The sequence below is a fragment of the Pezoporus wallicus genome, unplaced genomic scaffold, assembly GCF_028554395.1.
Source record: "Pezoporus wallicus isolate ANWC-B61680 ecotype Strahan unplaced genomic scaffold, APGP_CSIRO_Pwel_v1 contig_7904, whole genome shotgun sequence".
Taxonomy (NCBI): domain Eukaryota; kingdom Metazoa; phylum Chordata; class Aves; order Psittaciformes; family Psittacidae; genus Pezoporus; species Pezoporus wallicus.
This window is the reverse complement of record NW_026639904.1, coordinates 94,793-367,534: the sequence shown is the minus strand read 5'-3', so window position 1 is coordinate 367,534 and position 272,742 is coordinate 94,793. Positions and strand designations below refer to the sequence as shown.

General features: G+C 40.7%; 4 protein-coding genes and 1 long non-coding RNA gene across 24 annotated transcripts; 4 read left to right on the top strand and 1 right to left on the bottom strand.

The window, feature by feature from the left end:
• Positions 1-37,984: 37,984 nt before the first annotated feature.
• On the top strand, positions 37,985-47,574 carry LOC130603179 (uncharacterized). Of its 2 annotated transcripts, none has more exons than XR_008973077.1 (3): positions 37,985-38,032; positions 44,933-45,140; positions 47,320-47,574. It is a non-coding gene; the product is annotated as an uncharacterized LOC130603179 (long non-coding RNA). The 2 variants fall into 2 exon arrangements; XR_008973078.1 differs by having other exon boundaries at positions 37,985-38,043.
• Positions 47,575-55,153: 7,579 nt separating this feature from the next.
• Positions 55,154-119,602, top strand: LSM6 (LSM6 homolog, U6 small nuclear RNA and mRNA degradation associated). Of its 3 annotated transcripts, XM_057416752.1 has the most exons (5): positions 55,430-55,910; positions 56,430-56,542; positions 58,155-58,268; positions 58,947-58,979; positions 119,589-119,602. In XM_057416752.1, coding segments are annotated over exons 2-5 (243 nt in total). In that variant the 5' UTR covers positions 55,430-55,910; positions 56,430-56,448; the 3' UTR covers positions 119,591-119,602. The 3 variants fall into 3 exon arrangements, with proteins under 3 accessions (XP_057272734.1, XP_057272735.1, XP_057272733.1); XM_057416751.1 differs by lacking the exons at positions 55,430-55,910; positions 119,589-119,602 and adding an exon at positions 55,154-55,290 and having other exon boundaries at positions 58,947-59,212; XM_057416750.1 differs by lacking the exon at positions 119,589-119,602 and having other exon boundaries at positions 55,435-55,910; positions 58,947-59,212.
• REELD1 (reeler domain containing 1) lies at positions 66,873-76,630 on the top strand. 3 transcript variants are annotated; one of them, XM_057416738.1, is made up of 7 exons: positions 66,873-67,128; positions 68,666-68,883; positions 69,804-70,026; positions 71,645-71,814; positions 72,514-72,802; positions 73,446-73,509; positions 75,906-76,629. In XM_057416738.1, exons 2-7 carry the CDS (start codon positions 68,667-68,669, stop codon positions 76,485-76,487), a joined length of 1,545 nt encoding a protein of 514 aa, XP_057272721.1. In that variant the 5' UTR covers positions 66,873-67,128; position 68,666; the 3' UTR covers positions 76,488-76,629. The 3 variants fall into 3 exon arrangements, with proteins under 3 accessions (XP_057272721.1, XP_057272720.1, XP_057272719.1); XM_057416737.1 differs by lacking the exon at positions 66,873-67,128 and having other exon boundaries at positions 68,488-68,883; positions 71,645-71,799; positions 75,906-76,630; XM_057416736.1 differs by lacking the exon at positions 66,873-67,128 and having other exon boundaries at positions 68,488-68,883.
• SLC10A7 (solute carrier family 10 member 7) lies at positions 86,679-230,058 on the bottom strand. 15 transcript variants are annotated; one of them, XM_057416745.1, is made up of 13 exons: positions 229,882-229,931; positions 228,251-228,337; positions 225,986-226,068; positions 220,921-221,057; positions 216,601-216,676; positions 180,318-180,356; positions 136,002-136,037; positions 127,125-127,208; positions 116,109-116,274; positions 112,272-112,323; positions 110,664-110,737; positions 93,524-93,669; positions 86,679-90,141 (listed from the first exon to the last, which is right to left on the bottom strand). In XM_057416745.1, the coding sequence occupies exons 4-13, from the start codon at positions 221,037-221,039 to the stop codon at positions 90,097-90,099; spliced, it is 837 nt and encodes a 278-aa protein (XP_057272728.1). In that variant the 5' UTR covers positions 221,040-221,057; positions 225,986-226,068; positions 228,251-228,337; positions 229,882-229,931; the 3' UTR covers positions 86,679-90,096. The 15 variants fall into 15 exon arrangements, 10 of the variants coding, with proteins under 10 accessions (XP_057272728.1, XP_057272722.1, XP_057272729.1 ...); XM_057416739.1 differs by lacking the exon at positions 228,251-228,337 and having other exon boundaries at positions 229,882-230,051; XM_057416746.1 differs by lacking the exons at positions 228,251-228,337; positions 229,882-229,931 and adding an exon at positions 229,357-229,475.
• A 28,954-nt stretch (positions 230,059-259,012) lies between these two features.
• On the top strand, positions 259,013-260,114 carry POU4F2 (POU class 4 homeobox 2). Its single transcript, XM_057416732.1, has one exon. The coding sequence runs from the start codon at positions 259,103-259,105 to the stop codon at positions 260,069-260,071; it is 969 nt and encodes a 322-aa protein (XP_057272715.1). The 5' UTR covers positions 259,013-259,102; the 3' UTR covers positions 260,072-260,114.
• The last annotated feature ends 12,628 nt before the right edge of the window (positions 260,115-272,742 follow it).

The window sequence follows — 272,742 nt, the reverse complement described above, 5'->3', positions numbered from 1 at the left end:
TTCGCACTGCGATTCCCTCATTTATGGTGGGAAAGAAAATAGTAACATCAACACTTAAAAAAAAAAAATTAAGACGTTTTCTCTCCGTGTGTTACAAAAGAAAAATCGTATCAATACAAAGCTATCACAGCAGAATTTCTTGGATGTGTTCAGCTACTCCTTCACAAAGCACAGGAGCCGGATGGGCTTATTGCAACCCAACTTCAGAATGGGGGGAGAAGGTGATTACACACAACTCCCTCCGTGCCAAATTAAGCGTACAAAGTAAGCACGAAAGGAAGATGGGCAAGTAAGCATGTGGGTACCCTGTTCTAGAGCCAGGTGCTGCCAATTTCTAGTACAGGTTTTAAAAAACGGAAAGAATGTGAGCAGCGTGGAAATCACAACTCCTTGAGAAGTCTGAGTGTGGGGAGAGGAGGAAATCAAGATTAGGTCACCCCTAATGGTTGATTTAACCGCTACATGATACTTCCACAATGCACACAGCAATCTGGACTTCTGAAATTTACTTTTTGTTCCCCCCCCCCCCCCCCCTTTGCTGTAATGCAGGTATATGAAGCTTTATCCTGAAGCAATTCAAGCGAGCATTATGAAGCCAGGATAGCAGTTTTCAATAACTGATACATACTTTGATTACTTCACAAATCACACATCTTTCTTCAAAGACATACATGAAGGTCGGTGGAAAAAAATAGAAGAGGGATTGGGTCTCACTAAAGCACAAAAGGTACTTCATGAAAGAGAAGTGCTCTCTTTGTGACTTGCAGTCATTTGGATAAAAGTTCACATAGAGGTTGTTAATGATTTAAACTCTAAAACCTGTTACTACAATTGAAGTAAAATGGTTTGAAGCATGGCTGTTTCACAGAGCTCTCTCTTTGTGTGAGGAAACTTTGAGCCTAGCAGAAAGCATAGTCAAAATCATGAGTCAGATGTTCAACAATAAAAAAAAAATGCACATATACCTGTTAGATGATTTTTTTTGTTTGCTTTTGACAGCCTGAGTCACTATTTTTATCACATCAGTTTTTCATCCTAACTCCAAAATACGTTTTAAAAAATAAACGTCTGTCTACGAAAACAAACCAGCAGATTTGCAACCTAAATCTTTTCAATAATCAACTTGCACCCTTAATCACCTCAAGTTAGAATGGTTTCAAATAATATTATACCCATTTTGCAGGCAAAATTATCTTTTCTACAGGGGAAAAAAAATTAAAACATTATAATATATTTGTGAATCTCAGGTCCACTCTCCTGCACATGCAGTTCTGAGTTTCAGAACCGCTGAAAACTCTGAGCCAACCCAGACTCCTCCCGACTTCAGTTCGTTTATCATCTGACAATGCAGCTAAAATACTTAATTTTTATTGATTTACTTATTTTTAATCCAGAAATAAAACACAAAATGTATAACCTTACACTTACTCATGATCACGAGTACCAGAGTCAGAATTCCCTTAGAATGTTTAAGTCCTGGCTTGTCACTCAGTTCTCCAGATTATTCTGGGTTGGAGATTTGTATAGCATTAGCAATGGTAACCAAAAAATATCAGAGGCATTCTTTACTATTGCTCACAAACCTCAATTTTGACATGCCTGGGACTAGCAGCAGAACTCTGTTCATTCAGTACATGAACCCTTCTTAATTATTTTTTAAATATACCCTAATGGCAGTTGTTTTGAACTAAGCCAGCTTCATGTGCAGTGACTTTCTGTCCATCTGAATGGCCCCATCTGTGCAGGAGGCTGCAAAGTAGCCATTTGAGGCAGGGAGAGCACTTGCTCTGTGCTATGATCCCATACTGCTATGGCAGCCCTTCTTCAGGTGCTCTAGGAGAATGGGATGTAGGAAACACCTCACTCTGCATCATCACTCTTTCTACCCTCTATTCCTCATGCAGGGCATGGCATAAATTAAATGTTGACATTGTCAGCATTAATTTATAATATGTTGGGGGGGGGCACGTTCCCCACATCATTTGAAATCCCCTTTACGGTAGTAGTTGAGGTGGCTGCAAAGACTCGAAGGGAACACAGCTCTTTGAAAGGACTGCAAGTATAGAGCAGCACTAAATTGCTCTGAGGGTGACCTTCACTTCGACAGACATCCCAACAGTTAGCCTAAGAGTTTAGTGGGCCAAGCTTTAACCCCATTCTGCAGTGAAAGAAATCCCAATGGTTGAATGAATTATCAGGGAGAAACTTTATATACTCTAGCTTTGAAGAGCCTGGAAATACTTCATATGGGAACAACATGGGTCTTCATATGTATCCTGGCTAATTGTGTGCTCCACAGATTGGCTGTATGATGCATTGACTAAGACATCACACTGAAGTCAAAACCACATCTAAAGTCTTAACTTTACATTCTTTTACCCATTGGTTTAAGGAAGATGACTAACAATGTGGCGCCATTTAAAGAATAATCTTCCGTTACATGTTTGATGGTATAGTACGAAAATGAATGAAGTCAGCTGACCACGCTTTTGAACATTTCTAGTCCAAACACAAGAAAATAGTTGCAAGTCTTCCACAGATAACATAATATAAATAATGCATTGCTTCTGCAAGTCCTGCTATTAATAAGTAATGATTGTATGGCACCTTCCAAACACCAAACCTAGCTACACATATGAATTAAGTTCAGCCTCAGAAACAACTTTTGAGCAAAGTAAATATTTTCTTCACTTACACATGAGAAAAATGAAACAAATCGAGTAAATAAGATTTTACACAGTAATAAATGATGGAACAATCTTAAAACCTTTGCAGGGTGTCTAGCATCTGAACTATCCTTATGTAGTGTAGCAAATACTTGAAACAGGTGCTAAACAGAAACTTAAAAATCAGCTGACAACCTTGTTTTATTCTTTTAAACTTTAAAGAGCTCTGTTCCCAGACTCAATCTAAGGTTTTTTAATGAACCGAGTGGAAAAATGGGACCATTTATCCTAAACCACACTATTAGTCCACCCCTCTGCTTAATGTACAGCCTACCAAAATGATGGTCAGGATAGCTGTGTGTCCCTGAGCATGCAGAGCAGAGCTATCCAGGCTCCATGGGCTCTCATTAGTAGCAGTCCTATCTTTAGATTAACTTCCTATTGAACATAGAAAATCTTTTCCTGTAGCCCATCTTGAATATCTAATATGAAGCACAATGTTTTCATCAAACTTGCCCTCTCTGCATACCTCTTGGAGGCACATCCTCAATGGCCTAAACTACTCTTCTTTTCTATTTTAATTAATGTCAATATTTCTATGCTCAGCAGTAACTATGAATCAATCCTGCAAACAAGATTTAATTACAACCTTCTCTTTGCTCTAAAGCATTTAAGAGGCAAACAAACATAAGGGGATGAACAAATCCATAGGATAACAGCTCATGGACACCATCACCCATGTTTGCAAATGCTCTGTAAACAAGTAACATTAAGTGATGGATTTGCAATAATAATAAATAATGACAAGTTAGTGACTGGTGAGGCCACCAACCAGTTTCACAAAGACCAATAAGCAATGAACAGAAGTCATTACTGTCTGATGATTGTTACCTGGGGATGGATTACAAACAATTACAAAGTGGGAGGTGGAGTTGCATAACCAGTGGATCCTAAAGGAAAGACAGGCTTCAGCTTTTATAAAAGACAACCAAGTTCTCTTTCCTCAGTTTTCAACCTCTTTCTTCTTAAAATGAAAAGAAAATTAAAGGGCCACAGCCAGCAAACTATCACAGCAACCTAGACAAGAACTCTTGCAACCCTTGAGAGCTCTGGCAGTGCTCTCCCAGCTCTTCAGCTGCCTATGCCATGCTTGTAAACAGAGAGCATAGTGAACTGGGAATGCTCTATACCAAGATTTTTGTGAATTCCACTGGTCTTGCAGCCTCAGAGTAGAGAGGCATCAAGAAGTACAATATATCCTACTTCTCTTAGCTAAAGTGCAACTGTTTTCCCAGAAGCTTGTCTAAATCCTGGCAAACAAATTAGCCATCATCATTTTACAATTCCAACACAAGATGCTTCTAGTTGAAATGCAAATTTACCATGTTAATACTTGAACCATGGTGTTTGGTTTTTTCAGCTGTTAGTATAGCACACTACCTTAGAAAGGCAATAGAGCTCCCAATTTCAATTAAAAGAAAAATAATCAATACTTAAAGCTGCTAGTCTTAAACCCATGCTGATACATAATCCTAGATTTTGCAGGCAAGAAATACATTGTGTATAGGACTCGGGGGGGGGGGATTAGTGTCCACATTGTTTTGTTGCTACTCAAATATTGTGGGATGTTTATTCAGATTTACTGAGAATGTCTCATGATTCTTATCTTGCCATAAGTGCAGATGGCTTTTCAGTTCAGTAACTCACTATACCACCTCTTCACATCTCTTTTCTATAAGCACATTTTGCCCAAAAAACTCACTTGAGCCTATGACCATTAGACTTAAGTCTACAGATACTTGAAATGCAGAATTTCTTGCCCATATCTGAGCCAGCAACATTTTACTCAGTATACAGATTAAGTATAGAAAAAATACATTAATATTTTAAAACATAAAATACTAAGCAACTTTTGAACTGATGAGAGGAATTTGTTTAGTCAACTGGGGACTGGAACACTTAGCTCAGGGCTATTACAGTTACAAATGTGGAAATAAAAAGGGATAAATATCTGATCTTTTTTTTTGCACCATTTTCCATTCTTCATTTAAATGCACTGAAATCAGTATCTTTACCCCATCCTAAGAATGGCTAAAGTTAAACCAGAGCACTCACTCTGTCATTTTACTTCCATTTAAGATTTTGTGAGTCCCTGGCTAATTGAAGGTTTAGGCACATGCTCATTATCAAATACCTGCCATGGTTTAAGACGTTACTATTCCCCTGGAGAAGCTAACTGCTTCCACCCCCAAACTGGCAAAACAGAATGCATTTGGCCTCATCTGCTTCAGTGTGAAGTCTTGCAGCTTACTTAAGTAGCAAGGCAATAGCATTTTAAGCCACAGCTGTTTGCTAAATGAAAGTGTGTCCAAGTTCTTAAACACCTTGTTACATGTACATTGAGAGGCAGAGTCTCTGCTGCACCAGCAAGGTGGCAAATTCCTCAGGGAAATCAATTCTGGTTTCTCAATTAGCTAGCTAGTTTTCTGTTAAAACACTAGGGTAATACTGAGACTGCTCTGCACCATGAGAACCGACAAGATCCCACGAGCTCATCTACTATCTAGGACTATGCATTTGCCAAACTCATCTCCCCCAACACAGCATCTTACCAGAATTGCAGCAGGAGGAATGCAGGCACAGAAGTGGCATCAGTATTACTCACTTCCAACTATGCCTTCTTAGTAATACCTTAACAGATTAAAGAAGGGCAAGATAGAATAGAAGAGCAACTGGAGACAAGGAAACATGGTGGTGCTGAGATCTTGTATTCCCAGGGAAAAGAAACACAGTAAGGTAAGGGAGAAGAGGAATATGTGGAGATCAGGCTTCTAGCAGACTTCACCTGCCTGGTGTGATGAATTCACATGGCGTTCAGCTTTGCTTTACCATGCTACATGTCCTCTGTAATCAGCCCTCACCTACTAGCAGGCAGAAGGGTTTGGGCTGCAAGTCAGCCTGCTGTCACCATTGCCGGCTGAGCATGAAGTCATGTGGCCAGTCCCCTCGTGTAGGGAGTATCTTCTTGCACTGGCACTTCCCCATTGCACCAAACAGCACAGAGGAAAAGGTTGTCTTTTGAGATACTAGGAATAAAGTCTGGTTTCCTCAATCCCTGCTAACACTACTTGATGAAAATACCTTTTCTAGTCGCTACATTTCAGCAACACTAAGGCCATCCACTTGTTTTCAAGTTTGTAGTTTACAGTAAGATGCAAACTATTTGTCCATAAGATGTAGACTAATAATAGTGCAAAATCAAACAGAGCAACACAAAACTTCATGAGTAGGAAGAAAGTAGAAGAGGTAATGCCTGGAGGGAAGTAGCTTATATTTCCACACAAAAAAGTTGGGGAATGCATCCACAAGAAATCTGAGTGCATCCTCAATGAGTTTGCAGATAGTGTAAAACTGGAGGGAGCAACTGACACACTAGATGGTTGTGCCACCTTCCTGAAGTACTACCTTGACAGGCTGGAGAAGTGGTCAGAGAGCAATCTCGTAAGCTCAAAAGGGAAAATGTCAAGTTCTGCATCTAGGGAGGAACAACTCCAGGCACCAGCACATCCTGGGTGCCTACCAGCTTGAAAGCAGCTTTGTCAAGAGGGCCTTTGGAATCCTGGTAGGTAACAAGCTGACCACACACCAGTAATGCACCCTCAGAGCCAAGAAGGCCAATGTTAGGAAGACTATTGCTGGAAGGTCTAGGAAGGTGATCCTGTACCTCTACTTAGTGCTGGTCAGGCTGCATCTGGAATGCTGCATCTCGCTCAAGGGCTCCCTGGTACCAGCAAGATCTGGACTTACTAGAGAGAGTCCAGCACAGGGCCACAAAGATGATTAAGGGAATGGAGCATCTATCATATGAGGAGAGACTGAAAGAAGTGAGACTGTCTAGTCTAGAAAAGGGTCAGTGGAATCTTATCCATTTGTGCTAATGTCTGATGGGTGGGAATGAAGTTGAAGGAGCCAGACTCTTCTCAGCAGTGCTCATTGAAAGGATAAGGCAATGCACACAAACTAAAAAAAAAAAAAAACAAAACCCAAACAAATCAAAATAAAACCCAACCAAACTAAAAAACCTGAAACAAAACAAACCAGAAAATTTCATCTGAACACAAGAAAACAATTTTTTACTGTCAGGATGGTCAAACACTGGCACAGGTTGCTCAGAGAGGTTGCCTGAAAAACCTGCTGTAGTTGACCCAGTTTGAGCAGTGGGGTTGGATGAGATGATCTTGAGAGCACCCTCCCAACCTAAATGTTGCTGTGAAGTTACTGTAGCATGAGCATTTACTGTTTTCTAAACATGGTGTTCATGTCTGATTCTATGGGAAGTTTAGAGAACACAAATATTTCACTCTGCTTTTCTGCTAGTAGGACTGTTCTGGCAAACACCCTTAGGAGACCCAGAATTCTTTAATGTCCAAATACTTATTTTTAAAATTCTTACTGGTTTAAGAGCTACTTCCTGTCAGAAGCAGCATTCACTAATTATTCAAAAGCCATGGTTAATGTTTTGCTCCCTCACTTTTTCCTCCAATGCATTTCCTACCGTGAAGATTTTGCAAAACAAATAAAGATGAAAGCTAAAGATGCAAAGCAGGCAGAAGAGTGTATTTTTAACCCCTCTAAAATGTATGCATTGGAAGTTTGTTGTCTTTTTTTCCTAGACCTAGATTTTTCTTAGACATTTACAAAGCTTCATTACATCCACCTTTCAGCTGGGGACATGCACTCTGCCTCCAACAGCAGCACATGGTAGTTCACTAACAAATCCAGATGTTGAATATTAAGACAGCTGTTCCAAGCAAACCGTTATCACCAACACACCTGATTCTGTAGGTGATGTGGGCACAGGATTTAATTGCTTTTTTCAGCCAACCTGCACCCATGCTTCCTTTGTACAATTCTTTTCCCAGTAAGCATACAACTTACTTGTACATCCCCTCATATGCTGAATGCTTGCCCTAAAGATTCCCATTTCATGGAAGTAAAATTCATGAGGTACCCATATAATTAGACTTCTTGTTACTCTTACTCCGATTTAGATTTTGGGATAGATAGAGGTACTGCTGTACACTGAGGGACACCTGTTGATTCCAGCAGCCTTTCTCAAGACCAGAGGCGCTCAGTACTGCATGGTCATGGTGGCTCTCCACACCAAAGTTGCATGCTCTTGCCTGCAGAGGGAGTAACGGCCCCATGCAACAGGCTCTCGTGCACCTCTTTCCCCCTAGTTGGAGCAACTAACAAGCAGAAGAGCTGTAGGGCAGGGGTTTTGCCCGTCTGGATGCTTCCCTCCAAGAAAATCAACTGTATGAATGAAGAACTGAGGGTCCGAAAATGAAATAATATATTAGACAGCATTTGTTTATCCCTTTGTATAAGTCTCACAAAACCCACCCACAATTTTGTATGAAAGAATAAAGGGTAAAAGAGAAAAGCAAAGTGTATTTTCTACACATGGAGGGTTTTGCATGAGCCAAGTCAATGCAAGCTGACAGGAGCCTGAACAGTAAGTAGTCCCTGCCTGCCCAGAGAAGGTATGGATTTCCCACTTAGGCTTGTGAAGGCCATCAAACAGGAAGAAGAGGAAAAATCAAAGTAAATGGCTATTAGAGAAGAGGTCCAGCAAGACAGTCAACTTGTGCAAGGCCTGACTTAAAATGTGCTTGTTGGGTTTTCTTGGAAATCTTTACTATATTTGTGAGGTTTTATTCATTCCAATGTACTGAATGGCAACTGATGAAAAAACAAGCTTTTTTGGTCTCAATAACCATTAAGTTAGGTAGTCTCTACCACAAAGTGTCAGGAACAGTAGAAACAAAACACAAACTTTACAAGAGCTGCAGCAGATCAACTCAGGAGGGAGGTACTGGGATGCTTTCATCTACATGGGGGGAAAAAAGCAAACTTAGTGGCTTTTTACATCATCATCTAAGTAGCAAAACAATTGGGAAGAGGGCCAAGAAGGTACTCTAGTGCAGCTTTCCCAGAGCAAACAGTATTCAGTATTGGTACTACAGCCAAGCTGAGATTAGGAAGAAAGAGTGTGGAACATCTTTCTGATCTTCTAGCGTGAAAATAAGAAAGTCTGCTCTGTGGAGAAGAGTAATGCAGAAAATATCACAGGAACTCTCCTGTTCAGGGCTTATCAGGTTTATATGATTCATACAACCAACCAGTCCCCACAGCTGTGATAGAACATCAGACATAATTACTTCCGCTGCCCACTTGGGTACGCTAATCAAGGAAGATGGGTCAAGTCTGACCCCCACCTACTTCCATCCCTTCCACAGCTTTTAATCAACGTATTAAAAATGTTGAGAGCTGATCACACTATTAAAAAAATACGAAAACTGCCACCCTCCATTGCTGACATTGTTGGAAACGTTCACAACACGTGGCCTTTTACCAAAGGTTCTGCTTTGTGCTCTCAGTGCCTATATATTACTAAAAAGAATAAGGTCCAACATCTTTCCTAGAGCTAGATACTCCAAGTTCTAAAATACAAAACAAGAACAAAATTAAACCATAATCCACAAACCACCCCAAAACCCCCAGAAGATGCTAAAAAGATGAAGATGTTTTAGGTTGCAAGCAAAGACTTTACACTCGCTGGCTTGAGAGCTCAAACATTTCAGCTGACTGAAATTGTCATACCATCATGTAATAAGAGAAAATGTCTAACTTATAAACCTTTGAAGCATAGGAGCCCTTTTCCTTTCCAAAGTTACCTCTGAACTGTGGCCTTATCCTCCCCTCTTTCATCCATCTTTACAGCCAAGGCACAACCCTGCCTTCATCCTGACCCAGACATTCTTCTAAACTACATGAACATCTAAACTTTATATTCTTCCTCTGATCTTATCTAATTCAAAGCTTCTAGCTTAATTTGCTTCTAAAAATCAACCATCCTTACCAAACTCTCCCATCTACAAATTACTGTCTTCAAAAACTTCCTGCAGTATCTCTGTCCAATCTTTCAAAATGGGCTGCCTATACTTTTCAAACTGACCTTCTCTGGCAAATTGCTCTTCTCCAGGCCCTGTTAAAGCTTCCTATTATCTCAGTGACACAGTTCTCAGTGAGGCTTCTGATACTACTCTCTTATTCTTTTTAGCTGCTCCTTGTATACCAAGCATTGGGTTTTTATTGGCCCAGTAAGGCCATCTTATACCAAAGTAGCAATACAATTTTGTCGTAGTTAGGAGGGGAAAAAGTACTACATAAACCTTTAAGGTCCTTTACAGCCCTGTCCTAAGGGGCTATACCTCCTCAGACCGCAGACTGAGGCAGCTATACTTGCAGACACTTGGAGTGGAGGCGCTTCCTTCTTGGCCCACAACTACAAGCCAGAGAACTCCTCAGGCCTTGCTCACCTGTCCTTTAAGACAGGCAAAATCCTAGCTCCTGGATTTGAAATACTTCTCATAAAAGGGAGAAAGTCTGCTGAGGGAAAAGGCTGTGTCAATATGCAGAGGATGACAAAGTCATGAATGCAGAGAGATTAGGTTATAGGCCAATACTTGTTTCCTAGTGATAAGGTTAAGAATAATTAAGACAGTGACCTATTTGTGGATGCAGAAATAAAAATCCTGCACGAATTTAAGCAGTTTTTACATCTTACTAAGCAGGGCCAAGCTCATCATTCAATCAGTCCAAAACACAGCTACCTTTTAAAGCCCACCACGCCTTTTTGCTGCATTTGAACTGAAGGAAACCGGCACCAGGTGAGAAGAGACAGCGCACCTACAGCATCACCCACTCTTCCAAAGCCCTCCTTCGGCTCTGCAGGTCTCCTTCGCGAGGCTGGAGGGGAGCCCTTCCGGCAGGGCTGCAGGCAGCCCGCCTGCTTTTGCCTTTAAGCGAGGAGCGGCGGCAGTCGCCCCTCTCCCCTTATATTCTCTTCCTCCCACTCCGCCGCCGCGGGCCTCCCTGGCCTGCTCGGCTGGGCCGCCGGGCCGCACCGGGGCGCTGGCGGCCTCTCCTCCCGTGACCCGACCCCGGGGCCCCGCGGCCGGCACCGTGCCCGGCGCTTCCCGAGCGCAGGCGCTGCGGGAGGGCAGGGGAGCGCGGGCGGTGTCGGACACCGTGTGCTCTCCGCTGGAGGGAGAGAGCGACGGGAGCCGCACCTGAATGTCCGGGGAGAAGGGTGCAGTAAATCATCCGCCTGACACACAGCTAGCAGGGTCTGTCGGAGTGAGTTGCGGATGTGCCCCGTTGTATGGAGATACTAAGAGGCTACCAGGGCGATTCCAGCTCTAACTTTAGATGTCATCTGTTCTTATCTCCGGTTCTGATAGAGTGATTCTTAACATGGTTTTGATGGAACCGGGCTCCATTAGAAGGAAATGTTTTTTCCTTTGTGTTAAAAAAGCACCATTAAAAAAAAAATAACAAAAGCAAACCCACCAGCAAACCGACAACTCCCCTGGAAACATGCAACGTCAGTTGTATTACTATTTCTGCTCCTTTAAATGTTGAATCACTAAAAATTAAATGACTAAAGCAGAATTTCAAGAATTTCAAGCAGGCCTTTAGCTACCACACTGTAGAAACTGAGTAATGCCAGCTTTTGGGTAAATTAACACAATTGGGGGGGGGGGGGGGGGGGGGAATGGGACAGACACACCCGGACAGGGACATGATGACAAACCCAACCAGCTTGGGAGAACTGATCAATGCCATCTCAAAAATAACTCAAGCTGGTTGGTAGTTTATTTGTGTGTCTCAATTTGTGCCTTACCATGTGCTCAAAGATGTTTAGCAGCCAACTTTTTCCTTTTTCCTAATTAAAACTAGAATATGAGTAGCAATGTTTTAAAGAAAATGACATAGTAGAACAGCATGTTCACCTGCACTTTTAAAATCTCCCCACAAACTCTACTAGATTCTTGGTGAACCAGGGCCCTTGTCTGTCTCTTAACACCTCCCCACCTCACAGGCTACCCTAGTCCAGTATCATGTAAGATCTGCCAATGGACCTTAGCAGCAGCTTTCACTTGGGCCATTTTCATGTGGGTTTAGCTGTGGAACTGCTTGTTATTAACACAGAAGTTGTGAATTAACACAAAGATGAGAATGAGACTCTAGAGGGGTTATGAATTTCACCTGCTCATCTCAAACCAGTCAAATGTGTAAATGCTAATGCTATTAACCATCCAACTGCCAAAAAAAAAGTTTTTTGGAACTGCAATTTCTATCCCAAACCTGTCTTCACAAGGTATTCAGGAATGTTACTACCCATCGGGAAAGTGTGGAGAGCCAAAATGCACATGCTCCATAGCAGCATCAGAAAAATAATTAGACACAAAAATTAGGATACAGATACTGTGGTTTAAAAAGTTGCTGCTCATCAATTGAGCTTCTCTAACTGATCGTGCACACCCTCTTAGACTGATAAAATGGCAAGTACAATTGTGTTAGACTAAAATACCTTTGTTTCACTTGAAATATGCCAGAGATAAGAAAAGCATGCAGTGAGCTACCTCATTATGCCATTGTAACTCAATAGCCTGAAATAGTCAGTACAGTCCTAAAACAGTGGGGTTTCAAAGTTCTGAACAGGCGGATCCATACTGGAAATAAAGGAATCACTCCAAATACGCCAACACATGCTAGATTCAACAGCCAAGTTTTCAGTTGTCACCATTAACCTTTCTTAATTCTACCAATTTTATTATCTTTTTGATGGCCATTTACTGTGCATCTAGAAAATTGCTACTTTTACCACTGCGAACAGGGAGTGATTTCCTCAGGTCTGCACCCTCTACTTGTTCATCTGATTTTATTAAATTGGTCATAGCAATAGCACCACTGATGCAGTCAACATTTGAATGTGAGAAGCACCAGAGTACACAAATACAAAAAAAAACTGGTTCAGAAAGTGGGTCTTTTTGTAGTCTCACCTCTAGGAGAGAATCCAAAATTGTGTTAGGCTGCTGAATTCCCTATATAGCTTGTGACTGGAGGTGCATGAGAACCATATCTGTGATCAAACCACACACTGAGCAGCTGACTAGGGCTAGTAGAAAATGGTAAAACAAGCTTATCTAGCTGACATAGCCAAATACCAGGTAATACAGACATACTTTATAAAGCGTATGTTGTAAGCTGGAAAGAGTTCCTTCGAGGAAGAAACTGAACTTGGCTTACCTTTATCCTAGAGTTCGCTAACCAGTAGCCCACAGTATGAAAGGCTGTGTGCCATCAACTCTTCTTATAGCTTCAATCCTTCTCCTCTGCTCCTTTGTTCTGAACGAAAACAGCAGCAAACAATGCCTTTTCTGAGCAGGCCTATCACGTACCACTGCCTTTATCAGTGGAGGCTGGTAGACATGTTTCTTGATTCAGATCAGGCTGAACTACACTCACTGGTCAAACTATGGTTCAGTCTCAGTTTGAAGCTAGAAAGCTTCTAACTGAAAGCTAACTTTAGGTGCTTCCAGAGCTGAATAGCAGCTGAGGCTTTCTTCCCTAATTGCAATCTTACATGTAGGTAAGGTTAGGTTGGGAGGGAAAGAAGCTGAGCAGATTTGATTGGTTGGGTGTTTTGTGGTTTGGTTTGTTGTTTTTTTTTTTTTTTTTGGAACAGCTGTTGAAGACTAGTCCCTGAATACGGTTTGGGCAGATAGAAGTGTGGGCAATTCACTATATCTTCCCCACTACCACTTTCAACAGTTCAGTTTATTTCTGAAGAAGAGGAGGACCTTCCCTGGGTGTTTGATGGAAATATCCTGTAAAGATATAGAACAAAGGCTAAAGAGCTAAAATAACAGGATTGTGCTGTTAGTCTTCAGATACCTTCTTGTCAGTCTGTCTCAGATTGTATCTTCAGTGGAGGGAAGTTGTCCTGGTCACCAAGCTCCCTGCCTCTCCATGTATCAGAGTTTCCTTCCAAAGGAAGCCAGGCAGGCCAGAAGACAATGCATACCAGTTGTCATTTCAACACAGATCCAGGTGGCAATCTTGCTTACCCAGTAACCAAGACTTACATATACAGCTGATCAAAGTATTATTTTCCTTTTCTTTTGTGGAACACCTCAGCATTTTTGTTTTTGTTTTTTTTTTCTTGCAGGAGTGGGTGATGGAGAAAAAGGTGGAGCAAATCCTGATGTTGAAATCCTACCAAATACCTTCTTGTTCTGCTTTAGAGGATGGCCCCACTAGCTGGTACATATATAACTTGGTTTGGGGTATTCAGCTGGTCAGCTAAGTCAACACTGCTAGAGAAAACTGACTTGTGATAAATAAACAATCATCTGCATGCTTTTTCCAAACAGTATTATTTTCCAAATAAAAACCAGCTTTTCCTTAGACTTCCTTCAGTTGTTCTGATGAAGCCACCAGTGCTTTGAACCTGTTTTCTAAGCCCATATATCTTACTGACTACTGCAGCTCCCTAGAGACCAGTTAGACTGGAAACAGAAGAGAGTTATTCTGGTAAAAAAAAAACAAACCAATAAACCCAAAAAACCCAAACCTCCTCAAGAAATATCTCTAAACAGAAACGGCTATCACATCCACATGAGATAAGAATGCTTGTATTATCATTGACACAGTACTGGCATCTTACAGAAAACCCCTTATTCTGCTACAAGAAGTTACTTTCTTTTTAATCAGATTCTTCTGTTGCACCTGAGTACATATCCACAAATACTTTATGCAGTCATTTAATGCACTGAAGTCAGCAAGCAGAGCCTAAGGGCCTGAAGAGGAAAGAACTCACCATTCATTTGCTTGAATGGTCCTTCCATGCATCCATCCTCATCAGCCAAATCCTACTTGTTAAGCCACACATTTTAAAAGTAAGTAGTACAGGGATTTATGAGCCCTGCTTCCCATGCTGAAAAGCTGGGAGAGGACAGGAACCACCTTCTATCAATGACAAAAAAAAAAGAACCCCAGAAGTAAACTATTCAGCTCTAAGCAGCAGCACAACTGTTGCACATTTGCCATAATTAGCAATTACAGTGAAATCCTGGTCCCAATTCAATCAATGACAAAACCCTCACTTATCTGCTCATAGCTGGGGTTTTACTTATAGAGGCTGATAATTCTAGCAAAGTGTTCCAAGGCTTGAGCCACTTTACTGTTCCCAACTGCTCTTTCCATCTCTTTGCCAGAAGTCAATTTTCCCATAATAGAGTCAGCAGAATTAATCATATACCTTTGCCTTAGCCTCTGTATTTTGCAGTCCAGGTGTTAAGACATAGTCAGGCAAACTCAGCTAGCTGCTCCTGATCCAAATTAAATGCTTAGTGATCCATTTCTGATGCCCTGGCAATCCCTCCTCCTGCTTCTGTTGATTTCACTTTCTACCTTACCATTTTCCAGTTCAGATTTGCGACCTTATTGTTTTAGGGGCTTTATTTTAAGAAACACAAAACATAGGGTGATATATTAAACTTCTGCCAGGGACTATGCTGTGTAGATAGCAGCCTGTACCAAAGGAACACAGGTAAGCTCTCAGAGTGGTGTGTCATCTCACAGTTCTCCCCTCCCAAACCAATTACAGCTAATTCAGCCACTTCATTGTTGCCAAAGTTTCAGACATGCAGTAGTGTCAGGTTTTACTTCAAAGCTTTTTGAAATTAGTGGAAGATTCCAGCCTTGGAGAGTTTTAGGCAGTAGATAGTAAATGCAAAGTCTGCTGGTCTTCACTATGATAGAGAGACATCCATTTAACATAACCTAGATTTCTAGGTTACCTATTGTCAAAAGAGAGAGTTAAACAGTACCAGCTGGCAACTGTTCCCATCCTATGGAAGGTAGGATGAATTTCTCTGGAGAAGACTTGCTCTCTCCATGGATTGCATAGGGAACTGAAAGACTGGTTCAGCCCAAAATGTCAAATTTGTAGACACTCCATCATTCATTTAACTAAAAGAAAAGCCATTTAACTAACAGGAGAGTTGTGTCCTAAGCCATCACACATAATCTGACACAGCATAGTCACTTGGCATGGTTTGACATTCAGTGGCAGTACAGTTTGAGCAAATGTAAGCAATTGCCACCCACCTTGTCTATCATTCCTCCTTTTCTTCACCGTGCTAGCAAAAGCATTTGTGTAGCACACAGTGAACAAGACTGGACAAAAGATGTTGCTAAAATTAACTCAGAAAAACAAAAACCCAGTCACTCATCATTCAGATGGCTTCCCCAAAGACCCCACAGACTGCACCTCTAAAGTAGAAAACAAGGGTTGCCTATGACTGAATTGACCATTAAAGCCATGCCGGGTAAGACCACACACTTTGCCTGCAGTCCCCGTAGGCTGTTGTACACTGTTAAGCATTTCACTCTACTCTCTTTCTCCATGCAGATGCCCATCTCTTAAGAAAATACTAACACACTCCCTACCTTACTAGACTGCTGTGACCTTAAGTGTATTACATATCATGAGCTGTTAAGGTATTGCATAAGTTCTCTAAGTATGCACACAAGAAGAGCAACAGTATCAGAAGCCCATCTGCTAGTGTGTCTTTGTATACCAAATCTGTCCCTTCCGATTGCTCAGCACACAAGTCAAGTTACACAAAGGTCTATTTGCCCACCTGCAGTTTATCAGAATTAACAGTTTCTGTGTTTGATAGTAACACTTTGGAAGGCTTCTGTCACAGATCAGACCTCTATGAGGAACACACCAGACCCACCACAACCAAGATGGCAACACTATAGAAATTTCATCTGCCAGATCCAGTAGGTTTTTCAGGACTGATGAATCCTAGTAAACACTCAGTGAAACAACCAGTTTCCTCAGATAAGGAGGAAAGGTTGCGAATATCCTGCTACAATGACCTGAGCAATTATACTTTCAGGTAAAATATTGTTTCTAGCCTGGCCCTGGAGGTTGGTACTACTGAGGTTTGGGTTTTCTCAGGCCAGATAAAAAGCATGCCTTTTCCCTTTCCCTTCCCATTCCCACCCACCCCCCCCCCCCCCCCCCCCCCCCCCCCCCAAATTGCAGTTAGGTAACTTGTTTTTTTTTTTATCAGAATAAATCTGTCACTGTTTCTTGCTGAAAGACTCTCTTCTCACTGCAGCTATACTTCCTGCATTGCTGGACTAGCAGGCTGCTTCCACCTCTGACAAGGATCAGAAAACAGTCCTACCCATGAATTCCCAGATTATAAGTGAGATTATATTATAAAAGAAAAAACAAACCCAAATCAACTAAAATGTTTTACAGGATGATGACTGGGACACAACTATAGCAACCTTCTCTGAGGCCCTGACACTTTATGAGCCAAGGCTTACTTTGGCTGTGATAAGCCTTCTGACAGAAAGGACCCACTAGTGCCACAAGTGTTGCTGCCCCAGAAGTTCTGCTCTGATCTGTATCTTGCTGCCTCATTTGCACAGCCACACACCTCACCCTCTACTGTAACCTGTTACACCACCTTTCTTCAGCAGATTCATAACACACAAGCTATTCTACTCAGTCTTGCTCTACCAATGAAAGCAGTTTACATCTTGCATCAGACTCTTACAGTAAAAGACAACTTCTGCTCCCTCATCCACCCCCATGGGGTGATGGATGAAAAAGGTCTAGGTCAGCAGTTTCCAAACTGGAAGATCACACATCAGCTGAGTGAGCTTGGAGGAGTAGGAATGTGAAGAGTAGGATGTTCTGCATCCATCATACAGCATCCCGCATTTACGGATTCTGTGAATTCAGCTTACCACCTAAACACATTTCTGAAAGCTGCTTTAGGAACCCTCTCTGCAAATTAAAATGATACCTATCATTAGTAATGGAGCTGAAAATAACAGAGGAGAAATTAAAGAGGAAAACATTTCCAGTATTTACATACTATAAATACTTTGCCTGTCCTTTTCTCTCTCATTTGAGTTACTAATTGTTTTGTGTAGATTATTTGGCAAAAATTCTAGCAATACCTATACACCTTTCCCTGCTCTGATAACTGAAACAGGTTGGAGGCCTTAGTGTTCTGCTAAGCAACATTCTTCACACTTTGGTACAAAGCGTATTTAGAGGAAATGTAAATAAGCTAATCAATACTTTATACCTCAGTTAAATTATCACAAGCCAAAATGTGGTTCTAATTCTCTTTCTCTTTAGCTTGCGCCCAATTAGTGAAGAAGTTAAAGCAGAGGAGAAAAAGCTTTGAGTTTTAAGGGGTAGCCCAGTAAAAAATGGTTTACACTTTTTACCCTTCTTTACACTGAAAGTTTAAAAAACAGAAAGTGGAACTTGTTTTTTTGCCACAATCTTTGGATGATATTTTGAATTGTTTAATTAATATACTGCACAAACCAGTGTAAATCAGACTGACTTAATCTGTTTTTCAGTGGCTAAAGTAATGAAAAAAAATGTAATGGTAAAGAAAATGAAGGTTGAGATTAAAGAACCCTACGGTTAATGACAGGCTGAAGTTCAACTGTCATGTAATCGAAAATGTTTGAGAATGGACAATAATTAAAGTCAAGCAAAGAATGAAGCCCAGATTATTATAATGAGATATGATATGTTCTTCAGACTATTTGGAGGTTAATGTTACTTGGTTTCATATGGTTACGGGTAAGTAAGTACTGTAGCACTATATAGTAAAAATAATGTAACTGGATACAGTCTGCTTCACAGTGACCCAAGGTTAATGGTAGTTGCTCTTAGTATATTTAAAAGGTTTAAAAGAGATGTAACAACCTCAGCATTACAAATCTAGTGCAATGGCACTAGAAAACGGCACCAAGCAGGCTAGCATAATACTGGTACTCTTGGTTCCATGAAAGCAGCTTCCAGTGTAATGTATGTTGGCTTTTATCTGTATAATTATACTGAATATGTTCATGAATTCTTTCATTCCTGAATGGTACCACTTTTTCAGTAATAGATCACTGGTATGCATCACTCTGATAAGGTATTGCACTAATATATCATTAAAGAAACAGATGTATTAGTGTAATACATCACTGGGACAAAGGACTCCGATGATGATGTATTCCTGAAAAGATGGCACCATATAGAGAAGACGAGGCCCAGGAGAAGACTTTTCCTCAGTTTAATAGAATAAAAGGTATGCCTTCCTGGCACAAAAATGTGATGCTTGCTATAAAAGTATGGCATCACTATTAATTGTATTCCCATTTGTATTGGTAATTTGAGGATCATATGGCTTGGAGACAATTTATTGTGGTTAAAGAAAAGATACAATTTAAAAACAGACACAGTCTTCCCATAATGTCTTATCTTCTCAGCCCTTCAAAGGCCTGGTAAAAAACTTCACTGTGTTGAAAGCTTCAAGATGCCTATCCTGTGTTGGAGCAATGAGGCTATGGGAATAGTTCACAGAGGCTGGTAATGACATGGCTTTGCAGAGTTTGCCCGAGGAATGGGGCTCAGATATACAAACAGGCAGAGGCTGGGGAAATCCACTAACATTGTCTTCAGAGGCTCTTGCTGACTCACTGCTTCTGAGAGCAGGGATTATACCACAGCCCCTGTGCCAGCCAGAAGAGAAGTTGTATTGAAATAGTCAGAGAGCCACATGCAACTCCAGAGGCACAGACTGAACAGTTCTGTTACAACCTCTATGCAACAGCCTGCTTCAGGACTTCCCACGGCCAATCAATTGCATCCAAGCTTATGTAAAACCAAGGTGCTTTTTGGGGTGATTCAAATAAAAGAATACATACTTTGAAAAAGGGCTCAGGAAGCTGATAACAGCAGTCTAGTCAGTAGCGTGTACAAAAAACCTCTCTGTATTCCAGCAGTCCCAGGTTATCTCACTTACCAGGATGTGTATCTGGGCAGGCAGGTCAGGGATATGCTCCCTGGCTCTTGTTATTTCAAAGGAATTTCACATATTTAATTACAAAAGATGCATGCTGATATATGAAAGAAAGGTGAAGGCTGTGAACAATTAGTCCTCTGAAGCAGTCATCCTTTGTGTTTTACCATTTTTAGCCCATAAAAATTCTCACACAAATTGAAATTCAAATGATAAATGATTTAATCTGAAAAATCTTTAAAATAATTGTTCAAACACAAAGGTCCAGATTACAATGCCTTCAGTCATGCAGAGGTATGCTATATTCTTTAGCCACCATAAGGCAAGGGAGTGTTCAGATTCAGTGGTGATCCTAGCTGGGTCCTAGATGAAATTGATTTGAGATGTTACAATGAGTATATTGGCCACTTTTGAAACAACTCTGAAGAATATTAAGGGGTAAGAGCAGGATCACTATGGAGTAAGAAAAAGGAAGAGAAAAACAAATGTAGGGAATGAAAATAAATGTGGTGGAAATAAAGGAAACAAAAGAGCTAAGAGAAGAGCTGGAGTGGCAAGAATAGAAGAAAAAAAGGCAGAATTCCCCCCCCCCCAGTTTACAGTGTTGACTTTAGTATTCGAAGGTTTTACTGTATCAGTTATAGGTACACATGCACACACACGCGCGCGCACACACACACGCACATACGCTTTTCAGTGTATAATAGAAGCAAACCAGCCCATTGGACCTATTTTTACCATTTTATCTTGGTGAAGATACTAACACTTTTACAAAGGTATTGTGTTTTACCAGATTAACATCATAAAGTTTTGTAGGGTGAAAACGACTACAGAAAGGGTGAGGCAGATGGGAATCAGGATCATGAAGTTTTGGAAAGCTTTATTCTAGCAGTGGGGTATTGTTTCTCTTAAAAAGTTTTAATTTTGAAATTATAAAGTGATAAATCAGTGGTATTAAGATGAAAAAATAGCTTAACTGGATCTCTTCTTCTTTCTCTCTGAATAGGACTGATATGAGATGGGACTATATGTTAGTACTGTCACAATCAGGCCAACATGCTCTAGTCAGGGAAAATGGGTGATGTAAAATAATTAATGTATGGGTCATCATAATTTAGCTTTAGAGTTAAATTATCTAATTCTTCTCTTCACCAAATGCTCTCCAGCAATATTCTATTATTTCATCAGAAATATTTGCATAATTGTTAGATAGCAAAAGATATGGGGTTGGTTTTATCTTTATTTTTTTCCCTTTTTTAAATCAAGTTCATTTATTTCTTACATACAAAATACAGCACCAAATTCTCACTCCCTGTAAATGAAATTGTCTTCAATGAACCTCTGTTGATTTGTTATAGCTGAAGATCTGTTTCACAATGTGGCATTTGATTGGTAGCAGAGAAAGGGAAACAGATGCATTCATTATTTCAGTTCAGTAGCACCTAGGAATTACAAGGAAGGATAAGCACAGTTATCATTTTTAGGCCCTGGAGAAACAAAAAATAAGAAGTCACTTCCTCACTTGCAAGCCTCACCGTCTGGGATTTTGTTTTGGTTTGTAACCCACTTTCACAAATTATGACAACTCAGTTCCTTACATGTCTGAGCTGAACAGATGCACTATGGGGGGAGATCATACGTAATATTTAGACTCTTCCCTCTGCTTTTCTAAACAGATGAACATCTGTCTAAAAACTTAAGCCCCAAACTCAGCTATGCATTGTACAATAACTCAGTTTACAAAAGAAGTATCACTGAAGTGTCATCATTGGTATTATAATCTGGTCAGTCTCCATGCAGATTTGCTGTTACTTTGCAGAAAGAATCTAGAAATAAATAGCTTCCAAGATGCTATCCTTTCTGTAGTGGTTATCAGCCTTTGGTCACCAGAACTCAGGGATCTGCAAAAGGAAATTCAAAGAAGCAAACTTATTCTAAATAGGTTAAATGTGCTATACACCTACACTGGAAATCAAAAAGGATTAGAAAACACTGGTTTATGTAAGATTAAGCTTTACATTCATATTTCCATCCAAAATATTTTCCTTAGCAGTTTCTTTCATGTATTACTTGTCTTCTAGCCAATATCCTACACTCTTCTTTCAGTTGGAAAATGAGACAGTGCCTTAAAGCTTTTTAACACAGAAACAAATTATGAAGTAAGTCTCCGTAGAAACTGTCACAACTCTTTCCTTGAATTTCTGGATGGCCAAGAATGCTTCCAGTAAAAGACCACTCAAGCATATGAAACAGTCTGTGGGGTAAGACCAGCCTGGTATTGTGTCTTTGACAGTGGGAAAAAGAATGGGGAGGAGGGAGTGTTTGGACAACTGTTTCAATTTCTTCACCCCTAGAACTCTACAAGGAGTAGTAGGCACATGTGGGAGCTTTCCTTTGTGTTTCCCTCCACTGCCTACCTATACATTATTGATACTCTGAACCTCACCCTTCTTCCCTTTTTCTAGCTGTTGCACCATGAGTTGGTTTTGTATGTTCAGTTTTGTTGGGTTTTGTTTTATTTTTCTCCTTATTTTCATTTCCAGTAGATCTTTCTCCTTGGGAATTTTTGCAGGGGTTTGGCTAATGCCTGGCTAATAATGGATTAGCCAGTGGGGATTACAATAAAAGGAAAAGCTATCTGGGGAGAGCATGTGAATTTAGCAACTACTCCAATGTATACCCCTTGTTGAGCTCCAGCATCTGCTGTTGCAGAGATATTAAAGGTTACCTTCCCACATAGTCATTCTAGTATCCTTTTATGCGCATCCTGTCCATGAAATTGTCTAATTCCTTTCTGAGCTTTCTGATACCAATAAGATTCAGTTAATCCACCACATATGCAATTTTGGGAACCTTTGTCGCATCTCCCCTTGCCCTTCTCTCCAAATTGAAGAATATTAGCTTTTTTAGTTACCCCTCACAAGGCTGTTGCTCCATCATCACAAGCATTTTAACTGCCTTCTCTGTATCTTCTTTAACTCCACTGCCTTCTTCTTGAGATGTGGAAGGCAGAACTGCATACAGTACTGACTATGTGGGTGCATCACAGCTTTGTGGTGACAAAACGTCATCTCTCTTTTGTACTCAGTACTTGCTATGGGTTTTTTGGTTTGGTTAGGGTTTGAGGTTTTGGTTGTTTTTCTGATACAGCACCTGGAGCTCATGAGTTCAAAGTGACAACGGTGACTCCAAGATTTCTTTCCTGAATTCAGGAATTCAGCACCTCATTTCTGACTTCAACAACATGTAGGTAGGGATTATATTATTCTTCATACCTACACTAAAACCTGTAACACAAAACCAGTTACAAACTTGAAGATTTCACTCTTCATTCCCTTCTCCAGCTCTTTGATGAAGATACTGAATGAAACTGGTCCCAGGACCAATTCCTGGGGAACCTTACTGCCTACTCTTCTCCATCCTGAGAAATGCTTATTAATCCTACTTGTTCCTTCCCATCCTTTGTCCAATTTTCAGTCCATAAAAACACCTCTTCTCCAGTCTTATTGCAATTTATTTTCTTTCATAAACTGAGATGATGCAGGTCACTTTTCATCTGGAACTATTAAATTCTAGTTCTAATTCTTTGGAATCTTCTCAAACACATTTTGAAAATCCAAATATATCTTCTCCAATGGATTCCCTTTATCCATATTCTTATTTTCAACATCAAAGAACTTCAACTTAGTGAGGCAGGATTTCCCATTACAAAAGCCAAACCAATTCTTTCAACAGCCAAGTTTATCTATCTTCTCACTGATCTTATTCCTTATTACTATTATTAGAGATGGTACTCTACCATTGTGCTAGGATCACTGGTCTGTAGTTCCAAATCCCACACAAAGACCTTTTGGTAGATGGAAGTTTTCAATTCTGTAGATGGCCATGGCCATGTATCTGCCCTCCAACATAACGCCTTTTTGTTACTATCTTACACATCACAGCCAGCAGTTCTGCATTTTCATATTTGAGTTCCTTCAGGAATCTTGTGTGGATGTTATCCAGTCCTGGTGACTTACTGAAATCTGACTTGTCTGTTTGGACCAATATATCCTGCGTATTTGCTTCCAATTGATCTATTTTTCTGACTTATATGCTACAAAGAATACATCAGAATTGGGAATCAGACAGCTTCCGCTGCAAAAACCAACTCAAAATGTTCATCGAGCTTCCTTCATCCTGCTACATCCTGCTGAAGCCCCTACTACACCTTGGCCATTGTGTGGCCCCACCAATCCTCAGTTGGCTTCCTGCTTTTGGTCTATTTAAAGAATTCTCTACTATTTTCTTCAGCACTATTTGCAAGGCTCCCTTCAAATTCTTTCTAGCTTTCTTAATTTCTTGTTTGAAATTGACCTGCCATTTTTATGGGCTTTCCTGTTTTCACTTGAGCAGGCTTTCCAGTTCTTAAAAGCCTTCATTTTTCTTTTGATGGACAACATCATTTTCACATTCAGCCACACAGGCAATTTTTTGACTGTTTTGGCTTTGTTTTGAATTATGGCACAAGTTTTATCTAGGCTTCTAACACAATAACTTCTTAACAGCCTTTAAGGTGCTTCTAGGTTTCTTGCTTTTCAAACTGCTCTTTATAAGGGAATTTATTTTTTTTTTTTCGGGGGGGGGGGGGGGGAGAATGTGCCTTATTTTTATCTAGTTCCCTGTCCTTAAACTGAAAACCTATGTACTGAATTTATTTAGCTTGCCCTCTCCCACTATAATTTTAAGTCTGATTATATTATGGCTGCAGCTGTCCTACTATTATTTCTTGAATGAAGTGTTGTGTTTATTCAAGATGAAATCCAGAATGGCATGTTTTCATTGTTTTCTGCTCTCTTGTTTTATATTCAGCTTCTTGTAATTTGATCAAATGTTAAGTGATTTAGCTGAAATTTTCCATGTCAGATGACTACCTTGTTCAGGTCTGAGAAAGACACTTGCAAAAAATATATTACAAAATGAGAATTTTAGTTTGCAATATTCTGTATCCCTATGCTCTTGAATAGAAAATCATTATTTGCAAGGAAGAATGATTAGAATTTAAACATCTGAAGCCTCAGAAAATTCCAGCTTCACCACATGCTTTAACTTAGATGGCTGACCAGGCAACTCCTAATGATCACAGTACAGCTGCAACACCTATGGCAGCTCAAAAAGACATTCTTTATAGTAACCACTCTCAGCTTGCTGGATACCAAGAATGAAAACAGCTTTCTGGTCACATCAATGAACTTGTAGGAATCCATGCAGCAGGGAAGAGAAATCTGTCTAATTAAAACATAGAACTAAAAATTACGTCCAAAGAAAGGTGGGGAATGGAATGGGAGAAACATGCCTGTGTGTGAAAAGCAAGTGAGCGGACATCAGGGCAGACTCTGAAATGAGATCCAGAAGACAAACTAGTCTGGTTTGACAAGGAGACTGAGATAAAGATAAGAAGCCTCTGGAGTTAAGGCTAAGCAAAAAGAACAAGAAAGGAGGCCATGAATGGAAAAGTGACAAGACTGTGACATGGACAACCTATAGAGGGTGAGACAAGCAGGAGATGAAGATTGTTAAAGATAGGCAAGAGTACCTGTGTGCACTTTGGTATACTGCTCACCACTGCCCAGAGTTCAACTTGAGCTTCTACTGGTGTCCACTGAAATAGTGGTGTTTCTTTGCTGCATCATACTGTAAAAAATAACAGTCATACAATTGAAGGTTACCAGAAAGCATACATGCCCAAGGGACTGAGATAAGATTTTCTCGCAGCATTGGTACTGGCACTTCCTAAATCCTGAAGGCTTAATTCCAGGATCTAACTGAACATGCTTTTAATATAGCTTTTTGCTTGTTGCAGAAACGGTGGTTGAAGAAGGGTAAGGTTGTATTGCTCTACCTATTGAAATGAGCCAGACCAAGCTGGTGATACAAGACCAGCTCTGGTATGGCTGCAGTTGAGCAATCTGCCATTTGAAGAACTGGGCTGCACCTACTCTGAAAGGGTCACTACAGTTTGGAAGGGAAGTAAAAATTTTAAGGAACAATTAGGTTTCTTGCCAAAGTTGCAGCATAACTAGTGGACTTCAAGGAGAGAGGAAAACCCTGTAATTTCACCAGTGCTTGCAATCTTAGTTTTTCCCTACCTGTCATGAGCTGCTTTTTGCATGCTTGCCTTCATTTACTTATTTTTAATTATCAATATAATTTTTAAATAAAACTACATTATAAATTGCCATCTTTTTTTTTTCTTTTCTCTTCTTCTCCTTCTCTTCTTCTTTTTTCTTCCCTTCCCTTCCCTTCCCTTCCCTTCCCTTCCCTTCTCTTCTCTTCTCTTCTTCTCTCTTTCTCTTCTCTCTCTTTCTCTTTGTCTTTCTCTTCTCTTTTCTCCCTTTGGCATGAACAGTGAATATCCATGTGGATACAACATCTTTACAGAAATCTTATATTATCTCTTGGAGGATTTTCTTTTCTCTTTTTTATTTTGTACCAGAAACCAAGTGAATTAAAGTGAGAAACCTCAAGAGGCTAGTTACATAATTTTGAGGATTCATATACATGCATATACTACACTTTGTAAGTTCTGCTATAAGTACAGTGTAAAGTTCATTCTAAAGTATGTAATGTTTCAGTTATTTATATTTTACTAGAATGTATAAATTTAAGGAAATGCACATTAAAATGGGATGTCCCCTTGGTGAAGACTTGAGAGAAAAAAACCAGCAGCAATGGTTCCTTGACCTTTTTTCTTATTTAAAGATTAAATAGGAACTATATTGCTCTTTTGGAAGCCTCTCTACATCTTTCCCAGTGGCACAAGAGGTCAATACAATCACCAGAACTCTGACATCCTTACCTCTCTGATGAAAAATCCTTAATAATATATATAGTTAATAGAATCTAATTGCATAATTCAACCATAATTTCAGTCATGGTACTTGTCATATCTTTCATAACATATACTTCTATGATATAAGCCCCAACTTTATTCAGATTCCTCACAAATAAGAGTATACACTTTTAGATAATCAGTAATTCTAGGTTCTTTTCTAAATCCAGCCAAATTTGGCACACTGTAATAAAGTGAAAGGTCATTTCTCAGTTGCTGCTTCTCTGAAGGTGACGCTTCTTTGGTCAAGCTTCCTGACACTGTGTAATTCCTTCTGTTTATTTTACCATTCTGATACCTCATTAGCCATTGCAGAAATTGGATTGCTTTGACTGTGGTTTGCACAGAGGACAGAACATATCAATATGCACTTAAAGAGTGTTAAAATGTAGACTATGTAAAAGCCAGTGTTTAGGGACAACCTGTAAATGTAACTTAATGAACCAACAGACCATAGCAGCTTCAAAGCACCGAAAATATAAGAACTGAATCAATACTGTGACACAGGATTATTAGTAGTTTACTTTAGTTCTTCTGCAAGGAAGACTTGCTTGCATTATTTCTAAACTCTTCTTACTAGAGAGATATCAAATCTCACCTCGCCCATACCTAAGGCACCTGTTTCCACTCCCTTGACAATGTCTTCTACCTCTAGAGAAATAAAATCGGGCCAGAGTCAAACTGTACCTGCCAGCCCTGATGAAAACTGCCTCTGTCTCCTGTGGATTCAGAAGGAAAATCAGATAATCAGATTTTGCTGTCTAGGGACAACTTTGGGGTACCAGCCCAAAAACCCCATTTCATGAGTGTTGTTCTTCTGCCCCTCAAGCTGACTTCCTGGTGTATTCCTTCACCAACTTGAGTCAAAAGTCAGAAGGTGACTGTCTGCCACCACAAAGTCCTCACCCCAACATCCAACCTGCTACCTGGTTTTCCCTGTCACAACCCTCAGACAGAGCTAGCTGTAACATACCAGCTACATTTCATCTAAATCTACAGTTTAGACTAGACTTGTCCTATTCTTCCTAGGTAAGACTGAGCCCTCTTTTCCCTATCACATCCCTCTTTAGTTATCTTTAAAATTATTATACTGTCTCCCTTCACCCTTGTTTTTTCTAGCCAGATGATGCCAAAATTTCTTAGCTTCTCTTCATAGGTCTAATTTTTCAAATTCTTGGTATTCTTGTTGCTGTCAGCTGAACTCTTTCCAACATACCAAAGTAATTTTCAAACTTGATGCCCACAACTGAGCTAAACCTTGCAAATGAAGCTTGCACAGAACTGTCAAGTAGAGTAATTACCTTTCTCGTCCCTGTGTATAATCCATTATCAAAACTTGTACAATACTAGGCATTTAATGAGAATGACTTATTTTTAATTCATGGTTAGACTGTGGCATATGTGTAGCACACAAGACCTATGGTTTGCCTTTGGTTAAGTAAAATTTTAAAAGCTGAAGAGGTAGTAGTAATACTTCCCTGTGAAAAGTAACGAAGGTGTTAGAAATTTGGGCCCTGATTAAACATCACAGTCTGCTTCAGCAGTGTCAAGAAATTAAGCTAGTCAAGGAATATGCAGTCAAGGCAGTAAGCAATAGCCAGGCCAAAGCTCTTTTTTTGTATTTAGCATAAATTTTCAAATAATTTTAATCCTACATTTTTTGTCTCAATTTCTTTGCAAGACATGTCAAACAGTAACAAAACAATTAGATCTTTAGCTCTTCCCCTCAATGATTTTCTTTTTTTCTATTTCTACTCTCATCTGTTGCCCCCATGAAGCCTCCTACATGTCTAACACTTAATCTCTACATTAATTTCACCTCCTAACACTGTGCAATATTACATATAGAGTCTTCAGTGAAAAACATTGAAAAGGGAAGGAAAGTACAGTTGATGGAGTGGAAGAAAAATCGCTGTAATTTTCTGTAAACATTCAGCAAAATGAAAACATTCTTTAATATTTCAAAATTGGGCAGGAGGGATAACTGAAGAAAAAAGTGATACTTTCTTTTATTTGCACTTCTTTTTATCAGAAAAGTAGCTTTTTCATACTTCTCTAGTGGGGAGAAAAGCTAAAAAAACCCTAAACAAACAAACAAAAAACAGAAGTTAAAAAAACTCTTACATTTTCATTAAAGAAACTCAACCCACAAATTTTAACACTAGAAACTAATAACCTGTTATTTTTTTTCAACTTTCAAGTCCTATTAAAAAGAAAATAAAAAGTTTTCCTCATGCACACCTTTTCCCCTTCAAAAGGCAAAAAACCCCAAACCAAACAAAACACAGAGTAAAGGCCTATTTAATTTGAAGCTGGCAAATTAAACAATTAAAAAGCACCAACCAGAAACCAAAGGTTACAAAATTTCAGTATTTCTGAAGAGAGATTAATTTAGATTTTCTGGGAGTTGGTAAAAATAGAAAATGTAAAAATAAAAAAATAATAATAATTTGGTGGTGACACAGAACAACCACCCGCAGGCTTTTGTTATTTCACAGAATTTCCTGTGAAATGGAACTACTGAAGAATTACTGGAGTTTTATCTTACACCTCTGATTCCTACATTGCGAATCAAAGCTGAGGACTACCATGTATGTTGCCTTTAAAATCAAAATGGGCCTATAAAAATACATTGTAATTAGCAGGCTCAGCTCTACCTATATCTTGACATCCATGACATGTCTATCATTGCAGACACCAGTGGAAAACTCAAATGGCCACCTTAAAGACTGTCCTATTGCTTTTTGTGATTTGTAGTAAGCAAAGGTTAATTGTTATCCTTTGTATTTGTCAAGAGAGATCGAAGAAATGCAGAGAAGTTCAGGTGTCTGTAAACACAGAAGGGTTTGGAAACCTATGGCAAAGGTGTTTATTTTTCTAGCCTTTTGTGTCCTGTAGTTCTCAGTGCTGTCCTTCTGACAACATCCCCTGAAGTATTCATAAAATTATTTCACAGGATGATGGAGTGTCACAAAAGCTAATTGACTTGTGCTGCTGCAATGATCCATGGTTGCATACGTACAGACAGCATTGTTTCCAGCAAAAGGTACACACATCTGCAACTGAAAACTGCGATTTGAATTCATAACCTTTAGTTCCCAAAATTCAGGTCTTTGTCCAGAGAGTTAAAAGAGCAGCTATAGTCACATAAAAATACTGCTGTTCATGAGCATGTTTACCCTGTTGAGGTAAAGAGTAGCAGTGTGTGTTCACTTCGGCCAAAGTGACATATTTCCCAGGGAAATCTGCTGGAAAAATGCCATGGTTCATTTATGGTCCTTCGGGTATCTGTGCCTGGCTACTACTGAACAGCAGATACTGGATTCAGACTGAACTAACCACCTCAGTACTTTTTGTCTCTCTTTCTTGGTTCCTGGTCTTTGCCTTGCATGCCCTACTCTTTTTCCCCTTGTGTTTCGTCTGGCTTGTCTACTAGCCAGAAATACAGTTTACAAGTATATTAAAGCTTTTTAAATTTAAGAACAAGGTGCAATACTCACAGTACCATTACTGATACTTACTTAATAAAGAGAACATGTTCATAACTGTTGTAATGTATCAGGCCCTAGTAATGATTAATTTCTGAGCTTTCTACCTACTGTAATACTCCAGTCTAAGGAGATCCTTTAGGATTTGAATATGTATGTAGAAGGATTTTAAATGCTTATACTTTTAAATTATATAATTAGGGATGTGGAGGATGTGTTCCCAAAAACTTTTTGAAGGATTATATTAACATACTCCCTATTGAGGCATGATAGCCTAACCTGCCACAGCACCTGAATAAGAAAACCCCTGTAGTTACAGAAGCGATGCTGGCTACCTTCAGTAACTTTTCAGAAATGAGAAAAGCAAAAAAAGGTAAGAAGTGTTTCAAGTGTCCTTTAAAGAGCTGTTGAAAGCATTTACTCTGGTTTTAGCACACCTATTCTATGGTTTTGGGGAAAACAGCATTACTATAAAAACACCTTAGAGGACTAAATAGCTGATGATGAGGATACAGAACTCCATCCCAGGAACAAAGAAGAGACATCCTGTGTATACATTTACTCATTTCAACTCATTTCCCCTTTGTCTCCAGACACAGAAATACCTGCTTTTAGGGACCTGAACAACATCTGTTGTGACATGACACAAGGTAAAACAAAATGCTACAGCCAGTGCAAGAGAAGTGATGCTTTTTCTTTCGTGCTTTCCTCAATAAGGAAGTTAGGGACTTAGTGGAAAAGAGGGTGATTTAATGTGCCTTTCTGATGTGCACAGCCAAACCCTAACGCAGGTTATGACACTGTAACATGAGACACAGATGTCAGAAAAGAAACATGAATCCACATCTTACTAACACTGCTGATATAGCAGACTTTTGCAAGGCTAGTGCTGAACAAAAGAAAGACAGAAGAAAATGAGAAAGGTAAAAATCAGCACAAATACAGTCCATCTTTTCAATGTAAAAAATGGATTGTATACTCATTTTTATATTTTTGCAAGCACAGAACAGCTACAGTTCTTTTAAAAGCACCAAAGGAATCAAATTCATTCAGAGTGTTATTATTCCTATTTTTAATAAAAATGCCACAGTGTGAAGTGCACATATCTTAGCTTTGCTTTTTCACAGTGTAAGTGCAGAGTGGCAATCATGAATTTAAATTGTGCTTACTAGCTTTTACTGCCTTTCATTTCTATATTACCCAAAGTGTTTTATACATCAGAAGGGTCAGTAAGACCAGCAACTCTTCAACTGTCAATGTGAAGCTGCCTGTAGTGACACTAAGCTGCTCAGGACAGGAAGCACAAATGCCATAGCCAACTGATACTGAAATTTATGAAGACAGAGTTTAATTGCCTAAAAAGGCTAGAGAAGGGATAGGACTACTACTCTTTCAAAGAACCTTTTCTGCCCAAAATGACACCTCTAACAGCACAACCCACTTGACAGCTAAGACTTCCAGGTACTTGCTAACTCCTTTTATTTCCTGTTGCACATGTATATGTTGTGATGATATACCATTCAAATACAAACCTTTTTCCAGCTTAATGAAATCCATCATGGCCACAGCACCAAGATGGTACCAGATCATATAATACAACTTTGGTTCTTCTTTCTTCAAATAAAGGACAAAAGGCTCTACTTCCAGCTAATACCAAATACTGTGTTAGTTACCAGATCAGTTATTGAACTGAGCTATTTTCTGAATGCAATGCTTATCCCCATTGCATAGTGATTTTGGCTCTTGACTGTCTGTTGTTTACAAGTACTGATACTAAAGCATTGTATAGCTCCTCTATAACCACTGGGAAGTGTATCTAAATACCAATATAAAGGATGTGACAGCACAAAGTTAGAAATGGGGAGACAGAGTAGGGGGAAGAAATGGCAAAAAAAGAAAAAAAGAATCAATTTTAATAATAGCTTGACAATTACAATTAAATAATCCAAAGCTCAAGCTGAGCATTTTTGTTACACACTGCATGAATGATGTTTGTACTTTGAAACCTTTAAAATATTTAAGCAGAGAAGAAATGAAATGAACTGCAACCAGTTAAGGTCATCCATTTAGGACAAAATTGATAAAATATTAAAACAAAAGAAATAAATTTTCAAACAGAGATACTAAGGCTTCATAGAGATGTATTATTCAAAGCAGAGGAACATGTGTGACCTCTAGGCTATTACATAATGGAGAAAGGATACGACAGTTCAAATGAGCAGGAACTATAGGCAGCAGAGACAAAGAGAGAAGATGGATTAACTATTCCGTAAACCAGTGCTTTGCTTCCAGGGTACTGAGATTGGACCCCCGTGTTAAAGCATTACATTCTCAGAAACAGCTCTCGGACCCCACTGTTATATTGGGCTTAAAATCATGGATTATAACTACAGATTGATTTTGTGTCTAGCTGAGCTTGTTGGTTCTCAGAGGCTGGTATTTAAAGCAGGGGTGGTCCTGGGCTGCTGTGTTTCAGTGCCTTGGCTTCTTCCAAATCATGACTTTGTCCTTACATGTCTTTGTAGAATGGCCTGCAGTCAGGATGGCACTGGCTGGCCAAGCTGCAATGCATCATAATTTTCTCTTTCTGTGGTCAGCTTTGCTGGCTGACAGCCAACCCTCTTGTTCATATCTGCCCTGATAGGGCTTGAAGATGTCCAGTTTACACTTTGGACATCATCAAGGAAAGTAGTCATAAACTCTAGCAATAAATTCTCCTTTTTTAATTTAAGGCCAGAGCCAGAATTTATTATATGGGCTTTATTATATAATGGGGTTTTGCAAAGATGTCAGCTCTCTTGTATCTGAGGACTAAATCTCCCCTAAATAAAGAAGTAGCTGCCTGAAATGAAAAGTATCTTTAAATCCCAGTGAAATCTGTAGTAGAGACCTTGCTCCTTTGAAAAATTAATTTCCACCTAGCAGAGGGCCGTTGCCTCCAAGCTCAGTGGAACTCCATTGCTCTCCTGTTGGCAAAAGGTATTCAATATTCATACAGCCAGAAATGCTGCACCTAACATAAGGTTTTGAACTGCACATCAGGGGCCAGGCATCAAAAAGTTAGGTAACATAATGCCAAACTTTTTCTTAGATTTAGATTAGCCTCCCTAGAGGATACGCAAAAGCATCTAAAATATTAGGAAAACAAGTGTGACTGATGGTAATTTGTGATCTTAAGTCTTCTAAATGCTTTTGACCATCTTCCCATTTTTACTCACTTGCAATTACTCCATGTGAAAAATAAATCTTTGCATTTGCAGAGAAAGCATTTATTTCTAACTCTCAAAGCTCCTTCCAAAACTAAGTATAAACATTATTAGCTTGATTTTACAGCTGTCCTAAGTGGGGGACAGATAGGGACCGTTTACAAATGAGGTTCTATCAAGGATGTAGGCATAACTTATGATACTAGTTTTCTGTTCCTGGCACTGCAGCAGGCTTCTCTAGTGACCCTTGGCAAGATGTTCAGTTACCTCACTGGAAAACGGGGATAATGGAATGGGTCTGACCTTTTGGAAATGGTATGAACACAGTTCTCATAAGGCTTGAGGAGGATGGATAATTACAGTGGAAGAATCAAGGCAGGAGTCCTGGGCCTAGCCCTGTACCTCAGGAGGATTTTGGAAGAGAATGGCCATCAATTATATCCTAGAGGTCTCTTTCAGTTTTCAAAGATATTTTTTAAACATTTTTTTCTTCTTTTTTTTTTTTTTTTTCCAGAGCTCAAAACCAGCAGAACAAAGCCTACCTTTTTTCACTGGTTTTGTATAAATGAAGACACACCTACTTATAAAAATAGCCGCCATTTCTTAAAAAATCACTATCCTTGCCCTTTATGCATGTCTTACTTTTCAATCAGTAATGGTGTAATATTCAGGAATACAAAGAAATAGGAAGTGCTTAGGAAAAAGACTTAAACCAGCAATCTTGAGGCCCTTAATCTGACAATCTATCCTGTCAAATAATGCAAGAGTTTCATATCAAGTTTTACTTGTTGATATATTTTACCCCAGAAGCTGAAAATATGACCATGTTCCTTTTTGATTTAGCGTAAGGTGTCCCTGCCCACGGCAGGGGGTTGGAACTAGATGATCTTAAGGTCCTTTCCAACCCTAACAATTCTATGACTCTATGATTCCTTACAATTGTCAGAAGGGATCATAGAATATGAAGAATAACAAGCTGTTTTGCATATCAAACTGAAAAGACTGAATTTCTAGTGTGATTGATTAAAAAGCTGTGGCTACAGTTCTAGAAGAATTTTTTTTTCCTTTAAGTCAAAGTAAATTTTTGTTGACACAACTAGGACTGGCCATATTGATCAAATCAAAGGTCCATGCTACCAGGCACCTTTCCTCCAGCAGAAGCCAATAGAAAATGCCTTAGGAGGGGAATAAGAAGGGGAAAACATAGAGTGACCCATGCTCAGTATACTCCTATAGTTTCTAGTGATCTATGATTCTGGGATTTTCTTTTCAGTAGAGTTAGTATCTGCACATTTGAAAGTCCTTAGTAGGTTTTTCCTCTCATGAAGTTGTCTGATTACATTTTCAATGTTAAAAAAAGTGAGATTCACACAATACTGTAGCATTGAGTACCACAGTTTAATGAGAGGTTATGCGAAAAAACCCTATTGTGATCTTTCTAGATTTCAGCTAAATATCATATGCTGGTATTCCTCTTCCTGCTAAATCCAGCAGAAAAATTCCATTGATATTGGGGTGTGGGAGATTGTTCTCAGAACTACCTACTACTACTATAAAAGCAATGAATATGTTTTAATTGAAGCCAATCTGTCTTCCTCAAAAATCTGATTTAAGGGATTTATATGGCAAGACTGCAGAAGCAGTGAGCTACCCTTTTTAAGTAATGGAGGAAATAAATAGAATGAAATAAGTAGAAAATCTCACACTAACTTTACTGAATTTTTGCAGAAACAATCTGCTCTGCTTTCAGTGCAGACACAGAAATGTTGTAGCCAATGTAATTTAAAAAACTGAGATGTTTGTTAGGGGAGGGGATAATAGAGCTTTCTATTAATGGAAAGCAGTCTGGCTGCAGCCTGAACTGTCGTGTCTTCCTTCCCCATAATCATGGCATTAATTACTTCATAGGTCAAATTATGTTTCTGTTTGAAAGAGTTTGGCCGCCTACGTGAATCAGGGCATGCATATTTAGATCTACTGTATCTTCTAGCACGGGCTTTTATTCTTGTTTGATGCATGCGGGCTGCTAATTTAGCTTTCTGCTGAAGATGGCCCTCTTTCTTTTTTCCGGCTGTACAATGGCAGTCTGGTTCCGAAATATATAGAGCAAGCACATATTAACTGAATCGGAGGGCAACTATAGTATCTCCTTTGGCCATATGGACAGGATTTTTCTTTAAAATAAAAAGGCCAAAAAGTGACTGGAACAATGCCCAAAGGGGAGAATAAAGGCAGACATTGAAAGGTGAAATCACTAGATTTATAATAGCAGGGGACACTATCATCCTTCCCAGCCAGCTACCCAGTTAGCAGTAATGCTTATATCACAAGAAAGGCCCAGGAGATTCTTCTTTAGAAAATAATGGATACAGCTATTAATAAACCGGGGAAGCTGCAGCAATCCACTTCAGATATTAGTAATAAATTTTATTCTTCAGATATGAGATTGCATAATCCAGACAGGCAATTAGAAAAGCATTGGGGGTTTTTCTGTGTGTATTAGTGTTATTTAGAGGAGCTGCTCAGAAAAATTTTAAGGAATTAGAGTGCTTCTGTCCAAAAAGAATCAAAGAGCCAAAGCCAAGGGCTTTCAAAAAAATACTGCTAATCATTTAAGCATATGAAGAACCTGGGTAAGACTCAGGGCTCACGAAGAAGTTGCTGCTGCTTGTATTAACCAGATCCCACTGTTTGTGGGAACAGCTTGTGAAATTATTTTGAATGCATCAGAAGACATAGAGAAAACATCAACACACTGTAACACATAGCAGGGCTTGTTCAGTCGATGATAGCCCTTTCACAGTGGGCATTAGTATCACCTCTACAAGAGCCAGTAGTGACCCAGCAGCCTAGCCACCAAAAACTATATGAAGACAAGCAGTCTTGGTCTCAGAAAGTTTTAGAGGATTAGCTTATCTCAATGGGCAAACAGAGGTAGGAATCTTGTTGTCCGAAACTTAAAATAAGAAGCACAATGGGAAAACAGGAAATAAGCCTGAAAATCCCAAGACTGCTAACCCTAAACACATTAAAAAATACCACAAGCTTGTTTAAGGAATTACTGTACTTCAGACCCCTGTGATATTTCAGTCTCCTCACTTGTCTGCTGGTGTTGAGATAAATGAATTCAATGTTTTGACATTCTTCTCAGTCACAGAGGTTAGGCATTTATTTGTTTGTATAATGATAGCAAATACCCTCGTATTACCACAGCTATGGGAGCTGAGAGTTGTAGAAGCCCTTAAAAATCCTGACCTTGCAATAAGGTTGTGAGTGTTGCCATGAGTGAACTCCAAAGACATTTCTGAAGCCTGTACAAGCTCTGTCCCTTCTGACTTGTGACTGAGCATATAGTACAAGAAATCCCACTGAAGCCAACAGAAGTTAAAATCCCCTTTACTTGAGGTGCTTGGTGCTTTGCAGGATCAGAGCATAAGAAAGGCTTATAAATTAATACAATCAGAGTGATTTTTTTCTTTAACCGCACCTTTTTAACTGTGTAGCAATCTTTAACACCACCTTTTAAGAGAAGTCTGACTCTAAGAGGATAAGCATAATACAGCAAATTTGAAAAATTCCCTGACTCCCCAGCACCACACATTCAAGTCTCAGGGTCATGGAACCCTTCACCTTTTTCAGATAGATAAGATGACTACTGCAATATTTAATACAAGATAAGCCACACAAGCATTTGACTTGATTTGACCTCTCAGACAGCTTACAGACCCAAGAGCTTGTGTAACCTGAACCTCTGCAAGGAAATGGATATTTCTGCGTTCTCCTGCAACTCCAAGAAGTGGCGTCTTTGGAAACATGAAATATAAAACGTGCTAAAAGCTGTTAGACAGCAATACTCCTGAACACATTTCTTTAGCTGTATTCACTACTGTCAGTGGCCAAAGCTTATATTCACCCAGGTACACTACCAAGCTGAGCTCCAGGCATCTGTACAACTATAAAGCTCCATTCCAGAAGTAGCAGCACATCAGAGGCAAATGGCAGGTATACCAGACAGCTCTACTAGGCCAGACCAAGGGCCACCTCACCCAGTGCCTTGTCCTCAGTAGTGGCCAAAGGCAGATGCCTAGAAAGCAGAGTAATAAGAGAGCTAATTGGTCCTCGTTGTTGGCACGCATGCTGTTAGAGACTGCTTGGGCCTCTGACAATTTATGATACAGCCTTCCCATGAGCCACAGGTGGTTTCTGCCCGTTTAACAACCATGTCCTCACTCCTCTGAGCTTTCGTCACCCACCAAACCTGTGCCAAACAGCACCACAGAGCTTGCCTAGGTATTACATGAAGAATTGCCACCTCTTCTAGGCTCTGACCTGCCACATGCAGCCCTCCTTTGAAACTAGCGCATGTATCAAAACAGCAAACAATCAACGCTTACTCTCTCCTTGTCCCAGTCACGGCTTTAGAGACAGCTGATACATCCCCTCTCCACCACCCCTTTTCCAGACCAAAATGTCTTGACGGCTGGTGTTTACCACTGGCTGTCTCTCATGGTTCTTGGGGGTCTTCTGTGGCAGGAGGTGGCATTATGGGACACTCAGGGTGCTGGCACACTGCTGACTGAGGCAGCGACCTGCTGGTGTTGGCTGGTTATCCCCCAGCTGCCATGGTGGCCAGGCAACCCCTGTGCTGGTGGCAGGAGCCCCCCATGACACCCTTTCCCACATCAATTAGGAACCAGCCAGAACAAATCCACCTCAGCAGCCATGGCTGCACAGGGCAGGCTCCCTCCCAGCAGTCAATCAAGGTGGCTATGCAGGAGACGCAGGAGGCAGCTGCCCCAGTTAGTGGGAAGCGTTGGGGGACACAGGGGCTGTGCCTGGTCAAGGAGGTGGTGGCAGGATGGCTGCCCCGCACCAGCTGGTGGGTTGCTGGGAGAAACCAAGGTGAGAGCTGGCAGCCAGGAAGGCAGCGTAAGCCTTGGGTGGGAAGAAAAGAGGCATGCCATGAGCAGTCAGTATGGACAGACCGCAGGCTGGCTGGCTGCCTGCTGCCTTGGAAAGTCACGGGCTGTGCACCTGCAAGGTACTGGTAAGGTAACAAGGACATAGTCCTTGTTCAGAAATTGTTTTGCATCCCCCACTTGCATTACATCAGCTTCACCCATGACACTTCATTTTCTAGCAATCACTCGTGTGTAATTTGCCTTGTATTTGTTTTTCATTTGCTGCTCAACAATGAGCTGATACTTTCAGTAATGACACACTATAAACCTAAGATCCTGCTCCTAAGTGACAATGGGCAGCTCAGAAACAACTATTTTGCATGGAAAGTCTAGATGGGTTTATGGAAGTACATCACTCTATTTGCATGTAACTTGGTGGTATGGCAAACACACTTCCTGTTTGGTGGGACAGATATACAGGCATAAAGTTATTTTCTTCATTAGAAAACACGACCAAAGAAAGATAGCTGAGAATATCCATCTCACACAATAGTCCTGATGGTATTTTGAGTAAAACACAAGCTCTGATCCACCAGAGAAGTCGGTCAAGAGAAGACAGCAAGCTGCAAGTGGGCAGCAAGGACAGCCACAGGCCTGGCCATGCTCCACAATGATTCTCCCATTCTCCCTTAATCGGCTGGCCGGGAGTCCTTAGATTTTCATACAGCTTCTGTACAAGTGTTTCTACTCACATGAAATACATACAGTTTCCGAGTATATTAACCCTGTCTTCCCATGTGACAAGGTTTCTAGTAGTGGCTACTGTCACAAAAGAAAGCAGTTGGTGCCTGAAGAGAGGTACTTAGAGCTTGCCTGCCAGCTTAGTTCAGGCTACAGTACTTCTGATGTACCAGGAGATGCTGTCATTCGTATTATTGTGTCATCCAAATCTGCTCTGAAAAAGGTTCTTACCTGTTGGTAAGGACATAAGTGGCTCATCTACAGCTGAGGCTCTGGTCGTGCTACATGTAGACTAGCAATAGTGGAAAATTCGCTAGTGCAGACAATTTAAGACAGCCAAATATCAACCAAATATCAGTAAGCTTTTTCAAAGCATTCCTATTTCAGAAGCAGTAATTCCTTATGAAAGTATTTCCATTTCTTCTTTTGTGCTTCAGGGTGCACTCCAAGTGCCTCTGAAACTCCAGGACAAAGATTCTTGTCTGAATCTGAGCGTTCTCTAAATAGCAATGGTATTTTGAAATTGCCTGTAAATTCTCAGAAACTTGGGGATTCCCCCCCCTTTCTGCTGTGGCATCAATAGAAACTATAGACGACAACAATTCAAACTGCATAGCTGGAACTGAGATTCTCATGCTAACCCAGTATTAAACAACAAAGATATGTGTATTGTTTAGAATGATTTATGAGAGCTTCTGGAGAAGCCAGGACCACTTCAAACCACTTTGACTAATAAGAAAAAAATCACTACTAAATAATTTTAGGGAAAATACTGGATGTAAATCAATTAAGAATTTTGATATGTTCTTAACAGTATACTTATCTGATAAAAAACCTGACAAAATCTTTCATTTCCACTATTATTGCATTTATTTATACAAATAAAGAAATTCCTGTTCCAATTTATGCCATTGACAAGCTTGTAAAGTGTTTAAACTCATCAATGGCATAAATGAGTGGTTCCCAAGCTGTGATTCATGCACAAGTAGTTGTGTTTAAGCTACTTCTGGGTGGTATATGATATAAAGTTGCCACTACCAATGGATGGACCCTCTAAGACTGTGGTCTCCAAAGTAGGATGCACACAAGACCATCCATGAGGGTGCAGGAAGAAATAGTTTTTGTGTGGCATTAATAAATATTTAAAAAAATGTTATTTCATCTATTTCATCTTTCGCTTATCCTTTTTCTTATTTCTATTTTGTGTATGTTTTATAATGTACATAATGTATTAGCACATGTATATAATTCATAAATAAATGATTATACATATACTGAGAGTACATGCTCAGAATTTTTTTCTGATAGGGGCACACGATCCAGAAATTTTGGAGACCACCTTTTTAAGGATCAGTCCGTAAAGCACCAAAGTGGGTCCCATGATTCGACAATTCTCCCCTACAAAAACTGGCAAATGTTTCTTGGGACTTCATGCAAAGACCACTGAAATAAATAGAAGCCTTTCCAGAAACTCACGTGGGTTTGGGTCAGGCCCATAAGAATTACAGCAGCAGAGATAAGAGTAGGTATCTGGCATTCCTGAACCCTGTTCATAGAGCCCTGATGACATTACACTCCATAATGTATTTTATAGATGGAGAGGAAGGTAAAAGTGGTTATATGTAATTCCGCATAGCAAGAGTATTTTTATGATGAATACATAGATAAATATAAAAATCAAGTATTGATATAGAGCAGGATAAACATTTGTTTAGTAAAGGGCATAATTAAAAAAACATAAATTTAGCTGTCAGCTATGTACTTTTTCTAGTGTTACGCAACAATCATAAAAAGCATAACACTTGACACTGCTATTGTAAAATAACTAGTACACAACCCACAAGTTTTGACAAAAAATCGCATTCTGTCATCCTAAAAATGGGTGCCATCTTATTTCTTAGCCCATGAGTTGTCCACTCAGGAACACAGCATTGCTTCTAACAAGTGGCACTTTGTGGTATGAGACAACATTCCCTTCTGTCATGGATTTGGTTTATTGTCGACAGCTATGTTTGTGTAGCATTGATCAGCACGAGTTTCTCACTGACCATAGAGCCAGAGATTTAACAGGAGCCGTGCTTATACCTGATGCCAATCACACCGTCCCTCAAGCAGTTCAAAGCCACCTTCTTTTCTCAGATCTGAATGATTAAGAAGGGCACGTGAAACATAGCTATTGCTGCTGCTGCACTCTAGAAGTGTTGCAGTGTAATGAAATTTCGCATTGTACTGGATGCAAAAAGATGACTGATGCTTCCAGATCATCTTTAATTGAATAAAACACATGGTTATTCATAATATTTAATTATAGAGGATATAATTGAAATTACATTAGCTCTAGAAGAATGTGCAAATATAAAATCAGGGCAGCATTTTAGCACTGACTCACTACTCCTCCACTTTTGTTAGTATGATCAATAGGACATTGACTGATGGGTCTGCACTGGACTGTTCTCTAGGTACTGGCACACTTGTGCTATGGCTGCTGCCGTAATTTCAACCTATACATAAGGGAGGGGCTCAAATGGTTTCAGACAGTGCAGAGGGGCTCATTCTTTAGTCTGGCCTCATGAAAAATTACTGCAAACATGTTACTGGCTACACCTATTTTAATGTAATTAAAAGACTGGATAAATCAGTGTGCAGCAAATACCCCCCTTTATATATGCACTAATGATCCTAGTCTTACAAGAGAGCTTTCCTTAGTGTCGGGTCACAATATCTGGTTGGCCTTTCAGCACTGCAGAGGCAACAGAAGTTGGTAGCCTGAATAGCCCAGTGGCCACAAGGGCTCTATGGCACCACCAAGCTTTTGTAGCTGTGCCTGCTGCTCAACAGACTTGCTTGTTTCCACGCTCCTGGCAGAGCAGGCAGTGCCTCTCTCAGCTGTCCTGCCTTAAAGATCACTGCTATTGTTAGCGTGGTAAAGAGCCCCTGTCACTGCCTCCAAGTGCTTTACAATGCCAACATATTTTCTTAGGGTAAGTCCCATTATGTGTTTTTTATAAAAGGGGAAGCCAAGTCACAAAATGTTTAGGCGGCTTATCCAAGACTACAAAGCAGCACTGAAGTGGGAATTCGTATGTAACTCTTGGGGAAAGCAGCATATTTCACCAAATCATGCTGCGTCTCACCCATAAATAATGATACCTGGATTCAGCACTTTCAGATCTTCTAGCTATTCTGTCCCTGACTGATGGCTAATGGAATGAACTGCTTTTATCCCCCAAAACCTGAAGAGAAATAGGGTATATTTCAAGCTTATTTTATGACTGAGCCCATTGTGGGACAGATAACAAGGTTGTGGTTCCCAGGAAACTTTTCATTATAATCTGAAGTTGGCAATTTTCTAATGCATATAATATTTTAAAATAGAAACTCCAAGGGAGAAAGACTGGTAAAAGCAGTCTTGCTTTTCACCATGCAGGAAAAGACTAGCAAACTCATATATCCCTGTTTGCAACCAACCGCCCCCCCCCCCCCCCCAAGCCTTTGGGCTTGCACTTCAGGTAGGGTGAGGTTGCTGAGGCTTTTGAAGGTAGTCTGTCAGACAGAGACAGGGGGACCCCAACGTCAGTATCCAGGTTCATACATTACCTCTTCACTGGCAGCACCCCAATTCTACAGTTCACAGAGGTGAACAAGAAGGGCACAAAGCCTACTGCACACCTCCAGTACACCTCCATAAGGTTTATGTTTATATGAATGTGGTTTCTATTATTGGTTTATAGTTTGTAGCATGTCAACAGGAGATAAAAAGGAAAGATGGCTGAGGAATTAAATTATCTATATTGCTGAGCAAGCTTATTTCAGTTCACCTGAAATAGGTGGACTTAAATTTCCCACCTGACATGGTAAGGTAGAAAAGGTTATGTTACTCTTCAGCTCAAAATGCACCTGTCTGGGAAGCCCTAACATCCCTCATTAAAAGGGATAGTGCATGACCTAGCATTGAGGTTAATACTAATATGGTTCCTTGGAGCCATTACCATTATACTCTGAATGTTGTTCTAAACACTGGCCCCCTAATTGATAAACAGACTTGGCCAGTTTCAGACCTCAGAGACAAGTGGCTAGAATTGGAGATAGCTATCCCTTGAAATGGACAAGGAGAGAAAATGTCTACTTTTTTTCTGCATTAGGTGTCTGCAGAAATTTAATCAATCTTCATGTGATCCCCATAGTTCACAGATAGAGCTACAGTGCTTGAAGGAAATAGGTTATCTTTTCCCACTGTGAGCTGCTATTTCTGGGGAGCATTTGATGCAAGCCTGAACTAAGCATGCAATCTGAATTTGAAAGGACCATTAACCAGGAAAAATTAAGAAAATACATAGAAATGACTGAGCTCAGATGGCCAGTTTTCCAGCTATGACCTTTAATTCTCCATAAAGAGAAGGTGCCTTAGAAAGTCAAACATTCTCACCAGTCTGGTTATTTAAACAGAATGGTGAATGATACTGTATGTGTGGAAAGAATTCAAAACCAGTCTGGGTGAAAGAAAAAAACTGCAGTTATAACCCAGCCTTTTTTTAAAGAAGAAAAATTAATATTTAAAGCACATGGTATATTATTTCATCGATCTTACACAGTGCAACTAGTCTGAATATGTAATTGTACCAGCCTTATATATAAACTGTGAATGAAATCTATTTTTCTCAAAAAAAAAAATCTATCAGAATACTCAACATATATGTATGTATGAAAGGTATATCTATATATATATACATTTAGTGACAGAGTGTAAGCATGCAAACAAGGTCTTAGGTCTTAAACAACTTGTAAGCCACCACATTAAGTTACTTATACAAGACTAAACCATCAAAAACTCAGCTCAGGCTTTATTTCAGAGGTGTTTAGAGTCCAAATGGGTTCATCCATATCAAACTGCCTGAATAAGAGATACACATATCCTCACTGACAACTTTCAATACAATATATGCTTGCTGGCACTAAATTTTTGACTGAATCATGGCCAGAGCACACAGATGAGTTGAACTTCATGCACTACATATCAGTGAACTAGTACTTACATTCACAGGCAAAGAAAATTTGCTTTACAGAAGTGTCATTCCCCTACGCTATCTAAATTTTGTGAAATGAACAGATTTGTTACCTATCTGAGGGTACAACCCTCATTCTCTGAAAGGAATCACGTAACTGCTGAATGTGTGAAGAATGTTACTACCTTCTGAGTAAAAAAGACATTAACAGCAACAAAACAAATCGCTTATCAGGTATAGGTTTAAACCCAAGGCTTTTTAAAGGAGGAATTTATGAGTTCCTAGTCCAATATGTATTTATTAAAATTGTATTATCATAACACCTAATGACGTAGGTCACTGGCCATCACACTCTTACACTTGGCATTGTATAAGCACTCATCAAAGCAAAGCGCATTCCCCAGATAGTTTACAATTCAGTTATAAACAAAGATACAAGAGGCACACAGCATGGAAAGCACGAATAAACAATAAGATTGGTTAATGTAATGGAATAGATTGAAAATGTTGCTTTGATGTGGCTCTTCTTCCACATTTTGGCCTTCAAACAGTCATTAAAAATAGTTAAAATACCTGATTTTTTTTCCTAATAATACTTTCCCCGGTGACCATATGCCACAGGGATGCTACACAATCACAAATGGGAAAAATACCAAAGATCATAAGGGGAATGAGTCATGAAGCAGTGAGACATGTTCTAAAAATATTTACAAATCCTTAGTTAGGAAGAAAAGGGGATGTTGCAAATAACACTTCTTGGGCAACAGGATTCTTTGTGTGGATAAATGGCACATGTGACTTAACAAATAGCAAGCTTTTCATCTGAGACCAATTTTCAAAGTGCTTATGAATATCTCTGTCCTGAATTTCTTCCTCGATTTTTGCTTAAACTATCATGAGTCTTACAGGTGGAAAAAGGACAAGTTTAATCGGGGCAACTGTAAGCCTTTCATCAATTCAATTATCCTTTAAAGGACTCACTCATTGAACTTAGCCATGAAATGTTAGAGTTGCAGGGCTGCTCCTGTCTATCAGCTTGTGTCCCTGATTTCTTTGTACACTTAGGGATGTTTCATCTTTTGAGAAATGTGACAGTCTGCCTTTTGAGACTGCCCTTGGCACAGCTCCATTGCCAATATATTGACAGATATAAGGTAGCATGGAAAGCGAAGCAGTTCACACCTTGTGTCTGTCAAGCTGCTTTCGTCTTCAGACACAGGATCTTTAAAAACTACTACAGGACTTTTCAAACCATTCACTTACATTAACTGCATCTGATTTTTACTTTTTTTCCAGGGATCTATGGATCTATAGCAGTATCACGTCATACTTAATTTCCCAGTATCTTTACTTTTTGGAAAATATAATTAGAATATATTATTGTATCTCCAAGCATACACAGGGCTTATCTTTGAAATGTTCCTTTGCTGTCAGAAGAACAGGCTCAGAATGGGGAGAAGGATTCACTGATACTGCCAGTATTTCTGACATTTGCGACTGAAATGTGAGTTGATTATTTCTATATGTAAACTTGAATTTGCAGTTTCTCTTCCCTCCATTTTGAAGAGGGATGAAGAGAGAGAGTCGTTTTGGAGTAAGATAAAACCAAACATATCACCTCTAACAACATACTCATTTATAAAGCTTAAATTCAAAACAAAGCAGGACTAGCCGTGGAACATTACAGACATCTTCATGAGGTCAGCCATCATTTCTGATTTTGCAGGACACACAGATATGCAGCTGTACTGATATCAACACTTCTTCTGGGGGATAACACTATACAAATTAGCCAACACTGGGATTTTCTCCTTGTTTTGCCTTATATGAATATTATTGTTCTAGTGGCCTAGTACCTCAGCTAGGAAACATGATGGTTCAGATCCTGCTGAAAAGCATTTTTTCTTAAAATAAACACTTCTGCAAACATAGTAGAAAACAGCAAAATTACTTTTTATGTTGCTCCTTTTGTCCCTTAGTTCCTTTAAGATGTTCCTTTAAGATGTTTGTTCCTTTAACATAAAAATGCCAAAATACCAAAAGACATATTCAAAGTTAATTTTCTTGAATTTCAGTTTAGAGGAAGTGAATCTCTTGAGAGGGAGGGAGGGAGGGAGGGAGGTAAGTCTATAGATAGATAGATAGATAGATAGATAGACAGCCAGACACCCACATACTCTAATTTTCGGTCTTTAACCAAAGTCACCAGCCTAATGCTAACACAAAATATTTACTGGACCTTAAGATTTCTTGCCATTTTATGGCATTTTCATCTTATGTTCTTGCATACAAGGTTTAAGAATGGTGCAGCTTCAAAATTACATGATAAAATTTTTTAGTCAGTAGTTGGAAGCACATTTAAGAAGGGACTTAAGAAATTCACATTGTACATCAGCCTTTAAAATCACTGGCAAATATTTCCTAGTCAAAGTAGTAAATACTTGGACTAATGTAGAATGAAAGACCCATGGCTTGGTACTGGGTTGCTGTCCTTTTTATCAGTGAAGTAATCATGTGTCCAGCTAATGCTAGACTGTGTTGCTGTCAATATCACTTTCAAGTTATTAGGTCAAATCAATGCTGGATAAAAGGAAAAATGGTGGTCAACAGGCAATCTAGCTTTCAGTTTATCACTCCCTTGAGGATTTGCATTATCCTTTCTTTTTCTGTTCTCAAGGTTAGCTCTAGCTAGACTATTTCTAGCTTCAACTTCCTGGAGATAATGCACATCCACAATAGCCTTGCTCCTCCAACATCAGTGTGCCCTTCCACCTGAGTAAGCAGAGTCTCATCTTTTTTTCTATTCTTTGTGACCTTTTCTTGGGTTAAAAGGTCACTCCTGAAGCAGACAGGTTTCACTTCTTATGGTGATTGCAGTGCAGAAAGCAGGCTTCTACCTTGTTAGAAGTGACATCACTGTACATTAAAGACATCATATCTCCTTTCATATTAAAATGCCTGTCAGTTCTGCTGCTCACAGGCTGTAAATCTGCCACAGTATCCTGTGCTTGGGAGCTTTCATTATGAAAATATGGAAGATAAGCAATCTGCTTTGCTGTCAAAAGGAAAAAGTAGTCTGATAGGTTACTTTAAAAATAAACACACAATTTCTTAAACATGGATTATTTAATGTGGGGCAATTTTTGAAAGTGATCCCTTTTTTCCAATTCCTAAAAAAAAATAAATAAAAGAAATCAAGCTTAAATAACAATATGAGTAAAGCATGAACAGACAGTCCTATAGAATTTATTAATGCATAGATTTTGCACTTTCTTGTGCAGTAAATCATTAGGTTTTCCCTTTGACTTTGGCCCTCCAGCCTTGAGGGAAATAACATATGAGAATTTAACCTGGTTTTCATCCTTATATCATATAGATAAAAAAAGACTTTTTATGTTCTGCAAGAAAGTGACAACATTCAGCTCTTATGCATATGACTTTAGAAAATAAAGACAGTAGAAAAATACCTCCTAAACAGCAAAGAAAATAATAAATAATTACCGATAATTTTCTCATCATCATATCATTATGTTATTATATAATTATATTATAATATATATTAGTACATATCATCTCTCATCGTAATGGCATCCTTTGGATATTGATAATACCTTGCTATTATATAAAGTTTTCATCCATTGATCTGAAAGCACTTTAGATATATAATTCTCCTTGTTTAACAGGAGGGAAACTGAAACACAGAGAGGTGAGATGACCTGTCTTAACATTGAGAGCAGCTCAGCAACAGAAGCGGGAACAGATCCTGCATCTCCAGACTGGCCTGTCCAACACTTGATTTGCTTCTTTCAAAGTGGAAATTTGCATCATTTACTGGTGTACCCCTGAATTGTTCACACAGCATGTGATTATTTGTTCATTAATGGGCTAAAATTACTGCAGGTATTTATTATTTAAAAGTTAATAAAACTCTTTAACCGTTTTGTGCAAATTCCCCATTTCCCTGCTATTCCCCATTTCCATTAGAATTTCCTTGAATTGAGGAAACTTCAGCATAGTATGTGTATTTCAAATTTCACCTTCCAAATGACACTCCGTTGTTGATACTCTGAATGAGGAGCTGAAATGAGTAGCTCAAGAGTTATTTATGGACGATGAAGCCTTTCACCTCCAAGGCATTGATTTTAATGTCTGAACCCTATATCCAGAGATAGATAGATATATTTAGGCTGCGCTGTGTGCATTATGTGAAATCAATTGGTAGTGTCAGTGTCATAAAAAAGAAAAAAAATCATACCAAACCAAAATTATTTGGATAAGGAAGGCAAGTGCATAGGAAAAATGTAGTATCTGTGAAGATAACATGTTTGGGATATGGTCTGATGAAGTGAGATCAGAGGACTCCACATATGTCATGGAGGAAACCAGAGCATGTGTCACTCAGTGGAGATGGACATGAAATGAAACAAGAAAACAAAGAAAAGAAATTCATGGTATGAGCAAGCTTGCTTCTTCACCTTCCAGCTTCTCCTGAATATGGAGGTGATTTTCTTCCTGTTCTCTTGTAGAACGAAGTCCTCTGTTTATGTAGAGCAGAGCAGAGTGAAGTAATGAGAGCTGTAGTTCTTTAATGATCCAAGTCATAAGGATTTATAACCCATTTTACAGCAATGTTGCCAATACCCTCCTAGCCACAGAAGCCTGAAAGGACTACTGATCAGGCTTTTGTATCATCTTTCTTCTCAGAAGAGCCTTTTGAACCTTTTCAGTTTCACAGTCACAAGTCTTGTCTATACTGCATGCCTTCTTAGCATTCTCCACTGTTTTTAGCACCCATTCAGGTCCACTGGCAGCAGCAAGGGTGCAATTTTTGATGACAGGTGGTCTGGATTGCTATAGGCCCTTTACATTACTTTCCTCTAAATCTTCTAGGTAGGATTAGATGAGTAAGAAAACATAGGTGTTGTTTTTGCCCTAAAGCTCCTACAATTTTTAGGACTAGTGGAGCTGCACTGATAGCACATATGGCAGTTTTGCCTGAAAGCCAAAGAACGGACCACAGAACAGTGAGTCAGTTGCCCTGCATCATTCCCCTTTCCTAGAAGATAATATTCATCCATACCCCTTACCACAGTCATCTGGAAAAGTTAGTACATAACCTTCAATATTGTTTTATATAATTTTCCCAGCAATATATTTTTTCTTGTAAAAGTAGTCAGAACTAAAGTATATAGGAATATTATCTTGCATGTGTGAACACCAGGAAATCGGATCTGAACATCACATTTGAGGTTATACTACCTTTGAAACTTTTATATCATTCACAGGCCCCGGTGACTGGATCACAGGCAGTGACACTAATACTGACAGATCTATATTTATAGATAGCATTCTTATTTTGGCTAGGGTATCCATTGGAATTATAATAAAGTTAAAAAGAGAGCTGTATGATATACTGTTAAAATTAACTTTTCACTTAATATGAAACTTTATGATTTTGTTCTATTCCTAACAAAACTGTTTATCTCACATATATACAGCTTCTAGTCCTCCCTTTTGATTTTACGTATTTTTGTTGCTATATTACAAAATAATCACACTCTGGTTTGTTCCATTAACCTCAGAAATAATTATTCTGTAGTAAATGGCCAAGAATCAGGGCCATCAGAAAACAGCAGCTCACAAATGCTCTTCAAGTGACCTAACATTGACATTAAATCACATTTTACTTCTAAAGAAATTAACGTCTCCAGTTAGTAAAGGCACAGAAAGAACAAAGTGATTATGCTACAATCTCCATTATTTTAAATACTTAATTGTTTCACTTCCTGGATTAACAGTAAGTTAAATATCTATATTTTAAATTACTGAAACCAGGAATATTTGAGATTTCATACATGTATCTTCCCTATTTCCCCTCCACTTAAAAATATTTTATACTAATAAAACTGACTTCTCCCATCTAATCAAATTTCTGTTAATTGAATGCGGGAACTGAGCCACTGAGGATGCAATTCACCCAAGGTCACCCTGGAAGCCTCTGGCAGAGGCATATGGGAACCCAGGTATTCCAAGTTACAATGAACACCATCATTTTTGCCCATTTCCAGTATCCTCACAACAGTAATGGGTATCAGCAGAGTAAACACTGACTTTATAGCCTCCACATATGCCTTCCAGTCCAGCTAATATCCAGGAAGGTGCTCCTCACACAGGCAAACTCAGCTATCTGCATACTGTACAAATATACAATAGCAAAAAAACCCTAAAGGTTTGCAAGCCCAGAGTCTAAAACCTTCATCTCTTCTTTCATGTCTTCATTTCCCAGTATTTTTTCTTAGTATATGTCAGCAAACGCTTTGAATTTCACAGTTATCTACACTTCTTTTTTATGTAATGTTGTGGTCTGTGTCAATAAAACTCAATTTGCTACTATTACAACTATTACTTAGATTGTGCTAGCTGCTCCACACCATGAAGTAGCACTGCTGGATTCAGGCTTATGTCTTACAATTTCTCCAGGACTGAAATGTGTGGATAGAAAAAAAACTACTCAATTTATTTTAGGCTTGGTCCCTAATCCACTTCTGGCTGAAATCCATGGAAAGGTTCTTGGGATCTTTCTGAGGAGACGCAAACACAAATTTTCCCTGTAAATGAAATATCTGTGGAGGGTCAGATAAATGGGAAAACTGGCTTGAGAGGGCAGAAGTCAAGTGACGGGAGATCCAGTCAGTTCCCAAAAAAGACTTCATTGTCCTATGTGTCAGATTACACTTCTTTCCCTGAGCATTAGCTGAAGCCTTAATTGGAAAGGGTCAGAGACGGACAGAAAGGTGGCTGAACACTTTTTAATCTTCCTTCTTCACTGCATTTCAGAACATGGTATGGACTGTTTTTACCATACTACAGATTAAAACTGCCTCATGTTTACTTCACACCCCCAGCTCTGTATCAGAAGGATTCTGTGGGAGCTGGGAACTAACTTTGCAGATGCTTCACACCAGCAGGTCAATTTAAAGTAACTACCTCAGCCCGTGTCTGTGCTTAAACTTGACACCAGAGTTTTCAACCTGAAGTACTGAATTAGCATCATCGAACTGGCTATGGAAAAGTTTACATTGAGATGTCATCTGAAATTGATATTCCACACTGGAAAAAACAGAGAATGTGTGTTTCTTTGATGTAAATATTTTAGAAAGTCTAAACACAAAAGGCTGTGTCCAATTCCATCATATTTTGGGTAGACTCTAGCCAAGCATTGAAAAAAAAACCCCAACTGGAGCTTCCAAACATTACTTAATAGAAAGCACAATTTTCACATGGTTTGTCAAACTGTATTTTAACTGGACAGAAAGTAGGAGAGACAAACATGTGACAAAAGTTAATCACATCACTTAATCCATGAACATCCCAAGGTGGCAAGCACAATATAAGAACTTGAAGACAGAGTTTTATTAAGCTCTTCTACCTAAAATCTGCAGCACAGACCCAATATTTTTTGACTAAGGTCCAATTTAAAAATGCATTAACTTTTTAATTGAGAACATGGCTGGGAATCAGCAGTTCTGATGATCTTAGCATAGCATGGGAAATAATGTTGGCTAACTAAGCCTTCATTTAAGTGGAAAATAAATTTTTGCTTTTTTACTTGTGGGCACAGATTGGCTATCATTCAAATACTGAAAGTCTTGAACTCTCCCATCCAAATGCATGCAAAGCAGGATGTCAAAGCAGGATGTCAAACCTCTTAAGGCTCAGGAAAAATCTTGTCCCTTCAGGAAGACAAGGAGAGCACTCCCTGGAACTTGCAGGGATTTAAGTGAACTCTGTAGGCTTCTGTCAATCTTCCTTTTCTTTACTACTTTTCTTTACGATGAGCAGAGCTCTCATCTCATTTTCCCCAGCTCCCTGAACACCTGCTGATAGCACCCTGTTTACCAGAAAGCTTGCCAAGGTACCCACTAGCTCCTACCAGACAATAGCCTGGGGCCCACAGCAATGAGGGGAAAGATAATCCCCACTCCTCAGGCACAGGAGTTGTTTCAGGACTGAAAAACCAAACAAGCCACTCATGTTGTTTAAGGTTTCTTCTCATGGAATCCCATGGGATAGCTGTGGAGAAAGCATGTGTGGTGCCTTCTTGATCCAAAGTGGATGGAAAGGATCTGCAAGCTGAGAGTCTAATCTTGAATCCACTGGAAGAGCTTTGGATCAGGGCAGTGCGCGGTTTGTTCAACAGCCAGGATCCATTGCCGAGGTTTCTAAAACCAAGCTGTGACAACTATCAATCTAACCATTATATTTTTGATACAAGCTCATGGAGATGGATTTGTTTTGAGATTTCAGGTGAATTTTGAACAGCTCATAGATGCAGCCTCAGTACAGAGAAGTAAATCACGCAACTTCCACCAGCTTCAGTGGGAGCTGAACCTCAGGTTCCACCTCTCAAACTCCAGAAGTGTAACATCGTGTTTACTTCAGGGCCCCCAGGAAACCTGCAATAACAGTGCTAATCTTGAATTGCAGAGCTTGTCCACCTCGACAGTCTTTCATGGAGCCTGACATCTCCTTCTGCCCCCACACACTCAGAGGCTCGGAACAAGGTAAGTTTCCCCAGATTTGAAACTCATTCTTGGCCTCTTACTTTACTGCATAATTTTCAACGACTTTTGCCCCTTTTCTTTCTAATCTAGGAAGGCACCAGAATTGATTGTTAAAATCATGGGGTATGCTGTGATTGTGGCCGGAATGGGTTTGTCCTCTCTGGCGCAGTTTTTGGGTGAGGATTATTTATTACAGCTTGGTTTTTTTTCCGTCTGCTGGTTGTAACCAGGGATTATTTAGGCTGAATTCAAAATCTGCCACAGACATTCTTTTGTCATCTCGATTGTTGTTCTTCTGTATTTAACTTATGTAAGTGCGCACCTCACAAGAAGCAGAAAAACTGGGCATTTCCTTTAACGCATTCTGTACCACACATAGCCACCTCGCTCTATGGAATTTTTTGTATTTCAAGTAGCTGGGAGAGAAAAACCTTCCTAACTTCCTTGAAGTGGGTTTTACTGCATTAAAGAAAGAGAGAGACTGTCAAATCCTGTTTCATTTTTAAAGTTAACTGTTAAGGTTTTAATTAGGTCCTCTGAACAAGCAATCTGTGATGCTTAATGGTTGAGAGTGAGCAATTGTACACGATCCACTGACTCCCATCATTAAGTTCGGTTGACAAAGGCCAACACAACTCTTTACTTTTTAACTTTGTCACCATTTATGTTTGAGGTGAAGATGTTAATATGGAAATTTTGTGAGCTGGGAATGACTATGAACTCTATCATTGTAAGTTACGACCTTTCATCTAAGGCCGAATGTAAAGGCAATTGCAATTGTTCTATGACTCAAGGCCAGCACACAGCAGATGTATGAAATTTGGAATGTTAGACATAAACTTTTATTACCAAATTATAAATAATTTCTACCACTTACAATGTTCACCTTTCAAGTTCATTGTGATTAAAACACAAGGGCAGCATCTCGCTGATTTCAATGAGTTATACAGCTGAAAAAGCTCTGTCATAGCACACTATGAAAGGATAAAGCAAAGCAGTATTTAAAAGAACCTGCTTATAACAAGGTATGCGATATTTTAGATCAAAATCCTTTTTCCATCTAGATGACAAACAAACAGAATCATTAGCTAATTAAGCCTTATTTTCACTCTTGAAGCTCTGTAACCTTTAAGGAGTTCACTGAATGTGGATTACTTAAATCCTTTGAAGACCACCTTTCCTGAGGTCATTGTGCTTTTGCCACTCTGGAAATAACACATTCTTTAAGTTGCCTAATAACAGATGTGGTGACATAATCTTCCTGCATGTACAAGATGGGAATTGTCTTCCCAGGTGCAAATCACGCTACGCCAAAATGCTCAGCAGCATATGGCTTTCTGCATGAAGGTTAACTTACCACTAAGAACAGCATATGAGAATGCTTTGAGACCTGTGGCAAACCAAGGGCAAATTACCTATGATTTGGTTTCATGATTTGGTCTCAAACCATGAAAGAGGGGAGTTAAGGATACAAAACTTGCCAATCTCAATGCCCATGATTCAAAATAGATGTGTTTGTTAGGTTAATAGGGTAAGAAGCAGGAAAGTAGAAGGATCTTGTTAACTGACAACAAACAACTGAAGTATCCCCACACAGAAAGTGTACCTAAGTGTATGCCTAAGCTAGGTAAAAAGCAACCTAGTGAGCAGGAGGTAAAATAGCTCATTAGGTTCTGAAGGCTAGCAAAACAAAACAAACTCTAAAGACAAACTCATAAGAAATAATTCAAAGAGGAAGGCTCCCAAATCACAAAATGTCCCTAGCTGGATCTGCCAACCCACGTATGAGAAATCTATTTGCCCAATCTTTACCATGGAAATTGGTAATAATGAGAACTAAAATACTCTCTTATCAAAATATAATGCACTGAAGCCAGTGATAGTGGCAGTAATATAAAACTTTGCAAGCCTGCTCCCTGGAGTAACTACTTTCGTTTCTTTTCTGCTTCAAGTACTGATACAATCAAATGTACTTGGATGCTCCTGATTAATGTGATGGTTTTTTGGAAACATGGGCACAACATGGCCCAACTTCCCTGGCCGTGCCTGCACAGTCAGGTGAGCTAGGTCAGGTTTGCAGGCCTTGCCTCTTAACGCCTTTTAGCTTGAGCTTTGGGAGAAAAGTTGTTACTGGATACGTGTTCAAAAAGAGACGATAAACAGCTCTGAAAGGAAGAGAGAATACAAATCCATGTTCTGAAGAGCAATGCTACATTTTCTTCATATCACAAGACTTAAAAATTGCACCAAGATATTAAATCAATAATGGAAGAATGAAAAAATACAGTCCTGAACCTTTCACAACTGATTAATTCCTGTCACAGCACTAAATCAGTTATAAAAAATAAGATGATATTTTCCAAGACATTAGGGGTTAGCTGGGGGAAAGGTGAAAAGATGGGTGAGAAGATAAAAATTTGACTACTTCTTGTTCCATATTCTTTCCAGGTGGTATCTGAAAAAAAACCCCTCAGCTTCTGTGTTCCCTCGTTCCTCTGTAGAATGAAGCGAGTGACACCTTCTTGCCCAGCTCTAGTAAGGACACCAACACCAGCTGCTGTGAGATGCTCACTTGTTTCTTCAACAAAGCCCATCTGAGACAAGATTTTGAGTGAAGAGGATCTCAGTATAGCAGAATATAATTACATATGGGTTGTAAAAACTCTCCGTAAGAAATTGATGAGAGGCTATTTTGTGCGTAAGCCATAGGGCATCTCCGTGAAGAACCCAGAGTTTAGCTAAGGGAGAGCTGGCTGGTCTCTCGCACCACAGCCCGGTGGATGGGGGTCACATCATATAGCAGCAGCGCTTTTGGACACCACAGCGCTCAAACACACGGAGTGCCCCGCGCCAGAGAGCGCACACAAAGTCACCGACCCGGGTGCGAAACGCGACTCAAGAGCTGCTGAGCCTGCACACACCACCAGCCAACGGGAGCACCGCCTGCAGCCCGCCCACAGGCCCGGCCCCGCTCGTTCTGAGGCGCGGCGCGGCGTGTCCCTGCCGCCGTGCCGTAGCCGGGCTGGTGGTGATTGGGCGCTAGCGCAGCGGGCAGCGAGAGCCGGGAACGGGCGCAGGAGGAGTCGGCGGGTGAGTGTGGGGCGGGCCCGGGCCGGGCTGCGGAGAGGTGGCCGGGGACAGGGGTCCCGTGTGGCGTGTGTACCCCGTGGGGTCGCCTGTTACAGCCGTTGTTGTAAGCCGTCTTGTTAAGCAAGCGACAGTCTCGTCTCGCGCTTGTGGCTTTTGTCCGGGGCGTTCAGCGGAGCACGTTTCGCGCCGTTTAAGCTGGTTTTGAACGGGCAGCGTTCGCAGCCGCACGTAACGCCAGAGCGTGTGCGACTTGGGCGGGCGGCGCTGGGGCAGCACCCGCGGGCCAGACCGTGCTTGTTCCCCGGGAAAGCTTCGGGTGTGGAGGGCTGCGCTATCAACCCCGCCGTGCCGGCATCACAGGACAGGGACAGCGTGTGTCGGTAGGAAACCAGCGACGGTCCTTGCACGGCTGGAGTAGCTCATTTGCCACAAAAGCGAGCAGCAACAAGCTGGCACTGTGTTGGGTGTCAGCACTAACACCGTTTCCTACCACTGATTTGAAATGCAGAGCGGCTGTTAGACGCAGTGACGTTCAAACAGAAGTTAAGCAATACAGAGAGAGAGGGGGCCTCGTTCCAAGGCTTCTGAAGAGCAGACTTCTGAAGGACAGCGTCTTTCAGGTCTGTACATTTGAATCACAGGCCTTAATTCTAAGATTAGTCCAGCTTAATTGATTCAGTTGAAGGCATCCTTTCAAATGTATTTGCTCGTATGTGTGAGCTGAGTTAAAAAATCCTATTGCTGTTCTAGCACAGGCTTCTGTTTATAGAGCACATACTGGCTCCTCACTCCACCCCCTAAAGATATCAATACATACTATGGTTTAGCTCTAATTTTAGTAAAACCATTTTAGTGTTCCAGAGATGATGAGACCTTTGGCTCTGTTGGGTGTTTAAAGATGTGCAATGTGACAAACAAGGATTTTTATTAGTAATTCCAGAACTTTTAAAACTGCCAAAAGGAAAGTTTAATGCTGTGACTCTAGGACAGTCTCTCTACCTTCATCTTTACAGCTTTGCTTTTACCTCATTAGATGTTTTCTACTGAAAGTATTAAGAGCCAGGGGACTGCCTGTCTGTACTGTTTAAAGACCATATGTAAGCCTGTTGCTTATCCATATGTTTTCTCTCACTTTCCAGCTTACTACAGAAGCTAAAGATGAGCCTACGGAAGCAAACCCCCAGCGACTTCCTAAAACAGATCATTGGCAGACCAGTTGTTGTAAAATTAAATTCTGGAGTTGATTATCGAGGTAAGTTCTCCATTTATCTCACTGAGTACAATAATTGTTTGGGTAGGCTGGAACAGATGCCTTGCATTTGAAAAGCAAAGAAAGGGAAGAAGAGAATGAAACCACCATGAATGCACTCTGGGAACAAAAAGGTTAGAAAATACTGCTTTTGTGGACTACTGAATGGTAGCTTAAGAAAAATAAACAGTGCAGTTTTAATTTTGGACAAACAATTTTTGCTCTTATATTGTTACACAGAGCACTGAGGATTAGAGAAAAAGAGTTCTGAGTTCTGTTTGGTTTATTTGGTGCATTTTAACTTTGTGAGCAGTCAGTTTTTCCTATGTGTGAAACAAAGGAAAGAAGAACGTAAAGGAAAATAATCCTTAAACCATTACAAGTTGGCAGAAGAACTTTAATTCCTAATTATTTAATGGAAGATATTACAATAACACTTCTGAAAAATGAGAGTGTGTCCTAGAGGAGGATTCACAGACTGGAGTTCTCCCCCTCCCTGACTACAGCCAATACACTGTATTTCCAGTTTTAATGCCAGGTAAAAAAATCTGGTGTTTTTCAAACAGAGGAAGAAAGTTTGTAGTAGTATTGTCTGTGCGCAACACACGGTCAAGATTGAGATAACTAATGCAGCTTTTAAAAAGTTGTGATGTGTGCACAAATATCAGATCAGATTGCATTCTCTGAGCAGTTCTTTGCGTCTGTTAATCCCCACATCCAGTTTCTTAGCTGAATAATCTGTTTGTTGATCAGGCAAGTTAAATTTGTAGATGGACATGGTTCTGACCTTAAGGGTGGGAGTAGGCACCAAGGAGTAATTTTAAGTGAAAAAATGCCATCATGCTGCCAGCACATAGGAAGTACTGTGTGAATAAGGTACAGCCTTCAACAGGGGCTATGGGAAGTGAGAACATAAATACTTATCTAAAATGAGGGCTACTCAAATGCAGATTTTCCTGATGAGTATCTTGTATTACACATGGCAGAGATTTCTCCTTTAGTTGCATTGATTAAACAGCATAATTTTTTTGTGGTAATATTTCAGTGTCGTTAGAAAATCCTTTGTCAGTTGACGATGACATCAAACTTTGTTTACATCAAAACAGAGACTTGCAGCCAATATTCTAGATCTTTAGGCATGAAGATAAATACAAAAATGTGTATGGTGTCCTGTATTAAAAGGGCTGGGTTTTTTTAGCTATATCCTTCACAAGTTTTGATGAAAGCTCAATTTATATAGCCTTGTCCTTAGGTTATCCAGTTACACTATGTCACAGATTCTTTTCAGGTGTGTGACTTAAAACACAATCGAGAAGGGACAACTTAAACTTTCAAAGTGGGAATTGTCAGTCTTTTGCAAGTTATATCTTAATGATTTCTTTTTAACCCCTACTCTTACATCATCTAATAAAGTTGCTACTACAGTGCCTGGGGCTCCTCACTCTCAGCTTAGTTCTTTGAAGAATACTCTGATCTACTGATTTATCTGGCCAAGCTTGGGCTTTTAGGTTATGAAGATACAGGGTTTTTTTTCAGTACTATTCAAGCACACTCCATTTTTTGTTTATTTTAAAGAATTTAAGTTGCTTCACTTTTAAATTGTTACTCTTTTCAGGTGTCCTGGCTTGCTTGGATGGGTATATGAATATAGCTCTGGAACAGACTGAAGAATATGTAAATGGACAATTAAAGAACAAGTATGGGGACGCATTTATCCGAGGAAATAATGGTAACTCCCTCTCCTTATATTATTGCTCATTAGAAGATTGTGTTTTCATATTCTGATTTTGAGGAACGGCTGAGGGGTAAGCAAGCTGCCTGTAAGAGTATTAGCTTTATGCTTTCTTGGAAACCATAACTTTTTACAGTTTTTCTTTTCAGTGTCTATGCTTTTCTGCATTCCTGTGGCACTTTTTGCCTCTGAACTTGAAATTCATTTAGAGAAGCAGGCTCTTTTCTAGCCTTCCTTGGAGCTTATTTCCTCCTTCATAGGTAGTTGTTAGCTTTGCCTTAAGTTCTTGGGATTTCCAGCTTTTGTGGAAAAATCATAGCATTAGTGTCTGACACCTGTAATTCTGCTGCTTAGAAACTCTTTCATGCCCTCCTCAGTAATGCTGCAGGGTAGCTGGCTTTATTCTTCCTCTTTTCAGTGTGCATTTGCTGGAGCATAGTTTGAACATAGTTTGACTATGAATATAATAAATACTGAAGCAAAGTAATATATAATGTGTAAATTTGATAGTGTTGTTTTTTTTTAAGCTGGACTTAAGAGTTTCCTGACTTTGTGCTGAATGCGATTTATTACACTGCCATTTTACAAGCCATAGAAATAAGGTATTTTAAATAAACAGCCTTCTGCACATTATTTACCAGGCCCTTCATATGTGCTGCTTTTTCCTTTTCACAGTGTTGTACATAAGTACACAGAAGAGGAGGATGTAGGTGCCAGAAGGAGGCCGTTTTGTACTTGTGAACCTCTTTGAAATGATGAGCCCTCTTTGATTTGTAGTTGATAATCTACAGATGAAATACACAAGTGTTTAAATATTTTTTTTTAAATAAATGTAAACCAATGTAAACTTCCTGGATGTTTTTGTTTCAAAGCATTGCTTGGTTATGCTGCACAGGAAAAAAAAATAAAGCAAGAAGCATGTAATAGTGCCACAAGATTAATTCAAAGCAACAGATTGTTTATTTATGCTGTTACAGAAATATGGACTGGAAGATAAGCAGGCATGGAGTTATCACAAATCATAGCCTTGTATTGATGGGAAAACAATGTTTTAACTGATGTTGGGAAGGGAAATGATAATGTTCTGGTGACAGTGACCTGTCAGTTTTGGAAAACACAGGGTCACATTTATATGCCAGTCTAGCAACAGTCATCAGGTAGAGTGTTCATCTGGCCAAGAAATGTTGAATTGCAGACTGAGTCAGGGGATGTACCTGTGACACTTCAACAGTTGGAGGTGGGGAAAGAATTGAATCAAATGGAAGAAAAGCCCCAAGGGTGAAAAGAAAGATCTGTGCCAGCTGAGGAAGTTAGTTACAGGTTAAATGTTCTCAGTTGTTATGCCAACACAGTGAGTAGCTGCCACACCTGCCTCTGTACCCCTACCCTACCTCACTCAGCTTGTAGTTACCTTTTTTCCTGCATCTCTACCAAACACAATGGACTTCTTCAGTAAAAAGCAATTTTAACTAATACCTAAAGCTACTCTTGAAAACAATAGGAATCTAAAAGCTTTTGTAAACATGCCCTATATATTCTCTTCAGAGAGTTCATTTTTTCCCATCACTTCCCCCCCCCCACCTAGTGCTGTCTATATATTCTCTTCTTTATGTACTAGCCAGAAAAGAGAACAAGTGCATTAAGCTAACTAAAGGGTATGCATTTACGGAGGAGGAACTTCTGTGCAAGCAGTGGAGTCAGAACTTGTTTGTTCATATTTTGCAACAATACTCCCAGGTGAGTTTCACATGGATACTTATTCCAATTTATATTATCTTTTCTCCTTTTACATGCAGTCAGACAAGGAAAAAAGCAACCCTGAACGTTCAGGTATTTGAGTGTTACTACACATAATGTCCAGATACTCAGGATGTTTTCTTCTTCTTCAGGACAAAGTTACAAGTTAAGGTAATGTAACTCTTAGTGAGGTTATTTAGCTAATATTTTACAATGAGTTTTCTGACACCCTGCTTTATTCTTTGGGCAGTTTATAGTGCTTCCAGGAACAAAAATACTCCTAGTGCATGGATGAATACATTGGCCCATTTTCCCAAATACCAAATCAAGCAGGAACCAGTAACGCATCAGTTATCCAAGGGAGAGAAATGTGGGTTTCGGAATTAAAAATAAATGAAGAATTCAAAATTATTTTGCAGTCAGTAGTTAACCTTCCCACATTAAACACTTCAGAAGCCACTAGAGAACATACAAATACAGATGCTACTTTAGAATATGCTTCAGTAATTTATCACTTTCTGACAAGGGTTGAAAAGGGTCCAGAATGTAAATACAAATCAGCAACATGCTCTTTTCTAAAGAGCATGTGTGCAGTTTCTCATTCGTCACCTGTATGCAGCTGGCAGGTTACTGTGTGCTTTCATTCCTGGAGACTCTATTTTAATTTAAAATGGGGCTAATTTTTTCCCCTCTTCTCCACTTTTCCTGCCTCCTCCTCCATCTACCCACCTATAGCGACACATTTTGCCCAGACTTCTGTTTACTCTCAAGAGTTTGCAACACTAACTTTAACTGCAGTTCTTTTTCTACAGCTTTAGTCACACATTTTTCAGTTGTAATTTGCTACTTCAGATGATCTGATCACACACTGAACTTAGAGAATGCTACATAGTTTACATGCTAAGCATATGCATACCTTTTTTTAATGTATGCATATTCTAATGTGATAATACATGTATTTAATATAAATGCTTACATTTTTTAATGTAGTCTAAATCGTGAAGTCACTAGTCACGCTACTGTCTGAGGTATATAGGTATATTTGCATTAAAGATGAGCTGTTGTATATCATACTCCAATTTCAAAGGTAGCTAAAAAAACTAAACAATTTCCACAATAACTGACTTTTATATACAAGATTTCCCCCCTTAATTCAGTTTTCAGCCCCTGTGCTTAAATCAAGCGAACATTTAAGCTTGACTTCAGTTATGTAGTCCAGTATTTGGATAGTTCATTTTGAGCTGGATATAACATTCATCTTGGATTTGTTTTACTCATCTTTTAGATTTTATTTTAACTAAGTATATTCTGTAGGACAACATACTAGCTGCAAGCAAATCAGACACTGCTCAGACAATTCTCAGAATATCATGTGGAGCACTATTTAAAGTTTAAGGTAAGGCATCCCATTGTATATGTATGTAGACATCAAAGTACGGTGGTGTATTTCACAAACTCTTGATGCTTAAAAATGACTCAACCTGATTCATAAGATCTTTATCCCATTGGGAGATACAAACACTCTTTCAAACAATACATCTTCACACACAAAAAAGTGTCTTAAATACTAATGCTCACAGCCTTCATGTTACTTCATTTACCATATTCTAATGCTCCTGCCCCGTACCTGTGTATAAAACAGTTTTACTGTTAGGCTCATCTAGATCAGGACTGACAACACAACATTCTTGAATAACTTACAAGTTCTTGTCCATCTTGTCTTAGAAGAATGCACTCAAAAATCAGTAATCCAAAACTAACAAAAACTAATTGAATTCCAAAGACAAAAGCTGCATTCACATACATAGTACTTTGAGATCACTTCATGAAACCAAGGCTGTTCAACTGCCACCCCATACACACCCTCTTCCATACATTCACTCAGAGACAGACTCTAGGAGGAGCAGTAACTCTGGGTTTCCTACATCCCCACATCCAGTGTAAGTTTCTTGCACTTGAAAAGTCAAACTAATCTCCTTAAAAAAAAAGCAGCACAGCCTAGCCTATAGAAACTAGAGAAAACAAATCTGGAAGAAGGCAGTAAGTACTCATTATATAATGGGACAGCCAGGAGCCAGGTTACTTACTACTAAAGCCTGGAGTGCCCCTGTATAAGGGAGCAGAGCATGCTAGAAAAGCTTTTCTTTAAAGGTATACACTGATGACCACTCAGTTTTACAGTTTGTTGCTATATCTGGTTCCTAGTTCAAAGGAAATCTAACGTAAACCACTCTTAACATTATTTATTTGAATTCTTTTTCATGATACAATGACAAAACAGCTATAAAGAGCCCTTTTGAGTACAATTGGCTCATTAAGTTCTAAGGCTCTTACTCAGCTCCAAAAAAACAGCTGTGCCCCACAGGTGTAGGTTTCAGCTGTGTTGTTCAGAGTACTCAAGAAAGCATGAAAGTGTTTGCAAAATGGCAGCCTTCAAACATTTGACTGATGGCACCAAAGCAATGCCTGGTCTTTAATATGCCAACCTGTGCCCATGGCCAGCTCCAGCTCCAATTCCATGTCCATTTTGAAAGCAAACAGACTAGAGCCAGCAGTTTCAAAGGTTCCTGTGCCAAACTCTTCTCCATGGCTGAGAAATGGGACAGGAGGAGGAGTTTCCTGAGCTGCTGTATTGATCCTGCCTGAGGGACCCTTGAACATTTATGAGTCAGTGATACACACAGCAACTCCAGGCTGGGCTGAGCTGGGCTGCACGCCCAGCATGGCTTTCAGGTCTCCACTGGGCCGCACAGACCCCTTGTCTGCAGGACACCTTCACCAGCTCGATATTAACAGCAGAGCTCGGAGGCAGCTCCCACTTGGTGCCACGATTGCACCACCTGCCTGGCCTTGCCCTTATCTAACAGCAGTGACAAGTCCTCATGAGAACATCCTTAAGAAAGAAGGTTGTTTTCTTGTAAGGAAATTATCAAATAGCTCAAGTGATGGCAAGGGAGAGCTGCTCTCCATGGATGGGGTTGCATCTGCTCTGTGCACTGTGGGAAAATCCATCTGGGCTCGATCCAATGCTGCGTGAGTGTGGGGTGCCCAGCACCCGAAGGGATGTACAATTTACTTGCTGTTTGTATTCCTCATCTTATTCTGTCTTATTAAAGCAATCATTAAGCTATTTGTTGCTGGGCCTTTCTTACTGAGATACAGAAAGAGCCCTGCACCATCTCTCTCCCTTCCCCTCCTCTACCCTTTCCTCTAGTGCAGAATCACTGGCCAGGTTGCAGTAGTTACCAATTAAAATAAAGGGTTGTTTTGATGGTGTTTTTTTTTTAAAGGCTGAATTTGTAAGAGGAGACTCACACTGTATGTTGCACGTATGTCTTAGGTCATTCTCAGCAGTAAAATTTGTATCCACTGTCCCACTTCAGTAAGTGTGATACAAGAATAGCAAGAACAGTCAACTGGTTAGAAGTGGAAGGACCTGACAATACTTCTGCCAACCTTCTGCCTAACTAGATGTCAGAGAAACATCCTCTTTTCCCTGGTGTCCCCAGACACAGAGCCACAGACATCCCTAGGTCAACCCTAAGATGCTAGTGTGTAGGCATTGTTCTCCATTCTCCCTGTGGGACTACCGCAGGTTTTTGCTGCTCTCCTGCTGTGGTCTTTTAGCCACTCTTCTCACAGACTGCTCTTTGTTCTAAAGATGACATGCAATCTTATCAAATTAGATGGGGCTGCCATCTTTACTGTTTTAATGATCAGTTCCTTGTGATCTGACTCAACTAATTGTTGCCACTTTGAAACACTCAATCAACCTACCCACTCTAACTGCCCCCAGACTTTCTTCATAGGATTCAGGTGGCCACTAGCTGACCAGGAAGGACTTCTAACTCATTATAACCCTTATTATTTTGCGGTAGCAAAGCAGTTTTCAACCTGTCAGTAAAGCAACCAGCTTGCTCTTCAGTGTCGGAACTGGATTGCTCACATCCATGCCCATATTGCAAACTGATCTCCACTGCATCTGCTCCAAGTCTGCTGTCCTTGTTGTGCCCCAATGATGTGGAGATGTAGAAGCAATAAGCAGGAAAGAGAAAGCTTCTGCATCAAAGAGCCTGGGATGTAACTGGGTTTATAAGCCTTCTGTGCCCTTTATTGATGAAATTTCAGTTATATGGTTTATAGCCTATTTTAATTATCAAGTTATTACACAGCATGCACAGTTTTTTCCTAGTGCTATTTTAAAATCCCAGGGGGTTTGTTATTATAGAAATCCATGATACACAGGCTGCTGAGAAAACAATAGGCAGAGTATAAGTTGTCTTAAGTCTCCAACTTCCTACTAATGCAGAAATTTATGACAGGAAGGAGGCAAACCTCTCCTAGTGACAGCAGTGCCACATGGCCTTCTTGTGTCTGCCTGGGCCCTATTGTCAGAGTGATATGCAGAACCTGGCTGAGCGCAAGTGACTGCAGCCGGTTAAAACTCTGGTCAGAGGAGGCTGAGGCAATGCTGTCCTGGTGGGTGATGCAACCAGAGGCTATGGAGAGGGCTCTATTTCTTACTGGAAACATCTGTCTGTCACTTGGCATTTGAACACGCAGTTCAAGGCTGCTTGTAGGTGCATGTGTCACAGTAATGACTGTGACAGGCTTTTTCCGTCTCTAAGGAGGAGATGACTGTGACATTTGGTTTGAGTGCAGCTTTGAAGCCACCGAGTTCTTCTGCTAGAGAGCAGACAGTGAGGATGAACTCTGCGTAAGGCTGTATTTCAGATCAGCCCAGCAATTAATGCTGCCTCCAAGCAGTGCCATGCAGTTCTGCTGACTGGTGCTGCTAACCCTGCACGCAGCAGCCCCTCAGCCGCACCTCCTGGCCTGCCCAGAGACCACCACAAGCTTCGGGAGCCAGCAGGGCCAGTTCAGTACAGCAGTGCATCCTGTGCTGTTACAGTTGGGTTGGGTCTGGGTCTCATTTGTTTGAAGCTCTTTGCCCTTCTCCCCGTAGCTTTGCACAGAGCTCCAGGGAGCACCCAACAGTGCTGTTTCAGGGTCTGCACTCTGCTGCTTTTTCCCCTTTTTCAGATGGCAGCCGGTGGAGAAATGGTCCTCACTGGAGCTGGCATAATAAAAACGTGCCCAAATCATGGCAGCAGCTGAAGAAGACCATGCGATGCTGTTACACCATGCCATGATGCAAAGACCTACTTAGGTGGAATATTGTTTTCAGACCTGTCCACTGCACAAGAATGGCTATGATGTGTTTGGTGTTTCCCCTGCAGAGTATCAGAGGTCTGTTGTTTATTACACTGGAATTACAAGCAAGTAATAGTTTAGCTTAGAAGCAAGTTAGTAAGGAAAAGCCGTAAGAGACCAGTTGGTTTTAGGAAAAGATTACTCACTAATGTAGCATAAAGGTTACTCTCTTTTGTGTATGAAAGGTGGGCAATTACAAACTGAAACAGGAGCAGTAATGCAAACTCTTTCTCCCTTCCCCTGCTACTCTCTGCTTCCATTGACAAAAGGAAAGAAAACTGTAAAACTTGCATTATATCCTGAAATTCAGTGACTGTAAGGCCTGTTTCAAATGCAGACAGCAGGCTACTGAGAGCTCAGGACCATCAGTTTCCATACTGTCAAACCAGTTAAAGAGATGAGAGTTAGGATGTCAGTGGCAGTACCTCAGTGCCAGCCCAGCATCATTTCACTGCTGAACGACAGGCTGTAGAGCAGGGCAGGCTGATGGCAGCAGCACTAATGAGTGGGGTGTCTGCAAGCCTGCCTCCAGTTTTTGGGGGACACCCCAGGCAGAGGTCAGTGTGGTATCTGCTCTGCACATACTCCCACACTGGTCAAACCCCTAAGCAAGATCAAATATAGGCACCCCTGGAGCTGCACAGAAAAAACAGAGTGGTGTCACCTATGCATTGGTGTATCTCCTTCAGTCACGGGACAGGACAGAGCTTTGTGGTGTCCTACAGGGACATGAGTGTGAACTCATTCAGCTATCAGACATACATTTATCTGAGGAGTAGTAGGACAAAAGGGCATAAGCACTCTTTTGCCCCTCCATCAATAGCTTTCCTGCACCACATGACCAGCCCCCCTCCGAGTGGCCCAGGACATCTGAGACTGCTTTAAATGGTCTGCTAGCTGAAGAAAAGCCAGCCAGCTGATGGGGCTGTTGCTCTGTTCCTTTATCCCTACTTGAGTCCACAAGCTACCAGCAGTTTGTTCAGGTCTCCTAATGATGTCTCTAATGATGACGAGAAGTTGAACCCTAATTTCCACCCATTGTGAGCAAGGAGCTGCTGGCAGCGAGAGGAGTGAGCCTGGTGACAGTGGCCAGGGTCTGGAGAGAGTCCTAATGACCAGAGCAGCCTGCAGAGATGAGGTGGATCCTAGGAGGAGCTTGGAAACCCAGGGATAGGATCAGCTCTGTGTCTCAGCACTGGCATGGCTGCAGCCTATCTCAGGCAAGCTGCAGTGGTGTCACCCTGGAGTTAAAGGCAGCTCATGTGCCAAGAGACAGTCACACGTATCAGTTGCTGAGACTACTGTGCCAGCTCTGGTGGGTTTGTGGCATGATGATGGCTCCTCCTGGCAGGGCTGGTCTGTAGGAAGCACCTTCCTGGCCTTTCTAGCAAGATTCTTCTACTGCCAAAATAACTCCCATGTAAGCATGAGAGACGGGACACATTTCTCGGGGGTCACGGGCTAGAGGGAGCTGACTTTGCTTTGCTTTGCAAAGCTTCAGGCAGCACTGAATGGGGGTTGTATGTGGAGAGAAACGAGGCAAGCAAGAGTCTGATCCTTCTGCATCTCTGCAAGTGAGTCCCACACAAACTCCATGGGTTGCTGCTGCCCTTCCCCCCCCCCCCCCCCCCCCGGCTAGTTGCTTTTGTTTTCATTAGAGAAGCTTGGAGATGTGAAAAAAAAAAACCCAAACAAACCAGGGTGTGGGATGTGAGAAGGAAAGCTAATATGATTAAGGCAGGATTTGGGCACTGGTGGAGAGCTGCCGTAGGTGGTGGGTATTAGCAGTAACAGCTGCTGCGCTTCCCATTAGAGGAGAAAGTGAAGAAGGTCCCTGAAAGGATGGGTCTCTGGCAGGCCGGGATAGCAGCAGCGGCAGCAAGCCCAGCGGCAGACGTGTCCCGAGGTAAGAGCCAGCGGCACCAGCCCAGGTGGCTTCCAGGGAGCACGGCCCTACTCCCTGTGCTGAGCAGGGAGGGTGCTTGGGGGGGGGCGGGCAGGGAGGGATGGGAAGCAGGGCACAGACTGGGAAACACCCATGGGAAAGAGCTGCTGTGCAGGAGGACTTTGTGAGATTCAGCAAGAAATCACATCCAGCAAAGGAAGTGTAGGTGTGCCTGAGGAGGAGGCACCCTGCCACTGTGTGGGGACTGGGGTATTTAACAGGGCTATTTAGCTTGTGGGAGTGTGACTCCCACAGCCGCCTTCTGACACATAACTGGTTGGAGGGGCATGGTGCTCGGCTGTGGAAGGTTAAACTGCATCCATCTGCTCCCTGCTTCAGGCTGGGCACGAGCTGTTTTGTGTGCAGTGGTGGTTTGTTAGAGCGAGCTAGCGAGTTTCAGAAGCACTAGAGATGGAGGTGTAAGCTAGACCTCCTCAGCCTCTGTTTTCCTCCAATTTATTTAAATCTACTTATTGAGCAAGCATAACAAGATCTAAGCCAGGAAAAACTGCATGTTGAAAAGATGTTAGAAAGTGCTACATTAAAAGCAGGACTACCTGCTTACGATATCTATTACAATAAATATGGTGCACTCATCCTTCAGCTTCACTTTCAAAAGTGCATTCTGAAAAATCAGAATAACAACACCCCAACTAATCTGGAAATGTGTTTTGTGCCAGCTGGCAAAGCTGAGAGGTACTAAAGGTACTAAAGACACAGTATGCCAAATACTAAACTTGGACCATGCTGAGAAAAGACACTTGCTTGGATTAAAAATTGGAGAATAAGGAGAAATCTTGGCATTAGCCAAAATGGCTGCCATTTATCTCAGGCTTCCAGTGCTGATTTCAAAGACCTCTTGTCAGCAGCAGTGAGCCCTGACCCACAAATACAAGCTGAAATGCTGCTGGTGGCAGAGGATGAGTCCAATGGTCACAAGCAGCCTGGCACTTCCAAGCTGCAATGTGTGGGCTGTTAAAAGATGTCTCATGCTCCTGCAGGCTGGAGCAAGGGGCAACCATATCCTGTCCCTGCAGCGACACAGCTCTGTGCCAGTGGGCAGGGAGAGCCTTTGTGCTGGGCACCAGCCCCATGAGCCATGGGACCTGTAGCAGCTCTGCAGGTCTAAGGGTAAATGCTTCCCCCATTGATCAGGTTGTACATGAGGTGGGAATGGTGGTGGGTGCTGAGCACAGTCATATGGAGCCTCCTTCTAAATGCTACAAGACTTTTTAGAGCAAATCTTCCCTGGCAGCTCCCTCCATGGGCAACTTTGCAAGAAGTGCCCTTTCCCTCCCCAGTCTCTGCAATTTACTTAAACATGTGAAATGCTGTGGATAGCCAAAGTGGCTCCGTGTGCCACAGAGATCACTTATTCTCTTTGGTTAAAGGCTGTGGGAAGCTCTGGAGCTCACCTAATTCAAAGACACCAGATGGGCTTACAAGGCTATGGAAACCACTACTTTGAAGTGAACTTGCTGGTTGTTTTCCACCATAGGATGGAGGACAGCAGGAGAGCCCACATAGCCATTGTTGGCTGGGCATGCACAACCTTGTGTTTGGTCTCTTACGTGGCTGCCTTCTCACATGGTGCAAGCCTTTCTGCCTGCACTGACATGATGCCCAGACACCTGAGAGCACAGCTGCACAGCCCAAACAACTATGTTACTGTCCACACCAACATGTCCTTCTACTCCCCAGGAGACAAGGTTCTAGGTAAGGAACAGCTGCTCATTCCTGAATCTGAAAAATATATGATGACTAATGTCAAGTGATGGTATTGATTTTTGTGATGGCTGGGAAGAGGGATAACTGCTCTGAGTGAGCTATACTACCTCTCTCATCATAGAATCACAAATCATAGAATGGTTTGGGTTGGAAGGGACATTAAAGATCATCTAATTAAAACCCCCTGCCATGGGGAGGAAACAAATGCGTTTACAGAGGGATTCCATTTGCAGCGCTAGGCCTAAGGTTTCTCAGGTGATGGCTGACTCCAGGTTTTCACCATGCTGCAGACCGGCTGTTTGCTGGAGGCAGCCAGTAGATTTGGATGCTTTGGATGGGATTCATTTATCTCAACTGTGTCTCAACCGTACCACACCTCACCACATGCAACAGGCACCTCCAGAGGGTAAAGTCGCATTCCCTGCTCTGCACTGCACAAAGGGGTCTGAGTGACTTGCTTGACTCTTCGGTACGGTTGGGCAGCATGCCCTATCCACAGCATCACTGCTCCTGAGGCAGATGCAGACAGAGCTGAGAGGCACTGCTCCTCAGCCAGGCCACTTGCCTGCTCATCCCCATGCAAAATAAAACCCCTCTTAGGGCAGCGTGCAAACCTTTGCATGCAGCCTAATGCAATGTGGTTAGCAGCTTATAATCAAGGGGAGAGGCAGGAAAGACTCAAGCAAATTTTCCATGCAACTACTTCCTGCAAAGTCAAAGGTAAAGTCTATCCTCCTGAATCCAGCATGTCCAAGACAGACCATGAGGGCGATGACGATAAGATGTTTTTAGTATTGTTCCACATGGTTTTCTTTTGGTTTCAGTGATACCACTGGAAACTACATTGCAAGCAATTCACCCCATAACTATGAGACAAATCCATTTGTGTCCTGTGTTTTGTCTTGCAGTGACAGTGAGGAGCACCAGGGATTTTATGGGCTTTTTGCTTCAAGCTCGCAAAGTGTCTAACGATGAAATTAGTGGCACATTCATCTTCATCCCTCCTGGTTCCAAGCTGCTGGCTTGCTTTGAAGATGGTGACACTGTCACCCACTCGGACAAGTCGCTGAAGAGAAACCTATCCTTCGTATGGAAAGCACCAGACCAACCCATTGGAGACATCAAGTTTTTGTAAGTACATGCTGGTTCCTAACCAGAATTCGTGTCTTCTTGGTTAAAGGCTTGACTTTATTTTTCTATTGTCCAGTACAGTGGTTTACATATCTTGAACACCATATAGCTAAATACTTGTCAAATACTTATCAAATGCTGCAACACTATCCCAGCTGGTACATAAATTCATAAATTACTATTTGTATCTACTGGGCAGTGCTGCTTTTTATTTTCATGGTCACTATTTTCCCAGAATAATCACACTAGAAGATGGCAGCCTAAGCACTTAGGAATAGGAACATTAAGGCAGAAAGTTAGAACTGTGATCAGGTTGCATGTCCTTCTAAACGACACAGCCCATAGGACTTCCCTGCCTACAAGATAATCTTGCATATCTCTTCTGTTTAAAAAGTAAATAAAAATGAGTGGATCGTTTACATTTTGCTAAATACAACCAGAATTATTGACAGTAGGAAAAGAGAATGAGCACTGGGTCAAAACTTGACACCACTGTCTCAAACTACCCAATAATTTAGTTCTGATTTGGAATGAAATTAAAAATTTTCTAACTGTCTGTCTTAGAGGAAGCACATTTCATCTCTTTCATTTTGGAAGATATGAACTTGTAATGTTTTGACTTTACAAAACCGCTTGGAAGGTGCTTGGCCAGATGCTTGGCTGCTCCCCAAAACATAAACGTCCTGGTGAGTGCAGGGGCTTGTGCATCTCATTGTGATTCAACACAAATTCATTGAAACGGAAATACTGCTGCTTGGCATTTCCGGTTTTTGGCTGTTGTTTTAGATTGGGAAATACTGTTAAAAACACATAAAACTCAAGCAACCCAATAAACCCAACCCAAATTCAACAACACCTATTCCTAGCCCCCCACTCTGATCTTTCCTTCACCCTCTGGCTTTTGCTGGTTTCTGGTAGCCTCTCCCTTTTCTCCCTGTCACAGCATCTGGAAGAACTCCTTGTTGTGTTTAAAAATGCTGTATAAGAATCATCTGGCACAGGAAAACCTGAGTCAGTTTCCTTTTAGCTAGTTCTCAGAAGCAGCTGAGCAATCCCAGCTGAAATTCTCCCCAGATCTTCAACTTAAATAAGGCCCTCTGGGTGAATAGTTAAAGGTTGGCCAGTGCAATTTTGGCACCTGACAAAAAGCAGAGGGTTGGGCAGACCCAAATATCAGAGGGCTGAGAAGAGAGGCCTTTTTTTTTTTTTTTTCCCTACCTATTCTGCTGTTTGTACAAGTTACATTGACTTGTTTTAATTAGTAAATACCACTGTTGTTTCCCTGCCTACGGAAGATCAGAAGCAGAGCTAGTCCAAGTTTTCCAAACGTGCTTCTATCAACACAGCAAAGATAAAAGCTTTTTTTACAAAAAATTTAAGTTCCTACACAGTTTTTTGACTGATCTTAACTACAAGTGGTGGTTCTTCACCCCATATCTTTCTTATGGGACCTGGTATCTTTATTTGTAATATAAAACCTGTGACAGGCTAATCCTTTAGAATACTTTTGCATCACTTCTGTCTTCAGATCAAACCAGTCTTTGTGATTAGCTAAACAGTCAGATGTTTTATTCATGCCATAGAGTCAGTAAATTCTTGCCTAATTATGTTTTAACAGCATCTCTGTAGTCCAGTCATACTTTGTTTACTGGGCAAAGATTGAATCTGCTGTTGTGGCTCACCGAGGGCAAAACAAAATGCCTGCTGGCAGCAGTGAGAGGCCTGACCCTGTAACTGCTGTAACTCCTTTGCAGAGACCAGCTGACCCCACAGGTATGGCGAGCAAAGGTACGTGTTTCTTATCGACCGCTTCCCGCAGGGTAGTTTTACAGCTTATTCCAGGCAAGCACTGAACACAAGTGACCCAAACAAGCTGGAGGGACCCGTTTAAATCCTGTGGCCATCAGGGAGATCAGCCAAACCCCGTGAAGTGAGGGCATGGGTCAGCGTCTGAGCTGATGGAGTCAGCTCCAGGGAGGGTACCAGAAAGATAAACAGGATTACCAGATATTATGATTTCAATGCAAACCCAAAAATGCAACATACTTTACCTATAATCTCAGCTCCTGAAGACAAACAAGTGCAATTCACAATGCTGTCTAGATAAAGGAATAAGTTCATCTCTAAATCTGTTTTCCTTCAGGTATATATTTAGCTGTGTTTATGCAACCTTTGGTCAGTAAAATGCCCCAAGAATTTACTTATACCCAAATCAGATGTGTTTCTCAGCATTTCTGGCATGGCCCCAAGACTGAGTTCTAATTATTTTACTTGGCCATAATTTAGGCAGCAGGCTTTGCTGCTTTGCTTTCCATCTGGGTTCCCACTTAAAATTAAGTGACATGAAAACAAAAACCAAAAAAAGTCACTGCTACAATCCTTCCTGGCAAATGCTAGCACCGAGTGGGATTTGAAATAAACAAACCATGGACAATAGACTTCTGCTCCTCTCACCCTGCTTCTTGTTTGGTCTCCATGCTGGACAAGGTCCCACCTCTCCTGCAGCTGCCACTGGCTTCCCCCTGCACACCACAGTGCCTCCTGCCAGCCCCACCGGCACCACAGCAGTGCTGACACCAGAGCCAGATTTTGGTGCCCATCCCATTGCTGAGCCAAAGCAGCTGGCCCGGCCCTCACGGGCTGTGTCTGGTGGGAACGGTGGGGCCAGCAGCCAGTGGTTGGAGCTGTCCCTCCCCACTCAAGACCCCAGCACCACGGCTGCCATACAAGAGCTCCTGCCCCAGGACAATGCCTCCAGCTACAGCACCCCCAACGGGTAAGCTAAGTGGTGGGAAGAGGTGTTTCTCCAGCCCTCGGAGAAGGAAAATAGTACTAGTTTCCCTGTGAATGAGTGAGGGTCCATGTAGGAAGGTGTCTCTGGCATGGAGGGAGGAATGAGAGTATTTGCTTGTTGAAATTTTGAGGAGTAATGCTTTGGAAAGTGACAGGGAGAAAATCTAAAACTCTTAAAAACCAATGCTGTGCTGCTCAGTCCAGCAGAGAACTGGCTGGGTGGCTGAAAACCATGATAAAAGCTATTGACTGCTACAGTATTTTTCTAAAAGCACATAAAATATTCAATGAAATGGTGAACTCAGCAGACTTATTTCTCCATGTGCAGCAAAAAGGAAGAAAAGATTCAAAGCAATTAGGAAATTTGGGCTTGAGGATGTCTGCTCCGAAGTCTTACAGGGTTTGGGCTGCATAAGCTTTCATGCAACACTTCATACTGTGGGTGAAAACAATGCAGATAGGAATAAAAGATCAGGAATTACTAAGAATACAGCCCCATATGGTCTATGTTGATGGTGAGCATCCCGAGGCAACTTTAGGGAGCAGCACACTTCTCTGGTGGTGCAGGGGTTCCCGCGTGACATGTCTTATCTACTAACCCTGCCTTTCCTCTGTCCATTTCTTAGGGCAGGGAGCACTGCCAGTGCTGCCACCCCACGCTTGTGTTTGATGTGTAAAGAAGATGGGCAGGTAAGCACCCAGGTTGGGCAGGATGTCTTCTCCAAAGACAGAAGGGTCTAAGAGAAGAGGAGGCTGTCTTCTCTACTGCATCGCAGCACCAAGCAGCCTGTATAGCTCTCATAAATGACTAAAATTAGACAGAGACTGTTAAGAGGTCTACTTTTTTGTTTTACTTGAACTGGGAATTGGCTTTTATAGCTCTTTTGTTTTCATTTTGAGCCTGCTGCCCTGGTTTTTAAAAGTCCCGCTGTAAAAACTATCAAAAATAACTTTTCCATATGTAGACATGACTGCAGGCTGCTGGTTGCTACTGGGCTGGAATATTAGTTTTATTCTTGTGGAAGACTGAGATCTTAAAATCAGCTAGGTTGGAAAAGACCTTTAAGATCATCAAGTCCAACCATTATCCCAGGACTGCCAAGACCACCACTAAACCATATCACTGTGGGCCTCATCTACATGGTTTTTAAACACTTCCAGGGGAGGTGATTCCACCACTTCCCTGGGAAGCCTGTTCCAACGCCTGATTACCCTCCCTGTGGAGAAATTTCTCCTAATATCCAATCTAAATGTCCCCAGTGCACCCTGAGGCTGTTTCCTCTTGTCCTATTGTTTGTTACTTGGGAGAAGAGAGCAGCCCCCACCTCACTACAACCTCCTTTCAGGTAGTTGTAGATGATGTTCATTTCCAGAGGTGCTGGATAGGTACCACCCATGATGTTCACCAGAGATCAAAGGCTTCATCTTTCCTGGGGATGGCCAAGGAAGCTGTATGCTTTCTGAGGACAGGGTCAGCTCAGGAGGTTGGATGAACTAGAAAGGCAGAGGTGGTGGTGGTGGGGTTAGCCACAGGAGTGAGGTGCTCTCATCAGGGACAGCTGGAAGTCCAATGTGCAGGGGATGGAGAGAATCAAAAACCAAGGAAAATAAAGAACTAGATCTGGGTTGCAGGATGCCACAGGAGGAAGAGTAGTAATCTCACAGAAAATAAAAGAGGAAGGGGGCATGCAGCAGAGAATGAAGCAAGGACTTGTGAGGCAATTCAATTTTCTATCCCAAAGTCTCAAATCCTGCAGTATATCTTTACAGTATGTCATTTGCATTTTGAGGGCAAGTGATCCATACATATGCAATTCCAACTTTGCCAGCCAGCTACTAGTTTGCAGTTCAGCCACAGAATGCCTTTTATTTGCCCCTGTATTTTACTAGCACCTTCAGAAAGTATCTCTTCAACAAAGGATGCTCTGCCCCTCCCCTTCTTCACTTCTCAGCTTGCCAGGGCTCCTACCTCAGCTTTGTGCTCCTGTTACACTCTTCCCAGCAAGCTTTAGAAATCACTAGTGATGGTAGAGGGCGAGAGTTTCTCTGGTGTAATTAATGGATGTGTGAAAAAGCCTGCTGGGCTGGACAGGCTGGAGAGGTGCCAGCTGCTGAGGGCCAGATCCAAATCTCAGTGGAGACAAAGAAAAAACTCCAGCACATTTTGCAGGTTTTGGATGGGGGCTCAGGTGCACAGTGGGAATAGAAAAATTCATTGGGGGTCTCCTAAATCGTATGATTGTTTCACAGTTAACCCTGGATGATATCTGCAAAGCCGGGGCTGCACAACCGGTGTGAAGCAGCTGTTATTTTGTGACAGATAAAACAAGGTGCATGGCACCACACAGAGCCCCTAGGAACAGGAACGTGCAAGAATGGTTATTCCCACTAAAACAGGTGGTTAAGCAAAACTGAGAGGCAGCAGGTTTCGAACTGGCTGTGTAGACTGAGAAAGCAAGATGGGCTTTGGGGAGAGTTCAGTGGTTGTGTGTGACTGCCCCAAAACCACTGATGTCAAAGGCCATCCCAAGTCTCCTGGGTCCCTCTGCTCCATAGTTCAATCCACAGCCTCAGCGGGGTCCTACTGAAACCTTGTGGGCCTAGTGTGACCCTAAACATGAGGCTTGGCCAGGAAGATCTCGCCTGTCCTTTTGGCATGACCCTCACAGGTCATCACTTAAGGTGGGAATTGTTTATTAAGTGATTTTTTGGGGGTGATAATGATGCCTGACAAAAATGCCACCACCACGGTAGCTGCAGACGTTCACTTAGGCAAAGCCATGACCTTCCTCTCCACCTGTGTGCTTCACCTCTACTCCTTCAGTCCAGTCTGCCTTGGCTCCCTGGGACCAATTCCCAGTGCCTTATCCCTTTCTTGGCTATTCTGATATGGATGGAGCAGGGTTGAATCTGCCTCATTTTCTAAAAGCTACTGAGCAACCAGGGGATGGAGCAGGGTTATTTCAAGGTGAGGGGATACCTGGGTGTGAGAACTATAGAGCTGAACTGTACCATGATGTAGCTAGTAAGACCCTGATCATCCCCTTTCTCTCACTGGACATCTCATCATGTTTTTGCTTTCAAAGGCCAGTACCGAGAGTGGGAACATCTTGGAAGCCTCCCACATTGTGACAGCATCTCCTTCTGCCCCACACCTACACACTCACCTGGGTGATGCTGCTGTGACAACAGCCTGGTTTGGCAATGCTAATACTGCCAGCAATTTGTCATCAGCTTCAAGGCAAATGGCAGAAAGAAAACTGGCACCACAGCCAGAGAAGGCAGGTGCCAGGGGCGAGGAGGAGGAGGAAGTGGGAGGGAATACCCTGCCATGGGTGACCAGACCAGCTCCCGATTTCGCTGTTCCTGGGAACGGGGAAGACCCTGGCAGAGGGACGAGGCTCCTTGCAGCCCAGCTCGGCATCCTCCTGGTCTGCACTGCCGCCCTGGGCCTGGCACTGGCAGCTGCCGTGCGCTGTGTCTGTGCCCAGCACTGCCACAAGCGGACGGAGGTCTCCTTCAGTGAGCAAGACCCCGATGTCATCACGGTCAGCGAAAACGGGGAGGTGATGCATTTCCGAAAGATCCGGGAGAACAGCTTCGTGCTGGTGCAAACTGAGTATAACTGGGTCAGCCCCTCGAGCAGCGGGAAGAAGACAATCATCTGAACGTCTGCAACTCCAAAAGCTGCTCCTCAGAGGCCGGTGTAGGTGAAAATAGCCTGGCCTGTACAGCACAGGTTATAGGAAGCAGTGGTGTATTTCCTTTATGTGCTGCCATAGAGGTAGACAAACTCGAAGTGGCCAGCTCAGACAGACGTGTTAGTCGAAAGTATCTAAGCTACAGCTGCTAAGAAAAAAGAAGCTGATAGATAGTTCAGTGTTACACTTACTGCAATTAATATTGTATATCTGCTCATTAGCTGTCACTGCAGCCATGACATACACTTCCTCTGTTGCCTTAAGGGTGTAGCCAAAAATAGAAATTCTTTCTCCACGTTGTAGTACTGTCTCCTGTTTAATCTCAGCAAAAGTTTCTGGTGTTATGTTTCTTTCTAGGAACTAGAAACCCCTGATATAAACCCAACCATTCTCACTGACGAGCTTACGAGTTTGATTCTGTGCACTTGGTATCTCTCAGATGACAAAATATTTGCCAGCAGATTTTAAGTTTCAATTTGAATATAAAAAGCAGTAACTCATTAGTGGAGAGCATTGATTCAAAAAACACTGAATTGATCTGTGGAAGTGAAGCACAGAGTGGCGAACACCAGCTTTTGGGGGAGAAACATGCTTCCTCATCAGGTGCAAATGGAAGAAAACCTTTCCTGTCCATTTGCACCTGATGAGGAAGCTTGTTGAAGCCTGACAGCTGGCATTTACTTAGTCTTTTTCTTCGAGTCAGCTCAGTAACACTCTGTGCAGAAACATGCACTGAGAAGTACCCTTGCCAGGTCACTTTGGAGAAACCCAGCAAAGGCTGCACGGAAAGTTAACATCATCCTTGTGCTCTGAGTTTGTGCAAACTTCTCTCCAACCATGTGTTTTTCTTCAGGATGCCACTAAACAGGCCTTGGAAAACATTAAGATACTTGACACTTTTTAAGGAGAGGTAACAACAGCAAAAGTTTATTTGACTGCAGCTTTGAAAGAGACAGAAATGGTCCTGATAGTGATCCTCTTGAGATGTGTATTTTAGAGCCCTGCAGAGTGCAGGAATCACTCCTTCTGGAGTTCTTTTCAGGGCCAGGGAGGGGAGCACAGATGTTCCCCAAGCTATGTAATGACTTAAACTTTGGTGCTGCAGCTTATTTTGCAGCCTGAAGCAATCCCCCGTGAGCTAAGCAGATAATGATGTGACCCTGATGGCTCACACATGCTTCCTCATGACAACTTCTCTCTCTGTCAGGAGGGCCCTGTGGCCATGTAAAACTGAATGTCTATCTTCACACTGGATAGTCAGTCAAAGCTCTGCTCTCACACCTCCTTTACCTTGCCATTGACTCCAGAGGAGACAGGAGGGACATAGATGAGTTCTTCTATTGAAACCCCTTCAGTGGGATGAATGTAGTGCATCTTTTGCTAATAGCACTGTCCATTAGCATTCAGAAAAGAGCTAGTTTCTGACCATGCTACTGTACTGTGATTAGTGACATGATGTTTTGCATTACACACACGGCCAAATTTCTATCAAGTTAACTTCTTGGGCAAAATAAATAACAAACAAAGTGTACTCACAAATGCAGCTTGCAGAGATGAGCTTGATGGTCTTAACCATTGTACTTTGAAGAGAAGGGCTGCCACATCATGGCCCTTCCATTGCAGAGTAACCAAGGATAGTGCTGTAACTGGAAAGACATTAGTTTTAGGACTGAAAAGGATGCTAGGTGAAAGGTTTTATGTTCACCAAGATGAGCTTAAGCATTGCCTAGTAGGAAGTCCACAGGTTTTTAAGTACAAGTCTAGACACTTCCAATGGCATGCCTCTCTTGTGCAATATGCCTTAGAAAGAAATCATGTTCCTGTAAGCCAGTGTAACCAAACTGCATAGCGACTAAAGCAGACTGCATTCAAGTCATTGTTAATGCAGCCAAAAAAATCCTAATTAACTGAGAAAATAGGTCAACAAACTCTTAAATATTTAAAGAACTATCACATATTATTTGAAAAAGTTTCCTGTGATGGTATAGCTGTTTATGAATAAATTACAAATACCTATGGCCTCTTCCACTGTCTTTCTAGGCTTAATGTTACCAGACTGCTATAGCTACAAAACCATGACCTTCCTTTACCCAGCCCCTTTCCCATGACCCAGCACCACTTCCTGCCAGGCTGACCTGAGCAGCCTGGAGAGGTTTGATTAAGGCAGCCACACTTCAACAACACTCTGCCTTCTGCCAAACTCTTCCTTCTGTTAAATTTATGCAGCTTCAATATTATTAGCAGTAAAACCAGTAATGGTGAGCTCTGAGGGACACAGCTCCTTTGAATTAGTAATGAGTTTTGCTACTTTGCAGACTTGGCTGAGACCTAAAGTGCTTGTGTTTTTTTTCTTGACTTCTGAATGATGTTTTGTTTATTGTAGTTGCCATGACAAGAGGGATGGGGGTTTTATCTTTTCTTAAGGCTATTAAAACCATAAGCACTGATTAAGTTATTAAAAGGCAAACCATTCAAACACCCCCATTCTTCATTGACATGTCTTGTATGGAAATTAATCTGTGCTCACATTTGGAACAGATTTAGGAGGGGAAAAAAAAAAAAAAGACAGGATTAGGAAAAGAAAGGCACAGACCATTCTAATATTCAGTGGAGGGACAAGTGAAAGACTTGCCTTGTTTCCCTCTCTGGGTGCATCACTGTGTTGGTCACAATCATTCTGCTGGAACCTGGGGATAACAGTTCCTCCAGGACAGGCCAGCCTACAGCTGACTGTGACCCACTTTGGGCTGCAATCCCTCAGCAAAGTGACAGGGCTTTGGCTCACAATTACCAACTAAAGGTGTGGAGAGCAGCCCACATTCAGCACTAATGAACACCTATCCTCATGTCTCCCCACCAACCAGGCAGGCATCAAACACAGTTTTGGCAGTGAAAACTGCTACGGCTTAAATCCTCTGCTAACATTACAGTGCTTGAGCTATCCTAACTAAAAGCCAACCTACTAAAAAACCAACTAGAAATAACCAGCTTGCATACAGACATGCCCGTTCATCACACCCTTCCTTGCATGCTCATTTTACTATTTCTTTTCACTGTAATTCCTGCTTTTCCTCTGCTCCACAAAAATATAAATCACTGCCCCAAACTATCAGTCCTGCATGTTGAACATATAATACCATCACTGATTCTTACTGCTTTTCCATGATACCTGAAATCAGTTTGGTTTTGCCCATCATCAAGTCCTTCCATAATCTTTTCCCCCTCTGCTCCAGAGAAGTTGTCTTATGCAATGCTGCATCTGCTTTATTAAAGCTGCCTGCCCCAACTGCAGTTACCAGAGAATGGCAGCTCTCCAATACATTAGTGGCACTAAATGTAAAGTGGAGAGGTTGCATTACACAATGCAGTTGCCCCAAAGCTTGGTTAAGTCATCACGTATGTTTCCTGCATTGGTTGAATTGTCACTAGTGAGCAAAAAAGCCAAACGTGGACTGATTCGGTCCCCTCCATAATGGGTGACAAGACTCAAATGAGAGGCAGCAGGGCCCTGAAGGCCTGGCTATCACAGTCAGCAGGGATGTGCAAGCCCAGGCTCTTGGTAGAGGCAGCACTCTTCCCAGAGCAGTATGGGATGAGGCCCCAGGTGCTATGGATGCTTGGCTGGGTGGCTTAGCCAGCCCTTTCAGCACAGTTCCTGCAACTGCTTAAGACCATACAAACCAAGGGAGGGCAAAGCAGCAAGGCCAGTAACCCAGAGAGTAAAATATTCAGCACATCCCCCAGCAAACTGGGCATGGGGAGATGATGGGGGGGGTCTGTCTCACTGAGCGGTGAGGACTCATCCTCACCCCTGAGGGTTTGCCTCTGCTTTAGCCAGCTCCATGGTGCAGATCTACTTATATTTAAATAATAAGAAATGCCTGTTAAAGAATGAGGAGATGCTGCAATGATTCCTGAAACATTCAGCTGCTGAAAGACAGCTGCTTACCAGCAAAACCCAACGAAGTAGTGACCCAACCTGCCCAGCTGGGGAGCAGAACAGCTTCTCACCTCCTCCTCCTCGCAAGCCAGACCCCCTCTGCTACCCCTGCCACAGCCTCAGGGCTCACTCCAAAAGTCCTTGTGTCTGGACAGCTCAGCAGGGCTCCTTACCTTTCTTTCCCCTCTGTTTTCTCCTGCCAGCCTCTCCAAGGTGCACCATCACCTGTGGGATGGCAGGGAAGGACCTGGGGTCTCATGACTGCCCTTAGACCATGAGCTGCTCAGGAATCTTTCCCGCTTCCCTCCTGCCACTAGAATGTTTCCCCTTTACAGGTCTGGTTGTGGCAGATTTCTTTCCTCATTAGTGTACGTGTGACTCTCTCAATAAAGCATTTTGTTACATGATGTATGAAGGCCCATGTCCCAACCCCCATTTTACTGTACATTCAAGTGCATGTTTTGCTGATTTACAGCTGTTCTAGAGAACATCTCCCTTCCTGAGCAGGGCAGGCCCATAAAGGATATATCAGCTCTGACTAATGGTTATTAGTACATCCCAAGGTTATGTACCACAATTAAATAACATGGAAGAGAGAAGTGAGACTCCGGCTTACTCAGCTGAGGACAAAGATCACAGATAGTCTCTTTCAATCTTCAGATTGCAATATCCATTACAGATTGCCACCTTCTAATGTCAAAGTATAATTTGTTGTAGAGAAACTGTGCTGCTGTTTCAAAGGCGAGTCAAAGAGCAGCCTTGCTGTATATCAGCGTGTGTTGATGTACGTTAGGACGCCACGGCCAGGTACCGAGGACGCGCGGCTGTTGGTGCAGAGGGAAAGGAGACGTGACTTGCTGATCTTCATTATGCAAACGCAGGGCCCGAAGTGGAAAAACGTTTAACCCAGTCAAATGAAGTGTCACCAGCGATTCCCGGTGCCTAATGTACCACAGACGCTGCCTGTCGGAGGAGTTAACCGCGACCTCCCTGGTCTGCCGGGAGGGCTGAGGGGAGAAAGCCGTTCCAAAAGGAAAGCGCAGCCCCTGCCTTGCGCTCCCGGCCCGAGGCAGGCGGGCAGGACCTCCTGGGGCCGATCCACGCCGAGGTCAAGCGGCTGTGGCCTCCTCTCACACACTTCAGTTTCAGTTCTGGTAGTGAGAAGCAAACGGGCTCGGACCTACAGGATTCCCCCTGCTCCCCGCCGCCCGCAAGGCCCCGCGCCGCCGCCAGGGGGCAGCCTTGCCCCGAAGACGGCGGCGGTGACCGGGTCCGGCTGCTGCCTCGCTGCCCCTGGGACAGGCTCGGGGCGGGTAGCCCGAGGCCGCTACAGCGCAGCACGGGGGATCGGGCCCAGCCAGCCCCGCGGTGGGGACAGGGCCGCCGGTTCGCCGCCTTCTTCTCAGGGGAGATGCAGCGGCGGGCAGGAGGCTGCCAGGGGCGCAGCGGGGCAGTTTCGAGCCGGCGCTGCTTCAGCCTGCAGTGCACTGGGGAGCCCCGGGCCTTGCCTTGCCCAAGGAACCCGGCGGGCCGGGCCTTGGGCACGGACAGAGACAGGGACGGGTGCATACACACTGCCAGAGGCGACGTGCAGCAGTTCAACTCTGCTGGCGGCCTCTGGCTCCTCAGGAGACACGGGGCAGCTCACAGGAACACAGGGCAGGGAAATGGCTGAGCAGTTTATATATATAAAGACTATATAAAGTATACAGCGCAGTTACCTCCAGGCTCGTGCTGCGGGTGAGATGCAAAATCCCCACCAAAGCAAAGGGTGCAGGCACGACAACGCTCATCCAAGGGACAAATCAATTCCTAGAAGCTAAAACCACACATGCACCAGCTTCCTGTCACTTTCTGAACTGCAAACAACAACAAGGTCTGAGGCAACCATCAGTCTGAATTTTTCACTTCAAGTCAAAGGGCTGATTAGGGCTGATTTGACTTTAGATTTTCAAAGGACAGCTATCGTGATTTTTAAGCAATCATCTGCAAAAGAGATGAATGGCACACTTGGTGATCTGCATGATTTATTTGACAAAGCCTATTAGTTCTTTCTGGAGCAAATTAATAGTGATTCTCATCTGTTTGTCACTGGCAATTTAACATAGGCTAAAAAGTCATAGAGAGTTTTCTTCAGATGGAAGTCCATTCAAAACAGAACAAAAAGAGATGAATTTGAGAACAAAAGCTTTAATAAAGTCCTCTTTAAATGAAAACCACTCATGGCTTGACTGTTAATCAAACGAACATTACTTACCTTAGCACCACTGAAACCAGAATCTGGCAGCAAGTTTTTTTTCTCTTTCTTTACAGTCATAATTTATAACAGCTGAATTATTTGCTATAAATACTCTTTTCCTTCTGCTAATGTATTGTGCTGCAAACATTTTGTTGCTAAGACAATAAACTCCTAAACGGGGGCTTCTGAAAAAGTGCATTCTAATGCATTCCAAGCAGCAGCTATTCAACAAATAACACTATGCCATCTTGACAGACTAGATTTTATTTTCAGTAGTATTGAAAAATACTGAAATTTCTCACTAAATTTATTTCTTAAATATAGAAAGCTGCTGCTTGCAATACAGTGGAGCATATTTATGTATACACCAAAGCTAAAAAATTAAACCGGGATGAATTAGCAGAATGAGATTGCTTTAGAAAGTAGTGAGCTAGATAAGTAAAATACGTTCCTAAATACATACAAAATATCATGGAACATAGAAGATAATGGTTTAATATGCATCCTGTTACACATGGAGAGCAGTTTTTCTACACGTAGTATGCACCTTACTTACTTAAAAAACAAAAACCCCAAAACAAACTACCTAAAACTCTTAAAAAAAACTGGTACCAGCAAAATTTGACTTTTCTTGTTTCTTAAACAATGTCCCGACAGATACTTTCAATGAGATAAATGTGACAGTACAGCTCTTTATGCCCTTTATAATCAGAGAGGTTACACAACTGTAACACATCACGAATATGTGTTACCTGATCAGAAACGTAATAAAAGTCAGGCTCCACAGAGTCAGGTTCCCCTGCCTCATGCAAAATCTCACGTATCGCAACTCGACAATGTCTTTATACTTGGAGGGGTCAGAAAGAGGGGAGTTTGGGAGCACAGTGTGGCAAGAACTCCAGTGCCCCTGGGAAGTGCTACTCCCAGGCTGCTGCTCACATAAGCTCCGAGGAGGAGGCTTGGCACTGGCTTGGGGAGAGATCCGTGCACTATGCTCACAGACATGTGAGCTGAAAAGATACAGGCTTCCCACATTAACACTCTGTGAGCTGCATCAGATAGAGTCATCATATTAGCTGTTGAAATTGCATCGTACTCTTTACTTTTAGTATACTGTTACGCCTCTGGGATATATTCTGTTTATCAGGGAACTGGACCTAAAGAGATGTTTATAGTGGTTTTCTAAATGGGGCTTTAGTCAACTTCCTGTGACATACCTGAATGACAGCATGTATGTTTTGGGGAAGGGGCAGAGCAGATGCACAAACTAAATACCATACGTGCATCTTTTTTTAGTCCTGAGCCACTATTTGGAAATCAGTTGATTTTTTAGACAAACAATCTAAAATACTCAGCTGAAAAAAAAAGATTTTTTTTTTGTCATTTTTATAAATAATAATATCAAGGTTCTCCCAAAATTTGTCTAATGCAACATTATGAAACAGAAAAAGCAAGAATGGCTGAAGAACTTGCCAAAATATACAGGTTTGCCAGAGGATCAATAGTGACTACAATGAGTACAGCGCTGAGCTGCAGGCCCGCATGCATGTGGGTGTTTTCATCCAGGGAAACTGCGAGACCTAACAGAGAACATAAGAACCATAATTTGCATGGGTAATGTTCTTCAGTGTCAGCATGAAAAGCTGACTTCTGCTTCCCCAGGCAGCAGTGTCTTGGAAAGCTGCCCTGGTTTCTCGGTCATGGTTATCTTGTCATGCTTCTGTGGAATGGTGTGTCTAAGAAGAGAGCATCTTGTTAGAGATGCTCTCCAAGCAGATAAGAGCATCTTGGGGATGACACCAATAGGTTCAGTTAGGGACAGCTAACTGGGAGAAGTTAAAACACAAAGAAGGGGGGAAGGGGGAGGATTTAGATTGGAGGTAGGGAAAAAAAGACATTTTATCACTTATTTAATCAAACGCTGTTGACAAGAAGTGGCAAAACTTACATGGGGAAGATACTAGGAAATAAGATAGAACTCGTCTGTGCAGCAGACAAAGGACACTGATGGGGAAGTAATCACAAACATTGAGAAACGGAGGGAGCACAAAACTACAAAAGCTTTTGTCAATAGAATTTCATACCTAATTATTGTCACAGGACTCTCCAATTTTATTTCCTGCAATTCTTCTGGCAAAAGGCCAGTTCTCATATGACCTCCACAATTCTTTTCAATCTTATCAATGAAATTATCTTTCCTTTGAGGCAGTCCATTTTCTTATCTTTTAAGAGAGATAATTACCCTTAAATTTAGAACCATTTCCTAAGAAAACTGACCATAAATAGAAAGTTTTCTTTTACAGAGATACACTAACATCATTATGCTAACATCTGCAAGCCTTTGATATTGTTGCAGTTACACTAGATGGAGCTTACCCACACAGGATGCTATCCAAAGAGGCTTTTTTTTACTTCTTAACTGGGTGAAAAATGGTTGTGCCAGGGGGCAACTTTGAACACAGGTAAAAAGCGGACAATATGCACCAGCACAGGATCTTTAGGAGGTGCATGTCCTCTTCTGTGTGCTGCAGCTCTTGGGTATCTGCTGTCTCTCCGAGCAGGGATCACAAGCAATTTCTTATCTCATGTCTGCTTCTGGGCTGGGCTAGCAACAGAGTTGATTTGAACCTAGCAGATAGCCTAAGAATTAACAGGTTAATGCTATTACTTGACAAATCCTGGCGTTGGGATCAACTCGGTGAGGCTCTTTTCTGTGTAATGCCACAGGTCTTCAACCTACCTGCCCTCCCTGCTCAAAACTGCAGTCAGTAGGGTAGGTGGCAGGGAGCAGAGCCTGATTCAACAGCAGCTATTGCTCATTTTCTTGTCACTCCCTAGGTGACCGCTGGCAGAAATCCCTGTGGAAATGCATCTAAAAATATTTTGAAAACTTGGCCTCCACTGATGAGAAAATTAAGTGGTGACTCATGCTCCCATCAGCTCCAGACATGACTGCTGCAATTTGATGGACTGAGAAGTTGATATTCCACCGAGACTGCAATTTGCTTAGGGGAGCAGCTGAGAGGCCTCATTGGCACCGATTGTTTCCAGCACATCTTTCTCATCCTTTTAATCACTAACAAATTTAATTTTACTTCTCACTGAAGATCTCACTCTCCACCTTTCTGGCAAGAGAACAATTCAGAGGCTGCTTTCATGTTCTCTTTTACAGCTCTAGATGCCAGCATGAAGCGTACGTGTCTGCACATGCCTTGCACTTGCATCTCCTGGTGTTGCTTTCTCTAGTCCTGCACATTTAGAGCCATTGGACAGTCCTTGTCCTTGCTACTCCAGAAGATTACTTACCATCCTGCAGGGAGTTCCCTGTTGAATGACAATTTTACAGGAACTATATGCATAAACTTTGAAGAATTTATTTAAAAATGCCTCCTCAAAAAAATCACAGTCTAATGAACACAACTGATAATGTGGTTTACGCATGAAAACAGCAAACAACCTTCCTCTGCTGACACTGTTCTGATACGATGCTCCTTTGGTCTGGGAGACTGGAGCTATTCGCGGATAGGACAAAAGAGATTTGGTTTATTAGATACTGGAAAAGGCAGGCCATCAAATCTAAAGTAAAATACTCTTCATTTACTGTCATCATGGCTACATTATTACCAAGCTTTGTTAGAACAATGACAGGACTTTTCAAACAGCTTCCATGGGGAGACCGCTCTGCAACTTAACAGCTCTTTAACTGGAGATGTGCAAGTGTAACCAAGGGGAGAATTTAGTCTCTTGTCTATTTAATAGGGACTGTACATGTTTCTGGCACTTTATAATAATAGAAATATAAATGCATCTGGCTTATAACAAAATAGAGAAACTATCATTTAGCCCTTTACTGTGTTGTAATCCCAAATGCATCTACATCTATTTAAGTGCAGAATAGTCTATAGAGTTTACAAATACAATGATGCGATCATTTGCTCTAAAGGTTCTGTATGAAATTAGGATTCAATAAAAAAAAAAATTCAGTGTCTGAAATTTAATTTTTAATGTCAGAATAACATCAAAAAAGTAGCTCTTTCTCCATATGCAGTCTTGCAAAAAAATGTATACCAGGTACTCGGTCCTTTCTAGTGATTTCTATGTACACAATTGCTCATCTCTTATGCACATATACACTTGCACATAAGTAAATGTGTTGCAGACAGACAATATTTCATCTTGCCTTCTAACCTCCCGCTGTCAAGATATTGCCACAGAAAACCTCACACAGATAAAACTAACAGCTCCTCTTTCCCTGACTGCCAGAATAACGTAGGGGACTACTGCTGTAAAACCAAGCTGCTGGATTGCTCTCTGTTTGCTCTGTGAACAAGCACAACCACACAGCTTCTGCTGAGATTGCGTTTTCTGTCATACAGCCTATTCATACTAACTAAAGGATATGTAAGAAAAAACAGAACCACAATTTTGATTTGACCACATAAAGAATTATTTACCTTGGACAAATTATTGGGGTCATCAAAAGCTTCTCAATTTAGTGCACAAAAAGGGAAATAAAATGTTTGAGTAACTCAACACAAAGTGCTAAGATTCCCTGTGACTTATGGTGTGCTCTTTTATTGTTTGGGCGTTTTATTCCTCTGCTATCATTAGGTGGGATTATAGAGATGCCCAAGATCAGAACTGTTGATGATCAAGAAAATCCTTATGTTTTTTAACATGGACAGAGGTCTCACTTGCCATCAGTTTCGCCTGATTATTTTCAATACCTCAGATACCTCTCAGTTAACTTTAAAGCCAAGAAATTGAAAAGAATCAGAACAGTTCTAACCCTGTACTGAAAAATTGGTGGAGTTCAATTATTAAGTTTCAGTTGGTGCTAATTTACAGTATTCTGAGGACTTTCTTTCCTCAAGTTTAGTTCATAAAATATTTCCATACATTTCAGAGATAGTCTTTCAAAAGAACAAGCAAACAGTTCAAAAGCTTACCCACAAAAGAACAAATCATAGGTAACAGAGGTAAAAAGTTGACCTAGAGAATAAATAATTTTCTCTTGGTTTTCTAATAACAAAATTGAATTCAAAACCATCCTGTTTATTAAAGACATATAAGTATAATAACAGGTCACAGTTAAACATCTTAACAGTCTTTAAACGTAACAGAATTGATATGCATAATTAAGTTTCATGAAGTACGAATTCAAAATATATACTTCAGTTTTGCTTTATGTTCCCTTTAGACTAACACTTCCAAGACTCATAAACGATATTTAGGCTGCCCAAGCAATCAGAAAGGACTTTGTAAAGGCTTTAACAAAACTCCATTGTAAAACAGCTTAAAATATTCTTAAATGTAGAAAAAAATTAACAAAGAAAAAAGGATGTGTTCAGTGGAAGCAAATTGTTGGGTGTACTGAAAATTGGAGATTCAGTACGCAGAGGTAGCTCAGTAAGGGTACTTGCAGTGTTCTGACTACTTAGCATTGACATGATGACTGTATGCTTGAACTCTTCCTGTGTATTTTAAGAAAGTGAGTGCTCTTGTTGGGCCTGTTTCTTTGCCATTCAAAACCAACAGAAACGGTCATCAATTTCAGTGGGATTGGGATTAAGTCCCTATATACTCGGGAAGTTCAGGTTTATGGAAACAGAACAAAAAGAAACTGTCCTATGTCTGGACTGTCTGCTGCAAGCAGGGTTTTTAAGCCCAGGAATGAAAGAATTCATCATGTTGTCACCTCACGTACCTTCATTACACAGTCGTTTTATTGATGATGATAATTTTGAACAAGATGATGCTGTCAGCTACCAATAGCTTCTCATACAGATGACATCAGAGCAGTCTTGCACTGACTGACCATCAGGTAAAGCACTGATGATTGGTACTGGATTACTTTCCCATTGTTCAGAGGAATAACGGACTAGGAATAATAGACTAAGTAAACCAAACACAGTTTTTTCACAAAGGCAAAAGGATATGAATTTCACGTGCCTATTGTCATACAAAAGATCTTTAGCTTATGTAAATGGCTGTAGCATTGTTAGAGCTATAATAATTTACATCTGCTAAAGATCTGCTCCTAGGTAAACTGCACTCAGCTGCACCATTAACTGCAATGTTAACCATGCCACATGAAACTTCAGCATTTATATTGAACTGATCCCAGTTTGTCCTATTTCTTAAATTATTTTTAATAGTTTAATGCAAATTGCCAGCCCAGTTTTTGCAGATGGGTACACCTCACAGCCTGGACTAGAGCACGCTTCTGAAATCTTAATCTCCCAGATAAGATGCGGTACTGGCTAAATGTTTAAATATATGCCTGTGTTCCTTTCTCTTCAACATTCCTATTAGAGATAGTATTTTGTATGCTTTTTCTATATATAAGTTTATTAAAACGAGTAACATTTCCTTTTCTAAAAAGTGGTGGCTGATTGTCAAATTAGCTAAGGTAGCACTTCTGTTACAAAAAGGATCCTTTCAACTAGGGAAAAGAAAAAAAAAATCAACTTGTCCTCACAAGCTATTATTCATTACCAATACAGCAATATAGAAAATATAGCTTGGCTTACTACAATAAAGGTTTTGTTTCAATATTAGCATCCTAAAATCTGTCACTGCGGGTCTCTGTGCATTGCACCGGGGGAAGAAAAAGAAAAAAGGAAACGAAAAATTTGTGTTCTTCAGGGGTAAATTATAAAAGATCTGCTAGCTGCAAACACAGATACTTTACTCATAACCCAAGCACCAGACCATTTCTTTGAAGAAGCTTATGAGGCATTTAAGATATACAATGGCACAATATCATACAATGGAAATAAAAGAATTTTCTTGAGAAACCATTAACTTTGAAGGAATGTCTAGACAACTGTGTCAACAAATGCAAATAATTCATGCTTTTCAGCTTCTATCCAATGGATGGCCCCATGCTGAGTATACACAAACTCAGAAGAAAAAGGCATGTCACCGTCATATGACTAGGGAGTGTAACAGAGTCACACAGAAATTCAAGTCAATCTCAAAAAAAAGCCTTCAGAAAGCTCTTCCCCAGGGTAACCCAGCAGTGGGATAAGCTTCTGGTCATTTTGGCTAGTTTAAAACAGAGACTTACAGCTGGTGCAACCTGGCTCAAAGCAGGGGCAATGGAAGAAACAGCTGTTAGTCATGACCATTCACTCAATTAGAAAAATAAAACCTAAAGGATTCCAAAATACTGTACAACCTCTTGCAGTAACCAACAAAGTGGCTTCTGGAAACAATGCTTTTGCCAAAAATGCATCTGTAAGGCACTTAACGGGTATCTTTTTAATATATATATATATAAAAAAATAAAATATGCACTGAAGCAACATTCACAAATACCCAGTTGTCTCATTTGTCTGTGTGTACAGTATAGTACATATATACATTCACTGTGACACAGGCCATCTCCATAATTATACCTTCACGGGTGCTTTGGGCTGCCTGGTTAACTTCAGCGCCTGTGAACAGTAAACAAAAGGGTCACTTTTTTATATCCTTCAAACACAACCAACAGCACAAGACCAGATTTTTATTTATAAGGGGCAACAAATGCTGTGCAGGCTTATGGAAGGCTGAGTGAGGGGTTGGCATGCAGCTGATGGGCCACTCTGGGATTTGTGATGATGTTTTTATCTCTGTTAGCTCATCACAACCTCCTCATATACAGAACAGAGGAACCACAAGGAATATGATTACAGTGCCAGTGAAGAAAGCTGAGGTGGGTCTCAGATGTCTTTTAGAAAGCAGCAACTTGGAGCCCACCCAAACCACTTGTGGCATAGATACAGGAGCTTCTGATGCACTTTGGGAAACACTGCAGAGAAAATTTCTGCCAACACCTTCGTGTTCCCTGGCCTCCGTCCATATGGCTTGAATCCTGCTCAGAGTATAGTCAATGCTGCAGTGGTGGGTGTCACGCACCTCTAATGTTTGTACCTTCCTTTCTAAGAAAAGGTAAGAATAAGCCAAAATCCATCAGTACAGAGGTTATCTTATGCCAGGGGACACCTGATGTCTTTGTAACTCCAGTCTACTCCCTCTAAAGAGAAGAGAAACCATACATCTGTGGTTTATTTATTTGGGGTTTAATTCTTATCAGGGTTCAGCTCTGTGTTCCCCACAGGACTGGCCAACTATGGTGGCTGAACTTTTTATGCAGTGTGTGACAGAAGTTCAACTCAAACGATAGGTGATCATGCCTCTAGTTTGGCAGGAAGTAGCTTGTCTAACTTTGGAGGCAAATGTGACAGGCTTAAAAGGCATTAGGTTTTCAGCCGTTCCTGCATCCTGGTATGGTCACTGTAAAGGATGCCTGTTGTACGGTTGCTCTGCATCAAAAAAGCTCAGTTCTTTCTATGTGGGATGAATTACCCTGAGTGAGAGGGAAATCAGTGAAATTCACAAATTCCTGAAATTTGGAACCTCTTTTTTCCTTAGCCTTTTGGGCAAAGTGCCCTGACAAGCTGGCATTTGCCTGTTGAGTGAGAGACTTATCATTTCTGGAGGGTTGACTAAACAAGCAGTTTTTAGTCTGAGAGATGTCTGTTGGGTCTTCTTATTGTAGATATTAGCCTTTAATATTGTACATTTAAAGCTTGTAAGCACTGCTTGAAAAATACTCCAGCACAAGTATAAACCCTTAAAAGAATCCAAACCTTTAAAAATAAATAGGCTCTATTCCCCTCAGAAACACTGGCTTTCAGAAACACCAGCATTTAACTATTGTTAAATCTAGCCATTTGAGATTAGTCTTTTAGATATTATTCAGCAAGAGACTTTGGAGAGAGACATCATTCCACATTTTGTTTGGGGAAACAATTTTTTAACTTTGTAGTTTGGCAGATGCTGCTGCCATATTTACAAACTAGAAATACCTTAGTGTAGATGAACCTCTAAATATTTAAATTCAATTTCATACAACCAGATCACATGTACTATCATAATTAAGTAAGAATGTCACTGCAGTTGAGTACTGTGACTGGATAACCGTCTCCCCCTGCAAGAGAGATGCCAAAATGAAGCCAAGGTGTTTATAGAAAATAAACATCAAGGGTGATGATGACATGTTTATTTTCAAAGCGGGAGACCATTATCCAGTCACAACATTCACTTCTATTATACTTATTGCAACTGTACCAGAACCAAGCTCATTGATTTTTTTTCAAAGAGTAATTAAAATAACATTTGTGAATAATACAGAAGACCAACTAAAGAAACTGCTGCAACAGAACAACAATCCCCCAAAGTGGTTCTACAGTAGCATTACAGTCTGATTAGCACAGGAGGTTTATTTGATGCTTAATGAATAAGAAACTAGTGCTGGTGAAATGTAAATCTCTCCAGTACTGGCTGACTTTTCTGATGCCCTGTTTAAAGGCTGTGTTAACTTGCAGCAGTTAATCTGACAGCAGTCCCTAAAGGCCATTGCCACCCCTGAGTACTGGGGAGGTCTGGAAGAGCTCCAGTCCCACTCCTGATGCTGGCAGCAGAGAGCAAGTTAGATGCTGAAAAGAAGTCGCATTGCAGGGATTGTTCTGTCAGCGGCAGTGTCTATTTAAGGCTGTCTTTCTGAGGGAATGGCATAGAGTTTTCTTTACACAAACTGTGGTGTCTCCTGATAGTTTCTGATAAAAAAAGATCACGACTTTCAGACTGATGGAGAAATGACATAGGATTCTCAAATTTGCATTTCTGGATGCTACAATAAGTATATCTTAACAGGGTCTGATTTGTGGACTCAGTTCCTGAAAATTGAGAGTTGGTTGGTTTGTTTTTTTTTTTACAATTCAGGTAACCAAAAGCGGCGCACATAAAAATCACTGATTTGGAGAATTTTAGCATTCAGGTTAGGAAGGTGACTCAGTGGAGTGAAGCTAGTAAAATGGCATTTGATGGCTTTTGCTGACAATTCGTAACATGGAAGTTATATAAAAACCCAAACATTTCTCCAATGATAAGTGGAGAATGCAGGGTACTGGTGGTACTGTACTTGTCACAGTAGGTCTCAACTTTCAGCTAAAATGGCTGTCAAATACTGCTTCAGGTGCCACAGCTTCTTGATCCTTATTATCTCAGAGCAATAAGGACAGCATTACCGTCAGATGCACGGACTAGCTTTCTTGGGGTGGTTACTGTTCTGAGAACCTGAACAAACTCACGGCAATTATTTCATATAGACCACAGAATGGCTGTCAGATGTCAATAGCTTCAATTTGAACTGAAATAAGCATAATTTGAATCAGTGATATCATAGAATCATAGAATAGTTAGGGTTGGAAATATCAATGCAAATACCTCTCAGTTACAGGCTATTATCCTACAAGCTATCCCCTGCCATTATTATTTTGGCATGAAATGTGATGCATTAGACTCCTGTAGACTTCTTGCTATTGTAGAGAGTGGCCCAAGTGAAAAATCAAACCAGTTTTAATCCTGCTTCAATTCAATTCAGAGAGCGCTCTCATTTTATGTGATCTCCCCAGCTTCCATGCCAGTGGACAGATCTTTGTCACTTTTCCATATGGGAGAGCTGAATCTGTGATCATTAGCTAAAAATGGAGCCATTCTTACTAGGCATAATCTGAATGAAGTAATAATTGAAACTAATCATAAAAGTTTAACTTTGAGATTTGAACCTTTTCAGAGCCAAGAAGAATAAAGTTCAGCTTTTTTCTTTTTTTTATACTACTGTGACTATCAGTGCTGCAAAGGAAGTAAAGACACAGAAAAGTCTCTACCACGGGATCTCCAAGAAGGAACCTGAGGAGTTTAAGATATGTTTAGGTGGCTTTTTTCCTCATAGCACTCTTTCCACTATAAATAAAAACCAGCAATTCTTACCTTTTGTCTAGAAACCATCCAGGATTTTATTGTTGGTACCAGCAGACTTCCAAGAAGAATCTGAGCAGGATGATAGATGAGTAAGGGGACGGAAATTAAGGAGAGGTGCTCATAACCCGCAAATACTATCTTCAGCATTGGAATCCCTGCAGACAAACAAACAGGAGAGAGACTTTCACCTCAGATTTTGAGCTCCAGATAAAAGCAAAACATTTTATGTTGCATTGACATTTCACCAAAAAAACCTTCCAAAAGAAACAAAGTGAAGACTCAGAAGTTTTATGTAAAAAAACCCCAACACAAACAAACCAGCAAGAACGTGAGCAAAAAAAAAAAGAATACCTGGCAGAGAAAGTTCTGTGGCATTAAGGAAGGAGTAGCAGAATGCCATAAAAGATCTAATTAAGCTAATGCTGTCAAACTCCTGCTGAAGACTTGATAGAAAATAGATTCTGCTATACCATGACTGTTCAGTTGCTGAGCACACTTGTGTCCTTTCTTTCACTGTGCTCTGTTCTGTATTTTCGCAATTGTCCTCCATCCAACCTGCCTGACTCCTGCTTGTATCCTTTCTTCAGCCTGTTCACCACTGGAGAAGGATTGTGCTTTTCTGGCCAGTTTTCTCCCTGCCAGTTGGTGAGTACCCAAATGACAGCTTTCCCTGCTCTGACCAATTCATGCAGTCACAGGGTAGAGTCAAGTACTCTGCAGGTCAGTGCTTAGGTGTTAGAGAACAAAACTCTCTGCTCTACCTATGTGTTTAAGAAGAGATACAGCATGAAAGAGAAAAAGTTTAGTGAACAGAGTGAGCAATATAAAGCGATCATGCCTATGAAGAGTTAGGGAGCAGCTGGAGTACAGAAGTTGCTACATACCGGAAGAAGTGAGTATTACAAGCTAGAGATGGGACATTTTTCCTAAGAGCTTGAATTTGCACTAAACACTGCTAATTGTGTTAGACATCTCCATGCATAATTCTCCCACTTGATCATGTGATATGTAAAATTAAATTTGATTAAGTTTTGCAGTAAATAAATTGATTATGTTTACTTTGAACACGATATTGTTCTGTCGTGGTTTAAACCCAGTCAGGTAATTCGTTCACTCACTTCCCCCCCTTTCTTGCCCTCCCCCTGCTCCCGGAGGGACGGAGAGGAGAATCGAAAAGAATGCAACTCCCACGGGTTGAGATAAGAACAGTTTAGTAACTAAGGTATAACACAAATCACTACTGCTACCACCAATGATAATAATGATAGAGGAGATAACAAGGGAAGAGAATACAACACCTCAGCACCAGCCGACCGATAACTTTCCCCCCCTCAGCCTGACCAAGCACTGACCGATACCTCCTCCAACCCTGCAGTTTCCCCAGCCCTTCCGGCTAACTCCCAGTTACCTCCTGGGCATGACGTGCTGTGGTATGGAATACCTCTTTGGTCAGTCTGGGTCAGGTGTCCTGTCTCTGCTTCCTCCTGGCTTCCCCTCCTCCCTGGCAGAGCATGAGGCTCACAAAGTCCTTGGCCAAACCAAAACATCTCTATCAGCTCTGTTCCCGAGCCGAAAGTCAAAACACTGCACTGCATCAGCTACCAAGGAGGAGAAACATGACTGCTACTGCTGAACCCAGGACATGTTCAAAATTACCTGTTTAAACCTTGGAACTCTGCTACCATGCTCTACAACTCACATATGTGGCCAAAACTTGCAACCATCTCTGACCAGGCATTTGCGTAGTTTGCCAACAAGAGCAGCTGTGATTCCACAGCAGCCCCCTGACAACATACCTTATTTTCTCTCTCATCTTAAATGTCATTCTAGGAATCTTCTGCCACCATCACCCTTGCACCAAAGCAGGCTATAGTTTTTAAAGAGCTTGTTGTGTGTCTCCTTTCTCAGCAATGACAAAAAGCTTTGTGCCACATGCCCTCTATTCCTCTATTAGCAGATATTTCAGATCAGCCAAAGCAGCCATGCTTGGGCAAACTTTTCTGTATGTCTTGGATGAATTCCCATTTCCAACATTTTTTTTAGGTGTGCCTTAATAAAAGTTGTCTCCCCCTTATGTAAGGAAACAGGGTTTTTGTTGAATATTACCATGCCACCAGTGCCTCACCATTTCTGGCATGCCTAGGCTTGCTGAAATCTTCATGATATTTCCACAGCACCATTTCTTGCCATTATTTTGATTAGCTTTATCACATTTACCACTAACAATCTCATCCCCATACTAGCTGCCTTTACCTACATGGCTATTACCAGGGAAAGATCAAATAAAGGCTTGCATGCTAATTTGAATATTATAATTACCTTCAAAAGAACATCATGGACCTATCACAGAATAGGGTTGTTTATTATTAACACTGATTTCTGGGGCTTGAAATAAACAGTATTTGGATAGAAATTAAATGGGCATTTGCATTATATTAAGGAGTATATTTACTTCATATACCCATCAAACTGTTTTTGTAAACAGATAAGGGTTTTATTGCCTGTTTCCAGGCAACAACTTGGCCCTTACGCATCCTTTTCTATTCTCTAACCACAGAAGAATAAACTAGAGCCCCAACCTATGAACATGCTATATTTATGTTCCTAAGACAGTACCTGGGGTTTTGGTAGTGCAATTTCATCCATAGATCCAAAACCACTTTAGTAAGCTGAACAGGACTCCTACAGAGAATCAGAGAACACTAAAATGACTAGCCTAAGATCACACAGAAAACTAACAGCAGAGACGTGAACAGAATGGATCCAACGTGGCTGAGACATGCTTTAAATTACTGTATATTTTCTGAAAGATGAAAAAATTGAGCCTAAAAGGTAAGTCCTCTAGAGGAAAGCTATTTCAGTAAAGCAGGAAAAGAAAATTAAAGTTGTCAAATATAAATACAAAATACTATAATTAGTGTGACAATGTAATTAGATCACTGGTTGGAAAGAGATTCTTAATTCACAGCATGTTTAAATACATGTCACAACAATAGGCTCCTGTAAACTACTAATGTGCAATTAAAGTGCCTGTTATTTACCAGAAAAAAACTAACTGGTGAAAAGAAGAAATAATAATCATTTCTGCATTATTTCATTGGAAATAAAAAGCCCTGTTGCCTTTTAATACACTTCTGATTTTTATAATTCCAACTTTGCCAGTATGCAGCTGTCTGAGAAAATATTTCATGACAGAGATCCAGAGAATACAGTCACAAATGCTTGTGTCAGTAATATTGACACAAAGCTAAACAAAACAGCAAACATTTTTGTAGCAGTGCACAGTAACTGCAAGCCTCAGTACAACTGCTAATGTTTTCCAAACACACAAAGCTCATGCAAATTCCTAATTAGGAAAAACATTTTAATAGTTACTCTTCCCTCTCTTACAAAAAAAAAATCTCAAAACAAAACCACAAACAAACTACATATTGTTTATACACATAAACCAAAATCAAGCAAAGTGAAAACCAAATTCCAGCTAAAGAAAGAAAAGTAACATTCTAATGCTTGGGCTGATGCTGTATGCTGAATCTTAGCCCATAAAGCATTTTCAGCATGCACTAAGAGAAGCCATAACAGCAGCACTGAGTAAAACAGCAGTGTCATGAACAGGTGTGGCTATAACAAAACTGGTAAAGTGAGACAAGTTTCTATCTTTCAGATAGATAGCAAGGAAGGAAAATGCTAAGCAAAATGGTTATGGCTATTTTTATTTCTGATTGTCCACTCCTGTTTTCCTAATTTTTTTTTTACACAGCAACAAATCACGTATATTAAACCCCAGTCCACTGTCTTAGTCTTAAGTTTCCTCAAAGTATACATCAGCTTCTACACCCCATTCCCCCCTCCCCCTCCCCCCCCCAATTACTAGGGTATTTATCTGTCACCTGGTGCATTAAAGCAGCATTCACACGTATGAAAAATAATGCTTGCAAGGATTTTTCATTTTGTTTTCACAGAGCCATTAATCATGCTTATCTGTATTTCAGGGTAATGGACTGACTTCTGTGGGTCTTTGTCTTGATACTGGAAGAGGAACACTAGCATTATCAGTTTATACACAATCTTTCTGTTACGTTTTAAGATTGCTGTCATGCTCTGAAGGCTCATGCCACAAAACCCCATTCATGTTACTGGGGTTTATGAAGGTTTATTTCAGGCTTTCAGCAGCTTGGTTCAAGCCAAAGACCCTCACTCACTACCTGTCATGAGTGCTGAATGACAAAGTGCTCCTCTGTGGTTTGGTAGCAACTCGGACAGCTTCGCTCCAAGTAGAGGCATAACAAACTTGAGTTGCCAAAGTCTTTTAAATACCCTTATTGCATGAATATGTATCCAGCTCCTGGATCAGAGCTGACCAAACACTGTGAAAAGTGCAAGTCAGGGTTGTATCCCATCCTCCCCCAAAGAAAGGAAGTGTGGTACCCAGCTGGGTTAGGAAATAGCATCTCACCTGACCAGGACTACAGAGAGCTGTAGCAGAAGGAAGGGAGCACTGAGTTCATCCCACAGATATCCCTTACAAGCAAGATAATTAGTATTCTCAGCTTTTTACCCTGAATTTACCATTTCTCCTTTGCTTGGCTTTACTTCTCCTACCAGTGCTCCCCTGTGTTCCCATCTTCCTCCTTGCTCTTTGGCTCCGGTATTCAGGGGCTCTTTTTCTGTTTGCATTTCTCTCTTCCTCCTTTTTCCTCCTCTTCCCCACTTCCATGCTTCTAACCTGCTTGGTTTTGCTTCGCAAGACCTTTGCTTCTGCTTACTTGCAGCAGCGTAAATTTTGGGCACTTCCACTAAAATCACTCAGTTCCACTAAGCCCAGTGGGCAGTAAAATCATAGTCCCTGTGCAACTGAGAGAAGTGAGTTAGGCAGTGTGGTATGGAGTACATTTAATTTTTCTCCCTTTTTGTGTCCTCACTCTGCCCATTTCATGTAATAACTTTGCAAACCTGAGGAAAAGCTACTAAGAGAAAAGCTGTTCGTCGTGACCTTCAACAACAGCAAGGAAGAGTGAAAAGATTGCTCTTACAGTCTGGTATAGGAAAGTCCTGTTTGCTCTCCACTGCTCCAGGGTATTCCAGCTTGCCTCCAAGGCTGTGTTTTATCAGCCCTGGTCAAAAGCTACAGTTTCTCTACTAGCCTGCACAACTCAAAGCTATTTATCCGTCCTCCAGCTTTGTAGCCAGTGTAACCTCCCATATCTTCGCCTTTCCCCTCTGCTACTTTCACATTTTGTAGTCACCTTCTTAAAAGGCCCATGAAAATACTATGCTGCACTTCACTACATTTAGTTAACTGTAAAATAATAATAATAAAAAATCCTAAAAGATGTGAAGGTATTTTTAAGAGAATTTAAATATAGGACTCTTTTCATCTAGCTATCACTGCAGTAATATAAATGAAGCAAATTAATTTTAATGCTCCAAGGTACTGATTCTGTGTCACTGTCACTGACAGGATCCAACTAGACTTTATGAGATGGCATTTGACTTTATGGAAGTGAGCACTATGCACGCATTTACAATTTTACAGGGACTTTAAGCTGTCATGCTGAAAAATGTTTATAAAACATTAATCAAAAAATGCCTCTTTAATACAATGCATTGTCTGAAAGATGTTAGAAGGCACATATTGTAAATGGATTCTTTTTCTGACTAAAGTAATTTCTACCAAAAGCCTTTCCCCACTGCTATACCAGTACACAGTGTTGAGAGATAAAGAGCACTTTCTGAGCACATTACTACCTGATCCAAACACTTGGGAAATCACTAATGTACAGCATGCCATATTTCCATGTCACACATGACACATTTGTCTAAAATTACCCAACAGAATTTGACATTGCAGCACATTCCATAGCAGAGCTTTCAACTGACATCTGCCAAGTAAGAACTTCAAGTAGGAGCTTTCTTCTTCTAACAAGCAAGTAAGAGTTTTCTTTTATCCTATACCCATGACGGAAGTGATAAAACAATAAGTACTGGAAATCAGGGTGGGTTTTCTTTCTATTTTAATATGTTTATTTTATGCTTGCTGAATGTGTAAGCTCCCCTTAAAGCACTGTTTTATCATCTGCTGTTTTCTATCATATTGCAATGGGTTCAGAGAACTTAATAGAACATTTTTATTACCACTGAAACATCGGCCATTATCTCTCACACCAAAGCAGAATTATTGCTGGATGCTCTACTTATATACTTCACTGTATAGGTTTTTCCCCTTCAATGTCTTCATAACAAACAAATTATCCTAAAACTTTATTGCTTTCATTACTGAAACACATTCCAAATCACAAAACACTGCAGCATTTACTTCTTAGGAAAAGAGGTTTGGGGCAAAACAAAGAGGTCATCACTAGGGCTATGGAACAACCAGGCGCTGAGGATTCAGAATGCCAAACCACCCTCACAAAGCAGTGAAAAGCCTTAGCCTCTGGATTTTCAGTTCTCTCTTCTACTTGTCTATACATTTCAGTTGCTGTAATTTTCAAGTGCAATATGCAAAACTGAATCAAGTGTATGATGGTAGCTTCTGTGACATTCTCCACAGTCCTCTTTCTGAAGGATACTCTAAGGACTTGATGTGAGGGGAACATTAGTAGGTCAAATAGCTATTTTATTTTTTTTTTCAATGGAAAGAAGACCTGTAAAGAGGAGCATATATTACATTAAACCCCTCCTAAGCTACCAGAGTGTTTTTTTTTCTGTGCTTATCCCTGCAAAGGCAGTGCCAAATGGGCTGAGTGACTGCATGGTGGGTAAGGGTGCAAGATCTGAGCAAAATCCAGATTAGAAAAAGGTTGTTCATACAGGTGGCTACCAGAATGACAAGATGCTGCTAATCTCCTGTTTTGAAAACTTTCTTAAGGGTTTTCCTGTTTCTTCCCAGGCAAATCACATTGCTATGGCTAATTTTGAGGAGATAAAAGTACATATACTATGCCTATCCTCAGTGAAAACTAGTTGGGCAAATGTTTCTTGCCCTTGTTCAGACTGTTATGACATACTGAGATCACAATAGGAGAAAATGCTTTTGACAAATTAACTGGTTAAAGATTCTTTTTCCTGCATGCATGCCCTCTCCAAAGTGTGTACTGAACTCAAGTTAAATGCTTTTCCTTTAGGACCAGGTTTTTTTCAGGAATGGGAAGAGCTGAACGGTACCTGACAACACAAATACTTGCTTGCTGCTGAGTATTTCCATTTCAGCTGAAGAAAGCATCTTCTGACATAATATGAAATCACCTTTCATTGGGGGAGAACAGAATACTTGAAGCTGAGCCAAAACCAAGAACCAAGTTCTTCCCCAGCTGGAAAATTCCTTAGAGGATAATCTGACAGTCCTTTTCCAGCCCCACTCCAGCTGTAACTCAGATTTCTTTTGCCCTTAGCCAAAATAACCTAGACCTTACAGTCACTTTGCAAAGGAATGAAGGCTGAGAAAAGTAATTGACAACCTTTTCTACTCTCTTGTCCAGAAGAAAATAACAGTGCCACAGTAAGATTTCATCTGCAGTAGCTAGACAATAGTTTACAGAAGTAAAATGGTTTGTGGCATTTTTGGTTCCATCACACCTCGATGATAAGGCCTAGTGTTACCATGGAAATATAACTTTTGCAAGTAGATATGAAGAGATCATCCATCAGCACAACCACAGCTGTCTCCAGGTGATATGACACTTGGTCTCTGGTTGGGAAGATTGTGCAGTGTTTGTTGCATTTGAGACCACATAACCCTTGCCTTTTTGCTGACATATATGCTGTATGAAGACTTATGCTTAAAATATTCTCAGGGGGAAAAAAAAGCAATTTTTTCACTATGTTTTCATATATAAGTGTAATGGAAAGCAAAAACCAGGCTCACAAACTGGTAAAAACCAAGTATCTGAGGGGGAAGCTTTACAAGGGACTGGTGAGACATTAAGGGAGTCTGGAAGAGCTACAGGAGGAAACTGCAAAATGGAGCACCATCCTAGTTCAGTTTGGAGCTCTGCATGGATCCTGATCTTCAAAGTAATTCTCACTTTCACCCCTCTCTCCTTGGGAAAGAAAAATGATTTATCAGAATATTCAACAAGCCCTTCCAGTACGAATTATTGGGAAGTCTTTGTACTGAATCAGAGTGATATGGTCACATATTGTAATTATGCTAGAATGCAAGAATTTCGCTGAGCCCCACACTAGGTTGTAAAGGACTAGACTGGTCTAATATTTAAGTAAAGAAAGAGAGGAAGAAAGAAACAAATGAGAAATAAGATATTTCTTTTGCTGTAACTCTAACCAGAATAAAAAAAAAAAAAAGAAGAAGAAAACCTAATATGATTGGAATGTTTTTACTCATTCTTTGTGTAACTGGCTCACTATACTCATCACAGAAATCAGTAATTTAAGTGCAGTTAGTAGGACACAGCACATCTTGATACTATCAAAGTTTTAAGTAAAAAGTACAGTTTGGCTATTTCTGGGTTTTCAACGGGTGCATTTAGATTGGAAGTGATGTTCAATGAACAACACAGGCAATCTTACCAGCTGCTAACAATGAAACATTTAACACCAACAACTGAAGACTAGTGCCTTAGACTCCACCTGTCTGACAATCTGGTAGTAGCAATTAGGTAACAGGGAATTCAAGAATGAACTGAACCACCATAAGTCGTATTTTATGTGTGACTTATCTTTAATTTGGCACCACAATGTGGGCACAGCAAAGCTGTAAGCCGATCCTCACACTTCAATGGCTTGTCAGGTCACTCTTCATACACATAACATACTCAAGGCACAGGATAAATTGTTCCTTGTAATTCACTAGCAATATCTAAGCTGTGAAGTTTAAATGAAAGGAATTTAAGCACTCATTCTCTTCTCTGTAATTCTTGTAGCCAACACTTTTTAAAGGCTTAACAGGTTAGACCTACTAATGAAAGGAATTCTGGACAAAGAGATTGACCAATGTCCCAAAACCACAAAGCTGAGATTTGATTAATTTGATTATTTCTTTGAACATTAGTGCCCTTTCCACAAATAGCTGAAGCTAAGATTTCTCAGCATTAAATGTGAATTTTGTTTACACATATTAATAAAAAGTCATTATAAACATGTTTTATAATTGTTCTTATTATATTTGTAAACATGAGCAGGAAAGGATTATGCTCCAAACTGTTTCATGCTATCTTTTAATAGATTTTTGTAAACCTGTTTTCCTCCTGAAACCTTGTTTCAAATGAAAATATGATACACAAATTCATTATAAATGGTGAAACAAGAAAACACTTATTTTTATTAAAAAAAAAAAAAGTTAGGAATACTAGCATAATTTTTCTTTTAACTCTATCTTCATCAGATTTCAGTGGCCAAGAGAATACATGTAGCCAGACTTCAGTGCTCCAGACATTTGGGAAGGCATTTTGAGAAAACAGCTCACTACCTAGAATAACTGAGGGATACTATTTCCTACTCTAGAACTGTATGGATTAAGGGTTATGCATTTGCCAATGGTCATAGGCAGCTTTTAGATGAGGCTCTCTCAGATTCCCAAGGCTATTCTGCAGTAGGGGATTTCTAACTTTTGCTGCTGCTGTTGATTTTTCACATCTTTGCACCCACTATTTTAGAAGTGTCTGGAGTCAGCAGCTCAGACTGGCTGCCAGAAGATGCACTGAGAGCAGCAAATGTAGATGCAACTCTCTCAGAGACACCCAACATCATCTTCAATACTTGCCAGGGTGACACTTGTAGCCTCTGCCAGCTTGAGGTAAAAAAAATATATCTTGAGTCATGTCCAAACGTGGATCTTTTCAAGGGTAACCTGTCAGGTGTCTGCTGAATATAGTGTGGTTTCTTAAAGCAGATAAATTAACTTTAACTGTTTTTGGTGGGGAGGGAGAGCTCTTGTGTCATTATCATTTTACAGATGGGTATGTGTGTTTATTTTTTTCTTTATTATAAAGAGGTATGAGCTTGCTGTCATTAAAAACCTGCAATCTGGTTTTTAGTGTCTGATCCAATTACATGTACATCTGGGAAGACACACAACCAAATAAATAATTGGAGAGGTGCAACTCTGAAATGATAATTGTTATTCATCGATCTCTTTCTGCAAGTTGAGATTGAGAGATGTAAACTTCAAGTGAATGAGATCTCCTGGGTGAGATTCTTCAGTTCAAACACAGCAAACAACTGTTGTCCTCTGATGCACATTTTAGTACTGCTGGAGGCAAACTTTCTAAATATTAATAAAAAAGCTATACAGATGAAAAGGAAGCCCTGGGAGCTGGTACAGAATTTCTTGCTACATTCTAAGTCTAATCAAAGAAACATATGTTTCAGGTCAGAAAGGAAAGGAGATTCCCTAATTTACACTAGTATTTCCCCTTCTGGAATCACAGAAAGGACAAAATTGAGTAAACTGTAGTAGATTAGAGATGCTATATGGTGAATCTTGTGATTATAAAAACTCTGTCTCCAAAAGCCACTATAACTCACTGGACTATGCCATTTCCTACTTTCAGATTGGTTTGCAGCGTATTTCCTTCCTGAAAGTATATCCCCTAGGGATACTCCGGTCTGAAAGAGATAAACAAGGGGTGCTGGCCCAGCCACGTATATGAGTAGCAAGGGAGAATAAGAGAGATGCTCTGGTAGAGACATCCCAGCAACCACAGCCTATTCAAAACAGTCAGTCTGACTTCTTGCAGAGATAACCCCCTCAAGTGAGTGGTGGCTTTAGTATTTGAGAAATGTCTGTGCAAACATTCATATTATTCCTAATGACAGAAATCTTCAGTCTATATTTCATTTTGCTAATATTCTGATATGGCAGCTGTGCTGGAAATAGCAGCATTTCCCACATATTCTTTGGGGTCCACTGACAACGAAGACATGCCAATTACATGGTAATAACCTGAATGATAATATTGTTTGGTAGGAACCAAACATTCGTTCTAGAGGACTGCTGAGCTAGAAAAGGCAATCCATCTGCCCTCAAGTTGGGCTACAAAAAAAGATGTTAGCATGAGAGAAGTGCAGCAGATCCAGGTGATTCTGCTCTCCCTGCTATCATCTCATGTAACACAAATCCCTCTGTTCTTGTTTTCCAGAGACAGGGAGAGGTCTAAGAGAAGGGGAATTACAGAGCTGAGGAAAAAGCCCATTTGCTCCTTCCAAACAAATGCTAGGCAAAAGACTGAAAAGACGAGAAAAACCTTTCATTTTGGCCCAAAGAAATACCATATCAAAACCCATTGAAGGGTTAAGTCCCCATAGATTGCAGAAGCAGGAATGGGAGAGAGTTTCTAACTCTTTGACAGTAGTGAGGGGTACATACTGACCTAGACACAGCCTCCACAAGACACTTAAGACTTTCAAGCATATTCCTCCCTTGTGCCCTACTAATTCTAGGCAGAGGAACAGACAGATCACTTTCACATCATGCTACTGGACACAGAGGGAAGAAATGAGAGTTAAAGTCAGTAACAGGTAAGAAAATACACAAATTCAAGGACTAATAACACCAAGAAGTATGCTATGATGCCAGGAGTAATACCTCCTGTTCAACACTCAGAAAAATTTCAAAAGTGAAAGAGACAGTATCAAAAGTCTTTATTGGAAACTTTGTGAGAGCAATTAGCCAGGATTAGTATAGCCTGTACACTCACCTAGGGCAATGCACCTGATTTTACCGTCTTACTTTCTATTACAGAATTATTAAGAGATGCTTCTCTTTTAAAAATTAAAATTATCTACCTTATTTTAACACAAGTTAGAACATTTTGGCATTTTCCTGACTAAAGGAAAAAGGCAATTGTCACCACACAGTAAGAGCCTGGGCTGGATTAGTACAGCATTTCATAGAGTTTGGATGTAGGAAAAAACAGATGAAGCAAAACCCCAGCTAATATTAAACAACAGTGGTTTAGGCTGTGCGAATACATTATTTATCTCTGAAAAATCTTGTAAGGGGATATCTGTAGAGAACATGAGTAAACTATAGATAGCTATGAGCAGATTGGAGCTATATGTGAGCACGATGCACTCTGTCACATTGTGCAGCTGGGGAACTTGGGGGAAGGCATGGGCTGATTAATCCATAGCCTAGACAATCTGCTCACAGACAATTGTGGTGTCTGTGACTGTGCTTGAGCATTACAGCAGGCTTTTAAGAATTGTTCAAGTACAGAATACTGGTTCCTGACTTGTGCAGTAAAAAGCTGAGTATTTAAAAAATAGATTTGAATGAAATGAAAACATTACAAAATAAAATTAGCACTTTGCCTTTTATTTGCAAAATTAATTCTAGAAATTTTGATTGCATTACTTTAAGAATACCATGCTGAAAGAAATGCTACGCTGATAAATCCAAATGAGGAAAAATGCACTCTGCATCATAAACAACACCCTGGTTTTATTACAAGATGCAGTTATTTTGGGTTTGTTTCCTTTTTTTTTTTTTTTTTTTTTTTTTTTTTTTTACTAATCTGCTGTTCATCTTCATCATAGCCACAGTATTAACATTTGCACTTGTGGTAGCCAAACTAGGTAGCAGTACTCCATTTTCTGCTGATAAAGTGGAAATTTTTTTTTTTACAATCCTGCATTTTACTTCTGGAGTTGTAACTTCTGGCTAGCAATTTCTCTGCAAAAAAACAGAATACTGTTCTGGACTTGGCTGCAACTTTTGTGTAAGTGCAAGCAACAACTGCGGTATTTTTTTTAGATAAGCCACACTGATAGCTTTGCACTTCCTTGAGGCCTCTTCTCTTCTCACTGAATGAACTCCAGGGAATGGCATCATGTCGGGCTTTCCAGATGGATTATGTGAAGCCATAGCTCAATGTCATTTTCAATAGCAAGGCTCATAATTAAAGGTCAAATAGTCACTTCATCTGCAATCAATCAATAGAAGAAGTACTAATACTAAGTACTAATCAATCAATGGCAAATGCACTAATAAAAGCCATGCATCAAATGTCCGCATATGTGTGTGCTCACATGTACTGTGCATATATGTGAGTAGGGAGAAGGAGAGAAAAAGAACAAAGTGTGGGTGAATATGCCAGAGGGCATTGTGAATACTATATTTATCTTCACTCCTTGTAACTTTATATCCTGTTTCAGTCATTGAGTGAAATACAAATAAACATTAGTTTTTCTGCATATGTGATGTATTGTATTAAAAAAACCTGCCAAAGCACCCACTTCTATGCAGAAATATCAGCTTGTGTTCCTAAGAAACACAAAGGCACCTACCCTGTGTAATTTGTCCTTACACAAACATACCCCGCACTCTGATCTTTGAGACAAAAAAAGTGTGTCAACTGTTGTGTCTACAAAATAAAATGCAACATATGGGAACAGCACTCATCTCTGTGCAGAGCAAGCACTTATTCATGGATTCAACAGTAGAAGTGGCAGTTGGCCTCATGAGCATGCACTGCATGGGAATTAGTTGGTTTCATAATATGGTGTGGGAGAAAGTGACTTACAAAAGTCTTCTCATGCCTCTCCTATTACCACTTCTGAAGCTTTAAAGCTGTCAGCTCTTCTTCCGCTTTAGCTGGTGCTATTCTAAGCTCCCCAGGGAATGGGCCAGACATACCTATTTGGAGCTTCACCTGCCAAGCTGAGAGAAATCAGTTTCAAAGTGAAAGAACAAGTGTTGGGGGGTCGGTCATTTATACACTACCACCAGAATCTTGAAGCCAAACAAAGCAGAGCTCCACAATGAATGTGAAATCAGACCCTTAGCTCTTGCTTTCAGGCATTGTAATGACAGAAGGAGAGGGAAAAGCTCTCTCTGCCACAAGTGAAGATTTCTCGTTGCATGGTTTATATAGTAGACAAATATGAACATATGTTCATATGGACAAATAGTAATATGACAGAACAACAAAAGAGTAATGGCCAAAATACCTGCATCTGTCCTTGTTTCTGCTAAGATCAGGGTGGACAATACTGTGCTGTAGATAGATCTAGTTGTCATTCAGAAATGGCTGATACTTGAAAACAAATTAGATCTACTTTGCTTCCACCTTCAGTGAAGGAATAAATGACAGCTACTCTGGTTAACATTCCTGTTTACATCACCAGCTCGGGGGCATTCCTCAATGCACTACAGCTCCCTGTTTGCATAGAAATGTTTATCAGCTCTATTTTATCTGGACCTGGTACTAATATCAAAGAGAGTAGAATACCAGCAGTTTCAAAAAAGCCAGCTTGGAACTGATACACAGGAGGCACACCTACATAGTGCATGCACTGTAGGGGTGCACATAAGAGCAGCAAGGCCCTAAGGCTTACCAAAGATGGGCTCCCAGGCACTGCCAAAAAGAGCATTTCCCCATTAGGACTGGTGCTCAATTCAGGATAAGCTGCTGCTGGCCTCATGGCAAGACAAGCCTGGGAGCTTCAAAGAAACCTCGACAAAGCTGAGCCCCAGAGATGGAATACAGCAAGGGCAGCACAGGTCCCAACAACCCAGTGATCTCAACACAGGTCCTAAGCAGTAAGGAAAGGCACTGCAAAAGTGTAAAGCTTAAGCACAAATTACATCATGTGACCAGCTTCCTAGGAGGTAAACTTCTTTCTATGAAACACCAGCTCTTCAAGGATTAAGTAAATCAGTCTGTCCTGAAGCTGACAAACAGAACAATCAGTAGCTGAGAAGCAGTCACACAATACTGTATTCCACCACTTACCCGTTTCAACTTTCACACTTATTCATGAGACATCTGTATTAGAAGGGTAAAAGTATTTATGGTTGGGGAAAAGCTGTACGAGTCCTTGTAGTCAAGGTGGCCAAAGCAGTTTTGTTGGTGTGCTTGGGCAAAGAAAGATGCAAATTAAAAAGCCTGACTCACTGGGCTGTGCTAATGAGAGCAGTAATTTGAAAACAGAAAAAAGTGAGCCAGAAAGTCAAGCAAGTTAGGGAACTCAAACTAGATTCTTCTAAAGGAAAAAATAAAATATTAAAAGGAGAGTATATGAGCAGAAGAAAGGTGAGCCAATTCAGCTGTGTGTATAGGGTGCAGGTAAAGAAAGGCTGCATGACAGGGCTTGGTAGAGTGAGTAGAAGACACAGAGTCCCTTCTTCTGGGTGATGGCAAGCCTCTCTAGGACTTAAATATTTTTAAAAAAGGCTTTGTGCTTATCGTCTTAGTGTCACAGCAAGCTGCAGAAGTATTCAACAGAATGCATATAAACCTGTTTTCACCAGGCAAGGAAGACTTACACATTTGTGCTGTTAAGTACAACCAGCTTCTTTTCTGTATTTATCACAGTTGTGTCCTAGGTTCACACACAGCTCCAAATAGCAAGTACAGTAGTTTGTTATGACCTATGTGTAATGTTTCATTCTATAAATACAGGTGTAACTGTCCTCCTGAATACAGGCTTATTTATTAGTTGAAGCTTCAGTTTCATAGAACATCTGGCTGAAAAAGACCTAATGTCATTCTATCTATGTTCTGCTCCAAGGCAGGATCAACTAGCTAATTCTTGTGTGAGGCTTATCTACAATGACAGGAGATTCAAGTCATCAATAGGCAACATGTTCTAAAGCTAAACTGTTTTACATTAGATGGGTTTCCCTCATTGTAACAAAATCCTTCCGTTTTCAAAGTCCACTGTGAAACAATTACTTTTCACCTTCTTTGCATCAACCTTCCATGCATTTGAAAGTCACTACTGTATTTCACCTATCTTCTCACAGCAATCACCATTGTTTCAACCTTTCTCTGGGGTTCCATTTTTGAGATCTATGATCATCCTCAGCACTCTCCCCGATCTCTTTCCAGTTGGTCCACATAATTTTTGAATTGTGGAGCCCAAACCATCATGCCAACGTCAAAAGCCATAACGTGTTCAAGCAATAAAACTTTTGCTACTTCTCTGCAACCAACAGGACCTTATGTGAAATGAGGTCAGGTTAGTTTGGTATGATATACGTTTGACAAATCTATGGGACTGTTACTTGTTTCTTCTTACACTGTTAAAATAATTTATTTGTTTCAGTAGTTTTCTACAAAATGAAGTTAAACGCACTGATCTATAATTCCTTGTCCCCTCCTTGCCTCCATTGTGAAAAAGAGGCATTATGTTTGCTTTTTTCTTGTCTTCCAGGAACTCTTTCACTTCCCGCAGACTTTCAAGGCCACTTGCTAACAGTTCTGCAGCACAGGCCTGGCTGAAGCAAAGAACCCTGAGATAAGTTTCACTATATCAAACTGACTTGGAAAACATCTCACCTAAGTCCCGACTTGTTCTTCCCCTATTCCAGACTGAGTTCTTACCTTTGTTATTGACACTAGCAAATAATTCTCTTTGATGGATACAGTCTTGAAAAGGCATATATTCAGTCACATATGCTTTGTCAAATGCATGTTTTCATATTTTGAAAACCAATAAGAAAATATTCTTGTCATTTCACTGACTGAACATAATGGATGAGGCAGTAGCAAGTGCCTGTAAGTATAACTGATTTAGCAGTATTTTGTGAATTTCCATCAGAACATCTTATTATCACTAAGGAGTCATAAGTGACAAGTATTCCAATGATGTTGTGATAAATGAAATCTAATAAATAAAACTATCCAGAATATCTGCAGACTTAAACACACACATTTTGCTCATGTTAAGCAAAAGACAGTATTGACTATTTGTGGTTTCTGAATACACTACATTTTCATTTTCACTTGTACATCCCAGCCTTTAGGTGTAAGATTTTACTGTGAGACCTTAGAATTTTTCCAGTAACAAACCTAAAACTTTATCAATACCGGATTAGGCCAAAGAACAGGGGAAAAAACAACCAACCAACCAACCACAAAAAAAAAAAAAAAAAATGACCAAAAAACCCCCAAATCCCCCCAAACTAGAAAGAAAAGTCCATCTTTCCATAAACAAGATGCTCTTACTGTATAACCACCAAAATCTCAGTTGAGAAGACCATACTGTCTGCCCTGTAATAAGCATTTATTTTATCTGTCCAAGAATATCATCCTATGTTTAGTATCATACTTGTATCATTACTTGTCACACTGAAACCAAACCCATTTAAGCAGAAAAGCCAGCAACCAACAACATTATTTTTAAACACAGCAAGGTATGCATGTTACTGTTGTTTTGCTCAAAAGCTTTTCTCCTGACTTACCCAAGGTGAGCGATTTGTGTGTGGAACAGAAAATGATAGCCACTGTGTCTGCTGGTGTGAAACTAGAGTTATTCCTAGAAAAGAAAGAGTTTTAATAACCTCTGATAGCAAAAACCTTCTTAAAACATCATCGTTCGAATATATTGCTTTGAGGATCTATATGCATGTTCACATCACTTTGATCAGGCCTAGTGACAGAAATAATTCTACACAAAAATGAACAGTAGTGTTTGATTACTTTTTATTTAAGCAGAATTGTTTTTCAGTTGTGGCAAACTCTCTAATGAATATGCTGCCACGTGAAGGAGAGGAAATTCGAACACATGGTATGTAGAGGACAACTTTATTGCAGCCAAGGTTACTTCTTAAAAGTGCTGTACCAGAGTAGTGGCCAGCTTGCCTCTATAAAAAGAAAAAAGAATGATCTACAATTTCTTTTCCGCATATGTAATGTTAACAAAATGCTTAAGTGAGATCATATATCCAGTCTACACTATGAGTACTCCTTAGTAATTATCTTCTGCTTCAGAGAAAAAATGCATCTAAGGGATTACACACTGGGAGTAAGGCCAGGAAGGGTGTAAAATTTACACAGAGAGAGAGAGGTGTGTGACTGGCCAATAGCTCACTCTTTGGCCCAACTTAGGGATCATTTTAAGAGATTCTAAATATTTTCCATAGTGAGTTGGTTATTACTTAATGCATTTTACATTTCACTGTTAGGACATATCATCTTCCCCCCAGGTTAGGTTTAGCAGTTAAAAAGTTATTTAAAAATGCCTCCCAAGGTCAGAGTGTGATCTTGTCACACAGAAATTTTCTTGTGGAACTAAAAAAGCATAAGTAGCTCTAAGACACTGCACCCTTCTTTGTGATTGTCCATTACAGATATTGTATAATTTATACAAAGCGTATCTCTGGAGTCTGCTGTATTGCAGCACTTCCCACTCAGCAGAGTGCTGCTAAGAAAAATACTCCAGTAAGCCTAAGTGAGAGGACAGTGGTGGATGAACTGATCAGCTCAAGTGATGCATTTATTAGCCATTGGCTAACACCATTCTCATGGTACTTTTTTGAGAAGTGAACGTACAACTGTTCTTCCCAGTTGACACTGAAAATTAAAAAAAAAAATAGCTCCACCAAACATGAGTTCAGGACAACTGTCTTTTAAGAATCACCATATAAACATAACAAATTTGACATATACAGAGAAGAGTGAATTGCCAGCCCAGCAAATGTATCTTGAGATGCATAAAGTCAAACTGAGTTCTCTCTCTCATATGTCATCAGCATGTCTGCAGGGCAAATTATACCTTCAGTGACATCTGTGCAAATCCATTTTTTTCAGTGGATGAGGTATAGCAGTGATTGATTGAGATTTAACAACTCTGTAATTAACACACAAGAAAGGACAGAATTCAGGTCCTGCTCTCTTAGCCTATGAAACTCTAACAGAGGAAATGCAGTGAGGACAATATGAAATACCAAAATGAGGTCACCCCTATTCAGAAACCTGCCCTTACACATTTGCATAAACTGTATCACCCAAACCAAAGATATCACACAAAACAAATACTCAAAGGGTTCTGATTCAGCACATTCAATTACCTTGTGGAGAAGAGGAAAGTCAAAAACATGAAGTTCATCTGAATGGAAAATACTGAAAGAGAAACACATTAAAATGAGACTTAGATCACAGAAGTAAAGATCACTTAAATCTCTGCAATTGCTGTGTACATGCCTTCTGCCCCCATACAGCAGGTCATAAGCTAGACAGAACCAAGGCCAAAGAAACTCAATTACAGGTAACCTTTAAATACTGTCTGGAAGAACAATACATATCATTACATCCAAGGAAGCTAGCTAATACTGGGGCTACACAAGTTCTTCCTGAGGTAACTCGTCTGATCCAATATTTCTTGACACAATGAATAGCAGGAAAGATTGCCCCTGCATGCTGCACATCTGTTTGCACTCGTTTTGCTTATTGTGTTGACACAATAAAATCTCTCAGACATGCTCTGGTGGCCAAGTATTTAAATTTACCCCCTTTCCATTTAACAGGAGAAAGTACAGTGTGTAAGCGTGATCTGATTACAATAACTATTCTCAAATGCTGGGTATATTAATCTCCCAATGAATTATCACAATGAAGGGAAGATCATCATAGCTGTTTTCATTCTGAGACAAAGGCTAATTCCTGGACTGGCCAGTGTACATCAGATAAAGCAGCTTTCATTCATGCTCAGCCAGCTTTGTAAGTGTGGATAGTTTTTGAGCATCCTGAGGGGAGCTCTCCTCTCTGCCAGCTCTCCTGACATCCACAGACATTGTGGGATGCACAGAGCCCATGCTTGGTCTGCAGAGATGTGGGGACCAGGGAGAAGCTGGTGGCTTCCCCACTGTGATGTGAGTAGCTGCTGGAACTGCAGAGACAGAGCATCACGCCACAGTGCAGGAACTCCCCACAGAGCTGGAGGAGAAACCCTGAGACCTACACAGACCTTTCCAGGGTGTTTGCAGGTTATGGGAGAAGGGCTTTTGCTTACAGCCCATCTGAGGTGGGTCCTCTCCCTTTTCCTTACAAAACTCGTGAATGCAATAAGGCTAATGTGTCCCACAGGGTAGTGCAAGCTAAGACAATACATTTGATTCTGACCCCAGTTTACAACTGGGGAACATGGCAGGGATATTAGCTATTACCAGTGACATTTTCCATTCTCTTACATACATTTCCTAGGATGTGTAAATGTCACCTCAGCATGCATTTAATTCTTCCCCCATGAAGCAATCCATCGTTCATGAATTACAATTTTTCTACAACTAAGTACATTAGTTTAATATGCATGTAAAAAAAAATCCCTTAATATGTATAATTCTGTAAAGCAATAAGCATGTGTTGCTACCAATTATCCCCTGTGCATATTTTTCTGTGGCTAGAATATTAACATAAAAATTACATAAAAACATTAACCAGCAGAATCATAAATGCAGTTTCATCTCAAACTCCTCGTGCTAATTTCGCATCCTGGTATAACACACATCCAATGGCAATACAGAACTTTTTCTAGAATAAAATGTGCAAATTCATGTTCACAACTTCCTTGTTTTCTCTGTCTTACAAATAGTTGAGAAAAAAACAAATGTCTAGTAAGTTCCAAGCAGTTTCAATGCTTACATTAATATTCTTACTAGGAAACTCGAGTTATGCACACTGGCAATGAAAATGTATACAGACTGATTTTCAGTGTATTGCACTGCAAATAGTATATATAATAACTCATAGCACAAATGCAGAGTTGTCTTGCAGAGAAACAAAAGAAAGGACCAGAAAGGCAATGGAAGCGCAACCACTCTACACCAACTGTTCAAGGCAGAACATTCCTTTTTAACTGAAAAAGAGCATTTTTTCCAAAGGAGCAGCCAGTACAGTAACATAAAATTACTTCATTCTGAGCTCCTCTGCATGTGAAGTCAGAGTTGAAAATTTCCATATCCCTCTTTTTTTTTTGCTGACAACTCTGCACTAATGTAAGTGCACCTGGGATGTGGCCCCTCTCAGGAGCCTATGCAAACAAGTTATTTTCTTCATTTTGTAAAAATCTCCTTAGCATAGCTTTCTTCTGCTTTGCTTTCAGAATAAAGTATTTATACAGTACCATTTACAATTCCATGTAGTATTTTACACACGTGTAGCATTTCATAATCCAGAACACTGCCACAATTGGGATAGAATAAGAACTGATCCACAAATGACAGGGGCAAATTTCCTACTTGAGCAGAAGTTAGAGTTGTAGAAAGTACATTATTTTTATTAGACAGAAACGTGCACATACACACACTTCATAGAATCATAGAATAGTTAGGGTTGGAAAGGATCTTAAGATCATCTAGTTCTAACCCCCCTGCCGTGGGCAGGGACACCTTATGCTAAATCATATCACCCAAGGCCTTGTCCAACCTGGTCTTGAACACTGCCAGGGATGGAGCATTCACAACCTCCCTGGGCAACCCATTCCAGTGCCTCACCACCCTAACAGGAAAGAATTTCCTTCTTATATCCAAGCTAAACTTCCCCTGTTAAAGTTTTAACCCATTGCCCCTTGTCCTATCACTACAGTCTCTAATGAAGAGTCCCTCCCCAGCATCCCTATAGGCCCCCTTCAGATACTGGAAAGCTGCTATGAGGTCTCCACGCAGCCTTCTCTTCTCCAGGCTGAACAGCCCCAACTTCCTCAGCCTGTCTTCATATAGGAGGTGCTCCAGTCCCCTGATCATCCTCGTGGCCCTTCTCTGGACTTGTTCCAACAGTTCCATGTCCTTTTTATGTTGAGGACACCAGAACTGCACACAATACTCCAGGTGAGGTCTCACAAGAGCAGAGTAGAGGGGCAGGATCACCTCCTTCGACCTGCTGGTCACGCTCCTTTTGATGCAGCCCAGGATACGGTTGGCTTTCTGGGCTGCAAGCGCACACTGCCAGCCCATGTTCATTTTCTCATCAACCAACACCCCCAAGTCCTTCTCCGCAGGGCTGCTCTGAATCTCTTCTCTGCCCAACCTGTAGCTGTGTCTGGGATTGCTCCGACAAGGTAGATGATACATTGATTTTGTGAAATCTGACAGCTTTTGAGTGTATGAGATGTGATTTATACTGTAGTATACTGTAGTTACCTCTCCCCCAAGCAAATTGAAACTCCTGTCTCTGGACAGTCTGAAGCAAGATGAGAATTCCCTACTGGGAGAGGAGACAGTGACTGTATACCCCTGCCTTTCTCCGGGAGGTAGTGATCTGCAAGTGTATTTTTAACTGATGGCAAGGATACCAGCAGTCTATTCTCATGTGCATGTTATTCAAGGCTGGATGACTAGAGTGCTTCTAAAACAAACTCCGCAAGAAATGCATTTGTCCACAGAAATATATCAACACATGCAAACTCCCAGCTAGTTTCTACATTTATAATCATAGCCTCACAGAATAACATGTTGGAAAGGGACCTCAAGGATCATCTGGTCTAACCATAATATGGTATGGAAGAACAATTTAAAAGTTATCACAGTGCTTTTGAGTAACAGCACAAACCCAAATATTTCCTTTCTGATTGGAATGCAACATCTGGGCATTTATGGCTGCTTAATAACAAAGAAGCCAAAACAGAACAGTTGTAAACACCTGGAAAGTAGTACCATGCCCCCTGAGAATGGTAGTACCACTGAACAATCCCCCCCCACACGAACAGCAGGGTTTATCGCTCCCTAAATGCTTACTCAATCCCCTAGAAGTATCCAGCCCCTAAGAAGGCTGTTAATCTAATTTACTAGGGGCATTAAAAGTACAAGCTCTAGCCCCATGCCAGTACCCCTGCAGTGCTACCCTTTCTAGTATATATAGCTCATTATACACCTGAAACACAGATAAAAGATATGCTTTAAGGTTGAACTTACTTATGAACACTATTATAATCAAGCTAAATTTATCAAGGTCAATATTTGGATTGGCGAAAGTATCACAGAATGTTGTGTAGATGATCATCAGGAGCACGCAACTGCTGATTGCACCAAATGGAGGCTTCTTCCTTTCAAGCCAGTCCTTGATGTATCTTCGGACAATCTGAAACACAGAAAACAACAGGTTGCCTCTTTTCAAAGATGCAGGGAGCCAAGTTGGGCATCACAAAGTGAATCTGACAGCGGAAAGACACAAAGAGAGGAGAGTAATTTGGATGACGGCCGCAGTGGATTTCAAAGCTTCCCTGCCACACAACTTTTCTTCTGGGGAATTTAACATTTGTAGTGCAACTTCCACTGGGCGTCCATAATGAGAGTATATTTTCAAGTACATTCAAATCCATCCTTAATCATGCCAAATGTTCTTTGCTAGCTGTCACTGAGACATGCCCATTAAGCCTCCCCAAAGTTTATCTCCTCTGCTGATACTAATGGATGTATGTAATTATCACAGTCCCCTTTGCATCAACAGACAATTCCAAGTGCAACTTTGGGAATCTTAAAAATCTGACATCTTCAGGAATTTCATGATGGTAGATAATCGAAAGTGATCCATGGAACATTTTAATATTTAAATAGCTAGCAATGCACCAGAAGTTTTTAATTAAATTATAACTCAAGCTTGAAAAGCAAAAGTGCATGTGTTGTGGGAGTTTAAATAATTCAGACTCTGAATATCTTGAGTTTTTGTAAATCCAAAGACAAATGCCATTTGCACACTTTTAGAATACCAGAATTAACACATGAAAACAAGGAAATCTACTGTACTTAGTAGAACTTTTGCACTTTCAGAAAACAGGATCTGAAGTTGTTTTTCAAGAATTTTTTAGAAACAACTATAAATTTTAAAGTAACCACTACTTTCAAATTATGCCAAATACTACAGGACTAAGCCTCAGTAGATACAATGCATCTATTTTGGTCCTGCCTGGGGAGTTGCTTTTAGCTTTTCTCTTTACTTTATACGGTTTGAAAAAACTTTTTAAAGCTTTTATCAGACATCTGCAACTTGTGTTAATTTTTCAGCAATCACATTATCTTGCCTAATTTCTCCTGAGACCTCATGATGTTCTCTGTTACCATGCCCTTTCAGCAATAATAGCATAAGATCCTGAAATACTTCTACCAGAGGGCTCTAAAGGTGTCTTGTTACTTTCCCATAGCGGTACCATTAATAAACATCACCGTGATTGGTTTAATAATACATAACATTTTAGAGGTATTCAAGATTAATAGCAAAGTACCATCACCAGTGCTACCACAGGACCTTTTCACACACTAGCTGCCAAAGCTGTGGGACTGACCTCACAGCTGTCAGTTTTCCTTTCTGCCTTCCCAACTTGTTTGCAAGTCTCTCAATAGGGAAGTCCTGGAAGCAGCTATACCAGTCATCACAGCAAACAGACTTCTTCAACCACATGGCAGGGCACATACTAAAAATCTGGCACATGGGGTTCACGCAAAGCTAAGCAGGCTAAAGACCAGCACTTTCCTCCCAGGACTGCTAAGCTTCCCGATGATGAAAAAGAATAGATTTACTGGAAACCACGTAAGGGAATGCTCAGCACCCCAGTGAAAACACTCAACTTTAAAATTTCACACTTGCCAGATGTTAAAGAGAGAACACGACTCAGGATATATGGCCAAACTTCTGAAAGAGCATTCAGTGGAGCTCCTTCGGCCACCTCTGTATAAGCCATCGGATAGGAATAAGAGACTGCACTGATGAAAGACAGGCAAGAAAGCTGAGTGAAGACATGTAGCATGCAGTGTGAAAGACATCAAGTGGGAAACCAGATTAGTCTAATCTGAGCAGATTTGGGGCTCTGATATTATCAGAAGCAGAAAGCAAAGTCATTCACCTCTAAAGTGAGTATTTTCTAAGGAAGTTTGAAAGAAGCCCTATTATCCTCTAAATTAAGGTCACACTGGGAAAAAGAAAAACTACTTGAGAACAGCTATTTATTTATGGTTCGTCCGCAAGATTTATACTGAAAGTAACGAGATGTTGAAAAAGAAAAGTGATGGTTAATTATGCCACAGTGAAACTTATACTGGAGGTACTTATTTAAAAAAAAAACTACAACCTTGTGTCTGTACAAGGTATAACATACATGACATTAATAACTTTATACATATATTTATCATGACATAGAAAGAAAAAAAGACAAATGAAACTGCAAGCAGTATTTCCTCAAAATCTTCAATCAGCTGATATCCTCCTTAAATATTCACCTCTAATCTGGAATTATTGTGAATAAACAACCCTAAATATCAGTGCAGTTTCTTACTGCACACTGTATTTTTAAAAAAATAAATTTACACAGATGGACCCTGAAGAACTAAATTCTGGCTTCAGGAAATCATCTAATCAACCCAGTGTCATGCTAAATGTATACTGCAAAAAGAGTCAAAATACGTCCTCTCTAACACAGAATCCAATACATCCTGAGCTTCTCACAAGATTCAAGAAGATCTGTAATCCAGAGGTTGAGTCAGCCTGTGGTCACTCATTTAAGCTAATCTAAATTATTGTATAACTTCAGAAGTGAGAATTATAACCCTACAGGTATCCGTAAAAACTCAGCAAGATTTTTCACAGGAAAGCTTGTGTCAGCTGATTCACTTTGACTGAAAAACAATCCATTTCTTACTTATTCATGCCCTGAAGAGTTGCTTCAGGACAAGGATGCTTTGAAAGCCTTTTAATTCTTATCCCAGTTCTATAACTTTTCAGGGTTAACACAGAACTTAACTTAAAAAAAATTGCAAAGATTTGTAGTGAAATAACAATAAATCACACAAACACAATAAAGACACACTGAAGTACATAGACAGCCAGCCAGCAAACCTTGTTGTTCTCTGGTGCTGGCACTCTCTGACAGGAAGTCTAATAGAGGTCGAAAAGTGATGAGCAATGCAGAGTGAAATGATTAAATAAAGAATCTCATAGGTAATGTGCAGCCTGGGCAGAGATATTAAGCTTCATTTGTCTACAAACACAGTCAAAGCTAATACAATCATTTCTGCATGTTATGGCCTGTATAAAGGACGCCAGACTCAGGCTCCATGCTGATGTGCTACCTCTCAGTTAAAATAACGAAGTCCAGTGTTTTTAAGTACATATCAATATAATGGGGGACAAAGGAGGGACAAGCACCAGATAGGCAAGAGGCTGAGAAAATGTCTGAACTGATACTTCTGTGAAAGTATCAGTTTTAGCTTTTCTCTTTACTTTATACGGTTTGAAAAAACTTTTTAAAGCTTTTATCAGACATCTGCAACTGCAGCCTAGGGAAGAAATATGAATGACTGACATCCAAAATAGATGCATCAGAATGGCACCCCGATGGAAAAGAGCAAAACCGGGATGTATTAGGTTTGCATGGCAGGGTTTTGGAGGGGTGTCTTCTGTGAGAAGATGCCAGAAGCTTCCCCCTTGTCTGACAGAGCCAATGACATCTGTAGGATGGACCCACAGCTGACCAGGCCAAGCCTATCAGCAGCGGTGGTAGCACCTCTGGGGTAACAGAGTTGAGAATGGAAAAAAAAATTACTGTGCAGGAGCAATTGCAGACAGAGATAAGAGTGAGACTTTGATGGAGATTCAAATGCCAGCCCCAAAGAGCAAGGAATTCCTGATGGGGGACCCAGAGGCTACACATGAAAGAACAGTGCATGGTGAATCCTTTCTTCAAACTATAGTTTAGTGGAGAGAAGAAGAGAAGCAAGACCTTGTAGGAGGTGATAGTTCATAAATAACTTGTTGGAACTAGATGTTCCTAAGGTCCTTTCCAACCCTAATCATTATATGATTCTATGAAAGATAGTGATAACCTCACAGAAAATTAGATGATAAAAGGACATAAATGTGCCCATCGGGCAATTACATCCTGGTGACTATGTCCTGGCAATCTCCAAAGTTTTTTTGGAAAGGCGTCAGCTCAAATTTGCTTCAAAACGCAGTTCCAGGCTCAAACTTTCCTCTTGCCCAGGATTTAATTTTTAACAACAGAGGAATGTAATTACACATGAATTAACAGTAGTGTCCCCATTTCAATTTAGTTCTTCTACCAGAATGGTTACATCCACAGCATTTCGCATCCAGACTGTTCCGTATCCTGCCCTAACCTCCTTGTCTAAACACCAGCCTCCCTAAACAAATGGGATTAGTGCTCATGTGCTTAATTCACTTAACATCCCCTGCACGAAGATACACAATCTGCTATTCTGGGAAAGCAGGTAAATAATGCTCATCTGTTATAAAATCATACAGGAAAATAACAGATTATATATTATAGAAAAACAATTCACTTATCTAATTGTGCCTTCATAACAGTCACGCTGCATACCCAGAGAAATTTGTCAGTAAAATACAACCAGACTCTTTCCACCTGTCTGCTCAAGTGCTGGACATGCAAGATAAAAAATGGAATAAACAATGTAATTCATTAATGTTCATTATTAATTAAACTAAATAGGACAAGGAGCTCCCACCCCCATTTATACGGAATGGAGTAATTTCTGACATCTGTAACATGGAACATCTCCTAAAAACTATCTAGATCTTCAACTTGGGTATGTTTTTTGGGGGTTTTTTTGTGGGTTTTTTTTTTTTTTTAGTCCCATGATTAAAAAAAAAAAAAAAAAGGAGGGGGAAGGGGAATGGTTATGAAGTCACTTTTTCTGCTTCTGTTACACACACAGGAATATCTCTTGCTATTTACATCATTACATAAAGTCCATTTTTCCTTATTCTATAAAGCCTTGTGGATTGACAGAATTTTTAACACAATTTACAATGTTTTTACTGCATTTCTATTCCTCCTGTTTAATAGGTATTGGTATGTACTTCTGAACACCTGGGAAAAACACCTGGGGTTTACCATTTCAATGAAAAAACAAATGTTGAAGCACACAAGGAAACAAGATAAAACTATGCTGGATAATCACTATACCTAAATGCAGCAGTTACCTTATTTCATTTGTCTTTTAAGGTAAGATACCTAATTCATTCTTTACTAATATTACTACTTATAGCAACAGACCTTTGCAATGAACTCTGTAATGCAAAATTTTCTCCTGAAAAGCTTCGAGTGGGGCTAGATATTTGCAACAGTTTAATATCTTCTCAATATCTCTTATTATGCAGTGGTGGCAAACCAAGACAGACAACTGCATCAAATATTGGCAACTCCTTTGGTGAAGCCTGGAAGACTTGAAAAGGGGAAAAAGTGGAAAAACAAAATAAATTAAGATGACAGCAACTGTGAAAACCAGTGGAAAGGATCAGATACTGGAAGGGAAGGGAGATTATGTGGGTTGTAGGAATGACATAAATAAGATAGAACATCCTTCACAGATTTCTGCAGCATAGCCACCCTCTGAATATCCAAGGTCTGCATCATGGTTCAAATGCACAACACGCTTTTCCAAAGCAGAGCTCATATCACTTCAGCCAGACCCTGTCCTGTTATTTTCATAGGACCCTACCTTTGTGGAGGCATGCATTCTCACTTGCTCCTGTATGCTGTTACAAAGTCCCAGACTGTCCTAAGTTCACCCACCTCCCTAGAGCTTCTAGGGCATGAACAAATGTCAAATCTACCCTTATTCTATGATGTGTGCAATCCGATATTTCTTTTCTGAAGACAGCATGGAAAAAAAAGCCATTTTTGCAATCTGGGGTTAAAAAAAAAAATCTTTTTTTTACAAGCATCTTGTTTTCTTTATTCAGCTTATCAAACTCCCCTATAAGCTATCTTACTCCATTATGTCAGTCACTTTACTCCCAGGAGGAAGCTTCTGACACATATAAGCCCTCAATGCAAGCTTCACAAAACCCACGAGGCCATTTTCAAAATTAACTTTCATATTGTGGGGTAATTTACAACTGTTGCTTTAAAACCTTACAAACAGGTGCAACATGGCAAAAATGTGAAGGGAGCCCTTAGCAGCAGTACATGTTTTCTTCATGTTTTGTGTTTCTGTGGAGACTAGGTTCTGTTCCCTGTTTGAGTTGGCAGGCATCAGAAGGGAACAAACTGGTCTGAAGGCTGTTTAGCTGCCATCTTTGTTTTCTGCAACAAGCTTCCAGAACCACTCATCTCCCAGGGTACCACTCCTCCTCCCCACAGTTTCCATGGACTTTGAAGAGAAAGTAGGGCTACTTCCCTGTGGATTTAAGTTACAAGAACAAAAGGATTTGACACTGTTCCCTTTTTATAACAGTTTCTTTAGCTATTGTTTCTTCCACCCACCCACTATAAGCAAACATTAGGCTTAGGGGAATAGTACCTTCTACTCCCTAGTAACTGCTACCTACCTTTCCCTTTCAATTTCTTATTCTTTAAAAATAAATACACTGCTAAGCTTCTGAGTTTCAATGTCACTGACAACTTGTATTGCAATGTAGCACCCTTTTAGAGTTGTGTTTATAAGCACACCTCCCAAATGCTGACAGGGTTCCTCTGGAACATTTTGGGCAATGATGCAGAAGGCACTTAAAATCCTTTACTTGTAGGATATCAAGATTTTTTTTGGTATGACTAGATTCAGCAAGGACTTCTGTACAACTGGCTTCATTTTACAGATTTGGGAAGAAGAACTACTTAGAATCATAACATTAATTTTAGCTTTAGTTAAGGTCTGTTTAATGTGAAGTGCCCACTTTATGCTGGCAGACAAATTACCAATGGGGCAACTAGAGAATGCATGAATGATAATGTACAGACAAGCTTTTTATTATTTATTCATAGAAAACAGTGGGTTTTGGTGTGCTGCTTTGAAAAATGTTCAAACTAGTAGAATATAATGAAAGCACAGTGAAAATTCTATTTCATTAACATTTAATCATAAATTGCTCTTTAATATAAAACATAAAATAAAAGTCTGTCATAAGCACTTAGGTGTTTGGAATGGAGCAAGTCTGCAAAAAGGGGAAAAAGAAATACTGCAGTGGTTTTCACCGTTCCTGTTATCTGTCGCTTACGAAGAAAAAAATTAGCAAAGGAACAACAGTCTTCACCCAAGTCTCACAACTGGTCATGAAGAAACTGCTTGGATGTTTCTCAAAACCTTACATTTTGCTGGCTAAAAGTATTCCAAACATCTAAAGACAAGGAAACAATTATTTTATCAAAATCACAACAGCCTGGGAGCAGCAATCTTCATCAGAACTCTGCTACCTAAGAATAAATAATCAGACCTTCAAGCTGCCAGAGCAAATTCAAAAATCTTTTCTATGAAATATCTGCTACTATGTTTTTCATATAACAAGTATTCTCAGATTCCCCTTAGAGGTATACAAGAGTGGTGCACAAATAACAAGCTCTTACACACTACAGATCTTCAAGGCTTATGCATTAGATCTTTATAAAATATTATAGATTATGTCTCTCTTCAAGAGCTCTTGTCAGAGAGGTCTTGTTGCTCTATAAATACAAATGCAGTATTATACTAGCAATACTGATTTGAGTAACATCATACTGTCAATTAGCAAAACACATCTGTAGACAGAGAGGATGCAGGTCACACTGGTTTTTAGCTTTCCACAACCTGCACATCTCTGAAGAACAGATCAATTCTCCTTATTGAAAGCCACCTATCAGTAACTATCTGCTGGACTCAGTGCCTTTCTGGTAAAATAATACCTTCATCATCCTCTAACAGTCCTTTCTTTACCTAACAAATGGCAGCCACCACCTGAACAGAGCCTGGTAACTGCAGCCTCTTATGCATTTCACTGTTAGCAGCTAGAAAACGGTCTTTGACTCCTGTCAACGGCACTCTTGCCACACTGAAAAAAATATTCAAGAAAGAGTAGAAAATAAGCATCAATTACAGTACTGTGACTTCTTTCTCCCAGCCATCATTAAAAATTCTGACAAGTCAGCCAAGCAACCAAAACTCTCTAAACATTTTGCCACAAAGCAAGCAAAAAACCCCAAACAAAACAAATCTAAAAGCACCTTCTCATCTGCTTTTGCTTATACCCCAGGGGCTGCTGAAACAGCCAGGTCTGCAGCCTGCTCAGGAAATGAGCATTTAGGCAACACAGGTTTTCCCAGAGGTGAGATTTTTTTTAAAGGAAAATAAAGCCCTTGGAGAATGCTTCCTTTAAGCAGCCTTCTCCGGTTAGCACTGATGTGGATAGACCATAAAGCCTCTGTTGATCACAGCTGAGTTAGGAAGGCTGAATAGAAGCAATCCTCCAAGCAGGCAAGTTCCAGTCACAAAGGTTTCTTTCTCCCAGTCAAGCTCTTTGCTACCAGGTAACCATCCCAGGCATTCCTCCACTGACTTTTCTGCTGAACAGTATGACTGCATGTAAGGAATCAACTTTGTGGGCATGAAAAGATAAATTAGATGTAATCGCTGGAACTGTCATTCATGAATTGTGGGCCATTAACTCTTAATGCATCTGGAATCCCAAAGCGAGCAACTTGTGATTCAAAAAGCAGTCTAACATTGCTGTGCTGCATGTACAACAGTTCACTAATGAGTCAGCGGTGGTCTACAAACCAAATGCAAAACTTCCCATTTAATCAGAACAGATTCATGCCACCTCCGGATAAAGGGCAAGCAGACCTATCTCTTTATCTCTTGGTGTCAGTTCTTTTCTTGCTTATTGATTTTCCATGATTACTGCACATTATTTTTTTATATCCACCTTCAAAAAAGGCTTCTACTCCTATCTAGGCAAGTTGGTTTACCTTTGTACAGTTCTACTTTATCAAGACAATCAATGCAATCTACCCTTGGAATTTTTGATCTGTAGCTTCCTCAGTATTTCCTCTCTCCCATATCCTCTAAACAGATACAATCATGTGCAATAATTTTAGAAACAAAATCTTCATGCTTAGAGGAATGTGAGCTATTTCTGTTGACTGTTCATTTTCAGAAACTGTTTCAAACACTTTTAAAGGAGAATAATTCCATTTCTTGTTAAAGTGTATATATAAAAAACAAACTCTTCAGTAAATATGTGATCAAGTTACAGAGTTTTAAAAGATTTAAGAATCTTTTTTTTTTCTTTCAGTCTTTATCACATCTGTTCTCAGTTAGGTCTCATCAAAGTTCTGATTTGAACTTACAATCATTCAGAACACTTATTTCATACACTTACTGCTCAATTCATGTTAGCCTTCTTATTTGGTGCGCCAAAAAAAAATGCACCTCCACCAGTTAGCTCACATAGCAATTTCTTGGAACGTCTTTCCAATGTAACATGCCATTATATATAGACAGAGATGAAAACTCTCTTGAAATTTTGCAATCACTTTGCCTAGCAATCTACCGTTATCTTCAGACTTGGTACACTGCACTACGTATTGCTGATACTCCATCACTATAGGTTACTTTATTACTAGATCTGCTGTCATGCTGTTTGTTTCTTACAAATTTCTAACTAAGGCTTCCAATTAATAGTTTCCAGTTTTTGAACCTTTCAGGACGAGAAGATTCAAGGACTTTTGCTTGTCCACTTTTGGTGGAGATTTAATTTAATTTTGACAAGGTAAGAATGTGGTACACAGGTAGTTCATTAGCAACCCTTTGTGACCTTAATTAATAAGGACATTCTTAGACATTTAACTCTAAGCATGTGAGCAATTTAGCAGCTTGTAGGGACACAGGAATTTTTATTTTCCACACTGTACAGTTATAGTCAGGTTATGCAGGTACTGATTCTGGTGGCTATTGTCATGCTTAACATGGCCATCTTCTTATTAGACTTTAGTGGGGTTTTTTTGATCATGTAAGAAACAAACTTTACCAGGACTTTGGTAAGTTACAGTACATGCTGATTTTGAAATGTGCAATTACAGTTTGATACAAGACTGATCGACTCTTCTACATAGCACAGGCACCAACAGATATTTTTAACCTTGTCCAGGGCGCTCCTTTGCAGACTCTGATCTCATTTGCCTACATTTTAACCACACTTTCCATTTCAAAGTTTGCTTAAGGCTGACAAAATTCAGAAAGTTCCAGCTGAACTTGAATGCTAGAATCAGCAATGGTACCCCTTGGGGAAGAAATACAAATCCCACTGATACTCCCTGAGCATAATGAATACTTACAAGTATGTAAGAATTATGCTTTGGGTGCTTTGGTGTCCAAGACTAGTGGACACTTCTGAAAATTTTTGGTCTTTATATAGAAATGTCCCACTGTGATGTGGGAGAAAAAAAATACTAACATCTGTTAAAAAAAAAAAAAAGAAAGAAAAAAAGAAAGATACTACAGAGACAAATGTCACAGAAAATCTTACATTGCAACTAGTGTCTCTAAATTCAGTGAAAGATTTCTCTCAAATCCCATGAAAAACAAGGATTTGTGTTACAACATGAACAATGAGTATAAAACGAAATGTTGAACAGCTTCTCATTCTATGAATACTCCCTATGTGATAGGAGTCATGCAAAAAGGATAGTATGCAATTGTGCAATTAAACCCTTATTGTAAAGAATATGCAAAATGTCTCAAGCAGCCTTAATTTTATGGATTCTTGACTTCTGACTATTTAGGCCTTGTATGTTTTTTAATGTTGAGAAATTTTATTCCTATGATCAGTAGTAGACACTATACAGGGAGAACTTCCTTCATTATCCAGGCAAAGGGCATGTGACAAAAAGACTATATAGTATTCTCAAAGCTCATTTGTATGGGGCTGGAATTTCTCAGTCTGGGCTGCCATTTTTTCCACTTTATGTTCACAAACTCCCTTCTCGATATGCAGTAGCGTATGTTTGTAGTAGTGAGGGACAGATGCTCAATCTCAACAAAGATCAATGTGGCTCCAGGGAGCACTGTAGCATCTTTTCTCTGATATTACACTTCACTGTCCTGAGGCTGTTCCTATGTGGCAGCTTATCAGGTTGCCAGTCTGTCTTTAAGATTGCTCTCTTTATCTTATTTTTTTAAATAAGAATGTATATTTAAAAGACATACCTGTCCAATAATAAGTGGGACTACAACAGTCATAAACAGCTGAGAGAATATAGATGTAAAAGGCACAGAGGAGGACGATCCAAGCTACAAAATAAAAAATATACCATTAATATTGCACTTTTTCTTAGTGTCTGTGAATTTCATAAAGATGTCAGACATTAGTATACATTTTATTTTATTTTACACATAAAAACTTGGGAGTATGTGCACAAAGTTGGAAGCAGGTGCATGCATCTTTAAGTTTTAATAAAGCATTTGGTATTCCATAGTAACAAAACTAAAACAATCTCTGGTTGATTATTTTATAACCTAAGATGATAGTTCCATCAATATTCATTTAATTGAAACCCTGCTACACATATATACCAAGTAAATTATGTAAGTATCTGTAGGCTGATAGTCTAAAAAGACAGGAGTGAATCTTTCTAACTAACCAGCTAGCTCAACTAACCTTACCATTTATACAAATATCAAGCAACAAAAATTCATGTAGCTATTTCGATAAATAATTAAAAAAATAGTGAAGACATTCACATGTTTTACTTCAATTAAGGTAAAAATATTTAATAAATTACAGTATCTCATCCCCATCACCTCCAATTTTAGCAATGTGGGGACAGAAGACAGTTAGAGGGGACCTGAAGATGATGTCATCACTGAGACTTTTGATCTGTAAGAAGGGTGCAAATGAGAGCACTGAGATTAAGAAGCCTAAATTCCCCATGAAGTCAAGAGGGAGAAGTAAAGGCTTGCAGGGGAAGACTCAGATCACCCACATGAGTACCTGAAGTCAGGCAGTGCAGCTACTCTGTTCCCAAGAGACACAAGGCAAGGAATCTGCATGGTTCCTTGCAGAAAGTGGAGCAGAAAACTCTATCTTATAAGGAGCTTCTGAAATTTTAAAAGGTTCATAGTTTTTCAAACTCTATTTGGACTTATATTTTGCTACGTGCTGAGGAGCTAAAAGCATTACTTACTGTGTATTCAACGAAGCTTTTTCAAATGAAAGTGAAGATTTTTAAACTTTAAAATCTGTCTGGGTCACAGAGGAGTGAATCTAACCAAGCAGTCCACATGTCAGGCCCCTCTGCATAGCTTCACAAAACTATGACACTTTGGCAGTGGCTCTTGTTCATTTTTATAAAGACCGTGATTGGACTTCTCTCACTACTTAAAAGCTTTATGCTCAGTGGACATATAATCAGCTTCTAAGTCAGGAACTGAAAAACTGTTCAGCAATACTGTACACTGCTGAAAAAGGCAGCCATTCAAACAGCAACAGTCTTGCCAGCTTTTTTAAATATTACTTAAATACAGTCTTCAAGCATTTGGTATATATGAGGATATGTTTTGGCTTGGGTGTGGGGGTTTTGGGGTGGGTTTTTTCTTTGTTTTTATTTAGTTTCACATAATTAGAAGCTGATTACAGGTACTGTGCTGGGATGCTAAACCAATTTACTAAGGAAAAGTAAAATTATTTTATTCAAAGAAACAATCTTCTCTACCAGGATATCAGCATATGGTTCTTCACTTTGTCAACTTCACCCCACCCTTTCAGGCTCATCTCACTATTACCTGGACCACCAAAGGCACACATTTCAGGTAACCACCTCATCCTGACTAGATTTTAAACAAAACAGAAATCCACATTATCAGTCCAAAATGAATAAATAAATAAATGATTCATTAATATGGAGCTAGCTGTTTTCCCTTGAGTCCGAGGTCCTAACACTGCTGTAACACACCTGGGAATAGAAGTTGGAAGCAGTGTGTAAGCTAGACTCTGCCTGTCCTTCGTACACTGCTATGGCATTAGACTTGCCTGTCCCATCTATGATACTGACATTACTTCTTCAAAAAGACTTCTAAACTTTGTTTCCCTTCTGTATATTATGACTATAACTTCAGGGGAACGGTATTTATCAGAATCTGTAAATTACACAACATGTATAAACTCTTGCATGGCCTTATTTTAAATCTATTCACAGAGAAAGACACAGAAGATAACAGCTGAAGAAAAGAGAAGGCAGGCACTTCTCAATCACACAGAATAAAAAAACTTTAACTCTGGAAATACAGTGGTTAACCATGAAGAATCACAAAGGCTAAAGATAATGAATGCTAATTTGACCAGGACTGCCTCAACAATTGTAGTATGCAAACAATCAGGATCACAAACTAAAATGTCCCATACACTCTCAGACATTGCCTGGGTTCCAAACTTCCTTTGGCTATGTTTGTCACATCCGCTTTGAGAGAGAAGTGAGAACTGAGGAACAGAGGAAACAAATAGCTTGATATAAATGTTACTCAAACCTACCTACACATATATAAGTGCAACTATTCTGCCTGAATGAATAAACATGATTTTACTCAGGTTTTAGTTGGATCAAGCTAAGTTCTGTGCTCCATTTGCTGTCATAAAATAATTTATTTTGTTTTTTTAAACCACCTAGATGATCTGCATTGCACCAAAATTAGCATTATGCTAAAATGTCTGATTATATCTGGCTGCCCTCCTTGCTATAATAATTTCCATGCCTAGAAATGAACCTTTCTTCACAGGCAAACAAACAGAATTACTGCAAGAAACAGTGGAAAGACATCATAGAATCAAACTGCTGATTTATAGGTGTAAAAATAATCTGGGTCATGTTCAGTTTTGAGGTGAATTGCACAGAAGGGAAAAAAGGCAGACAGGTGACTCAGGACAGGACCCTCATGGTATCCTGGTTCCATGATCCTATAAAGACGTGTAGTTAGCTTCTGCCATGTAGAAGCAGGATGTGTACTTAAAAGGCTCCTCTAGCATTGTATAGATGAAAATTTCAAGAGCATAACCAAGTAGAAAAGAAAGTCTTCCACCGGAACATTAAATTCTACCTAGGCAAATTTAAGGTATTTTGTGCCAGGAAGAGGGAGAACCCTCTTGTTATTCTCTAACTGCTATCGTATTCAATTTGTATCCAATACAATTTGTATCCAAGTATACTGGATACAGTAAAAGGTGAATTTGAAAATAAAATTATCAAGTACAAATTTCATAGCAATCATTAAAAAGTTCTAGTTAATTGTAAAGGGTTTGGATCAGAGAATTTTGTCTTCCTAATGATTAAAGAGAAAGGAAATGGTGAGGTAAATAACTAGGCAGGAATAACGATGCACTTCAAATATTCCCCATGAAGGAGTTGATCTATTAATAGCTAATTTGCTATGCTGCTTTCTCCCCTCACAGTAATCAGCCTCTTGTCACATACTAGTGAAATCCATTAGTGCAACTTCCTTATCAACAGACTCTCATGTACCAAGTGCTAGAGAGGAAGAACAATGCATAGTGTGTAGAAATCCTGTTAAAAAAAAAAAAAAAAGTATTACAGTTCCTTTTAATAAAAGGATTTACCTGAAATACATGGAATTGGAGAAGACTTGGCAAAAAATTGAGAAATAATCTTTTAAATGATGTTTTAATTTAAGGATTGTGACTATATGGGAAGATTTTAACTGCAGTATTTCAATCAACTTCTGGTTTCATTCATGTCCTTAGTCACAAGTAATTTTATTTCACTTTTTTTCTGTGATACTTGCACAGATTTTCCTTCTCCTGAGCTCTTTCAGCAGTGCTCCTTTCCAGTACTTACGGCATCACTACAATGCCACCATAAAAATACCTACTATAAAATTAAGAAATTTGAGAGGGTACCAGGGTACCAGAAAACAAAACATGACCGAATAAATCAAGAAAAGAAGCAAACTGATAAAGCCATAGAAGATTCCATTTTGACACAAACATCACAATAGTCATCCTTGGTAAAAGAGCAAATTTGGGAGCGATGTCTGATGGTTCCATGGAGGATTTTGACAAGCGTATTTTTAAAAATACACATGAATTTTGCATTGGGTCTTTAACGTTCCACGTTAACTCTTTTGCAGGCATGCTTCTAAAGAATGTAAAGTACATAAAAGTGTAAAATACTTATCTATAACATTGATGGCTTTCAATAAAGTTACATAGATTCGCAGACCTTGACTTATGTTACTTTGATAGCGAACCAGCTGTACTTCCTCCTACTGATAAGACTATATCGGTCAGGCACTGAGCCTCAGCAGCAAGGGCAATACCAAGAAGGTGGCAAGGCTGGGATACTGTGCCATAGAAAACACAGCATTACATTTGGTTCCAACAGGTGTGCTGATGACTGACTTCTTGTATTTTGATACTGGATGTAATCAACAAAATCATAAGTTTGTGTGGTCTGTTCACACAAAAAAGGTCACTCTGCATTATCCTCTTACATGGTCTTAAATGTCTGTGCTCATTCTGCTTCCAGGGCAAATCCAAGTGACATGACCTTGTTGAGGCATCAATGAAAAGAAATCTATGTTCATATATATTTCTGGTTTTCATAACAATCTAAGGACATATAAGTGAGATGATACAGCTACAAGTGTTTCACAGTGCAGTGCTCCTGAAGTTGTGTATTTCAGATGAAACATCATAAAAAGGTGCTGACATCAAGGTTATTAAAGAGCTCAGAGAACTATTATCTTCACAGTATGACGACATCTTTCGTTTAACTGTCTTTTAGTAATGCAAATGTGCCCAAATGCACCATACTTAAGAATTCAAATCATAACCTGTTACTACAAAACACAAAATGTTAATACAATTACTAAAGGAAATAACTAAACTGAACATGGAGAACAAGTCATATAAGCAAAGATGGACAGTCATACCCAAGTGACTAACTTCCTTAGGCATTATTTAACCTATTTGTAGTCATTATTTATTGATAATAATATAGTCATTTCCAAAAGCAAAATTTAGTCTACATTTCAATTTATTGTTGATGCGGCTCTCTCTCTTCCTGCTCACCCCAAATGCGTTTGAGAAAATAAAGCTTAAGTCTCTACTTTAAAAAAAATTTCATGATCAATTACCTTCGGTTTCAGCTAAGTACATGACTAGACGAGGAAGATGGACAGCATCCTCCTCTGAATGCTTTGGTACACAGCCTCCTAACCATCACTAATGAAACACTGCAGAACGGTGCAAAGAAATGTGAACAGCATAACCCTGAGTTAACTTGAAACCGATGTATCTTACAGCACTTTGTTTCAACACTCCTGCTCACCCCATATATGAACTGTAATCAATTACACACAGTTTATGGGACACTGCCCATTTATAACATCTTTGCTGAGAATGTAACATATTAACTGTTAATAATAAGGGTTAACACGAGGATGATGATACTGCCGATTAATGAATTTGGAAGACAGATTCAATAGCTTCCTAAGTAAAATGTTAATCAGAGGAATCTGTGGTGAAGGCAGCTATTCTTTAAAGTCTCGATGTGAATCCTCTCAAGGATAGAGTCTAGTGATTATGTGCACAGTATTTAAGGTTTCGTTAAATCCATCAGAACCTTTTAGAATGCTTCTTTTGAGTAAGATTACACCTGGTGCTTCATAGTAGAAAAGCACTTTTCAGAAATGTAACTGACAATCTTATGTTCAACTCCATTCAAGATGATAAATTATTTGCATTAAATGCATTATTTATAATAAGCTTCAACATGCCTTTATCAATATTATTTAAACAATTTATATTTACATTACTAGGCAATTATGAACAGAAAAGGCAGTTCAGAACATTATATCCTCTGGTGCACATAGGGCAAAATTTAAACCATAACTGCTACTGCAAGTTAAGCTATATAACAAAACCAAACTAATGGACAGGAACATATTTTATTTCTGGTAGCACTAAGGGTATTTCATGCTCTGTGCACCGGGAGATAACAAATAGGATCACTAATACAATATAGCATTCAGACTACCATAGTATGACCCTGGAAGTGCTAGTGCTCGTGAGTACCAAACTCAGAAACTGAAATTGGCATTGGCTTCAAAGGTCCCTGAAAGGTGTTCAGAAGCCCAGCCCAGATACTTTTGAGGTAAATGCGGCTTTTATCTTGAAACTTGAAAAGTCCAAATCTTTGTTAACTAAGCCTTAAGGCTAAGTTGCGTGACTAAATTACTCACTGCACAACAATTAATGTGCATTTTACACATTTCTCGTACAAGTGTCTCCAGTGCTGCTAGGAAGAACAGAGGCACCCACTTTGCTTCCTGTTCTTGCACACAAAATTTTACCATCCCTTTTGAGAAGCAGCAGTGAAAACTGCAACTCAGGGGACAGAATATCATGTTACCTGCCCATAAAGTCGCCAAAGGAAAGATCTTTACTTTGCTTAAAAAGGTATGCAGATCATTCCTTAACATTTCAATTTCTAAAGAATATATCCCTTTGGGCTATGTAAAGCAACAAAACTCAGTGAGGTACAGCAGGGTGAAAGTTGCCAGTGAGCAAAAGTTTAAAAAGCTGAAGTTTCAGTCACTTAGAAACAAAGGCACAAGTCTCTGGATGAATGCCTATAGAAGAAACAGGTTTCATATAGGAGGGAAGAGGATAGCAACAAATTCAGTGCAAGAATAATAAACCCCAGGTTTTTTTTTTTTAGAGTAGTTATCTTTTTCAACCTACAGTAAGTCTATCGTCCCAGGTATATCAAGAAAACTTTGCTAGTGTGCATTGATATACACAATATGGTCAAAGCAGTTCTTGTGTAAACACAGCTACACCAGATGAATTACAATTTGTTATAGTAAAATAAGGATCTTCCCACACAGCTTTACTGAAGCAGTAGTTGATAATGTTACAGTCACTCTCACAGTACTATTTATCCCAGTTTAGTATACACTGCTATATTTGTGTACAGTACATATGCTGCTTAGGCATCTCTACCACAAACAGCGTGCCACTTGTATGCCACTTACAAATTGTTTCAGACTAACTTCTCGCATGCCCTCATTTCCAGTGTGCTGGCTTACATATAATGCAATTAGTAAGATAAACATGAAAGACAATGTATACATCTGCTGAAATTGTTGAAGTGCTTCAGCCTATTCCCCTGCTCTTCACAAAGCCACGTTCCTCACTTGGCAATCTGCACTACTCCCTATCATTTATGCTACCAAATCCTCAAGCACCAAGACTTCCTGACAGGGGACTTGAAGCACCACTATCCATCTGTTAAAGCATTTTTGTTGTATGCTGATGAATACCCATACCTTTATAGAGTATGAAGATAAAACCTGGTCTTCTCCCTTTTCTTCTAACATGAACTATAAGGAACAAGGCCCTGACTAAAGACTAATGATTGAAAAAGAAATCCTGAACTAACAGAAAGGAAGCAGGATCACATTTAGCAGTACACAAGGGCTCCAGTAAAGTACCTTGCTGCTGCTGCTCTCTCACTAACCTCACCACAAAAATAGCCGTGGGCTTAGCTGTCCAAAAGCATGGCTCTGTTTACCTGAACAATGCTTTCCCAATTGGCCTGTCATCCATTTTGGATCAGTACAATATTGTCCAGCTCCTGCACGTGAAAGCTTTCAAAAGATCTCTCAACTGAGTAATCAGCTTACTTGGCAAGTGTCTGTATTTCAGACACCCAGCCTGACTAATAGCACGTGGCTTTATAATCCTACCAGAACAATGGGGTTTGGTCATCTTAGAATGAAGTACAGGTAGTGTTTGCATTCACTGTGACACATTCTGATGGCCTTTCTGGGAGACAGCTTATTTCAAATACTGACCTGAAAAGTTTTCCTTGTTATTTAAGCATTGTTATATCACCCAGATTTTGTGATCCCCACCACAATTAGCAGGTAGGTCTCAAGGGTACCCAAAGGCCATTCAAAACCTTCAGAACTCTCAAATGATGCTGTAAATGATCTGGTAGGGGGGCTGGGAAGGTAAGGGAATGTCCCCTTCACAGGCTGGCCACCCGAGGAGGGGAAAAAAGATGTGTAATTGCTAAACATTTCTATTATATACCTCCCAAAGTATAGAGGTGGTGACCACACTGGGAACGCAAGCCAGATCAGTTTCATGATCAATGAGTCTATTGTATTACAAGTTAATACCATAAAGTACAATGAAACAAGACCCCCCCCAGCCAATGAACACTAACACACCAAATACTGGCTGTAAGTAAGGTACAACATGCTGAAACTCCGAGATCAAGAGCAACAACTTTGAGAGCCAATAAATCAGCGTTGTGACAAGTGACTATTAATCCGAAACAATGACTGCTTATCTGCTTATCACAAATACAATTAGACACACTCTGGTCAGATCTCTTGTTATCTCAACCCTTCGTGCCCCATGCTGGGCGCCAAAAAGAACTGTTGTGGTTTAAGCCCAGCCAGCAACCCAGAACCATGCAGCTGCTCACTCACTCCCCCCCCTTCTGGAGCGATGGGGAGGAGAATCAAAAGAATGTAACTCCCACAGGTTGAGGTAACAACAGCCCAGTAACTAAGATATAACACAAAACCACTGCTGCTACCAACAATAATAATAATGATAAGGGAAATAACAAGGGAAGAGAATACAACAGTTCACCACCCACTGACCAATACCCAGCCTGACCCGAGCAGTGATCTAGCCCTTCCCGGTAACTGCCCCCAGTTTATACACTGGGCATGATGTGCTGTGGTATGGAATACCCCTTTGGTTAGTTTGGGTCAGGTGTTCTGTCTCTGCTTCCTCCCAGCTTCCCCTCCTCCCTGGCAGAGCATAAGACTCACAAAGTCCTTGGTCAGAGTAAACATTACTGAGCAACAACTAAAAACATCGGTGTTATCAGTGCTGTTCCCAGGCTGAAAGTCAAAAACACAGCACTGCACCAGCTACTAAGAAGGAGAAAAATGACTGCTACTGCTGAACCCAGGGCAGTATCTTAAAAATACTGTCTAAGAGGTGCAAGATTAGCCAGTAAAAAGACATCTTAAAATCAAGATACTTACAAAAAGCAAAAGCAGAAGTGGAGTTATAACAATGCCCTGGAAGAAACAAAAAAAGAGTCTGTTAGTCAGGGAAGCAGAATAGTCTTTATTTCCTTGTACCTTAGTGCCTGGAAATATAAAAACATCTTTCAACATCATAGAAATTAAGTAACAATAATTTCAGCTTTCCTCTTCATGGTGTATGCTCTTTAACATCTGTATGCCGATCATTTTATAAATTATACCTTTTTTACCTCTAGCTTTCTCCATTTTGCACCTAAGTCCCTCTATTCTAAAAGATCTGATACACAGAAATATAGATCATTTATTTTAAAAATCATATTAAGGCTCTCCCCTCACTGTACTGTATCTTAACTTGACTAAGCTGCTCCTCCTTAGAGGGGTACTTGTGATCAAGTCCCATGCTACCCAGTCCCAGGTCCTCTTCTGAGCAAAAGCCGCATCAACCATGATGAATTAGGTGTCCTGACTGTGTAATGTAAACTGATATTCCCCAAGGAAATGAGCTGAGATCTCAAAACTCATTTCACTTGATTAGACTTTGCGTCTCACTGGTAGAAGGCAAGTCTTTCATCTGATTTAATCACACAGGACCACCTCAGCTTTTCACATCCCCCAGGCAGACGCAAGCAAAAAGATTTGTTGTCTTTACTGACAAGGAACAGGTTTCAAGCTGATGATTGGACAAAACAGAAAATTTTAACTTTCATGAGAGCAAATCTTAAAATGAGTTCTTTGGGTTGGGAGTTAACATGACATGCATCAGTTTCAGAGCTGCAAACAGCAATTCCCCACCATCCTTCCATCTGACTTCAATATTTTATTATTGCTCAATAAAATGATTCTATCATTTAATGCATGCGAGTTCACAAAGCTTGCTCAGAACTTCTCTGACCCAAGACTATTCTTCATCCAGATATGCCTCAAGAAAAACTAGTCTTTCAGCTATTCACAAACTTTATTGTTTAATGAACAGAAGTCCAAAACTTGCTCACATTCGTCTATAATTATGCTTATTTTCTGTTTTTTTTTCTCCAAGCAAAAAAAAAAAAAACCAAAAAAAACCCCATCAACCAAACAAAAAAAACCAGCTGTCTCTGCTTTTCATTTAACCTTGAGCAACACAACCTTACTTCAGTCTTTTGGAAGCTAATATACAGAAAAACCTTACATGACTATTTTTGTATTTGTTTTCTGGGTCCATAAAAAGTCATGGATCCAGACAGCCCATAAGGCACAGAGATTTCCTATTGTGCTCTTAAAACAAAAAGCAACAAGTAAATGCCAAAATTGGTAGCAGACAAGAAGAACTGAGGAGGAAACAGTTAAGCTGTGCAACTTGAAGGCTCTGTAGGATTTAAAAACATATTTTGAAATAAATAATATATGCCATATCTGACTGCCCCACAGCCTAGCTATCCATAATCGTTTATCTTTTTGGAAATGTCACAGCTGAGACAGGTCATAAAAGACTAGAAAGACAAGAAGAAGCAGCAATAAGAATTGCTTCAGGGAGTCACTCACAGTTTACAGGGAGGTCTAAACCAAAATGCAGATAACAGTTATGAGGAAATGTAAGTGTTCAAGTATACCAGCTGTAGAAGAACAGAAGCCAAGGAAGGGAGGAGGCACCAAGAGCTGATCTGATACTTATGTACAGTAGCATCTATGATGCTTAGAAGGAAGAACTGACAGTAAGATCTGTCTAATGTAGATGCAACAGTCATTTCATCAGAACCCAACTCCGACCTGTATGAACTGCTACTAAGAATACGTGAGCCAGACTTTCCCCTTCTCCCCCTTTTCCCATTGGCAACTACATTTCACAAGGGCCTGAGTATTCCCTAAGTGCCTTGTAATTTTGGGATGGCAGAACACCACTGCAGCAGGGTTCCACCTTCAGACCTTCGCAATGAGCAAAGAGAAGCACGGATGGAGTGGAAGGCGATATGCCAAAACATCCTGTACTCCAAATGAGCATTGAGTGTAGGAAGAAGAGAGTACACTGACAGCTGGTGAGTTTAGCCAGGTCTTCTCTAAACCTGAAGGAACTCATTGATTCAGCACCATTAGTCGTTTCTTACACGCTCCATGCCTCAGTACATTTTACAGCAATTTTATACGTTACCAAAAAATGCTAAGATAAAAACCAAAACAACCTTCCCCTTTCTTTTGATGATAAACAAAGATGGTGTTCTTCCTCTTTGGCATGGGGCCTGTGACTTGGTGTAAATTTGCTTTAGAAGTGTGGTGATATTAACTCAATGGGCAACTGCCACTGCTAAATCAAAGCATACATCACAAAAGGAAACATTACCACTTTGACAATAACACTTCTTCCTAATTCTGTAAGCAGAGAGGAAGAAAATCATGGTATACATCCTAAATAGATTGCTGGCTAAGCTTCTTGAAAACCTAGCATTCAAAAGGTCAATTCTAGCAATTCTTTAAAAACTTTTACTGTTAAACCCAGTGATCTCAATAATCAGAAGCAAGCTTCCCATTGCTTCACCACAGAAAAGATTTACAAGGTTGAATTCTGACATTTGCAACACATACACAATCCTCTGGGAAGCTAAACAAATGCCCGACAGAACAGACAAGTTCGTATTAAAAAATAGATGCTGTTGCCAAATCAGCTTAATTTGATGTTAATGTTTTATTTTGATAAGGAACACCAGTTTGAAAAACCACAGAGATTACATTAAAGCAGTCAGTAATGCTTTGGTGACTGATGGTTTACAGGTGCAAGCAAGGCAAGATTTGTTAGGGGAGGGAACATCTCTTATCAGGCGGACTAACAGAGTTAGTAAAGAACAAACTCTGGGCACGTAAAGCTCATTTTTATGGTACCTGCAAACACTGACATGCTTTTATGTGCAAACTCCTTCGAATGAGGTTTCTGTTCCAGATCTGAAGAAGCGTTTACATGACTAGTATATCTAACAGATACTGCCTTTCTCTGCACACACCACCTGGCTTCAACACATTATGTCTTCATTCGAAACATGCTCCTCAATATGCTCATAAGAATTATGTGATGCATCTCAGTTCATACCCACTAAAGAATAATACAGAGAGCACACTGAGTCTAAAGCCTACTGATAGAAAGTACAAACAACTGTTTATGTTTTGAAGGTAAAACTATAATCTGATTCACTCAGAATAAAGAAAAGATGGAAAAAAAGTTAGTCTGCATGGTCCAGCTCAGGCACTAGCAGAGGCTTCAAAAAGATGAGGCATATTCTGACACTGGCAGTGTGGTTGCTTTCTAAGACTGACAAGCTGAAAAGGAAGGATAAAGGAAGCTAAAAATTAAAATAAAGGCTAAAATTTCTAAATCCACTGGACACTAACACCATCAGAGAAGAAAGAATAACTAAATTTGACTACACGTTTCCCTGCCTTGCTTTCCAGGCAAGTACTGTCAAATACATAGTGTATGGAGATAAACAGATTGTAGATTAGCACTTCCAGCAGAAGCTGAGCATCTGCCCTTGAGAATGCAAGGTCATTACACAGTTTTAGCATCTTCAAAGTTCGGGTGGAGTGTTAAGCTTTCCGACTGCTGCCCACAATGGAGGCAGAGTTGTAAAGTGACTGCCCTTTGCTAGCAGCAGAAAAACTTTCAAGAAATCCATTTACACCTCTGATGTGAAAGATTGACTGAATACATTCCAATGATTTTAGAGGAAGCGGAAGAAAAAAAATCTCAGCCTGACCTGAGACACTGATACTACATAGGAATCTGAACAGTCACATATCTGTAAACACATTTCTTTTTACAGTAAAGATCATGAAACATGTCTTAATTAAGGGAGCTTAAATACAGGTTTGTGAATGTGAGCATGTGCATAAATATATACTTTAACAGCAGGGATGTAGTGGGAAATCCATTTAATTGTTATTTGTCTTGTATAGATAAAGATGTTAAGAGATTTTCTATAGTTTTTACCCAGTACAGCATTGCTGTACAGCAGCTATTAAAAGGTGTCTATTCTCCAAAAGACTATGTAGAATCAATACACTTAATTGATTGCCAAATCGGACAGCAAAAGGAAGTAACATAATGGATGTGAAACTATGATGGCAAATCATTAAGAAAGAAATTATGCAAATAGTAAGAGGAAGGTGGGCACAGATCCAGAGGGACACATGGTAGAAGACAAGTAAGGATTATTGTAATGAGGCATGAAATAAATGTGAATTTTCCTTCCTTTCCTTTACACACAAATTTCCCATGCAATTTTTCTTCATTCTTACAGGTCATCAGTATGACACACTTGTGGCAATTACTAGTGGAAAAAAAAAAACAAACAACCCTTAACCAAAGCCACATCTGATTTATCTTAAGAGGTAGGGCTAGAAAGGAAAACTAAGGGTTTGTAATCAAGGTTCTGAACAAACATGTATTTTCTGAAATCAATTATCAACTTGTGTTTAAAGCTACAGATGTTCTTGAATGCTCCCACAGAGCAGGACAAAAAGAAGCACCAGAGTAATAAACTGAACAGTGAAAAGTTAACTGGGCAACATTTCCACTACTATTGATGGAGCAATGTACGAGAAAAATGGCTATGAACTGCGGATAATTTCATCAGAAAACAAGCACGAATGAGAACTGAAATTAAATCTTCATCTGTGTACAGCACCGTTTCTCATATGGGTTTATTTCAAGCATCGCTGGCACTTTTGGTAAAGAAAGAACAAAGAAACTCAGCCTGTCCCCACCCCCTAAACAAACAAATCCTTGCAGTTTTTCTGATTACAACATGAGAGAACTTTATCTTGAAGCACTTATTATTTCTATTTCTTCTTGTCTTTTGTTTCCTTGCTTTTGAGCTTGGAATTGGGTTTCTTCGTCTAAAAAAAAAAAAATCTTTATTATGAAATTTGCAGATTACTTTATAATGTTTTACATTACAAAATGAGAACCCTGCCCCTAGAAAAGTACTTCTAGGTCTGAATTCGGTATGTTTGTGAGCAAGAGAGAGCTTTGACAGAAATACAGATAAAGGCATGTTCTCAAAAGATCTGATACGACCACAAAAGAAAAAAAGTGGGCTCTTCTAAAGGTCAAAGAGCTTATTGTTCAGTGCTTTCAAGAACACGACTGAGAATGTAAAGACCATTACAGCACTCAAAGCCAACTCCCAAGTCTATTCAAATGAAGGAGTAACAAGACTTCCCCCTACCCTCACCCCTCAGACTGGTCACAGATCCACAATGCCACATCACAACACCCGTGTAATATGTTGATTATTACTGTACTACTACATTATGCATCCTCTTGAATAAAAGCATATATATATACACATATATATACTTGATTTATAGGCCCATGCCCAACTACTGCGCAGTAACTTTAATTTTAGACATCATATAAAGAACGACTCCTGCTGCTGAAACAGGACTTTCACATACCTGGATAACCAGCCAAAGGCTGGTTCCAGTATCATATTGAGAGTTAAGCCAAAAGTATGAAAAGAGTATTTCAGGAAGGTAAAACTCCATACAAGCCTAGTTTGCCTGGCTCCCCAGCAGAGGGCATCTTCAACACATTAGAAACGTTCTTATGCAGCAACAGTGCATTTTAGAACACAGCAGTAAAGCACCTGAAGTTTTAAAGAAACTATAAAAACTTCTTGGGACTTTGCAGGTGATACTGAAATAATATCTGGCATGATGTACAAAATACAGCAAAAGTCTAAATCACAGTTAAAAATCAGGGCTTTCATCAAATATCCCGAAACCTCATAGCCTGTATTAGCAATATTTTAAGAACATCTAAATGAAATTCAGTTAGATGGGAGAGTAGGAACTGTCTGGCAGAGTGTGGAATAGCTCTTACAATAGATGGGGGGCTGCTGCTGGGGAAACCGCTTCTGGCTGTACTTCCCAAGTGCTGCAAGCACCTGCTACTGCAGCAGCTCTGCAGCACTGTGTGTGACAGAGGGAAATGATGGAAAAATCCCTGGAATGGGATCAAACTGTATTCCTCATGAAAACTTGTAACACCTTCCTGCAACTTTTTGTTTCCTCTCTCTTGTGCAACACATTCAAGTCAGCTGTCTTGTTAACATCCTCAGTGCATTCAATGATACTGGCAAGCCTGTAGCTCCAACTGTTTCCAATTTCCTCTTCAGCTGCTTTTGCTGACCATAATTCCTGCTTCAAAACATCCTTCCTCTCCCTTAACACTCTCCTCAATGAGAATCTTTAAAAACTTCCTCATGTGCGCAATACTTTTCCTAATTCCAGCTCATTAAACCATTGTCTCTTCCTATTCAAATTTATTTCTCATGTGGTGTCAGCAGAGAACAAGATCTCTATTATTCTGTATGTCAGCATAAGAACTGAATTTATAAACTGCTATTAGGTAGGCCCTCCCTAGAGGCAGCATAAAAGGGAGAAAAGAACTTCTCAATCATTTACACCCTTTCGTTTCTCAGAGCAATCCCCGTCTTTGCAAAAATCACTTTGACACAATCCTGCCATTTCTACAATGCAGGCAGGCTCCCACACCATATACCATGACCTCAGTGGGACTGAGGAGGAAAGGCACAATTTGTAGGATTAGGGTGTCTGTAGGTGTAAGGATGGCCCTTTCTCAATAAAGGATTTAACGTTTAATAAGGATATAATAAACTTGCAGCTTTGGGGTGTATCTTTAGTGCAAGGTATGTTAGTACAGTGTAAAGGATGCACCACAATTCCCCCTTTGTTTTATATGTAAAAAAAAACGGAAATGCAGTAACATACATATTTTAGAAATTATTTTTCCACCTAATTTTTAAGTCTCTTTTCTTGCAGAAGAAAGTTAAAAAGGATTTAAATTTCTCCTGCATTTGGATCTATGTCGAATAACTAGAAAATGCTAATTTTAATTACTAAGACGACTTTACTAGTAAATCGTGCCAGCCTCAGCACCTCTGCTGTCATAAAACCATCTGGCAGTACAAAAGGATGGCACACTAGATGGTGCTGTGGGACCTTCCAGGGGAAAAAGCCTCCAAAAATCTAAGTTCTACTGTTAAAATAAATTAGCCACATAGTTGTTCCCGTATTTTCAAACACATTTAAGAGTACTGAGTCACAGCAACAGAAACCAGAACCACAGGTATGGAAGGAATACACCAAGCAAACATTCTGCTTCAACTGACACTGCTTTTTGGAACAGCTAAGCGCCCCTCTTCCACTGGAATAGCTTCTCAGCTCTCCTTCCCAAAACAAGAGAAAACAGTTTTTATGCTCTACACCAGTCTTACTTTAAAGGGTTCTACATGTAAAGCAGAATTGAAACAGTGATGTCCGAAGACAAAACACCCTTAAAACCTCCTCTGTGCTTCCTTGTAAACTGGACCCGATCATCCTCTAGCAGTCAGTATTTTATTCCATTGAAAGGTTTAAAAAATATATATATTTTAACACAGTAAGCTTTGAATTAAAAAACTGTGAATGAACTTTTCCTGCCATGATAATCTGTTGCGTGGAAGAAAACAGAAACTTATTTGAAAAATTACAGAAATCTGATATCAAACCTAGGACAAATGCCACAGAAAAATACCACAGTTATCAAACCTGATTCTACTCATGTCTTTCTATGGCTTTCATTGTAACTTGAAACTATTTAAGTGTAACAGTTTCTGTATAAAAAAAGAATCAATATATGAACCAAAGCACATTCCATTTTTTTTTTTATGTAAACACTATGTTTGAATAAACCACTATCTTCCTCCTTTTTCTTCAAGTCAAGAACCTCAAACAGTGCAAGTACAAAACACTGTACAACCCTTCCTTGACATATGGAGGAAAATAAAAACTTTATATAATGGGCAGGAGTGTTGTGGCAATAAAAACCTGTAAGAATTAATTATGAATCTGTAGGAGTAAAACACTTTCTTAGCATTGTAAGGGTCTCTTGGTGACCTGCTATTCAGAAATACGACTTAAAATGTACCACTAAAGTGATGGCATAATTCTCACACTCACCCAAACTGTTGGTTTGGTCTGTGGTGTCCATGAAATGAGATACCACCCAACCCCCTTCTCCCTCTCCCCCGCACCCTCCAACAAATCAACTGCATGCTTATTCTATAACTATTGTTACAGATAAATTAGACAGCTTACAACGGTGGTGTCAGGAAAACGTCTCATCAGCCAAGGTGCTAACTACACTCTGTATGGTAAGGCATGCCCTCCAAAATCCCCCAGAGTAAAAGATGCTCAGGACCCTTCAGGCTCATTTCCAAGTCTGCTGGAAAGTTAAGCTATCAATAACTAGTTTGAGAGTGAGCTCACTCATACATTCATTTTTTCCTTTAGTCTTAGTGCCCTCAATTGTTTTACTAAAACATATCAGAAATTTCATTCAATCTGTTTCCACTATTATTCTCAGATATGATTTCCTCTCAGAACTGAGGAATTCAAAGCCAAACCCAGCCAAAATGCACACATATGTGTGTGCGTGCACATGTGTATACACAAACCCCCCCAAAACCCAGCCCCCAACATGGTAATCTATACTGCCTGTGTTCTGTGCTGCCTGCCTGGCCCCAAGTCATCAATAATGAATAGAAATGTACAGCTACAGCAGTAGCCTGTGTCATGGGCTTGTCAGGGATTTTTGAAAAGGAACAAAAACACAGGTTTGCCTTTTGATTGTGTCTTCTTTTGCAAACACAGTATAGACAAAACAAAGGGGTATTTAAAAAGTAGTAACAATTAACCCTTTTCATACTAATTGACAGTTTCTTCCACCATAGAGACTGGAAAATTATTTGCTTGTAATGCAACCAGTATTCTCCTAGGCCTGGGAATTCAACAGTAATGTTGATTCTGAGCACAGGGAGGGGAGGTTGTTTCTATTTTAAGATAATGAATACATACTCAAGAGGAGTCAAATACCATGGTTTAAATAGAGGGAAGAAAAAAATTGTTTTGTTTTGTTGTTTGGTTGTTTTTTTTTTTCCCAGGAATCCAGTAAGTTTAGTCTCAAAATTGTTCTTGAAGAAGAAACTTAATGAATGCAAATACATACACACAGAGTCAGTGGATGCAATGGCATTATTAAAAAATATGCAGATCCTAATGAATGAATTAGACAATGTTTAATAAAAAGAGATGGCTCTTGTATCCATTCTTCTCAGTGTTCCTGAATACATTTCTACAGACATTAGGACGGCAGTCTTACAGAAGTGATTATCACACATTTTACAAACAGAACACACCAGCTGGTATACCACCAATCCACCCCCCCAGGGAGGGTGGGTGGCAGACTACAAAATGTCTACAGGACACACACAAACCAAACTGATTGAAAAGCCAGTTGTAAACTCGAACCTTCCTTGCTCCCTACACCTGCCTAAATTCCAGAGTAAGTCCTACAGTTGTAAAATTAATCAATAAAAGCATTAACTTCCGTAGTAGCTTCTGTAGTAAATAAGTAAATATTCTCCACTTTGGAAGATATAACTGAAGAGGCAGCCTTGCCTTCAAAAAGCCTGGAACCAGATAATTTGTAAACACAATGAAACTCTCCAAGTACCTACTTTGAACTGGGCATCAAAACCAAGACATCTCAATTGACAACATGTTGCCAGGCCATCTTTTCTAGAAGTCAGTAGCAAATAAAAGCGCATGGTTTAAACATAACTGAGGAAAATCTTCACAAAGCAGCAATCAATAACATGATTTAAACAGCCTACTTTGTACTCTGACCTAACGTTATCTTGTGATAACTGTTTTTAATGATTAGAATGGGATATTATAGTATTCAGCTGAACTGAACTGTGCATAAATCGCTGATCGTTCATGGGCTGAATATGTTATTAATGACTGTGAATAAGGAAAAAGGACCATAAACCACCTTTCTGTGGCAGATAATAAAATAACTGCCTCAAAAATTACAAGTACACACTATAGTACACTAAGGTTAAAAAAAAAAAAAAAAAACCACCAAAAAAAACCCAAAACCACAGAAATGTGATATAAATTAACTGGTTAAACAAAGATAAGTTACTTACAAAATAAACTTTATTCTGTTTAAAGACTTAACCAAATTATTTTACAGCAGAAAAGTTGTTTCTCAATTCTAACCCCACAGGTACTTCAGCATAACTAGACTGATTATTATTAATTCTATACAATCAGTAAAAACTGCTTCTTTTCTCCTACTGACCTGCTTTTGTGGTTTTGCAAGTGCTCAGCCACCCGTCTCCCAGCCTAACTGTCTAAACATAGGGTTGACAGTATGAAACTTCTGTTTTGTTTGGGATATCCCCCATAGAGTAGACAGCACATTTTTATGTGCTCAATATGCACATCTGCAACAGGGGTTTGTTTATATGCAGCAGAACGGGCCAAACCCCCTGCCCTTGTTATCAATGCCATATGAGTCATGGAATATTTTTGGTTTTGTTTCTTTTTTTTTAAACCATCCGCTTCAAAGATATTCATTTTTTATATGTTATTCACTAGATACAGATGCAGATCTTATATTCAAGACAAAAGAATGGTGCATTTGTTAAATTGCATGCTCTCGCACAAGTCACAGATGACCTACTGGGCGAAGGTATTGCTTATAGCAGCCTATCCCTCAGCACAGCATCCTAAATCACCCATTCCACCTGCTGAAGCAGCTGACATCCGCTTTGAAGCATGCAGGAAACTGGTTGAATCTACAGTGCTGTCACATCAAAAGCACTCTGTCTGCACTGATTTTGAGCTGGCAGGTCCAAGGAAAATTCACCTCCCTGAATTTCACCTCCACAAGGCCACACTGTCTGGCTCACATCTATCCTTGCCAGGAGACAGGAGTGCCACCTAGGAAGGTTCTCAGGCTGACCAGCAATGCCCACATCACCCAAACACAATGAGAGGCAGGGTACTGCTATGAGGTTGTGCATGGCAACAAGCACTGAACCCCATGTCTGTTGCAGTGAGCTTTTTGAGGAGTGTCCTCTGACAAAGACAGTACATCATGGTTTACCTGGGAACGGTAATGTCGGCACTCTCTGGGAGTACCAGAGCAGGTAAGTTGTAGAAAGCTAAAAACCCAGGCAGAGACAACCTAAGGAACTAAGTACTTTCATACAAATAAATAAATAAATAAATGGGAAAAGAAACGTAAGGAGGGGGGCAGCAAACAAAATTTGGCTTTGTACTTCAATTTCCTCCATGGGTTATGCTGCTTCAGCTTGCTGTCAGAAGCAGCCTGCTTTCCCCCTGTCTGGTGTGAATACTGGTTTTGCATTTAAATCATCTGCCCTGAAATGTGGATCTTTGATTCAGTAACATAACAGAATATTTCCAGAGGGGGAAAATTGTTTCTGAAAACAAAACAGTCCTAGTCTAGCAGAAACTGCCTAGGCAGGGAAGGAGCTGGCATGGGAGACTGGAACTAAATGAAGAGAAAGTAATTCCCTCACAGCCCCCACAAGAAAGGCTTTTTTTAATTTGAGCTCCCAATAGCTCAAATGGCAAGACAGTATTAACCTGGAAGGTGTTTCCTACTTTACAGGAGATAAAATAAGGGAACAACTAAAAGATGTTGCAGAAGATTTCTACCCTCCCCTTTTCAGGGCAAGAGCCTTCAGTCTACTCTGTCCTCACGGAATCCCAGCTTCCTAGGTGTCTCCTTTCTGACTCCTAAGGCTTTGCCGCAGATCTCCCCAAAGAACCACTGCAAGGCTGGAAGTTCACAATATGGGATTAGACCATTGTGTACTTAAATTTCCAAAGGCCCCAGTCCTCTGTGTCCAGAATAAATCTCATTCTACAAGTAGAATACATGCCTTTTAAAAATGTAATTAGTCAGTTAAATGACACACCACACGTGTTCACAGAAACTTGTTAGCTGAAGGGCCAAAACATACCCCTAAGGCCCTTAGTTTTTACTGAGAATTTCTAGGATTTTGTAACCAACAAGGGTTGTTGTCTGTTTTGTATATCTAACACTTTTCATGCACTGTTTCACCTGGTGGGTGGCAGACAGGACTTTTCCACAGAAGTTGTAGAATAAGTCACCTGCTATCTCCACCCTGAAAATGGGAATTGCAGAGAGAGCAGCAAGATTTAACCCACCCTGAGATTAACTGACCTGATTTTCAAAGTAGTTCTCAAATGCATTGTTTACCTGATCGATCTAACAGAAATCAATGATACATAACATAATAATTAGCATTATACACCATTGCAATCTACTAGACGTAACCATTTTGAACCCAGGACACCAACCCAGCATCCATTCCAGTATTAGCTGTTAATAAGTAATAGTTGTTACCTATCACAGGCCACTTTTAATACACACAGCATGGAAGGGTTAAATAGCCTTACCTTGGTGTTAAATACAGATTCTGCTTGTATTCTGCAGACGATACCTTACATATGAGAAATACAACAGCTCCTACCTGCCTAGTTATCAAAAGTGTGTTTTAACAGAGAAGGGATCCTTACCTATCAGTTTACTTTTTTATTCTAAGTGTGATTTTCAAGTGAAAAAGACTCAAGACCCTTTTTTTTTTTCTCTGAAGTTTTGCTGCATACTCTCACACAGGTGATAGAGTGAAAAAATAACTGCCTTGATTATTTACAATTACACATAACTCTTTTACCTATAAAGGAATTATGGGCAATGCAAATACACATAATGCAGGTCGCATAACACTGCAGTGGGCAAACCAAGGCCCTATTATGAAAGGCAAAAATGCCATCATCCCTCTTATTTCTGGATCAGACACAAAGGGCATCAGTCTAGTGCATACACAGAGCAGAAATAACCATCCTGTAGGCTAGCAGTAACAATAACTTGGGATGGTGGTTCCCAATATTGGTACTGCAACCTATCTAAAGACTTTAAAAGGCTTTTTTAACCACTGTATTACTGAGAAGATACATGAACTAAAGACTTCCAGGATCAGTTTGCCAGATGCTTACTACAGCTTTACATGCACGCAACAAAAAAAAAAAAAGAAAAAAAAACAAACCCCACATGACTGCTTACTTAGGTAAAAGGTTTTTTTTTAATGTAAATATTATCTTTAAATTAGCATTCCTGGTTTGACTACAATCAAAAGCCTCTAACATCACAAATCATGACAACGAGGTGGCCTAGCAACCTAGACAGACAGACACAGGAAGTTCAGTCAGTCAGTAATAAAAAGCTTTGGCTGTCTGGCTTCAGGGAGAAGAAAATTGCTTGGATGATCACTTCAGTACTCTACTAGGTGATGCACTATTTTATTCTTTCTGATAGCTGCAGTTTAAAAGAACTCAAAACAGGAAAATGTACATGTAAAGGCTGAGCAAAGATGTGGACTGAAGCTTTATGTTGTTTGGTTTCAGATTCACACTTTTGATAGAGCCTAGGGAGCCCGAGAGAGAAGAAAGGAAACTGTCCCCAAGCGCCTGACAGTATCAAAAGTGAACACAGCTGCTTAAGTTGCAAGCTACCTGTAGAGTGGGTCTAGGAGCAGGGGGCTCTGATGGAAGAGGGAAGAAGAACAGCCTTTGCAATGTTAGCAGGTATCACTGCAGTGTACTTGCCAGCAAAACAAAACATATTTATCAAGTCATGGCCACAATTATCATGATTCACCCTGGTACAAGAAAATGCACTGTCATTCTACTCACCAGACACTTTGGGGTAAATTTACGTTGCTGCACATTATAGACCCAAGCCTGAAGGCATTGAGCATTGACAGCTCCTCCCAGAAACAGAAGGCACCTTGCAGAAAGGTGTATTTCAAAAGAGAGGTGGAGTCAGAGAAGAAGACACCTTCTTCACTCTAATGATATCTAGGCAGTTACACAGCTAAAACTTTACGCTGTTGAAAAGCTTTATATTCTTCTTTCAACATGACTGGCTTTTCTCTTCCCCAGTCGTTTCAAGGCTCTTTCTTTTCTGTTCATCTCTTTTTTTCTTCTTTTCCCTTCTTCAAAATCTCCAAAAAGATTAAAAGTATAATCCTCCAAGGAGCTGACTTACAAGTGTATTTAACATTTAAGCCTATACCCAGCAGGACACTGAAGCTCTCTGCATTTTTTTGTCACAGATATGTTTTTTGAAGAATTCTTACTTGATAAGACCAAAAACCACTTTTTAATGTCAATGCTAGTATCAACATTAAAACAACCGCAAACATTAGCCTGTCCAGTCCCTCACAACTACTGCTTACTTGGCTTAGACCCTGAACTGCAGTGACAGTTGGCAAATAAATCTGATTTGGTCATTTATCCAGCCAGCACATAGCATCAAGATGAACATTTCCACATTTGACAAATTGTGTCATAATTGCTGTATTAAATACCATGCATGTACATTTCTCAGAAGCTGATGGCCCATCCATAGAATACTTACTTCTAGCAGCAATAACAATTCTGAATAAGTGACTATTCTCTTCCAAGGGTAATAGTATCTGCTTACATAAAGGGATATTTTTGGCACATTCTCAAGGTCTTCTTTCTTCTGCCCTGCTGTCAGAACTCTAATCAGGTATGCATGGCACCTACAGTGTCCCGGCATACTCCAAGTAATTAGCCTTTCCACTAATCACAGAGCATCTCTCATTGCTGCAAACGTACAGTAAGCTGCTTGTTCCTTAACCCTCAGGTTTCCTTTGCTCATTTCTTAAAGAAATGACTGAACACTGCTTACCTTGAACTACTCTTTCAATGCACACCATTTAGGGCTTTCCAAATAAAATCATTTCTGAGAATTTTGCTTGCAGCCGGATTTAAAGACATGAATTATCGATGTTTCAGCTAAAACGTATGCCTGATCTTTCCCTTTTCTTCTAATAGTTAAGAAAATAAAAGCTCAGTGTTTCCTTGTGACCATCCTCACATGCCTTTCTGCTTGAAAGGCTGATCACCTTAGATAAAAACTAATTTACGCTTGTGATTTATTAAGACAAGAAACCCATGTTTAAATGGAAAAAGGCTGTAGTAAGTGTCTATGCTCTGACAAATGGCAAAAAATACAGCTGATTTAACAAATGAGTGCTCAATCAATGATGCACTGAGGCACATGACAAAGGGAAGTCAAAATCCATTACACTGAAAAACCTCCTTTAAATTCCACTTCAGTGCACTGACCCTGTTGCTCAATGCTAAAGACTTTACAAGGTTTTTGGAAACATTTAGAAGAGCTTTTGTTTTGGCATTCACTCAGCTGTACCTCACAATTAACACCACCAGACTCCTTTCTAATCAATTATTCATTAAGATTACTAGCATATCTTTTGAGCCCCTTAACTTCACATCAGAAGTGTGCGAGGAATGATACATGCATGTGTACTTTACAGAATAAAAGGCAGACTCTAAGCAGGTTTTAACACTAAATGAGAACAAGGCTAAAAGAAGCGAAATCAACACTTTAAGTCAAAGTTGAGCTTCAGGCAAGCTGCAGGCAGTGCACAGCATGAGAGAATTTGGCTCTAGAAAGTACCCATGTGTTGACAGCTGAATAAGAGTTTGAAGGCTTAATAGTACGAAATGTTCCATCAACGATAATGTTACACATTACTTACTCAGTTAACTACTCATCTTCTGCAGCCCTGACAGCTAATGACGTAAACCCCATTCGACAGAAGTTTTACCCTTCGCTATACAAGCACGTTTATTGCAGTTACCACGGCTAATGTTTTTTCCTCTCAAACAAAAAGAGGGAAATAATTTTCAGAAAATAACTATGAAACACAACTGTGCTGAGAAATTAAGAATGCAAAAAAATCTGAAAAGCTGCTTGAACTATGGAAAAAACACAAATTAATTAGAGCCTATTTCTACAACTCTAATAATAGATGTGCAAGATAAATTATTAACAGTTCATATTACGGTAGAACCTACTCTGTTAAACACAGCATTAGCAGGGAAGGATATTTGACCCCTTAATATTAACACATATAACTTTCACATATGGTTAAGAGAGCTTTGTTTTAAACTCCATCAGAAATCTAACTTGGGTCCTGAAGTTAGATGCTTCTCCACACAATATACAGAAGACCCCTATTATCACAGAAGCAATTAAGACCTTTCAGATCATCCAGTTGAAGTTATGAAGATTTCAGTACTGGTTTGTATTCATCTATTTTACTTGGGTCAGAAGGAACTACCAGCTAAGACACGAGGAAAGATGAGCCTAGCTAGTGTAACACATGCAGAAGCACTGAATCTGCAAGACCTAGGTACAGAGTTGGCTATGAGGTTTTGTGTTTGGCTGCAACCTGAGTAGTAGTATGCAATGTAGATGCATACATAGCTATTCAGCAAATATGGCCTAATTGCCTAGCACTTGTGCATTTTCTAAACATCACAAGAAAAGTCTCAAGAAAAAACAAGAAATAAAATTAGCAAACACAATCAAAGGGTAGAGACATAACTGTTGAAGTGCCTACAGTGCTACCAGAGTAGAATTGAGCTTCTGAAGATGTATTCAATAAAATCTCATAATCCAAGTGTAAGAAAGTCTGTAGCTACCAAATAAGATTTTAGTAAAATGACAGAGGTGCCTAATATTTCTTGATTCTGCATGCCCAGAGCTGCTGCATCTTCACTGAGAAAAGCACCTCTGCATTTGCTTTCTACACATAGTGATGAACACTTGCCTTATCAGGTCATTTACCAAAGGATGGATTTCATTTTCTAGAACCTGTTTTTACATTACAGAACCAATTAAAAAAATTATCCATCAGCAGTTGGAAGCAAGAGCAAGTGAAGGAATACCTCTGAACACCTACCACATATTCAAGCACTTCAAAATGAAGTGAAATGATATTCCTCTTGACCACACCTAGCTCCTTAGATTATCAAAGATCAAGTGCCTTAGATGCAGAACTCCCACTGACTGGATATTTTAAAGCTACTTATTTCACTAAGGACAGACAGAGGTGTCTAGAGGCATTTAAAATAAATAAATAAATAAATATGATAATAAGGTGCTTAGGAATGAAAATCCCATTGAAATCAGACTAGGTACTTTAAAAAGTTTTACCTACCATGACTTTGCAGAGCATGCAGAAAGTTAGTAATGCTTACTTAAAATGGCAACTGCATTCCTGAACTAAGACTCATTATCTCACATACTGTATCTGCAGAAAGTCTCAGTGTATCAAGAATTATGCTTGAAATCTTGACAGCAAACCAACTTACTTTTATCAGACCAGCAGTACTGTCCATAAGCCAGCAAAAAGATTTAAATTGTCCCTGGAAGAGCCAACACTTCACAAAATTATTTAACTGTTCAGCTAATTTTGAATGTCATTCACAAACAGAGGTAAAAGATTAAAGGACAAATCCAACTCTGGCATTACTCTTCAGGGCTCTCACTGGAGTCAGTAGGCACCACTCATACAGGCAAACAAATGAAAATTGATATTTCACTTCTGTGATGTTCCTGCTTTACACTGCTGCAAATACACTTATTCCAGTGGATTTAGAATAGGACTAGATTTGAATCATGGAGTGCTGAAGTTAGCCCTGTCACTAACTACCGAAAGTTATAAATTCATCACGGTTCCCATGATTGGGACTGTACACAATACCAGTTTTTCAGATGTCTCTTGTTCTGTTAAACTTCCAGTCATTTCACAGGATTTGGCTACTCAGAAATAATTGTTTCAAGCAAAAATAAAATAGTATATCTTCCAGCAAACAGACTAGCATTCCAATTGAAGTACAGTCTAAATCCTGAGAGGATTTCCTTTACTATCCTGATTTGTTCAAATGATCCAGAGATAGCACTTAACAGTAATGTTACACTTGCACAAGTTATCACTGCTTTCCAAAGAGAAAATAATCGTTTAGATTTAAAGGTTAATTCCATGTTCCTTCATGAATCTTCACAGCAATACATGACAGACTGTACTGTACTGCAATCAAATACATAGCATCTTAAGAGAGGAGAAAAAAAAAAAGAGAAAAAATCCTCATTAACAAATCCATATTATCAATATTCTGTTCAGCATCAGAGGCCTGAAGCACAAACTATAGCTCTGCAATGTAAAGCAACCAACCAACAGCCCTTTTGGACAGTTGTGTGTCACTTATTTCTGCTGTTACCAGAGAGATCTATTTCAATAATCAGTTTTACAAATGTTCATTGTCAAGCTCACCATCATCTGTAAAACAGATCAAATGGTACCATTAAACATCCCCTCACACTGTTCATAACTGTATATGTAACCCTGTCCTCAGGGTGTATATGAACAATGTTTAAAAAAAAGCAATATGCACAGCTGATCAGACCAGCAGCTGATCAGTATTTAATCACCAAATCCAATAAGAAAACAAATGAGGCAGAGCACAGGGGTGGAAAACAAAGGTAGATGGAAAATGTTAAATGAGCCACCAATTTATAGAAGATAAAAACACCCTCAGAAACAATTTACAAAACAATTTTCTTTTTACACATTTAATAAACATTCTGTCAGAGTAAACAAAATCTCAGAAGCTGGAAGTTTAAAAAAATCAATTAAAATGAAGTCACGGGAAATGGTGGGGAATTGTTCCTGGCAGTTATTTGATATAGTATGGTTAATATTTCTAGTCAGGCAAATTAACGGTTTTGCTGCTGTAGACTTGCACAATACATAACCTCTGAGGGTTTGTTCTGAAAGTTACAGAAATATATGCATAAATATTTTTATATAGCTACCTACTAGATGTACAGTAACAGTCATTTACTCTATAAACTTTTATACAGAGGAATTCTACAATACTAAAGCCGGCTGAAAAGAATATCTGCATCTAAAAAAGTAACAAAACACACAATTCATTCCATGGGGCCCCATTTCACTTGTAAAGAATACTTTGAAAGCTCTTAGATAAAAAACCTGCTTCTCTAGCCATCTGTATCAATAGATAAGCTTTTCTTTAACACTGTTCTACTGTATAATTTGTATTGTGCCACACTCATATTGACTGAAGAAAATTCAAGTGAGGCAGTGTCAGTTTCTCTTTCTATAGGGAAACCACTGAGCTGAACAGTGATGCACGTAAGGTCAAATCAGGATTCAACTTGTGTTGCTGCCTTAAAATTGTATAGGCTAAGGGAGAAATTGGTAGGCTTTGCAGACACAGTATAAGTACCACTAATTAAACTTTTTCATTATCCTACTAATGTATCTTGAATAACAAAATAAATTCAGGTTCTTACTTTCCATACCCTTTCATGTATTAAGTCATTCAAATTTGCAAACAGTATTTTCTTTGTATGCTTCAGGCCAAACATTGCTTTCCCTTCTGTGCTGCCAACCATGGCCACAGAAGGAAGTTCAAGTTTATTTAATTCACCAGCTTATCTCAACTTCTGCAGCTCATGTTTGCATTACAGATTTAACCACCTGGACATCAGGTGTAGGAAATAAGAGAGAAAGCAGCTTATCTTTATCCCAGTGCACTTTGCAAACACATTCAGGCTCACATGGATGGTTAAAGTACGGATAAGCAAACTGATGCAACCTTGCCTTGTTCAGAGGAATGAAAGGGGAAGAGATGCAACTGTTTCATATGCAGAGCTCACTTTTGTTTATGTTTGATCTGTACAAGCTGAAAAAATTATTCTCAGCTGTCACTGGCCCCTGCCTGCAGATACTGGAAAATGGAATACAGAATAGCTCTAGTCTATGTGTTTAGACACCTGAATGAGTCATCAGCAAGTGGGAGTTTTAGTCCTGCCTTGTCTTCATAAACTAAGACTCCCTCTCTGCTGAACCTTGTAGCCACATCTCTATCGGGTATCCCTTCATCCCATTTCTTAACCAGACTGCACACATGCTAGTTACCTGCTCTTCTAGATCAAAACACTGTGCTAACACTTACACACCTTCAGGCTTTCAAGCTGTAACATAACATGTAACTTTATGAAAATTGAGCTGACAATCCAATGATACAAGGGAAATACATCAATAAAACTAGTTGTATTTGAACTAAAGAATGTGCAGACTAAAACATTACGTTGGCATTAGGTATTTCATAGAATTCCTCCTCTTTGTCCCCTCTACAGATCATACAAGTTATGTGTCCTGTTAGCACTCACATGCTAAAAAATAGTAAACATACACTGAAAGGATCAGCAATGATTTTTAATAAGCACTGTGCTTAATTTCTTTTTCTTTAGTGACTGAAAGATTAAAAAAAAAAACAAACAAACAAACAAAAACCCAAACCTATTATCTCAACCAGCTTATAGTGGCCCAGAAAGACTAAATATGCATGTATCTGAAAAGTATTTCCCATCCCAACAACAGTAAGAATATCAGAAGTAATGCAATTAAGAGGATCCACCTATTAAAAGAAAACAATTTCTGAACTAGTTAACTTTGACTTACAAGAACAAAATAATTTAGTAGAGAACAATGCACACTTGCTAACCTTTCACATTAACATGTGGCAGTGCTTTTTTCTTTGATGTTTGCTGTGAAGTCAGAGAGCCTGTTTAGTTATGCTCATAAGAACAGTCAAAATATGAAGATATGGCAGAACCATCTGCCATTAAATCTAATAGACGAATTATACTTACAAACAGATGCATGTGAGTTGAAGAGAAAATAGGAGACGCTCACACAGATAAACTTATTACATACACAGAAATTACAGCTCAGGAAATAAAAAGATGGAGAGTGTGAGAATTTCAGAGGAAGTGTCATATACAAATTCCCTGAACTTGAAATACAGTGTTCCTTAAATCATTGCTCTTGGCCACTGGGAGAGAAAGAATAGCCAGTCAGTCCCAGTATAACAGATTTTATTTTGCTGCAATAGTCTCAGCCACCCATGTATAAACTTATTTTCATCAAAAGTACGTATCTTTGTTTCTATCCAGACTCACAGTACAACTGAGCAGCCACAAAATCTCTGTTGTTTTATTACCTACACAGTAGGAGAATTTTAGAAATTAAGATGACAGATTAATTACACTGTTCAATTTAATTAAATCTTTGAAGAGTAATGGATCCAACAAAAAGCTCCCTAATAAACTGCAGACAGAGCTATGAAAGAACAGTGAGTTCACAAAAGAAGCGAAAAGGCCAAACTGGCACAACAACTCCCTTTGCACTGAAGTTCTCTTCTGAGTAACTCAGGCACAGAATCTAGAAATAAATACCTCCATAGTACCAGCCTCTGTGAACATATGTGCAGCTACAACCTCCAAGACCGCTCGGTCAGTCTGAATATTATTTGAGACATGTCATCTCTGTTAGCAATTAGATGCTTTCTTTCTGCTGACCCATTGCCTCAGCACAGTGCATAAGCTTCTTACGCAGACAGCTAAGGCACCATAATGGACACTGCTCTCTGAGTGAACATTTCCAGGCTACAGAGAAAACAAAGCCTACCCATTCACTGTTTTCTAATGAATCAAGATGTACCGCTGGTGGCTGAGTGATGTAAAATGTCCAACAGCTAGGAGAATAGCCCCAAGCTCTTGCCAAATTATGCACTTCAGTATTACAGACCTGCTAGCAAAATGTATCAGATTTTCCTCCAACATGATATTTATCCTTTTGGACAAAGAGGACAGATAAAAATAAATTGTTGAACAAAATCTGATACCCAATGGAATAATGCGTTCAATGGGGAAAGGTTTTCAGGCAGAACAAAATATTACAGAATCTCAGATGAGCAGGACACACACAGAGTAAATGCAAATGTATTCATTGACATAAAGGGTGGAAAACTTCAAAAAATAAAATTCATTAATATAAACATAAAATCTTCTTCCATTGCTGAATCTACCTGAAAAGTTAACTATCCAGTTAATGGGTATATACAAGGCCAAAACCAAATTTCAAAAGTGGTATTTTGAATCAAACATGATGAAAATTGCATTACTTCACTGAAACTGTGTGGCCATCCATGGTCAACAAGATACACAGAACACAGCCACCTGTATATTTTATTTGTTTATCTCATCTTCAGACATGCTGTCTCAATATTAAGGACAGTAGTAACTTGTTTAAAGCAAACAAACAAAAAGACCACACACATACACACAAAAAAAAACCCAACACAAAACAAAAAACCCACAAACAATAAATGCCCAAACAACAAAAAGCCACAGTACATTAATTACACTATCAATTAGTTCTACATTAGAGTATCTGGATTAGGCGAAATTTTGCAGATGGATCTACGTGTGTTTGTTGTACCAACATCAACACAATCCCATCCAAAAAACAGGATTTCACTTATCATATACTTGCAATCATTTGAAGAGAAAACCTATGAAGACTCCTCTAGTAGCCATCTGTCCTTCTTATGCCAATACAGTGTAGACAATTATGGCAATATTCCTTTCAACCTTTTCAACAAAGTACATTAAAAAGGTTTGATCAAATCCTCTTTATGCAATATATGTCACATTCAGTGAATACAAATTGATGACCTTGCCCTTTGCCCTGGCAAACTCTCTTTGTCTTTCCTCTGAAACGGTATATTTAAGCACAGTATTTTCTTAAATGTTGCCTTGATGTCACATGGAGAGAACACAGGCAGCTGAATGTTAATTAAATGAATTAATGGGATTTCTTGTATACCCTTCTGGTACACAATTTTGACACTCATGCTCTCATCTCAAATATTTTCTGTATGATGAAAAGACAGAAAGGAGTATTATCCAAGTAGGTCAAAAAAAAAGATAAAAAAAAAAGGCACAACCTCAAATAATGTAATGATACAGTGAAAAAAATAAATCCTCCTTTTTGTACCAAAGCACCAATAGATTATCTTTAAAGGGAATACAATAAACCCTTAAAAGAATCCTCAAGAACAAATTATGTTTAATAACTTTCATAGCTATGGACAATTCATTAGTGTGCTGTGTCTGAAACACAGACTAAAGAGCACCTCTCTTTTTTGTTCAGTTCAGTATGCAAATGGTTGTCAACCAGCCAGAGTAGGTGGTTTCACTGATTCTTCTCTACACTGCCAGCTAATCAGTCTCTTATTTCATCTGTATGCAGCCTTCATACACACATACAGGAGAAACAAAAGCATAAAAAGGAAGATTTAAGTGCTTACCTACAAATTAACAGGCGACTCTCAGCAATAGAATAGTTATTTGCATTATTTGTTTTACAGTAGTGCTAAATGGTTAGACAACCCAATGTGCAGCAAACAGTATGTATTTATCAGGCAGTCTCTTCCTCTGAAAGTCTATAACCTGGCTTATGAGACATACATTAAAAAATCCCAGAGGACAGCAAAGAAAGCCAAGAGACAGATAGATATATGAGGGAGGTTGTCTGGTTTGGTTGCCTTTATTTATTTTTTTTTACTTGATTTTTAACAGTAATCCCTAAAGAGTCACAGAAGTTAACAGCAATGGCATGAAGTGAACAAGCGCACCTATCTGTTCATGTGCCTCAGAACAGAATGGATTCAGTAGATATTTATACAGTGAGTTCAAGGTATTGAGATCTAGCACAAGATGAGACTTTGCAAAGTACACACCCAAAGCATTTAACATAAAATGTAAGAGACTGACAAAGATGAGGGATTAAGAAGATGTGTTAAATACGTGCCATATTTGTGCTGACTGTCATTGCTTGAACACTGGGAAGGTAAAGGGCTGCTTACTAGAATGAGAAACAAAGAACACTGTCTGTGTCACATGCATGTCACAGTTCATATTAACAATGAATTAGACAGAAAAGACTGTTACTTTATTCATCTTTTGGGCGATAAGATGACCTGTTCATAAATAAATGAGGACAAAAGATTCTCCCATTTAGCTTCATCAAGCAACAGATAAGATAGGTAAGAGGTCCCCTCTAGAGTAGAGTAGCCCACACTCCACTGACACAACACTGGTACTCACACAAGGCACTTCTCCTCTGATTTCTTGCACAAAAGCCAGAAGAGCTCAGGCTCCATCTCATTAGCATACTCTAGCAGGCTTTTTCCACACTCTTTCCTGTAATATCCATGCCCCTCAGAAGCATCACCAAGTCTTAACTTCACTATCAAACTGTGTGACATACCTCACAGATATCAAAAATGGCAACTGGAAGATCTTAAACAACTAAAAAGCCCCCAAAAGTACAGTGTTCATAATACATTAACAGAATTAGCGCATGAGCTTATAGCATTTCCATTTTTCTCACCACACTCAGATTTCAAGACTGAAATATCACAGAATCATAGAATTGTTTAGGTTGGAAAAGACCTCTAAAATCATCAAATCCAACCATTAACCAAACACTGGCAAGTACACCACTAAACCACTTTCTGAAGTGCCACATCTACAGGTCTTTTAAATGTCTCCAGGGATGGTGATTCCACCAGTTCCCTGGGCAGCTTGTTCCAATGCTTGACAAACCCTTCCTGATTAGGAAAAAATTCTTCCGATTTTTTCCTAATTAATATTTTTTTCCTAATATGCAAGCTAAACCTCCCCTGGCACAATGTGAGACCTCTTGCCCTACAGCCTGTTTCTTGGGAGAAGAGACTGACATCCACCTTGCTACAACCTCTTTTCAGGTAGTTGTAGAGAGTGATACAGTTTATATAAGGTCATTAAGAGTGATAAGGGAGCAATATGAAGCACACATAGTTGTTTTTTTTCCTGGCTATAACTTGCAGCACTTCAATGCTTGACAAGATAAACTTCAAAATATACTACCCAGAAAAACAAATAAACAAACAAAAAACCCCACCACCTAAAAAGCAACTTGTCTTTCTAATCCTTCCATTTTGTAGCAAAACATTTACTGAAGAAACCTTGCACTCTGGCACCAGAACAGCTTTTTCCATTGATTTTCATCAGGGCAGAATTCTACCTTTTTAAGTTTACACAAGGCACAGCTTCACTTCAGTCTTCTCCAGCAAAACAGGAGCTTCTCTCCTTTGGCCACAGTTAACTATCTTCTCTTCTTCAGGAATACATGAGACCATTTCTAAAATGGATCACAGACATGAAGTGGGGAAAATAAAACCTAGGATTTTGTTTTCAAACTCAGCTCATGTCTCTGCACAGATCTAAAACACGGCCCAAGAAACCAACATGTTAGCACCTCTTTTTTTGCAGCATAAGAGGAGCGGAAAGCAGGGTTGTCACCTCTTAAACTGTCTTTGTCACCAGAGAAGTCAGTGAGGAATTGCACCTCAGATTAAGAAAAATCCCATTTTACTGGATCACACTTCCCTTTCGGAAGTGCTGTAAGAAAAGAAAAAAAAAGTTGCTATAAAAAACCCCCTGACAGCTGCTGGACAGGAACTTTTGTCGTCCTGAGCTCCCTGTCTCTATCTACCAAAAGAACTCTCAAAACCAGGGCAACTTGAAGTGAACCAGTAAACACATTTAGCAAAATATATCCCTTATTTGAAATGTACTATAAACCCACACGCTGCAGCATTTGAAGCACACTGCTTGCGTTATAAAAGCAGCAGAGCAAGCAAAGCAAGCTTAGTGTTCTTCAATGTTGCCAAGGCATCAGCAATCAACTGTGAACAGCTGGGATGTCATCACTGAAACACACCAAACTGCCTTATGCCCATATTGAATCACTTTTGAATGCACTTTCCTGTCCTCTCCCTTTTTTTCTTTTCAAGCAAGATTAGCTCCCAAATGATAAAATTTCTTTTAAAAGGTCAAGTTCATTTTTTAACTTATTTGATGTATTTTTCACTTTTTTAATTCCATCCACCTAAACAGCCTATCAAAATCAATGCATTTGTAATGATCACAAATGCATGGTAAAGTCACTCTGGTTTGACTTGCTACAGGAAAATCTATCCAAAGCATCCCACAAAATACTCCTCTCCCAGCCATTTCATCATTGTTCAGGGCTGTATGGAATGAAACTTCCACAACTCAAGCCTCCTGCAGGATACCACATAAAGATCTTACTGTGGCAGGTAGAAAAAACAGCACCCTCTGACCTAACAGCCTATAGTTATACTGACAAGCAAAAGATAGAACCTCAAACCTGCTTACCAACCTGAAGAAGCTACTGTATCTTTGCTTGACAGAAACAACTTTTAATCACAGTTACAGTGAAAAGATTAACAGTTACCTAGAAAAGACATAAGACATCTAAGATGTCCTTTCCAGCAGGTAAGTCTACTAACTCCTGACTTATTTGAAGTGCTTCTCTCCAGTCACATAGTAAACCCCTGCATGCTTTTCACACTCAGTTTTACCCTTTTAGTCCTCCTTAAGAGGAAAACTTCCATTAAACATGGAAAAGTAATTAAAAAAAAATGTGTATAAGCTTCAAAAATAATTTTCTTCCAAATTTTCTCCTGTCATACTCAACTCTTGCAGTGGTTCTGGAGTCTTTGTGATACACTTTTTTGTCTGTGCACTAGGGATGATTGTGAAGAGAGATTCAGTTCATGATCCACACGGCTACCACCGTTACACTGACCACCACTGCTTTCTGTCAGCATCACTAGAAACCTCTAGAGATGCCTGACACCAAGCGGATGGTGTGACCAGAGAGCAAACAAACATACTAGTGCAGAAGGACTCCTCCAGTGCAACAGTGTACCTTCCACTCATTGTGGTGTGGACTTTGAATTACACAGAGGTGGAAGGCCTGAGAAGAGAATACTAAGAATGAAGACATTACCATCCAATTTGCAGCAAAGAGAGAGATTTGGGAACCAGCCAGTTTTGAAAGGGCTGGTTCTTTTGTAAGCAAGAGAACTCAAACAATGCCCAAAAAATATGCCCTCTGAGCCAAGAAGGCAGGAAAAACTGCTTGGCACAAATGCAAGACTCCCAGAAGCAGTGAAAGAAGAGCAAAGGAAAGGCAGTGTTAGACACTATTTTCCAGGGGGCACTCTCTTGCTGTGTAAAACTTGTGAATAAGAAATTCATTTTCTGAAGTCCATGATTCTTTGTTTTCTTGAAAAGTAGTTCCTGCTAAGGGTACTTAGAAAATTAAAGCCTCAACTCATCACTAGATAAGGGCTGGGTATGTGTGAGAAAGATTAAAACAATGAGCATAGGGAACAGGTTGGCTAAGCCTGGGCCAAAATCCTTGCAATGATGTTCCCTCAGGCTGCACTTCCACTTTTGAAATCAGAGGCTAAGCTTGCTTGCAGAGATGCAAGTCTGTTCAGAAACTAAGCAGCTCAAATCTGCTTGGCAAGAGCAAGGTGATGATAACCCTATTTTTGTGTGAGGTTCTTGCAATTTCTATTAATTGCAAGTTTTACTGGGATACAGAAACTGGGAGTTCCCACTTTTCACAGGCAGCTCTCAACTTGACCTTGTCTGTGCCACTCAAATTCTTCTTTAGCATCTTCTTCAGCACCCATGTTATGTACTGGTGATCTCTGGACTAAGATCCTGGTTCCACAGTCTGAGGTCCAGGTTTCTTCTATTCAAGATCAAACATAACCTGACGTGTAATAGAGAAGTCCTCTGCTAGGAAGCAAAACTAACCAAGTCTACATCGAGGGGTACATAAGCCTGTGGGATCCAGAGACTGGATCCAATCACAGCATGTCTACCCTGGAGACTGCAACCCAGACTTATTCCATTTTAGTCATAGGCACAGATCAATCACCCTGTACAGCAAAACACAGTGCATGTTGTGTGCCAGTAACACGAGTATTTATGAACCAGTGCCGGAACAGGGAAGTGGAATTCTTGCTTTCTATTACTGGTCCTGGAAGACAATTGTTTTGCATTTAACCGGGATGTTTGTATCAGCTATCTGTGCAATTCTGGTTGTCCAAGCTAGCCCAAAGTTATGAATTCAAATAATAGACATCAGCCTCTGCAATGTTTTATCTCAAGCATCTGCATACACTCGATGCTTTGAGAAGGCAATGATACATCATGCTAACAGAGTGACAAATTAAGCTTCTAATTTCACAAACTCCTTCTGGAAACTGTGCCACACAGTAGAAGAGGTGGCTCCTCCTACTAAAGACCTGAAACGACTTCATGAAAGCCTTTCATTACTACATTAGCAGAATTAGCAAATAAATGTGAAGCACATATAATTAGTAAGATACTGAGCTCAGTCTTAAGGCCCAGGGTCTGTAGACCACAGAAATAAAGTAGTATACAATCTTTCTTATGGTCTGATTACCTAAGTGTTGTCTTCAGCTATAAATAAGTTCCAGAAGCTGCCACTCTCTTTCCTCTTTCATCCAACCTTTTACTTCTGTTTCCACATGCTGGAACAGCATCTTTTCACTCAAGATAGCTGTATGATAAACCAGACTACTGTCATGGTCAGAATTTAAAACAGAACAAAGCACAAGAAAGCCACAACAAACAAAGAAGGGTTATTTTAATGCTCAGATCAGGTCTGTCTTCCAGCCCACTCTCACTCCTAGTAGTACTAGGACAATGGAAAGCATGGCAAGCTGCAGGGATGTGTGGGAATGAATAGCCCTGAGTGCTGAAAAATGGGCAGTTCTTATGTTACCTTTTGCTTCTCCGGAATTACAAGAGGGCTTTACTTCCCATACCAATACAAGACTGCCAGCAGCAGGAACCAAAACAAAGAAAGACATCTCTAAACAAAACTAGTATTATGAAAGTGAAGGGGGATGGGCAGGATATACTCTTTAAACTGCCTCTTTCTCACAAATGTTAAACTGATCTTTCAATTATTGATAGCTCACTTTGTCAAGTGACCATTAAACTAGAAGCTGCCTAAATCTGTATTTATATTTAAAGATGTCAGCCAATGAGAAGTATGCTCACAGCATTACTTACAAGAAAAAAAAGCAGGCCCTATGCAAAGCAACTTTGCAATCTGGGACTGAGGGGACTTGCTGTTTTCCACTATAATTAATCTAACTGAAAACTGGAACCAAGATTAAACCTACTCCTATTTAAAATCAACAGCCTCGTATTAAAATATCATTTATGCCAGTACATTAAGGGAAAATGAAGCTTTCGTAAATGTCTTTGCTTAACATGGCAGTGACATATTCAGTGTGAAGTAGAGTTTTATCTTGTTATATAAAACAAACGCAACTTGTATAACATCACTCCAAATACTAAATTACTAGGGAAAAGAACATGCAAGTAATCAGACTTGAATTCAGAAATAAAAAACAGTGACAAATAATATCACCTGAACTTAAATTAACTGAACAAAAATTCTCTGTGGCTACATGTCAGCAGCTTCACCAGTCAGCCTTTCAGTTGTGAAGGCTGGAGGAGGAAGGAGAGATATTGCATAAAGTGAAAATAAAAGTCTTCTCTTGTGAAAGCCAATACATTATCTTAAGATAGAAAAAAAAATGGTCCCTAAATATCCGCAACTACAATTAGTAATAGTCATTAAAAGCTTTCATTATATAGAGTAAGTGTAATTAGAGCATCTTGCCCGCACAGGGTGCAGCACACAGAGAATGCTAGAAGGATTCATAAATTAATGCCAAATCAGTCTCATTCCCGTCTACCACACAATCTGCTGTAAAAGAGAAAAATTGTATTTACACACATTAAGGCAAAGCCCACTGGCCTCTACAAAATTAGCCTAAACACGAAATGTAGTTATTTGAGGACTCCCTATTTCATTATGTGTCTTAGGAATAAAGGGATGAAGTTTGCCATCAATAACACTGAACATATCTGCTGAACCCCGCAGATTCCAGGGCATTAATAATTTAAGCTCTTATGGGAATTTTGTCATGGTGGAGATAGGACTTGTCTGCAAACGGAGCTCAGGGGATGTTCAATATGATCTATTCTAGTATACACACACAATTGCTACATTTATCATGATGCAGAGGAAAAGAATGGTTCTTTCTTAAGGACTTCAGGAATGCTGCTTCTGTAATTTACACAATAAAACCTCTATTTCTAATAAAAAAAAATATCACAGGTTCTAAAAAGATAGTCGTAAGAATTATACTGAAAAGGTTTCTTCTTTTCATATTTCTATTACTCATGCATGTATGGTGGTGTTCAGCACATTATAAAATCAAATAGGAAGTCAGCAATTCAGCTCCTGACAGTAGTATTGTCTATGTAAGGTGCTACTGTAAGCATGGATACTGTATGAGATTATGGCCTAAGCAGATAAAGCTGCGTGCTTGACTCAAGTGCAAATCTAATAGTTCTGTATGTAAACCAGTCAGTTCTGTTCATGATTACTAGATCACGATGAGAAAATACCCTCTGCACACGCCAATAGTAAGCACAGAAACAACACATCCTTTTGAGATGCTTATGGTATTTAACACAGACTGAATTCAGTCATTTGTGCAACAGCTAATCTATGGTAACTCCAGGTACAGACACATTTGCACTGTAACAAACGTATCTGTGTTCTAATTTAAAATAATGATTTACACACTTTTGCTCTATAATGGAAGTAAGCTCAAATGGAGTTAAAAAAAACTAGGCAAGAAAAACTTTCAGAACCAAGTTCTAATTCTTAAAATAGAATTTTCAGAAAAAACTTCAAAAACCATTTCTGTCTGCATACTATTAATAAGCCCACACTGCACCTTCACTATGCCAGGCATGCACAAATCAATGTGCACCACAGTTTGCAAGTGGCAGAAGGACTGATGCTCCATTACAAAGCTCAGGCACTAGAGCAGCTAACACAGTACTCATACACCCAGGAAAGTAGCTCAAAAAAATTCTTGAATTTGCTAAATCTCCATTGAAATAACATTTCAGTAAATGACTGTATAGGTGATCAGAAAGAATCTTAATGGCATAAGGTTGCCTCAGCATCTTTGTCCTGCTGATGAGTTTTTCATCATGATTTAAGATATATCCTGTAAAACCTGGAGGATAGCACCCAAAGGCCCTACAAGATTACTATCCAATTATCCATGAAAACTAACTCCCTATGAGTTCAGCTCAAGAACTTTATCATATAATGTCATAAACCAATTATTTTTCTATTGAGGTATTTGTAACAGAATCAGTTTGTAAAATCTAATTCAGAAGTTTACCACTATAGCAGCTTTCACTTGATGTTAACACCGGGAAGAGCTATGCTTAAGCATGTTATGTTAGTGTTGGCTCTCACACAATTACTTGGATGAGGCCTCCTGTATTTCTGATGACAATTAGAAACCATGGGAGCAAGAACAACAGATAGGCAGAGGATGTGGCAATTGGGCAGAAGGAATGTGTGCAGGATAGTTGTGGTATGCATACCCTCCACCTGAAAAGGAGTTCTCAGGCAAGGGGACCTCTATCCAGCCTAACCCAGAACTTGCTGTTCTTCCTTCTGCACTGCTGTTTTGTATGCACCAAAGCCAGCACAATCCAAGCACTCCCCAGAGATCTGCTGATCCTCTCTCGATTATGCTTCTCCAATATATCATCTTAATTTAGACTTTGCACTCCCCAGGGCTCTCCCTTCCCCAAACCCTTCTCCATCACAAACCTCTTTTTAATCTGCTTGGACATGTCTGTGTTTGACTGAACTCTGATGACTGCTGGATCTCTCTCTTGCTAGTTCTCCAAAGAGGAAGAAACTACTCCTTACTCTGACAGGGCTTTAAGAAATCCATACACCAAGTATATAACCAAAAATTTACCTGGACAGCCTAGAGACAGTGACTACCACTGTGGCAAAACAAATGCCTAGAAGTCTTAATCTATATCATACTAATCTAGAGTGTTTGAACAGCTTTATGAAATAGTTTGATAAGATTGTAGTGTTTTTTTCTATCAGGGATGGCCTCTTCTGCCCCTAAAAGAAAGCACAACAATTATCTGAAAGAGGCTGCAGAGGGCTCTTAACAGCTTTTAAAATAATTCCAACAGCAATCAGACCAAAACAGACCTCCTCCCATATATTACAGGTGATACAACTTTCTGTATATTATTTGATAACAGTGGATCAAGATGCTCTCAACACAAGTTCAGCTGCCACTGCACTATGCTGTTGTCTGAACTAGCGTAACAATTTTAATGCCAAGAGTTAAATCAAATTGAAAAATAAACAAGAAGTCAGCATAATGCTTTGCAAGTGTTTACGGTGCAATTATGCCACAGCTTGACGGAGCAGGACTCTGATCATATATTTTTCCAAATGTCTTCGAAGTATCCCATTTTGACAGACCTTTATGAATGGGGGCAGGATCAGCCCTCTGCTAACTCTGCTTCAGTGTAAGCAAGCTGAGATAGTAATGATGAAATTCTGTTTTAGTTCTCTGACTTGAATATGTATGCACATTGACCAGATCTGGGAACAGGAAGACAAAATGGCAGACAGGACAGCTGTGCTGGGAAGCCCACACTGTAATTAGAAGGGGACAAAGGAAAAAAAGGGCAGTAAAAGCCATACTTCTACTTGTATTAACTGAGTGACTAAACTAAGTGATAAGGCAGTATTCTGTAAATATTAGGCTTCATCTAGATTTTATTATTTATACAAGCTGTGTATGTTATAGTAATGCTCAGCTTGTATTTTAACTCCCTACTAAAAATATGGAAAGTAATAATAATAAGTACATTTTACACGTAAATTCATGTAACAGTTCTTACTTGGGGACACAACACAGTCTATAAAACGAAGTATCTATATAAAATGAACTATGTAGTCTTTTTCTCTGGTTTAATTTGCCTGCAAAATAAGGAAGATGGATAGAAGCTGCTTCTCAAAGTCAATGACCAGAAAAATCTTACTGAAATGCTATACATGAGTTAAGGCTAGAGTAAAATTCACACTGTTATTTTGCAAACTCCTTCATTATAGTGCATTATCTGTATCGCGAATGCACCAAGTGATCTTTCTGGGGACTTCATACAACTTCACATGATTATGCACCCACTGTAGGGAACTCAATTCTAGGACAGGGAAAGATACCATGACCATCACTGAAGGAACAAAAATGTCTATGTAAGCACCAGTTCTCAGAAATGAGAAACAGAGCTAGGTCTAGGTGCCTATGGGTAGAGGTGCATGGAAAACAGTGAAACATTTGGGATGTATTTGTTGTTCTTATGGGGAAAAAATAAATACACGCAAAACAAGTATTTATAGCCTTTTCAAATTTCAAATGACTGATTTACCAACCACATGCTGTCTATCTCCTATGAGGCATTGAAGAATCACTTGAGTATCTGTTCCACTCATTACAACCAAGCTTTCTCAACCCTATACGGGATATTTACAGACTGTGGACTAGCTCCTCTAGTCAGAGCACAGGTGCTGCCAGTGCAAATACCACTCCCCATGAGCTGAGGGATAAAACAATACTGTCTATTTAAAAAAAAAAATTAAAAAAAAAAATTCTTTCATGACAAGATACTTTTAGAACTAGGAGATTTGGGAAATACTATGAAAACATGCACAGCAAAAGTTGTCTTTCCCTTGCAGTCATTCTAGGTTATGGAGGACAGCACCACATCCTAGTTATTGTCTCCCCTGCTAGCCAGATGTTAGGCAGGGAACCTGCCACCTTCTTCTCAAAACAGCTAAGAGTAAGAACAAAACTGACTGTCCCTCATGCTGAGCAAGGGCCTCAGTACTGCTCCTCACTTTTCTTAAGAAATTGTATCTCCCAATCCACTTCCAATTCTGATTTATCTAAGAATTAGACCTCCTACAGATTGATTACTAGCTCCAGGCACTTGATAAGTCATGACAAAATTAAATTCATGGGCTAGTACAGTTTATTAGCAGGTTACTGAGTTGCTGGAAGGAAGGAAAATACCCTTACTTATCTCCCAGTGCCCTCCTACCAAAAATCTAACATACTTCACGTCACTCACATAAGTCATGTATACGTCTGTCGTGGTTTAACCGCAGCCAGCAACTAAGTCTCACACAGCCACTTACCCTCTCCCTCCCCAGTAGGATGGGGAGGAGAATCAGGAAAAAAAAAGTAAAACTCTGGGTTGAGATAAGAACAGTTTAACAATTGAAATAAAGTAAAAACAAACAAACAAACAAAAAAAACGCAACAAAAAAAACCACAACAACAACAAGTAATAAAGGAGAGAGGAAAGAAACCCAAGTGATGCACAACACAACTGCTCACCACCCACTGACTGATGCCCAGCTTGTAGCCAAGCAGTGATCAGCGCCACCTGGCCAGCTCCCTCAAGTTTATACACCGAGAATGATGTGCTGTGGTATGGAATACCCCTTTGGCTAGTTTGGGTCAGGTGTCCTGTCTCTGCTCCCCCCCAGCTTCTTGTGCCCCTCGTCACTGGCAGAGCATGGGAAACTGAGAACTCCCAGATTAGGGTAAGCACTATTCAGCAACAACAGAAACATTGCAGTGTTATCAACATTATTCTCAGACTAAACCCAAAACACAGCAGTATATCAGCTACTATGAAAAAAACTATCTCTATCCCAGCTGAAACCAGGACATCATGAAACACAAAGCCTATGAAGTCCAGAAAAGACCAACCTGTAAATTAACACCTTACACAGACAGGAGTGCGCTGAAAGACCAAGCACAAATTTTGCACTGTGAGGATTTGTATAGCAACACTAACATTCAGCCTCCTTAATTCATAGAAATTGCATTTACCCTCAATGGCGTGTTTGCACTGCGTGTTCCTGTAAAACACTTAATTGGCAGATAAGCTTACATTGTTGATTTATCTAGCTGCATTATGTACTTGCTTTCCACAGCAAAACTTCCACAATGAAGTAAATTCTGTCAGCAGCTAATCATGTACCATTAAAAAAGATTACAGGAAAAAAAAAAATCATAAATGCACAAGGACCTTCTCCCTAACTGCTGCACTATCTCACACAATTAATAATTTAACTATCTGAAACTTCACATGTGCAGGGTACTGCAAGTAGACCAGTGGCATTTTCACTTCAAATTTATATAGTCTTTAGTCAGTATACTTAATCTGCATTTCTAACACCTGCTTCAGTCAGCTATGAAGTGCAATGTTATCTATAAAATTTTCTTTCATCTTTGTACTGTCCATCTAACAAAAAATTATGATCGTGGATAATTATTTGACTTTAAAAAGGATACGGAACTTTTCACATGTTTTTTGATCATTTCTTGAAAGACATGCTCATATATTTGACATTCCATTTTATTAAAAGGTTTCAGTTTTTTTAAAAAACCCTGGCTTTCACATTATTCATGTTATCTAATCCTATGTAATATAGCTCTCCTTCAAAGAGTTAACAGTCACTTTCCATACAGTAGTAAAAAATGAGGGAAAGAAACTAGACCACAACTAAGCAATGAGGCACCATGAGGTGTGCATTTTCAGGCTATTAGCACATGCCTCAAATGCACCTGGAGGAATAAGCTACAATGACTTTTCTACTCAGGTGCGTATCAACATTAGCATCTGTATCATACCACACTACAAAGTGATATCCCGCCTTCACATATTAAGATACAAAATTCTCTAATTGACATGGAGTGGTCACCACATTTAGATACAAGTAAAAGAATTCTTTTTACTGGGAAGAAAAAATAGCAAATTTTCAAATTCTTCACTCTGTCAGAGTTCACATACAGTCTGTACAACATACTGAGTTTTTTCATAGATAAAGTCAGATGATCATCTACTCTGATCTTCTAACAGCTAACAGGAAAGGGGCAGCATTAACCATTCTTGCAACAAGCCCTTACACTGGAGTTGATCAAGACGGTACCTCCAAAAAATATTTTAGAAAAGGAATTTTGTGATACAGCCTTTTTAAAAAAGTAGAAGCAACAAATAAACAATTTATCAGTATATGAAAGTAACCAGCGATAAGTGGGTGGAGAATGGGAATGAAGGATGAAAGAAGATCCTAGGAAGCACACACGTGTCATGCAAGAAAGATGATAAATTGTCTGAGTAAGCCTCAAGGAAGATGAAGGAATTAAAGATGGTTTGGGCTGGGGTTTTGGGGTGCTTTTTTGTTTGTTGTTTTTTGTTTTACATAAGCAAAATGAAAAATCTATACAAATGACAGAACACTGCTAAAAGAAGCCAGATAATGACAGACCATCAATTAAAGTATTTCCCTCCCTTCCTTCAAAATAACTGGTATTTCCAAATGTTTTGAATTAAGGATGAAAGCTGAGGGTTGTTTTGATACTTTGAAAGAAGATAAGACAAAACAGTAATGAAGGAACCTCTCAGCAACAATACAAGTATAGCCATTCAAAAAACAAAATAATGAACTACTGCTGTCCCACCCCGAAGGGTCATGATGGTTTCCCAAAAGTGCATTTTAAAAAGCTAACAGCAAGTAATAACATGAATTTCTGAAGGAAGCTCCAATTTTATGCTAACCATGCCTTCTAGCTGAGTTAAAGACTTTGCGAAAGCTTTTGACCTAACCTCTGGCACCTCCATTAAGACAGTATTTGTCACCCTGACAGCAAGAGGAATGGTTTCCAGCCACTCAACTTACAGTAATAATGATGTCCCTCTTGTTTTTATCCCAAGAGACTGAGGGCTGCCGATTCACGGACTGCTGAGTTTTGAGCAGGCACTGCTAGGTCTGATAGAGAAGAACCACAGAAAAAACCCATTCAAATCCAGGCAGAGCTTTAACCTGTTCTGGGCCAAAAATCAAGAAGCTTAATAAATTAATGTGTTTTGGATTAGAAGTTTTGCATAGAACAATACAGCACTGGTACTGCTGTTTGTAAAGGGATGTCATGAAACATGCATTCTGCTTTCTAGAATTCAACTTTCACTAGCTGCAGAATCCGCATTTGGCAGACAGAAGGAGAAAGAGGCCCATGCTCCATTCTGGATTAGTGCATGCATGTAGGTGACCCCTCAGCACACCAGATTGTATTTTATAACATATGCAGATGCCAGGTGAAACTAACTCCTCCTTGCAGAAGCCCTAGCTCAAAATGCCAATGAAGCAGAAGACAGGGGTTTATATACTAATGTTCCAAATAAAGCAATGATTTCTCTCCACTCCTCCTCACCCAACACACACTCTTCTCATGCAGGCGACTAAAAGCTTCAGCACAGAGGAAAGATCACTGGACCATTTCCATCAGAAGCTAAATCTCTGGGGGAGAACATTAAGAGTCAATTCTAAAAATATTTTCCTTTTGATGATTTTTTAAAAGGAAGGGAGAAAATGACACATTTTGTGCATTTCCAAATCTTTCTGCAGGGAACATTTACCCTTAAATCAGGTCAAATTACTACATGTTTGTGTACAACCACAGTCCTAGAGGAATGCAGTTTTGCTTCTTCTGGTGTTAAAAGATACTACAGAGAGGGCAAAATAAAAAACAAATTGTCTTTCATACTGCCTCCCTTCTCAATTTCTCCTTCAACCTACCTAATGTAAAGAACCAATAAATGCAAGCACATTTTCCCACAGACACAAATAATTACTTGCAAGAATTTTAAAACTTGCTTTACAAATGAGTTGTTCAAAGCTTTGGGGTGAGTTTTCACCTTTTTAAACAAAGCACAGAAATATTTTTCCAAGCATTTATCATAAACCAGTAAAGCAGCTTTTCAAGGCAACCATTTTTAAAACTAATTTTAAGTAAGTGATACGACATCATTCCATGATACAAGAGTCAGTGACTTAACCAGAAATAGAACATCTTGATCTTACTTTCTAACAGAACTAGTGAGAACTCCTCCTGTTAATTTTATTTTCTTTGGATTGGAGTAAAAGGACAGGAAACCACCACAACACAGAAGACCAGAAAACATCACAAACCAATACCTGGCCTTTTTCAACATTATGATCTGCACACAAGTTCTGCCCTAATGCAATTGTGGTTTTTTCTTTTCCCCAAGTACTGACCTTTAACAGAAAGTAAGTAGAAACAGAAAAAAATAGCCCAAAACAAGCATATACTTTTGACAAAAAATTATATTTTTTCACGGTTAAGAGGACAATGATGAATTTTACGAATTATGAAAACATAAGGGGGGGAGGGACTCAACATACTTTCTCAGAGGCAGTCACCAAGTACCACACCAAGCAAGAACACTAGATATTGTTGCTGACAAAAAAAGTAGGTGTAAACTACCATAAGCTGTCATATAAGGAAGTGGAAAAAAAATACAAATATATTTATCTTTTAAAATACAGTATTTAATTATTTGGGGGCTGCAAAGAGAATACAAAGTGATATCTTTAATAGCCTACTTACTGGCACCTTTAAATAAACTTTTTTTCCTTTTTTGAAGAACTGGCTGCTTGAGTGCCATAAGTCTGATGGAGATGAATTAAATGGTCAGTAGCAAAAGTTAATGGGAAAACCAAGAAAGTACTGAGACCAGCTACAGCCCACATAGTTTTTAAACATTTGACAGCTAGTAGTTTCATTTTTTGTTTTTATTTAGATTTCAATGCATTTTCCTCTTAGACATTGAAAAATAAAATACAGGGACTGATCATTGGCCTTCTAGAGGATACACTTTTCTGAGTACTTCATAGCATATTTTCTTTCATCGTCAGGTTACTGTTACCTATCCTCCATCTCCCTAACATTTCAAAGATAACCAACAGCAGGGCTGGTTCTCAGACAGTCTGCACTGGCTGGTCGTGTCAATCCCTACTGACTTCATTGGTCTTTTCAAATCTGACAGACCACACGGTAGGTGTGTAATAAGAAGATTTTCAGTTATCCCCCACCTGATTCCTCTCAGTCCCTTGGGAGCAAGATATCATTTACTTCTTTTTAACTTCCTGACTATTGCACCTTTATACTTCTTCTATTTTAAACATGTCTGGAAGGACTGAAGTGGGGGTGCACAAAGACCGAATGAATGAATGACTACTGGGATGGGTGCACATGCCTAGCCATCCCTCAAAATAATCATGTTATCAAGGGCTCTTTTCTTAAGCTCACAGTAACAGTAACAGTTTGTCATCACAGTGAGCTTTGTTACTCTATCTTGCTTGTACCAAAATAGAACAAACTTACTCAAACTTAGGAATTACACCAAGCATGCTGTACACTGGAAGCACAAATACACAGTAACAGTGAAGGCCTATGAATTTTTGACCTGGAAACTGCTGATGATGCCCAAACTTACATTGAGATTTCAAATAAAGACAGCAGAAATCAAAATGAGGATGTTAAATAACAATGAGAAAGCTGGACACCAGGCACAAAATCTGAGAAAGTTACAGTAAAGCATCGTAAGTGGATCCCAAGACTATTTATTTTCCATGGAATCCAAACTCTTCCTGACAGGTACATAGTATCTGGTCTAAAGACTCACTGCTGCTGAGACCTGCCATCCCCTTTCACTCATGCAAAAACCTGTCTTTCAAGGCTGAGGTGGCTTCCCAAGTGGCTGATTAGAAGGGAGAACTTGCTCAGGATTTTAAGAACTACCTGAATCAAATTTGGAGCACAGTTCAGCATCAGCACTGTACTGCTTCAAAGAGGAAGAGAAGACCTCTTCTAAGAGTGAGGTGTACACCATAAAGCAGTTGCGCTTTGAAATGAAACAAGAGTGACTCTGGAATTCAGCACCTGTTGTGAACAATTTCCTGGCAAGATCTTCTTGTAAACAGCTAGCACAGTAAAAAGAGAATCCCAGATGACTATTCTGCCTCTTCTCATATTGTAAAGACACAATTAAGTGGGAACAAAGGGGTAAACAAACATTTACCTGGGTTTAGAAAAATATTTACGATATTTGTGCTAGAAATAGTTAAGCCAGATAAGAATATTTATCCTAGAAATAACTAATACTAAAAAGTGATTATAATAAAAAAGAAAAATGAGAAAAAGAAACCTAAAACATTCAACATACATTAAGGTAAAATAAAGTAAAATAAATTCAGCCAACTGGTTATTTCCATATGTGTGGATTTCTTTAAATAGTAATGAAATCATTGCTAAAAAAATCTATTGTTATTAAAACAAAAAAGTTGGCTCAGCCCACCAAAATTAGATTTGTAAGTTGCTGGTCATTCCCATAATTAAATCTGTGTCACAAATTTGCAAGAAAAATGGACACTATGACTAATGCATTTACTTGCTGCACTAGTGCTGTCAGGCTGTGTAAATCATTATGCCTGCTAAAGCAGAGTAGGTAAGAATGCCATACATTTTCATTAACCAACTAGGTTTTGTGTGTATGTGAGAAACTAACTTTTATATTCCCTACTAGCTTTAGCTTTCATTTGAAAACAATGTCATTAAAAACACTAGCCTTGATTTGATCAGCCAAGTGGCTGCTTCTAAAAATTATTTGAGTTTTGGACAATACAAACCATCTCTATTGCCTTTGAAAGATGGTCAGTTAAAACAACAAACAATACATCCTTAATTTGGACAAAGGACGTTAGTGAAACGATAGGCACTTTGACTAGGTTCCTTCCTTCTGAGTGATTTATGTAGCCTGAACACATGACTTATTTCACCCCCTAGGTTTCAACAAAGAAAGCTAACCTATTCCTAGACAGCACTGGAAGAAGTCTCAACCAACACTTTCATTTTTGACCACCCTCTGCTCTGTTTTCTCAGGAATGCAATGGTCACCAGAGCAGAGTCCTCTGAGTCAATTTCATGTCACGACGGACTTTCACATCTTGGTTACAGTTTTGTTTAAGGTGAACCTGATGGCTGTTCCTTTCACACTTACTGTTCATAACCACAAGGCACCAAAGAATTTGACAACTGGCTCACATCACAACCTGGATACTCCTCTATTTCCAAGCCCACTCTCTCAAGCAGAAAGGAGATTAATGTGTGGAAAAAAAAAGATTATACAAGACTGTTTCTAGTCTAGCAGTGCAGAGCATTTTGAGGATGTCCTCTTCTATGCTTTAGGCCCTCTCCTTCTTCCATGCACGTGGCACTATATTGTCACTGTAAACTGAGTTTAACTCTCAATTGAGCCTGTGTCTCCACTTCAGTGCAAGAACAGCTCAGTGATGGGCTATGCCTTGCTGAACCTGAAGTCGAACGAGCTGAGCCACTCAAGCAAACACCATGGAACAATCATCAGTGAAACAAGTTTTGCAGTATCCTGTCTACTGCTCTGCCGTTTAGACATTAACAAGCACAACAAGCTGTTGAAGCACAACTTGTAGGAGCAGACTAGAAAGGCTTAGGAAGCACAGTAATGCATACATTACTAAGAATCTCAGCAGACCCATACTTAACAACCCAAACAATTTCTTTAGCCTTGAGGTGCAAAATCATCCTCTCCCACACAAGTGGAAGCAGCTACCTCAGTGCTTTCTTTCCCTCAGCAGACCTTAGTATACATTTACATGCTTTACAGTAGCAACCTTGCTGATAACCAACCAATCAGTATTAGTAAAACGCTACCAGATTTTATTAAAGCCCCATTAAATGGAAAAACTCAAATCACTTATTATGTTCCACAATTATTGTAAACCAAACTGTTTAAACAAGGGGAGGAGATAATGATGTTAAGTACCCAACTCAAAGCAATCCTCAGTGGTATGATTCTAAATATCCTCTTGGCTGAAAATTATGTAAATTGAATTCAACTATTGTTAGTTATTACTAATCTAACTACATATAAATCCTTTTCTGTAACAATTAGTTCTTTAAAACACTGTGTTTTAACTAGACCCAGGACATTATTAAACTAAGTGTAAATATGTACATATAATTCCATGCATTGTTTTGCCTGTATATTTATAGGAGTATAGGCTTTGGTGGAATTTAAAAGGAATTACTTTGTGATTGGATTGGTATTTTTTTGTAAATCTCCTTACCAGTGAAAACACCTCCAGATGTTTAATATAAGTGTGTTTCTGCTTATCAACACATATTTGGCATTTCTGCATTTTGCTTACCACAATGTGTTCCATTTCATCTAAATAACTCATCTCAATATCATACTAAAATTAGGTTCTTTTCCTTCAGACATTTTGACCCATGGCTTATTTTTCTCAAGGCCCATTTTCTAGTCTAAAAAAATGAGTAAAGAGTTAAAAAAAAACCAAACAACATGCCTCCCACCCCCCACCCCCCCCAAAGGAGTTAAAAGCCTAGCACATCTTTCAGACCTTTCAAATCAGTTTGCTTCTCACTATCATACACAAGCACTGGCCCACAGGACATAGCCTGAGACACACAACAACATAATGCCCTCCTGGCTTTTTCAGGGCTACACACAAGTGCAGCAATCTGCCCATGTGCTACACACTGTAAGACAACGAACGTGAGAAACACTGCAACCTTGCCAATGGTCAGATACTTCCAAATTATCTCTAGGACATGCATACGGTTATAGTCACAAAAGTATACAGCTACATCTAAGCCTATCCACAGACAACACATCATCAGACCAACAAGACAAATACAAATGTGATTTAGATTCATCATAAATTAAAGATACAGGAAATAGGATCTCTACCTATAGCCAAGGCTGTAAGTTAAGCATCAATATAAACTGATGGACTACCAAAAACATTACCACAAGCTTCCATTATTTTCTCAGAAACAGGCCAATTATTCTTATATTTTATAGAACAGTTTAGTCTTCAAACAAGAATATTTATTTATAACTCACCAGTTGTCCACAGAAAAGTTACAAAGTAAGTGACCCCATGCTAGTGACATTCAGAAGCCATTCTATTAAAGACCAAGTAGACCTATAGCACAGTGAAACCGATAAAGAACTCCAGCTACTTATTACAGTCCCTGGCCTACCATCAGCCCGTTCTTTATAATTTTATTTTGTTAAGCAATCAGTAATTAGGAGAGAAAAAAAAAAAAAATAATCAGCTGGTCCTGTGGTTTGATTCTAGCTAATCTTCAATATTCTTGAAAAGTTCTTCCTGGAAATTTTTTAACAAGAATGTTTTCTCCAATGCTGCTCCAAGATTAAAAAAAAAAGCAAAATGAGGTAATTACATGTGAATAGAACTTTCCAATGATTAACAGAACTAAGATTAAAACCAAAATCAGAAGTATTACATGAACATACCAACTAGCTCAGCTTCTTTAACTGAGATTTCTTTGCAGAAAGAAGAAACAAGTTCTAAAGATTAAAATATGTTTATGTTGTTTTACCAGGAGCCAGCATTGTAGTCAGATGTTCTGGGGCCTAAATTCTTATTTTAAGTCAAAAGACATTCTCTTAATGACAGCTGAACTGAGGCCTTTGGCTATTCAAGGAAACCTCCTGAACCAAAAGCTAGGGACAGCAGAGAAACAGGAGCTTGTGCCAAAAAATGAGAGAAAATACCATGCACATACACAGACTTAAGAGTTGCGCTGACACTGGGATTCCACAATTTGAAGCTGAAAGAACCTCCTTCCCATTGGAAGAGGACATGATAGGTGACAAAAAGGAGTAAGTATTTGGGAATTGATATTTTAAAAATCTGAATGGACATCTATACCCACAAAACATACATCCATCCTCCTGACCTTAAACCAGTCCCGCAAAAAAGCAGCAGCACAATGCATAACTTCAAAATGCCATGCAAGTTTCTCTCTTGGCAGTACGGTTTCACATATTTAAACTCCAAACTCCAGCTTTTCATAAAATTAATATGTCTAAAGTGAGTTATTTTGTACTTGCAGTTTTCATTTTAATTTCCTAATTTGAATTCTTTTGTCATTCATTCATTTTCTACATAATAGTCTTCCTCTTGGGGACACTAGACTGGAATCACAAACACACACATCTAAACATGCACACTTCTAAGCACGCACAAATTTAAAAAAAAAAAACAAATAAATTCAATTATTAACTGCATAAACAAAACAGTCACAGTAGCTTACCCACACATAAAATAATTAGTATTTAATATTCATTAATGTCTCTCTAAACGTATCAAGAAATCTATTCTTTCTTTCTTCATACAGACATTTATTTAGTGTTCTTTCTGAATCTTTGTAGACCATTAGGCCCACAAATACTGGTTTTGCTTTTTTACAGAAATGGTTATATTTCCATCTGGATTGATTGCTTTCCCATATCTAGCTATTTTAGTGTACTCCTCAGAGACACTGAGTGGCTTCACTGACAGTGAAATATGCTAAACAAATGACAAGTCACTGAGTAAATTAGCATCTACTCTCTGATCAGCTGGGTCATGTTTTCTTTTCAAAATCCATGGCCTCTTGATAGAAAATAATGAGTATTTGATGGGGCTTATTAGAAAAATCAATATATTGATGCTCATGTCTGAAACATCTGCATAATAATAGATTCTGTTAACCCATTAAGGAGAAAATTAAGATGTGTTTACACATTATTAATTTATCATGAGCAGAGATAATTTATTCACTACTCTTCTCAAGAGTTCAACAAAAAGAAAAGAAAATGTAGTATCTGTATTTAATGGCATGGTGACATAAATTGAAAGGTGATTCAAATTTTTGCCAGCTAAATGGCACAATTCCACCAACACTAATGTGAAGAATACAAACACACGTGATACTTGTTAAATATAAGACTATTAAAGCACTTGCTATAAATTCTGCATTACTTACCAAAAAACTTCCAAAAGCGGAATTAAATATAGCAGCTGCCTGAAGAGAGAAAAAGACAAATATCAACAATGGTAAAATAGCGACAGTACAAGAATAAAATGTTACTTCCCTGCCCAAAAAAGCTATTAGATTCTCCAAAGACACACATACACAGACACCATTAGGAGTTAGCCACTGCTTAAAAAATTGCCAGTGGCCTGTAATTTATGAAAACTGATAGATTTGAGTTTATGCATTCATAAATAATTGCTGAAATGGACAAAAGCAAGAGGAGAGGAAAACCCTTGCTGGTAGACTTAAGAGGAAACATCCAGAAGAACTAAGAATATTACTACACAGCAGCTTGGGCTCACTGCTTTTGCTTTTATTTGGCAGAAGCATTTTTACATATTTACCATTAATCAAAATAAATATAATCTGATTTAACTAAATTACTGCATTTTCAGATATTTTTAACTATTTTAATGGAATAGTCATCAGGCAAGCAAACCAATTTAATTGTTCATCATAATAAAGTATTGACAAAGTCAGGCATTTCTGCAAATTTAAAATAGGAACAACAACAACAAAAATACCCCGAACATACAAGAAAACTACTCACAATGACCCCACACTTCTGAGGCCAAAATGTTTATTCCATAAATTCTTTTAAAATAAGGAAATAAAAAATTTTGATAATGACTTTAGAAGTGTTTGTCCTTACCTAAATATCCAGGAAATACAAAGTAGCAGTGTTATTTCTTAGGATTAACTCTTTAAATTCCAGGAAGTTCAAACCTAAGTCTTGAATACTAGTTTTTTCCCATTTACCAAGAAAGAACAGAAATCCTTGTATGGCAGCCAGTCTGATGATGAAAAGCCACACAGCAAAGGTAAGAGGAATGGAAGGAGGGAAATCTACCATTTACTTGAAGATTTAGAGCAGAGTCAAATTAATCACCCTGGACACTTCCAGCCACATATTAATAACAAGTGGATGCTAGCAAGTTTAGCAAGTTTGAATAAAGTCCAAAATCAGGGTAGGAGCTGTAGCTGAACCTGCCTTCTGCTCCATAAGAGGATGCAATAAAAATGAATGGGTAATGAGATCCTTAGCTCTAGAGAGCTTAGCTTTCTTATTCAAGTTCATAATTAATTCAAAGCTTTGATAATTTCATTAGATTCCTCCTCTGCTGGCCCTATCAATAAAAGATGGCACTGGACCACAGCTTCTCAGTGGCAGTGGCCCAAATACAAAAACAAATGCAGACTGGGAAACCTTTGCTGACTTGCTTACTAACAGGGACAATGGCATATGGCACTCCATGTTGCGGAGGGAGCATCTGAATAGATATAGCTAAATAAAACATTATAGTTGACAGTTGTAAAGTACAATAACATATTTTAACATCTCTTCCTCATCAGTATTCCTTTTTTGAACATAAAAAAAAAAAAAAGGCACAAGTCCAAACAGCTCCTCTTGCCAGAGATCACAGCTGAAAGCCAGAGCGAGTACTACTTAAAACAATTCTTCAACAAGTGTGAATGACATCAGGATTTTCTACTTGTATTTGAAGCTGTGCAGCTGATCCTTTCAGGTGGCAAGAGAGAGACACATTACACCCATGCACGCAAACCTAATGCAAGGGATCAGTTTCAACACAGGACACGTCCTTGCAGGTATCTTTTGTTAATAAATTCCTTTTAAAGCTGCTGTTATTATTATGTTAATAAAACCTGTCAGGTTTACCAAGTCTCTTTGGCGTTTGCTGGGCACGTGCCATTCTTACAGACTGTATTTCACCACTTCAATCTGGTCCCTTTTATTACACCCTGTCTCTGAATCAATGAAGGAGGATGTAGACTTCCATTTTTAAGCATACTTGAGGATCTCTTCCTTGCAAAATAATCTTTGCTATATAAAACAGTGTAAATCAATTGTGAAGGTCTGAAAGACAGAAGCATCTGAGCTTCACTTCTGCAGCAGAAAGCTGGGAGGAAACTTAACGGTCCCCTCCACCCCATGAAGATTTTGTGTGCAGTGACAGCTACATTTCTGCCTGCTACCAAGAACCTTATTACTCACCCTTTTCAGGAAAGCTGGCGAAGCCCATATAAAATGAATAGAGAGTGTAAAATAGCCCTTCCCTCCCCAGCATGCCAAACTTATCCCCCCTGTCTCAAAAATATCTGGCTTTACCAAAAGTTGGGTTCCGGCCAGGCTTTGCTTGCAGTGCAGGTGAGCCTACCAGACCACGTCTACCAATACTAGAGAAATAACATCAGTTAGGCAGCCCTCAACTGTTTCACTGGTCATTTCAACAAAGAAGAAAGCAGTAGCTAGAAAGAACTGATACCCTCAAAAGGACACACTGCATCTAGTTCTAGCTACATTTATAGACATGAAAATTTTTACCTAAAATATGCTGCAATTCCACTTCCAGGAGTGCACCTGGAAAGGTAGTAGGGAGAGATTCTAGATAGTTCTGTGGTGGTGATACTAGATGGTGCTATTTTGGCCATCAACAAGCTTGTCTTTTTACCTTCCTGATCCACCCAGAAGAATTCTGATTTTTTAATATTCTCAAGAATCTAACAGGTACTAAGACAACAATCTCAGATACATTTTATGCTTTAGGTTTTTGGCCATCATGTGCAAAGGTCATAATTCACAATGGTCCAGGTGTACACTAGTTTGCAATTTTTAATTCCCTTTCTCCAATATGTCAGAAAACTTTCATGGCAGCTGATTTAACGCTCATTACAGGCAAGAGAAATAAAAACAAATAAAGCAGGAAGACTGGAAATTAAGCTATAATCATACAGATGATTTCCCTCAATGAGGGAGAACTTACACATGTCAAGTACTCTACTTGCAGTTTTCTTTATAAACATTTCCCCTGTAAAATAAACTTAAAAGCAATCTTTTCTGATACCCACAAACCTGTAGATTATGTTTGTGATTCTGGTGCAGCTTAAAGAAACCTGTAGTAAACTGAATCAACTGCTCTAATTTGTAATTAAATGTACCCTAGTACATGACCCTGTAGAATTTAAACACTGTGCGCTTCCAACTCCCTTCTATCAAGAGGGATAATATTGCCTACATACCTCACAGGGCATTGTCAATATTAATTCATTGCTTAAAAAGCGCTCTGACATCCTTAGAGGGATGATACAAATAAACATTAGTGCTGACACACGATACAGCTAGGCTCCTCATTTGCTATTTGAAACATTTATTAGTCGCTATTATTGTATAACTTCTTTAGTGTTTGCTCCTTTTGCATGTCAACAGATATCAGACTATTTGCAGTCAGCTTAAATGAAACAATAAAACATGAAAACATTTACATGTCCTTATAATACTCCAAGTTCAGATTTGCGTGTGTTTGAAAATAGTTCATTGCACTTACGATTAACATGAGTGGAGCAGTCTCTATAAAATCAGTAACACGATCCATTCAAAAGGTAAATGCATGTACTGAAAGGTCAGACCACATTCAAAAGCAGTAGTAGTAACAACCAGGCCAATTATTCAAGTTTACATCAAGTCAGAGACAAGACTGAAAGTCACTGCCAGTACTCTTAAACGGGCTAGTGCAGAAGAGCATGTATGTCTCCCCTTGAGTTTAAAATAGGACGCACTAGCTCCACTAAACAACAAATTTTGTTAATATTCAGCAGATAAAATTTCAGTCAACTCTGTATGTCACTGGGATTGAGGGAACTCTCCCGCTGATCTGTAATTCCAGGAATGATCATCTAGCCTGGAGCACTTTCCAGTGAGAAGTAAGCAGCCCACCTCTGAAGGAAACCTATCTATCAGAAACTTTCCTTTTTCCATACCCGAACCTAACAAAAAGCTTTTTGGTATTGAACCAACCTAAAGAAAAGCTTTTTGGTATCGAACTAACCTATTCTGGAATTCATTAGACTAGATATTTTTTGATAATAGCATAGCAGGACTACATTAAAAAAAGAGAAAATGATACACTGGCAATACATGAAAAATCTGTGTCAAACCCCAACATTTTATCATTATCAACAGGGTTTGTACGAAATTTCCATGCACACCTCAGCTGGAGCTGTAGTTTTCTTTACTGCAGAGCCACAGGGAAACAAGGTGCCTCACGGCTTTATATGTGGCCTATATGAAATAGTAAAAGGCTTTTTCACCTATAAACATGCTTTTAACTCTAAAATGTTTGATTCTTGAGTGTCATTTGGCAGCCATTAGGGAGGTAACATTCCTAAATATACTTAACCCTGTGCTTACCCCCAGGCACCCCACAGCTGAGAAAGCACATGCTACATACATTAGGACCTGCCTGGCCCCAAGTCACCACCAATCTGTGGAAAGGACATTCCAGGGCCAAGGCCGCAGATGCAGAGCAATGAAACTAAACAGAAGGAAACAACCTAAGCATCATGCAAAGCTGCTCTGTGTATACCCACCATTACCTGAGGTTAAAACCTTACCATTTTCAGACAGACATGCACTAGTAGGATATACAGCTCAAGTACTAGGCCCAAGACTAAATATCCCATTTAACACGCATAGCACAATGAGGAAGAGTAGAAAAGAACTGAAGAAAGACAAGTACTCAAGCAGTATTACTGCAGGATTATGCAGTAGAAGGCATAGAACACAATGTGGTAGTAGAACATTTCATAGTGTCCATGTAATTAATGCAAAGTGTAATAGATATATCTCCTATTTAACAGGGGGAAGAAAACAATTTTAAGAGAAAAAAAAAACTGCAGTGATGGAAATGGTTTGACCAAACAGCACAGGAAAGAATATCTACCCAAAGAGATCAGTGTAGATCGAGAAGGTGGAGGAAGAAGGCAGAACGTCAGAAGTAGCTTGAATGAGTTGGCAGAGTCCCTTTAAACAACTCCTTCAATCTCCTATTTAAAAATAAAAACTCAAGTGAGTGTTACTGCAGCTCATGTCTTAACTGCTCTTTCCATTAATAAGATGCTACAGCTCTGTAGAAAGCTATTTGCCACAGCACTGTTACTGCAAACAGAATATAAATATACCTAATAAGGTTTAATCTGTATTGCTGTTCATAACTATTCATCTGAGTTCAGACAGGAAAAATACATATATATTCAAGTTCCTGGTTTTGAGCACTAAATTGAATCAGGTGTCCTCTTCTCTTAAGAAAATTAAGTTGCTTTTGTGCAAGAGTGTTTTAATGAGAACAGAGCCTGCCGACATTGATAAATGGGAATGACACCAGAGAGAGCATGTAAGCAGGACAATATGTGCATGTTACAGTCTTACAGGCTATTTTTCACTGACTATCCTGAACGACTTTGCTGTTTCTTAAGGGGCCTATTAATCTCAAATTTAGTTATTACACAACGTTTATTTGAACATATATTCTGTGGATGATGACAGTTAATAAAGGAAATCTTTTACAAGCTGTATTTTTACATATTGTTCCAACTGCAGCTCCCAGTCATTCTACTGTATTGATGAAATAACCTAGTTATGATGCAGCTTTAAAAAAGGCACATATATTCAGATTCTTTTCTAAGCATATGGGGACTCTTAAATAACTGTTAAAATGCATATAAAATCCTTCTACAGCATGGCAAAAATAAAAGAGGTAGTGTTAACTGCTCCACAAAATCTCTAGCTGCACAGTTGCCCCCTCGGAGGCAAATCACATGCCTTTTTAACACTCCAGCATCATCTTTGAGAAACAAACAGGGCCTAGATTTGACTCTTGGAGATGTATATAGACTCCACATTGAATTCATCAGAAGCTGTAGTACGCATCTTACACATGAATTTGGCCCCATGTGCTGTATACGCGACAGGCCACCTCAGCAGTGGTATTCCATTGAAAAGAAATAAAAATTTACATACCAACCCACACCAAACCAAACCCACCCCCCAAAAAAAAACCAAAACAAAAGCCCCAACATAAAAAACAAACCAAATGCAGCCTTTGATAATGACTAAATTTTGAGTCCAAAGAAATCTTACGAAATATGATGTTCAAAAAGTGTCTTTAAAGACAAATACTGAATCACTCTTATTTTTGTAAAGGAGTAGAACATACACATAACCTTATCCTGTTAAAAAAAACAAACCACCAAAAAACCTACACCACACCAAAAAAACCTGACACCCACCAACCAAGGAAACCGCAGAACACCAACATAAGACCCCAAGATACAGGGGAGATTTTGTTTTAATTCCTTGCTATGTTCCCTGTGGTTCAACACAATTTGTTGACCATGAAATAGATATCACCTAATCCCCAACCTGCCTCTAGACCTGTGCTAACGGTATGAAAACATTCCTTTATTTTCACTATGTTCAATAAGTATCAGTTTTATGAAAATGATGCTGAAAAGGCACCAGAAAATGAAAACAGAGTAACTAATATGCTGTTTGTTTGCATTTCAGCAGAGGAACGTCATCTAGAGAACACCTCTCATTGAACTGTGCATCTGAAGCTGTGCACACTACAGATTTGTTCCAGGCTGGCAGAGGTTGCCATAGCCGAAGTACAAGTTTGTGCTGCTTCAGCCAGGCTCAGCATTCTGTCACGAGCAGTGCATGGAAACAAGCTAGGGGCTCTGCAAGCTAGGGGCTCTGCAAGCAGAGTTATTGCCTCCTACCTCTTACGTCAAGTTCTTTCTGTTAAAGATCAGTCTTTCACTCCCCCATTTTTGTAGCTCCTCATAACCACTGTCGGTAATAACATTTACAATACAAAACCATCCATCAAAAGGATGTCAAAACGCAGGCTTTTTAGACACACTTACTTAGTGTATGTGGTGCTCTCAGTTTCTCTGTTTCACCAATAGTTTCGGCAGTACTGAGACAGAGAAAGAAAACTATCCCCCTTTCTTTCCTTTCATCAGAAATGGTAACTTCTCCCTACCATGAGCAACCAGCATGACTCAAGGGAGTTCTGGAGGGTCAGCATGCCATTTCTCATTCAAAGGCAGTGGGAGATGAAAACCGAAAGCCAGGAGAATATATGTATCACAGATTTTTTTTCCAGAGAGTAAAACCAGAATGTAAATATTTGTTGACAATTCAAATGGCAAATATTAAGCATTCAGGTCTTGGGTATGTTTATGTGTCAGTCTGCAAATTTTCACTAATACATAGATTAGTAGCAGGAAATCCATTTTGAGCAAAGGTTGGAAAGCAACACTGTCATGTATGACTGGATCGTTTTACTTGAGATTACTTGTATAATCAAGCCCAATGAAAACAAAAGCCTTCATTATCAGTGTCAGAATGGTCACATGAAGGAAACCAGGATGCTCTTTTTCTTTATCTCTTTCAGGAGTTGGAATGTCCATGTCCACACTGAAAGAACCAAGACTTGGTCTCCTTAGGTAAAGGAGAGATAAGATGATTCTTAAGACACAGTGCACAGTGCCCAGCTATTCCAGTCAAATCAGCTGTACAACACTGTCACTTTGTTCATACTTACTTTGCTTTATCCAAAATGCTCCAGATCCACCCATAGCAAATGCTTATGTGTCTGTGTAGCATTCAAAGCCAGTGCAATGCTCACAACGCTTGTATCAGATGAAAAGGCCTATACAGGCCTTATCCAGAAACACAAACATAGGCAACACACACCTTTTGCAACCTCACATCTATCCCTTCAGGATGCTAAAGTCAAGAGATTTCCGCCTTCTAATAATCATGGTCTGTTTCCCTTCAACAATGAGAAGGGCTGTCATCAAAGACAGCCACCCATACTCTCATCTCACCCTTCTGTAACTCAGTCATTGACCAGCCATACCCCAAGCCCAGTGGTACCCTGAAGCTGTAGCTCAACCTTCCTGTCCACCCTAAGTGTGCAGTATAAAACACAAAATTGAATAAAACACTGTGCCTTCCAGTGTTGGTTCCCACATCACACACCCCAATGGGGGGGCAACGTGAACATCTACAGTGCACTTTTGAATACCAACATGAACATACAGACACAGTTTCTCTTTTTCTCTCCTCTACTTAAAAATTGTAAATGCAAACATTAAGATTACTGCCCAGTGCCAGTGTAAACACTCAAGGAAGCAGTGATCTAAAGCTGACAGACTCATGACAACACACACTTTCTCATACTGAGTACATAATGTGCATAACTACCTGCAAACTTCATGCTCTAGCAATTGACCTCTTCCTCCGCAAACTTCATAAGGCTCTGCCATGTCAGAAAGCTCTAGGTTCCTGGGAAGGCATACAGCCAAACTTTTGTATGTATTTTTCCCTAAATGGAAAGCCCATTTCCTAATTTCCTAGACACAGGGAAACATGGCAACTTCCCCCTGCTACCTACATCCTTTATAGCATAAGCTTTAGCAGCCATACATTCGACCTATGAAACAGACTATGCTACACAATTAGAGGGCAAAAAGGAAAGATTCTAACCAGCCACTGACACTTTGGTATGAAAACTACCCACAGACCTTACATCATGCATTTGTTAGTGACACGAGGCTTATTACCTTAGCAGTGAAGACACTAGCTCTCGCACCAAAACAAATGGACTGCTGAACAATGATTTAATAAAGGAGGCTCAGCTGAACTGCAGTATACAAGTAACTGCCAACTTGATCCTCTCTCTCGGTCAAGCACTTCATAACCGTAACTGAGTTTCTCTCTAAAAAAAAAAATAAAAATTACTGTAGAAGGTATCCTCAAAAGGATACAGAGCAATAACAACCTCCCAAATATACTTTTATTTAAGTTCACATTTTCTGAGATCTTAAGCTGTGATAAAAACACTTAAAGGTCTTGTCCCCTGATTCTCCTGGAGACACATCATCCATAACATGATTAGAGGTCTAGTTAAACAATGCATCCCACAACTCCAAAGAGTATTACTTCCCTGCTGAAGTGAAATGAAAGCACAAGGCCACTTTTTAAAAGGTGCCCTTTGCATTAACTGTAAGGCTGTGCCTGCACCAGTATTTTTCTATAAATATCCCACTGTCATATTGCTTTCTGAGCAGTTAGTAGCAGAACCAAACACTTTAACTACTATGCCATCGAAACCAGCTCATAATGGCATTGTTATTAAAGTCCCTGTCACTACTACCACTGGGAACAGCCTCACTATTAGTGATGCAATGACAGGAGATGGGAAACAAAACACTACTGCAAGGAAGGCCACATCTTGGGGAGGCTGGCTGAAGTACTAGCTCTGTAAAATAGAAAGTAGTGTGGCCCACTGAAGAGATCCATGAACCCTGACATCTGGAGCTCATGTCAGAATGTGTCACAGGTAAAAGGAGTCTCATCAACAAATATCTGTCTATATCTCAAAGTACAGTTACTTTTTTTGTTTTTAAACCTAGCCCAAAGGTTAGGCTTTACTGTAAGCCAGTACTGTATGGTGCTGGAAATTCCCTTTTTATGAGACCAGCCAAAGCTTTGCATGCTTCAGTATTGTAGTAGAGGCAGAAAGAGAGGGGAAAGAAAAGTAGCATACTATAAGGAAAAGACCAGCATTCCAGTGCTTCACTGCCTGAAAGAAGTGAAGAAAAGGAACAATCTTAATGCATGCAACTGCATTCTTTTGAACGCTGCTCAGACACTTCTGTCTTCTAAATTAACAATTCATATAACCAAAAGTTACACATGCACAAAGTAAGTGCAGAAATGTGCATCTTTACATATAATGTATCCCCAAGACTTGCCCAAGGAGGTCAACAACTTAAGATCCAAGCTTTTTTTATCTGAAAGCAAATTAACTACAACATTGTTATTTGCCACCACCCTTCTTTTGAAGCATGCTCCAAATATCTTTAAATTGTAATCAGTTAGTTTCCCCCATTTTCTTCCAAGAGGACTGCTATACCCCCTAATCCAAAGAGGGGGTGGATGGGGGCAAGTAGTCTTCATTAAAGTGCAAGGATTAATACTCAAATGCCAATCACGTTGAGGTCAGGGACATGATTTTACAACTGCTTGGCTACCAGCATGAGTACATCATAAACCACAAAAATGCTGAAACTGCTCTTCGGAATTTTCATTCACATATAAGTATTTATTACATAAATATATATATAAAACATAGAGATTCAACTACATTAAAGATACGTTTATTGCTTTCTTGAAGTAATTTCCTTTATTCTCCAATAGGATAAAATACTATTGTCATGGTTTAAACCCTAGCCAGACAGCTTGTTCACTCACTCCCAGTGAGTGGTGCCAGGTTGAGAGCAATCGAGGCCCTGCCCCCCAGGGCTCTCCCCTTCCCTGCTCCCAGAGGAACAGGGAGGAGGATCGAAAGAGTGCAACTCCTACGGGTTGAGACAAGAACAGTCCAGCAACCAATGTACAACACAAATCACCACCGCTACCACCAACGACAACGATAAGAGAAAATAACAAGGGAAGAGAATACAATACCACCGGCCAAGAAACGGTCCCACCCGGAAGCCCGTGTCCTTCTGGGTAACTCCCAGTTACCCCCCACCCCGGGCATGACATGCTGCGGTATGGAATACCTCTTTGGCTAGCCTGGGTCAGGTGCCCCGTCTCTGCTTCCTCACAGCTTCTCCTCCTCCCTGGCAGAGCATGAGCCTCACAAAGTCCTTGGTCAGGGTAAACATCACTTAGCAACAACTGAAAACATCGGTATCACCAGCACTGTTCCCAGGCTGGAAGTCAAAACACAGCACTGCACCAGCTACCAAGAAGGAGAAACATGACTGCTACTGCTGAACCCAGGACAACTATATAACCACTACTTCTCTGAAGAAAAGGTAGAGAGAAAACATTAAAACCTATGGGTTTCACGTATGGAATTCAACCCATGCTCTGTGGATAGTAGAGGCTCACCAAAGAACTGTGCTGGGTGCAAGCCTAAGAAATGCACAAGCTGTTTTACTGTAAAAGGTCACAAACTTGCTGTCTGCATTGAACATGCTATTTGTGGTAGCATTTACTGAGCTTCTACAGTTTCCATTTATATCCAGAGTTGGCTGAAAAACTGGAATATACAGCATAAGGGATGTTCCTATACTTAAATATTTGCTTTAAACCCGAGATCCCCCCACCTGCAGAATCACCACTTCTCATACAACGACTGAAATTTTCTTTTTTAACCATTTCATTTTGGTATTTTGCTGCTTTCAGCTGAATTGCTCTCGTGCCTAACAGAAGATGGCCTCTGTCTGTGTTTGTCACTGCACAAAGCTTTTCAGCTGGTCCACAATGCAGCACTGTTACTAAATTCTTATGATGCACTGAGAAGATTTGAGCAGGGAGATCAGTTTATCAAGAGAAATGAAAGCATGGAGCACCTAAGTTACGCTGAAAAATGTGGCAGACATCAAAATTATTTCTATGCAAAATTAACCTGACCTGAAACAAAATATTTACACATCGATCTTCCTGAAAGAAACTGGACACGTTTCTACAAAGCCTAAATTACATATACAGTGGAAAGAAAAAAAAAGAATGGAGAAGTTTCCAACTCAACACAATTTGTAGCCCAAGTAACGTATTTCTAAGGCAGTTAAAGAACTAGGTGCACATACAATATGAAAAAAAAATAAAAATGTAATTATTGGGAAAATACTCTTTCTACTGGAAAACACTTCCTTTGTAACAATATGCCTATTTTTCAGCATTTTGTGGTTAAAATTATCTTCTCACATTACTAATAACCTGTAGAGACAAGATCAACACATTCTGATTTGACCAGAAAGAACTCCAAGGAGAACTCAAGAAAGAAATCAGTAATTTTGTGTTAATCACAAAGGTTCCAGCAGAACACAGATGCTGTTAATACCTATTCTGTGATGATTGTTCATCATGAGCACCCAATGAGGCAAGGGGCATGGATGCAAAATTGTACTCTGTCATGCCACTTAAGTCCAGAACATCTGTATCTACACAGTCAGACCAAACTAAGGTTGCAGAAGCAATCTATATTCAGAATTCTTTTCCACCTTAAACTACTTCAATAAGATGCCCTATAATATATAAGTGGGCAAGAGGGTATAAGAAGCACATTCACAACTGCAAGGTCAAAACAGGTGAAATCAGGAGGTCCCCATGCCAAGACAAGCACATCTTCTTAATAGCAATGCAGAGTAGCAATACATGTGAACATAAAACTTATGGAAAGGAACTGGGATATGCAAACATTTGAAGAGTAGAAAATGTCACCTTATATGCTAGAAACAATCAGAAACCCCATCTTAAATAAGCATCGAGTGCCAGCTAAATTTACAAGAAGAACACTTCACCTATCACGACTTTACACCTGATAAACTAAATGCATAGCTGCATTTCATAAAAACAGCTCTCACTTCAAACACTTTAATTTAGGTTAACAGCTATTTCTTTAAGTGATCTGTGATCTGCACTTTGGGGTTAAAACAGACAAATAAGGATCTTAGAAATCATGTCTAGCTGGTATTTCAAGTTTTGCCACTGACAGAAGCTTGATAAAAGGCAGAGAAAGACTCTGTATACCAGTCATATCATCATCATTGGGGGGGAAGGGAATCTGTTTAGGAAACAGATTTTCATCTCTCACATATATTCATTCTAATACCGAGTCACTGTTTAGTCAATCCTATTGCAAGAAAGACCTCAAAAAAATATCACAACGTAGTCACCATCTCTTTGAATCAAAGTTCAATTTGCTCTAACACCATAACAAATATATTTCTGTAATCTATATCTATCGCCTACTCTTGTGGAAGTATCAACAAAATTCAGAGTGATATACTTATCTATAATATATAAAAGAATCACATCACCCCTATAAGCTGTAGCATAGCAATAGAGTGGCAGAGCATGAAACAGTAATCAAAGTCCTGAAAAATACACCATTGTCAGCACTGTACACTGGTACCAGTGTATTATAGCACCTTGGTTTAAAATAAATCAACCTAAGTGCCTGCTTTGGTAAGCACTTCGAATTCACTGTACATCAGCATTAAGGGGGGTAATGCACAAAGAAACAAATCAGGAAATGGGACTTATAAATAACAATTCAATTAGCAGACTTACATTACTCATTTCCTAATAAACTTTCTACACACACCTACATACAAACCCTCCTACAGCCTTCCCCCCTTCATTTACATATCTGTGCAGGCCTGCTCTTTTTTCTTGTGAGCCCCTTTGCCCTTTCAATCATGAAGTATATTACTCCACTGTCAGAGCAAAGCAGTTCCTAACAACAGGGAGCCCAGCTGGGATAGGAAGAGGGCAGCAGGCTCAGGCATTAACATAATAATCCAACTGTGTTCCCCCAGGCCCTTAGGGCAGACAGCATATTAGGTAGGCCTCCTGCGCCATCCGGGTGGAAGCGGCCAGATCACCTGCCCATCAACCTGTGGCAGTCGCCCCTGCCTCTCTGCACCAGCTCCCCCCAAGCCCCAGTGCCCAATTACCTTCCCACAAAAGGCACGCATCCATTTTTCCACATCTGCTTAATACACCTGCTGCATGTCCTTATTTACGATTCGGATGTACCTTGCCACGTCGTTTCCAGTGGACTCACGCCTTGCCTCTTAACTTCTGGAAAGACCGAGACTTTTAACAAGGCCTACTGCTGCTGCCAGCAGGAGCCAGCCCTTGAAACGAAATTTTGCAGACAAAGCACTGCTCTCCAGATGCAACTTTCAGCCCTATCTATCCCTGAAAGAAAGGGAAGGAAAACCCAAAAAGGGAGAAAAGAAAATTCATGCCTTTATTATTTCTGTGCTGTGCCATCCAAGGGAACCGGTTCAGGGTTGGCTTGCTTATTCCTTCTGAGATTTGCAACACTGGAGTATTTTCAGCAGCAAAGCGGTTTCACAATCTTTGGGACAAGGCCTGCCAGTATGCAGGACATGGCAACTGATTAAGGAATAGAGCTGGTGATAAGGCTTCAGCCGTACAAACACGTAAGACATTTCCACAAATCGCCATATACACCGCTGATTTCAGATGAAGGACCCATGAAACCATCCAGTTTAAAGAAGACCTACAATTTTACTACTCTTCCCAACTAACATTTCTTAATACCTAAGAATTTCTTCCCGCATTTCAAATGCTTTGGGTAGCAAACTGCAATTCAGAATACTAATATGCACGTTCCCCTATACTGAGCCCTTGAAAAAAAAGAAAAAAGTTTACATATATTATGCAGTGTATTTCAATGCAGTTCTCTTACAGACTCTTTACAGTATATATGCTGCTTGTACAGAGCACAAGCTCAGGTAGTGAACCAGAAAGAAGAATAATAAATGCACTTGCCAGTAAAAGATACTATTTTCTTCATATTGTACAAGACAATCTCAAAGACTACTAGGAAAAAAAGGCTTTGGTTCTGATATAACTTTTAATTTCATTTAAAAATACATATTCTCCAATTCCCCTTAACAATGGAAGGCACAACAGAAATGCAATACTGTCTCATTAGAACAATGTTTTGCAGACTATGCAAAGCCAGACTTACTTGATCACTTGTGAAGCAAAATTTCCCTAACCCCATTAATTTTCATTTATCTAGCGCTCTCAAAGAAGGAAATATTCAGAAGCAATTTCATATTTTATTTTAAATGCTTGGGTGTTTGTCGTGGTTTAAACCCAGTCAGGTAATTCGTTCACTCACTTCCCCCCCTTTCTTGCCCTCCCCCTGCTCCCGGAGGGACAGAGAGGAGAATCGAAAAGAATGCAACTCCCACGGGTTGAGATAAGAACAGTTTAGTAACTAATGTATAACACAAATCACTGCTGCTACCACCAATAATAACAATGATAAAGGAAATAACAAGGGAAGAGAATGTAACACCTCACCACCAGCCGACCGATAACTTGCCCCCCTCAGCCCGACCAAGCTCTGACCCATACCTCCTCCAACCCTGCAGTCTCCCAGCCCTTCTGGCTAACTCCCAGTTACCTCCTGGGCATGACGTGCTGTGGTATGGAATACCTCTTTGGTCAGTTTGGGTCAGGTGTCCTGCCTCTGCTTCCTCCTGGCTTCCCCTCCTCCCTGGCAGAGCATGAGGCTCACAAAGTCCTTGGCCAAACCAAAACATCGCTATCAGCTCTGTTCCCAGGCCGAAAGTCAAAACACTGCACTGCACCAGCTACCAAGAAGGAGAAACATGACTGCTACTGCTGAACCTGGGACAGTGTTACATTGTCAGTACAAAGAAGTGTAATGCGTAGTAATCCATGTCACAACTGTCAGAGAAAGGCCAGGTAAACAATGCTACCTATATAATTTAAACATTTTAGGAAGTAACCGTTAGGCAAGTTCTGCTATTACGATTCCTTGACTACGCAGTGGTAACAAAAACTACACATTGTGAAAATCGGGACACACTTAAAACAGATTTGCTTACAAGCAATTCATTTTCACAGCACATTCTCTCTTGCCACCAGTGTCATGACAACTTGTTAGCAGCATGCCCCTCTGAAAGGGGAAGGGGGGTACAGTTAAAATAGCCCTTAGCATGGGATTTATTCTAGGTCACAAGGTCACCAATAAAACACTAGAATAACCTATGGGTTTGCAAAATATTTTAATATAGTCAAGAGTCTTCTTACACAGGCACACACTCGTATCTACTATGACTTCATTTAGACTTTTAGGACCTGCAATTTAGAGAGGAAGAGCTTTGACAACTTTCTCATGATCCTTCCAACCATTTCCTTTGCTTCACAAACCAAATACCATCACATTGACAACATAAAACTGAACAGCACTTGGAACATTAACTACACCTCTTGCAGCACCAAAATTATTTGTTTATCTACAATCCAGAAAAAGGAGCTAACACTTTTAATTACAAGAGATTAGTATAAAAATCCCTTGAACACTTGTAGTTTTCTAGAGGTTTTGTCTAATCCATTTCCTTCCTTCTCCAAATTACAGGTCAAAAACTCCACAGGCCAAAGTAAAGATAAGTTGTACCAGACATGCTGGAAAGTAAGAAATTCAACAGCAACAATTCTCAACCAAGAATTTGGGTATAATTAAGTCATCAAGTAGTTTTGGCTGTTGGTGGTGAATGCTTTGTGCTTACAGACATGTTGCCACAGGATGACAACAGGAAACTGCAATTAGTTACATTCATAATTTTTCTTATTAATTCAAATGTTGCGAATAGAACATGTGAACAGAAATAAACTTGTGAATGGAAATACAGGTTTTTCTAATTATTTCATGGCATCATCTTTAGATCAGATCCATGCCTCAATTAAGTCAATAGGAGATTTTTAGACTTGATTTTACACAGCCCAAGGTCAGAACATTTCAATGGCTCAGATATATAAAAGCAAAGCTGCGGCTTAAGCTTCTGATATGGGATATGCCTGGATTGCAATGGGCTGTTTAAAACTGTGAACAGTCTTGAAATTACTAAATATAAAAGCTGCAGTATGGAGAAAAATATATATTTGTTGTTTAAAATATCTTTCATATGACGATACCACTATAAAAAAAAATATCGCCTTGAAGTAACAAATTATTAGGTCCATGCTGATGATTTTATTTTAATTTCCTTCATAATTTGTCCCTTAATTCAAACATCTTTTTTTTTTCTTTTGCACTGACTCCAACCCTTGCTCTTTGATAGCTAACACAGTTCCTATGGTTTCATTCTTAAACACCAGAGTGAAGTACATTAGTGCAACAGACAACTATTTTCTTCCATACATAGCTGTGCTAGCAGAACAAGTAAGACTCTCTAAACCCTAAATGTCACCAGCCCTAGCTAGAGAACACTCCTCCCACAGATCTGTAGCGAGCAGTCTCTCTAGTTCCTATATGTTCTTTCCTGTAAAAGAACTATTCCAAATTCATAAAGACTTTTGTAATAGAAGTACTCAGAATGAAACAGTGTTCATTAATATGCAATATAAGACCTTTATGTACTCAAACTTATTCAGCTTGCTGTGGTGGGTTTACCTCAGCTAGATGCCCGAATCCCACCAAAGCCACTGTATCATTTCTCCTCCACAGCTGGACAGGAGAGATCAAAATATAATTAAAAGCTCATGGGTCAAGATAAGGGCAAGGAGAGATCACTCAGCAGTTACCATCACAGGATGTTTTTGAGCAGCATGTGGCTCCCAACCAGTCACAGTAATGGCCCTATTCCTGGCACATGAATGGCATCAAATGATCCAAAATCCAGAGTGCCACTATCCATTTGAAGGCAGCTATTTCCTCTGCCTGTGAAACACTCCTACACTGCTCCCCCTCCCCTTGCATTTCCAAGAAGCACAATACCTATTTCTATCCTATGAAAATTTTAACATGGTTCATAAGATTATCAGCTACACCTGCTGACAGCCATAAGGCCTGAAAGGTTAAATAACCCTGCATCACCAGAATACTTTGACTACACATTTGTTTAGATGTTGTTTTTTTTAAACACTGCTTTGGGTGTAGAAAAAGACTGATGAGGTATCTGACTGTATCTGAATCTGATGAGGTATCTGAGGTATCTGAATCTGACATCAGAGTAGCAGTCATGGCCAAGTTTCTAACACTGTACATGATGCAGGCAGCAGGGACACCTATGTCAACAGTAAAAATGTAAAACCACAATATGCTTTCAGGCAGATCAGTTTTGGGGGTTTCTTGTGCAAATAAAATGTTTTTAAGAGAGACTGTCAAGAGTGAAACAGATAAATCAATTCAGTCCTTTAAATCACTCCAGGGATCTTTTCCTCACTCACTACTCACTGAAAAATGCCTCTTAGAACTGTTGAACTCATGTAATACAGGCTGCAAACACATCCAGTGTGACCGGAAACTTAAACCCTCCCATTCAAACGTACGCATGCAGTATTTACCACATCTTAATGTTAAACCATGTTAAAGAAAGTGAGATTTTAGCAGTCATAAAAGACAGGTATCTCTGATAATTAGAGTTTATTATTCAAAAATGAAGAAAAATTGTTCTGAGTCTTCAGTTCAGCAGCAGACAATGTAATCATTTGGTAAAACAGACATTCCACTCAAGTCCATTTTTGTCATTCTATTTTCATCTGGAGGATTAAAAATGAGCAAGGAAGTCTTTTCTCTTCAGAAGCCACTCATTCCAAAACCACTGCAAAAATTCAGAGACAGCACTTACAATCTTAGTTATTTCAGAGTATAACACAAACAAGTGAAGATCAATAAAAAATATTAATTAGCACTTAATTAGAAATATCAATATGGAGAAAAGCAGTGATGTGCAGACATCCTGCCTCTGGGATTAGATTCTAACTCATTTTAGATTAGGAAGCAATGAACTAAAATCACTGCCCTGACAAGTTAACTATTCTTATTGACACAGCTCTGGGTAGGAATAACATCAGCCCTGAGGACGGCATAGTAAACAGAAAGAAGTGGTGCTAACTTCTGACATTTACAAACGACCATGATAAAAAAGAATCTGGATGGATTACATAAATTTGCTACTATGAGAGTACTGACTTTTTTGTTTCTAACTAACATGTACTTATGTAACAGTACCAAAGAGAACAAACAGTTATTACAGACAGGACTATACTGGAAAGAAAATTTAACCAACAAAAGGGTTAATTAGGGATACAAATTTTCTCAGACTGTTAATAATGGGAATGACACATAGTATGTGCCCATAAGTAATTCTCAGGTATCTTTGATCTTCTGCCCCAAGCGGTTACTGTTGCCTACCATACCCGGGCCTCTGGGACTCTCTCAGAACCAGACATCTGGCTACTTTGTTGTTTTAGACTAATCTCATCCCAGGAGAGCTCAAGAAATGACACCAGGCAAGGAGGGTCCTGGCAAGGGAAAAAACATTACAGTATCAGCAGACTTTTGAGTGGACTACAACATCAAAATTGTCTTCAAATTTCTATAGGGATCCTGTGGCTTTTCTGCTCTCCAGCTCTGATTTCTGAATGCACATGATCCTGTTTTAAAGAACTGTTAATCTCTCTGGAGAAGCTAATGAATGATAATCCACGAAAGCACGTGTGACAAAGGCAAACAGAACCAAGAAAACAGCAAGGAATGGGTGGATTTAATGAAGATTTTATTGAAAGGTCACCACACTGCATGATCAAACAGTGTTTTTAAAAGCCTACAAAAAAAAAAAAACGACTCCAACATCCAAACACTCTATTTTTGACTAATTCATGGGGTTTAGCTGCCAGCAGTGTTATCCCTGAAGTATGACCCTCTGATGACTGCAACAGATTCAGCCAAGTGCTCCGGGCTTAGAAACAGGGCAATTCACAATGCACGGAGCCCACAGGGGTAAGATGGGCTGCAAACATGAAGAAATAAAGGTTTAATTCTAAGGCCAGCTTCTCTTATCATCTAAACAGGCTATCTGGAGTTTGCCACAGATTCCGGTCCACCAGATTCCCATCCTCCCCAAACCACTATAGATTAAATCAGATGTGACACTGGCAGCTGAACAAGAACTGTTACAGAAGGCCCTTTTCCTATATATGGATGTTCCTGCATTGTTCCTGCAGCAGTGCTCCTATACCCTAGGTGTTCCCAATGCACGCTTACTGCCTACAATTGGTAACAGAAAGAACCAGGACACTTAGACCTGGAAGAAATAAAAATCACATGTATTTTTCTGAGGGCAGTAAGCACACCCATACTATGAACATTTTCCCAGCCATGTAATTCCAATCAGCATTTTTTTTAAAACCCAGGGGTGGCACATAATAACAGCAGTAAGGAAGAGATAAGTTCTGTGTGGCTGTCCTTTTTGTTTCAAATCAACCACCACGCCTTTTCTTCCCTTCCATTGGCAAGAGCAACTTAAAAAAAATGGATGCTAAATACATTCAGATTCTAATCCTTTTCTAAGGGCAGACCTGTGTGATTTAACTTTCCCTCATTTCAGGGTATTTTCAAAGTATTCAAAACAAAGCTTTGGAGAAACCTCTGACTAATCTGCTGTATCACACCAGCTCCCAAAGAAAACAAATCCCTGTCAGAACTGTTAAGAAGTGCTACAGACAGAAGCAGTTTGAAAATCGTGTGCTAAACTTTACTAGGGATCATGCTGTTACAGATCATCCTACTTCCTTTTTCTTCCTATTTCTCACACCACAGCTATCCTCCTTTCTTCCAGCCACAACATTCCACTCTCGGTAGGAGAAACAATAATAAAAGTTACCCCACTGTATTTTAGCAGTTTCCTAATGCACTGTAAAAAGCTAGATCAAGACAAAAAGAACCTGTGCTTCACTAGCTTTAGTTACATCATATCAACAGTAAACATACCCTCCTGAACAGCTCAGCATAGTTCAGAGATTCAGAAAGATGCTATGGAATTTTTTTCTGAGTATGATTCAAGCAAATTCTCCTTTGTTTTCTCACCAAGCAGGTATGTTGTTAGAATCAATGTGGGTTATTCCAAATAATTCAATTTTTAAATACCAGCAGCCCCAGGACAACATAAACTGTTTTGTATGCTCTTTGCATACAACACATGCTCAACAAATACTTCTCTTGAAAACTCTGCTATAATAGCAACTTGTTACAGTTTAATTAAGGACTTCTGTGACTACTGCAGCTTGTAAGCAGCTATGCACCTTTACGCAACAGAATCAAAAAAGTCATAAAATATTCCACACTAAAAACTCACATTTATTTATTAATACGTCATCTACTGCAGAACAATACAGAGTGCAGTGTAACAAGAAAAGCATTGCAAGGTAGAACAGGTCAAACTAATGTGTTTAAAAAATAGCACGACTGTTTCAGTGGAGATGGCATTAATACAAGTAACACCAAAAAATTAAGTCAAAAGTAGGCAGAATTTTAATTTTGGTATTTTATGCACTGTACAAGCTTAATTATATACCCTCTGTTGTCACTTGCCATAGAATTTGAATGGTGCATTCCACACACTTACTTTTCCCCCTACTCCTTTTAAATCAGCAAAAAAGAAATACTCCACATATGAACATGTAAGATGTACTTTACAAAATACACAGAAAATAAGCAGTTAGTCAATAAAGCAAATAAACCCCACACTAATTCTTACATATTAAAGATAGAAATATACATGGGATATAGATATAGGTTCTAACAAGCATTTCTCACCTTGTCTAAAAGAACATTTTTGTATGAGTGTCTTAAATATGACAGTTACAGCTTAGATATACATATTACAGACTTATTTTCAAAGCCATATGCCATCACCAGGACTCCAACAGCAAATAAGCCAACACATGAGAACATAAATACTCTTCTGTTTACTCTAAGTATTGATTTATGTTCTATGGATATCCAAACACTGGTAACTAACACTGCCTTACATTACCTATTATGAAATTACAGCTATTCAGTGAGGTTTTCTAACAGTAAATAAAACTCCCCACAGCCATTCTCCAAAACTTTTAACAGCTGGAAGAAGCAAGCACTGTAACATGAAAGGAATGCCAACACATCCATACAAAGGTAAATCAAATATGAAAACAAACTCCAGAGAAAAAAAGGTCTTCAAACAAAATCCATGTTAACACTTCTCATAATTTGGAAATGGAATGGAGTAGCTCCCATTTATCTGCCTTTACAGTAGGAGAGGAAAAGCCATTTCAGACATTAATAACAACACCTTGAACAACATCTGAAACTCCTCCAAGAACCTAGTCTATACTCAAAAGAGTTAATGAACAATATTTTAAATGACACACAGTTCAAGCATTGATCTCACCACAGAACCATTTAATTCTGCCCAAGAACTAAACTCTAACTAGGAGTCCCAATTTTAACATATATATATGGAAAGGCTGTATATACAAGCCTTGTATATAATATATATATATATATACACACACATCTTTTATACAACAAGATGCATATTACATCTTACTTCTTTCCTACTCTAGGGCACCTAACAGTATATCTTTCTATTTCACTGCTGCCTATATGTATAATAAGCAGATCTTCATGATTTAAATATTTTATTTCTTTATGTGTAAACAAACCCAGGAGAAAACATCTATAAGCTACTTTGATTAAATTCTTCCAGGTTTGGAAGTTGCCTTTACCTCCAGTGAAGGCCGGAGGAAATAGGCTTCTGAATGCACATGGAAGAACTCCACATTTCCTCCACAGAGCAAAGCTCTGTTTCTTATCTTGTAATTAAATAGCTCATCAGCTAATAAAATTACTTTATACTCCCTAAATATCTACATAAGGATATAGCGGAGGGAAAGCTTAGTGATGTTTCACAATGAACACACTTCCTAAACAAAGATAAGCATGATTACTGTAACTTCAAGATAATGACATACACTTAAACTCACATTTAAAGCTCCATGTTTAGAATAATTTACAGTGCAAACAATACTGATACTTGTCTTCACTCCTCTATTTTAAGTTTACAGGCACAGTTTCATTTATTTGAAACAAAGACTGTATTTTCAAAAGACAGTAATTATCATGAGAATACAGTGGACAAAAATGCAGTACTGTACTTATTTATGTATCTACTTAGCATTTTATATCAACTAAACACTTTAGTGTAAGGATGCCAGCTAGGACCAATTACTGCTTCTGGAATCCATCTGCTACAAATTGTATAGACCAGATTTTCATTTGTGACTCTTACCTACAGTTATCCCGCCCATTGCTTTGATTTGAACAGAAAAATGTCTGATTTATACTAGCATAAAGAAGAATCATACCCAAGTTCCCAGGTACCCTCACCAGCAGCACAGGTTTTCTTTTGTTGGTAGCAGCTGGCATGTGCTAATTAGAAGGAAAACAAAAATCAACTACTTCTAGTTTTGTAAAAACATCTAAGAAGAGAGAGAGCTCAGAATAGTCTCAGCCTATTACAGTATGCTCTACAGGAGGAAATAACCTGACAAAATGAAATTTTCCATTGCCTCCCATCACACAGTTTAGAAGGAAGGTGAAACCTGAAAGACAGGTAATCTCCTTAAAATCTGTTGTATGGCAGACGTGCATTAGGTTGCAAAAAAATTATTAGAGTAAGAAAAGACACTCCTTCCTCTCACAACCCACAAAACAAACAAAAAACCTACAACTGCTGATAAAGATACAAGGAACACAACTTGCTGGAAGTACTGCTAAATGAGCCATCTACTTCACAAGATACTGATAAGTTAGTATAACAAGTGATTCACCTGACTGAAATAATGTCTTGCGATTTAGAAACACTGACTGCTACTAAGGCAGCCTGGGAAATGTAACACTACTGCAGATTTCAACATGGTTTTGTATTAGTAAAGAAGATAACAACATGCTGGAACTGGCTGATGATTAGAAAGAGGAGGGAAATTAAAATCAGTGTGATCACTTACAGACATGACAGGATGCTTACACAATGGGCACAGTGACTTATATTATGCACAAATACCAGAGAGGGGAAGAGTTAGGAGGACGGTAAGCATAACTATACTGCTAAGACAGTAAGAAAGACATTTTACACATTCTGAAGACAAAAATGCATGTCTCGATCCTGTTCATAACTTAGAGAGCTCAGCTGTCAGACTCACAAACTACGTGGGGACATAAAGCATCATTATGTACTAGGATTTCATATTTACATAAACCAAAGTAAATCAGTAGCATAGAGGTTACTGTTCTGAATGTATGTACATCTAAAAAGAGACAAAAACTGTTACCCATAAAACTGAATTCATTTCAATGTAATACCATAAAGAAAAAGAAAATGCAAACAAATCAACTAAAAGAAATTAAGGTTACAAGGTAGGTATTTTCTTATTATTTGCAGAAGATGACTACTTTTGAGTTTTATCTACTGGGTGTATCAGGAAGGTTCAAAAAACCAAATGTAGCAATACAGGCATTTGTTACTCAAGGGGTCGTGACAGCAGACTTGTTATGAAACAGAGATGCCCCAGAATGACTCATTTTCAGAAGGGATTTGAGGACAGCACTTTACAACACTGCATATTTTTCTGTGTATTCCATACTTACAAATAACATCTATTGTTCCGAGTTTCTCAGATCACACATTACAGGGAATCAAGCCGTGCAGAAGTCATCAGCATGGAAGGTACGAATAGAAAAAACATCCTAGTATCAATAGGTCAGAGATCTTTGTGACTGTGCTTAGAAAAAGAAATCCCTCACAACTGTACAATAGAGGCTGCACTGCTGATTGCTTGTAAGAAAGGCCGTTGACTAAATTATTAAAATACACACCTTAGAGAACATAACCTGTATAGAAAGGCTCACTCAATACAGATATTCTAGACCATTTGGATAATGAAAGTACAGCAAGTATTTCTGAAATAACACATATGACATTAATATTACAGAACAAAATGTTGCAGGATATATTTTCTAAATTGCATGATCACATGCCATTTTAAAACAGAAGCGTAAAATACATCCATAGATCAGAACTGAAATTCTATGTCCACTTTAATGTTGTCATTTCTGGAATTACAGGCAACCTATCATAGGTTAAAAATCATAGGACTTTTAAGAAATCACATATATGGAATACATGAAAAGCTTCCCTAAAAACACACTGATTTTGAAACAAAGTACTTTAAGTAGAACGAAACCTGATAGCCACTATTACAGCTGACTTTCTCTAGTTCCAGTTATAAACCTTCTTACTGGAGAATTAGGGGCTTTTTTTATATTGTCAAAGAAATGAAAATATCACTTGCCAAAAATATGTCTGGACTTGTTATTTGTAGCTGTAACTCAGACAACAAATGAACCTTTTAACAAATACCTCTTCTTCAAGTAGGTGGAAGGATTTAAGAAAACAAAACACCAAAATCTTAAATCTTACCAAGAAGTGACAGGAAAACAGGACTAAACAGACTCCTCCAAATAAAACCACAACTGGAACTTTCCCATAAATGTAATAACCTTCATGATAGTGAAAGCACAAGTATGAAGGGATTAATTTTTGCCAACAGTTGTTTAATACTCTGCTTTTAAATGTAGCATATCACTGGCAAATTTCAACACTTCTATAAGCAAACAGACTGAGCACTGTAAACTCTGCAAACAAGCAAGTGCTGTTACTGGCAGGGATATTAGCAAAACCATTCCAAAGATGCAGGCACAGAGTTCAGACTCTACTATCAAGCAGATTTCTTTTGCTCATTGATACCACTGCAATGCATACATGCACACATGCAAAATCAAGCAAAATGTAAAAGTCTGTTGAATAAACAGACACATGAATATCCATTTCCACTGACAGGATAATAGTCTGGGTCACTAAAAACCTTAGGTCTACAGATGCTTTTCCACTCTTGTTTCCCTTCAACATCTTTCTGGTTTACATGAAATAAGGACAGAGACACCATTCACTGCATGAAGATGTGCTTTGATTAATTCATTAAGGACTGAAGATCACTCAGGTTTAATAAACTACATTTCTATAGGAATACTGTTATTAACTAAGGAAAGTATTGCCTGTATGCTATGACAGAGACTGACAGAGCTGAGAAGATAGGATTTTTTTCTAAAAGTTGTCATAATTACCAAAAGAGTTTATTTTAATCTAAAAAAGGTGGAAATAAAGCCACAATAGACAGCAAGTACAATGATTCTGAACTTCAGTATCCAGATGAAAGGCTGTAAACTCCCCATCGATAATGTAAAAACCTCAGAGAATGTTTCATGCCTCACTATTATGTCTGAGAAATAACTTTTCAGACTCCATTATGTTCGCCATGAACTTGATCTTTCACCTCTAGTGAAAATCCTCTTATAACTATAATTCTAAAGTTAATGATGAGAGATTTCATTTGCTTTCCAAGCACAGATAAAACCTTTTTGAAATACACTCTCACTGCCATGACCTTGGTCTATGACTTAAGAGTTCACCACGTGTAATAATTTACTTTGCCCCATGGGGCTCATTGAGATTTCCTTTCAAGAGGTTTTGGATATGCAGTCAGAGCTGAAACACTCACACAGTATGCATCAAAGTATACATCCCCATATACATTACAGACATTTTGCAATAATATCAACAAACAAAATTAATATGGATCATTACAAAATATAATAACAAAAAAGTCTAGATAAACAAAGTCATCCACACACTAGAAATACAGTGTTTTGGGAGTCTTGCTCTAATAATCCACAATACCCGCTAGAACAGGAAGGTTCAAAATTTCATATGTAAATTGGCAAAGTAATTTGGAGAAATACACTGTTGCTCTGGACTTACCAGCTCAAACATAATGAAGTCCAAACACAGTCTTTTTAGTTTATGTGCCACATCATTACCAGAATTACTGCATTAGACTACCTGCTAGTCTATGGCTGGTGACTTCTTAGCTGATCAGCAGTGTCTTAGCTTCTTTGTTTGCTCATGTATTTCTAACTAAACATTCCTTTATTGTTAAAAATAAACAGATGAAGTCTGAACTCCTATATCTACCTCAGTATACGGGAAGTTTTTTGTTCCCCTGAATCTTGGGGAAAACTGCTTCAGAAACATTTACCCTAAATTCAAGCACTGGCTTGTAGCTATAGCCAAAAAGTACACAGCTACTGCCTCACAATGTTCAGTGCACACTAATGAAACACAACATACAGCTAAGCACAACTGTGTCGCCTACCAGTTCCCACTTTGTCACTGCTTCACACTGTCTCACTTAATGGCGAGGCTGTTGGAGCTAACTCCCTGGGGATGCATACAAGGGCCTGAGGCAGGGCAGGATTCACAGGCAGACAGCACAGACCTTGAGAGGTCAGGCTGAGGGTGGTGCGGGGACCTGAAATGCCACAGAAGCAAACAGTCTGGAAACACAGCTTGCAGTGGGGATGTATATGATGAGGTACTCAATGGATTGGTAAAGATGGTATTTAAAGGTAAAACTTCTGCCCCATCACACAGATGAATAATCAGGGGCTATTGTGCTTTCAGGGCACCTACAGTAAAGTGAACATCTTAATACCACTTTCCCAGTCTCCTGCCCCTCAAAGTTTCCCAAACACTACCATCTTCTCTTAGAGACTTTCTATGTGAGTACAAGAGTTTAAGCCTCTGCTACAGCTACTCTGAGTACTACTGTTTCCCCTCCATCCTTATTAGTTTAGAAGTGGCAGCAGTAGTAATGGACTGCAGACAGAAAAAGCCACATGCACAAGGGAACACCTGCAAATACCCTCACTGAGCAGGAAAGCACTCAGCTGTAGGGACTGCATGTTTGAAAAAGGGTTCCCAGGAGGCATGTGGCTTTTTTTCAACACATCCAGAAACAGTTTACCAGCAGCTTGCTGTTTTCAGACTCTGTGACAGGCCAGTATTTCCAGAAACTGGAGCCTAAATAATGCTTCGAAATCAGAGAAAATCTGCTGCTCTACTGATCTCCACACTTTTTGTCAAATGCTCTAAAAAATGAACAAAAATTTTAACAGAAAAATATAAACTGCAAACAATTCTGAAACATCCCATCTGCCCATATAAGTTCTACAAAAATATTTTAAATAAACTTAGGCTTGTTTATTTTTTTATAAATAAAGGAATTTAGACATTTCTTCTGTCTCGTCACTCAGATAAGGCTTTCCTCATTGAATACAAGACACTTTTTCTTAGCATGTACTGAATATAATCATTTGACAACTTAGAAGACAAAACCTTCACAATCTTCTTTCATAATCATAATGATGAAAAAAGGATAATAAAATCAATTTAATTTCCTTGAAAAAGAATGAAATTTAAAGATAATCATTATTCTAACAGAAAATCCTGCTTCATGTTTTACAGATGTGATTTCCACAAATCAGGACTTAACACTGCACACCCAAAAAGAGACCTAAAGAAAATATATTATAGAAATACTGAATTTGCAAGCCTTATTGCTTTCTTTCCCAGATATTAATATTAGCCACTAAGCAAATATATTCACACCAGGTAAGAAAATGCTTGGATAGAAACAAAATGTAAATTGTCTGAAGCTTGGATTTTAACACACAAAAGGCGAATTTAAGAAAGGAGAAACAACGTAGCATGATCTCTTTATAAGTCAGTGTTTAGAACTTGAACATTTCAAGAACAGTAATGCTATTCCTTGACTAAATCCACTAAAGATATTCCTAAAGGGCACTCTGTCTTCTCAATAGACACATTTAATTTGGATTTTTCTACAGTCAATACCAGTAAATAGTACTTGTTCAGGGTTCAAAATTTCAGGAATGCTTTGCACAAATGTTCTTCATTGAAAAAAAAATATTGAATTTTTTTTTTTTTTTTTTTTTTTTTACAATCAATACTGTTGCCTATTAGCTTTTGCTGGTTTTACAAATACATGTTTTCATGCCCAGTCACAACGCTGGGGCCACCAACAGCCATGTTAAACCATTTGCAGTAGTACCCCTCTGTGCAAGAAGATCCAGGTTGACAGAAACAGGTGAACACATGAACAGAAGGAACCATCTTTCTTGTTCATGGCAAAAAAAATAAACCACCTACAAACAACAGACAAAGCTGGATAGTTTCTGTTCTGCTCTATCAGTGACTTAACACAAATCGTAATATGCAATGATCAAATACTCACTATTAAAATTAATATTTTTGCTCTGAAAGCCAGGTGAGGGACAGCAGAATCAGAACGTTACATGTTGCTAGGTTTCAGTGCCAGCAAACTGCACTGCTCTACTAAAAGAAAGCCATTAGAAAATGCCCATAACACAGTGAATGCTGGCATCGCCCAGGCATTCAGTGGAACTAAGACAGCATAAAACACTCCACTGCAAACAAACCACTTACAACTTTTTGAAACTGTTACCTTCAAAATAGTATTTCGAATCTTCACTGTTCTCCAAGAACAGTTACCAAGTGGGTAACACTTCCTTCACTAGTAAAATAAATGTAATCTTTCTTTCAAAAAGCCATAAGATCAAGCAGCAGAGAATACAGAAGCTGAATTTTAGAGGGGCAGTAGATCCTCCACTCTGCAAATATTTTAACAGAAGTATTACTGATTTGTTCAAACAGTTATAAATGCTTGCTTTGCAAACGCAATGCATTTTGTACAGTACTTCCTGCTCTTGCACACTGCAACTTTACACTGAATAAACCTGCAGACCAAAACAAATACAAAACCATCTTGCTTTAAAAGGCCATTTTTGTCAAGCATGAGAGCAAGACTTCTTCTGCCCTGACTTCTTTATGCCACAAACAGCTTTCAGGGTCACTGAATATCCCACAGCAGACAAAAAACTGATCTCCCCAGCCCAAGCACTGTAGAACAGCAACAGTAAAGCCTCTGAAAACATTCTGGTTACAATGTCGGATCTAGGACAGTTGGGCAAACACACCTGTAAAAACATAAGGCTATGATGATTCCAGGTAGTTTCCAGCCACAGCCCAAGCAGCTTAGCATAATTTAAACAGGCAATTTCATAACTTCCTAAATTATGGCAGACCTGCTACAAGAATCCCAGATTTAGGGAGGATGAACATGCATAAGGCTGCAAATTCTGTGTCATACATCTTAGAGTGCATAAAGTTGTGCAGTTCAGAGATTTAATATATTTTTTGCGCTTCCCTAATCCCAAGAATGCAAAAGGGTCTTTTTCCACTGGACACCTTATAAGCCATGTAGAGGCACTGGCAGCCAGGGAAAAAATATTTTATCACAAGTCTAACTCAAACACTGACAACTTAGGTTCATAAATCAGCTGCTTTTCAAAGGTGCTGGGAGAATTTGAAACCTCATATAAACTAAGGAGTTTGGAGGTAAAGTGCTTGAAAATGAGGATTTCAGAAGCCTCACTGTTAGCCTGAACTTGCTTCCACTCAAAGAAGAGCAGAGCTGACTGCTTGTGAAAATCCTGTGAATTCTGAACTGTTCAGGTAGTGGATCTGTATTAGAAATACTGGTGATAAAGAAGAACAGTGATAGAGGGGGAAAAAAACAAACCAACAGAAGAAACCACAGTTGCTTTGGGTTATACAAGACTTGAGAAGACGATGAGGAACGCTACAGATATCTAATGGAGCTGCATGACTGGGACACATTGTAGTTATGAAATTCATATTGTAAGTAATAATTTGGGCTACTCCTATGCATTGATGGACATAAAATGCACTCACCACTCAGGGGAGGAAAAACCCCTAAGTATCAATAAATAGTTCAATAAAAACCATCTGCTCAAAGCACAGTAATGATAAAAGAAAAGTAAACTCTTAGGATACATAAAAAATTAGACTGTAATACTAGAATAGAGTGAATTTTAATAGCACAGCAGCTCCTATGTCCATACAAGGCTTACACTTACACAGTTAATTCTTTATATTTGTACATGTGAAGTACAGACATCTTCCCTAAATTTGTCCTCTGACACCCACATACATTTCGTAGAGACTTCAGTGTATATCTAATGGTAGAATTAGTTACATTTTCATTTAGAACTATTTGATCTGTGTGGGCAGACAAAGTTTATTACTTGAGAAACAAAACAAAACAAAAAGAGAAGAAAACCCACCACATTTTCATGATAGGCTTTTTCTTTTTACAGTACCAAATTTAATAGAATGAAATTACCCTTTCATAAACAAAACCTAAAACTATGAATATTTTGAGTGCAATTTAGAAATCACATTTTACACAACATCACTGTAAATTCTGACATATTTAGAGAAGAACAATTTTACAGAAGATAACTAAACATCATGACATGTTCGTTACCTTCCAAAGGTAAATACCCCTGGTACACTGGTGAATCAGTGTACGAATCACAAACCATTAGAGCTTGTACTTTTTATTCATTTTATTTTGTTTTGTTTTTAAAGGTTAATGTACATGTATACACAGTTCAAAGAACTTTAGTTTTAGAGAAATCAATATCTTTCCTGTGACTTTACAGTCGTGTTAGGGTTCACATTTTTGTTTTTACTTAAAAAAACTCCACTGCTCACAAACAGAAGGATTTCCCAGTGCTCATTTCTCAGTAAATACTCATATATTCTTTATATTAAAATATCAGTTAAAACTATTGCATACAATTTGTTGGCAAAATGTTACTGATCTCCCTGTGGACCTTACAAAATCAGTTTTATGTTCTACATCTGCTTCAGAAAGCAAATCTAAAAATCAATACTAGAACTCCTTTGTATCTTATTTTGTAAATACTCCCCTAGCTTTCCTCATTATGATCTATTTTCTATTATCTTTTCTTGCATAAGCAACACCTTGTTATACAAAAGGCATAGCAGATCCACATGAAAGTTGCAAAAAAATAAAACAGCACATTGATTAAGTGGTTTTGTACAAGTGACAGCTTAACTGAACAAAAAGCCACCCTCAATGGTTTTGTCGTGCATGATAGCAAAATAGCCAAAGTATTCTTCAATAAAATGAACTGTCTGCCATGATTTATCTGTACAATTCCATCACAGCTCTTGCCTGTTATGTTACACTTTTCAAAATATGTCATTAAGCTTCCATAAAAGTCATCGCAAATTGTTTTTGCTCCCAAACTGATAATAAGCTTACAGATCTAATTTTCAACCTCTTCTCTTCATTACTTTGATTCTTAAGGAGAATATGACATTTGCTGTCTGAATACTTTACAGTAATATCTGGCGTCTCTACAGCATTTCTGTCTGAGATCTCTAAGCTTTTAATCGGTTTGTCTTTAGAGCACCTTGAAATGCTGACATATTTATTTCTCTCTCTCTTGCAGAAATGTATAATTTCAATGAAAAACTACAAGACTTTTTGAGAAAAAAAAATAAAGACATAAAAACCTTCCATGCTCTCAGACATTGCAATGTCATTAAAATCCTGACCATTCACACTCAACAAGAGCAAAGAACAGAAGTGAGGCCTCCTGGTTTTGATTCCAAGATTTTTTAACTACATGGACTGTCATCTTCATGAATCAAGAGACTTTGTAAATGCTACTGATGACAGAAACAACTGCTTAATTGAAAAAGTATCGCCAAAATAGATTCTGATTTCTCATGGCGATTCCTCCTTATTTTTTTGCCAGTGTACATATGAACACTTTTTTTGTTCACGTAGGGCTTCATATGCTTCTAATTAAATTCACTACTTGAAACTGGCTTTGTTAATGAACTAAATGTGTTTGTGACAAAAGCTAGGAATAAGCTATTTTAGAAAGTTGTTTGCAGGGTTAATGAAAGTAACATCATATAGGAAGAGATCACAAGAACAATGATGGAAAACTAGGATGAAGAGGGAGAAACAGAAAGAAGAAGCAAGAGTTGAAAGACAGGCGAGAAAACAAAGCACACATACATAGACCATGGAGAGGAATTGAAGAATGGGTCACAGAGTCAATAGGTGTGAATTTGTAGCCCTACTAAACAAGTTGTATTTCTGCTCATCTCACCAAGAACAGCTACTTCCACCAGAAGAAAAGACATAAATCATCTTCCTGTACAAGATTTTCAGAGAGCACAGAGAGGTTTTTCTCCCCACTGCTTATATCTCTCATCTGCCAAAACCCCTCTGGACAGAATAACAGCAGCTCCTAGCTTGTCTGAATCTTTGGAAAGGAGTTTTAATTTTTACTGTACCTTCTTCCAACAACTACAGGTAAATATTTTACAGTGCTGCTTATCAGGCTATTTTGAAACATGGTACCTATATCACTACTGGTACACAAGTTACACTGAGGCAGTACAGAAATACTGTCTTGAACAGCTAAACACCTCTGCTGCTACCACTGCCATTAATGGCAATATGTAAGGAAATGAGATTTGAAAAGTCTGTCTCCAGTCTCATGTAAAAAGCAGGACTGGCAGTGAGCTGGTCAATCCATTATTCTCCTTGCAGCTAGAATCTTTTGTTCTTCCACTCTGCTACTACCAACACCATTCTGCTCCACGGACTGCGGCAAAAAAAAAAAACAAAACCAAAAACCAAAACCAATTCACCCATAAAAATCTCCTACTGGTTTTCAGTACTATTATTTCTTTGGCTAGTTTTTCATTTCTTTCTTATAAAGCTGCAGAGATTGCCACCCTCCCATAATTCCTATGACGTGTGAAGAAGGCTCTTTCCAGTCCCCTAAAACAAGCCACCAATCATCAGAGCTAAGCGAAGATGTAAGTTTTCCCCCTCAAACACTGAAAGACTTGGAAGCCTTTTGGCTTCCAAGTATAATGCTTCTCCCCAATCTAATGCAGGGGATACAGCAAGAAAAAGCCGCTACCTGGCTTGATTGTCTTCCCTTATTAATGGAAGGCTACTGCTGAAGGATTTTGATAAAGACTGATTTCCTCTGCAATGTCCCAAACTTCAAAACCAGCCTCCACCTGGCTCATCCACCAGGCATACTGTAAAGTAGTACCAATGGCTAACCTGGTAGCGTTTGGAAGGCACACCTAACAGATGCCAAGACTAGAAATTTGAAAGTGATATAGATCACAGGGTTGGTGATCAAACAATGTATAGGAAGAAGGAAGACAAATTTTTGCTTTGGACAATTTTACATTTCAACTCTTGAGTAACTGTTTGGCTGCTATGCTCTTACAAATCAAGAGGACTTCAAAACTTAGATACACTTTTTTCATATACCACACATTTGAACCATCAAAAACAAACACTGCTAAATTGTACAGTTGCTATTAAACACTGACAGTTTAATAATAAGTATTTTTATCTTACCTGTGTTTGCACTTACAACTCCAGCACACTAACTTGTAAAATGACAAACACAGTTGAATCAGAATTCTTGTATCAGCTTTGATGACCACACCTTCATTAGCCAACAAAAGCAGAGCATTTTATTTTGTGCCTTCAGGCATCTATCAGTTAACATCTACAGATACTTGTAAGATTAAAAAAATGTATTCCTTTTGTTATCTCACAAACAAATTTTCCAACTGATATGCAGCAAAAATCTCCCATCCAAATAGCTTCTAGTAATGTAGACTCTCTAAGTATTTGACTAAATACTTAATCACCCTGTCCCAGAACAATAAAATATAGCTCTTACATAAAGTTTTTCAGCAGTAATCTTTAAGCTCTTCACAAAGTTGCCCTGATCCATTACTGCTAACCCCAGAGACAAAATATCCCACTGTTTTACCCAACAGGTTAATGACAGAGCTAAAAATAGAATCCTTGTTTCCTCAGCCCAGGTGAATACTACTTCTACCATGCCTGACACTTCTTTGAAAATAACCTAGGTCCAACCTGACATTTAACAGTCACTTCTACTTAGAGAAAGAAAACCTAAAACCCTCTATACCATCATAACACACAACTACCACGGCTCTCATGTGCTGTGCTTCAAGAAATCCAAAGAGGTCTTCAGAGCACTTACTGAGGGTATGCCTGTGCTCTAGAGCAGCAGGACACTTCTCAGACTAATTAGTTCATGTGGAGCTTCCTCACTATACTGCTTCTGAGCAAGCTCATTTATCTTCATATTACATTACGCAGCATAGATACACCCTCAGACAAATCAATTTCTCTACGTAAGGAATACATGCTTGATGAGGCAAATGCCATTTAAGAGACATTATTATGAACAAATGCTCTCACAGTACAATCACTTGTATTTCCAGTTGACTCCCAGGTTTAAATTCTTTGTAGATCAGAATGGATTTAAATAAAAATGGGGAAAAGTGATTTGTCCTGCTCATGTCAGAAAGAAAAAATTTATCAGTAATGGCTAGGTGAAATTTGATGAGGACAGATGCGAGGGGGTCTTCTTCCCTAGCCTGAGGGATACAATTTGCCATACTTCAGAAGAAAAATTAACAATAGTCTGAACGACAGAGAAGCATCAAATTCCAAAAGTATGTTTGCAATGGAAGCTTGCTCAAGTTTGGCAATAAATTTGCCACACACTGAGCATGTTTAAAGGCTGTTTCTCTTGCATATCTTCCTAGAGCTTGACTGAGGACTCTCAATTCTCAAGACCCAATTCTCAATTCACTCTGTCTCTGCTCACCGCAACTATCTTTAAAAATCACTAACAAGGTATGCATTTTTACATTCCTCCAACACCAGTTTGGTACGGAAGAATCAGAGGTTCAAGCTCAGGGTTTTATGCAGTTACTTACACAAGCCTCATATGACAGAAAGTTTCTGGTTTTCATCTGATATAAAATACACACACCCTCACCACCCCAGAAGAAAACTACCATAAAAAATTAAAAAAAGTGAACTCTAATGGTCAAGAAACTATAGTATTTCTCTCCCTCCTGCACACAAATGCTGTATGATATTGCCTTCAACTAACCAATCACACCATATTTTTTTCCAGATGATCTTTTCCTTGTTCTAAGGATAGGACAGACAGTGCTAACACTGAGAGAGCACTCATTCAGTAAGTACTCCATTTCATCCTCACTGTTCACTGTGTGGCATCTCTGCATAATTTACAGCACCTACATCTAAAATCGTAACTAGAAAACATCTCATTTTTCTGTTGATTACTATTATGCACCTGAATTGTTCCTTTATACTAAATACTCCACAGCACCTCCATCAGACAATTTTATGACTCTTTTCAGGTAGCAAACCAGGAGAGAGCAATGTGCATCAGGACTGCCTGTAATTAGAGATGCTTCAGTTGAGATGCTTTGGGTCCTCTTCAGAGGATAGAGCAATTAAACAGCACTTTGTCAGTACAAAGTACAACTTCAATCTATTTCAGTGCTATCATGTGTTTTCAAAGCTGACATTAAATCGGTCCCAAGAGCCTGAACTCATAAAATGAGAAGTACACAACTAATGGCCATATTTAAAAAATGTAGTTGAAGTGTCTCACCCAACCTCACACAGGAGCAATATGGCTGAATTCAGATTTGGCTCTAACCCTCCAGAACAGCATCTAAATAGACCTAGCTTTAAAATCAATCTTTTTTAGTGTTATTCTCTCCCTTCCTCACCTACCAGGTCTCATCCACCTTCAGCAGTTCTGAGAAAGCAGGTGGAAAGGAAACAACCTCATTGATTAGGATCTTTTAATACTAAACACCATTCAAGCAATCACTGCAAAGGCAGGTCTTCACCACAAAGCTGCTGGTCTACAAGGTAACCAGTACACAGCATACAAACATTACAGGATTGGGAATTACAGTGCAGCAACAAACAGAAATCTCCTAACACCAATTTCTACCAGAATGTTTTCTATCACCTCAGGAACCTCAGTTTCTTTCAGTTTGGCCAATGCCAGCAGACAACATATCACTACTTCCCTTTTACATCAGCACAATACCCAAGCCTTAATTACAGAATTTTTACAAAGCACAATAGTATCACATTGCAGTCAGTGTTTTGGACAAGCTCCTCATAAACAAATATTTGTTTGAACTTCTGTTAAAAAAAGAAAAAAACACATTCAAAAGCAAAATGAAAACTCACCTCATTTCCACCAACAGCTTTGGTTAAAATTACTGCAGAAGACACAGGAGGAGGCATGCAGCCAACTGTCTGCAAGCTGAAAACAACAAAAAACAGTTGTTACATTCCTCACACAATGCAAACACTAGACAATCTCAAACCTTAAAATATGAAGTAGCCAAGTAGAAAAAAATTATCTTATCACCTGTGCAACACAATTTGAGTTACAGTTACAGCCCTGCACCAGCTGGCAGGATTTCTGTGCCATCTCTTACCAACCACCACAGTGAAGAGTCATGTCACCATTTAAAAACACAAACACGTAACTTGTCTGTGACTCCATTTCCCCTGTCTGCAGTACTGTATCTACCATCCCAAAGATATCTATACATCTGTCACAAAGATAACTGCACCAAGTGTCATGATGTAATAAGTTTGTAGTGTGTTTTGAGATACCTGCAACTATTTGGGAAAAAAAAAAAAGTATGTAAGTTCCTATTTTCTTGCAAAGGCAAAAAAATAATGCAGTTCAGCTTTTTATTTCCTGAACATTATAAAGCCATCAAATGTTTAATTTTGATGCATGTTTTCACTCCCTAGTAAAATCACTTGACTTCAATTAATCAAAACATCAAAAGCTTTCTTCTGCATTTTAGAAGCCTAAAATACAAACTATTATTATCTGTCATTTCTTCCATTGTTTGTGCAGCAAAACTATTGATGTATATAGTAAATGCTGTTGCAAAGTAAGAAAAAACAGTGGTGAGCTTTCCTTTGTCTTCAAAGACAGTCTGATAAAACTGGCTTTACAAGAATTAGATGTATCAAATGTGTACTTAGAAACAAGAACATGCTACAGTATATTACAATTAAATTTAGGGCTGAGTAATATAGAGTTTGTGAGAGAAAGTGTTTTGACTTAGAAGGAACAGTAAGGCATGGAATAAAACAGTCTAGAAAACCCCAAAAAGCATGGAATCTGTGTTTTCAAGTACTGGAGTTTAAGACAATATTCTAGTTCAGGACAGTCAATCACTAGTGGTGAACTCCTTTGCACTTGTAACTGTGTTAGTCCATCCCCAAGAAATGCAGTGTCAAAAAGGTGTAGCAAACAGAAGTGCTAAATCATAGAATCATAGAATCAACCAGGCTGGAACAATGGGGAGCACATTACAATGCAATTGATATGCTGCAAAAATACAAAAAGCTTGAACAGAAGAAACAGGTAAATGACAATGACGGTATTCAGTTTGTCAGCTACAGACACTGTGGAAAAGGAAAGAGGCAACCGATGCAAGCAATATATAAATCTAATCACAACATGCTAAGCACCACCTTGGAATTACATAGTACCTTTAGCTTATAGTGAATAAGCTATGAAAGCAGAGAGTTGTCAGCACTTAGCAGGATAAGGTTATCTTGAAAAGAAATACAGGAAAAAGTTTACAAATATATATGAAAATATACAGTAGATAAACACATGATGAGTTTGATGTCCACCCCTTAAATCGACTGCGACTCTGCGTGGTCTCTTGGCAGGCAGCTCCTAGAACTTCTCACCTGAACTAATAAGGGGTGGATTAAGTTCAAAGTTATCCAGAGAGGTATGAAATGTGTGCAAGGGCATTCATCTCAGGTGACAGGGATTTTCCACACTATAAGCGAAAGATTTAATAATACAATCTCTGTGAACCCTCATGACTTTAAAATAATACATTTGGAATTAAAAAAAACCCACAACTTAAAATCACTATCAAACTACAGTTTTTAGTATTCTTCATATGAAAACATTAATCTACAAAAAACTTGGTACACACTAAATGGAAATACTTTTAATCAGGTGTATCAGAACATGCACCTGTGAACTTTTTTCTTGCTTTGTATCAACTACACACAATTCTACCAGTATGGAAACAAATTCCTCGAATAGCCAACAGATTACTACAGGTAACAAAATTGAAACATTTCAGTGGTTCAGGCATGGTATAAGCATTAATATCAGGGGTCCAAACACTTTTTGAAGAGCAATAAATTATACCTGTTCTGCTGAAACATTACAGACAACTGAGTAGTAGGGTCCACAGTCCTATATTTTAGGTATGGAATTACCAAACCCATGTCTTACACCAGCTCTTTGCATCTTGTGCCTTACCACCTGTGCTGTAAATGCTATATGCTAATCTGTGCAAATATTAATAGCCTGCCTTATGCACCTTTTGTCAATGCAAAACCTAGTTAGCTAACAAAAAATTAACTTAGAAGATGCTCAGGCTGGACACCCTTGGGAGCATATGCCTTTTTTTCCAGGCCTTTGTGAAGACTGTGAACTAGCTCCTCCTGCAATTTGTGCTAAACATGCATGCAGAGAAAGTGACTTTGCCAAAGCCTGTCTTGTCTCCCTATTTTTTATCAAGGTACTTCAGTGTTTCTAGGGAATAAAGGCTACAGCTGTGGGGAATTAGGATGAATTTCTGGTTAGCAAGAGCAGCCAAGGCACAGACTGTTCCTCGCATCCGCTCCTCACTCCTTTCAGGCACCCGTATAGAAATGTAAGAGTACCTGCCTTAAAATGTGTTATCCTAGAATGAGGACAGAACTTAGTATTTTCTGCACCTGCATAGCACTGAAGGTACAGCTCCCACAAGGCTCCCTTTGCAATGGATGTCTTCAGAGCCACAAAATGGCTGCTGCTCTGAGCATGTCTTGAACAGCAGTATTTATCAAAAAGGTACTTAAAAACCCCACACGCAACAGAAAAGCCCCACCTTCATTTAACTCCTCAATCTGAGCATTCTTTAAATGAAATCTCAATATAGCAATTACTGCACTGGAAGATAAAATGCAGCCAAAACAGAAACAGTACTCAAGGAACAAGTGCCTGCAAAATTTAAACATTTGGAAGTACACTAGCTCACTGGTAAAATACAGACACACTTTCATGAAAAATGAGGCTGATTTAGGCTCCACGTTTAGGATACACATACAAGTGGTTATTTTTTAAAAAGATACATACACATGTAGTTTTAAATGCAGTTTTACAGATGTGCATGTAAACATATTCAAATATACTCATCCATGTCACAGATTATCCCTTAAATAGTAAGAACCAAAGTGGTGTAAGAGTCATAGGAAAGAAGGAATGAGAAGTGCTGCAAGGAACAAAAAACCACCCAAACACTTTCTTGCACTTTGCACTTCAGAAACAGATCTCATGGATTAGGAGGGAATTTTAGCTCACTGTGGAAAACCATGCCTTTGATCTATCTCAGGACAAACTTTGCAACAATTTAACTTTAATGAACAACTTACTACATATAGCTAAAAGCCAATGGACATTGTTTAGCAACCTTGTTACCTCCTTGACATAGGGTTAAGCAAAACAGTGCTAACATTTAAATGATCCTATGATCTCAATTTCACCTTCCCAGTATTATTTGGATCACTTCACATGTGGTGGAACACCGGGAGAAGCTTCTTAAAAGTGGAACAAAATGTTCTTTTAAGTTTAGGCCTTGTAGAACATAAACAGCTTTACCATTGAACTTTTAAGACAGGGAAGTCTCCCCAAGCAATGTTTCACCAACCACTAAGAAACAATGGAGATTCTTTAAGTAGCTTTCTAAAACAACTGATTTTTGCATTCAAACATTCCAGTGTAACTGCATGGTACCACATATTGACCCCTGATTGTGAAAAAGCTTTTTTTTTTTTTTTTTTCATAGCATCTATCACTACTGCACCATCAATACAGCTTTGGAAGCATGCATTGGCAGAGTACACCAAAGATCAAAACCACATTATTTTCATGGTAACAGCTTCTGCTCCCCTCAAAGTTCTCCTCCTACAGAAATTTCATTCTCTCTTTTCCCACCCTTTCCCCCACAATTTAGCTAGGAGCAGATACTGAATCCCAATCTGGACACATGCAAGAGATATTCAATAAAGACTAAAACCAGAATTGAACACCAGTAAGTGACACACACGTCACTTATTTATGCATCAATTTACTTTCTTTCTTTTTCCTTCAGCACTCCTTTTCCTTCCTCCATACAGAAAATGAGACACAGCACAGCACTTGAACTGTGCTTTATGAAAGAGAAAGCTAATCCAATGAAAGCTCCCCACAGATGAAATTAACTGACCAAACTTCCCAAAAATGAGACCAGTTCCTGAAAGGATAATCTTGTGTGTGTACCATGTTTTTGACAGCAAAGAGCTGAAGCACAAAATCAACCAGCAAAATCCATTCACAATACAAGTCTTAAAGCACCTACTGCAGGATAAGCAGTCCTATAAGAAGACAGATACAAATATATTTCACTCCATTATGCTTAAACATACCCTTTCAAAAGCCATTCATTTATAGGTGTGATTGATAATAGCTGAAGAAAGAGCCATATTGCTGTTGGGAAGAACACAAGTGTGAAAATCTGGACAAAAAGATGTAGTTTCACATGCATCAAAGCACTTGTCAGCTCCTGCAAGAGAAAAAGAAGAGAGGAAGTTGCAGTCATAACAGCCAAAGTAGGATCACATTTGTGCTTTTAAAACTAGGATCATCTTTATAATACAAAGAGAGTGCATGTCAAAAAGGCACTTTTAGGGATCATCTGATCCCTTCTTTAATAATGAAGTACATCCAGACAACATAAAAGCTCTGGCAGCTCCTGGGCATTTTTCCAAAAGAATTGTCCACCATTTCAATAACAGTATAGCTCTCATAACAGTAGCTTTCCAGCAGCCGGCCTTAGCACTTTGCCACTGCTTCAAAACCTGTGTTAACTATGCTGACAGCCTGTTTATTTACTGCTGATATCAAGAGGAAGGGAAAATTGTAGTGTCACCCTGATTTCAAAATCATGTCTAGTCTAAAGACAGCCACAAACTGTGATTCTCGTTTATATATTACGGTCATCATTTGTGGTGGGTTTTCTTTTAAGGGAAGACTAACAAATACAAAAAGCACAGCAATCTGTAGCAGATTTTGATTATTTATTGTACCAACAAATAGGAAATATATAGAAAAAAAATAGGTGGATGGTGAATAGCAAAGAAAGAATAACAAGAGCATAACAAGCTAACAATAGCTAAGCCATAAAATTCACAGAAAGAAAATGCAAAACACCACTGGAGACTGAGAAAACAAGGAAAATTTTAATTTTCAACAGTGCAAGTGCACTCCTGTGTGGTGATTGAGTATTCTTAGCAATAAAGTCTTCAGTTAGTTCCATGTCTCCACTTTTGTTTTTTGGGCACTCCAAGGATCTTTTACACAGTTTTGAGTACAAGGGAAAAAGCTTTGTACATTTCAGCTCATTTCAAAGCTCGTAAGAGAAGAAAAAATCCTTTTCCTCTCAAAATAACTTGCTCTCTTCTCAAGTAAACAATGCAATAGGAACTGATGGCACTTTTATTCAAAACCTAATTTGCTAGGGTTCTCCAGCTGACACCCCAAAGGCATTTAAAAAAAAAGGATTATAAAAAAGTGTATTTCCATGTATATTCATGCAGCAGCCAATCTTCAAGTGCCACCCTCTTTCAGCTTCCAGAAAGAAGAACTTTTATGAAACACAATCAAATATTGCATTTTCAACCATCCAAATGCACAGAGATGTAATTATACATCTGGAAGTACTAGCAATTCAGCACTGAGTCCTTGTTACTTTATTACTAAATAAATAGATAATAAAATTATCTCCCAAATTTGGGTTAGGGTTAAAAACCTTCCACAAAACCCCACACACCCTTTCATTTGTATTCTTCAAGTTACACAAAACAGAGAGTTGAAACTTACATCTTGATCAGGTTTTACTAAGAAAGTATCACTACATTCAGCACTTGGTTAAAAATGAATGAATGTTGTTTCAAACACGTGAATGAAACAACAATTATTTTTAAAGACAGAAAGTTCTTGAGCAGGCCAGTATCTTCACTGTAGTACTATTTCATCTTATCTCAAAAAGAAAGCAAAAATTAAACACCTAGTAGTAGAAACACATCCTGTGCGGGAAGACAAGATACTTGGAAATACCTGCATATAAAAGTGTATGTATTAAAAGTAAATAATGGCATTGAGAAAAAACAGAGCAAGTGACTTCTTTCAGCAAAGCTGCTAATTCCTCCTTCTTCCCTGCCAAGTCATGTCCAGCCCCAGATGTCTTAGTGGCCTAATCTATGAAGGCACCCCCAATCTAAGCACCATCACACATACAGAAGTGCCCTTTTGAGTAAATATTTTTTACAACTGGGAAATGCTTTAAAAAAATATATGATTTGAAGAAAGCTGTCATACTTTCAAAAGCAAAATCCAAGATAAAAACTTGGACAAGACTGGTTAGAGCTTCCAGGGAGCAAGGAAGGCTAGTACAAGAAGGAATGCTGTATTAGTGGAACAGGTCTTTGCAGATACAAATTACCAGTCTTTAGAACGTCTCTAGTGATTGCCTGTTAGAATAGTTATTCCTAAAACAGTGTCATCATTAAACAAACACCAAGGCAAACAGCCTTCACCCTCTTAAGCTATTTACAAAGGCATCTGTCACTGCAGACCTCAAAAGCAGAAGTCTCAGAAAACTTACTGGAAGCTTCTAGTTATGACTTTGTTTCTGCACGCCAGGTAGGACAGGTTACCTTGTCTTTCCCAGTATTTCAAACCCTTTAGAGAGCTCATCCTAGCTTCTCACTGGTCAGCATGAGTTGTGTTGCCATTCAGCCACGCTTAGATGGTCATAGCTGGACTCCTCTGGGAAAACACCCACACAGAGCAAACAGTGTTTTCAGCGGCTTGCCAAATTCCTCATGGAAATGGATAACTCTAGTATGTGATTTAATTTCTGGGGCCCTACAGGAGGTATTCACTCTAAAAAAGCAGGCTATCCAGACACTGAAGACTAAAAGAGCATTACATTAAAATGAAATCAAATGTTCTTGTTATTTCTGGACTCACTCTTTCTACAGGTATAAGAGGACCTCAGCCACCTCTAGATCTGAAAATGTCACAAGCCCATGCACAGGCAGACTCTCCCTGAACAGTGCCAATTATTTTGTAAAATGCTTTCTGAATGCATGTTAGCAAATTTTTTTGAGCATGAGCTTTCACAGGAGATAAAACCTAAAGCGCAATCTTAAAAGAGCATCAGCTATTTCTAGTTTTGTCATATTTATCAGAAGGCCTCTGTTAATGCACAATTTTTTATTATTTCATAAAGCATACCAAACACTAGTTTCAATCTAACATATTAACCAAGGTAAACAGCCAGCACACAGGTCAAGAACTAATAAAGACAAAAGCAGAAGCTATTTCCTTTGCAATCTAATAAAAAGATATATTAAAATTATATATAATACCAACTTCAGGTTGTGCTTTAAGCAATTAAAACATGCCTCAAAATATATTAATGAAATAATGGCCTGGCCTCCTAATGCATTTAAGTATAGTTTTTGACATACATTTTAGAAAGTAATAGCACAAGGTACAATGACTGAAATGTTTTTCTTCCTTTTTATCTTCTGCCTCCATGGCAGAAATTCAAGAAAGGCAAAGCTTCTTGATGGAACATAAAGCTGGATGTACAGCATGAGTCCTAATTAATGTTTCCAAAAGAACCTGAGGTCAGCTACCTAGACATAAATATCAGCTCCTGTAAAAGCTTTGTTTGCATCAATATATTGCTTTTAGAACCACAGGTGAAAAAAAGTTATGAAAATTCAAAATAAGACAATTGCCCAAGAACTTGTAAGTCATATCACCTTAACTGGAAAAATCAGATGGACACTGGCATTGATAATGCTATTGCTTTCACACTCACTCACAGCTGCTTTATAGATATAAAGCTTCAAGGATACAACTAAGTAAAAAGGAAAGAAGTTTGACTTTTTTCTCTACATGCAAAGATTCCTAACACTGAAAGCAGAAAACTCCACTCCACCAGTACTACTCAGGCTTTGTGTTTCAGGTTTCTCTTCTCTGTAGAAGCAAGCTCCTCTCTGCAGCCTATTTCCATTAGGATTAATCACTGTCCCAGGCAAATAGATAACATGGCTCTTCCTGCTTCCCCACAGGGCCATAAGGCTTGAAATAGCTGCTACAGAATTCACTAAAGCTACTCACTTCACTTACACTGTGTCCCAGCAGAACCAGAGGCCAAAACTGCCAGCAGACACATGCAGAAGGCTGCTGCGAATTCAAACACCACCTCCTTTAGAAACTTTATCTCTACAACCATGATACAGGTATAGATACTTTTTTGTTGTTGTTGTGGAATGCATACAATTTGTACAGTTCCAGCTGTTCCCAGTTTGCGTAGAAGCTCATTTGACAAAATCATGGCGATTCCTTTAGGCGTCAGTATCATGCAACATATGAATGACACCACCTGTTAGGACAGCCACCAGTATAAAAGGAATCAAGAAACTAGACTAGGAGAGACATGCAGTGTTTCACTCAAACTTTGGCTGCTCCATCTCTTCTTGGCAGGTAGCCACGGTTTCTTTCCTCCATGCCTCCTTTACACATCACTAAGTTCCCCCCTTCATCTCTTCTTACTCCCTGTTTCTCTTTGAAAAAACATGACAAAATTTGAAACAAGTCTCACTGTTTGCAATATGCAGCTGTGCATAGGCACTTCAAGTCCAAGTGTCTACAACTAAATTCTATAGGAAAAGACTGCCAAGACTTTGTACCTGTATTGGCCTTGCATCTGCAGAGGAACCCTTTTGCGTTGATACTAGCTGCTGTCCTGTGCCTACCCAACATGGTAACTTAAAGCCAACAGGTTTTTGCCTGTTATCAATCCTGTCAATTGACTAGCCTAGTGTTATTTAGAGATCGCAGCAGCAGGCGAGATGAAGGAGAGAGGCACAAAGAGCTCAAACCTTCTTTTTTTGTCCTACAGAGGCATGGAGACTTCACATAGCCCCTCTCTACTTAGCTCACTACAACGTTCTACCCTATGCTGGTTTCTATCCCAGTTTTCTGGCCTGTATCTCGCCTGAACAGTGGGAAGCCAAAGAGCAGAAGGAATCACAGAAGGCAGGTGCTGGTGCTCTCTTGGGTCTCACGATTTGGGTTCGGGACACATCCAGGGCATAGACCCAGTCTCAGAATTGTTCTCAACACTTTCATTTAGTCAAAGCCCTGCAAAGTCAATTAACCCTCCCTCTCTATGGATGGGTGAAATTTATTCACACTTTCCTTCTCATCATGGTCATTGCTTTGTGAATAATTTTCTGAAATCAAAGAGGGGTCCACAAATGTCTAGTATTTATCTCCTCTTGTTAGCCATTTTTCCAGCATCATCAACAACAGCACGATAATTAAATAGTCCAACTACATTCAAACCTGATCAAAAGCAACACAAATCTTTCTAGAGCAAAACAAGAATGAAGCAATGAGAAATTACAGTACCTCAGTTTTTAGGGAGAGTCCGCTGTTAAAGAATATAGCTGAAACAGCAATGTAAGTTATGGTAATTTCTGGTTTCAAGGGTCCTAAAAAATACAGACATAGAAAACAAAGTGAACTACCATCAAAGATATAATGATACACATATATTACATGAAAGTAAATGAGAATACTTAGAAAAATACCTGGAGAAAGTCTCATCATTAAAGTCTCTAATAAAAATAATGGGGTTTCTATTAGGTTACAGAAAGCATGCTGGTTTTCAATAAAAGCAAGCCAGTGAGTGGAGAGTGAGGTATGATGTCATACAAATTTGGCTTCCGTGATTACAGGCTACTTGTAACTTAACGGGCAAATTGTGGAAATGTGAAAATAGGGAATTTTTCACAGTTCTGTCATCAGAGTGTCCCTATAGCATCAGCAACTCAAACCATACACTCAGATAAAAATATTAGCTGCTTCTTCCACAGGACTATCAATATCATTCACATATCTGTGTCTCAGTCCTTCCCCCACAACACACACACCTGTCCAGCTGCCTGCACAGAGGAAACCCAATCATACTTTGCAACAGCTTCCTTGGGCAATACAATTCTGTATTATTCCCTTACAACAGGGCTGTGGCAAAATGGCTTGTTCCTACAACACCACATTTCAGACACACCGCTGCAGTGAGATCAGCAAGGGCAGATGCCTGCACCTCCATGGGTTCCACTATATTTAAGGCTTACATTTGTATATATTTGTATACTTTTTTCAGGAATATTAAAATAAAATACTTTTTATACTCCTATAAAAATGAATTCTCTTAATACACTTTGCCTTCAGAGGCCACCAAGCACAAACTGTATATACTCATTTTTCCACAAGCATTCAACCAGTCATTAGAAAGACATTGTTAGCAGTCTACTTAGGACCAAAGTAATTACCTAACTCTACAAGTGACAGTAAGTTGTCATGAGCAAAACTGCAGCAGCAGACAAACAAGCCTTTACTTGACACTCCAGAAGAGATCCTTTCTGCTCTTTCAGAGGAATGATACACTGATGGTCACACTGAAGTAAGGTAAATGATCCTCAGAGAGATTTGATCGTACACTGAGTCTAATCAAATTTGCATCTGAAGTCATTTAAACCCAAATCCTACCCCCAGAGAGGGCTCTGTTGATGAGACACTGAAATGGTGTGTGTTAAATACAAAAAAAAACTCCAAACAACCAAACCAACCAACCAATCTATACAAAGCATAAGGTAAAAATATGCCAAGAGATGCAACAGTTAAAGTTGCAACAAAGCACACGGCTACTTGCAAAATTATGGCATGTTAACTGAATAGCCAGGGGGGGATAGGACAAAGGTAAACAGAAAAATTATACAAATACATGTAAAGTTATACAGAAAACTATGTAATACACAGACTATATACTTTTTCTAATATTTTAGAAGATTAGAGCATATATGTACATGCATAAACACAATGGGCAGAAAGGCAGTGGGTCAGTTAGTCTGGCTAAAACAGTGGTTCTTCCAGGACTCAGTTTTTCTATTTTAATGTTTTTTGCTGGACTGCCTGAACTCCTTTACACAGGAGAAACCTCTAAGACTAGAGCAAACACACCTTCATGGAGCACAGGGAACTCTGCTCAGAACAGATCCCCTTCATCTCTTGTGTGAAAGACTGGTCAGGAAAGCTGTTCACAAAGGAACTAAATAGGCTCATTCATCAAATAGGAAAACACTCAAAAAGGGCTTGGCTTATGCCCTGAAGGTGGCAACAGCACAAATCTTTGTTATTTGTGTTCCACTGGTAAGGATGCTGGACCACCCATACCATTGGAAAGGCCCTGCAAATTACAGTGCATGGTTTTGTCAGCTGGAAGATGACAAACCAAGGGTTTTTTTTATATGTTGATATTTCCCACCCCCCACCTCTTCTTTCTTCTGGCTTTAAGAAGACAAAAATATTGTTTTTTCCTCAGACCACTGAGATCACACAGCTTCAGAAAAGGGATAGATACCACTTTGTGGAAGGTGTGCTCATGAGTTTGAATCAATGCTTACAAGATTTTTCAAGCAAGTTGTCCCAGGAACAATATCATGTCAAAGCTTGACATCTCTTTGCAGCAGGATAATTAAATGAAGTGCTCCATCATAGTGCTTCCATGCAGGAAGTAAGTTGAGGGAAAATTATCTCATATCCTAGTTAAAAGGATCTCCCACATTGCTGCTAACAATTAGCATGACAATCAAACAGAAAGGGACAAGCCACCTCATACTATCAATTTTAAGCTGTCTTTAAGGTCTGCTGAAGACATAGCATGGAACCTGCAAGAAGCTCCATGTGGGTCCTATTCACCTATGCAATACAGCACACAGATGTTAGAAGGGATCCTTGCACAGCAGAAATTTGCCTACCCTGAACTCCATGAAGTACTGGAGCCTTAGCTGCCACAGCAAATGTTCAGAGCCATATATTTTTTAATCACATTCGTCTTTCCCAGAACCTAAAGGGGAAAAGGGGGAAAGGCTGGCTCCTCAGTGAAAAACCATCTATCCCCAAACTTCAGCTCTGTTAAAAAAAAAAAAATTACAATTAAAGAAAAAAAAAAACTATGCACATAAAAGAATAGCCAGATTCTTAATCCACTCCAATAACATGGAACTGCTAGAGGAATTCTGTTCATATGTTCTATATTCCTTTTCTTAAACCTTCAAAGACCAGTTGGAAATACATATATTATATATATATATAAAATTAAATTAGCTCTTGAAAATTGTAAATATCTGGAACTGAAGTTACAATAGATACTAACCAGCACACGCTGCCAGCATTTATACTTAAAGATATACTGCTTATTTTTAAACAACACTGGATGTTTCATCAGCTCTTGTTCCAAGAAACATACAAGTCCTCGCTGCTTAGAAAAGGGCAGATCTTACTTCTCATTTGTTTACCGTGAGCATTTGGCAGCATTTTGCACTGAACCATTTTCATTGTTTTCACTCATCTTTCATGATGAATTAAGAGGGAACAATAACAACAACAACAGCTCTTTAAAATACAGGAGTGTTATTATAAAGTAAAAAGAAAAATCATCTGGCTGAAATACAGTACCTGAGATTTTAAGGCAGTATACCATAAACTACACCTCCCGAGAAGCTCACAGGAGACATTCATACACCAAACTGCAATGACTTCATGCCCATCTCAGAGTTCTTGAAGTTACTACTTAGTTTAACAAGAGTACATGCAAAAAGGAAGTTGCTATCCGGGTTTCACTGATACTAATCCAAAGAGAGTAAGCTACTATTCCAGCAACTGGTGCAGTGCCTAGCAAAGATACAGGAACACATCCCAGACTGTTTCTTCAGCACCTGAGAATCACTGACTGACTGACCGGCCGAGAGGCGAGCTGCTGGTAGTACAGGGACTACCGGAGGGCCCGGCTATGTCCCGGCCCGCTCCCTGCGGCTCTCCCTCCTGCACCACTCACAACCCGAGCTCCAAACTTTCTGCGGTGGTGCCCCGATGCCAGAAGGGCACCCGAGCAAGTCTCAGCGTCCCCGGCAGGGAGACTGCCAGCACCCCCGCCCAGGGACCCCAAGAAAGGCCCACAGACCCTCCCCTGCACGCACCCCCAGGACTGGGGCGGCCCGCTCCACGCCCTGCCTCTCCCACCGGGGCCCATGCAGGGCAGCGCCAGGTCCGACCCGCACGACCGAAGTGCGCCGGGGGGGGTCAGCGCCGGCCACCGAGAGTTGACAAAGTACGGCCGGACCCCCGACGCCGCCTGTGCTCTCGGGCGGCGGCTCCGGTGGCCCCGCTGGCGCGCCCTGCATCGCCCGCCGAGCGGAGCTGCCGAGGCAAACCGTCCCCAGCGGGGCAGCGGCTGGACTCACCCCCTTTGACGCCAACGGCGGGCTCCAGCCGCGCCACCGTGATGACCAGCACGATCCCGAGAATGAACCACTCCTTCCGCAGGCGCTCCAGCAGCCCCATGGCGCGCCCCGCCGGTCCCCGCCGCCCGGCACAGCACGACCCGTTCCGGAGCACCACGGCGCAGAGCCGGGGCGGGGTGCAGCCCCTCCGCCCGCCGGCAGAGCCAGCCGGATCCGCTGACAGGAAAAGTCTCACCCACCGCCGCCATCACTACCACGCACCTCCTAATAGATACGCAGCTCCCAACCGACGGCCTGCCCGCAGCGCCGACACCCCGCCTCTTCGCCCTCTGGCTTTGGCTGCGCTCGCCCCACGCTGCCTCGCGGCACCGAGGGGTCGACTCCGACAGTCACAGTAGGTCGAGGCGGCGCGGGGTGGTGTGACGGGACGGCGAAGCCGCCGGCCGCTTCCGTTGCTGCTATTGCCGGTCAGGCCGTGAGGGCGGCCCTCAGAGCCGGTCCCGGCGGGCGGCGCGCTCCCTGCAGGGGCGAGTGCTCGGCTGGCACGGTGGGGCAGCGTGCGGGAGTGAGGGCGGATGAGTGCGCGCTGTTTTGGTACATTACAACGTCTGCGTGACGCCTCGCGTTTGACGCGCGGAAGGGCGGGCGCGAGCTGGCTGTTGCAGCCGTTGGGTGCGCGTGGCCCGGCTGGATGAGGCAGTGGTGCTCCTCGGAGCGCGGACACTCCCCATCCCGGTGCAGGGGACGCGGGTCACTGAGCGGGCTGAGGCTGCCGGCAGTGGAAACGCTGTCGGTTAATACCCCGCAGCCCTAACTGCGAAGCGATTTGCTCCGCACCGGTGGCGACCGTTCGGTCACAGACGTGTCGCCGGTGCGCGAGCCCCCGTGTCCCGTTACCGAGCGACTGACCGGCTGTTGCCTCATCACTCCTCTGCTCACCCTGGTCTTGCAGTAGGAAGGCGCCTGCCCGCCCGGGCTGAGCAGACCCGAAAGCATCTGCCTTGCCCAGAGGAAAAGCGCCTATCGCGACTTGCCGGTACCGGTCGGCTCCTGCGGTCTGCCCCACGCCGTCGTGCGCGGATACCTGCTGAGCGAGCCGGCTTCCAAACGGGAGACGATCCCCTGTGCGGAGGCCGTGGGCTTGTTTCAGTATTAAATACATTTCCATTTTAAAAAAAAGTATCGTAAACCCTCGCTGTGGTGCTCGACCGCGCGTTCCTTCTGTTCCCGTCTTGTCGCTGCTTACCTGATGGATTCGTTAGCCCAGCCCCTGCGCGGTCGCAATCCCCTCGCTCTAAATCACATTAACAAGAAAATGATAAAGCATGAAACAAAACGTTCAAAACACGTGAAACTCAGTACTGCTACGGCTGCCTTGGTCCGGCAGGCTTAGAACACCCAGCAGATCTGCTGCATGCTTTGCAGACACGTAAGTAAGTTTATACTTCGCAGCCTCTGTTGAAGATACATTCAGGCTTCCAAGAACAGCCCTGATCTCTGCTACCCAGTAAATAAATGTTTATAGCTCAAAACTCATTTGTGAGCTCAGCTACTTCAGGAGGTATATGATGTTTTGTGTCCTGTGAGGTTCATTTATCTAAACGTGTAGGTCATAGCTGATTTTTTTTTTTAATAAGGACTGAACATGCCTTCCTGCACCCACAAGGGGATCCAAAATGTGCATTTAAGATAACGGATTTCACTGCTTCACTACAGTTTACTGGAGTGCATGTTGATCCTTGCTCCCTTCTTAGATACAAGTGCCAGATTGCAAAACTTCACTGCATTTACATGTGCAACTGCTACAGGTTGACAGATTTGGGAGAAAATAAATGCATAATGGCTGTTATAAAGCTGTGATTATAAAGTGTATAGAAGGATTTGATTACTGCGCAGGAAGGACAGGGTGATTCAGCTAAAGTTGGAAAGTCAATGTTTGTCATCTAAACTATATGAAATATTTGTGTGGATACTCATTCGCAGGTGAGATGGCCTTAGTTCTAGGACATGGCACAGTTCATAGATCAGAGTGCTTACATCTTTTCACACATGGCTCTGAAAGCACACTAGCAAGAACGCCCTCTGACCTGAATACAGCAGGAGACTAGGCAGATGTCCAGTGTTTCCCAGGTCATTTTGCCGTGGATGCATATGCAACACTCAAGCTCCTAACAGGGTTCCAGCCCAGCTGATTCATTGCCTCACTCTGCACCAGCAGGGCTGAAAGGCATAAACAGCATCAGTACAATTCAGGAAAGCTTTACTAACAGAAAGTAGATCTATCGAGGCTGAAAGTTAAGCAATCAGAAGTTAGAAGCAGCCAAATTTCATAGTGAATGAAGTTGCTGCAATGTCAGTAGCTGCAGAAGCTGTAGATGGATGCAGAGAAGGAGTGGGTATGGAGGTTTCTCAGTCTGGCAATAAAATTCAATGCTGCAGTTAAGACAGCAGCCTCTCCCTGGTTTTGCATCATTGTTTTTACATAGTGCTATTTCTGCCCCTTGCTTTTTGCAGGTGGATACTAATTATGAACTTCTAATCTTGCCTGCCACCCAAGTTAATTCCATGTTCATTTTGCTAACAAGTGTCAGATGCTTGCTCACAGCAGATTTAATTGGCTGAAGTTGGAAGCCTCAGGTTCAGTCCAAGACTCTGGAAGATTCTTCTAATTTTCACCTCCAAAGGATCATCCCTTGTGCGCTGCCCGAAGCCTGTCTCTTCTCTAGAGAGACAATCTCACCATGTATTAGATTTAGAACAGTTAAAGAAAAAATTGTAAGAAATATAAGAAAACCACAGTGGTCATCAGATATGGCAGAAGAAGTAAGCTTTATTTCTACTCACTAAAGAAAAAGAAGCTTTAATAAGGCTCTGTTGCTTTGAGTGGATGTTTTGCCTGGAAATTTGTTTCCAAGAGATCTGAAGTTTGTAACAAATTTCTTTTGCCAACTGAGTTACAAAAGACATGGATTCATGTAGCTCTCATCTTCTTGAAGATCGCACACAGATTATTTTAAGATGTGCATCAAAAGACCTAAACCACCAGATGTTTTAGCTGATTTTGTTTAAAAGCTGTTCTTCAATTATGATAAATGTGTAAGTCTCAAGTGAAAGAAATGAAATTGTTTCTGCTTTTAAATAAGAGAGCACTTTGTAAGCCCTGCCCTATCACACAGGAGGAAGGAAGAAAACATTGCAAGTATATTGTATATTGGCAGGACTCTCACATGTCCCAAATCTGTTTGCAAGACAGCATCTCTTTTGCTACAAGGCAACTTGTCATCCACATTGAGGCATTTGGTCAGTATTAGAGAGGGACAATTCAGTGTCTGTCATCTGAAAGTATATCCTGCAACATTTCACTTTCCTTATCAGGTTTCCATACAGATAATATACATATCCTAATTAACCACTGGGACTCAACCAGATCCCAGAATGGTCTGCCACATACATACATACATACATCTCCATTACATCACCATTTTGTGACATATTTAGCTGGGGCTTAGACAGTACAGGAATGAGAATTTAACTTCTGATTTCACATGACCAAATTTTCATCTTTTTTCAACTGCAAACATATCACGGGGCTTCCAGACGCTTTCCTGCCTCTAAAGGCCTTTGTGCTTCCTTCTGCATAATACAAAAGCTTCTATGGCATGCATAGCTATGTGACACCAAATCTTCATTGCTCACAGGTCATCTGTTGACATCAACAGGACTATTCATGTGATAAATGACTGGGTTTCATGTCTGCAAAGATGCAGAACTGGACTAGGTGTTTCTGGGCTTCATGTAATGAGCAATCACTCTTATGTGGTTTGTAACTGATGCCAAGACATCAGCTCCCCTTTGTGCCGTATGGAGCCTATTTCTTTTGCATACCCAGCTTCTTATCTGCGCAACATACCTTGCTGCCTAATAACTACACAGTTAAATTATTTTAGGGAATGTGCTGGGATTTTTAAGTTTCGTAGTAGCAGATGTCATCTGATTATGCATTTAGACAGGAGAGATTTCAATATAAAGGAGAGGGGATCATGAGATAAAGGGAGCTTAAATGAGAAGAAGAGATAGTATTAAATAATTTAACTTGAAAAGAACAAAGATATTCAGGATGAACAAGATAAAGAGAGGTGTTAATTATAAATAGGAAAGTTGAGGAGAAAAAGTGGAAATATATGGGACAGTTTACAATGCATTTATATTTCTCACAAGCACTTAGTGGCATGATCTCAGATTTTTCAGGTGCTTGAAGAGATTGATATACTGATCCCATTAGCTGGTTTTCCTTATAGAAATGGAATTCACAACTGTTATTCCATCCTGGCCTAGGTCCTTATACTGTTTCAGGCATCTGCAAGGGATCTTTCAATTGTTGCTACTGGATGTTAGTAAATACCTGTGAGCACTTTGGTATTGCCAGATGTGAGACTTACTACCATTAACAAAATGCACTAATAGGAATTATGTACAAGTTCAATTTAGAACAGTGCTTAATGGGACTTAAACACACATATAGGTATGCTTTTCTACATAGAAGCTTAAAGATGATAAAAGGTTTTGTGATTATATGGGTTTATTTCTGTAACAGTACTATTTCCCCCACCCTCCACCCCCAAGGCTTTAAATGCATAATGATGAGGGGATTTTAACTTGTAACAAAGGGTCCTCATGTTTAGGTATCTAAAAATAAGCATTTTTTTTTCTTTATTTAAGAGCCTATTGTGAAATTTTCATGCACTGATCTTAGACATCAAGAAAATTTAAAAGGCAACAAACAAGACTTTGCTGATCCTTTTCCTAGAACCTGCTTGTTCTTACAGAGAAACAGAACCTGGCTTAGTGCTGCTCTGCTCATGATAGTCTCTTTCCTTCTCCTCCTAGACCTTTAAGAGACCATATAGATTGGAGAAATTTTCATGTTTGCACTTGAAATATGGTTTCCTGGTAGACAGCAGGGCTATAATGGATTCAGAAGGTTGGATTAAAAAAAAAAATTAAAAAAGAAGAAAGAAAACCAAAAAGCAACTAGCATAATAAAGCTGTTCTCAGAGCACATTATGGGCTTCTTTAGCTGCAATTTAAAAATATCAAAAAAAATTTTTTTTTAATGATGAAAAGCTGTCCATATTTAAACCTGAAAAATGAAGCTGAGAACATGAAATTGCTTCTCTGGATGATTTCACAATGAAGAACTGGAATTAACTGAATTAACCTGTTAGTAAGACACTTGAGAGACATGTTTTTTTCTCCTTACACTTACAAAAATAACCTTCTAGTATTACAATAGTCATACCAAAACACCTAAAAAATGAGCAGTCTCAATATAAAAACCTCTGCTGTATATTGCAGTATAAAAATCTTCCAAGAGAAAGGACAGCCCATGCTCCAAATTTCATATTCACTTAGCTGAATGTAAGGTAGGGCTTTATTTCTCTTGTGTCTGTCACTTTTGAGTTTAACATTACAAAAGAGTTTAAAAGTGCAGAGAAACAGGGCAAATTCACTAGTTTCTGGAAGGGAGAATGCCAGAGAAGTTGTCCTTAGACTTTCACAGATTTGTCAGTTTGACTTCATCCTGCTACAGCACCTGTTCCTTCATGCCCCTTGGATGTTTGCATGTCATTGCCATGGCATGTCTTCACCACAGGCCAGGATGCAGCTCTTCATCAGTCTGGATAAAAGCCAAATACGTTCCCCAGACAGAGTAATGGTGAAATTTGACTATGGCCACTTTGGTCATTTAGGAGACTAGAGTCTCAGGATCAACATGGTATGCAACAGAAAGATGCAAGCATGAACACATCATTTGTGCTTAGCTTGGCATATTGACTTCTGTTGACTATTTTGAACATCAAATCATGTTCATAACTTTACAGCCTGACCATTTAGTCCTCACCAGCCATGATTTCCCCCTACAGAATGGAAACCAAGCAGCTTGTTATACATATTAGGGTACAGATTTGCAAAGGATGGTTTTGCCTGCTCTTCCCTTAGTTAATCAGACCTTTCTTAAAATGCTAATAGGGGAGCTTACAGTCATACTTGCAGTCAAGTAACTGTAGTGCATATACACTTACCAACCTCACTTTACTGTAGTCCTTGTTAGTACCAGCTGCAGTAATTAATACCATAGATGATTCGGTACAAACAGAGGCCACCAGGCCAAAGCTGCCAGGAGATCCCCACTAGCAGTACTCCAAACTGAGTTAAAGCTCAAACTCCTCCACCTCCTGCAGACATCCTCACAAGTCCTCTCCTAGAGAGGCATGAGGACACATTAATAAATGGGTCTGATATGCCTGATATTGATCAGGTTCACTTCTGTCTTCCCTTCCCCCTTCCCCCCCCCCCCCCCCCCAAGGGTTCGGAACTTTCCCCCCTCAGAGTTAATCAGAAAAATTATCTCAAATGTGAAAGAAGACTCCCCCTAAAAAATGAGTAGTAAAGTAGGGAGATAAGGTATTGGGAAATACACCAAATAAGAAAAAAATATAACCAGAGAGGAAGAGGTTCTTTAAAAGCTATCTAATAACAAATCAGCTATTATATCTGTCAATACAGGGGAAAAAAAAAAGGAGGATGCTGAGAACTATTCATCCTGCAATCTGTGGCATTAATAAATGATGAAGTATTAAGGAAACTGGGACACTTTGTACTTAAAAAAAATATCATATAAGGACAAGGGAATAAAGCTGAACTAAAACTAAGGACATGACTCTGTATTGCTGGTAAAAAATGACATAAATGAAAAACAAAAACATGGAAGCAAATACATGAAGGCAAGACTTTTACATCTCTGGCAAATCAAGTGCTTGAACACCATCACTTGTTTCTTTGGCACAGCCACTGAAGTTGCTAAACCCTCTGACTCCTCCCTTCTCTCATGCTCAGCATCTGTTCCATGCAAGAGCATTGCTGAAGAGCTCTACCTCTGGGATACTCTGTCCTCTGCTTCCCTTTCCCAAGGAAAGAAAGAGTTATTCTTCTGTGAACTTTAAGTATTCCTACAACATAATCAGGTTTCACAAAGACGTACAAGTAGCACTCCTCACTGCCTAACATCTATCCAGCTTATACCACACAACTCATCTTAGGTCGATTTTGTGTTGTTCTTTTCACAAGTCTCATCCAATCTCACCCATTTCTTTCCATATAAACAGCTTTAATGCCAGAGCCTGTGCTTAACAACAGCAGGAAGGAACTCTGCTTGTGGGTGCAAGTTATTCAGGAAGTGCAGCAGGGAGGCAAAAAACAAGAACAGAGATGGGGAATGATCATCTGGTTGGGGTTTTGGGGTTTGTTGTTTTTTTGTTGTTGTTGTTGTGGTTCGTTTGGTTGGTTTGTTTTTTTTTGCAGCAGAACTTAGGGAGGCTGTATTAGGTAGGACCTTATATTTCCTTTAGAGGATGTGCATTAAGCAGAGTTCTACCCTGATTCCTTTAAGGAAGTGGGAGAGTTATGATGGTGTGTTTTCCCACTGAGAGCATTTCCTCATAGGAAGATTTCCATTTGGTGCATTCTTAAGTAGATCAAATGTAAAGGAAAATCCCAGTTCAGAATTAATTGGCATACATTTTTTCAGAAGCTGGAGGGATTTTGATTTTTTTTCCTTCTGCAATCCCCCATTTCAAGTTGTACCTGTCTGTGAAAGCATGCAAGCACAAGGCCTGCAGCAAAATACGTCTTTCTGATTTTACCTCTACACCCTTTTACTCAGACAGATACTTCACAGTGTGGTGTCCATGGCCCATGTTTATTCCAGCTTGTTCTTGCAGTCTTTACTTCCTTTTGTTACGTTCTTACTGTGGGTACAGAAGCACAGAGAACAAGTTGTATTTGGAATTAAGTATTCCCAGCATCCCTGCACACTCACAGTCAGCAACTAAAGCAGATGCTTTGGGGGTATAAAGATTCCTTGTCTAAAGGGGTCCAGAACAATACTTCACTTGAAAATGCTTCATACCTTTAGCTCCAGAATCATCCACACCGTGTGCTTGCTTCCCCTTATTTTTATGAAAGAAACCAAAGGTTCTTCTACTATGACAATCCACTGTCCCCTGGAGTCATACTTCTGCTCTGAGAAAATAATTTACTTCTAAACATAGCTGACTGTCCTGGGCTTAAACCATGACACTGACCAAACGGCACATCCTCTGCCTAAGCACCACCATTCTTCCTCCACACAAGTATTTGCTTTTCATCTCCCATCCAGCAACTATCTATGTCTACAGCAATCTTTATCTGAGTCACACAGTAATAATCATTGCTTATATACAAGATCCCTTGTGTACTGTATGTTAATGTCTGGCTGGTAATTTAATGGCACCTCTAGGCATAAACAAAAGTTTATTAAAACAGTAAGTGAAATGTTCCTAAAGACTGGCCTGCATTTTTAATTTTCTATTCAGCACTCCAAAATACGGAGCCAGCCTTCTTATGCATAAAGCAAGCTACAGAGTCAACACCAAGTAACACCATTTTGCACAACCTAGAGGAATAGGATAGTTCATTTATATTCAAACCCCTTCTTTTCTGATCATCTTTAACAAATGACAGCCAAACAAAAATTCAGATTGATTATTAGGAAATGTGTACAACTTCAGGGAGCAGCAGCATATTGATTAGTGTTCAAATTACTTGTCAGTTGTTAGATAGGAAGACACATGGCAACTAAAACCTTAAATTCTAGTCAGTAGTTGGCAGTGTCCTCTGTAGTTAAGATTGAGGCATGTTCTGAACTTTGGGCATGTAGAAGTGACACCATTCCTTCCCTGTGCTTATCTCTTCATTTGTATGAACTTATTTTACAGATGATTTTGCGCTTTAAAAATCAGCAGGTTTCTTGAAGATAAAAATTCCTTGAAGTCAGTAAAATACACATAATATGTGTCAGCTAGTACATTACTACACATTTACAGTGGGCAAGTAGGTGGAGAAATTCTTTGACAATATTTAAGCAGAAACATCAACTGATTTTCCCATTTCAGGTTAAGTATATGAGACATGAAAAAAAATCAGCTGAAAATTTGTCCATGGGGAAAATTCACTGTGGAGATACTAATGAACAATTGAGGGGCTCTGCTTTTACTGAGTCTCATTTCAGATTCCGGCCACATTTCCAGACTCCAATGACAGTTCTCCTTCCATTCCTTCACTGTAATTTAGCATATGCTAAGGACCCTGAAGCACTATGCAGGTTGCAGGGCACATGACCACCTATCTCCATACCGAAACATGACCAAGTTGTGCTCCATTGCCCACTGTACCATTTGGTTTCCACAGGAAGGAAACAGGAGCATTCAGGCTGAAGTGAAGGTAGACAGACATGCTCCAACAGATCCCACTGAAGTGATTAGAGCACTAGGACTTTGAGAGCCCAGAGCAAATACAAATTTTGCCAGCTCTTTCCTCAGAGCATTGATGCTTTTGTCGTAAGTTACGATATTTGCCTACTTGCCACCATCAAGGGACTCAGGCAGCTGAGAAGTCTCTTGCAAACAACACCAGCAAGAGCTAGCAAAGAAGGAGAAAGACTGCAAGTATCTCAGAAGAAAAGCTTGCAAAACAAATCTTTTAATGCCTGCACAAAATAAAAACTTGTCTTGTAAAAGATAAAAGCATTCATGGCTTTTTTTCGTGGCATTCTTCAGTGCTACACACAGATCAGTTTTTTTTTTATTTTAAATGTAAGAAAAATGTGTTTTAAAAACCCAGTCAAATACAAATAGATTTGCTACTTCCCTGTTAACCTGCAGAGATTGGTGGTATTCTTTATTTATAGCAATATGATTTTAGCATTTTAAAAAAACAGACTCTTGTAGGTTTTACTGTCTTGTTTAGGAATAGATGTGAAAGCTTTGGGCATTCAGCAGTAAGCACAAGATCCTGTCTTGCACAAACATCTTTTTTGTCTATCACAAATTGGTGCACTATCATAAATCAGCCCCAAAATATTCAGACATAATGGACTATATTTGCAAACAAGAGCTTGCAGGATCTGGCCCAGAACTTAAAATTAGGTACATTAACAGTGCCTTTGGCACCTTCAGATCCAACGTTTCAGTAAGTCCCCAGAATCCTCATGGAGGTCAAGGGGTCTTCCACATAGGAGAGGAATTTTTATTCAAACCATTCCCCCACATGGAACATTCATTGTAAAGCTCTCTTGTATATTTTTTCTTCTAGAGAAGAGGATAACAGTTTAGGACCCTTACCATTAAAGGCAAGAATTTGTTCCTATTATAATTTCCGTAGTTGTGACTTAATAAATTTTTAATATTGTACTGTCTATGCAAGGTGCACTTTTCATCTCTGCTGCATAACAGCTGTGAAGATACAAGGGCTGAAATTTTAGCCCCAGTTCAACAGAGCACTTTCACACATATATAAGGTGCTACAGCTGGTGAAGAGGCTGATTTACTTAAATGCTCTACTGAGTTAGAGACCTATGACCTTATACCATATGTAACTTTAAATTGAGTTAATAACAGTTATATGTATGCAATGACAAACCACTGCCTTTTTCATTCCAGGAACAGAAAAGAATACAAGAAATGTTGGTCAGAGTCTGGAAGTTTTGCATATTCATACTTCCCACAGTTGTTAAGTATTTGAAAATTCAAGTAATGAGCATACAATACTCTGGCTGCCTTTGTATTGCTTGGGGGTTTGATATTCAAGTAATATCTCTACAGAAACCATTCTATCAAGTCAGGATTTTTCCCCTCAAATTGAATTAGCACTTGTACATTGAAGTTTTCAACATCACCCATAAGATTTTTCAACTTGTCAAAAGAATCTGCATGGTCTCTAACCATGAATAAAAATGATTGCAGATATCATCTTTATTTCAAGTTTTATTTACTGGGATTAATTTAATTGATTGTGCTGGTGGCTTATTAAACAGCTGCTGAAATAAACAGACCATTTGTCTTTCTATGTAAACGTATGGGTACCTCATTTAATTATAGTTCATAGCAGCACTGGGAAAAAAAAAAAAACAACCCACAAAGAGAAAGCCGAAAATACCCTGTTTCCCAACTTGCCACCATAGACATGAAATTGTAAGACTCCTATCATAGCAATAAAACCTGGCTCATTTTCCTCTTGCTGATTTAATAATTCTTTTATCATACTGACAAAGAATAAGGTTCAGTAGATTATATATACCGTAACTTTATATATATCTATATATGTACATATATATCTATATGCTTACAGAAGATATCCATGGTTTTGTCCTTGTCCAATACAACTAGGAGTAGCTCCATAAATCTTTACTTCATTATAACTCTCACTTTATGCTTTGCAGACCTAACCCTGATTTGCATCCATTATTACAATCACATTACCCCTGCTTTATGGCTGTGTAACAGATCAGGATCTAAAACAAAACCTGTAGGTAAAATACAATGGAATACACACACCTTTGGCTTTGACACGCATCTTTACTTCCCCAGACAGCTCTAGTAACAAAAATAGCATTGCCAACAGGAAATAAAAGGAAGAAATCATTCCAAATAATTCTCAAACTCTTTTGTAAAAATTATTTAGTTCCTTTAAGATCCTTGGACATTTTGATTTTCTTAGCTATTCTCTTTATGAAAAAAAAAAACAAAAACACAAAACCACAGCAATATAGTAAGCAGAAGTAAACGGAGCCTCTAGCACTGTAAGTACGGAAAAAGAATCACTCCTGTAATAAGATTCTCGAAACCCATAGGTACATATAGGATCTGTCATTAAGAGCCTTTTTATGCCTAGATAAGCACCATTCTTAGCAGCATGCATGTGCAATACAAATGAAATATTAATAAGCAGCACACAGTTGCATCCAAACAGAATGAAAGCTGCACACATAAGACTTGTTCCGTTACACAGAGCCTTAGCTTCTCCCCCTCTACTACCCTACCCCTGACAACCAGACCACTTCATCAGTTTCCCGTCCCAAGCTTTCAATGAAATGAAGCACACATACACGATTTGCTACAAGTCAAGGAGGGGAGCAAAGCTGCCATGCAACACCCAACAAGAGTCAGGGTGAGCAAGTGACAAAGTGAATACTTTATGACTAGTTCCAGTTTTGAGGCTGTCAGAAGACCTTGGAAAAAGAAGAACAATATCAATGTAACTAGGATATGATTGATGTGAAGAGCTTTTGGGAGCCAGACCAAACAAAACACACCACCAAACGAACAGGTATTTCAAAGCCAGGAAACCAGGGTCCAGATTCATCTGTGCCATCCACCTCTGCTTAGATGACATCATTTACTGGTGTGAAAGGTCTCCAGCAGTGCAACCTAGCCTTGCAATTGCTCTCAGAGGAAAAAAAAAAAAGGGGGGGGGGGGGAGGGAAGGTGGAAGGGTTAAAAAAGAACCTTACAATTTCATTACACAGGAAATATCTGGCCAACAACAACCTGAAGCTTGAATCCTGAGCTTGAATTCAATAAATATTCACTTTGCCCTACAGTATCCTGGTGCATCATTGTTTTCAAAAACAAAAGCCATGCCCTAGAGGTCACACATACACATATCTACCCAGACACATACAGATGGCCAAACTACTTCAGCTCAGTCTCCTCACTGGGTTCAAGCTCTGCTCCTTGTGAGAGCTGCAGAGGAAATTAGAATAGCCACATATGTAAACTCTCTGCTGTTCTCAGTCTCATACTAGATTTAGAAAGCAAACCAAAGATTTGCTTTTAAATGATACATGGATGAATATCCCACTTCAAGTAAATAGAATCTGGTGTTAGTAAACTTACCATTAAAACTGCTCAAAACTTCAGAAAGACAGCAAAAAAATTCAAAAATGGCTACACAACACCATTGGCACCAGTTGCTGAAAGTAGTTATTCATTTAATGACAAAATTAAGTTATTCCCATTTTCTCAGATCAGTATGTAATTTGAGGAGCTGTCTACCTTGGGATAATCTGTTTTTACTCCTAACGGAGGAACATAAAAATTCTAATCAGTTTTCAAATCTCAGGAGTCCAAAGAACATTTGCATTTCTGCATAAAGAAGGACCTGCTATAGAAGAATAAAATGGCAGTGATTTGGACTGTATGAACTAGGGTAGGATGCTGCTGTGGTCAGTTCCTCAACAGGATTTGCTACGGTTGATAAGACCTGCCTTCTTTCAACCCCTCCTCTGGAATGATGCCAGCTGTAATTATACATTATAATGAGCAAGAATCTTGAACTCACAGTAGAGCAGTGAAGTTGTTTTTCCTCACCTTCAGTAATGTATTTCTGCCCTTGTTTTTCATCTTTCCTGTGTTGTTTTGTAGTTTGTGTCAAACAAGTCTCATTCTTCTCATTACAGACAAAAATCTCTGCTTGTTGAAGTGCTGAGAGTGCTAATTCTTGTTGTTCTCACTTGTTACAGAAAACCTCCTGCCAAAGGAACAATTTGGCTTAAAATATTGTAAACAACCTCTCCTCCTTTACCCGCTACCACAAAGTCTGTTTTCATAAACAGTATGTCTTGTCTGTTCAAAACAGCATAACTAGAAGTTGCCATATCAAATACATTTATGGAAGATAGCAATAAAGAAATATCTTGACAGACTAATGATGACCTCCCACAAGCCAGGCACTTACAAGGCTTGCTTTCCTGCTTAGCAGATTAAAAAGTAATAGGCGAGTGTCTCAGTTTCCACTCACTTGTCAAGTGTAATACCTGCCCTATGGGCTACCATGAAAATAAAAATCAACCTCAACATAGAGATGGCTACCAAATAAGCTAGTCTGACTCCATGGAACATGAAATGGTCAGGTTAATGTCAGCTTTTAAAGGACACCAGAAAAGACTGAAAGTACACAAGAAAATGCAAACTTTTATTTTCTTTTTCTGGATTTCTATATAATTTCTTTCAGTTTAAAGACAGGTTGGAAAGAACCAGTTTTTCTAAGGAAGAGGGACTAGCTTTATATCTGAGTATTTGGTCTGGTGCCTAAACGTTAGTCTCTTGCACACTGCTTCCCATTTGAGTAGCAAAGGCAAGTTTAAAGACAGAATGTAAACCAGAGAGTAGTACACTCTAAAGAAGAGTGCAAATGACAATTTAAAGAGTAAAGAAGGCTAATTTCAGTAGCACTTTGCAGAGGAATAACACCTGGACCAGTGTACAGTTGCAGCTAGAACTTTGCCACTGAGTTCACTGGGTTTATGACAAACTGCCTGAGAGTCCTGCAGGGTTGTTTGAGTGGGCAAACACTGGCAGGAGTAAGCAGCTATACATTGACTGCATGACTGGAGCTACAGGCAGTGCCCACAGGCACACATTAGGTCCAGTTTTGCTTTGTGTCATATCTGTAGGAGCTCAAGTGCTGCCAAGCGAAGCCCAGAAGGATTAGAGGTGATAGTATCTCCTTCCACATATCAGCTGGAACTTCTCATTTTGCTATGTATTATATTCCATGAAGATCCCACTGCATTTCATATCACATAACACACAAATAGAGAACACCATTTTTTTTCATAATGCAGCGTATTCATTTAAAATTATTTTTCTAGCATAAGGAACAAATACAGTTTAAAGCTAAGTACTAACCTCTTAAAATACAAATGCACTTAAGCATGAAAGGACTAATAAGAACCTTATGAAGTTCAACAAGACAAGTGTAAGGTCTTGCACCAGGGTAAACACAATCCAGGACTGCAGAACAGGCTGGGATCTACTTGGCTGGGGAACAGCTCTGTGGAAAGGGACCTTGGAGTCCTGGTGGACAACAAGGTCAATAGGAGTGAACAGTGTGCTGCTGCAGCAAAGAAAGCCAACAGGGTGCTGGGTTACATCAACAAGGGCATCACCAGCAGAAATAAAGATTTCATTAGTCCATTCTAGTTATTTTTGGTCCCCACTAAATGAAAAAAGATGTGGGCAGGCTGGAGAGGGTCCAGAGAAGGGCCACAAAGATGATCCAATGACTGGAGATCCTGCTGTATGAGGGATGTTTGAGAGAAGTGGGTTTGTTCAGTCTTGAGAAAAGAAGGCTCAGGGGAGACCTTATCACCCTGCTCCAGTATTTAAAAGGTGGCTACAAAGAAGATGGAGACTCCCTTTCTACAAGGGGTCACATGGAAAATATGAGGTTAATGGGCACAAGTTACTCCCAGGTTGATTCTGACTGCACACAGGAGGAAAATTTTTCACAGTGACAACAATCAGCCGTTGGAATAGTCTCCCTATGGAAATGGTGGATTCCCCAACATAAGACACTCTTAATATTCAGCTGGACAGGGTGCTGGGCCATCTTGTCTAGATCATGCTTTGCCAAGAAAGGTTGGACCAGATGACCCTTGAGGTCCCTTCCAATCTGGCATTATAAGATCCCATGACAGCTATTAAAAACTAAAGCTAAAATTAAAAACAACTAAAAACCTGTAATCATTATTTAAACAAGCTTATACAATTCCTAATAAAAGTAGAGGGGGTGGAAAATGCCTTATGTCCGCCACTTAGAAATTCACTGCCCTATGGGCTTGCACCAAGATTACCATCACTCAGTCCCAAGCATTCAAACTGGAGGCAAAATGAAGTTCACTCTTTGAATTTGATTCATTCGTCCAGACTTCAAAGCTGGGCAGAAAGCCTTGGTAGAAAAAGGTGAAGAGTGAAATCTTGATTCTGTTCAGGTTAATAAAGTGCTATAAACAACTGAACTTAATCTTAGCTTTCAGTTTCAAAGTCCTGACCTTGCTGAAGTCCTGTTAGCATTTCCAAAAATAGCAGAGACAGTTGCATTTCTGCTAAAATAACCTCTGCATTAGAGCACGTGGGTTTCTCAAACGGGTCCCAAACCCACCTGCCAACACTGCCAAAATGAATTTAATTGGACAAAACTCCTGCTGATGCCCACTGAAATCCTCCTCCATATGGGAATGAGCAAAGCCATCTGCAACAGCTGGGCTTGAGGCTTTTCCCCAGAGATCAGGATTACTGTTTGAAAATGGGAGAGCAGAAATCTTGCCCTAAAAACCACTTTCACCACATGAACTGGGAAAAAACAAAACCAAAAAACCAAACCCAAACCAACTGGAATGGTGCTAGACCAAGCCATGGTCAAAGCAGTGTTGTGCTTAGTATCTGACACTTAACAATGCCATTAACTTCCAGGTACCTGTATTTTGTTAGGAAGATTTGTGATTGTTTATTAGTAAGAACACAGCTTTTGTCACTTCTGAGTGAGATACATGGGTACATGTCCTAGAGGGTTTAGAGGTTTGGGTTTTTTCCACTGGAGTGTTTAGAGAAGTTCCCACTTTTGTTTTCTATTTTACCAGCTGTATTTCCCTGCACCAGGTGCATGGGCTACTATTTATTCATCACTTTGCTTTATTAAGATACAGTTCAGGTTTTCACCTGTGTTGTATGTTTTGCAACCATGAAATATGGATCTAAGATTCAAAAGACACAAGAGTGTAAAGAACCTTTCATACACTCGCTGCTTTCTGAAGAAACTGCAGCACATACAAGAGCAGTTCAGCAGTGCAGAGCTGTTACCTGCGACCTAAAATAGCATCTAATAGAATTATTTTATATTTCAGCATTGTTATGCTGGAATAAATATAGAGCTCTTCATATTTTCATCATGTTCTGATAAAATCCCAGGTCTGACAGTGTATCTCAACGAGAGAGTCCACATGAAATATGTTGCTAATTATTTATACACCTCTTCAAAGGCTCAGTGCTTCTACTTGTACTTCTTGCTACTCTTACCTACCCAAGCCCTAAAGCTGTTTTTCAATCACTGAACTGAAACCCCTTAGAGTAACAAGTTTATAATAGAGGTTCATAAACCTGGCAGTGATTAACAGCATGGGTTAATCAAATGAGTGTAGAACAGGCTTTTCCCCCCTTTTCTTTAAAGGAAACTGGCCCCAAGTGTTTTTCCCTTATTGCTACGTGGAAATAAATTTGCAATTAACTTTTACTTATTGGTGTCGCAGCAGCCTCTGAAGACCCCAGCCAGAAGCAAGCACAGTTGTGCTTTTCAGCATGTAAAGGCATACCACAAGACAGCAGCTGCTCTGAAGAGCCAACAACCCAGCACCATCCTGCAGCTGAGCCCCAGTGATGGCTCAGAGGACCAGGCATGGGTAGAGCCCAGCTCTGCCAGGACCCACCCCTGCCTGAAAAGGAGCAGGCAGCTTCGTACTCATGTGTCATCCTACTTACTAAATAAGCTACCTGATGATTTAGAATTAAGAGGAATTATCCTGCATCAACATCTGTCATTCAGCTTCTTATGAAAGTAACAAGGACCAAATGCACCTACTGCCAAACCTACTATGTTCAATTTACTCCAAGAATGACAGGACAGTTTCCAACATACTCCACACAGGGGATTAGTATCCAATTTCAGCTTTTTGCAATTAAACTCTCACTAAACATGAGTTCATGATGGGAAAGGTGGGCCTGTGGCCATTATAAGGCTGAATAGCAGCTGGGCCAACACAGCCTGAGCTTCCCAAAACTTGGAACCAGCCAGAAGCTTCAAATAGAAAACAAAGTTCAGTGGCTTCTTTCTAACCCCCAAACACATTGTTTGTCATTACTAGCCACAGCGCATTTGTTCAGAGTTTTCTGGAGCATGGTCTTGAAAGAAGTGGGACTAAAATCTTTGTTTAATTCAATTCTGATAGGGAGAAAAAAGAAATTCCTGAAGAGTTAGCCAAGTGCAGGGATGAAAAGTAACTTTTGAGTAAGTACTGAAATGTATGGTATTTGCTTCACCTCACTGAGTCAGTGTTTCATTTTCTTGTGTTGACTGCTTCTGGAAATTACAAACTTAAAACACCCACAGTCACTGAAGCTAACAAACTGAACCCAGACACCTAACACCATCTCTGGGGACTCTGCCTTGCAGTTACGAAAACCCATGCTTGAGTCAGACTTACTGTTATCAGCTGAGTTTATGATAATAAAGCCATCACATTAACCCAGCCTAAACTTGTCCTCCTGCTTGACAGCTCACCCTTCTCACAAGGTCCTGGTGGCACACACTGGCAGCATGCACCTTGAAACCTCTGCCCATCAGGAACCTCTCCAGTCATCGTACGGGTGCTCAGTGCTGGAGCATCCAAGTGTCACTACAGGGGGTACATTAAGCAGTGCAAGTAATGACTGACACAGGGCAACTATGCTCCCTTACCTTCACTCTAACCAATTAACTCATATTTTTTTCTCCTGCCCAGACTGTCATGTTTCTATAGTTCTCTTCTGTTTTGTTTCTTTTCAGATGTTGGTATGAGATTAAATGCTTCAGCTGAACACAAAGACAACTTTGTATCAACAAGTCAACTAAGTGTGTGGGACCTGAGGTAGAAGGTAGTAAACATCAGTCACCAGCCCCTGGGACCAGTCCTGAAAAAAAAGATTTTCCATTTGCAGAGGCAAGGATTAATGAAAACAGAGTTTAAAAACACCATCCCCTACAGCACTAACTTTCATCCCACTAGAGGAACAAAAGTCTTCATTCTGACGACTTAGTAGTCTATTTTTAACCCTCCATCACCAGGTTCTTGTTCTTCTCTACTGCTTTTCCTCTGAAACATAGGCCTAATTGAAAAACAAGTTATCTTCAGAAGGCTTATGCTCCCTGCTCACACCCTGCACTGCCATCACCTGAGATCCCGCTATCCCCTACCTGCTTTAAAATGGTTTGATGGTTTGTCTTCATGACAGATTATAGCAATTAGGAGCAGATTAAAAACAAAAAATAAATGTTATTTGCAGATAAGCATAAACTATCAGTGGAGTTCAAGCAAGTTCTGAACAGCACAGGACATTTTTAGCAATCCGAAGCAGACATAGACAACTCAGGCCACAGTTACTTCTCTTTGGCTCATCACAGAATTCATACTAACATGGGCTAACATAAGACAGGAATTTCCACTTGCATAATACAAAGAGGGGTGATATTTTCAAAACATGACAGTGTGTATACACACTAAGCAACTAAGATTTTATGGTTTCTGTTTTCAGTTATTTCTTTAAGAAAAAACAAAAACAAACAAACAAAAATTCATTTAAAAAAACCCAAAAGCTAAACCAAAACAAGATTGTAAATTTCACTTAGCAGCATCTTAATTTTAGTAGCGCTAGTACAGCCTAAGTCCCTCTTGGAGATTCAGGTAAAACTCATTTGATGGCTGGTGTCTGACTTGGAAGGAGCTTTGCCACAAAAAGAAGAATGCACCACCCAGCTTTCATTTATCATTTCCACAGCTTTTGCTTTGCAGTTGCCTGTAGCACCTTAAGTGCATGAAGTCGCTGAATAAGGGGAAATGCAGCCACTATTCATACAGATACAAACATCTCTTGTTTTCCACCACTTCATGTGTAACACCTTGATTTGCACACACACACAAAAAGTTACCATGATTAAAAAATAAACAAACAGGTATGGCAATACCACACAAAATGGAATAGTGAATGCAGCCTGGCTTAAAAACCAGCTGTAACTTTGGATGGCCTCTTTAAAATAGGCAGTCTTGCCAAACAACAGTACAGGAGGTGGTGTACCTGAGCTCTCAGAAGAAAGCTACCCAGCTATTCCCAGGATGGCTGAATTTCTTAAGAACATTGAAATGTTCAGAGCATTCACATATGTGTTAATTCAGCAAAGATGCTTCAATTCACTCAGTTATTTCTGGCTTGAAGGGAATCAATAAAAGCAAATCTAGCCATGTACCTCTGCAGAATGAGTGTTTCTTCCCTCCCTCTTTATCCAGCTTGACCACTTTATACACACATAGCGGTATTGGTAGGTTCAGAGCCCATGCAGCAGCTCCTACCATTGCCTGATGCACTGTCACTACCTCTCACACCACTATAACGCACACATAAAATCAGTATCAAAATACTACCAAGAAAGACATTGTGCAGGTTCAGAAGTCTGCTGTCCCCTCAAAGATCATCCATTTTTATTAAGTCAATTAGGCATAGAAAATAAATTCACCAACCCTCTAAAAATAAGATCCCTCACTAAACTCCTCTATGGAAAACACCAGTCCAGAGCACGCATTTACAGTTATATCATAAATCTTTGGTGAAAATGGGATTTATAAGGGCTGTGCTGATACAGCTTACCTACAAGTCTGTGAAAACAACAGCCACGTGTAGAGAGCTCTCCCCTGCTAAAACACAATAATAGGGAGAGTGAATATCTACAGGAATCTTCCATCTTTTGCAGCAGGTTTGCGGGGGAGGGGAGGGGAGGGGAGGGGAGGGGAGGGGAGAGGGGAGGGGAGAGAGGAGAGGAGAGGAGAGGAGAGGGGAGAGGAGAGAGGAGAGGAGAGGGAGAGGAGAGAGGAGAGGAGAGGAGAGGAGAGGAGAGGAGGGAGAGGAGAGGTGAGGAGAGGAGAGGAGAGGAGAGAGGAGAGGAGAGGAGAGGAGAGGAGAGGAGAGGAGAGGAGAGGAGAGGAGAGGAGAGGAGAGGAGAGGAGAGGAGAGGAGAGGAGAGGAGAGGAGAGGAGAGGAGAGGAGAGGAGAGGAGAGGAGAGGAGAGGAGAGGAGAGGAGAGGAGAGGAGAGGAGAGGAGAGGAGAGGAGAGGAGAGGAGAGGAGAGGAGAGGAGAGGAGAGGAGAGGAGAGGAGAGGAGAGGATCCTGAGCCCGTCTTCCCGGCGTCTGGGCTGCCTTGGCCTCCAGGGAAAAAACAGGGAGCAGCCCCCCGGAGAGTGCCCCAGCTGTATCCATAGGGATGGAGCAGCCACCCGCACCCTTCTCACCCTGCGCTGGGGACACTGGCGTCTTCCCCCCAGCCGATGCTGCACCGCTGGTCACCACCACGGGCAGACTACGGGCAGAGCGCGCCCGAGTCCATCCCTCCTTATTAAGAGCCATTCCACAGCTATCAGCACTTAAAGCAGACAGGTTTTAATGATGGTAAAAGCTTTGTCAGATCCAGCACTCTCATTCAAAAATACCCATAAATGCTATTAAAAAATGTATCGAACTAAAATAAATAAATAAATAAATAAATTCTTCCCACCCCACCCACCCCCCCCCAGCAAAAAAAAAAAAAAAAAAAAAAACACCCAAAAAACCAGCCCCACCATTTTGGCCTGCTTTGGGCTACAGCGTATGAAGCCAGCAGGAATATTTCCAGAAACAGGCAAGCACACTGGGAGCTCAAGTCACTGGGAAAGACAGGGATGCTGGGACGTGTTAGAAAGTGTTGCCTCCATCTCCTGGATGTGCAGCAGCAAGTTGACTTACTCCAGGAAAATGTGCTGGCTGAAACAAGAGAAACAAATGTATTTTGCTCAAAGAAGTTCACTGTGTCAGGGTACCTGCCAGGCTACGTCACTGCTAAGGGTTAACAAGTGAAAATACTATTTGGTGCTATATTTACCATATATACATAGCAACAACAGGCACGCACGTGGACGTATGCAGCTTGATATTTGAAAGCTTTAAAATGACAGCCTCTTTGGATTATCCGCTATCTCCCCAGTCAAAACAATCAGTAAACAGGTTAAGCACAAATTCAGTTCAGCCCAATTCAGCAAAATACGTATACCAGGAGATGTGGATAAGAGTTCATCTGAGTAAATGCCTCTGCAGGAGTTTGTGTTACAGACAACTGTGCAGCCTGCATTTTGAACACTGTATTAGATCGGCTACTTATGTCAGTCAGTTACTAATCTCTTGCCCCCTTTTTTTTTCCTGGGTATCATTTATTTTCTGTCTTATTTTGTCTTTATTTTCATAGTCCTGTTTTCTGCTCTGTCCCCTTTTCTGTGTGTGTTTTTGGAGTTCTTAACACAGAATCATTTCATCAGGTTTGATGTTACTGCCAAACCTCCCATTGATAGTTTGATTGCCTTTGGTAACAGATTTCACTGGAATTCAATTGCTGCTTCAAGACTGGAAGAGCTGCATGACAACATACTCCTAACAGGCTGTTTCCAGTAGGAAATGTCAGTAGCAGCTGCAGAGGCATTTCACAATATGATTTCATTGTATTAACAGTCTTCAGAACATACAAAATTTCATTTATAAAAAGGGAAAGGAAAACACAGGCAGATATCTGCCCATGCTCTGTGTGTGAAGGGAAGGGCTTTGATGTGTGCCCAAAGGTTGTAGGGAAGGTGGAATGCAATTCTACTGAATTTTAACCTCCCAAAAAAGAAGAGGATTGTGATTAGCTTTGAATAAAATGTAGACAAGCATCTATGCCCACATGTAAGGTGGACATATCCCCCCCCCACACACACACCATTACCATTGCTCTTATGCACAGATATATTTTTTGAGAATTTACTAAAATCTGGTTTTCAAGGAGGATGAGCCTGTAGATTAAGTCTGAGCTCAGCATGCCTGGTCCTGTGGGAACAGATGCTTCACCATGTGTCTAGTATTTCTAGCAAACACTGGTCCTAGTGGGCCTGCCTTATCAGCAGGGTCGAGTCTCATCATCGTCTGATCATATGGACATATAGTCAAAGAGAGAGAATGGGTTAATTCACAGTTTCCACTGCTTTTTCAAGAAGCAAGATGTGTCCATGCAAAACCTCACCAAAACTGCCCATGGAAAGCACAGAACATGCCATGTTGCACACCAAATACCACAGCTGTACCTTATACACCTCTCACATGGGGCCACAGAATGCTGTCTAGCTAAGGAAGTATTTTAGCACTGTTTAGTGACTCTGAGTTACAAACACCAATCCAGTGACACAACTGTTAAATCACTTTTAAAATGGCACCTATACATTGGTGACAGCCTTCTCAGAAATGTGATGTTTTCATCACCATTTTCAATGGTTATCACCTGTCATAGTTTTTCTGTGATGGTGCCTAGTTAATCCTGGGCATGTATAAAGACATCAGCCAACACCTCTCACGATGGAAGAAGAGGAACTCAGATTTACCTTCAAAACACTGCAGAAGAAGATAGAGGACACTGAACATTTGGAAGGGCTGAGAGCTCTGCACTGAGAACGTGCCCATGTTGGTGACCAAATGGAAAATCAAAATGTTTTCTGTGAGTTAGAGCAAGTCTCGAAAGATCACTGACATATGAACACTGTCTTTTGTTGCATGGACTGCCTGCCACCAGCCCCTGGGCACAAGGCTGAACACACAAGTTCTCATCGCTCCGTTTAAATGGCATACAGAGGTGAGGAGGAATTTTTTGCTTAATTAGGGGATGTGTTTGGAATATGATTTGTGATAATACAGCCATAACAAGGGAAATTAATGAAAATAATTAATGAAGGATAATCTAAGATACCGGGGTTTTGTCTAAATCAGCAAGAGTAGAGTCCCAAGGACATCTGCAGTGTGATTTATAGGATTATTTTTTTTTAATGATCCCTGAGATCTTAATGTTCTCAGTGCAAGGAGTGATTGTGAAAGTGGTTAGGAAGGGATCCCACCTGTGAGGCTATTTGTAAGATAGGTTGCTGTGAGAGTTAAAACTGAATTTCTTATCTACTTCATATTGTCCAGTATTTCTTTTCCTTTAGTAGGCACTTTATGCCTGTGAATTTTCCTCTTTACAATTTTCACTTATCTGTAAGGAAAAGCAGTGAAGTTTGCTACATATCCAGCTGCTTTGATTTCACACAGCGTTTGGACAGCAGGTGTATCTCAAAAAAAAACCCTCAACAAATGAACAGAAACACAGGCAAAATCTTGGCCTTGCAGGATGCTCAAGGCCCTTGAGCTATAAAGCATACGATGGAAACTTGAATTAAAATGATGCATTGAAAATAACTTCTGTACGGAGCCATGGCAAGCCAAACAGATGATGTATGGTGCTGATATCAGCTGTTGTTTAATAGGGTGGCACAGCACGGGGTCACCGTTGCCACTAGTGTTAACCAAAGCTACGGATACAACAAGGTCTTTCCCAAAGCCTCCAAGGCTGTCAGAGCTTCATTAGAACCCAAGAAGGTGTGAGCACCCTTGGTCTCCCATGACAGACCAGGCCCACCTCAAACAGCAACTCTAGCGAGAAGAAGGGGTTGAAATCCCTGCCATATACCTGCCAGAAAGCCCTGCACAGAGGTAGGACCTGCCTCCACCTCCAGCCAGCTTTCACCTTCCCTCCTGGAAAAGTACTTTTTGGCTGGTGCCCTGAGTACAGTGTAGAACATGCCATGTATGTACATGAGCAGAGGACAGGCAGTGTGACCCAAATGGCTCCTGCTTAGCAGTCTGCTCACATCTTTCTCCCACAAAGAATGTTCAGCTTTCTTTGTCTAAAATGTTGAGTGGTTATGAATAGTAAGGATAGACTATCTGTAATTATTTTTAAATTATTAATGGTTTTGTTAGATCCCTTCACTTTTACATTAGGTTTCTGTTAATGTAAGTTAAATCAAAACGTACTTCAGTTCCAGGCAGCTCCCAAATGTATTTTTCATTCTTTCATAACATTACTTCAACTTCTCGATGAGGTGTCTGTGATAAAGTTTGCTCCCGAGCCGGCAGACTCCCAGTCCTAATGAATTCAGCAGAAGCAGCACCGAGCAGGCTCCCATCAGCCGAGCTAGATGGCAAACAAGGAGGCCAGAGCTGCATTGCCAGTTAATGTAGTACCCCCAGCTCGCAGGTGTCATACCCTATTCATAAGGAAGACTGAGGAGGCCACGGGAGTATCATTAAAGACAAGGGGGGAGTTTATCAGCATAACTGAGTTACTTTATTGGCACTTTCCATTACACCAGACACTCCTGATCAGGAAATATCTGCCTAGCGCCTTACTCGGGGCTCAGACGTCGCAGGCGGTGAGGAGTGGGTATCTCACACCGCCCTGCCTGCATCCCTGCCCCCGGAGATGCGCTCAGCCGGGGCGAAGGGCTCAGCTCAGCGCCGGACGACCCCAAGCTATATTCTCTCTCCTCCAGAGAGCCCCCCAACTCCTTCCGTTGTCCCTCGGTTTGGCGGGGTCCGGGAGCCCGGGGCTCCGCCGGGACGGGACGACCTCTGGCCCGCCACTGCCTGCCGAGGGGAGCGGCGTCGGGGAGGGGAGCTTGCGGTGTTAAACGCATGCATTCAACACAAACGCCACGAAAATGTCTGGATAAATTATGCAGAGGGATTTCTGGATTTCTTTCAAGTAATTAAGTTTCGATTTCTTGCATTTATTTTAGTGCCAGGAAGCACGAGGCGCCACGGACGGCAAAAGTCTTCATTGATCGTTCCGGGCTTTAAGTTTGACTTCGTGACTTGACTTTGCCTGCGGCGGCGGCGCGGCCCCGGCGAGGCCGAGGGGCGGCGGGGCCCCGCCAAGGTTGCATCCCCGGTGCCTGCCCATACAGAAACCAGATTTGGAGGGAAGGAGAGGGGAAGCCGGAACCGGTGCAGGCAGCGGTGCCGGGCTGAAGGGGGCGAGGCTGCAGGGGGTGCGGCCCGACGGGGCGGCCTGTTCCGGTAGCTGCCGCCACGGCGCGGATTGCAGCCATCCGTTTGAACCCGCGGAGGCGGGAGCGGGTGTCCCCTCTTGAGCACCAGGGGAGCGGCGGGGAGGCTGCAGGGGCAGCCCCCCAGGTAGAACTGGGGCTGGTGCTGCCCCGTGCTCACAACAAAGGTAGAGTTTGCTCAAAGTGTAGCCCGCATCTTCATGGATTAAAAATTCATAGGGCGCATTAGGTTCGGTAAAATATGAATGTGCGTCTTTAAATTTTAATCGTAAATCAGAACATGGATACATGAGAGGCGACAGTGATTTCTCCCCAGATGTCTGCGTGGGTCAGGCTGTGGGCGTGGGCAAAGAGAGGGAGGGCTCTCCTTTTATTTAGGAGGCCCGACGGTGCTCAGAGCCGGCTGTGGTGCCCGAGGCCCCGGAGGACAGTCGAGCTGCTGGGGGGCGGCGGGGGCTCCACCGCTGCTGCCGCTCTCCTGGGCGTCCCTCGCCACAGCAGGCAGAGGGTGCAGCCGGGCAGCAAAAGCAAACAAACACCTCCCAAAACCACAGGAAACGGGGGCAATAGGGAAAGGCGGCGGTGGCGGGGCCGCGGGCAGCGGGTTACCGGGGCTTCGCGGGGCCCGGCCCTCAGCCAGTCCCCTTCTCCTGGGGTGCCACCGGCAGGAGCGGCCTCCGCGGGGACCCTATGGGGCCACCCGGAGCCCGACACCGAGGAAAGTTTTCCCAGCTGTGCCGCCGCGCTGCTCCGCACCCTGCTGCACCCCGGGCGCGGCCGCTCGGGGCGGCGGTGAGCGCTCCGCGTTTCGGAGGATGGGTTGTCAGCTGCTATTAAAATCAAGATTAATTCATATTAACGATATGCGTTCTCAGTTCTCCCGTGTGACAGCATACATTAGAACAACTATTGCGAGTAATTAAACTCCGTGCGGGAGGGGTTAAATGTATAACGTGGAGGGGGTTTATCCTCGCCCTTCTCTCTGCCGAAGTTCAGCGGGTGAGCCGGACGGGCAAAGCCCCTCCACGGCTCCGCGGACCCGGCGCCAACGAAGTGTTTTCTTCTTCTTCTTCTTTTTTTTTTTTTTTACCTCTCTTTCTCCCTTCCATCAGGAAGCGGGAGGTTTCCCTCCTTCGCCCGCACGCACCTCCTGGCAAGCCAGGGCTGAAGCGCGAAGGGCTGCGGCAGGGGATGGAGTGCGGGAGCGGCCGGGATCGCGGAGGGAGGTGGAGAGAGGCGGGGGCACGGGCAGCCTCCTCCCCGCCAGCCCCTGCCTGCCACGGGTGGGCCGCGCCCTGCCTGGGCCCTGCCCGGGTCTAGTGAAATAAGGCAAAAATATTCTTGATGGTTTTTCTCGGGCGTTGGAGATGCTCGGTGCTTTCGAGTAATTAGACAAGCCAAAAGCCTTTTGAAGATGAAGCAAATTGGACAACCCTTGTTAATTAGAACATAATCTAAAGTTTGAAATTATATCACTCATGAAGTAGCCTAATTAAGATGACGATATGTTAATAGCCTACTGAGACGCGAGGCGCAGAGGTTTGGCATGAACTCCTTAAAGGCTTGCAAGAAAATCCTCTTTCCTATGTTGTCATTAATAAAAGATTTCTATAGACTTCAGCCTTTCAACGGTGACATACAATTTATAGTACACACAATGCATTAGCCCATAGTGCTGCTCAATTTTTTTACTATTATGAAAACTAATAAATTCGTCAAGCTGAATTAAGCATACAAATCAGATGAGGCATAACAGATTACATATTGAAGCGCTGTGTCTCCCGAGCCTAAATGAAATTTCAATCTAATAATTCCTTCCTGGCCCGGCCATAATTTGTTTAGAGATGTTGTTCTACTTCTTTCCAAGCGCTATTCGCACCATAATTAAATGATACTCAAGCTTTTAACTTTGATTTATTTCGTTTCTCCGAGCTGGCGACAGTGAGAGCTGATACAATGTAATTTTTTTTTTTATTTATTTCCCTTAAAATTACTAAGTCTGCTGTTTAGGTGAGAAATTAAACACCTAAGCACTTATTTTAACCTTCTGCTGCAAAGTGAAATTCATGGAAATAAACCTGGCCGCTGCCAGTAAAATTGACTTTCGCCGATTTCTTTTCTCTTTCTTTTGTTTTTCCCTTCTTCTTTTTATTTCTTTTCCTTTTCTCCTCTTTCCAAGGCAGCGGCAGGGGGAAGTTGCCGGGACAGCGCTGCTCTTCTGCAGGACGATCCCTCCAGCTCCCCGCCTGCGGGGAAGGGGGACACCAGGAGGGAGACATTCCCGGGACGCTTCTCCCTGTCCTCCCCTCCGCCGCCCCCCACGGAGCGGAGAACGGGACCAGTGCAGCTCCCGGAACACTCCCCGGGTGCGGGGTCGTTGTGAGGAGCCGGGACGGGACTTTTCTTCTTCTTTTTTTTTTTTTTTTTTTTTTTTTTGTTTAATTTTATTTTTTTTTATTTCATGGCGGTAGATTTGAGGCGGGGGCTCCTCCCCTCCCCCGCGCCTTTTTTTTTCCTTCTTTTTTTTTTCCCTTCTTTTTTGGCTCTTTCCCTCCCCGTTCTGTGAGGCTGCGGGGCGCTGCGCGGCCGTGAGTGCCGGAGTAAGCATGGGGGTGGCGGGGGGCGGGCAGGGAGCGGCAGCGGGGGGGTCGGGGCCGAGGAGGCAGGCGCGGAGGGGCCCTTCCCGAGGAGTTGGGCTGTAGTGACAGGCGAGAGGGGAGGGGAGGGAGGGGAGAGAGTAAAACCCACCGGCGCGGCGGCGGGGAGGGCACTTCGAGAGAGGCGAGAGCCGGCGCCGGAGCGGAGGCGGCGGCGGACGGCGGCGAGCGCCGGAGCGGAGGGCGGGCAGGAGGCAGCCCGCGCATCCCCGGCTCGCCGCAGCCGCCTCTCCCGACAGCGTCCCCCCGGCGGGGCTCGTGCGGGAGGCGGGGGCCGAGTCGGATTTTTTTAATTTTTATATTTTTACTTTTTCGCGCTTGGAGGCGCGGAGGGGGGGAGGGGCCGGGGCTCCTGTGGCTTTTCCGGGGGGTCCGGGCCCCCGGCCCCGTGCCCCTGCCCTCCTCCGGCGGCTGCCTACCGGCGGGCCGGACCGCGGCGAGCACCATGATGATGTCCCTGAGCAGCAAGCAGCCCTTCGGCCTCCCCCACGGCGGCGGTGGCAGCGGCAGCCTTCACGAAACCAAGTATTCGGCCCTGCACAGCGCCTCGCCCTGCCCCTCCGCCGCAGCTGCCGCCCCAGCCGCCAGCTCCCCCAGCAGCAACGGCACCAGCGGCTCCGCCGGACGCGGCTCCGGACCCGGCAGCAGCAGCTCCGGCTCCGGCTCGGGCTCGGGCTCCGGCGGCGGCAGCGGCGGCGCGGAGGCGATGCGGCGGGCCTGCCTGCCCGCCCCTCCGGTAGGTGCCCGCCGCCCGCCGCCCCGCTTTAAGGGGAACCCCTTGGCGGCCCCCGGATCCGCCTGATGTTTTTTTCATGGCCGCGCAGCAAATCACCCGGCGCCGCCGGGCGCTCGCCCAACTTATGCATGCGGCGGCTCCTGCCGCCCGTATTAATTTTTATGACCTGGGATGCTGCGTGCGGCTGGTGTGTGTGTCCGCCCGCCCGCCCGTCCGTCCGCCCGTCTGCCCGCCGCTGGCTGCCTCTGTGCGAGCGGCTGCGCGCCGCGCCCGCTCCCTCGCCCCGCTCGCTCCCTCTTCTCTTCTCTTCTCCTCCCCCCTTCTCCAACCTCCCCCCTCCTCCCCTGCTCCAGGATTTCTCTTTTAACATGCTGGGAAGGTTTTAGTGGCACGGCGGAGTGCGCGGGGAGGCGAATTCCCTGCTGAGCGTTATGTGTGCCTTCTATTTGCAATTGCAGAGCAATATATTCGGCGGTCTGGACGAGAGCCTGCTGGCCCGCGCCGAAGCCCTGGCAGCGGTGGACATCGTCTCCCCGAGCAAGAGCCACCACCACCACCCGCCGCACCACAGCCCCTTCAAGCCGGACGCCACCTACCACACCATGAACACCATCCCCTGCACCTCGGCCGCCTCCTCCTCCTCGGTGCCCATCTCCCACCCGTCCGCCCTGTCGGGCACCCACCACCACCACCACCATCACCACCATCACCACCACCAGCCCCACCAAGCGCTGGAGGGGGAACTCTTGGAGCACCTGACGCCGGGGCTGGCGCTGGGGACCATGGCGGGCCCCGACGGCGCCGTGGTCTCCACGCCGGGCCATGCTCCGCACATGGCCGGCATGAACCCCATGCACCCGGCTGCGCTGGGCATGGCCCACGGCCACGGGCTTCCCGCCCACATGGGCTGCATGAGCGACGTGGACGCAGACCCCCGCGACTTGGAGGCCTTTGCTGAGCGATTCAAGCAGCGCCGCATCAAGCTGGGGGTGACCCAGGCCGACGTGGGCTCGGCGCTGGCCAACCTGAAGATCCCGGGGGTGGGCTCCCTCAGCCAGAGCACCATCTGCCGCTTCGAGTCCCTCACCCTCTCCCACAACAACATGATCGCCCTCAAGCCCATCCTGCAGGCCTGGCTGGAGGAGGCCGAGAAGTCCCACCGCGAGAAGCTGGCTAAGCCAGAACTCTTCAGCGGCGCAGAGAAGAAGCGCAAGCGGACCTCCATCGCCGCCCCGGAGAAGCGCTCGCTGGAGGCCTACTTCGCCCTCCAGCCCCGGCCCTCCTCCGAGAAGATCGCCGCCATCGCCGAGAAGCTGGATCTCAAGAAGAACGTGGTCCGCGTCTGGTTCTGCAACCAGCGCCAGAAGCAGAAGCGCATGAAGTACTCGGCTGGCATCTGAGCCGCGGCCGCGGGGAGCCAACAGCATCACCGTAACAGATAATAATAATAATTAAAATATATATATATAAACAACAGCAACGAAAAAAGCAAGGAAAGGAGGAGCCCCCCTTCCCCAGCCCACTCCACAGCCCGCCCCGCGCCCAACTTTCTGGGGGAATTTCCCCGCGGAGCCGCCGCCCGGACCCGGCCCGGCAAGTACCGCTGGTTTTTATTCTTACAGAACTCGCCTGGGTGCAAGCGCGAAGGGAAATCCTCGTAGCGGCGTGGCCGCGACGCCAGGGCTTCCCCGGGACCGAAACTTAGAACCTAGAGTCGAGGCTTCGCGCTGCGAGAGACGTCTCGAAAGTATTTTGATGTAAATGATGATGATGATAATAATGATAAGAATAATGATGATGATAAAAAGGCAGGGTTTTTTTTCTGCATTTACACTGCGTATTATAAATATATAAATATATATATATTTTTACTGTGGTTATAATCCTTTTCCTTCTCTGAAGTTATAACGCTTAGGGAAAGAGCTGATCCTGCTGTGTTCACTGGTCTTCAAAAGCTATTATTAGATTACTGCCAAACAAGCCCTTGTAAATTATTAATTTATCTCTCTAGCAACTTCATTTCGTGCTCATTCTAATTAATTACACCTCTTTAATCTAAGTCTTCATACAAGTAAAAAAAAAAAAAAAGGATAGCGAGAATCAAATATTTTGTGTTGGTAGGATTTATGAACGTGAGCTTTTTCTCTTCTTCTGAACGTCCCTTTTGGCCATCTGTAAATTGTCACCTAAACCTAAGGTATTTCTCTGGCGAGTATTCTTATTCGTACGGCGTCGGCACCCTGTAGTAGATGTCCTACATTATTTGTGTAGCCTGATTCACTGTCCAAGGTATTTGTTTACCGCGTTACATATTTAATGGGGATTCCCACATTGTCCCCAGCACACGCTGCTCCCGGAGCGAGAAAGGACGCGGCCGCATAGGTGACAGAGGGGAGGGAGGGAGGGTGTTGGGGTTGTCGCTTCGGGTTCCTTGCCAGCACAATATCCGTCTTTCTCAATTTCAGAGATGTATCGCGACGGGATTCAGACTGGTTCGGTTATTTATCTATCTATCTATCCGGTTGCTTATTTATTTATTTATTTATTCGGTCGGTCGGTTATTTATTACCTTTAATCACAATGCTTTTCCACGGAGGAAAAGTCCCTTTTGGAGGTCTGGTTGTAGCAAAGCCAAATTTCAATTTGTAGGAAAGGGAGGGAGCTATGCTGCACTGCTTGTAAATTCACAACTGGTTTGGTACATTTCTATTTGGAACAACTACAATAAACAGAGGGTACTCGGTTGGGTCCCTGTATGGATTGTAAATATTTCATTGGCGCTGAAGAACATATAGATATATTCTTACAGATTCTGCTGTACCGCTGTTCTATCCGAGGCTGTTTTGAAGTCTTAAGTTCTGTACATGTCCCGATTTCGTTTGATTATTTTTGTTTTGGTTAATAGGAGGTTTATTTATTCGAGTAATGTACTAAGTTATTTTTAAATGTTGTTGAATCGTCTTTCATTAAAAAAAAAAAAAGGGAAAAAGGGTTTTAACGTTTTCTTGTCCAAACGCGTTTGCAGCCTCATGCTTTAAAACCCTCTACCCGAGCTCACCGCCGCCTCCGGGCCGGGGCTTCGCTCAGGCCTCGGAGCCGAAGGGGTGGTGTCGGGGTCCCCCAAATCGCGGAGCTGCGGAGGGGGGAATTAGGAGAGTGGCCCGAGGGTGCGGGAAGCACCATGGACAGCGCCTAGGTTGTCGTGGGCAAGCGTGTGCGTGGCCAGAATTGTGCGTGGAGGTTGGTGGGGGATGTGTGTGTATGTATGGGAGGTATGTAGGTCTGGGGGTGCCCCGCCGTGCCCCCGCTGCCCGACCCGCTCTGCCTCCCGGCGCGGGGCAGCCCAAAGTGCCATGCACGAGCACGCGCAAAAAAACAACAACAAAAACAAAAAGAAGGGATGAAGAAAGTAATTTCCCCGCGTGGCGCTCACAAAAGCCGGGGAAACCCGACGGCGGAGGAGGGGAGGGGGAGAGGAGATCATCCACCAACCGCTATTAAATATTCATATTTCCCCCCAGTCACCAGCTCCAGATGCATCTTCAAAGCCGCTTGGGCACGCCGAGGGTGCCGGCCTGCTGGCACGGCAGGGGCGGTGACTCCGCGGGCGCGGAGGGCCGCAGAGGCATCGCCTCGTCCTTTCCCCTCCCAGCACGGCCGGCCCAGGCAGGTCCGCCTCCGCGAGCTCGGCATGGCCAGCGCTTGTCGCTTCGTTACCGTCATTGCTACGGTACCATAAAATCCCACGGGCACGCAGGGCTCCCGCAGGTGCTCAGCGCAGCTTTTCTTCTCCTTCAGCCCCTGCCGGGGCTGGAGGCGCAGGACGGCTTTTTGGGAAGGGGCGGCGCTGCCCTTCAGCGGAGCCCGCGCACTCCTGCGCGCGTCTGCGCGCCCCGGTGAAGGGTCAGCCCCAGGTCTGAGCTCCCCGTCGGACCTCTCTCTCCCCCCCCCCCCCCCCCCCCCCCCGAAAAATGCTCCCCTGCCGCACAACCTCTGCGGGCATGGGGTCGTGAGGGTGGGAAAAAGGGGTGAGGGCAAGCCAGCCTGGCAGGGACCTGGGCCAGTGGGACCCCTGAAAGAAGCAGAGAGCCCCCCAAAACTGTCAGCAGGTGCAGGCAGCGGGCGAAGAACAGCCTCTGAACTGCTGCTTCGCCCTCTTAAATGAGCCATTCACTTAAAGGCTATTACTGGCGAATTAATAAATTACACAGCGAATTATTAAATCCAGATAATTACAAGGAATAAGTAAGTAATCATTAGTTATCTCAGCTAATTACTGTGGGTCAGAGCGAGCGAGAATGTGAAATCCTCCTCGGGAATTGAAATTAACTTTGCACAGTGAGTCTCTGCTTGACATCCCCAGTCTGTAGGCACATGGCAGCTCCCCTGTGAGCTCGGCTTTCTATTTAACTTGGAGAGAATGGAAATAAAATTAAGTGGCGATGTGATAATAGGAAGCTGCTTAGAAAGCAAACGCGGTGGGTTTTATTTTTTTTCTACGTTTTACTGCCTGAAGATTGACTGCTCTCTGGTTTCCCAAAATTAAAAACCTGAGGCAATTGGTCGACTTCCCCCAGTACCTGCCTGTCCAACACATGCAGATTATAACAAACGAAAGGACAGGAAGGAACCGGAGGAAGGGGGGGGGGGGGGGGGGGGGGGGGGCTCCGGAGGAGCCAGGCCGGGCACCGGGCATCCCTCCGCTGCCGCTCGGCACCGCTGCCCTGGCCGGGAGGGGATGAGGCCCCGCCGTGCTTTGTTTTGGGAGACAATAAGCTGCCGAGCGCTAATGAGGGTCCCTGGCTCTTCCGTTGATCTTTCGCCAGATCTGTCCAAGAGCTGATGTGTGTACCCCCCTCCATAATCCATAACATCACTTCCCACTTTCCTTCACGTGCATCTTTTGTATACAGCAGATCTATAGGAGGAGACTCTCACTCTGCCCTCGCCGGGCTTTGCCCGCATTAAAACAACAACAACAACTGCTGTGAGTGCACGGCGAGAATAAGATCTCGGCTTCCTTGCCTTTATCAATTGCAATTAGGTGGACAGTCTTCCCCCTCTTCCCTTGCTCCAGTCTGGGATGATAATTAAAATTTAATGAAGCCTGGGAGTAGCAGAGCTCTGCCTGGGGACGCTGGAATAGAATATTTTAACTGTACATTTACACCAAGTGTCTGGCTTCAAAGACGTGACTGCTTTTAATCTCGAATTAGAAAACCACAGACCTGAAATTAAATATTAGCCACCCTCGGCCTCCCTTCCTTCCCGACACACTGTCACACCCCTGTTTGCTCGCCTTGCCCCACGACACGCACACCCCCAACGTCTCGGGTCTGCAATTACCCCCGCGTTAATAATGGATGGCTTCGGCGGGGAGCGGATTTTTTCCCTTTGCCTTTTTTTTTTTTTTTTTTAATCGGGTTAATGCAATATTAATTGCTCGTGGCTGCTATAAGAATGCGCCGCGTTTTCCAGGAACAAATCGATGGACCGGGTTAGCGAGCGCGAAGCAAGAGGCGCAGCCCCGGGGTCGCCCGGGTGAGTACGGCCGGCCCTCCGCGCCCGCGCAACTACTGAGCCCTGGCAGGTGGCAGCGCGCCCCGGCCTGCAGGGCACTGAAGGGGGAAAGATAGGGGGATCACGGGTTTTCCCCCAGAACCACTTCCCGGGAGGGGCTGGCTGGTCTGGGGTGGCGCGGAGACCCCGGCCTCAGGTCCCCGTTAGCGAGGAGGCGGCAGACGCCAGCAGCAGCCCTGCTCCAGGGCAGCCCGGTTGGTTTGTGGTCCGGACGCGTTAACGGGGAGGGAGGACGGGGACACAACACTCCCCACCCGCCTTTATTGTTATTGTTGTTTTGGCAGGTGGGACCCCTGCCCTCCCGGAGGAGGGAGACCGGACCCGCAGGAGCGGCCCCTGCCCCGCGGTTCGGCTCGGCTCGGCTCACCTCACCCGCAAGGTACACGCAGTGCTGGGAGGGAGGAAGAAACCCCGCAGGGAAGCGTGAAGGGGGATGGAGAAAAGGAATCCCAGCCCACCAGCCAAAAACAACCCCCAGGCAGGCTCCGAGGGCTCCCACAGAAAGCCGGCCTCCCCTCCCAGCGGCGGGGCGATGCTGACCCGCTCACAGAACCCCACAGGGTCGGGGGGTGTCACAAAACCGGGGGCTGCCTCCAGCTCCCGGACAGGGTGGGTCAGGCCTTCCCTGCCCTGCCACCGGCACTTGTTGCCAAAGAAAATTGAAAGCAAGGAAAAGAACATAATCAAATCAAAGACCTACCCCAAAGCTCAACACAACCTCCGAAGTGACACAACAGAGGGAGAAAAAAGGCCGGGACAGCCCCGGAGTGGGTGTGTGTGAGCAGGAGCCAGCCTCGCAGCTGTGCCATCCTTCCCGGCCCTGCCCCAGGGGTAGCGGAGGGTTGGGGCAGGGCCGGGGAGAGGGCCCAGAGAGACCAGCCTTGGAGAAGGACCAGTCTTCGGCCTCCACCTTCTCCCCCAGAAAACCCTCTCCGCTGCCCGTGGGTGCCGGTGCCACTGCGTACGGCGCGGAAGGGGCTGTGTGTGGAGAGGGGTCAGAAGCATGCGCGGCGCCCCGCGGTGTTTCCGCAGCGGGCGGAGCCGGGGGCTGCGCACCCCGTCCGGCTGCAGCACAGCTCAGCGGCGCGGCGGGGCTCGGCTCGCTTCTCGCCTCCCCGTTTATACAGAACAGGATCATTTACATAAAGTCCTTAAGGCAAATAACTGTTGGGTCTCTAATTTATATCTGATCGAAAATTAGCCGTCATTATGCGCTCCATTAGCAGCGTCTTTAATGTGCTTCTAAGCACCATTTGTCAAGCGGCTTGTTAATATCCTTCAAGTCTTTAAAGTTGAGAGCTCATTAAAGAGTGCGCTCTGTTATTGATGTAATTTAGATGAGTTTGGAAGACCGAGCGCGTCGCGGACAACCTGGAGGAACGGGGAGAGGCTGCGGCTCCCGCCGGGGCAGCACCCCTCACAGTGGCGCAGGGCCCTGGGGAGTGGCTGCCCGGGGCACCTTCGTGGGCTGGGGCGCAGGGCATCCCCCGGCAGCGGGGGTCGAGGGAAACCTCTTTTGGCCGAGGCGGAGTAAACCCCCTTAATGATGCGCAGACACGGCTCCGGAGGCTCTTCCCCGTTCCATCGGAAGAGCATAAAGGCCAATAAATTACCTCTGCCGCTCGCCTGAAAATCCACCTACTCCGTCGGGGTTTTTCCCTCCGCTGCCGCACATCACTTTGGTGCCGCCTCAGGCGGTAGGGAGCCTCCTCCGCATCATTCTCCAACCGCCCCCCCCCCCCCCCCCCCCCCCCCCCCCATCTCCCCGATGTTCACCCGGCCCTGCTTGGCTGCGAGGCTCGCAGACCTGCCCCAACCCCCCCGGCAGCAAACCCCTGTGAAGAGCAGGCAGGGAGGGGGGAGGCCCGGCTGAGCCCTCCCCGTCCGCCCCGGGCGGAGCGGGAGCTTGCGGGGACGGTCTCCCCCTCCTCCCTGCGCCGCCGTCCCCGGGCTTCCCCCGGGCGAAAGCAATAAAGCGGGTAATTAGACTGCTAAAGACGGATGTAAATAACGGGGAGGAGGCGGCGGTGACAGCCGTGCGGAGGGGCCAGAGCCCCCGGGGAAGGGACACGGAGTCCCGCAACGCGCGCCCCGAGGCCCCGGAGAGGGGCCCCCGCTGCCCTGGCGGCATAGGCAGAGGTGGGGAGGCCGCCGGCAATCACTCTCCTCGCAGGGGGGGGCTCTCGCCATGCATCGGAAAGTCCCCTTTGCCCCCGGACCCTCCCAGAGCTTGCGGTCAGCGTCCAGGGCAGAGGGGCTGCGGGGAGAAAGGTATCAATGGCCTTTAAAACCCCGCTGCAACCTGGCACAAACACCCGCACCCCCAGGGGCTGTAACCGGCTTTCTGCCCAGGCCTGCATCAAATGGGTATTTACCTCACCACAGTCCTGGAGACACACTGACACCCGTGGGAACGTCCATCTCCTCTCCAGCTGGGAGCGAGACCTGTGAGCAGCCTCACAGCCGCATCCAGCCCTCCCTGCCTCTTGGGCAGCGAGCCCGGGGGGGGCACCTGTGCTGGGTGGAGTGCGTACAGCCCTAGACCTGCACGCAAGAGGGCTGGTCCTGAAGAGCTGGACATGTCTTCTTCTGATCACAGGGTCGCTGCCCGCAACGTGAGCCCCCCCCCGAGAGCCACCACTGCTACACTGGTCCCAAATACTCTCTGAACAGCGGAGGATAATGCCTTCAGGACAACGAGTGAAAGCATCAGCCCAGGTAGGCAAAAACAAGAGGCACAAAGAGCCACCAGAGGCCCAAGGCTGACGCGTTGAACGGTACTTGCAGAAGTGCTCATAGCTGTTGCCACCAGGAGCATACAGGAGATGTGACACAATGGCACATTGCTGTGCACGTGGCTGGCATGTGCTTTCCTTGTCTGTTTGCATGTGGCATCTGGGGATTGAGAGTCCTCAGGGTGTGTGTGGGTGCACGTGTGTGACCTGCTGGATTTGAGCAGGGCTCACTGCATGGTGGAAAGCCTTTTCCTACCCATATGCTCACTTGAAACCCTCGTAGCTTTTCTCCTGCCCGTGGCACCATGTTATTTTGACGGAAAACTGTGGAAGTAGGTGGGGTAAACTTAACATTGAGAACATACATGTATTTTGGGGGGGAGGAGGGGACATTTTACAGGGAGTTAGCTTTGTCTGTATTTAACAAAGACATTAAAAGCCATCATGTCAAACATAGCTGGGCAAACCAGGCCATGCCAGACAGAGTGAGGGAAAGCCCTGGAAAAGTCTTGTGTTAGAATGATGAGAACATTTTATGGCAACAGCACTTACAGCTTTTAAGCAAATGAGAAGCCGTTCAGGTTCTTGCCTTATTCTGTGGGCAGACATGGTAGCTGTGCAGCAGTGAATGATCTGTGTACAGGTCCTGTTCCCATCCCAGTAATGACTGTGACTCTTGGGGTGGGCTTCTGGCAGCCACATGTGTGGCTGTGCCCACCAAGCAGCAATGAGAAGCACAGTGGGCCAGAGAAGAACGTGATGAGGAAGGCTTGAACAAACCTTACCATAATAAAAGTGTCCATCCTGCAGGTGCCCACAAACACACACTTAAAACAGATACTATGCAAAAGATGTAACGTCTGAAGCTGTTTTTATATCCTGAGTTGTAAAACTCCTGTCCTGATTGCTCTTCATTTTGGAAATACAGATTCCTTAAGAATACATTCTTAAAATGCAGCATTGCTAAAAATGACTGTTAATGGACGTGCCTGGTGCCTTGACACATAACTCTCCCAAGTTTTTTGTACTTAAATACCTTATGTGAAGATGCCCTCAATCCTTTCCTACTGGCCCTTCCTCATGGAGCAGGGGAAGCTCAGCTAGGATCCTCTTCCTAAGTGCTGCAGCTCATCCATGATGGCTGGGGTGTCTGCCTGTGCCCCATTACCCTCCCACCTAACTGCAACTTAAACCACTCTGTTTCAGCTTCCATCAACAAGCAGACACAGGGTGGATGTCAATAGTGGGCTGTGGGTGGTAGAGGGTGACATGCCCAGTTCTTGTCTCTGTGACCGGGTTGATCCCTGGTCTGCTCAGGATGGATGGGGAACACTCACCTCCCATGGCTGGGTGGCTGTGTTCAGAGAGGGGTAATGGCTGATGCAGCCCAGGCTGTGCAGTTGCTGCCGGCCCTGGTGAGGACACTACTAAAAGCCAGTGCTGGGGCTTGTGGCAACACCTGTGCTACAAGAATACCACCATCCATGCAGCATAGCTGAAGGGATGGGATCCTGGGAAGCCACCCAGCGCAGCTCTTGCTCGAGCCTGGATTAGCGCCACGGGTCAGCACGTCCTGGCTGTGCCTACATCAGGAAGTGAAGCAGGATAGGGGCACCAGCCTGGGCACAGACAGCTCTGCCAAGCAATGCCTGGCCGTGGGCTGGGAACAGTATGTGCTCAACAGGCAGTTTGGTTGTGCCTCTGTGGTTTTGGGTGGGAAGAGAGGAGGGGAATCAGCAGTCACACAGTGCCTCTTGGCCCCAGGGCTGGAGAACATTTCCCAGCTGGTTCTGCAGACTGACAGGGATGCAGCCACCAGAGACCACCTACCACTTACCTAAATGTTTTTCTTTTCCATAAATCCTCTTCTCTGCTGGGGAAGTCAGGCTGTGTTTGGCTTGGGTATGAAATCCAGCCCCTCTCCCCATAAGATGCTGAGCAGCTTTGTTCCCCTGAATTAGCCAGCACTACTTTTAACGCATTGAATAGTCTGGATTAGAGCCAGCCAGCTGACGGGCTCTTGTCCAGATGCAATTTTACAGAATCATAGAATGGTTTGGGTTGGAAGGGACCTTAAAGCTCATCCAGTTCTAAACCTTCTGCCACGGATGGGGACACCTTCCGCTAGAGCAGGTTGCTCAAGGCCCTGTCCAGCCTGGCCTTAAGCACTTCCAGGGATGGGGCAGCCACAGCTTCTCTGGGCAACTTGTGCCAGTGTCTCACCGCTCTCATAGTAGAGAATTTCTTCCTAATGTCTAATCTAAGTCTCCCCTCTTTCAGTTTAAAGCCATTCCCCCTTGTCCTATCCCTACACACCCATGTAAAATGTCCCTCTCCAGATTTCCTGTGGGCTCCCCTTAGGCACTGGAAGCTGCTTTAAGGTCTCCCTGAAGCCTTCTCCAGGCTGATCAAGCCCAGCTCTCTCAGCCTGTCATAGGAGAGGTGCTCCAGCCCTCTCATCATCTTCATGGCCCTTTTCTGGACTTTCTGAACAGATTCACATCCCTCTTGTGTTGGGGGCCCTGGAGCTGAAAACAGTACTCCAAGTGGGTCCCACATGAGTGGAGTAGAGGGATAGTTTTATGAGTCAACGGCACCAGGATATGGTAAGGTCTGGACCTTGCCCAGGATGTTACTACTTGTCCTTTAGATGAGCCTTGAGCAGCCTTGCATGCTTGGTAGCCCCTGCACACATGCTGGTGAGCAGAGATGGGGCAGGCACAGGCTGGAGCCAAGCAGCTGCTCTGCTGGGGTAGCCCATGGGGATGGTATACAGCCCCAGGAAGATGGGGAGAGGGTTTTACATTTTTAGGCAGCTGTTAAAATGTTTTCATTTAATCAGCTGCAGTACGTACACCTCAGTTAAGCAGCTGTCATCTGAGCTGATAACGGGGATGTGTAATTTCGATTCCTACCTTTCTGTTTCAAAGCTGTGTCGTTTTGAGCACTTTGATCCAAAGACTAAACTTATTGTGGCATATTTATGTAGATGACATTTTCATTCACTCCTTTATTTATTTATTTTTGCAAAACACATCACTCCCAAGGTTTCTAGTGCTGAGGCAGAGGTGCTCTGTGAAGCAAAACGCACAGTCCAAACTCCAGCACTTGTGTGTGCTGCAATAGTCCCATCTCATATGTGCTGGCTTGAATTGCAGGAGGAAGAGTGCAAGCAGAAAAGGGAAAGCCACACTGGGTATGAGTGACAGTGTATTTAACACCATGTCCCAATAGACTGGCTGTTGTTTTGGTTTATTAAAGGAGGTTTTTTTTTTTTCCTAGAGTTTTACAAATCTTTCTGGGTCTTCATGGCAATTCAGTGCTTTTGCCCCTCTCTCTGGTAGTATCAGAGAGCCTTAAGTGACATGGTCTAGTGTGAGGTGTCCCTGCCCATGTCAGGGGGCTGGAACTAGATGATCTGAAGGTCCATTCCAAGCCGAACCATTTTATGATTCTATGTGCTGCTACCCAACCTTACAGTAGAGGAAAACAGACATTTGGGATTGATGAGAAACTGTAGAGAAGTCTCCCAACTCCTAGGAGAGCGCTCAGACCAGGAACCAACCCTGCTCCATCTGATAGTACCTCCAAAAAGCTGAACCAGTAATGTCCTTGCTTATCTCATTGCCAGGACACTGGCAGCATGACATACCCATCGAAACACCCATTCACCTCCAACCTCAACCTCCAACATGGCAAGATGTGGTGTATTTCCCCACCAGCAGCACCACAGTAATTTTTAAAGCTTAGCCTCAGGTACAGCAGAGGGGAGGCTGAGTGGCAGTGGAATGGCAAAAGCGACTTCCCTAGGTCTTTTTGTTGGGTTCTCTGGTGTCAAATAAGGCACAAACTCTGACTGATGCTTTTCCTGAGGACTGAGCATTAATAAAACTCCTTGCCTGGGGCAGTCTTTCTGGTACATGTGTGATTTTCTGCCTTTTCCCTTGTGTGGGTTGCACATGGGGTCCCCTCTGTCAGCTGCTTCACTGCACAAAATCTGGGGGGATATATTCACAGATAAGCCCTTTCTGTGTTTCATTGGTCTGAAGTGGATTTAAAGCAGTTTTAAAACCAGTCTGAGGCTGATGGAGGCATAAACAGAGGTACAAACAGACAGGGACAGCCATGTGGAGTGTGGTCCCCCAGGCCCTCCTGAAGAAGCTGGGCTCCCATCTGGGACTGAGTCACCTGAAGAAAAAGAGATGCTGCTTGGGTGAGCATTTCAACACCCAGGGTACCTCCTTCACCGTTTCCTGCCCCCTAGACTGCTTCTGCTGCAACAGCCCTCATCCTCCCAGCGCCTTAATGCACCTTCTGTCCGAGTCTGCCTTTAATTAAGTGGGTCCTCCTGCACATGGACATGCATGAACACAAACAGCCCCATTATCCACATGGAAATGGGCACTTCATTCCTGTAGCAACATTTTAAACATCCTCACCAGTAGTTTTAGATGTCTTGTCTAAAGATCACATCAAGAGAGCTCTGACTGATAAGATTTAACTGAGAAAACTCAAAAGGTTAAATTGAAAAATAAAGGTTACTCCTTAAGAAACAACAGAGGCACAGAACTTTTCTAAAATTCTCACATTTACAAAAGATTCTTTGATTCATACATCCAAACTCTGAATCCTTGGGAAAGCAATACTGATACCAACCCTCCCTTCACCCTTCCATATCCCTTCTTCCCTCCTTTACCTTTCCAAATTTGCCTATGGGCATCTGTGAGCAAGTTTTCTTGACCAGAGGAAATCACCTGCTGGCCTGGCTGCTGGTGCTGGCCTGCTCTGTTAGGTTTTGTGCCAGATCTCACCCAGTGAGACCTCAACCATGTTTTAGGCATGACAATCTTTAAACTGTCCTTGGCCCAGCAAAGAAAAGAAGCTTTTTACCACATAATGATACCCTGCATGCCTGAAGGAAGAAAACCACCTGCAATTATAAAGGACCAATATAACAATTAATGTGGTTCATTTTCAGTCCAGGCTTTGTAGGAAGAAGATGCTGCTCCGCCTTTCCTCTCATTTCAAGATTACAAGCCTTTCCTTGACTTAGGGAAGCACTCTGATCAGATTAAGGCCGAATACGACAGACCAACATCTCAGTACATGTGTAGTTCTTTATTTTGAGGTATCTGTAGGCGCTTTTGGCTGGCATTTCATCACACCTCAATCTTCTTTCTACTGAAGCAGAATCGCTCTCATACACTGTAAAACAACGTTCCTACCTTACACTCTAGGCAGTAAGCTGTAACTATAACACGCACATGCAGCCCAATCTTTTTTGTGCCAAATACCTCTGCAGTGCCAGCTGTAAAAGTGTCATACGTATAAGGCATTGTATTGCCTGCTGACACCCCCAGGTTAGAAGTACTCTGCTTCTGAAGCTGAAAATACCCCTGGAGTACAAAACCACCAGAGTAATATCAATTGCAATTACAAGTCTCAACTAGATATGCAGTGCTATGGCCTTTTCAATACTACATTTCTAGGGCAACTTTTTCCATTGTGCATCATTCAGTCACGTTCGGTCACAATTTGTTAAATAACGCAGGGGCACTTCATCATGGAACAACATTTGAGGTGATTTACAGTTCCGTCTTTTAGCAGCACACCTGTAAATTGCCATAAATAATACTAACCCCTATTAAGGAGACATCAGGGTGCTTCCACGCTGAGAGAATAAATGGGGAGGCAGTTGTGGATGATACTGGGTAAGAGCACTACCAGTTTACAACTCATTGTGTTACTCTGATGTA

Excerpts from the sequence above, each read along its gene's own strand:
- LSM6 (XM_057416752.1), top strand. The coding sequence starts at position 56,449 with ATGAGCCTACGGAAGCAAACCCCCAGCGACTTCCTAAAACAGATCATT. Across the intron at positions 56,543-58,154 it reads TTCTGGAGTTGATTATCGAG|GTGTCCTGGCTTGCTTGGAT; the intron begins GTAAGTTCTCCA and ends TACTCTTTTCAG. Across the intron at positions 58,269-58,946 it reads ATTTATCCGAGGAAATAATG|TGTTGTACATAAGTACACAG; the intron begins GTAACTCCCTCT and ends TCCTTTTCACAG.
- REELD1 (XM_057416736.1), top strand. The coding sequence starts at position 68,496 with ATGCTGTGGATAGCCAAAGTGGCTCCGTGTGCCACAGAGATCACTTAT. Across the intron at positions 71,815-72,513 it reads CACAGGTATGGCGAGCAAAG|GTCCCACCTCTCCTGCAGCT; the intron begins GTACGTGTTTCT and ends ATGCTGGACAAG. Across the intron at positions 73,510-75,905 it reads TGTGTAAAGAAGATGGGCAG|GCCAGTACCGAGAGTGGGAA; the intron begins GTAAGCACCCAG and ends TTGCTTTCAAAG.
- SLC10A7 (XM_057416739.1), bottom strand. The coding sequence starts at position 229,981 with ATGGGGCTGCTGGAGCGCCTGCGGAAGGAGTGGTTCATTCTCGGGATC. Across the intron at positions 216,677-220,920 it reads AATGAATGGCTTTTGAAAGG|CTTGCAGACAGTTGGCTGCA; the intron begins GTATGTTTAAGC and ends TGTTGTTTTCAG. Across the intron at positions 180,357-216,600 it reads AAGCTGTTGGTGGAAATGAG|GCAGCTGCTATATTTAATTC; the intron begins GTGAGTTTTCAT and ends TTCTCTCTTCAG.
- POU4F2 (XM_057416732.1), top strand. The coding sequence starts at position 259,103 with ATGTGTGCCTTCTATTTGCAATTGCAGAGCAATATATTCGGCGGTCTG.